Genomic DNA, 226,500 nt, shown 5'->3' on the forward strand with positions numbered 1-226,500 from the left:
CAGCATGAGAAGCTGGTGACTCGAGTGTCTGCGGAAGCCTTGAGAGGGAAGAAACAAATACATTACTGTCTCTCTGAAAGGTTAAGTAAATCATGCAATGGTGTGGTGGATACATGCGCTGCGTGATGCAACACTGAGCCATATGTCACAGGCTCGACCCCAGGAAGGCAAATTGGGGCCTGGATTCTGACTCGAAGATCCCCAGTCTGAAGGAAGGGAATAAATCAGAATTTCTGCTCCTGATCACTGTCCAGCGATCCAGTCCTGAGTTTCAGCTGCTCCAGGCATGAAGAGAAAATGCATAGATTCTATCCAAATTTGTGAAAATTTGGGAGTATTTTTCTCCTGCTTCTCCTTGCTTGCCATTGTTTTTCCGGTGTTTTTCACCTGGTTGGTGGCACTGCGACACCGTGGTTGGCACTGCTGCCTCACAGCGCCAGGGACCCAGGTTCAATTCCGGCCTCGGGTCACTGTATGAGTGGAGTTTATACATTCTCCCCATGTCTGGGCGGGTTTCCTCTGGGTGCTCCGGTTTCCTCCCACACTCCAAAGATGTGCAGGTTAGGTTGATAGGCCATGTTAAATTGACCCTGGTATCAAGGGGATTGTAAGAAGTCTCACAACACCAGGTTAAAGTCCAACAGGTTTATTTGGTAGCAAATACCATAAGCTTTCGGAGCTTGCTGCTCCTTCGTCAGATGGAGTGGTCTCTGTTCTCCAACAGTGCACAGACACAGAAATCAAGTTACAGAATACTAATTAGAATGCAAATCTCTACAGCCAGCCAGGTCTTAAAAGGTACAGATAATGTGGTTGGAGGGAACATTAAACACAGGTTAAAGAGATGTGTATTGTCTCCAGACAGAACAGCTGGTGAGATTATGCAAGACCAGGGGCAAGCTGTGGGGGTTACTGATAATGTGACATAAATCCAACATCCCGGTTTAGGCCGTCCCCATGTGTGCGGAACTTGGCTATCAGTTTCTGCTCAGCGACTCTGCGCTGTCGTGTGGCGTGAAGGCCGCCTTGGAGAACGTTTACCTGAAGATCCAAGGCTGAATGCCCGTGACTGCTGAAGTGCTCCCCCACAGGAAGAGAACAGTCTTGTCTGGTGATTGTCGAGCGGTGTTCATTCATCCGTTGTCGTAGCGTCTGCATGGTTTCCCCAATGTACCATGCCTCGGGACATCCTTTCCTGCAGCGTATCAGGTAGACAACGTTGGCCGAGTTGCAAGAGTATGTACCGTGTACCTGGTAGATGGTGTTCTCACGTGAGATGATGGCATCCGTGTCGATGATCCGGCACGTCTTGCAGAGGTTGCTGTGGCAGGGTTGTGTGGTGTCATGGTCACTGTTCTCCTGAAGGCTGGGTAGTTTGCTGCGGACAATGGTCTGTTTGAGGTTGCGTGGTTGTTTGAAGGCAAGAAGTGGGGGTGTGGGGATGGCCTTGGCGAGATTACAAGGGGATTACACAGTAAGAAGTCTAACAACACCCAGGTTAAAGTCCAACTGTTGGACTTTAACCTGGTGTTGTTGGACTTCTTACTGTGTTTACCCCTGTCCAACGCTGGCATCTCCACATCAGGGGGATTAGCAGGGTAAATGTTGCGAGGATAGGGGGCTGGGTGGGATTGTGGTTGGTACAGGCTAGATGGGCCGAATGGCCTCCTTCTGCACTGTAGGGTTTCTATGATTCTGGTGTCAGGCAGCCAATTATTTGACTATCAGCGTTAATCTCTGTCTTCTGTCATGGCTACATTAAAGCCCATCTCTAGGAAGGTTACCTATGGAAACCAGGCAGTTTACGAGGCTCCACCAACATAGCATCAAACACCACCAAATCTGGATATCTGTCAGCCTGTGGGAGCCTTGTCGAAGATACTGCCTTGTTAATCCTGTTTTTGACTGGCACCATTTGGATGCGCACTTCACCTAATATTGAACTCATATTCAGAGCTGGAGAGACCATCGGATATTTCAACAAAGGCCCAGCACAAACTCTGCAGCCAGCTACTATCAGTTTATTGGGTCGCCAAATGCAGTAACCATCAAGGAAATCCTAGACAAGCACAACAGAGGGCATTAGCAGTCAACCATTTATGGTGGAGAAGAATCCTTTCTGGGCCTTTTGGCTAAGATGAGGCGTCAGATCAAGCCCAAGATGGAGTGCAATGCCTCATCTAGTCAGCTTGGATCTTGTCTGTCCCTCTTGTGGGGTCCATGAATTGGATTCAATTGAATTTTGAATTTGGTTTTTGGAGCAAGCAAAGAATGGAATTGGGTTTGCCGGGTCCATTCTGAGCATTGACTTTGTAACTTTAAGAATGGAGTAAAAATTTTATAAAGAAGAGAATTGTTTGAGTTTTTCCAACAGTCCAACTGCTTCAATGGTCTTTTCCTTTCCAAATGTCATCCCACAAATTACTAGCTTCATTGAATTCAGTTTTACAGCAGGTCCAGCCAGGCATTGAACCTCTACATATTGTACCCATTATAATTACAACAGTGTGCACACAGCTTGAGGACAGACGAGAGATCATTTATTCCAGATCAATAATTTAGAATCATAGATTCATAGAATCCTACAGCACAGAAGGAGGCCATTCAGCCCATCGAGTCTTCACTGACCATAATCCCACCCAGGCCCTATCCTCATAACCCCAGGCATTTACCCTAGCTAGTCCCCCTGACACCAAGGGGCAATTTAGCATGGCCAATTCACCTAACCCGCACATCTTTGGACTGTGGGAGGAAACTGGAGCACCCGGAGGAAACCCACGCAGACACAGGGAGAACATGCAAACTCTATACAGACAATGACCCAAGCTGGGAATCGAATCCGGGTCCCTGGCACTGTGAGGCAGCAGTGCTAACCACTGTGCCACCATGCCCACTTGCAGTGAGCATTAAGTCTAACCGATGACCCAAAGCACACAACCTGCCATATTGGCTAAAGGACCTCCAAGGGGTGTCGTTCACTCATACCCAAGGCAGGAGTGAGGTCCTTTGTAAATGTAAATAGATGGAAGGCCTCTGAATTTCTAGGTGAATGTGTTGTGAGGTATCGTTTTGAATCTTATCGGCAACTAGTTAGCCATTTTAAGCTAATTTCATAAGTTTTTGGCAAACTGCCCATATCTTTTATAACTTGGGAGAATTCGATTATGATTAAGGAACCGGTCCTATTGTTGTAATAAAATTGGACACAAAAACAGCAAGAAATGTACTAGGCAAAGAGTCTATTTATATTTCACAGGTGAAGATTAGCTCACAAGTCATGAGGGATCCGTATTTCACACTTCTGCGTTACATATGCTATTTATGTAAAACTTGTTAATTACTTTTTTTTAATTAAGTAATAATTTTGCTGTTACAGCAGAATTAGATTTATTTTTAATTCCATGGGCTTGATACCTATGGAATGTTACCTCATTCCTAATCACTCAGTTTGTATCTAATCCGACCACATAGATAGACGTGCCACTCTGCCACTTGGGAATTATAAACATGTGCTGATCACTGTCCCGTTCAACCCCTCTGGGTGTTCAGCCACATGCCCTCTGTGTCTGCTTGGTCAACTGGAGGAACTCTTGACTCTGGGGCAGGAGGTTCCACATTCCAAGGCCTGATCTAGCATTTGAGAGCATCATCTGGGCTGACGGATCAGGACTGAAGGAATGCTGCAGTGTCTTTCAGAAGTGATTTAGAATCCCTACAGTGCAGAAGGAGGCCATTTGGCCAATCGAGCCTGCACCAGCAACAATCCCAACCAGGGCCCTATCCCCGTAACCCCGCGCATCCCTTTGACATGGCCAATCAATCTAATCCATACATCTTTGGAGCGCGGCCCTATTGGAGGGGAAACTGGAGCACCCGGAGGAAACCCACACAGACACGGAGAAAATGTGCAAACTCCATACAGACAGTGACCCAAGGCCAGAATCGAACCCAGGTCCCCTGGTGCTGTGAGGCAGCAGTGCTAATCACCGTGCCACCATGCCAACCAATTCTGGGCTATGGGCAGTATGTGAGGGTCTTGGAGATGGTGCAGAGGAGTTTTTCTCAAATTGGATCAGGAATGAAGGACCTTGGTTAAGTGGAGAATCTAGAGAAACTGGGATAGTTCTCTTTGGAGTAAGCAAAGTTCAGAAGAGATTAAATAGATGTGTTTCAAATTATGAAGGATTTGGGTAGTGTAGATAAGAAGGTACTGATCACAGGAGTGTCAATAACTGACACAGTGACTGGTTACAATCTGGAATACACTGACTGAAAGGATGGTGAAAGCATTTCCAATCATTTTATTCGAAAGGGAATTAGATATACATTTGAAAAAGAAATAAGAACAATTTTAAGGCAATGGGCAAATAGTGGCAAGTGGAACTAATTAAATAGGTCTTTCAATGGGGTAACGCAGAAAAGATAAGCTTTATGATCTAATTGTGTGGTTTGATCCCCAGTCGAATGTAACCAGTACAATGATGTTGTAAATAGCCAAACACCCCAGTTTAAAGTAAAACAGCATCGGCTGGAGACCAGGGCTGAAAATGGCAGATGGAATTTAACCCGAACAAATGTGAAGTGATGCGATTTGGAAAGTGTACTGCAGAAGGAAAGTATACAGTAAATAGTAGAGCCCTTAGAAATATTAACATACAGAGGGATCTAGGCATGCAGATCCACAGCTCCCTGAAGGTGGCAACTCAGGTGGACAAGGTGGTCAAGAAGACTTGTGGCACACTGGCCTTCATCAGTCGGGGCATTGAGTATAGGAATCGGAAAATCATGTTGCAGCTATGTAAGACTTTGGTTAGGTCGCATTTGGAGTATTGTGTACAATTCTGGTCGCCACACTACCAGAAGGATGTTGATGCATTGGAATGGTTGCAGAAGAGATTTACCAGGATGTTGCCTGGTTTGGAGGATATGGACTGTGAAGAAAGGTTGAACAAACTTGGATTGTTTTCATTGGAGCGTCAGAGGATGCGGGGGAACCTGATAGAGGTTTACAAGATTATGAGAGGCTTAGATAGAGTGGATAGTCAGAGTCTTTTTCCCAGGGTCGAAGGGTCAATTATTTGGGGGCATAGGTTAAAAGTGAGAGGGGAAAGTTTAAAAGAGATGTAAGGGGCAAGTTTTTCATACAGAGGGTGGTGAATGCCTGGAACCCACTGGCTGAGGAGGTGGTGGAAGCAGATTCTATAACAACGTTCAAGAGGTATCTGGATAGATAGATGAATAGGGAGGGAATAGAGGAATATGGACCATGTAGAGGCAAGAAAATATTAGATTAGAGAGGTATCTGTGTTGTCACAGACTTGGTGGGCCAAAGGGCCTGTTCCTGTGCTGTACTGTTCTTTGTTCTTTGTTCTCTGGGTTTAATCCTGATTATTATTGTGACGAGCCCTGATACTTACCTTGAACTTATATCAGGAGTTTGCTGTTCAGAAATCAGGCCTCTGGATCACTGTGTATGCACTGGCAAGGAACTGGCTGCACACGCGCAGTTTGAGTCTTTTTCCATTTCAGTGCCTCCTGCACGTAGGTTGGCCGAGAGATGACTGCTGGAGGCAGTTCATTGATTTTATGCAGCGCTGGTTGGGAATGGGTCGCACATGTGCAGTTCATCCATTTTCTGTCCTTCATCCGGGAACCGCCCCTGAGCTCATGCGCAGAAGAAAAAGAAGATAAGTGAAACAGCATGAAACTGCAGATCAGGTGACTTGAAGAATACATTGCAGAGAAGGTGCACAGGAAACAGAACCCAGGGAGTGGTGAGATGATACTGTGCTATTTTGATATATTTTATGTTTAATGTGAGACTGCTTTAAGAGGCAGTGTTTTGTTACAGCAATTGATTTGTCTGGTAAACATGCAGCAGATGCTCTGAATGCAGGGTAATTAATTTTACCGAGGGATATATAACTTTGTAGAGTTAATGGACCTTTTGTTTATTTAGTTCTCCTGGGATTTTAGACTAGGTATGCAGAGTCATGTGAGTTTTGATTGGGCTGACAGAGATAGAACCATGTGGTTAATGGGAAGAGCTAAGCTTGCAAGAACAAAACAGTTTCATTTTCATGTTAAAAATACCAGCAGTTGCTGGCTGGGCTGCCTGAAAAAAGCAGTGACCCTCTGTCTCTGTCTCCAAAGGCTTTCTGAAAGCTTCAAAGTCTGTTAACCTAAGACAAGCAAGTATGTCTATGTTTTGCTAATTCATTTTAAAGAGAGAGTTAAGTCTATAAGAGAAATATTGCTTGATTGGAATTCATAGTGATAGGTTAGCAGTTAAGAATTGTATCTTGTCACGTTTAAGTATTGCTCAATTGTTAAAAGTTAAGCTAATTCATTTGTTATAGTTGAAGTGTGATATTAAATAATGTTTGTTTTGATAAAAGTTTCCTAGTTTGTCAGTAGAACTGTGCCTGAATTGAAACATTGTATCCTCATGTCAATGCCAAAATAAAAAAATTGTTGGGGTGTAGTTTGGCTTTATCATATACCTTGGGGTTTCTGATCTGGTACCCTGACAGGGGGAAGGGGATAAGTTGCAAACAAAGATCCCAAACCAGGGAGCGGGGCAGGAACAGGTCCCAGAAAAGTGGTGTGTTTATTCACAGTGCACCAGTTGGTTCACATGTATGGTATACTTACCGTGAATATTAGAGTATAAGAGAGATATAGTAAGTTGTCTTATCTTTGTGAATTTGTATGTATCTGTAAAGAGGGGTGAAGGAATAGTGATATTTGAATCATTTTCCTGCGCTTGTATTGCAATTTTTTTCAACCTTGGTGTTTGGTGTAATATAGTTCAATTTTCTTGTTCAATAAATGTTTTATTCTTTGCGTTAGAAATTGATCAACACCCTCCAGCGAATGAGTCAGTAACTTTCCTCCTTGGTTTCTAAAAAATATAAAAATTAGGATCTACCAAGCCAGGTTTAATTCTGGGATCTGACCAATGTCACCATCAGCTGGGATCGTAGCAATACCTCGTGCTCCCAGTAGCAAGTCTGCATGTGTGAATGTCAACAGCGGATAGGACTGAGCTCAGCTGTGATAGCAGCCACTGACAAACAGCGTCACTGAATAATAACCCACCAGAGCAAGGGAATTGGAGGGGAGCGAGTTTGTGTTCCAGTAAGGGAGAAACATGTCTCGAGAAAGGCAAAGCAGTGATTAGGGGAGGAAAGAAAATAGTCTCAATATTAGTAATTATACACGGAGATAATTGCATTTTACCATTTGTGGTTACTTTACCTTTGACATGTTTCTGGAGGTTGACCTTTAAAAGGAATGAGCCATGTGACACAACATTTGAACTCGCTCTTTCTGAAAACAAAGAAAAAATATTATTATAAAAGTAACCATGACAACCAGTAATGGGCGGTTCTGTCTATCTCTCTCGCATTGCTCTATTTTCTCAGAAAACGGACCTGAAGCATGCTTTGGTGCTACAGAGGATGTCATTAATAACATTGCTGATCAAAGATTGCTATAAATTGCAATGCCTGCCTCAGAGTAACAGGATGGGTTCCAATACAGCAGTGAGTCAGGGCAGGATTATATCATGAGCTTCAGGCACCCACCTTCAGGATGAAATGGGAGTCCCGAGGCCGCACTTACCATGGGGTTGGCAACCCTCCAGGGATTGAAAATCGATCACACTGCTGTGTGCAGCCCTGGAGAAACCACCTCAACCAGCACGGTGGCACAGTGGTTAGCACTGCTGCCTCACAGCTGCCAGGGACCCGGGTTCAATTCCCCGCCTTGGGTGACTGTGTGGAGTTTGCACATCCACCCCGTGTCTGCGTGGGTTTCCTCCGGGTGCCCCGGTTTCCTCCCACAGTCCAAAGATGTGCGGGTTAGGTTGATTGGCCATGCTAAATTGTCCCTTAGTGTCAGGGGGATTAGCAGGGTAAATAGGTGGGGTTACGGGGATGGGGACTGTGTGGGATTGTTGGTGATGCAGGCTTGATGGCCTCCTTCTGCACTGTAGGGATTCTATGATATAATAAAAAGTGAGTTTTTTTGTAATTTGCTTTGAACATTTCTCTTTACTAGGTATAAAAATATTGAAAACGGCAAATAAACTGATAGTCAAGCTTCTTCCAACTGGTTAATGAGTCTTTTTGCTTCCCAATTGGTGTAGGAAGGCAGTGCATCACATGGGTGGATGTGTTGGCCGATTAATGTTTGGAGTGTGAGTGAAGATCATATGATGAAACCTCCAGAAATGGTTTTATCACAGCTGACAACCCAATGGCAGGGCTGGTTGAGCAATTATACTGGTGGTGGCTGGGAAAATCACTCTTAATGAGTCCTTTAATTATTTAAATTTGCTACTCACCTCCATTCAGCAGATAGCCAATCCATGCCCAGTCCATTTTTTTTATTCATTCGTGGGACATGGGTGTCACTGGCTGGCCAACATTTATTGCCCATCCCTAGTTGCCCTTGGAGGGCAGTTGAGAGCCAACCACATTGCTGTGGCTCTGGAGTCACATGTAGCCAGACCAGGTAAGGACGGCAGATTTCCTTCCCTGAAGGACATTAGTGAACCAGATGGGTGTTTCCAACAATCGACAATGATTTCATGGTCATCAGTAGATTCTTAATTCCAGATATTGGTTTTTTAAAATTCAAATTCCACCATCTGCCGTGGTAGGATTTGAATCCGGGTCCCCAGAACATTAGCTGAGTTTCTGGATTAATAGTCTATTGTTAACACCACAAGGCCATCACTTCTCCATTTGTTGGGAAATCTCCCCAATGGCAAGACCACTTTGGTGAGTTGTCCAAAGTGGCTCCCCACTATTTTCCTGCCATTTCATGGTCGGTGCAGGTTGGCGGGCCGAAGGGCCTGTTCCTGTGCTGTAATTTTCTTTGTTCTTTGTTCTTTGTACCCTTTGTTAATGTTTTAGCAATCAGCATTTTTAAAGCAACATTGAAAAGATTAAGGAATAAAAACAGAAATTGCTGGAAAATCTCAGCAGGTCTGACAGCAGCTGTGGGGAGAGAATAGAGCCAATGTTTCGAGTCTAAATTACCCTTCGTCAGGTAGATGACCCTTCTTCGGAGCTCTGGCGAATGATCATCTAGATTTGAAACATTGGCTCTATTCTCTCCTGATGTGGAGATGCCGGCGTTGGACTGGGGTAAACACAGTAAGAAGTTTAACAACACCAGGTTAAAGTCCAACAGGTTTATTTGGTAGCAAATGTGGTATTTGCTACCAAATAAACCTGTTGGACTTTAACCCGGTGTTGTTAAACTTCTTACTCTATTCGCTCCCCACAGATGCTATCAGACCCGCTGAGATTTTCTAGCATTTTCTGTTTTTGTTTCATATTCCAGTATCTGCAGTATTTTGCTTTTATAATTGGCTAAAGGGGCAGATTTCAAGGGGTTACTGGACTCACTTGAATGAGGGGGTCAAGTACAGAAGCAGGCCAGAGAAGATCAATAAGGCTTGGAAATAAAAAACATCATCGGAAGGAAGTGGCTTTAACACAAGAATTGAAAACCCATGAGTATAGCAGATGCTTTGCTCATGATCCCTTTCAGGAAAGTTGACTCTAAGCCAAACAGGTGAAGTTTTCTATAATCTTTAAATGCTACTTGCATTGGTGCAGTTTCTAATCTCTTGTAATAGATTCTTTGATTGTTACATTATGATCTGATCGGTAAACTGCAGCATGACTTGTGAAGAAAGTTGGCATGACATGAAGTTCTTACAGTCCTGGCTGACACAATACAACCACACAAGTGATAAGGAAATAATATGATGCCAGATGTACCAATGCTCTGAAATCTGCCAACGTCTCAGTTTCACTGATTAATTTATCCTTTCATGGGATGTGGGCACTGTTGGCAAGGCCAGCATTTGTTGCCCATCCCTAATCACCCTTGAACTGAGTAGCTTTTGATCATAGAATCCCTACAGTACAGGAGGAGGCCATTCAGCCCATCAAGCCTATACCAACCGCAATCCTGATCAGGCCCTATTCCCATAACCCCATACATTTACCCTGCTAATCTCCCTGACACTGGGGGCAATTTAGCATGGCCAGGTCATTTATGAGGGCAATTAGAAGTCAACTATATTAACATGCATCTGTGTAGGCCAGGCCAGATAAGGATGGCAGATTTAGCCTCCGAAAGCACATTAGGTGAACCAGATGAGTTTTTGCAACAATTGATGATAATTTCACGGACACCATTACTGAAACTAGGTTTTGAATTCCCGATTTTATGAATTGAATTTAAATTTCACCAGATGCCGTGATGGGATTTGAACCTGCGCCCTCAGAGTATTAGCCTGGGCCTTTCGTTTACTAGTCCAATGACATCACCACTACACCACCATCTCCCCTAAAAGAAGAGCTTCCCATAAATTATCTTATGAATATCTGCTAAATACAATCCATGTGGCTCTTATATACATAATAGGTCAATATAAAGAAAGAGTATAGCAATTTTCATGACCCTCACAAAACACTTCGTAAAGTATTAAGTACTTCTGAAATGCAGACATTGTTGTAATGTAGGGAACTATGACAGTTAATTTGCACATAACGAAGCCCCAGAAATAGCAATGAAATACATTTTTGTTTTTATTTATAGGACGTGGGTGTCGCTGGCGGGCCAGCATTCATTGCCCATCCGAGCTGCCTTTGAAGGGCAGTTGAGAGTCAACCACATTGCTGTGGCTCTGGAGTCATATGTAGCCCAGACCTGGTAAGAACGGCAGATTTCCTTCCCTAAAAGGCATTAGTGAACCAGATAGGTTTTTCCGACAATGGTTTCATGGTCATCAGTAGATTCTTAATTCCAGTATGTTTTTATTGAATTCAAATCCCACCAGCTGCCATGGCGGGATTCGAACCCAGGTCTCCAGAACATTAGCTGAGTTTCTGAACAAAGAACAAAGGAAATTACAGTAAGTAGTCTCACAACACCAGGTTAAAACCCAACAGGCCGCTCCGAAAGCTCGTGCTACCAAATAAACCTGTTAGACTTTAACCTGGTGTTGTGAAACTACTTACTGTGCCCACCCCAGTCCAACGCCGGCAACTCCACATCGAAGAAAATTACAGCACAGGAACAGGCCCTTCGGCCCTCCAAGCCTGCACCGACCATGCTGCCTGACCGAACTAAAACCCCCTACCCTTCTGGGGACCGTATCCCTCAATTCCCATCCTATTCATGTATTTGTCAAGACGCACCTTAACAGTCACTATCATATCTGCTTCCATGACCTCCCCTGGCAGCGAGTTCCAGGCACCCACCATCCTCTGTGTAAAAAAACTTAGATTAACTCTGGATTAATAGTCTTGTGCTAATACCACTCAGCCATCGCTTTCCCATCAAAATAATCCAGTCATCTATTTTAGGCTTGGTTTGAGGGCTATTTGTTGGCCAGGATTTCTGGCATGCTCAAATAGTAAGAAGTTTAACAAAGAACAAAGAACAAACAAAGAACAAAGAACAGTACAGCACAGGAAACAGGCCCTTCGGCCCTCCAAGCCTGTGCCGCTCCTTGGTCCAACTAGACCAATCGTTTGTATCCCTCCATTCCCAGGCTGCTCATGTGACTATCCAGGTAAGTCTTAAACGATGTCAGCGTGCCTGCCTCCACCACCCTACTTGGCAGCGCATTCCAGGCCCCCACCACCCTCTGTGTAAAAAACGTCCCTCTGATGTCTGAGTTATACTTCGCCCCTCTCAGCTTGAGCCTGTGACCCCTCGTGATCGTCACCTCCGACCTGGGAAAAAGCTTCTCACTGTTCACCCTATCTATACCCTTCATAATCTTGTATACCTCTATTAGATCTCCCCTCATTCTCCGTCTTTCCAAGGAGAACAACCCCAGTCTACCCAATCTCTCCTCATCGCTAAGACCCTCCATACCAGGCAACATCCTGGTAAACCTTCTCTGCACTCTCTCTAAAGCCTCCACGTCCTTCTGGTAATGCGGCGACCAGAACTGGACGCAGTACTCCAAATGTGGCCTAACCAGCGTTCTATACAGCTGCATCATCAGACTCCAGCTTTTATACTCTATACCCCGTCCTATAAAGGCAAGCATACCATATGCCTTCTTCACCACCTTCTCCACCTGTGTTGCCACCTTCAAGGATTTGTGGACTTGCACACCTAGGTCCCTCTGTGTTTCTATACTCCTGATGACTCTGCCATTTATTGTATAACTCCTCCCTACATTATTTCTTCCAAAATGCATCACTTCGCATTTATCCGGATTAAATTCCATCTGCCACCTCTCCGCCCAATTTTCCAGCCTATCTATATCCTGCTGTATTGCCCGACAATGCTCTTCGCTATCCGCAATTCCAGCCATCTTCGTGTCATCCGCAAACTTGCTGATTACACCAGTTACACCTTCTTCCAAATCATTTATTCACAAACAGGGCATAGAAAGACACAAACTCAATTTACATGAATAATGGTTGGAAACCGATTACTTCCAGCTAATCAAGTCTTTAAGATGCAAACAATGTTTGTGAACAGAATTCCCACTCACCTGAAGAAGGGGCTTAAGGCTCCGAAAGCTTGTGTGGCTTTTGCTACCAAATAAACCTGTTGGACTTTAACCTGGTGTTGTTAAACTTCTTAGTGTGTTTACCCCAGTCCAACGCCGGCATCTCCACATCATGCTCATATAGTACCAGGGGGGGGCTGAAGGGGCATATAAGATAATGATGTCATTTGAACAATGACACATCCTATGAGTGGAGAGGTTGAAGAAAGAAGTGGCATGTTTCAGAGCACTGAGTGACTTAGTTGATGCACTCGACACTGTGGAACAGAGCATGCAGTCAAAATAAACTCAGTAACTTTATCCCAATGAAACTCTCTATTGTCAGTGGAAATTCAGAAGAAACAAGTTCGTAAAATAAAGAAGCTGACTCCAGAAAAAGGAAAGTTTTCTGTGCCTGATGGTGCAAAGGTCCATCATGAGATTGCTATTATTGACCACCTGACACATCTTCTCAACAGTTACAATGGAAGAAATGTTGTCTCGAAGTGAAATGTCTTCTTGACAAAATGTGTGTGTATTTCCTGAGGCAATTCAGCGATCGTGCCTCCAATGGATCTTTGTTTGGTTTTATTCCCTGTTCCACTACCGCAGGTATGGACTTAAATTGGTGTTTATTTTGCATTGTTCACTTCTCAGTAAGAACCCTTGCACAAAATCAATGTCCTATCCCCTTGCGGTTCCCTCTTCCAAACCCGGTACCTCAACTAGAAGGACAAGGGCAGCAGACGCATGGGAACCCAGCTATCTGCAAATTCCTTTCTAAGTCCTGACCTGGGAATATTCCCTCACTGTGAGTGGGCCAAAATCCCTGAGCTCCCTCCCAAACATTACCATGGCTCCAGCTGTTCAAGAAGCTAGCTCACTGGCGGCATCTGAAGTTGCATTTAAGGTTGGCCAATAAGTGCTGGACTTTCCAATGATGTCCACACCGTGAAGGATGATTGCTTCACAATGTGTGAACATAGGAACAGGAGTAGATCATTCAACCCTTTGAATCAGTTCCATCATTGGATGAGATCATGAATGATCTGTACCTGAAGTTCAGTCGCATGCCTTGGTTCCACACCCTTTTATAACAAAATAATCGTAAGAAGCCTCACAACACCAGCTTAAAGTCCAACAGGTTTATTTGGAATCGCGAGCTTTCAGAGCGCTGCTCCTTCATCAGGTGAGTGGGTAACTAATTCCAAATAAACCTGTTGGACTTTAATCTGATATTGTGAGACTTCTTACTGTGCCCATCCCAGTCCAATGCCAGCATCTCCATATCATAACAAAACTATTAATTAAATCAACATTGATTTCTTTCAGTATGAGAACTTTCCAAACCTTTACCTCCATTTGTCTGAGGAAGTAAAGTTTATTTATTAGTTACAAGTCAGCAATGGAGATACTGTGAAAATTCCCTAGTTGCCACACTCCGGTGCCTGTTTGGGTACACTGAGGGAGAATTTAGTGTGGCCAATTCATCTAACCTGCACATCTTTAGACTGTGTGAGGAAACCCCACGCAGACATGGGGACAATGTGCAAACTCCACACAGACAGTGACCCAAACAGGGGATCGAATCCAGGTCCCTGGCGCTGTGAGGCAGCAGTGCTAACCGCTGTGCCACCGGGTGACGCCCAACTCTTCTCTTGATTGACCAGACTCTTACTTTAAGGTGGTGTTTCCCCCTATCCTGGATTCCCCCACGAGTCAATAATGTTTCCCCCTATCTTGGCCAAAGTATTGGAGGGCGATAGCTGTAGAATTCTGTGGCAGGGAGGACTCACACAACGGAAGTAATGGAGAGAGAGTCAGTGGGGTGTAAAAAGGAGGCTACATCGTTTGTGTATTCTATTGTTTTTCGTGGTTTGTCTGATCACAATACAAATATATTCTTGAAACAAACCCCAGGTTTGTTGCTATTTTTTGACTTTTTATCTACAATCCTCAGAATGATAAGTGATTGTGATACAAATGTACATTTTTTGATGTGTTTAAGTGCTGTTTGTGGATGATGAGGAAAGAAAAACTATCAGAATTTCAACCGCTACTGCCTACTGTCTGAATTTAGGAAATAAAATGGCCAATAGTACATTTACTATATATTTCAGAATCTCTCCAAAAAGAAAGCAAGGATACGCCTACTTGGCGTATTCACAGGATGTGGGCAACATTGTCAATACCTTGCTTATTTGTTGTCCTTCTCTTGTTGCTCTACAGAAATGGTGGGCCTTCTCCTTTAGTGAGCTGGAGTCATTTATGGTGCATAAGGAGGCCACTCAGCCCATCAAGTCTCTGCCGGCTCTCTGTGCAGCAATCCAGTCAGCTCCATTCTTCAATTCTAGGCCTCGCAGGTTCATTCCCCCCAAGTCCCCATCCCATTTCCTTTGATGGTCTCCACTTGCACCCCCGTTGGCAGTGAGTTCCTTTTTACGTAAAAAGGCTTTTCCTCAGAGAGAGAGAGGATTTGATATTACTTCATGCCTGAAGCTTTACCTCTGGGTTAAATCCTTTTTTTTCTGACAAGAACTTTGATTTTATATAGCACCATTACACCATTAACATAATAAAACGTCACAAAGCATTTTGCAGGAGGATCTTAAAGCGAAATAGACAGCAAGGCCGGAATTTTCCGCTCTGGAGTCTAGTCTTGATGGCAGGCATGGAAGTGAAAATAACTTCTGCTGAGGAGTGGGGGGCATAGGGTGCCACGGATGGCAGATCACAAGCGATCCTGCTCTGTTCAGCTTATTAAATGTGAGGAACTTGTCAAATCTTGTGAAGGGGCAGACAAGAAGTCACCATTCTGACGACCATCGTTGACTATCCGCAGCAATATTGCTGCTGATTTGTCCTACAAAACTCAACTCCGTGACCTGGGCCTCAGCTCCTCCCTCTGCGACTGGATCCTGAACTTCCTAACCAACAGACCGCAATCAGTCAGGATAGGCAACAACACCTCCTCCACGATCATCCTCAACACCGGTGCCCCACAAGGCTGTGTTCTCAGCCCCCCACTATACTCCTTATACACCGATGACTGTGTGGCCAAATTCCCCTCCAAATCGATTTTCAAGTTTGCTGACGACACCACCGTAGTGGGTCGGATCTCAAACAATGACGAGACAGTGTACAGGAATGAGATAGAGAATCTGGTGAACTGGTGCAGCGACAATAATCTCTCCCTCAATGTCAACAAAATGAAGGAGATAATAATCAACTTCAGGAAGCGTAGAGGAGAACATGCCCCTGTCTACATCAATGTGGACGAATTAGAAATGGTCGAGGGCTTCAGGTTTTTAGGTGTCCAGATCACCAACAACCTGTCCTGGTCTCTCCATGCCAACACTAAAGTTAAGAAAGCCCATGAATGCCTCTACCTTCTCAGAAGACTAAGGAAATTTGGCATGTCAGCTACGACTCTCACCAACTTTTACAGATGGACCATAGAAAGCATTCTTTCTGGTTGTATCACAGCTTGGTACGTCTCACAGTGGCACAGTGGTTAGCACTGCTGCCTCACAAAGCCAGGGTCCCGGGTTCAACTCTAACCTTGGGTGACTGTCTGTGTGGAATTCGTACATTCTCCCCGTATCTGCATGAGTTTTGTCCGGGTGTTCTTTTTCCTCCTACAGTCTAAAGATGTCCGGGTTAGGTGGATTAGCCATGCTAGTTTGCCCCTTCATGTGCCAAGACATGTAGGTTAGGTGGATTGGATAAATGTGTGGGGTTAAGGTGATGGACAGGGGATTGGTCTGGGTAAGATTCTCTTTTGGAGAGTTGGTGCAGACTTGATGGGCCGAATGGCCTCCTTCTGCATGGTAGTGGTTCTATGGATTCTATGTAAAAGAGAGACGGTGAGAGAGGGAAGAGTTATGATGCAGCCTCCTTTCAATTTTCAACATCATTTACTTGAAACACAATTGGATTGGGATACATTTGAGTTCAGGAAGAAATTTAACATTCCAAATCGAGATTTTAAACTCTGGCCGGTGTTTCCTTCCATTTTAAAATGTGGACCAAAAGCAGGGTTTACCCTGGTTAGTAAGTCGGTCAGTGAGTGGCCAAGGATTGCCATGCCTAATAAATGATGTGGAGTTCATGGCACACTATTTGTAACCCCCACAGAGTTTCACTGGCTGTCTTGTCTGGAGACAATACACATCTTTTTAGCCTGTCTTGATGCTCTCTCCACTCACATTGTTTTGTTTCTTAAAGACTTGATTAGTTGTAAGTATTCGCATTCCAACTATTATTCATGTAAATTGAGGTTGTGTCTTTATATGCTCTGTTTGTGAACAGAATTCCCACTCACCTGAAGAAGGGGCTTGCAGCTCCGAAAGCTTGTGTGGCTTTTGCTACCAAATAAACCTGTTGGACTTTAACCTGGTGTTGTTAAACTTCTTACTATGCCTAATAAATGACAGGTCAGTGCAGAGAGAGATTTTGAGTGGCTGCATTAATGAGGGCAGGTCCTGGCTGTGTTTGTTTGCAGTCAGTGCTGCAATATCACGAGGGCTTTCTCATCTTTGCAGGAGCTAACATGAAAATATAAGAAACAGGAACAGGAGAAGGTCATTTCACAGCTCGAGCCTTATCAAGCCTCAGTAGGATCATTGGTTGACCTGACATTGCCTTAAGTTCACTTTCCTGCCTGCACTCTATAACCCATGGCACCCTTGTTATCAGAAATCCATCTCAGTCAATCTTGAATATATTCAATGACTGAGGTTCCAGTGGTGAAAACATACCAAACACCAATGACCCTCTGAGAGAAGAAATATCTCCTCATATCCGTCCTAAATGGCAGAGCCTTATTTCTAAACTGTACTCAGTAGATCTAGATTCCTCAAATTTAAGGAAAAAGGTAAATTTAAGGATTAAGGAAATTTGGCACATCTGCTACGACTCTAACCAATGTTTACAGATGCACCATAGAAAGCATTCTTCTTGGTTGTATCACAGCTTGGTATGGCTCCTGCTCTGCCCAAGACCGCAAGAAACTACAAAGGGTCATGAATGAAGCCTAGTCCATCATGTAAACCAGCCTCCCATCTATTGACTCTGTCTACACTTCCCGCTGCCTCGGAAAAGCAGCCAGCATAATTAAGGACCCCACGCACCCCGGACATTCTCTCTTCCACCTTCTTCCATCAGGAAAAAAGATGCAAAAGTCTGAAGTCATGTATCAACGACTCAAGAAGAGCTTCTTTCCTGCTGCCATCAGACTTTTGAATGGACCTACCCTGCATTAAGTTGATCTTTTTTTACACCCTAGCTATGACTGTAACACTACATTCTGCACTCTTTCGTTCCTTCTCTATGAACGGTATGCTTTGTCTGTATAGCGCGCAAGAAGCAATACTTTTCATGTCGAATACATGTGACAATAATAAATCAAATCAAATCAAAAATGAGGAAACATCCTCTCAGTGTCTATCCTGTCAGCTTGTGTGCACCTTTTGACACAGGAACTATCAACAATATGATTCTCCACCCTGTCCCAACCATCTTAAAGTCTGCAACCATAGAGTATAAGTGCAAGGAGGAGACATACAGAACGTTGGTTAGGCCACAGCTGGAGTACTGTGTGCTGTTCTGGTCACCTCACTATAGGAAGGATGTGATTGTGTGATTGCACTAGAGGGGTAACAGAGAAGGCCCACCAGGATGTTGCCTGGGTTGGAGCATTTGAGCTATAAAGAGAGATTAGATAGTCTTGGATTGTTTTCTCTGGAGCTAGGGTAAAGGGCAGGAGATTCCAAGGGGATTTGAGAAAACTTTTTTTCACTCAGAATGCACTGCCTGGGAAGGTAGTGGAGGCTGGAAACCTTACAACCTTAAAAAGGTATTTGGATGAGAACTTGAAACATCAAAACATTCAAGGATATGGGACAAGTGTTGGAAAATGGGATTCGCGCAACTTTAGTGGCAGTTATTGTCGGTGCAGACTCAATGGCTGAAGGGCCTCTTCTGCACTGTTACCCAGTGCCTTTCAGACCTTAAGGTGAATTAATTCTCTGTTTGTGATGTATTACAGCTTTGATATTCTGTTGCCTCACCCACACAATTCAGATCTCCACCTTGAGCACTGCGGTAGAATGAGACTTCACGCTTGAGATTCCCTGTACAGTGGTGTTAAAAAATCTCTGCCATTAGACAGACATTAGGTGCTTCCCCACACAGTGGGAGGAACGTTTAACATGCAAGCCATTTTAGGTCCCATCTCCCTCACCCCAATTTAAGAGCGGACGTGACAATTCTCCAGTGGCTCAAAGCATTATGCCGAAGGGTAGCTGAGACCCAACCAAACCACAAGGGTCTTGAGTTCAATTCCTGGTCTCAGCAATTGGAGGGTTACAATTGCTGTGGCCTGTGAGGAAGCAAATTATGATGTGGAGATGCCGGCGTTGGACTGGGGTAAACACAGTAAGAAATCTCACAACACCAGGTTAAAGTCCAACAGGTTTATTTGGTTCTGGAAGTGTCTGTTGCGATCCTCCTCATCTGACCAAATTCTGTGTATACGGAGGGCTTGTCCGTAGGGGATGGCTTCTTCAACGTGTTTAGGGTGGAAGCTGGAGAAGTGGAGCATCGTGAGGTTACCCGTGGGCTTGCGGTACAGTGAAGTGCTGAGGTGACCGTCCTTAATGGAGATGCGTGTGTCCAAGAATGCAACTGATTCCAAATAAACCTGTTGGGAGCAAATTACCCAGAACTTGAAGGCCATCCAGTGACCTCATGCTGGAAATATGAATGATTGGATGTCAGATAAGGATTGGTGTGATAAATCAACAGATCAGTCTCCATTGTGAGGCCTCGGATGCGCTAATAGACTTCACCCTCCTATCATCAAAAGTTGAGGCTCTGTACTGATGGACAGCTAGTACTCAGCCTTAGCAGGTGAGAGGATCAGTGTTTAAAGTTTTTTTATTCGTGTCACAAGTAGGCTGACATTAACACTGCAATGAAGTTGCTGCGAAAATCCCCCAGTTGCCACACTCCGGCGCCTGTTCGGGTACACTAAGGGAGAATTTACCATGGCCAATGCACCTAACCAGCATGTCTTTTGGACTGTGAGAGGAAGCTGGAGCACCCAGAGGAAACCCACGCAGACACGGGGAGAATGTGCAGACTCCACACAGACAATGACCCAAGCCGAGATTCGAACCAGGTCCCTGGGTGCTGTGAGGCAGCAGTCCTAACCACTGATTCCAAATAAACCTGTTGGGAGCAAATTACCCAGAACTTGAAGGCCATCCAGTGACCTCATGCTGGAAATATGAATGATTGGATGTCAGATAAGGGGTATTATATATGTTCTGTTCTTAACTGGCAACTGGTGGGATTGTCGTAGTCAGCTTTTTTCTTGTTTTTATTCATTCATGTGGACCCTATCCACAGGTGGATAGGGTTGTAAAGAGTGCCTTTGGTACATTGGCCTTTATAAATCGGAGTATCAAGTATAAAAGTTGGAGTGTTATGGTAAGGTTATATAAGGCATTGGTGAGGCCGAATTTGGAGTATTGTGTACAGTTTTGGTCACCTAGTTACAGGAAGGATGTAAATAAGGTTGAAAGAGTGCAGAGAAGGTTCACAAGGATGTTGCCGGGACTTGAGAAGCTGAGTTACAGAGAGAGATTGAATAGGTTGGGACTTTATTCCCTGGAGCGTAGAAGATTGAGGGGAGATTTGATAGAAGTGTATAAGATTTTGATGGATATAGATAGAGTGAATGCAAGCAGGCTTTTTCCGCTGAGGCTAGGGGAGAAAAAAACAGAGGGCATGGGTTAAGGGTGAAAGGAGAAAAGTTTAAAGGGAATATTAGGGGGGGCTTCTTCACGCAGAGAGTGGTGGGAGTGTGGAATGAGCTGCCGGATAAAGTGGTCAATGCGGGGTCACTTTTAACATTTAAGAAAAACTTGGACGGGTTCATGGATGAGAGGGGTGTGGAGGGATATGGTCCAAGTGCAGGTCAGTGGGACTAGGCAAAAAATGGTTCGGTACAGACAAGAAGGGCCAAAAGGCCTGTTTCTGAGCTGTAATTTTCTATGGTTCTATGGATGTAGGTTTCATTGGCTGGGCCAGCGTTTGTTGCCCATCCCTAATTACCCTTGAACTGAGTGGTTTGCTAAGCAATTTCAGAGGGCAGTTAAGAGTCAACCACATAGCTGTGGGTCTGGAGTCACATGTAGGCCAGACCAGGTAACGATGGCAGATTTCCTTCCCCAAAGGGTATTAGTGAACCAGATGGGTTTTCACACCAATGATCAAAGGGATAAGTCATCATTAAACTTTTAATTCCAGCTTTTTTAATCAATTCAAATTTCGCTCTCTGCTGTGGTACGACTTGAATGCAGGACCCCAGAGCATTACCCTGGGGTCTCTGATTGCTAGTCCAGTGACAATATGCCCACACCATCACCTCCCATTCGAGAGGGAATGAAACCAGCCAGGGTTCCAATGTTCTCTGTTCAGTAACCTCATCCCATTGAAAAGTGCACAAACACCCAGATGTTTTGGAGGGGCATCTGTTATGATTCACCCCCCACTCCCCCCCGCCCCCGCCCCCCACCCACACCACCCCTTCACCCCGGTCCTTACTGACGCTCTCAGGCTGAGTTAGATAGATTCTTGTTTGACGAGGGGAGTCAAAGGTTACTGGACATAGACAGGAAAATGGGGTTGAGGCCATAATCAGCCATGATCTTATCGAATGACAGAGCAGGACACGAAGGGCCAAATGGCCCTCTCCCATTCTGATTTCATTTATTCGGATGTACCGGGAGAGGAGAAGATTCTTTTTTTAAAATTCCTTGTCATCTGGTAAATATCAGTTGGCATCTTGCTGGCTTGTCAGCCCCAGTTCTGAATGGATACTGGCGAAAGAGTTAATCACTTTCGCTTCTGGTTTGATTGACGGGATGCTGGGGTCTAAACTCTTGTTCCCAAGCCTGGGCACTGTTACTGGCACAGTCAGCAACTCAGTCGAAAGCTGATAAGATCATGCTGTTAGTATCATAAAGCACTTTATATTATAAAGTTTAAATGCCTCCACCCACCTTGGTACAATCTGGGGCCAAGCTGATATGATCATTTGCTCCTTTTGATCGTGGTATCATTTGACCCCATTAACATGATCTTTATCAGCTCTTTGCCGTAGTGTCACAGTCCTGTTAGTTTCAGGTCTGGTTATGTAAGTGCAATTTTTTTCTGCCAGTTTTGCACTGGTGCACATCTTACAATATCGCACCCTAATAAGGAACAAATGCACCGCACACTTACACAACAAAATACAGTTCATTAATGTTAATGCCAAGATTCGTCCCCTTTTTCAGGATCCCAGGTTTAAATGAGAAGGACAATTTGCATAAACCAAGTAGAAACGCAAAATATTGCAGATGCTGGAAAGATGAAATAAAAGCGGAAGGTGCTGGAAATAGCGTTGGGAGAGTGACAGAGTTAATTGCCCAATTTTTACAATTAGTGTCAGAGTTGTTCTGACTGACGCTAATCAGAGGAAATTTATCATTTGGGACATTTATCTGCCAGCACTTTTTAAGGCCAAACTGTCGATGCTAACTGCTACTTGAAAGGACAAAAGAACAAAGAAAATTACAGCACAGGAACAGGCCCTTCGGCCCTCCAAGCCTGCACCGAGCATGCTGCCCGACTTAACTAAAACCCCCTACCCTTCCGAGGACCATATCCCTCAATTCCCATTCTATTTATGTACTTGTCAAGACGCCCCTTAAAACTCACTACTGTATCCGCTTCCACTACCTCCCCCGGCAACGAGTTCCAGGCACCCACTACTCTCTGTGTAAAAGATCTGCCACGTACATCTCCTTTAAACCTTGCCCCTTGTACCTTAAACCTATGCCCCCTAGTAATTGACTCTTCCACCCTGGGAAAAAGCTTCTGACTATCCACTCCGTCCATCCCTCTCATAATCTTGTAGACTTCTATCAGGTCTCCCCTCAACCTCCGTCGCTCCAGTGAGAACAAACCAAGTTTAAACATCGGAATCTAGGCAGGACTCAAAACAGTGTGACAGGCCAATCCACCCCCTCCCCCCCTCCCCCCGCCACACACACGCACGCACACACATACACACACCATCCAAACCCACAACTACCTCCATCTAGAAGGATAAAGGGTAACATGGCAGCACCAACACCTGCAGGTTCCTCCTCAAGCCACTTACCATCCTGACGTGGAATTTTATCACCAGTCCTTCACATCGTTGGGTCAAAGTCCTGAATCGCCCTCCCTCATTACACAGTCGGTGTACTTACACTGTAGACGATGTGGGTGCCTGAAGTCCTCAGCAAGGGCTTTCAACAAAGAATAGTTTATTCACCAGCTTAACAGCTAATTCAACTCTTGCGCTCTGCCCGTTCTCCCCGGGGGTAACTCCCACACTCCCGGAGATAGCTCCCACACTCCCGGGGATAGACCCCACACTCCCAGGGATAAACCCCACACTCCCGGGGATCTTCCCATGCTCCTGGGGATAACTCCCACACTCCCGGGGATAACTCCCATGCTCCTGGCGTTAACTGTCATGCACTCGAAGATAACTCCCCCGCCCCCGTGATTAACTCCCGTGCTCCCGGGATTAATTCCCATGCTCCCACCACATCACCTCTTATGTAGCCACGTGACCAGTTGGTCTATGTACGCCACATGGACCGCAGCAGTTCAAGAGGGCAACTCACCAGCACCTTCTCAAGGGCAGTTAGGGATGGGCAGCATGCTGGCCTAGCCAGCGACACCCACATCCCATCAATGGATAAAAATAAATCACCTTTTTTGTGGCATTAACTGCCATATTCTGGTAAGATTTAAAATGTCCTAAAGCTTGTGTTAATTTTGTTATTTCCAGTTGCGTTACACAGTAGAAAATGGGAATTTCCGTACTTACAAATATTAAATCTCCAGCATTTCTAGAAAAAAATTACTTGCAATTCTTTGAATGAGGGGAAAACCTGTGGGGTTAAGATTGCCTGGAGCTCTCAAACTCTGAAACCGCAGAGTCTCACCCACTGAGAGTGCTCAGCCCCTCTCAGCCCTGACATCGTTCACACTCTTCCCTCTCTCCCTGACATCGTTCACACTCTTCCCTCTCTCCCTGACAACGTTCACACTCTTCCCTCTCTCCCTGACAACGTTCACACTCTTCCCTCTCTCCCTGACAACGTTCACACTCTTCCCTCTCTCCCTGACAACTTTCACACTCTTCCCTCTCTCCCTGACAACATTCGCACTCTTCCCTCTCTCCCTGACAATGTTCACACTCTTCCCTCTCTCCCTGACAATGTTCACACTCTTCCCTCTCTCCCTGACAATGTTCACACTCTTCCCTCTCTCCCTGACAACGTTCACACTCTTCCCTCTCTCCCTGACAACATTCACACTCTTCCCTCTCTCCCTGACAACATTCACACTCTTCCCTCTCTCCCTGACAATGTTCACACTCTTCCCTCTCTCCCTGACAATGTTCACACTCTTCCCTCTCTCCCTGACAATGTTCACACTCTTCCCTCTCTCCCTGACAACATTCACACTCTTCCCTCTCTCCCTGACAATGTTCACACTCTTCCCTCTCTCCCTGACAATGTTCACACTCTTCCCTCAGCCCCTGACAAGGTTCACACTCTTCCCTCTCTCCCTGACAATGTTCACACTCTTCCCTCACTCCCTGACAATGTTCACACTCTTCCCTCAGCCCCTGACAAGGTTCACACTCTTCCCTCTCTCCCTGACAAGCTTCACACTCTTCCCTCACTCCCTGACAACGTTCACACTCTTCCCTCTCTCCCTGACAATGCATCCACCCTGCTAATCCCCCCTGACATTGAGGGAGAATTTAGCATGGCCAATCAATCTAACCCGCGCATCTCTGGACTGTGGGAGGAAACCGAGCACTCGGAGGAAAGCAACGCAGACACGGGGAGAATGTCCAGATTCCACGCAGAGACTCACCCGAGACTGGAATTGAACCGGGGTCCCTGGCGCTGGGAGACAGCAGTGCTAACCACTGGGCCACCGTGCCACCCAGTGAGGCTGTGTTATTACAGCCTCACCATCGCCAACCCCAACTGAGCTCAGACCAAGGGGTCAAACTTTGAACCATCCAAGTGTGTGGAGCTCAATGCAGAACAAAGCCACAAATGTGTCAGTTTACCTCTCAGGGCAGCAAGTCACCCCTAGTTTATTTAGCATGATTCTGCAATCGACTTCCAGGAATTCCTAGGCAGATACACATTACCACAATGTTGAAAAACTCCCTTGGCGAACAAAGGGCAGAATCTCTTCCACCAGTGCATTACTCATTGAATGAGACATTAACAGGGCAGCGTTAACTGAAGGTGGGAGGTTGTTTACAAGCTCAGACTGCATTTGACACATTAAGCATCGTCACAAGAACCCAATACTTGTTCCTATTGGGTTTTGTGTTCCGCTGTGAAATAGAGTTTGCTTTGCCCAAAGGCTAATTTTAATTCTTGTTTGTTTAAATGTAGTCAACGTTGAACCTAAGCGATGGCTACGGGTCAAGATACAAAGCGAAGGGTCGAAAGCGGGTGGGTCCTGACAATATCTCGCGTTATCACAGCCCCAAGATTCAGCTGCAAAGGCAAAATACTGTAGGTGCTGGAAATCTGAAATAAAAATGGAAAATGTTCTAAATACTCAGCGGGGACTGGCAGCATCTGCTCTTTGCACCTTAACATTAGCTAAGGTTCAGGTTCTTGCCCTGTGCTTCATTCCTCATAATGTGTGATTTACCACAATAGCTGGTTAGAGATTGGATTCAAATGATTATTTACCAATGCTGCCGTGCGATGGGCGGGGGTGAAAGAGATGAATGTTCCGAATGATGCACGCAACATGATAAGGCCAAGGCCGGAAGCAAGAACACGTATCACAACAATGGAACTATGGTAACCGCATGTTTTTCTTTGCGAGAAGGGAATACAAAAAGCAAGATGCACTGAGGGGGCTGAGAAACCTTTCTCGCTGAGCCCAAGATTTACCATTCATTAAGGGGCAGGAAATCACAGGTTGGTGATCAACTGAGTGGAAAATCCCAGCCGCAGTTGCGTGGCTGGTGTTGTATCTTCGCACTTGAAGATTAACCTGAAGTAGTGGAAGAATTTCATAGAATCATCGAATCCCTACAGTGCAGAAGGAGGCCATTCGGCCCATCATGTCTGTACCGACCACAATCCCACCCAGCCCCTATCCCCATTACCCCACATATTTGCCCTGCTAATCCCCCTGATACTAAGTGGCAGTTTAACATAGTCAATCAACCTAAAACATTTGTCGATTAACAGTCTAACAGGGCATGATACAAACCCACTTTTCACCTTTGTACTAGCCAACAGGGTGATTAGCCCCGTAACGTGGATGTTTATGGGCTCCCATCAGTACCACTGGAGCGAGTATCCGATGGAAACCAATATTTAGTTCTTCTCTCTGGTTTTCACCCCTCCAGGTTATCCTGGAGCAGAGTTCAAACTCTGAACCTTCTGTTATGATCCAAGCTTATGATCCATGTTGACGTTCAGGTAATCCCTACAGTGCAGAAGGAGGCCATTCAGCCCATGGCGCCTGCACCAACTCTCCGACAAAGTATCTTACCCAGGCTCTCTCCCCTGCCCTATCCCTACAACCCCGCACATTTACCATGGCCAATCCACCTAACCTTCACATCTATGGACTGTGGGAGGAAACCGGAGCACCCGGAGAAAACCAAATGCAGACACAGGGAGAATATGCAAGCTCCACAAAGACAGTCACCCAAGGCAGGAATCAAACCCAGGTACCTGGAGCGGTGAGGCAACAGTGCTAACCACTGCTCCACCATTACTATTGGACAATCAGAACTCCACTTGGAACCTGGCTTGATAGATCCTAACTTTTACTTTTTGTTTATAAATGTGGAGGGTGACTACTGAACAGAGTCTGCTGATTAACGTTTTAACAAAAGAATAAACATTTATTAAACAGTTAAAGATGAATTACGTTACACTACACCTTCACCCGAACTAACCTTTACAGATATATAGATTCATAAGGATGACACAAGCTTTAGTATAACGGTCAGTCACGAGAGGACATAGGTTCAAGGTGAGGCGCTGGATGTCAAGGGGAATGAAAGGGAAAGCTTTTTTTACCCAGAGGGTAGTGATAGTCTGGAATGTGCTGCCTGGGAGAGTGGTAGAGGCAGGTTGTCTCACATCATTTAAAGAGGGTTTGGAGAGGGTACAGAAAAGAATTACCAGTAGGTTGCCTGGTATGGAAGGCATTAGCTACGAAGGAGAGGTTGGAGAAACTTGGCTTGTTCTCACTGGAATGATGGAGGTTGAGGGGAGACCTGATAGAAGTTTACATGATTATGAGAGGCATGGACAGAATGGATAGTCAGAAGCTTTTTCCCATGGTGGAAGAGTCAATTACTAAGGGGCATAGGTTTAAGATGCAAGGGGCAAGGTTTAAAGGAGATGTCGGAGGCACGTGTTTTATACAGAGGGTGGTGAGTGCCTGGAACTCGCTGCCGGGGGAGGTAGTGGAAGCAGATACAATAGTGACTTTTAAGGGCATCTTGACAAATACATGAATGGGATGGGAATAGAGGGATATGGTCCCCAAAAGGATTGGCGGTTTTAGTTCAGACGGGCAGCGTGGTTGGTGCAGGCTTGGAGGGCCGAAGGGCCTGATCCTGTGCTGTAATTTTCTTTGTTCTTTGTTCTTTAATACCTGGATGAGCACTTGACACATCATAACATTCAAGGCTATGGGCCAAGTACTGGTAAACGGGATTAGGTGGGAGATCAGGTGTTTCTCGCGTGTTGGTGCAGACATGATGGGCTGGAGGGCCTCTACACCGTATGATTCTATGATTCTATAATTCTAAATTACAAAGTCTAACTTATATTCTAATGTTCACAGTAACAGTAAGTACAGTCCATGTAAACCAATAGGATACCTGTGGTCAGAGACACTACACTCTGACAACCGAATGACAGATGCCATCCAAAGCAACTTCTATGGATTTCTCATCAACACACCCCCCCCCCCCTCCCCACCCCCTCCACACACCCACACACCCCCAAGACCTTGAGCCAACTGGTCTCAAAGAATAAAGCAAATTATTGCAGATGCTGGAATCTGAAACAAAAACAGAAAGTGTTGGACCCATTCAGACTCGAAACGTTAGCTCTATTCTCTCTCCACAGATGCTGTCAGACCTGTTAAGATTTTCCAGCATTTTCTCTTTTAGTGTCCTGATGGTTTCCAATCTCCACTCTTGAAGAACTCACTTTGAAATTGCTTCCCAAACCATTCTTTCACTTGGACATCTTCAGCGAGGATCCAGCTCCAGGGTTTCAACCTCTCTTTCTGATGTTCCTCTCCCCTGGATCCCCAAGTGCATTCCAACTTCGCCTGCCACACTCTCTCTCGGATACTCAGCCATACCAATAGTGCTTCACAGGCCCACGGTAAGGAGTCTCCTCTGATCTTCTGGCTTCTCGCAAGTCCATTTTGTCTTGACTCTGCTCCCTTGAGCTTTTTCCTCTGCTCCTTATTTTAACTTCACTGAACAGGACCTTGTTTGGATTCCTGTTCTTGTTTCTTAACATAATCTTCATTGGTCTTTCTTCTTTGCACCCCCCCGCCCATCCCCCCTTCCTAGTTTCCGTGACCTTCTGTTGTTTTGGGAAATCTGCTTTCTGCAGTTCCCTCTCGTCCACCTCCTCCTGGCATCTGTTGCCAACTGAACTAAAACTGCTTTCTGTTTCCCTGTGTCTCTGTGGGTCCCCTGGAAACAGCCCAGTTCTCCTTTGTTTTATCTTCCCTAAACTTGGTTCATCAGCTGAGGTTTCCCTGCCCATATTTAGCCTGATGCCATTCTTAAATCTTCCTCTATCATGCCATAACACCATAAGATATAGGACCAATATTAGGCCATTCAGCCCATCGAGTCTGCTCCATCATTCGATCATGGCTGATATGTTTCTCAACCCCATTCTCCTGTCTTTTCCCTGTAACCTTCAATCTCCTTACCAATCAAGAACCTATCCATCTCTGTCTTAAATACACTCAATGACTTGACCTCCACAGCCTTCTGGGGCAATGAATTCCACACGCTTCAGTCTCCTGAAAAATTATTCCGACAAAGCTGTTCAAAAAAATATGGGATCGTTATGAAGAGAGGTTAGGGTTGTTTTCTTTAGAACAAAGAAAGCTGAGGGTGGTGCTGATTGCAGTGTATAAAATTATGAGGGGTGTGGATAGGAAACAACTGTTTCCCTTAGTTGAAGGGTCAATAAGGAGGAGGCATAACTTTAAGGTGAGGAGCAGGAGGTTTAGAGGGGATTTGAGGAAATGATTTTTACCCAGAGGGTGGTGGAAGCCTGGAGTGCACTGCCTGGGAGGGTAGTAGAGGTGGGAAACCTCACAACCTTTAACAAGTATGAGGAGAGCACTTGAAGTATCATAACATCCAAGGCTAGGGACCAAGTGCTGGAAAGTGGGATTACTGTAGATTGAGTGTAGTTTTGTCAGTGCAGACTCAATGGGCCAAAAGGCTTCTTCTCTACTATATTATTCTATGACTCTAAGACCATAAGACCTAGGACAGAATTAAGCCATTCAGCCCATTGAGTCTCCTCCACCATTCACTGAGATCATGGCTGATCTGCTATGATAATCCTCATCTCTACTTTCTTGCTTTATCCCCATAACCCTGATTCCCCATAGAATTAAAATCTGTCTGTCTCAGCCTTGAATACACTAAATGACTCAGTCTCCCGAACTCTCTGTGGTAAAGAATTCCACAGATTCACTATCGTCTGAGAGAGGAAATTCTTCCTCATCTCTGTTTTAAGTAGGTGACCCCTTACACTGAGATCATGCCCTCTATTCCTAGGCTCTCCCACAAGGGGAAATTCTCACCAATTCACTCACCCATTCATTTCACCCGTCCACTCACCCGTCCACTCATCCATTCACTCACCCATTCACTTCACACATTCGCTCACCCATTCACTTCACCCATTCGCTCACCCATTCACTCACCCATTCACTTCACCCATTCACTCACCCATTCACTCATCCATTCACTCACCCATTAACTTCACCCATTCGCTCACCCATTCACTTCACCCATTCGCTCACCCATTCACTTCACCCATTCACTCACCCATTCACTCACCCATTCACTCACCCATTCACTCACCCACTCACCCATTCACTCACCCATTCACTCACCCATTCACTCACCCATTCACTCACCCACTCACTCACTCATTCACTCACCCATTCACTTCACCCATTCACTCACCCATTCACTTCACTCATTCACTCACCCATTCACTCACCCATTCACACACCCATTCACTTCACTCATTCACTCACCCATTCACTCACCCATTCACTCACCCATTCACTTCACCCATTCACTCACCCATTCACTCACTCATTCACTCACCCATTCACTTCACCCATTCACTCACCCATTCACTCACCCACTCACTCACTCATTCACTCACCCATTCACTTCACCCATTCACTCACCCACTCACACTCATTCACTCACCCATTCACTTCACCCATTCACTCACTCATTCACTCACCCATTCACTTCACCCATTCACTCACCCATTCACTCACCCACTCACTCACTCATTCACTCACCCATTCACTTCACCCATTCACTCACCCATTCACTTCACTCATTCACTCACCCATTCACTCACCCATTCACTCACCCATTCACTTCACTCATTCACTCACCCATTCACTTCACCCATTCACTCACCCATTCACTCACCCATACACTCACCCATTTACTCACTCATTCACTCACCCATTCACTTCACCCATTCACTCACCCATTCGCTCACCCATTCACTCACCCATTCATTCACCCATTCACTCACCCATTCACTCACCCATTCGCTCACCCATTCACTCACCCATTCACTCACCCATTCACTCACCCATTCACTTCACCCATTCGCTCACCCATTCGCTCACCCATTCACTCACCCATTCACTTCACCCATTCACTCACCTGTCCACTCACCCTTCCGCTCACCTGTCCACTTACCCATTCACTAACCCATTCACTCACCTGTCCACTCACCCATTCACTCACCCATTCACTCACCCATTTACTCACCCATTCACTCACCCATTCACTCACCCATTCGCTCACCCATTCGCTCACTCGTCCACTCACCCGTCCACTCACCCATCCACTCACCCATTCACTTCACCCATTCACTCACCCATCCACTCGCCCATTCACTCACCCATTCACTCACCCATTCACTTCACCCATTCGCTCACCCATTCGCTCACCCATTCACTCACCCATTCATTCACCCATTCGCTCACCCATTCGCTCACCCATCCACTCACCCATTCACTTCACCCATTCGCTCACCCATTCGCTCACCCATTCGCTCACCCATTCACTCACCCATTCGCTCACCCATTCGCTCACCCATTCACTCACCCATTCACTCACCCATTCACTCACCCATTCGCTCACCCATCCACTCACCCATTCACTTCACCCATTCGCTCACCCATTCACTCACCCATCCACTCACCCATTCACTCATCCATTCGCTCACCCATTCACTCACCCATTCACTCACCCATTCGCTCACCCATTCACACACCCATTCACTCACCCATCCACTCACCCATTCACTCACCCATTCGCTCACCCATCCACTCACCCATTCACTTCACCCATTCGCTCACCCATCCACTCACCCATTCACTTCACCCATTCGCTCACCCATTCACTCACCCATTCACTCACCCATTCACTCACCCATTCGCTCACCCATTCACTCACCCATTCACTCACCCATTCACTCACCCATTCGCTCACCCATTCACTTCACCCATCCACTCACCCATTCACTTCACCCATTCACTTCACCCATCCGCTCACCCATTCACTTCACCCATTCACTTCACCCATTCGCTCACCCATTCTTTCACAAATTCACCAACGTTCAAACTGGATATTTAAACTTATCATGTGACAACCAGTGCTGCAAAAAAGATGTGTCACCTCTCTTCTGCCAACCCTATCAAAAACAGAAAATGCTGTAAAATCTCAGCAGGTCTGACAGCATCTGCGGAGAGAAAATAGAACCAACATTTTGAGTCTGGATGACCCTTTGTCAGAGCTAAAAGCAAAGAAATCTTAGCTTTCTAGATGTCTTAGAGTCTAGATGACACTTCCTCAGCTCTGACGAAGGGTCATCCAGACTTGAAACATTGGCTCTATTCTCTCTCCACAGGTGCTGTCAGACCTGCTGAGATTTTCCAGTAATTTATGTTTTTGTTCCAGATTCCAGCATCCGCAGTATTTTGCTCTTATCTTTCTGCCAACTCTACTTGGCTTCAGCAGAATTACTGGAGTTACCTGCGCATTCCTTTGGAAACTGAGCTCGGAAGGTACTGGAAGAAATGTGCATCTGTGTCGAGTCTGGAGAATTTGCGAGCGAAGTGGCAATCCCAGCGATCATTTCTCGGAAGATCGGAGCCATTAACTCTGCTTCTCCCACCACAGATGCTGCCTGACCTGCTGAGTGTTTCCATCATTTCCTGATTTGAGTATACAAGAGTCAGCTGAACATGGACAAGTCTGAATCTACAGAATAAATGTTCTAGATCGAAAACAATGAAAGAAATGAATCAAGAGGCAGCCACTATAAAGTGGGGACGGAAAGATCAACATTTTCTGAGGAACGTGTGTTCTCAAAGGATCCTCCAAGAAATGTCCCAACATTGAGCAGTGCGGAGATGGGCATCAGTTGGAAGGGAACTTGTTCAATTCTGGCTTTGCTGCCTGCAGCCCTGTTGCCACTGGCTGAAGTAAAAGAGCCATGAAGTGCCACCCTGGGCTGAGGGGCATGCGGGCTAGGGGCTTTCCACACATCGCCAGGTCTCGGGGACATTAATCTCACCACTTGGTTTTGAAATGAGACGGCAGTGTATACTCACTGCCTGAAATCTGAAAACAGTGTCAAACTGAGATGGATGTGTGAATTGTTCCACCCATCCTGTCTGGTCCTTCCCCTCCCTCCCGCACTCTCCCCACCATCCACTCACCCGCCCCCGCCCCCCCCAGCCCCCAACCCCCGCCCCCCCTGCACCAAAACGAAATTGAAATCAGTAGCTGCTTAATGAGTTTGAAGTTCATTTCCTCAGGGGTGAGGTCTGTGTCACAGCTCTGGAGAGAAATGACTGTGGAGGCATTGCAGATGGCTTGGTACCATAGTGGACTTCCATGTTGCACTTGCAATGAGCACGTTGCTCTTGCACACCTTCTGGTGGCCGGCTGAGAGTGCTACAATATTGCAAACACATAAGCACACAAAGAAGCCATTGGGTTCACCGTTGGGCGGCACGGAGGCACAGTGGCTAGCACTGCTGCCTCACAGCACCAGGGACCCGGGTTCAATTCCATCCTCGGGTCACTGTCTGTGTGGAGTTTGCACGTTCTCCCTGTGTCTGCGTGGGTTTCCTCCGGTTGCTCCGGTTTCCTCCCAACGATGTCTGGGTTAGGTTGCTTAGTAAGAAGTTTAACAACACCAGGTTAAAGTCCAACAGGTTTATTTGGTAGCAAAAGCTACCAAAAGCTTTGGTGGCTTTTGCTACCAAATAAACCTGTTGGACTTTAGCCTGGTGTTGTTAAACTTCTTACTGTGTTTACCCCAGTCCAACGCCGGCATCTCCACATTAGGTTGCTTAGACATGCTAAATTGTCCCTAAGTGTTAGGGAGACTAGCAGGGTAAAGAGATAGGGCCTGGGTAGGATTGTGGTCAGTGCAGACTTGATGGGCTAAATGGCCTCCTTCTGCACTGCAGGGATTCTATGAATTCTTTTGATTCGATTTATTATTGTCACATGTATTAACATACAGTGAAAAGTATTGTTTCTTGCGCGCTATACAGACAAAGCATACCGTTCATAGAGAAGGAAAGGAGAGAGTGCAGAATGTAGTGTTACAGTCATAGCCAGGGTGTAGAGAAAGATCAACTTAATGTGAGGTAGGTCCATTGAAAAATTTTATGGGTCTGTACCAATGGGTGCTGCCTCACTGGGCTGCGAATCTCCTGCAGGAAGTGGATTTCGCAGTGTTGCTTTGGAGCTGGGAGACCAGAGGGAAAGATGACAGGATTTATCCTTCCAAACTAAAGAAAGACAGCAAGGTCATTAAAAGATTGGCCCTGAGTTTCCGCAATCACACTTAAAAAAAGCTATGTTGAAAATTACACCTGTTGCTTTGCCAATCGTATCAGCAGGAACTTGGGCTGAAGTTTCTGTCTGAGCGTGTTTCCCCAGGCCAGAAGGTGAAAACAGCATAATCGCAATTACAAATGTACCACCAACGACACAGGGCAATAGCAAGTGGGCTGCTGACATCTGCAATGATTTGGCCTCGAAACCCACTGTCCCTGCTGCTTCTATTCCATCTTAGGAAGCATGTCGGGAAAGTGATTCCAATTGCTTCGTCTTTCTGAATGCACCGGGGTACTGTCGTGTTCAAATGGTTGCATTGTTTTGTGTTTGATCATGTGAGTATGTTTTCTATTGATGCTAACTGTGCTTGATTGGTTAAGCCTGGGTGTGGATTCAGAGAAAAGTGAAGAGAGCTGTAGAAAGAACTGAAGAATGGAGTGGACATTTTAAAGCACTATAAATAATATCTGTCACACACATAGAAACTGGTGTCATCTCTGCATGGATCCAAGATCTAAAATTTTATTTTTAAGTTTATTTTTTTTGATTAGTCACAAATAAAGCTTACATTAACATTGCAATGAAGTTACTGTGAAATTCCCCGAGTCGCCCCAGTCCAGCGCCTGTTCAGGTCAATGCACCTAACCAGCACATCTTTCAGACTGTGGGAGGAAACCGGAACACCCGGAGGAAACCCACGCAGACACAGGGAGATCATGCAAACTTCACACAGACACTGACCCAAGCCAGGAATCAAACCTGGGTCCCTGGCGTCGTGAAGCAGCAGTGCTAACCCCTGTACTACCGTGCCGCCCCATATACAACATGGATAAACAATGAAACATAGAAAATAGGAACAGGAGTGGGCCATTTGGCCCTTCAAGCCTGCTCCACCATTCATTATGATCATGGTTGATCATCCAACTCAGTAACTTGTTCCTGCTTTCCCCACATATCCTTTGATCACTTTAGCCCCAAGAGCGATATCTAACTCCTTCTTGAAAAGCAAAAATATTTCAAGTGCACAGTGACTTATCAAACTTCGCAAACCTCAGGATGAGAATCCCTTTTGTATTTGTCCTTGGAATGTGAGTATCACTTGTGAGAGCGGCTGGAAAATCCCATCCACAATGTTTTGGCCTCAACTGCTTTGTGTGGTAAAGAGTTCCACAGGCTCACCACTCTCTTAGGTGAAGAAATTTCTCCTCATCTCAATCTTAAAAGGTTTACCCCGTATCCTTAGACAGAGACCCCTGGTTCTGGACATCCCCTGAGATCAGGAACTTCCTTCCTGCATCTGTGACTTAGTCATTTTCTACTATCCCACTGGAATGCAAACCAACGACAGCGCTTGCTGCCCTGAGCTGGGATTAGTGGGGGGGGGGGGGGGGGGGGGGGGGGGGGGGGGCAAAGCGGGGGTGCATGGGATGGGATTAAGGAGTATCTAGTCCTGATGCCCCATGTGTGTGGTGCATGATTGGTGGACCCAACGTCAGTTCCTACCAGTCAGGTTGAGAGCAATCTCACGATGTTTGAGGGGCGTGGTGGCCCAGTGGTTAGCACTGCTGCCTCCCAGGGCCAGAGACCTGCTTCAATTCCCGGCTTCAGTCACTGTCTGTCCGGAGTCTGCACGTTCTCCCCCCGTGTCTGCGTGGGTTTCCTCCGGGTGCTCCGGTTTCCTCCCACAGTCCGAAAGACGTGCTGGTTAGGTGCATCGGCCATGCTAAATTCTCCCTCAGTGTACCCGAACAGTGTGGCGACTAGGGGATTTTCACAGTAACTTCATTGCAGTGTTAATGTAAGCCTACTTGCGACACTAATAAATAAAATTTATTTTGTTTCGCGTTTAAGATTGCAAAAAGGACACGCACCCCACACGGTTAATCAATCTGCTTTCAGCAGACATCTTTCGTTCTTTGAAAATGAGGGCAGTCAGGTGTTCCATATGGAACAGACAGCTCTTCACCAGAGCATCAATGAGGAATCTGACACTTGTTTGTGATAATGATTCGATTGAAATGATTCCCATTAGCACCCCATCTGACACCGCCTGCATCTACCCCCTCACAGGTACTGCAGTAATAGCAGTCACACCCAGTGGTGTGAGGATTCAGCACCAGCTGGGACAAGGCTTGTGTTAAATCATCAGAAAGTATAATAATATGAGATGAATTGGCACGTGGAAATGGGGATGGGCTGCACGGGTTCCTCCGCTGGCTCGAGTGTGTACACAAGACAAAACACACACATGCACCCATGACTGGAACTGATGATGCCAAGGGAGCGGAGAGCTAAATTTTCATTGCGAGCAGGTAAATTCCACCAGCCTTTTGGGACATGCGGACAGTCAAAGGATGTGCAGTTTAGGTGGGTTGGCCATGATAAGTTGCCCCTCAGTGTCCAAAGATGTGCAATTAGGTGGATTAGCCATGAACAATGCAAGGGATGGGTGGCACGGTGGCACAGTGGTTAGCACTGCTGCCTCACAGTGCCAGGGACCTGGGTTCGATTCCCGGCTTGGGTCACTGTCTGTTCTCCTTGTGTCTGCGTGGGTTTCCTCCGGGTGCTCCGGTTTCCTCACACACTCCAAAGATGTGCGGGTTAGGTTGATTGGCCATGCTAAATTGCCCCTTAGTATCAGGGGGTTGGCAAGATGAATAAGTATGATATGAGGATAGGGCCTGGGTGGGATTGTAGTCGGTTTTGATGGGCCGAATGGACTCCTTTTGCGCGGTAGGGATTCAATGATTAGGGAAGGGGATTGGCCCTCGGGTAGGGTGCTCTTTTGACAGGTCAGTGCAGACTTGATAATGGAACGGTCTCTTCTGCACTGTAGGGATTCTATGAATCTATGACAGGAAAAGGCCATTCAGCCCCTCTTGCCTGTTCTGCCATTCAATTAGATAATTGAATGGCAGAACACGAGCTTTCGGAGCACTGCTTCTTCATCAGGTGAGTTACCTGATGAAGGAGCAGTGCTTCGAAAGCTTGCGATTCCAAATAAACCTGTTGGACTTTAACCAGGTGTTGTGAGACTTCTTACTGTCCAACGCCAGCATCTCCATCTCATGTGTATGTATTGAGTGACCTTGCAATACATCTAACTTCATTTTCTGTACTTCCCATCGCACGTGGAAAAGCTGCAAATAGGTTTACAAATCAGGAAAGGATTGATGGTCTAGGCCTCTTTTTCCTGAAATTAGATGTTCGAAATCTAATGGACATCTTTGAATTGGTGAAAGGTTTTGCCAGAGCAGATACAGAGAGATTGTTACCTCTTGTGGGACATAGCGAGAGGCCATCAGTAGCAGATAGTCCTCAAGAAATCCAATAGGGAAGTCAGAGGAAACTTCCTCACCCAGAGAGTGGTGGGATTGTGGAACTCCCACAGGTAGCCGTATAAGATCCATTGAAACAAGGAAGTATTCCCTATGGTTCTAGCCAATGTTTATCCCTCAACTAACATCACTTTAAATAAAAACAGATGATCTGGTCATTGTTGCATTGCTGCTTGTGGGAGCTTCCTTTGCACCTTTTTGACAGCCACTTTTTCCCCGCATTGCAACAGTGACAGTGGGCGAATATTTTGCGTGGTGTCCCGCCATTGGTCAGCGGGGGCTCGTCCAGTCCCACCACTGTCAACGGGGTTTGTTCACACCCTCCGTTGCCAGGGAACCCACGGCACAGAGTTATCGTCAGCGGGACTGAAAACTCCCACCGGCAGGAACGGCCGGAGAATCCCTGTCCTGCACTCTAAAATGCTTCATTGACTGGGGTTGCGGACGGTGCTATAGAAATGCAAATCCTTCTTTTGTTTAATTTTTTAAAAAACTTTAATCTAATCTTAACTTAATGGAGTTTAGAAATATGAGAGGGGATTTCATTGAAGCTTACAGAATACCGATAGGCTTGGATAGAGTGGATGTGTGGAAGATGTTTCCATTAGTTGGAGAGACTGGGATCTGAGGGCACAGCCTCAGAGTAAAGGGGCAACTCTTTAGAACCGAGATGAGGAGGAATTTCTCCAGCCAGAGGGTAGTGAATCAATGGAATTCACTGCCACAGAAGGCTGTAGAGGCCAGGTCACTGAGTATGTTTATGACAGAGATAGATAGGTTCTTGATTGGTAAGGGGATCAAAGGTTATGGGGAAAAGGCAGGAGAATGGGGTTGAGAAACATATCAGCCATGATTGAACGGCAGAGCAGACTCGATGGGCCGAGTGGCCTAATTCTGCTCCGATATCTTATGAACTTATTCTATGAATCTGTCAATGGTCTGCCCAAAATGCAGGAATATGACAACTGACTGCAACATGACAGAAAATAAGACAACAAATATTCAGACCACACAGTAAGGTCAATATTTAACAAAGCATTTTTGTGAACCCAGGGTGAGGTAAGATGAGCAACTGAGTGACATGTTCATTCTGCTCTTGTGATAGCCGGCCCTGCCAATATAAAGAGGTTTCCCTCCAGTTTGTGTCCCACATCACCTTGCATAACCCCAAAAGAGAAAATGCTGGGAAAGTCTCAGCGGGTCTGGGCAGCACCTGTAGGGAGAGAAAAGAGCTGACGTTTCGAGTCCGGACGACCCTTTGTCAAAGCAGGTTTCAGATTCCAGCATCTGTAGTAATTTGCTTTTAACACTTTGCGTAAAACGTAAAGATTGGATCCTGGTCAGACCGTGTAAGAAGATAAAAGAGAGGGTGCCCCAGTTTTTAAGTTGGGTTATTGGACGAACCCACTGTCCAGCCTGCTCATTCAGACCGGAAAAGAACAACTCTGGATGAAATGCAGTCCACGCAAAAATATTTTGCGAGGAACTGCTGGGGCATTGCTATCCAGTTACCGAACTTGCATAAGAATTGGAAAGCGGACATTCATTCTATCCCAGGACCTGCTGTTCATTTCCAAAAGATGTCCATGTCATGTGACTGGACTGCAAGTCTTGTGATTAAACCCCTCTTATTATAATGTCACCTGAAGCACATATCAGCAGGTTGTTGAACACTGCAGCGAGATAGTTCACAGTAAGATCATCAGAATTATCAAGTCTTTAGCTCAGAATAATATTAGCACAAATTGTGAAAAAAATGATTACAGTTCATACTCAGAGCTCAACAAGTGTATTTTGGTGTTTCAGTACAATTTAAAGCTGCCTTTGGATTCTGCCTTTTCAAAGATTATTTCTTCTTTCACCAACTCATTAGAAATATGAATGTCAGGAGCCTCATTTTCATCCTGTTTTCATTTTCAGTCCGTTTTAGTTCAGTTTTGGTTGAAACATGTAAACATTCCCAGGAGGGAAGTTGGATTGATCGCACATACAGGGGTCATGCTGAACAGCTTAAATGTTATGCAAAATGTGCCAGGTTCAGCACAATTCCTTCTTCAATCCTCAGATTTCAACCACTGCCTGTCATTATTGTAAAAAAGCCAGCCTGCTGTATGCCCACTTGCAGTGAGCAGCCCTACCATTGACATATCAGAGCTATGTGATGTGGGCAGCATGGTGGTACAGTGGTTAGCACTGTCACCTCACAGCGCCAGAGTTCAATTCCAGCCTTGGGTCACTGTCTGTGTGGAGTCTGCACGTTCTCCCCGTGTCTGTGTGGGTTTCCTCCGGGTGCTCCGGTTTCCTCCCACAGTCCAAAGATGTGCAGGTTAGGTGGATTGGCCATGCTAAATTGCCCCTTAATGTCCAAAGATGTGCAGGTTAGGTGGATTGGCCATGCTAAATTGCCCCTTAATGTCAAAGATGTGCAGGTTAGGTGGATTGGCCATGCTAAATTGTCCCTTAATGTCCAAAGATGTATAGGTTAGGTGGATTGGCCATGCTAAATTGCCCCTTAGTGTCCAAAGATGTGCAGGTTAGGTGAATTGGCCATGCTAAATTGTTACTTCGGGTCCAAAGATGCATACGATAGATGGATTGGCCACGGCGAATTGACACTTAATGTAAAAGATGTGTTGGTTAGGGGGATTAGTGAGGTAAATGCATAGGATTACGGGGATAGGGGTGTAGGTCTGGAATAGATGCAATGTCGGAGAGTTGGTGCAGTCATGGTGGGCTGAATGGCCCCCTTCCGCATTGCAGAGATTCTGCACCATTCACCACCATGAGTCTTCCTCCCAGAATAATCACAAACTCTTCTTAACAATCAGTGCCAATGGTACTAAGTATAGAGAGGGAGCAGAAATCAAATGAACCGTAAGATGATAGCCTTTTTGATTTAGTTTTATTAGTGTCACAAGTAGGCTTACATTAACACTGCAATGAAGTTACTGTGAAAATCCCCTAGTCGCCACACTCCGGCACCTGTTCGGGTACACTGAGGGAGAATTTAGCGTGGCCAATGCACCCTAACCAGCGCGTCATTCAGACTGTGGGAGGAAACCGGAGCACCCGGAGGAAACCCACGCAGGCACGGGGAGAATGTGCAGACTCCGCACAGACTGTGACCCGAAGCCGGGAATCGAACCTGGGTCCCTTTTCACAACCACTAGATGTCTGGAAAGACATTACAGGCAATTGAGTACTTTGAAGTGTAGTCACTGCTATAATGTAGGGAACAGAGCAGACAGTTTGCACGCAGCAAGCTCCCAGCAACAGCAACGTGAGAAGGAGCAAATAATATGTCTTGGCGAAGTTGGTCGAGAGGTAAGTATTGACCAGGGCAGCTCCCCTGCTCCTCTCCAAGCTGGTCCCACGGGGTCTTTTATATCTATCCAAGCTGGCAGAGGAACCATAGAATTCCTACAGTGCTGAAGGAGGCCACCTGGCCCATCGAGCCCCCCCAAAGAGCATCTTACTCAGGCAGAATGTAGTGTTACAGTCATAGCTAGGGTATAGAGAATGATCAACTTAATGTGAGGTAAGTCCATTCAAAAGTCTGACGGCAGCAGGGAAGAAGCTGTTCTTGAGTCGGTTGGTACGTGACCTCAGTCTTTTGTATCTTTTTCCCGACGGGAGATGGTAGAAGAGAGAATGACTGGGCTTCGTGAGGTTCTTAATTATGAAGTTACTGTGAAAATCCCCTAGGCGCCACACTCTGGCACCTGTTCGGGTACACTGAGGTACACTGCCCCACCCGTGCAACCACAGCCAATCCACCCAGCCCACACACCCCACTTCAACTTAGCATCTCTTCAAAGGGTGGCACCTTTAAACAGTTGGACGTCAGCTTTGATTTTCGTACTCAAGCCCAGAATGGGATTTGAAACCACGACCTTGTGGCCAGGAGGCAAAAGTGCTACCAACTGAGCTACAAAAAATATCTATACCAAAGGTATTTCTGGAACCCTTCAGATAAAATGATGACAGAAGGGCAAACTGGCAAAAATCAAATTTCTAAATGATGTTAGAAAAATCCACCATACAAACCCTTGGCTTTCTTTCATGTGTTAGTTTTCATAGAATCATAGAAACCCTACAGTACAGAAAGAGGCCATTCGGCCCATCGAGTCTGCACCGACCACAATCCCACCCAGGCCCTACCTCCATATCCCTATATATTTACCTACTAATCCCTCTAACCTACACATCTCAGGACACTAAGGGCAATTTTTAGCATGACCAATCAACCTAACCTGCACATCTTTGGACTGTGGGACGAAACCCACACAGACACGAGGAGAATGTGCAAACTCCACACAGACAGTGACGGAAGCCGGGAATCAAACCCAGGTCCCTGGAGCTGTGAAGCAGCAGTGCTAACCACTGTGCTACCGTGCCACCCTGGGATATTGGTTTATTATGGCCTCAAACCCCCAGTCCAGGACCAACTAACTTCTCCCATTGGTTCCTTAGCCTAACTCAGTTAACCCAGCATAGGCTAAGGATTGAATCTCAGAGGTTCCTGGTCTATCCTGTATTGTCTTATGCATTTAGGAACCAAGCATCAATTTCAGGTAATATCTGTTAATACTCCATTTGTGTTGCAGCAAAAATGTTATTTCACTTCAACCGGGGATGAATCTGTCAATATAACATGTACAAGATCATATGGGCTGCACAGTGGCACCAAATTAGACCTAGGCTGTTCAATGGTGATATCAGAAGGCACTTCTTCACACAAAGGGCAGTGGAAGTCTTTCCCCTCCACAATGGTTCGCATCACTGCCTCACAGCACCAGGGACCGGGTTTCGATTCCGGCCTTGAGTGACTGTGTGGAGTTTGCACATTCTCCCCGTGTCTTTGTGGGTTTCCTCCGGGTGATCTGGTTTCCTCCCACACTCCAATGTTGTGCAGGTCAGGTGGATTGGCCATTGGTAGGTTGCCCCTTAGTGTCCAAAAATGTGTAGGTTAAGGGGATTAGCCATGGGAAATGCATGAGGTTACGGGGATAGTGCCTGGGTAAGATGCTCTGTCACGAGAGTTGGTGCAGACTCGATGGATCGAATGGCCTCCTTCTGCACTGTAGGGATTCTGTGATTCTATAAACAATTGTCATATGAGGCATAGGCAACCTCACCATCATCCATCCCCTCACATGAAAGGTTTTGATCGTTCTACTTGTGTATCAAGTCTCTTTTCCCATTAAATGACGCCAATCCTCTCGACAGCAGAAGCTAAGAGCAAACAGCGGAAATGTAGAGATACAAAATGGACAGTAAAGTTTTTCTGGCAGAGTGCAAGATGCAAAGTGAATGGTAAAATTCCCCAGGGGGTACGGAAGACAGAAATCCTAACAGCAACATTTGGCAGTGGAGCGGAAGATGAGAATCGGTGAAACAGCCAACTGTTCGAACTTAAAACCTCTCACAGTCTTGCATATATTATAGGAGACAACAGTTGGCTGGGAGCTAAGTGTAACGCAATCTCAGGAACCTTGCTACCACATAAACCAGCCCTCGTGTTTATGATCACATTAGACTTGCTTGATTTGACTTCAAGTCTTGCAGCTTGCTATCAGCCAACTCTTCTATCGTACAAATGGCATTTCCCTGGGTGTAAAACTTGCTCAGCTCACTTTCTCTCACTGAAAATAGAGCAAGAGAATTTTACCAGCTCTCTCCTTTTTTTCCTTAATAAAAACAGAAAAGGCTGGAAAAACTCAGCAGGTCTGGCAGCACCTGTGGAGAGAGAAACAGAGTTAATGTTTCGGGTCCGAGTGACTCTTCATTAGAACTGGGGAGGGGTAAAAATATAATAGGTTTTACACTGGTGAAGAGATGGAGAAAAATAGATCAGAGATAAGTGGGCGCCCAAGAGAGATTTGACAAAGATGTCATGGACATAAGACAAAATGAGTGTTAATGATAAGTGTTAAATACTATGGAAGGGTTAGGGTTACCCTAATTGTGGCCTAAAGGTCAGACAGCAGACTGGGTTAATAGCAGAACAAGGGTCAGCACTCTCCATAGAAAGCAACCTTTCTGGTTTTTCACAGCTTGGTATGGCTCCTACTCTGAACAAGACCACAAGGAACTACAAAGGGTCATGAATGAAGCCCAGTCCATCAGTCAAACCAGCCTCCCTTCCATTGACTTTGTCTACACTTCCCACTGCTTTGGAAAGTCCATAATTAAGGACCCCACGCACCCTGGACATTCTCTCTTCCACCATCTTCCGTCGGGAAAAAGATACAAAAGTCTGAGGTCACGTATCAACCGACTCAAGAACAGCTTCTTCCCTGCTGCCGTCAGACTTTTGAATGGACCTACCTGATATTAAGTGATCCTTCCCTACACCCTAACTATGACTGTAACACTACATTCTGCGCTCTCTCCTTTCCTTCTCTATGAACGGTATGCTTTGTCTGTGTAGCGCGCAAGAAACAATATTTTTCACTGTGTGTTAATACATGTGACAATAAAAAATCAAATCAAATCAAATCAAATCAACAAACATAAGAACTGGCCTTGGGTGGGGCTTGGGGAAAGGAAAAAGAAATCAAATTGGAGAATAGAGTTCACAGTCTGAAATTGTTGAACTCAACGTTACGTATGGAAAGCTGTAAGGTGCTGAATGGGAAGATGAGGTGCCGTTTGCGTTGGGCTTTACTGGAACATTGCAACGCAACAAGGACAGAAACGTGGGCATGAGAACAAGATGGTGAACTGAAATGGTAAGTGACAGGACGGTAGGGTCATACTTGCAGACTGAGTGAAGATATTCCACAAAGCGGCCACCCAGTCCATATTTGATCTCCCCTGTGTAGAGAGAGTGTATTGTGAGCAGCGAATACAGTAGACTGAATTGAAAGAGGTGCAAGTAAAATCTGCTTCACCTGGAGGGAGTGTTTGGGGTCTTAGACGATGAGGATTGCATGGAAAGGTGTCATGGGAAAGGTGTTGGGGTGATGGAGGAGTGGACCAGGGTGTCACTAAGGGAACGGTCCCTACGGAATGCTGACAGGGAAACATGTGGCTGGTGATGGCTTCACATTGGAGTTGGTGGAAATGGCGGAGGATGACCCTATGAACGGGGAAGTTGGTGGGGTAAAAAGTAAGGACATGGGGGACGCTACCATGGTTCTGGGAGGGAGAGAGGGGAAGGGGTGAGGGCAGAAGTGCGAGAAATGGATTGGTTCTGTCAACCACAGTGGGGGCGGGGAATCCTCAGCTCAGGAAAAAGGAAGACATGTTGGAGATACTGTTGTGGAAGGTAGCATCATCGGAACAGATACAACTGAGACGGAGAAACTGGGAGAATTGAATGGAGTCCTCACAGGAGGCAGGATGTCAGGAGGTGTAGGCGAGGTCACTGTGGGAGACAGTGGGCTTGTGATGAATATTAATGTACAGTCTATCCCCAAAAATGGAGAAGGAGAGGTGAAGGAAGCAGAGTGTCAGAGATGGAGCATGTGAAGGTGGGGGAGCAGTGGAAATTGGAAGTGAAATTCAATACATTTTCCCAAGTCAAGATGAGAGCTTGAAGCGTTACCGAAATTGTCATCGATGTAACAGAAAAAGGGGGGGCGGGTGGGGGGGGGGGGGGGGGGGGGGGGGCGGGAGTAGGACTGGAACAAGGAATGTTCCACAGAACCCACAAAAAAGACAGGCGCAACTGGGACTCATGTGGTTACCCATGGCCACACCTTTTATTAGTAGAAAGTGAGACAAGTTAAATGTTTAATGAGAGGACAAGTTTGGCCACGCAGAGGAAGATGGTGGTGGATGGGGATTGTTCGGGCCTCCGCTCAAGAAAGGTGCAGAAATTAGCTGGAATGGGGGTTAGAGGGATTGGGCATTCGCAGTGAAGAGGAGGTGGTTAGGGTCAGGAAACTGGAAATACTTGATATGTCTTAGGGCATCAGAGGAATCAAGTATGGAGATGGGAAGAGACTGGACAGTGGGAGAGAGGATGGAGCCAAGAATGGAAGAAATTAGTTCCTTGGGGCAGGAACGGGCTGGTATGATGGGTCTACAGGACAGTCCTGATTGTGGATTTTGGGAAGGAGGTAGAAGTGGGTTATGTGGGGTTGGGGGTCTATGAGGCAGGAGGCTGTGGAGGAATGAGGCAATGAGGTCAGTCCCAGTCCACAAAACAATGGTTTGATGTTCCGTGATTGGGTCGTGGTCCATGGGGAGGTAGGAAGGAGTCTGACAGTTGGCTCCCAGCCCCTGCCGAGTGCCCCAGATGCAAACAGCATCACCCTTGTCAGCATGGGAGACAACAAAATCAGGGTTGGGCCGGATGGAACAAAGTGCAGCAAGTTCAGAAGGAGACAGGTTAGAGTGGGTGAGAGGGAGAGAGAAATTGAGATGGCCCATGTCATGCTGACAGTTCTCAATGAAAAGACCAAGAGCAGGTAGGAGGATCCAGGTGGAGGGAGAATAGCAGAGGCGGGTGAAACAATACGTTGAATGGGGGGAGATGAGCACAGCGACGCAGGTGACAGCATTGTGCCGAGCCCAAAGTTCATTGAGGTGAGGATGTAAGGGGACAAAACTGAGTCCTTTGCTGAGTACAAAATATTCAGCATCAGAGAGGGGAAGGTCACAGCAAGAGCTGGGATTTGTTTCGAGTTCTTAAATTGAATATGGGTGTTGCTGGGTGGGACTGGGGCAGCATTTATTGCCCATCCCTAATTGCCTCAACATTTGAGTGGCACTTAACATTAGCCACATTGCTTTGGGTCTGGAGTCACATGTAGAACAGACCAGGAAGGACACCAGATTTCCTTCCCTAAAGGACATTAGTGAACCAGATGGGTTTTTACAACAATGAATTCATTGGATTATTAATTCCAGATTTCAAATTTAACCATCTGCTGTGGTGGGATGCGAACCCAAGTCCTCAGAATATTACAGTGGTTCTCTGGATTACTAGTCCAGCAACAATACCACTGCGGCATCATCTCCCACTGATGAGAAGAAGGGATGGGATGTGAGGTGCAGGAAGGGGTGGAAGGTCCCGGGATGGCATTGATGTCAGTAGGTTGTTGGAGCTTGCATTCCTTAACACATGAAAGGAAGAGAAGTTTCTTGTTAAGGTGTTGGATGAGATGAATAATAAAATGGAACTGGGGACAAGGACAGTTGAGAAAGGATGAATCGATGATGCTGGAGAGAGAGCTTTGGTGGATCTAATCATGGGGTTTGATGAGATTTATTAGCTCGGGTAAATGCATGGGGTTATGGGGATAGGGTCTGGGTGGGATTCTGGTCAGTGCAAAATCAATGGGCCGAATGACCGCCTTCTGCACTGTAGGGATTCTATGATTCAGTGTGTACATATGCCAGTGTGTGCACTAAATGTGGATCTCAGAATGTTGTGAGAACAGCAGTCCGACGGGCGTTGTATATCCCGGAGATACCTATAATTCTGGGCGGATTTGAATCTTGAGGGATGGAGCTTCAGTTAGAATCCACGTGGGGTGAATTGGAGACGGAGACAGACACTGAGGAAGGAAATGTGGAAGTGAGTTTTGTCAAACACCAAGAAAGAAATTGAAAGCAGTGCAGGTGAACATGGTAAAAGAGACGAATGGAAATCCCATCAGAGAGAAAAGCAGAACTGCCTCAAGGCAGGCATTCCTGGAAGAGAAGTGACGGTAAATTAAACACTAAAATAAAAGCAAAATACTGCAGACGCTGGAAATCTGAAAGAAAACCAGAAAATGCTGGAAAGACTCAGCAGGTCTGGTCACCCTCTGTGACAAGAGAAACAAGAGTTAATGTTTCGAGTCCATGTCACTTTCCTCCAGAGCTGAAGAGGGGTAGAAATGTGATGGGTTTTAGACTGTGGAAGAGGTGGAGCAAAATATTTGGGGGCAGCACGGTGGCACAGTGGTTAGCACTGCTGCCTCATAGCGCCAGGGACCCAGGTTTGATCCCAGCCTTGGTGACTGTCTGTGTGGAGTTTGCACGTTCTCCCCATGTCTTCGTGGGTTTCCTCTGGGTGCTCCAGTTTCCTCCCACACTCCAAGAATGTGCGGGTTAGGTCGATTGGCCATGCTCAATTGCCCCTTAGTGTCAGGGGGACTAGCTAGGGTAAATAGGTGGGGTTATGGGGATACGGCCTGGGTGGGATTGTGGTCGGTGCAGATTCGATGGGTTGAATGGCCTCCTTCTGCGCTGTAGGGATTCTATGATTCTATAATAAGGTCAGGGATAGGCGGGAAGCCAGGTGAGATTTGAGAAATGTGTCTCTATCTCTGTTCAGGTTTCTCAGAGAGCGGAGAAATGAAACAGCCTGAGATACTGTTACTCCCCGACATCAATACCACTTCATGTCCGAATGGTCATTAGGGTGAAATTCCTGTCCAGGACATAAGAAATTGTCTCTATTAAAATCAGTCTCTGTGAAAATTGGAAAAACTCAACGAATGGAATGGAAGTGGGAGGTAGTCTTCAATTTTGTGATTCTGAATGCACGAGTCAGGCCTGAGTTTCCAGGCTAGCCACTATGACAGGATTCATTTTTAAAATTATATTGTTCTGCAATAAACACTCAACCTGACATTTTAGGACTATACAGGCAATATTTGGCTGACTTTGCTCCCAGCAGAGTATCAAAGGGAATTAGGGAATGAAGTGTGAAATTTGTGGAGCTGCTGATCTTCTCATTAATTTCATTGACAGTGCATTGTGCCATGCAAATCTGCAATAATATATGCAAGCTGATAGATAAATAACTAAAGAAATAACATTTATATCAAACCTTTCACAATATCAGGCGATATCCAGATCAGGGTGTACAGGTAGATGTTTAATGTTCGCTCTTATTTTTATATTTCCACTGTAACCATAGCAAATAGGAGTAAGCTATTCAGTCCTTCAAACCTGCTCCTTTGAGCCATTCATTAAGATCCTGGTTGATCATCCAACTCAATAGCCTGATCTCAATTCCTCCCCGCACCGCCACCTCCCCCCCCCCCCATGTCCTTTGATCCCCTTCACCCCACGAGCTATATCTAACCCCTTCTTGAAAACATACAGGGTGGGATTTTCCTGTCCCGCCTGCCACAGGAATCATAGGGGACAGGACACGAACCATCGCAAAGATCCGTCGACCTCAGGTGGGACTTTCCGGCCTTGGGACGAGCGCGGTCGGAAAATCCCGCCCCACAATGTTTTGGCCTCAACTGCTTTCTGCGGCAGTGAATTCCACAGGCTCACCACTCTCTGGGTGAAGAAACCTCTCATCTCTGTCCAAAATGGTTTACCCTGTATCCTTATGACTCTGGTTCTGGACTCCCCGGCCATCAGGAGCATCTTTCTTGCATCTACCCTGTCAATCCTGTTATAATTCTATAGGATTCTATGAGTTCACGCCCCCCCCCTCCCCACCAACCACCCCCCCACCCCCGCCCCAGCCCTTCTTCTTATAGACTCCAGCAAATATAATCCTAACCGACTCAATCTCTCCTCACATGTCAGTCCTGGCCTCCCAGGAACCAGTCTGGAAAACCTTCACTTCATTTCTTTATAGCAAGAACATCTTTCCTCAGATGTCCACATTTATACTTTTGGGATAAGATGGTGGTGTAGTGCTAATGCCACTGGTCCAGAAGCCCAGGCAAACGCTCTGAAGAGGTGGGTTCAAATCCCACCATGGCTTAAGGTGGTGTACAAATTCAATTAATAACATCTGGAATATAAAGCTAGTCTCGATAATGGTGACCATGGAACTAGCACCGATTGTTGCAAAGACCCATCTGGTTCACGAATGCCTTGCAGGGAAGAAACTCTGCCATCCTTACCTGGTCTGGCCTACATGTCACTCTAGATGCACAGCAGTGTGTTGTCTCTTAATTGTCCTCAAGTTGAAGGGCAATCAGGGATGGGTAACAAATACTGGCCTTTCCAGTGATCTCAGTAGAGAATGAAGAGGGGGGAAAAGAAGGAAACAGCCCCCATAAAACCTGCGTAATAACATCCTCTTCTTGATACCTTCTTTCTGAGACTAACACTGCAATGTTCCACTGGAGGGATAGATTGGTCTATCTAGGCAGTTTTCATTCTATATATAAACATCGGCATTTAGTATGGATAAAGTTGAGAGGAAATGCTTGCAGGTGTAAAACATTTCTTTATTATATACACAGAAGCTTTGATCATTTTGAGCTTATGTCCAGTACAAATTTTTGACTCATTAGGCTCTTTGGACTATTGGAAGCTCAATGTGCTGCTAGAGATGATGTGTTAAAACTTTTCACTGATATTCATGTGTGTGTATAAATGTAAACACAAGATAGGTGACTTTTCAACTGGCAGAAATCTACCATCTGAGTCGATTCATAGCTGGTTCAAATCCCACTCCAGAGACTTGAGCAGAAAAATTTGGGACTGACACTTCAGTGCAATACTGAGGGAGTGCCACAGTGTCAGAGATGCTCTTTTCTTTTAGATGAGATGTTAAATTAACACTTTCCTGACCTCTCAGGATATAAAAGAACAAAGAGCAGGGGAGTTATCCCCGGTGCCCTAGCCAATATTGATCCCTCAATCAACACCACACAAACAGATGGTTTGATCATTATCACATGGCTGCGTGTGGGAGCTTGTTGCGCACAAATTGGCTGCCACCTTTCCTACATTAGAACAGTGACTGCACTTCATAAATATTTCATTGGCTGTGGAGTGCGCTGGAAGGTCCTGTGGTTGTGAAGGATGCTAACATAAAAGCAAGCCTTTATTTCCTTCCCTTACAGAGAGAGAGATGAATCCACATTGGCCTGAAACAGATTCCGTGTATGTAATAAAGTGCCAAGAACTGTGAATAAAGGCATGCATGCGACAATGTTACATGACTTTGAATCACATATTGCCGATATTAATAAGTTAAATTTGTTTTATTTTCCACTGTGGTACACCAACATGTGCAATACCATAAATAGAATCGGAGTCAATGAGATATATAAAGTAGGCCAATTTGCAATACTGCCAAGCCCTTGGCACCCTTGTCCTTTAGGCACGTGGATTGCCTTTTCCCAATGTCAATCAATGTTCTGCATCTCCCCACTCCTCAACAATAATTATATATTTTGTTATACTTCAGTAATCAGAAGCCAACTGTACTGACATCACTGTATCCCACAGATAATGCACTATAATGATTCAATCTACTCATTAAACAATGGACTTCCCAGTTTCACATCAACACTCTATCCCATCAGTTGCCTCTCTCCATTATACACTGGGACCACCTTCAGTCCTCTAGCTGTTCATTCCAGTATCACCAAATTCATATTGACCAAGGTTCAAATATTTTGCTTTTGGAAGTGAATTGATTGCACTGGAAGACATATCATTGGTTGTGTTTAACGGCACTGATCAATCTTTTTTCCTCAAATTCAGCAAAGTGTTCAGTCAGCATTTCTATCCTCCTCTTAGGTTCATTCCAGGTTAATCATCATTTCCCTCCAACCCCAACAGAGAAAGAAAATCAGGTTAGTGAGGAGAAAACTTCTCTTTTTTCTTTTCCCTCTGTTAACATGAGCTATCCTGCATCAGTTTTCCAGGTCACTGCTTCTCAAATCCTCTTCAATCTTTCCATGATTCGGTGAGGAGCACAGCTCTCAGATCTTGCTGTTTTCCAAATGAGTGTCAATATGTTTTATGAGGGCGTCATCTGGGTAGTTTAGGGGAAACGCCAACTGACACAACGGGCAGTTCCTGATGTCCGAGTCTCCTGTTTCCATCCAAAGCTGGGCAGGGAGAAGAAATAAAAGAGTAAGATGTCCGGTGTTTGAATAAAGTCTTTCAGCAACTAATCGTTGACTAAATATTTGCATTGAAAGTGCTGAAGCAAGCTTGAGTTTCCAAATCCCAAATACGCTATCCTATCTTCCAATGTCAACTTCCATATAAGATTTGGGGATGATGGCTTTAATGAGCAAATATACCACATGGAGATGCAGATTAGGGAGGGATCAGTGGTTTGAATCTTAGTCTCTGCAGGATTTATTGAGCTAAAATGGAGTTTTGCTGTTGCCCTTGGGCAGGGGACAAGAAACAATGGCCAGGGTTACGGCCCCTGAACACCACCCTGTAGTCCCACAGGAAGTAAAGGTAAAGTAAAGTCACCATAGTCCCAGGTGACCTTTGAAGGGGGAGCGCTGATTGGTGGTGATTTAACCTGAGGATCACCAGACCTCTGGCGAGGGACAAGATTGAGAAGGCAGGGCCTTCATGAAAAACCTCAGCCGGTACGGGATTTGAACCTACGCTGCTGGCGTCGCTAACCAGCCCTCCAGCCAACTGAGCTAAACAAATGCCCACAGGAAGTGCACATCAGCAGAAGATAGGATAAACTGTGCTCACATAATAACCTGCCTTCCCTCGGCTAGTCTCAGGCTGAAGGAAGATTTGAGTGAGCTGTGATTAACAGTCATCAAATCTTATATCAACACGGGACTCCAGTTTCAGCACAGTTAAGCCAGAAAATAGAAAAGGAAACAGGAGGACAAAGAAGCAGACAAAATGGGAACTTTGCACCATTAAATTCCATAATGGATCAATCAAAGACACAGTAGGATTCATTCTCAAGTTTAAGTTCATTTATTAGTGTCTCAAGTAGGCTTAAAGTAACACTGCAATGAAGCTATTGTGAAAATCCCCTAGTCGCCACACTCCGGCGCCTGTTCGGGTACACTGAGGGAGAATTTAGCATGCTCAATGCACATAACCAGCACGTCTTTCGGACTGTGGGAGGAAACCGGAGCACCCGGAGGAAACCCACGCAGACACGGGGAGAATGTGTAGACTCCGCACAGACAGTGACCCAAGCCAGGAATCGAACCCAGGTCCTTGGCGCTGTGAGGCAGCAGTGCTAACAACTGTGCCACCTTGAACAAGGTTTCCATTTCCCACACAGCACAGTGGCACAGTGGTTAGCACCGTTGCCGCACGGCGCTAGGGATCTGGATTTGATTCCCGGCTTGGGTCACTGTCTGTGTGGAGTCTGCACGTTCTCCCCGTGTCTGCGTGGGTTTTCTCCGGGAGCTCCGGTTTCCTCCCACAGTCCGAAAGACGTGTTGGTTAGGTGCATTGACCATGCTAAATTCTCAATCAGCGTACCCGAACAGGTGCCGGAGTGTGGCGACAAGGGGATTTTTCACAGTAACTTCAGTGCAGTGTTAATGTAAACCCACTTGCGGCAGTAACAAAAAAAAAACTTTTCATTTTCTTTTACAGTTTTAACCCTTGGTCTGTCAACTGCCTCTTTTGGTATAATGTTAATTAATTTAAAGTAATTTGCTTCCATTCTCAGAAACGCCAGATTTTGCTGCACTCCCTTTACTCATTTGAAATTCATTTGTGGAGTGTTAGCATCACGGGCATGTCCAACATTCATTGCCCGTCCATAATTACCATTGCAAAGGTGGTAGTGAACCGCCTTCTTGAACCATTGCAGTCCCTGTGAGACTATGTCCAGTGAGGCAGTACCCTAAGTATCTCCTATTTGGAAATTTCCCATTTCTCCACTGTCTTGTCCGACAATGTTTCTTTCCAATTTATTTGAGTGATTTTCCTTTTTATTTTGCTGAACTTTAACTTTTATGTTCTCTCCCAATGGGGTATTTTTATCGTATCTTTCTCCTTTTCAATTTTGTACCTCACACCGAGTGATGTTACGGTTACTGAATGTTCCCTCAGCCCTTACATTACCAATATGCCCCAGACTCTTCCTGGAATTAACCCAGACACCCTCTGCGGAATTAAAATCGGACTGATTTATCTGCAGTTCTAGACGAAACTCTCTGTACAATTCTGCGCGGTGTCAGGATGCCACTCATCTAATCTCAGTTTGTTGTCTTACAGTTTCCGGAGAGGGGTGACTCTCATTCCTCAAGTATCCTGAGATATTCAGTGCAGGAAGAGGTCTCTTCTACTGGAGCTGTCTGCTCCCTTCTCCTCTCCTCTCCCTGCCTGGAATTCTGTGACCTCGCTCGTGGCTGGCATTCTCCAGTCCCGCTGCAGTGAATGGAGATCTGGCTGAGCGCCAAATTTTCCATTCCCGCCGGCAACGATGGTGGGGCGTACAAGATCAGAGGATTCTGGCCACCAAATCTTTTCATAATCCCCTTTTCCGAATATGTATCCAATCCACTTTTCATAGAATCCCTACAGTACAGAAGGAGGCTGTTCGGCCCTTCGAGCCTGCACCGACCACAATCCCACCCAGGCCCTATCCCCGTAACCCCATGTATTTAACCTCTTAATCTTCGTGACACGAGGCTCAATTTAGCATGGTCAATGCACCTAACCAGCACATCTTTGGACTGTGGGAGGAAACCTGAGCACCCGGAGGAAACCCACACAGACTCCGCACAGACAGTGGCCCGAGCTGGGAATCGAACCTGGGTCCCTGGCACTGTGAGGCAGCAGTGCTAAGCACTGTGCCACCATTACATGATGTTATCGCCTTGGCTGGAAGTACCACTTCGAGTAAAACGTTTTGGGATATAACTTCCAGTTTGAGGCCAATCGCAATGTGAATGCAAATTTCCTCCTCACTTTGAGGGTTTTCTTGAAACTCATTTGCAGTTCAGTAATTGAAAATAAAAGTGATCAAGCCTATTTCAAAGAGTTTTTTAAAAATTGCTTTAAAATATTGCTTGAGAAAATTTTAGCAATTTCATCAGTGCTTGATGAAATTTTATTAACGCAGCTGAAGAAATGGATTTATTATAAAGATAAATATTTTTAACCACATGTCAATCCTGCCATTGCGAGTGTCCCAATTTTAAATGAGAGGGGGCAAAACTTGACCTCCTCTTGGGAAACAAGGAAGGGCAGGTGACAGAAAGGTTAGTGAGGGATCACTTTGGGACCAGTGACCATAATTCCATGAGTTTTAAGATAGCTATAAAGAACGATAGGTCTGGCCCAAGGGCTAAAATCCTAAATTGGGGCAAGGCCAATTTTGATGGTATCAGACAGCAACTTTCAAAAGTTAATTGGGGGAGTCTGTTGGCAGGCAAAGGGACGTCTGGCAAGTGGGAGGCTTTCAAAAATGTTTTAACCAGGGTTCAGGGTAAGCACATTCCTCTTAGAGTGAAGGACAAGGCTGGTAGAAGTAGGGAACCCTGGATGACTCGGGATATTGAGGCCCTGGTCAAGAAGAAGAAGTAGGCACATGACATGCATCAGCAGCTGGGATCAAGTGGATCCCTTGAAGAGTATAGAGGTTGTAGGAGTAGAGTTAAGAGAGAAATCAGGAGGACAAAAAGAGAATATGAGATTGTTTTGGCAGATAAGGCAAAGGAGAATCCAAAGAGATGCTACAAATACATGAAGGGCAAAAGAGTAACTAGAGAGAGGGTAGGGCCTCTTAAGGGTCAACAAGGTCATTTATGTGCGGATCCACAAGAGATGGGTGAGATCCTAAATGAATATTTCTCATCAGTATTTACTGTTGAGAAAGGCATGGATGTTAGGGAACTTGGGGAAATAAATAGTGATGTCTTGAGGAGTGTACACACAACAGAGAAGGAGGTGCTGGAAGTCTTAAAGCACATCAAGGTAGATAAATCCCAAGGACCTGATGAAGTGTATCCCAGGATGTTGTGGGAGGCTTGAGGGGGAAATTGGGATCCCTAGCAGAGATATTTGAATTATCAATAGTCCCAGGTGAGAGGCCTGAAGATTGGAGGGTGACAAACTTTCTGCCTTTGTTTAAAAAGGGCTGCAAGGAAAAGCCTGGGAACTACAGGCCAGTGAGCCTCACATCTGTAGTGGGTAAGTTGTTAGAAAGTATTCTGAGAGACAAAATCTACAGGCATTTAGAGGCAAGGACTGATTAGGGACAGTCAGCATGGCTTTGTGAGTGGAAAATCATGTCTCACAAATTTAATTGAGTTTTTTGAAGGGGTAACCAGGAAGGTCGATGAGGGCAGTGCAGTTGATGTTGTCTACATGGACTTTAGCAAGGCCTTTGACAAGGTACCGCATGGTAGATTATTGCATAAGGTTAAATCTCACGGGATCCGGGATGAGGTAGCCAAATGGATACAAAATCGACTGGATGACAGAAGACATAGGATGGTTGTAGAGAGTTGTTTTTCAAACTGGAGGCCTGTGATCAACGGTGTGCCTCAGGGATCAGTGCTGGGTCCATTGTTATTTGTCATTTATATTAAAGATTTGGATGAGAATTTAGGAGGCATGGTTAGTAAGTTTGCAGATGACACCAAGATTGGTGGCATAGTGGACAGTGAAGAAGGTTATCAAGGATTGCAGCGGGATCTTGATCAATTGGGCCAGTGGGCTGAAGAATAGCAGATGAAGTTTAATTTAGATAAATGCGAGGTGATGCACTTTGGTAGATTGAACCAGGGCAGGACTTACTCAGTTAATGGTAGAGCTTTGAGGAGAGTTATAGAACAAAGAGATCTAGGGATACAGGTTCATAGCTCCTTGAAAGTGGAGTCACAGGTGGACAGAGTGGTGAAGAAGGCATTCAGCATGCTTGGTTTCATTGGTCAGAACATTGAATAGAGGAGTTGGGACGTCTTGTTGAAGTTGTACAAGATATTGGTAAGGCCACACTTGGAATACTGTGTGCAGTTCTGGTCACCCTATTGTAGAAAGGATATTATTAAACTAGAAAGAGCACAGAAGAGATTTACTAGGATGCTACCGGGACTTGATGGTTTGAGTTATAAGGAGAGGCTGGATAGATTGGGGCTTTTTTCTCTGAGGCATAGGAGGCTGAGGGGTGATCATATAGAGGTCTATAAAATAATGAGGGGCACAGATCAGCGAGTCAATATCTTTTCCCAAAGGTAGGGGAGTCTAAAACTAGAGGGCATGGGTTTAAGGTGAGAAGGGAGAGATGCAAAAGGGTCCAGAGGGGCAATTTTTTCACACACAGGGTGGTGAGTGTCTGGAACAAGCTGCCAGAGGTAGTAGTAGAGGTGGGTACAATTTTGTCTTTTAAAAAGCGTTTAGACACTTACATGGGTAAGATGGATATGGAGGGATATGGGCCAAACGCAGGCAATTGGGACTAGCTTAGTGGTTTAAAAAAAAGCGGCGGCATGGACAAGTTGGGCTGAAGGGCCTGTTTCCATGCTGTAAACCTCTATCACTCTATGACTGAAATTACTTTTTCAAAAATTCGCACAACCATTCACTCGTTAGTTCAGCACACTTAAGCCAGTTTCTTAGTGAATTTTAAAAGAAAATCAAAAAGCTTGTACAACTTGCCTATCAGTGTCCTGGCACTTAATGGAACCAATTTAGTTCTTGGAGTCTCATTGAATCATCGAATTCCAAAGTGCAGAAGAAGGCCATTTGGCCCATTGAGTCTGCACCGACTCTCTGACAGAACATCTCCCCTAGGCCCGATCTCTGTAACCCCACGTATTTACTCTGCTAATCCCCCTATACATATCGGGACACTAAGGGGCAACTTTGCATGGCCAATTCACCTAACCTGCATATTGACTCTCTGATAGAATATCTTACACTGGCCCGCTCCCCCACGCTATCTCTGTATCCCCACACATTTACCATGGCTAATCCCCCTAACCTACACATCTTGGGACACTAAGGGGCAATTTTTACAATGGCAATCCACCTAGTCTACACATCTTTGGACTGTGGGAGGAAACCGGAGCACCCGGAGGAAACCCACGCAGACAGGGGGAGAATGTGCAAACTCCACACCGACAGTGACCCAAGGCTGGAATTGAACCCAGGTCCCTGGCGCTGTGAGGTAGCAGTAAAGAACACAGTTAGTGCAAGCTCACAACTGTCAATAATTCACCCTCAACGTGGCCAGTTTTGTGCCGGGGTCAGCTTCTAATGCGAGGGTTTTTAAATCAGAGCAGAAGGTTGTGATTTGCATGCAAGTTAAGTTGAGCTAAAAAAATCCCATGATCATCTGTTGTATGCGCAAATGTGCAGACCCTTTACCGTTCCGAAGTTCAAATGACCGTTTGCCCCTTGGATAAGCAGCAGTCTGCAACCCCGTGTTACCAAAGTGAGAGGAATCCGTTTTTCAGTACTTACCCTCCCAAAACCCTCTCAGAGTTTTCCAAGCTCCTATTAGACATTTCATTCATCTTTTCTGTTCCAATCAACAACAGCAAAGCAATATTTTTAACAGCAGTCTGAACCTAACCTGGACAGAATTCTACCTGGGTGTTTAGCACTGCTGCCTCACAGCGCCAGGGCCAGGGACCTAGGGACCTGGGTTCGATTTCCGGCTTCGGTCACTGCGCTGGGTCTGCATGTTCTCCCCGTCTCTGCGTGGGTTTCCACCGGGTGCTCCTGTTTCCTCCCACAGTCCGAAAGACGTGCTGGTTAGGTGCACTGGCCATGCTAAATTCTCCCTCAGTTTACCCAGACAGGCACCGGAGTGTGGTGATTAGGGGATTTTCACAGTAACTTCATTGCAGTGTTAATATAAGCCTACTTGTGGCACCAATAAATAAACTTTAAACTTAAAGAATTAGAACCAAGATTCCAGAAATGAAGGGAAAAGCCCAAACCCCACTGGAACACTCGAGTCGTGTTGCCTTGCAATGAAAACCTGCTTAAGGGTGCACAAGATTACATTGAGGTTAACTGGGATCAATAAAACCGTAGACCTACATTGATGGAAGGCCACGACTGGGCATGCTCCGATCTAGAATATTCCGTCGAGCTCCTATTCATTGTAATGTCTGGGATAGGGAGTGCCGTGCAGGAGGAAGTGCTCCTTATTCCCCTGTCCAAAGTTCCAGGAGGACTGCGGGTCATCCAATCCTCATCATCGGACTCCAGCTGATGATCGAATGTGCCGTCGTCTGCACCATCGGGCACCTTAAGGTAATCGCTGGCCAGGTATCGCCTGTGCATCGGTGAGGATTGGTCACCTGCCGTCAGTCGAGATGGCATCGTGTGGCTTTCCACTTTTACATCACTGACTTCAGAGTAGCTGCGACGCCCTTGAAAGTTGGCCCGGTGACGGTGGCTGGTGCTCCGAGGGTAGCTGGAGTATGAAACTTGCCTCATGTGGATGGTGGGTTGGGGACGGGCTGAGGAATAAAGTAAAACAAAAGACTTAAGGCGTAATGTCCCCTAAACAGCAAGTAAGAAAGACCTCGCATTATTACAGTGCCTTTTGCCTGGCCTCAGAGTGTCCCAAAGCCCTCACAAACCATAAGGGCAACACGGTGGCACAGAGGTTAGCACTGCTGCCTCACAGCGTCAGGGACCAGGGTTTGATTCCCAGTTTGGGTCACTATCTGAGTAGAATCTGCACGTTCTCCCCATCTCTGCGTGGGTTTCTTCCAGGTGCTCCGGTTTCTTCCCACAGTCTTTGAAAGACGTGCTGGTTAGGTGCATTGGCCATGCTAAATTCTGCCTCAGTGTACCCGAACAGGTGCCGGCATGTGACGACTACGGGATTTTCACAGTAACTTCATTATAGTGTTAATGTATGTCTACTTGTGACACTAATAAATAAACTTTAAACTCTTGAACCAGCGTAACGGAAGGGAAACATGGCAGCCATTGTGTGCACAGCAAGATCCAACAAACAGCAATGAGAATGAATGACATGGTGACCTACATTATTGTGGACTCAAGTCGTTGCAAAGGGCCCGTGAATTCACAAGCTTCCGAGGGTGCTGCCATTGAACCAAAGGTAACATCTAAACAAAAGTATTTTCAGACTTAGTGAAGCATTTGAGAGAAATGACAGAAGGAAAATTTTAACCTCCGGTTGAAACAGGGTGGGGCGGTCAGTTAAAATAAAACAGGGGACTTCACCCGCTTTCCAACTGCAATTTTAAATCGCAGGCAGCAAGGGCATCCATCAGAATGCAGTCGGGTCCTTCCGTAAACAGGCTATCAGGCTCTGATGATGCCCTCCAGGCCTGACTGCTATTTTAAATTGAGGGTTGAGTGAGGGGAGCAGGAATGATGGTTTCCCCACCAGACGAAAGATATTGGGAACTGCACCAAGGGCCAGGTGTGGCGTAGTACAATAAAACTGAATTGAAATTAAGTTTCATCAGGCAGTACGGTGGCACAGTGGTTAGCACTACTGCCTCACAGTGCTAGGGACCTGGGTTCGATTCCCGGCTTGGGTCACTGTCTGTGTGGAGTTTGCACATTCTCCCTGTGTCTGCGTGGGTTTCCTCCGGGTGCTCCGGTTTCCTCCCACAGTCCGAAAGACGTGCTGGTTAGGTGCATTGGCCATGCTAAATTCTCCCTCACTGCACCCAAACAGGTGCCAGAGTGAGGTGAATAGGGGATTTTCACAGTAACTTCGTTGCAGTGTTAATGTAAGCCTGCTTGTGACTAGTAACTTAACTTTAAATTTCCCCGTCGGACCATGAGGCTGAGAATGATTCTTATCCAGAAACCTTGAACGTCTCCTTGCCCGAAGGTTTTCTCCTGACCGAACCTCCCCACCCCAACCCACCTCACCTCACTCCCAGCCCCAATCCACCCATTCCCATCCCTTACTCAATCTTCCTCAGAGCTGGGAATCAATCCCGCAGACGCCTGCAGGTGATCTCCGCCCCCGAAATCCGTTTCCCGTGCCCACCGGGCAGGGAATGGATTTGGTTGGTCATGCCAACTGGCAGACTGACAAGCTCGCACTAAATGAGACCTGAAAGCTAAAACTACCTGGGCATTATGTTGTGGAGGGTCAGGGATCTTGTCCTCACCTCAGCTCCTGCAACTATTCATCCTCCTGGAGATAAAAATCACACTCAACAAAGGGATATTTTAATTATATTCGGGATGTAGGGAGTGAGGGAGGAGTGGGCATGGTGGAGCGGGGGGGAGGGCTGTTGAAGTCAGGGTATAACATTGCGTAATAGATCAAAAGCTATCCATCTCTCCCCCAAAGATGAAGATCGGACAGTTAGTAGAAGCTTTAGTCTCTGAGGTGTGGGTTCAAGTCAAAGTCTAGGGTTTGATGTGGATGTTTGATCTAGGCTTGTTTGTGGAGTTGCCGGCGTTGGACTGGGGTGGGCACAGTAAGTAGTCTCACAACATCCGGTTAAAGTCCAACAGGTTTATTTGGTAGCACGAGCTTTCGGAGCGCTGCTCCTTCATCAGGTGAGTCCTGTCAGGTGACTCACCTGATGAAGGGGCAGCGCTCCGAAAGCTCGCGCTACCAAGTAAGCCTGTTGGACTTTAACCTGGTGTTGTGAAACTGCTTACTATAATCTAGGCTGTCATTCCAGTGAGGTGCTGAGGTAATGCTTTTACGGGATGTGGCTGTTACTGTCTGTGCCAGCATTTATTACGCACGGCACAGTGGTTAGCACTGCTGCCTCACAGCGCCAGGGACCCAGGGTTCAATTCCTGGCTTGGGTCACTGTCTGTGTGGAGTCTGCACTTTCTCCCCATGTCTGTGTGAGTTTCCTCCGGGTGCTCCGGTTTCCTCCCACACTCCAAAAGACGTGCTGGTTAGGTGCATTGACCATGCTAAATTCTCCCTCAGTGTACCCAAACAAGCTCCGGAGAGTGGCGACTAGGGGATTTTCACAGTAACTTTAACACAGTGTTAATGTAAGCCCACTTGTGACTAATAAAAAAACTTTAACTTTAATTGCCCTTGGGATGGTGGTGATGTTCTGCTTCATTGAACGCTGCAAGCCATGTGGTGTAGGTACACCCACAGTGCTGTTAGGGTTGGGTGCGCCAGTTGTCATTTCCGGCACCGAGATCAATGTCAAGTGAAATAAAGTTTATTTATTAGTGTCACAAGTAGGCTTACATTAACACTGCAATGAAGTTACTGTGAAAATCCCCTAGTCGCCACACTCCGGCGCCTGTTCGGGTACACCGAGGGAGAATTTAGCATGGCCAATGCACCTAACCAGCGCGTCTTTCAGACTGTGGGAGGAAACCGGAGCACCCGGAGGAAACCCACACAGGCACGGGGAGAAGGTGCAGACTTTACACAGACAGTGATCCAAGCCGGGAATTGAACTTGGGTCTCTGGCGCTGTGAGGCAGCAGTGTTAACCACTGTGCCACCCATTTGTTTGTCCACCTTCATTCCTTTTTGACTCTGTGGCGGTCTGGTACAACTGAGTACATCAGATGGCATTTAAGAGTCAAACACATGGCTGTGGGTCTGGAATCATAGGGCAGGTAAGGACAGCAAAACTTCCGTTCGAAAGGAGATTAGTGAACTGGATGGGCTTTAATGACATTCGACAAAGGCCTCATGCTCACCATTACTGAGACTAGCTTTTTAATTCCAAGTTTATTAATTAATTCTCTTTGAATTCCACCAGCTGCCGTAGTGGGATTTGAACCCAGGACCCCAGAGAATTAGCCTGGGTCTCTGCACTATTAGTCTACTGACATTGTAGGAGGCAGTGACACATTGGTATTGTTGCATGTGCCAGAATTGGGAGAGCTGTTTCACAGACTGGCCAAGCAACAGGCTGACACAGGCATGCTCACGGAATTATACCTTACAGAACCATCAGATGTCCCAGACACCACCATCACCATTGGACAGGCCCAGCAGAGCTGGTGGCACAGTGGTATACAGTCGGGACAGAGTTGCCCTGGGAGTCCTCAACATCTACTTTGGACCCCATGACGTCTCATGGCACCAGGTCAGACACAGGCAAGGAAATCTCCTGCGAATTACCACGTACCGTCCCATCCTCGGCTGATGAATCAGTACTCCTCCATGTTGAACACCAACTGAAAGAGGCACTGAGGGTGGCAAGGGCGCAGAATGTACTCTGGGTGGGGGACTTCAATGTCCATCACCAAGAGTGGCTCAGTAGCATCACCGCATCACCCAGCTGGTCAAAACCTAAAGGACATAGCTGCTAGACTGGGACTGTGGGCAGCTGGTGAGGGAACCAACAAGAAAGAAATGCAAACTTGACCTCATGCTCACCAATCTGCCTGCGGCAGATGCATCTGTCCATGACAGTGTCAGTAGGATGACCAGCTTGTGGTCACTTACGGAGATGAAGTTCCAGCTTCACATTGAGGACACACTTCATCCTTGTGTGGCACTCTCAACGCTAAATGGGATGGACTTTGAACAGACCTAGCAACTCAAAGGGTTTCCCCCTGATTCCCATTGACTCCAGTTTTGCTCAGGCTATTTGATGCCACACTCAGTCAAATATTGCCTTGATGCCAAGGGCAGTCATTCTCACCTCACCTCTGAAATTCAGCTCTTTGTCCATGTATGAACCAAGGCTGGAATAAGGTCAGGAGCTGAGTGGCCCTGGCAGAACCCAAACTCAAGCAACTCAAGACTGGGAATCTACGAGGCGCTGTGGGCCATCAGCAGCAGTAGAATTATCCTCAACCATCATCTGTAACCGCATGCCTGGCATATCCTCCACTCTCCAACCATTACCACCAAGCCAGGGAATCAACCCTGGTATCAACCCTGGTTCAATGGAGAGTGCAGGAAGGCATGACAAGAGCAACACCAGGCATCCCTATAATTGAAGTGTCAACCTGGGGAAGCTACAACATAGGACCATACTCATGCCAAACAGCATTAGCAGGAAGTAATAGACAGAGTTAAGCAATTCCACAACCAAATGATCAGATCTAAACTCTGCCACATCCAGTCATGAATGGCAGTGGACAATTAAGCAACTCACTGGAGCAGGAGGCTCCACAAATATCCCCATCCTCAATGATGGAGGAACCCAGCACTTCAGTGCAAAAGATAAGGCTGAAGCATTTGCAGCAATCTTCGCCAGAAGTGCTGAGTGAATGATCCAGTTCGGCCTCTTCCAGTGGTCCCCAGCATCACAGATGCCAGTCTCCAGCCAATTAGATTCATTTCATGTCAAGAAACGGTTGAAGGCATTGGATACTGCAAAGGACTTGGGCCCTGACAATGTTCTAGCAATAGTACTGAAGACTTGTTCTCCAGGACTGGCCATGCCCCTAGCCAGGCTGTTCCAGGACAGCTTCAAGACTGGCATCTACCAGTAATATGAAAAACTGCCCAGGAATGTCTTGTACACGAGAAACAGGACAAATCCAAACTAGCCAACCACCACCCCATCAGTCTACTCTCAATCATCAGTAAAATGATGGAAAGGGTTATCAACAGTGCTATCAAGCAGCACCCTCAGCAATAACCTGCTCAGTGACGCCCTGTTTGGTTTCTGCCAGGGTCACTCAGCTCCTGACCTCATTACAGCCTTGGTTCAAACATGGACAAAAGAGCTGAACTCCAGAAGTGAGATCAGACTGGCTGCTTTAGATACCAAGGCAGGATTTGATGGAGTGTGACATCAAGGAGTTCTAGCAAAACTGGAGTCAGTGAGAATGAGGGGGAAAACTCTCCGCTGGCTGGAGTCACACCTTGTGATCAATCACCTCAGTTCATTGAATCATTGAATCCCTACAGTGTAGAAGAGGCTATTCAGCTCATGGAGCCTGCACCAACTCTGACAGAACATCTTACACAGGCCCTCTCCCCCACCCTATCCGCGTAACCCCACACATTTCTCATGGCTAATCCCTCTACACCTACACATCTTGTGGCACTGAGGGGCAATTTTTACTTTGGACAATCCACCGAGTCTACGCATCATTAGACTTTGGCAGGAAACCGGAGCACCCAGAGGAAACCCACGCAGACACAAGAAAACAAGCAAACTCCACAAAGACAGTCACCCAAGGCTAGAACTGCACCCAGGTCCCTGGTGCTGTGAGGCTAATCACAGTGCCACCGTGTCTTAGGCTCAACCATCTTCAGCTGCTTCATCAATAACCTTCCTTTCATCATAAGATCAGAAGTGGAGATTTTTGCTGATCACTGCACAATGTTCAGCACCATTCGCGACTCCTCAGATACTGAACCATGTTCAAATGCAGCAAAGTCTGGACAATATCCAGACTTGGGCTGACAAGTGGCAAATAACATTCATGACTCACAAATGCCAGGCAATGGCCATCTCCAACAAGAGAGGATCTAACCATTGCCCCTTGATATTCAATGGTATTTTCATCCTGGGGGTTACAATTGACCAGAATGCAACTGGACTAGCCATATAAACACTGTGGCTACAAGAACAGAACAGAGGCTGGGAATCCTGCGATGACTCACCTCCTGACTCCCTAAAGCCTGTCCATCATCTACAAGATGCAAGTCAGGAGTGTGATGGAAGACTCCCCTCTTGCCTGGATGAATGCAGCTCCAACAACGCTCAAGAAGCTCGACAGCATCCAGGGCAAAGCAACCCACTTGACTGGCACCCCTTCCACAAACACTCACTCCCTCCACCACAGATGACCAGTGGCAGCCGTGTGTACCACCTACAAGATGCACTGCAGGAACTCACCAAAGTTCTTCTGACAGCACTTTGGGAACCCACAACCACCATCATCTAGAAGGACAACGACAGCAGATATCAGCGAACACCATCACCTGGAGGTTCCCCTCCAAGCCACACACCATCCCGACTGGGAAATATATCATCGTTCCTTCACTGTTGCAGGGTCAAAATCCTGGAGCTGCCTCCCTAACAACACTGTGAATGTACCATCACCACATGAACTGCAGTAGAAGGCGGCTCACCACCAGATTCTCAAGGGCAATTAGGAAGGGGCAATAAATGCTCATCTAGCTAACAATGCCTACATCCTGGGAATGAATAATTACCACCACACTGCCACCTCCCCCAAACCTAAAAGAACCGAAAAGGTGGCACATCAAAAGAAGATCAGGGAGATTTCCTGGTGTTCTGGTCAACATTTCTCCCTCAGTCAACTCCACCGAAAATAGGCTAACAGATTGGCACTGGGTGTGGCTTGTTGCTTTGTATTGAACACCTTCGATTTTACCTCAATAAGGCAACAGAATGCATGTGACCAGTCCAACGATGGTAAGACCGATTGTAGCATTCCAATTGCCACATCAGCTGAGCCAGTTTGCTCCACCCAGGTCAATGTGCCTCTACAGGACTGTGGTGTGTCAAATCCTTCAGTCACCTCCACATTATATCCCTTTCTCTTCTGTGTACCAAGGGGCAGAACTGAACATACCTAATAAACACTCAGCTTCCTCGCTGAATGAAAAGCCAGCATAATCCCCATCGGAAATTCTGTCGGAGCACTTGCACTTCTCAAAGCATCCAAAGCACTTAGTACCATCTTAGAATCATAGAAACCCTACAGTGCAGAAGGAGGCCATTTGGCTCATCGAGTCTGCAACCATTTTCTGACAGTGTCCCCCGGCCCACTCCCACCCTATCCCCATAACCCCGCTCATTTAATCCACCTAACCTACACATCTTGAGACTCTAAGAAGCAATTTAGCATGGCCTGAACCTGCACATCTTTGGACGATGGGAGGAAACTGGAGCACCCGGAGGAAACCCATGCTGACATGGGGAGAACGTGCAGACTCTACACAGACATTCACTCAAGGTTTGAATCAAACCCGGGTCCCTGGCGCTGTGAGGCAGCGGTGCTAACCACTGTGCCACCGTGCCGCCCGATAGTATTGATTGTACTATCTCCATACAAACCATAGAAACCCTATAGTGCAGAAGGAGGCCATTCAGCCCATCGAGTCTGCATCGACAACAATCCCACCCAGGCCTTACCCCCGCAATCCCACACCGCTAATCCCTCTAACCTATGCATCCCAGGACATTAAAGGGCAATTTAGCATGGCCAATGCACCTAACCTGCACATCTTTGGACTGTGGGAACAACTCAGAGAAAACCTACACAGACACGGGGAGGATGCGCAGACTCCACACAGACAGTGAACCAAGCCGGGAATTGAACCCAGGTCCCTGGAGCCGTGAGGCAGCAGCGCTAATCACTGTGCCACCCATCTCACAGTTAACCTGGATATAATGGCCTAAGAGGTACTTGTTAATAGCATTGAATCACAGACAGAATTCCCAATCTGACGGTTCAACTCTCGCTAGTCACACTTTCAATCCTATTAGGATCCAACATTTTATTGTTCCTGCAGAATGTTTGCAACTGAGGTTCTCTCCCTGAAATGAAGTTTCCCTCTCGTGTTTGTCCCTTATTTTTGCACCGGTGTGATCACTGGATGAAGCTATCCATTTTGGTGAGATCATTGTGGTGTGGTGAGAATGAGATTATAAATGGAGGAAATGATACTCATGAAGAATTTTAAAGAAGTCAATGTTTGGTTTCTGGTTAGAGACGATGATAGGGATCTGAGTGGGTTGATATCTGTGCTTTCCCCCCCTTGTCTATATTTGGTATTCACCATTATTAGTCAGTTGTTCCTCAGAAAGCCTCCTCAGGATCTCGGTCTGAGCCTCGGTCAGGCTGCGCAGTTGGCAGATCTCTTGGGCCAGCTCAGTGTAGGCCAGGACCAGGTTTTCCCTGAAAGAAGAAACCAAAGAAAAGTCAGGTGGCGACTGAGGAAGGGCAGGGCCGGACCTGCGGCAGGTGGGAGGGCTCTCACTTGGGTCAACGAGCTGAGGGTTCAAGTCTCTTTTTTTTATATTCATTGTGGGACATGGGCGCTGTGAGGCAGCAGTGCTAACCACTGTGCCGCCGTGCTGCTTGGAGTGGGACTCCAACCCACATAACCTTCTATGCCCGATGAGAGAGGGTTACCCACTTAGTTGGTGAAGCCAGCTGGTAGCTTCAATCGTCTGGAGACAATTGCGGGAATTTTACCGGCTCGCCCTCCCCAGAATCAGGGTGGGCGAGGCTCGCAGGATAGCATTCTCCGTTGGCCTCGGGCGGGATCTTACGAGCCGTGGTAAAATACCGGCAAATGAGCGCGACCTTACGGCCGTTCACACCACGCTCCCGCTGCGGCGAGGTTGGAGAATTTGGCGCCCAGCCAAATCTCCGTTCACTGCAGCGGGATGGGAAAATCCCGCCGGTGTGAATGGCTGTAACTTTCCGACCTCTAAGTTGGTGCTTTAAACAGCTATTGGATCTCTGACAATCAGACAACATTCCTGCTCTGATTAATCTTCAAGTGACCTCAGCTGGGGGTACATATGGGGCGTGTCAGTTGAGACCTAGATTGAGGCCCAGCTGTGACAGCCTGCTATGGTTTGACCTTTGGCAGCTGATCAGGGATTGCTACTCCTCAATGTGTTTTCCACTGCCTTTGTGCTTGTACATGCAGAATGGCTAAAGTAGCCTAGTGTGTCTGGCAGACAGGGAGAAGACGGTGGCAGAATGGTAACGTCCCGAGATTAGCATTGCATAGGCAATGTAGTCATGAGTTCAAACCACCACAGTAGCCGGTGAAACTTTAACTGAATTAATCAGTAAATTTGGGATCAAAAGCGATTCACAGCAATGGCAATCATGGAACTATCATTGTTTGCCGTAAGGAAACCTATCTGCTTCACTAATGTCCTTCAGGGCAGGGAATATGCCATCATTACCCAGGTTGGCCTACGTGTGACCAACAGCTATGGGGATGACTCTTCAACTGCCCTTTGAAATCCCACTCAGTTGTACCAAACCATTGCGGGAAAAGTCGGAAAAGAATCCTAAAGTCCAGTAGATGTGCCTGCACCGCATGGACTGCAGTGGTTTGGGAAGACTGCTCACCATCCATCACCTTTGCAAGGGGCAGGATGGGCAATAAATTTTGGCCTCACCAGTGACGCGCACACCCCATGATAGAATGTAAAAAAAAAGCATCTTATTATCAGCGGAAGGGGTAATTTTAAAAAAACACGATGGGTGGGATTCTCCGGCCTCCCAGCCGTGTGTTTCCTGCCGGTGGGAGGTGGCGTGTTGTTTGCTAGCGGCGGGATTCCCTGGTCCCGCCACGGTTAATGGGAAACCCGCGGGCAGGGATGCGTGCTGGCAGAACCGGAGAATCCCGCCAGCGTGAACGGCCGGAGAATTCACTTTCAGTGAAGTTTAATAAGAAATGTGAATGTTTTTCCTTCCAATAAGGTCGAGCAGGTAGCATCTCATCAGTTTAGGAACGCAACTCACCGATTATTTTTATCTCAGCTTCTCACAGCCGTTTCTCATCTCTGTCATTGCCGTTTCCAGTAACCATGCACGGGCATGACCACAGCACGAGCTACTTGAATTTGGTCTGTGAATGTTTAGTCAAACCTTGTTGGTAAAGAGACTTCTGGGCACTGCCCAAATGTCCTTGTCGGAAAGGTTTGCTTATTCAGTGTCTGAACTCCTGTGCTGGATGGGATGGTAGGAAAGAGAATTTATGCTCTCACGAGAATGCACACAAGCTTTTCCCTGCTGATTTAACAAAGCAAGGTAAACCATGAACCAGGGCTAGCACTGCTGTCTCACAGCGGCAGGGATCGGGGTTCAATTCCAGCCTCGGGTCACTGCCTGTGTGGAGTTTGTACGTCCTCCCCGTGTCTGCGTGGGTTTCCTCCGGGTGCTCCGGTTTCCCCCCGCAGTCCAAAGATGTGCAGGTTAGGTTGATTGGCCGTGCTCAATTGCCCCTTAGTGTCGGGGGATTAGCTGGGGTAAATATGTGGGGTTACGGGGATAAGTCCTGAGTGGGATTGTTGTCAGTGCAGGCTTGATGGGCCAAATGGCCTCCTCCTGCACTGTCGGGATTCTATGAATGGTCTTCCTCTGCACTGTGGGAATTCTATGATTTTATGAATGGCCTCCTTCTGCACTGTAGGGATTCTATGACCTGTCTTTATCTAAGCATCAGGGAAACATTTGTTCTGAGGGGATATCTGTCTGTATCATTGTTGGTAACTTTAATTTTCTTTCTGATGCAAGGGTACAAAATACAACCATCGCTCCGAGAGGAACGTTTCTCTTTTGCTCGCTATTTTAGCACGGTTTCAAATGTTACAGCCTGCGCCAAAATAGCACAGACGGGGAACTGGTGTCAGACATGTTAAATGTTCGTGCAAGAGCGTCCGTGTTGGTAATTTCTACCCTGTAATGAAATGTTTTGATGCCAACTCCATCAATGTGTTGAGCATTTTGGCAAACAGCTCTAACATGTTTGCCAAATGCTTTGAAAGGAAGCACTTGTGTTTCTATAGTACCTTCCATGGCCTCTCAAAATGCTTTGCGACCAAAATAAAATACTTTTGAAGCGTCGTCGCTGATGTAAGGTAGGGAAATGTGGCAAGGGTTTTGTGCACATCAAGATCCGACAGACAGCATTGTTTTAAGTTTATTTATTGGTGTCACAAGTAGGCTTGCATTAACATTGCAATGAAGTTACTGTCGCAACACTCCACCGCTTGTTCGGGTACACTGAGGGAGAATTTAGCACGGCCAATCCACCAGCACCTCTTTCGGACTGTGGGAGGAAACCAGAGCACCCGGAGGAAACGCACGCAGACACGGGGAGAACGTGCAAACTCCACACAGACAGTGACCCGAGGCCAGAATTGAACCCGGGTCCCTGGTGCTGTGAAGCAGCAGGGAATGGGGCAGGATTTTCCTGCCATGTTCGCCTCAAGGTCAGAAAATCCCATCCAAGTTCAACGGACTTTTGCGCGGTCCGGGTCCTGCCCGCTACGATTCCCGTGGCGGGCGGGACAGTAAAATTCCGCCCAATATGTTCAAATCCCATCGAGGCAACTGGGGAGATTTTAATTGAGTGAATTAAAATAAATCTGGGATGAAAAGTTATATCAGGAATGGTGTCCATAAATTACTGAATAGTTGTTGTTTTTAAAAACCCATCTAAGGGCGGCATGGTAGCACAGTGGTTAGCACTGCTGCCCCACAGCGCCAGGGACCCAGGTTCGATTCCCGGCTTGGGTCACTGTCTTTGTGGAGTTTGCACATTCTCCCCGTGTCTGCGTGGGTTTCCTCTGGGTGCTCCAGTTTCCCCCCACTGTCCAAAAGACGTGCTGGTTAGATGCATTGGCCGTGCTAAATTCTCCCTCAGTGTACCCGAACAGGTGCTGGAGTGTGGCGACTGGGCGATTTTCAAAGTAACTTCATCGCAGTGTTAATGGAAGCCTACTTGTGACACTAATAAATAAACTTTAACTGAACCAATAATATTCCTTATGGATGGGATCATAGAAACCCTACAGTACAGAAAGAGGCCATTCAGCCCATCGAGTCTGCACCGACCACAATCCCACCCAGGCCCTACCCCCATATATTTACCCACTAATCCCTCTAACCGACACATCCCAGGACACTAAGGGCAATTTTTAGCATCACCAATCAACCTAACCCGCACATTTTTGGACTGAGGGAGGAAACCGGAGCACCCGGAGGAAACCCACACAGACACGAGGAGAATGTGCAAACTCCACACAGACAGTGACCCAAGCCGGGAATCGAACCCAGAACCCTGGAGCTGTGAAGCAGCAGTGCTAACCACTGTGCTACCGTGCCGCCCCACGATCTGGTCTGGTCTGCCCGATATGTGACTGCAAACCCATAGCAATGTGGTCGACTCTTAACTGTCCTCTGAAAGGGTCCAGATACTCAGTTGTGAAGAAGGTGGATCACCACCCCCTTCTCCAGGGTAAATAGGGATGGACAATAAATCCTGTGAATAGATCTGGGTCAAAACCTACTGTTTGTCTTTGGAAAATAGATTTAACTATATTAACATTGAGAACCATCTCCCCTGACTTAAATGGAAATCTTGATACAAAAGTCCCATATGTTGCCATTTAAATTGTCCTAGATCGTAAGGGAATGGTCTTTCACACCCATACAGCCTCTCAACGTGTTAATAATCTGTTCTGCAAAAGGTGAGAATGAGCAAATTTGTGAGCTTGCTACACCAGAGCAGATGTCCGGGAATGTTTAGGATCTTCCTTGATGAGGTTCCTGTCAGTTATCAAGTAAAAATCCCTTTAAGATTGTTGGATTATTCTTATCTTCTCCAATTCCCACCACCGCATCCCCCCCCCCCCCCCCCCCCCCCCCCCCCACCCTCCGGCTCCCCACCCCTATCCCCCCCTTTGGTGAGACCATAAAGCTTCCAAGGAATTGACGTCATGATGCCAGTGCTTGGTGCACACACTCTGCCATGGGCGCCTACGTACTTATCATCGGGGTAAAGGTCACAGTTGGTTTACAGTCGTAGGATTACATAGGATATACGGCACAGAAACAGGCCATTTAGCCCAACCGGTTCATGCCAGCATTCATGCTCCACTCAAGCCTCTTTCCATCTTTCCTCATTTTAATTTGCCACCGTAGCCCCATCTCCTTTCTTCTCAAATGATTGCTCGTTTCCCCTGAAATGCATCTGTACCAATCACGTCAACCACTTCCTGTGAGTTTTGTATTCGTACCGCTCTGACAGTGATGAAGTTTCTCCTGAATTCTCTCCTGGATATCTTGGTGACCCTCTGATGGTCTCTGGGTTTCCCCCTCCCCAAAGGGGAAACATTCCCTCTGGATTCACTCCATCAAAGCACTTTATAATTGTAAATGTCTCAGTCAGGTAACGCTTCAGCCCTCTTTTTGGAAAAGAGACTCAGATTGTCAATCCTTTCCTAATCTCCCCACACATTTGCAATGAGATGGGTTGCACTGTGTTAGCAGCATGTCCAGAGACACTCGCCGGGTGGCACAGTAGTTAGCACTGCTGCCTCACAACGCCAGGGACCCGGGTTCGATTCCCGGCTTGGGTCACTGTCTGTGTGGAGCCTGCACGTTCTCCCTGTGTCTGTGTTGGTTTTCTCCGGGTGCTCAGGTTTCCTCCCACAGTGTGAAAGATGTGCTGATTAGGTGCATTGGCCATGCTAAATTCTCCCTCAGTGTACCCGAACAGGTGCTAGAGCGTGGCAACTAGGGGATTTTCACAGTAATTTCATTGCAGTGTTAATGCAAGCCTTACTTTTGACACTAATAAATAAACTTTAAACTCTCCTACATCCCAGCCAGAAGATTAACAGCAGTATTTATTTATTTAAATGTTTTGGAGGGGGTCTATGAGGGCACTTCTCTGTCTAATACTGGATGGGGTGGAGGGATTTTTTGCCTCTACCTGACAGGGCAGACTGGATGACCTGTCATCTGAAAGACGGCACCTCCAACAGTGCAGTGCTCCGTCAGTGCTGCATTGGAGTATCAGCCGGGGTTACATGTCTCTGGAGTAAGGCTTGAACCCATGACCTTGTGTCTCAGAAGGAGAAGTGAGCCAAGGCAGGCAGAACCCCAGGTTCCATCCCTACTCTGTTGTTGAGTTATCAATGGAGCTGCTACAACTGGATCACGAGGTTATCTGGGATGAGGGGGCCAGAAGACACAGTTGTTGTTATTCAGTGATCTGCTGGGAAACACACTTTTTTCATAGAAACCCTACAGTGCAGAAGGAGGCCGTTCGGCCCATCGAGTCTGCACCGACCACAATCCCACCCAGGCCCTACCCCTACCCCCACATATTTACCCACTAATCCCTCTAACCTACTCATCTCAGGACTCTAAGGGGCAATTTTTATCCTGGCCAATCAACCTAACCTGCACATCTTTGGACTGTGGGAGGAAACCGGAGCACCCGGAGGAAACCCACGCAGACACGAGGAGAATGTGCAAACTCCACACAGACAGTGACCCAAGCCGGGAATCGAACCCAGGTCCCTGGAGCTGTGAAGCAGCAGTGCTAACCACTGTGCTACCGTGCCGCCCACTTGTGACAAGTTCCCTGCTGAATACCCCACCAAGGAGTATTTAGCCAGCATGTTTAATTGTAATTCTGTTATCAAAGACCTTTGGATCTTGTGAGCAAAACATCTCTCTCTCTTGCCTCCAGCTTTGTGTCTCAGTACAGCACTGGGAAATCGCTGCAAGCCTCCAGGGCATGTGCTTTGAGAACTTTCTTTGCCCTTTAACCTACAGCACACCCTGAGCCTCTCGTATCTAAAGGGCTGGAATATAGGGATGCAGATGCTATGCTGCAGTCGAGAGGTCATAGTCTTAGGATAAGGGGTAGCAAATTTAAAACAGAGTTGAGGAGAAACTACTTCTCCCAAAGGGTTGTGAATCTGTGGAATTCGCTACCCCAAAGTGCAGTGGATGCTGGGACAGTGAGTAAATTTAAGGAGGAGTTAGACAGATTTTTAATTGGTAATGGGTTGAAAGGTTATGGGGAAAAGGCAGGAAAATGGAGATGCCGAGCATATCAGCCATGATCGAATGGCGGAGCAGACTTGATGGGCCGAATGGCCTAATTCTGCTCCTATATCTTATGAACTTATGCAGTTGTACAAAACCCTGGTCAGACCCCACTTGGAGCATTGCGAGCAGGTATGGGCACCCCACCTTTGGAAGGATGTTTTGGCCCTGGAGGGAGTTCAACGCAGGTTTACAAGAAAGATACCTGGGACGTCAGGGGTTAAGTTATGAGGAGAAATCAGACAAATGAGGCCTTTATTCTCTCCAATTCAGAAGGCTGAGGAGTGATCTGATAGAAGTCTACAAAATATTTACAGGGAAGGATAGGGTGGATAAGGATAAACTGTTTCCATTGGTTGAAGGCTCTAGAATCAGGGACCATAATCTACAAATTAGGGCCAAGCCATTCAGGAGAGATGTTACAAAAACTTCCACATGCAGAAAGTGGGGAAGGTTTAGAACTCTCTTCCTCAAATGGTGGTGGATGCTGGTTCAATTGTTAGCTTTAAGTCTGAGATGAGACAAATTTTTATTGAGCTATCATATTAAGGGATATGGGCCCAGGGCAGGTACATGGAGTTAGGCCACAGATCAGCCATGATCTTATTGAATGGAGGAGCGGGCTTGAGGGGCTGAATGGCCTACTCCAGTTCCTATGTTCTTATGCATTCAGGGAAAGCTGGATAAGGAGAGGGAATTCACCTCCTTGATGTAATGCTTCACGAGTAATGTTCCTTTCACATACAAGATGGCAATGGAGTTGGCGGAGCTACTTCCCAAGCTTGCTTCACAGTGCCACCTACTGGCCAACTCTTGTGACCACAGGCAATTGTTTACATCCAGGATTTCCATTCCAAAGAAGAACAAAAGAGATCAGAGCAGGAGAAGGTCTAGTAGCCCCTCCAAACCTGCTCCGCCATTCAGTAAGATCTTCGACCTTAATTCCACTTTCTCCCCCTATCCTCACATCCCTTAATAGGGCTCTGACGAAGCGTCATCTAGACTCGAAACGTTGGCTCTATTCTCTCTCCACAGATGCTGTCAGACCTGCTGAGATTTTCCAGCATTTTTCTGTTTCAGGTTCCAGCATCTGCAGTATTTTGCGTTTAGCAAGTCCAGATGGTGATATTTGTGAGCCAATGATTATTGTATTTAGATGTTATTTATCTGCACGCTATTTTAACTGAGGCCTTTTGCACCGCCCCACAACTATCATCCCTCCATCTTTGTGTAGATGGGCAACACGTAATTAGGGAGGCAATTGTGGACATGGGAAATTTAGCATTGAAAATGGCACATTCAGTTATTCAGATGCTTATTTTCGTTATTTTGCAATTCTTAGATATTAAACATCAGGTGAACTCAGATCATAGAATCATAGAATCCCTGCAGTGCAGAAAGGAGGCCATTCGGTTCATCGAGTCTGCACCGACCACAATTCTATCCAGGCCCGATTCCCATAACCCCCATGCATTTACCCTAGCTAGTTCCCCTGACACTACGGGGCAATTTAGCATAGCCAATTCACCTAACCCGCACATCTTTGGACTGTGGGAGGAAAGCGGAGCACCCGGAGGAAACCCTCACAGACACGGGGAGAATGTGCAAACTCCACACAGACAGTGACCCAAGCTGGGAATCGAACCTGGGTCCCTGGCGCTGTGAGGTAACAGTGCTAACCACTGTGCCATTGTGCAGCCCCATGGTCTTGCATGAGTAAATGGAAAATCCTAATCTTGGGAATTCTCTCCCTAAACTTTTCCACCTCTCTCCTCCTTTAAGACGCTCCTTAAAACCCAACTCTTTAACCAAGCTTTACAGAGCTCAGTGTTAAATTGTATTTGGTAATACATCCATGAAGTACCTTTGTGTGTTTTACTGCATTGAAGGCACTTTAGATACACACAAGTGGTTGTTGCCACAAGTATTTGGAGAGATTAAGGAAAGCCACAGAAATAGATTGTGATTTCTGTTATGATATTTCATTTCCTACTGAAGAAAATTTATCTACAAACTTCCAACATTTTCCATTATTCTAACAGTCGATGTTGTGTGGTTAAATGTTATGGTGATTGGCTTCGACCAATACCTGGAGGACTCAGATTTTCATCATCCTTCGCAAGTCAACAAGCTGAAACCTCCCCCAAATGTCTATCACCTGTGGTGCTGGGAAGAGGCTCGCATTCGAAAAACAAATAACAGAGTCTGGGGAGAGGGCAAAGGAATATGTCGCCAACTTTTCCAGAGATCCAACAGGGGCATAAAGAGCTGAATCAGAGATTCACTAGGTTGACTCCAGAGTTGAGAGGGTTGGCTTATGAGGAGAGACTGCGTAGACTGGGGCTATACTCATTGGAATTCAGAAGAATGAGGGGAGATCTTATAGAAACATGTAAGATTATGAAGGGAATAGATAAGATAGAAGCAGGTGAAACTAGAATGAGGGGGCATGGCCTCAAAATAAGGGGGAGCAGATTTAGGACTGAGTTGAAGAGGAACTTCTTCATACAAAGGGTTATGAATCCGTGGAATTCCCTGCCCAGTGAAGCAGTTGAGGCTACTCATTGAATGTTTTAAGGCAAGGATAGATAATTTTTTGAACAGTAAAGGAATTAAGTGTTATGGTGAGCGGGCGGGTAAGTGGAGCTGAGTCCATGAAAAGATCAGCCATGATCTTATTAAATGGCGGAGCGGGTTCAAGAGGCCAGTTGGCCTACTCCTGCTCCTACTTCTTATGTTCTTATTTATTGTTCTATTCTAGATGGTCAAATACTGGAGAATAGATCAAGAGCCTCATCTTTTGAGCTTTTCTTTACACAAACATGCATCACAAACATGCACCCCAATGCCAACAACCACAGTTTCAGTCATCCACTACGTATAGGAGCACAAGTGAATGTCCGGCACTCAATTAAACCCTCACTTAATATACAATTATCATGAATGGTGTCCTGTTGTATTGTATCTAAAGCAACTCAAATGTCAAGGCATATTCTTCCAATGTACAGTGTTCCACTGCACTGTCTCCGAGATAAGTCTGACCGCTCAGTTGAATGTGAAACACCCCTTTACGTTATTTCAAAGAGCAGTGACATAACCCCTCTGAGGCCCTTTATCTACAAACTTATCTCCACTCCTCAGAGTGCTTCAAGTACAAAGTCAGAATCCGAAGTGTCAGTAGCCCAGACACTATTCAATATATACACAGGGTGAGGCTCCCTGATTGGGCAGGCAATAATGGCCTCAATCAGGGAGCTCCTACTCCAAGAGGCCAACCTCATGGGCCTCGCTGAGGACATTGCAAGCAGGAGAATTATCCCCAGTGTCCTGGCCAATACTTATCCCTCAATCAAAATCACTAAAAGCTATTCTCCAATCAGGATCCCATTGCGGTTTGTGGGAACTTGCTGTGCATTAACTGGTTGCCCCATTTATAGGGCTACTGACACCCCCACCTTAATACTCACACACACACACAGATTTCCTATCTGTGCTTCCAAAGAATAAATGGTGAGCGACAGAGGTCATTTTGTCATTTGGCAAGCCAGAGCAGCTCCCGATCTTGGCTATCAGTCTCTGCTCAGCGACTCTGCGTTGTTGTGTGTCATGAAGGCCGCCTTGGAGAACGCTTACCCAAAGATCAGAGGCAGAATGTCCGTGACCGCTGAAGTGCTTCCCAACAGGAAGAGAACACTCTTGCCTGGTGATTGTCGAGCGGTGTTCATCACCAGGCAAGAGTGTTCTCTCCCTGTTGGGGAACACTTCAGCGGTCACGGGCATTCGGCCTCTGATCTTCGGGTAAGTGTTCTCCAAGGCCTTCACGACACACAACAACGCAGAGTCACTGAGCAGAGACTGATAGCCAAGTTCCGCACACATGAGGATGGCCTCAACCGGGATCTTGAGTTCATGTCACACTATCTGCAATCCCCACGACTTGCCTGGGCTTGCAAAATCTCACTAACTGTCCTGGCTGGAAACAATACACACCTCTTTAACCTGTGCTTAACCCTCTCTCCACTCACATTGTCTGTACCTTTAAGACTTGATTACCTGTAAAGACTCGCATCCCAACCATTATTTTGTAAATTGAGTTTGTGTCTTTTCTGACCTGTTTGTGAACTGAAATCCCACTCACCTGATGAAGGAGCAGCGCTCCGAAAGCTAGTGGCTTTTGCTACCAAATAAACCTGTTGGACTTTAACCTGGTGTTGTGAGACTTCTTACTGTGTTTACCCCAGTCCAACGCCGGCAACTCCACATCATGACATAACCATAAGCAGCATTCTCACTCAGCACAGACTGGGAATCATTGTGACAACATTAACTATGCTTCAAAAGTACTTCACTGGGCCATAAAACACCTTTAAACATCGTGAGGATATGATAGGTCTGATAGAACAAGGTCAACCTGCCTTTGCTGTTCACTGCCATCTCTGAGTCAGAAATTTGGGGGTTCAAATTCCACTTCAGGACTTGTGCACAAATTGAGGCTGACACTCGCGTGCAGTACCGAGGGAAATGCTGCACTGCTGGAGATGCCAGCTTTCGGATGAGATGTTAAATCAAGGTCCTATCCACCCTCTCATGCACACAATCCCATGTCACTATTCCGAGGAAGAGCAAATGAGATATCCCCATTAACCTGGGCAATATTTGTCCCTTAATCATCTCACTAAAATAGATTATCTGGGCATGAACACAACGCTTGTGGGAGCTTGCTGTGAGCAAACAGGGTTCCGTATTTCTGGCATTACAGCGATGACCACACTTAGAAAGTTAAAAAAAAAAGTCAAATTACTGCGGATGCTGGAATCTGAAACTAAAAGAGAAAATGATAGAAAACCTCAGCAGGTCTGGCAGCATCTGTAACGAGAGAAAAGAGCTGATATTTCGAGTCCAGATGACCAAATGTGACACCACTGTTTAAAAAGGGAGATAGACTAAAGGCGGGTAACTATAGGCCGGTTAGCTTAACTTCTGTAGTAGGGAAAATGCTTGAATCTATCATCAAGGAAGAAATAGCGAGACATCTGGATATAAATTGTCCCATAGGTAAGATGCAGCATGGGTTCATAAAGGGCAGGTCATGTTTGACTAATTTGGGGGGGATCCTTTGAGAACATTACATGTGCAGTGGGCAATGGGGAACCTGTGGATGTGGTGTATCTGGATTTCCAGAAGGCATTTGGCAAGGTGCCGCACCAAAGACTGCTACATAAGATAAAGGTGCACGGTGTTACGGGTAATGTATTAGCATGGATAGAGGATTGGTTAACTAACAGAAAGCAAAGAGTAAATGGGTGTTTTTCTGGTTGGCGATCAGTGACTAGTGGTGTGCCTCAAGGATCAGTGTCGGGACCGCAATTGTTTACGATTTACATAGATGATTTGGAGCTGGGGACCAAGTGTAGTGTGTCAAAATTCACAGATGACACTAAGATGGGTGGAAGAGCAAAATGTGCAGAGGACGCTGAAAGTCTGCAAAGGGATATAGATAGTCTAAGTGACTGGCAGATGGAGTACAATGTTGGTAAATGTGAGGTCATCCATTTTGGTAGGAATAACAGCAAAATGGACTATTATTTAAATGGTAAAAAATTGCAGCATTCTGCTGTGCAGAGGGACCTGAGTATCCTTGTGCAGGAATCTCAAGGAGTTGGTTTGCAGATGCAGCAGGTAATTAAGAAGGCAAATGGAATTTTGTCCTTTATTGCTAGAGGGATGGAGTTTAAAAACAGCGAGATTATGTTGCAGCTGTATAAGGGGCTGGTGAGGCCACACCTGGAGTACTATGTACAGTTTTGGTCTCCTTACTTGAGAAAGGATATACTGGCACTGGAGGGGGTGCAGAGGAGATTCACTAGGTTGATTCCGGAGTTGAGAGGGTTGGCTTATGAGGAGAGACTGAGTAGACTGGGGTTATACTCATTGGAATTCAGAAGAATGAGGGGAGATCTTATAGAAACATACAAGATTATGAAGGGAATAGATAAGATAGAAGTAGGGAAGTTGTTTCCACCGCCGGGTGAAACTAGAACGAGGGGGCAAAGCCTCAAAATAAGGGGAAGCAGATTTAGAACTGAGTTGCGGAGGAACTTCTTCACACAAAGGGTTGTGAATCTGTGGAATTCCCTGCCCAGTGAAGCAGTTGAGGCTACCTCATTGAATGTTTTTAAGGCAAGGATAGATACATTTTTGAACAGTAAAGGAATTAAGGGTTATGGTGAGCGGGTGGGTAAGTGGAGCCGAGTCCACGAAAAGATCAGCCATGATCATATTGAATGGCAGAGCAGGCTCGAGGGGCCAGATGGCCTACTCCTGCTCCTAGTGCTTATGTTCTTATAACCCTTTGTCAAAGCTGGATTGGCAGCTCTGGACTTGAAACGTCAGCTCTTTTCTCTCCTTACAGATGCTGCCAGCGCTGCTAAGATTTTCCAGCATTTTTCTCTTGGTTACACTTAGAAAGTACTTGACTGGTTGTAAGGCACTTTGGGACATCCAGTAGTTGTGAAAGGTGCTATATGAATGCATGACTTTCTTGTAATAAAATAAAGCATTGCAAAGTGCTTCACATGAAGGTATCAAACAAAATATCATAGAGTCATAGAATCCCTACTGTGCAGGAAGAGGCCATTTGGCCCATCGAGTCTGCACCAACTCAGCGTCTCACCCAGGCCCAATCCCTGCCCTATCCCAGTAACCCGATGTATTTATCCCACTAATCCCCTCAACCTATGCCTCTTTGGACACCTAACCCGTACACCTAACCCATACACCTTTGGACTGTGGGAGGAAACTGGAGCACCGGAGGAAACCCACGCAGACACGGGGAGAACATGCAAACTCCACACAGACAGTCACCCAAGGCCGAATTTGAACCCGGGTCCCTGGCATTGTGAGACAGCAGTGCTAACCACTGTGCCACCGTGTTACATAGAGCTGCATAATTCTATTGTCATAAAATTATATAATATAAATGCACAATATAATATGGAGGCATCCCACAGTATAATATTCTATACCTTTCCTGAGCACAAGTTCCCTAAGCCACAATTCGCTGAAATGTGCTAAATTTTAAAAAAATTAAAGTTTATTTATTAGTCACAAGTAGGCTTACATTGACACTGCAATGAAGTTACTGTGAAAATCCCCCAGTCGCCACACTCGGTGCCTGTTCGGATACAGAGAAGGGAGAATACAGCATGGCCAATCCACCTCGCCTGCACATCTTTGGACTGTGAGAGGAAACCGGAGCACTCGGAGGAAACCCATGCAGACACGGGGAGAACGTGCAAATTCCACACAGTGACCCAAGCTGGGAATTGAACCCGGGTCCCTGGCGCTGTGAAGCAGCAGTGCTAACCACTGTGCCACCGCGCTGCCCTGTGTTTCCCTGTGTAAATTATCAGGGAATGGGAAGCAGCCACAGGATCAAACCGACTGCCTGTGGTTTTCTACACTCCGGCTTTTGCCTTTCCAATGTTGGCGACTTGTTCAGAGACGGGTAACTTTGTTACTTGCACTTGGGTTGAGACTGAAACCCCCTCCACAACTTTCCTTTTTATTATCTAAACCCAGTTGCCCGTATCAGTGAAAGACCACAGTGGTTTTGTTAAAAACTATTTTTGAAACAATAGATCAATGGGCTTCATTGGTGAGTCATGGAAATTTACAATTGTTTCCTCTAAAGTGTCAGTGGGATGTTCCGACCCACCCCTCAACCACCATCACCACTGATTTAAATCAAAATGCTTGTGGTCATAACTTTACCTTCTTCTACATTGAGTGTAACAGCGAATTATCAAATTTCCAATACTGGCTCGAATAATATGTTACACTGAAACATAACTCGATTTTCAAATGGAGCTTCTGCCACCAATAAGGAACTACATATTCCAGGGGTGATAGAATCATAGAATCCCTACAGAAGGAGGCCACACGGCCCATCGAGTCCGCACCAACCACAAGCCCACCCAGGCCCCACTCCCGTAACCCCACATATCCACCCCACCAATCCCCCCGACACTAAGGGCCATTTTAGCATGGCCAATGAACCTAACCAGCACGTTTTTGCCACCCTAAGATTTCCTTCACACAAAGGGCAGTGGAATCATGGAACTCTCACTATCCAACAAGCCAGGAGGTCAATTGGAAATGTTAGAACTGAGAGCGGCAGATTCTGGCTTGGCAAGAGTGTTAAGGTTCACAGAGACAAAGGCTGGGTGATGTAGTTAAGATATAGATCAGCAATTATCCAATTAGGTGGTGGAACAGGCTCATGAAGCTGAATGGCCTCCTCCTGTTCCTATGTTTCAGTGTTAGCACAAATCGCACTGTGCCTCTCAAAGGAGTCAATCTGAACCTCAATGTCCCTCCTTCTGCACATCATGTAAAAATTTACAATTAACATCCTTTTGTGCCTTGAAGCTCCTTGTGTGATGATACTGTGCTATTTCCATATCTTTCATGTTTAAGGTGGGGCTGCATTAAGAGGCAGTGTTTTGTTACACAGTCGGTCTGTCTGGGAAAACATGGCTCCAAAAGCTTGGGTGGCTTTTGCTACCAAATAAACCTGTTGGACTTTAACCTGGTGTTGTTAAACTTCTTACTGGGAAAACATGCAACAGATACTAAGAATGCAGAATAATAACTGGTAGGACAGTGGTTAGCACTGCTGCCTCACAACACCAGGGACCCGGGTTTGATTTCCAAAGCCGGGAATCAGTCTGTGGGGAGTTTGCATGTTCTCCCCATGTCTGTGTGGGTTTCCTCCAGGTGCTCCGGTTTCCTCCCACACTCCAAAATGTGATGGTAAGGTACATTGGTCGTGCCAAATTCTCTCTCAGTTTACTCGAACAGGCGCCTGAGTTTGGCGACTAAGGGATTTTCACAGTAACTTCTTTGCAGTGTTAATGTAAGTCAACTTCTGACACGAATAAATAAACTTTAAACTGATTTTAGCTAGGAATGTGTTACTTTGTAGAGTTAATGGCATGGGTGGCACGGTAGCACAGTGGTTAGCACTGAGGCCTCACAGCTCCAGGGACCTGGGTTCGATTCCCGGCTTGGGTCACTGCCTGTGTGGAATTTGCATGTTCTCCCCGTGTCACCGTGGGTTTCCTCCGGGTGCTCCAGTTTCCTCCCACAGTCCAAAGATATGCAGGTTAGGTGCATTGGCCATACTAAATTGCCCCTTAGTGTCCCAGGATGCGTAGGTTAGAGGGATTAACAGGATAAATATGTGGGGTTATGAGGATAGGGCCTGGGTGGCATTGTTGTTGGTGCAGACTTGATGGGCAGAATGGCCTCTTTCTGCACTGTAGGGATTCTATGACCTTTTGTCTACTTAAGTTCTCCTGGGAATTTATGCCAGGTATGTAGAGTCATGTGATTAATGGGAAGAGCTTGCAGGAAAAGAGTTTCATTTAAAAAAAATAAAGAGTTGCTGCCTGTAGCTGGTAGAAGAAAGGATTGTCTCTCTGTTTGTCTCTCCCTCTCTCCAGAAGCTTTCTGAAAGCTCCAAGACTGTTAACCTAAGTCACAAGCAAGTATGCCTATGTTTTGCTAACTACTTTTAAAGAGGGGCTTAAGTCTATAAGAGAAATATTGCTTGATTGGAACTGATAGGGATAGGTTAGCAGTTAAGAATTGTATCTTGTCTTGTTTAAGTATTGTTCAATTGTTAAAAGTTAAGCTAATTCATTTGTTATAGTTAAACTGTGTTGTTAAATAAAGTTTGTTTTGATAAAAGCTCCCAGGTTTGTCAGTAGAATCGTGCCTGGAGTGAAACATCCTATCCTCACATGGATGCCAAAATAGAAAAATTGTTGGGGTCTGGTTTGGCTTCCTAATGTACCTTGGGGTTTCTGATCACATTTCCGAACACTAGCTATGCAGCTAGGTTTGCAAAGGGAAACGCTGAATTCAAAAAATCCAGGGAACTCCTTGCCTGACAGCACTGCACAACCTTCACCACTTACACTGCAACAGCTCCAAAGAAGAGAATTCCACAATACATGCCAACAACACTCATATCCCGAGAATGAATTTTAAAATAGTTAAGGAGGCCATTCAGCCCATCTTTTCACAGGGACCAATGTTCCCCCCAATCCAGCATTGTCCCTTGGAATGATTCCACAATTCTTGCCTCATTTACCAAACCTTGAAAAGAGATACGGTGACACTGTGGCCACATTATTGAACTGGTCTTCCAGAGACCTGGGCCAATGATCTGGTGACATGAGTTCAAATCCCATCGTAGCAGCTGGAGACTTTGAATTTGATTGTTAAATCTGGAATTTTGAGAAAGAGCTAGCAGTGGTGAGTATGAAACCAGCTCAGTGCTGTGAAGAACTCACCTGGTTCACTAATGCAACTTAGCAAGGAAATCTGCCATCCTTACCCAGTCTGGCCAGTGTGTAACTGCAGCAATGTGGTTAACTTCTAACTGCCCATTGAAATGACTTGACATTTTCACAGCTTTGACAGGTTTGACACTTCCTGAATAGCTTTCACAGATTTGACAGCTGGACACTCCTCTGACATTTCATGGACAGTTCCTGAACAGCTTCTTGACAGCTGGGCATCTCTATGGTAACTGGACATTTCTTTGACATCTGGACAGTTCCTGGACAGCCTTTTGAGAACTGGACAGCTCCGTTATAATTCCTTGACAGCTGGACATTTCCTTGACAGCTGGACAGGTCCTAAACAGTTACATGTTCCTGTACAGTTGGATGGTTCTTTTACAGCTTGATAGTTCCAATGGGTTTGTGCGTGAAATGTGCATAATCATTTTCATTTCTAATAAGCCAAAAGGATGCCTTACCTTTTCCAAGGGGTGAATCTCACCTCTCCCAATGGGGGTGCCTTATTTAACCCAAATTTGTCCAGGACCCTATCCAAAGAGCTAACCATAGGAATCCTCTAAATGCAGACTTGCAATGTTCTAATTTGCACACTTCAGATTCCACATTCCTGGGCATCTAAAATTTCACTGGAGACAGCTGGTGACTTAAATGGCCAGCTGGCTCTGTGAATCATGCATGTGTGAACCCTGGCCCAACTCCAGTCCCACCTCCATGAAGATGGGAAATGCTGGGCTCGGGGGCAGGACTTGGAATTTTCAGCCATTTCTGGGGTTTTTGCAATGATGGAGGTGGTGAAAATCCGAGCCTACGTCTCTGTCTTGTATATTAGAAGAGAACCTTAGGGTCAATGTGCAACCGGAACCTCACCTAATTCCCTCCTTTCAACATTTCTACCTCTCTGCCGCTCTCTGGTTATATTGTTCCTTGAGAAAGCCCTTAAACCAATACTTCCCAAAACAAATCTGTGAAAGCTGCCCAGTAAGTGTCAAACTTGTCAAAGATGAGCAGCAAGTATCAGGCCTGTCAAGGAACTGTCTGAGGATGCCAGGTGAATTGCTGTGACCCCATTTTAGTGCTTCACGCTGGGTGAGACACCAGAGTGAAAATTTGGTTGGGGGTGAGCAGAAAGAGTTGTCAAGGGGCAGGGGGGAGTTGTTGAGTGAAGCGGGTATGGGCACAAAACACCGACCATTTTTCAGGCAGTGTGGGTAGCAGCAATTGATCCTCAGAGCTCATTCCATTAGTCTGCGCCCATTGACCAAATAAAATTCACATGCATTCAAATAGCCTTTGCAGGATTGTCCCATCTGAGACTCAGCTCCACAGCTACCATTGCCGCCCCAGAGGTCGTGACCCCTATTGCTCATCTGGCGACACTCCTAGGGGTCACGGCCCACAGTTTGGGAGCCCCTTGCCTTAGACCAAGCATTTGCCCACCTGTCCTAATATCCCCTCAAACTTAGGTTCCTATGGAACATTTTGAGACATTCTACGACATTGCTGCATTAAAAGCAAGTTGTTATTGTCAGAGTTGCATTTTCGCTGTTAATCCCTCTGTTACCATAACCAGAGACAAAGGAGATTTGCCAGCAATGCAATATTAGTGATTATAAATCTAATGGGAATTGTTCACATGTACGGGTGGCACGGTGACACAGCGGTTAGCACTGCTGCTTAACAGCGCCAGGGGCCTGGGTTCGATTCCAGCTATGTGGAGTTTGTACATTCTCCCCGTGTCTGCGTGGATTTCCTCCCACAGTCCAAAGATGTGTGGGTTAGGTTGATTGCTAAAGTGCCCCATAGTGTCAGTGGGATTAGCAGGATTACGGAGATAGGACCTGGGTGGGATTGTGGTCAGTGCAGGCTCGATGGGCCAAATGGCCTCCTTCTGCACTGTAGATTCGATGATTCTATATCTCTGACCTTTCCTTGACACTTTGCAAAAGTTGAAGTTATGGCAGATTCTTTGGGACAAAGTAGCAGGCCATTAGTCTGCCTTCAAGCCTTTACACCTGACCTACGGGGGCTTTTGATTCATTTTGGGGAGTTGCTGGAAAGACTCACGGCTAAACCAGAAAGTCATCAGTTTACGCCCCCACTCCAGAGCTTTAGCACAAACTCTGGAAAGAAACACCTAGCCAGGATTTTTAGGATGGAGGGATTTCCTCTGCAACTTCTTTTAAGTTTATTTATTAGTGTCACAAGTAGGCTTGCATTAACACTGCAGTGAAGTTACTGGGAAAATCCTCTCGTCGCCACACTCTGGCGCCTGTTCGGATACACTGAGGGACAATTTAGCATGGCCAATGCACCGAACCAGCTCATCTTTCGGACTGTGGGAGGAAATCGGAGCACTCAGAGAAAACCCACGCAGACACGGAGAGAACGTGCAGACTCCGCACAGACAGTGACCCAAGCTGGGAATCGAACCTGGGTCCCTGGCACTGTGAGGCAGCAGCGTTAACCACTGTGCCGCTGTGCCACCCTGCAGAGTCACTGCCTGCCCGGCAGCCAGTTCACACACCAACGAGCGTCAATTAACCCTTAATCCGGAGGAAGTTTCACCTTAAAGAGCTGCCAGCCAATCTGATTGACTGGTGGTTCTCTAGCCCATGCAGCACCAGAAGATGCAGCGGACGGAACTCCGATTACAATCAGTTCCCAAAGTCTAAGTCCCAGAACCTCAGGGACAGGTTAAGTTCCACAGAGGGTAGGGTCTCAGGGTGGGGAGGGTAGGGGAGATGTGGTGACAGTGGAGCATTGAGGGGATTGAAAGGGAACTGCTCCCTCCACTTACCGCATGAGGCCTCAACCCCATTTATTTTTGGGCTCCCCCCATACCCCGGAACTCCTCCTGCCCCAGCCGGAAAACTGAGGCTGGCTGGAAAAGGCCCTTACTTCAGTGGTCAATGATTGGTCACTTCAGGGCCTCAATTAGGGCAAGGACAGGCCTCACCTGTCCCAGCGTGAAATTGAGAGGTTGGAGTGGCCGGGAACCCAGCGGGAAGCCCACCTGAGGAATGTTATACTCCCCCCCGCCACCTACAAAGTCATCGTCGGGGGGGGGGGGGGCATAAAACTCTGCCCCTGCATTTATATAGCAACTTCCATGACTTCAGAATGTCTGAAAGTGCTTTACAACAAATAAAACCCTTTTCAGCTTGACCTACTTCTGCAGTGTAAGAAATGTGGCATCCAATTTGTACACAGCAAGATCCCACAACTGACAATGAAATAAATATTGGTTAGGGCACTAGGGAGAACTCCCTTTCCCTGCTTCAAAATAATGCCTTGAAACATTTCACATTCACCTGAGAGGGAAGATTGGATCTCGGTCACCAAAGATAGAACTCTCCATAGTGCGGCCCTCCCTCGGTACTCCACTAGGAGTAGTTGCCTGGACTTTCTTACCCAGTCTCTACGATGGGACTTTGAACTGACAGCCATTGAGCAGAGGGAAGTGTGATACCAAATGAGTCACGTTGCTCAAAGCAGACATTCAGTACCGCACTGAAGGAGTGCAGCATTGTTGAAGGTGCCATGATTGAGAATCATAGAATTATCGATAATAGTTGCCCACTGTATCTGTGTTGGCCAAAAACCGAGCGACCAAAATTTCTATCCCACCTTCCAGCTCTTGGTTTGTAGCTTTGTCAGTTACGGCACTTCAAGTGCACACCCATGTACTTTTTAAAAGCAGTGAAGGTTTCTGGGTGGGATTTTCTGGCCACGTTCACCCCAAAACTGGAAAATCCAGCCCAAGGTCAATGGATCTTTGCATGGTCTGCCCCCCTCCCGCCATGATTCCCGTGGCAGGCGGGACGGGAAAACTCCCCCCTCTTTCTCTCCCACCTCATCAGACAGAGAGTCCCCGGCCTACCACCATCTGGTGAAAAGATTCTCCTCAACTCTGCTCTAACCCTTCCACCAAGCAGGTTCAATGGGCCGAATGGCCTCCTACTACACTGCAGGGATTCTGTTCTATCCTATTCTAACTCTGCTCAAACCCTTCCACCAAGCACATTTGATGGGCTGAATGGCCTCCTTCTGCACCGTAGGGATCCTGTTCTGTTCTATTCCAACTCCGCTCCGACTCTTCCATCAAGCAGTTAACGGCTATTGTCCTTGATTACCAGGCTGATTCCGGGGATGGTGGGACTGATGTTTGAGGAGAGATTGACTGTTTAGGATTGTTTTCGCTGGAGTTCAGGCAAACGAGGAGGGATCTCATAGAGACTTATAGAATTCTAACAGGACTCGACAGGGTAGATGCAGGGAGGATGTTCCCGATGGTGGGGGAGTCCAGAACCAAGGGTCACAATTGTTCCTCATAACTGAAAGCTTCCAGTTCAAAGAGTAACCCGGTAACTCTCCCTATACCCTCTCTTGTGCAATCACATCGTTCCTGCAATGTGGTGACCATTTAGGACGGAGGTGAAAAGACATTTCTTCACTCAAAGAGTGGTGAGCCTGTGGAATTCATTACCACAGGAAGTAGTTGATGCCAAAACATTGCATGTATTCAAGAGGCGGCTGGATATAGCACTTGGGGTGAATGGAATCAAAGGTTATGGAGAGAAAGCAGGATTAGGCTATTGAGTTGGATGATCAGCCATGATCGTGATGAATGGCGGAGCAGACTCGAAGGGCCAAATGGCCTCCTCCTGCTCCTATCTTCTATGGTTCTATGTTATTTATATCTGCTAAGGCAAATGGCTCCTTCCACTCTGTCCACTCTATCTCGGTCCTTCATAATTTAATGTGCCTCAATGAAATCTCCTCTCAGCTACCTCCATTCCACAGTAAACAACTCCAGCCTATCCAATTGTTCCTCATAATTAAGAGCTTCCAGTTCAAGCAGTAACCTGGGTAAAACTCTCCCCTGCACCCTCTCTCACGCAATCACATCCTTCCTGCAATGTGGTGACCAGAATTGTACGCTGTACTCTCGCTGCGGCTTGCTGTTTACACGGTTCGAGCGTAAGCTCTTATGTTCGATGCCTCGGTGAATACAGGGCAGTGTGTGTGCCTTATTTCACCACCGTATCTGCCTGCTTCCTTCAGGCATCTTTGGAGACTTTCGATTGAATATACCGCAGGAAATCAGGAAAAGTGGGTGAAAGTTCTCCTCTCCCATTTGGCTTCAACCAATTACGATTTAATCTAACAAGAGTCTGCAAGTATTAGACGGAGGGGATGAGTTGAGGCACTAACATGTTTTCCAGGCTGGGCCTGTTGAGAAAGCATTTTATTCTCTGTTAGATAAAAGTCTGTGCCACTGAACTTGTAAAGAACAAAATACCAGAGATTTGCATTTTCTCATCTTCGCTATTCTCCAAATTAATTCACATGCCAGACTTGAGCAGCTGTTTGGCATCAGGTGTGTCTCTGATGGGAAGCCTTCACACATGCAGATTTTTTATTTAATTTCATGTCTGTCAGTTAAGATTGTTTTTCTCCCCCCCTGTTCCTTGCTTGACTAATCATCTTCTACCCGCCCTCCTCAGTGCACAGGGATTAATATATTCCCGGCCAGAGATATTTCCTCTTCCGTTAATGCACTTTGCAGATCTTTAAAAATCCTCTCTTGTCCCTTGTCAGCTCCGAATCCAGTGGCTGACATGTTCATCCTCCACGTGGTGTTGAATCATGACTTATCCCACAGTTTCCTCTTCAAACTAATTCTTTCTGACCAGGCCCCCTTATCGTAGAATAGATACAGTGCAGGAGGCCATTCGGCCCATCGGGCCTGCACCAACAACAATCCCACACAGGCCCCATCCCCATAACCCCATGTATTTACCCTGCCAATTCCTCCTGACACGAAGGGGCAACTTATCAGGGTCTAACCTGCACATCTTTGGACTGTGGGAGGAAACTGGAGCACCCGGAGGAAACCCACACAGACACGGGGAGAACGTGCAAACTCCACACCTGAGGCCAAAATTGAACCCAGGCTCCTGACACTGTCAGGCAGCTGCGCTAACCACTGTGCCACGGTGTCACCTTTATCTTCCTCACCTCTCGATACAAAAGTCTGAGGTCACGATTCAACCGACTCAAGAACAGCTTCCTCCCTGCTGCCATCAGACTTTTGAATGGACCTGCCATACATTAAGCTGATCTTTCTCTACACCCTAGCTACGTCTGTAACACCATATTCTGCACCCTCCTCTTTCCTTCTCCCCGATATACTTTATGAACGGTATGCTTTGTCTGTATAGCACAAGAAACAAAACTTTTCACTGTATACCAATACATGTGACAATAATAAATCAAATCAAAAATCCCACCTTTCTTGCATCTTCAGGTGTTCACCACTCAAGCTCAGGGCCAGATTTTTGAGATCGAGGCACCGACCTCAGTTTACAGGGCCCGATCTGAGCCAATTTTTGCTCCGAGGAGGCTGGGGGCAGAATAGAATAGGGATCGACAACCCTTGAAGCAGACTGTAAATAGCTATGGAGGAAATTGTTTTAGAAGCTGTTACACCCTCCAGCTCTCCCTCATGCCCCCTCATACCCCAATGCCACCTCCATGTGAATTTATGCCCCCCTCACCCACACTACAGGTTGGTCTGTCATACCTCCATGCCAACTCATGCCCCCTCCCACCCTTCATAACCCCATGCCACCTCAACTCATTCTCCCTACCCACTCCCATGCCCTTTCACATATTCCCCCTCCTCCCCCATGCCACCTCCATATCCATCATGGGCAGACATTTGGAGATGGAAATCTAATATACACTTGATGATGGAAAAAAAACAACTCTCATTCATGAATCCTGGTCAAAGCTGTTAAATTCCCTCATGTGCTTAATCTGTGACAAAAATAAACATACTTCAATCGGTATCCATATCAAAGAAATCTAATCCTTTAACAGCCTCTTTAAATTGTCAACCAAACAGTGAACTCAGAATCCTCACTGAAATAAAGCTTTACAGCTTTTGATACTCAGTCAAGCATTCATAAATACATAATAACAGCAGCTTTTGGAAATATCAGTCAACAACTTTATTCAAATTGTGAAACAGATCGTTATGTTTTTTCTAACCTACGCCAGATAATCTGTCAATCAAAGCAATCCCGTCAACTTTTAAAAACTTTTAATGACACCTGGAGCCTGTTTATTCCGTATTTGAAGAGCGGGGAATTTTAAAAACCTCGGATTATGACACTTACACAGACTTATCTGCCCTTCAAGAGCATTTATATTTACTCCATCAATTTGTGACTCACTGAATGGTTAAAGTACTTTAAAAGGTTAAAATGGGGTCCACATGCACTCAGCCCTAGTGTGTTTGAGTTTCTTGCCAGTGTGAATCATGTCCCAATCTCTTCCTATTGCTTTCCCAACTCCACAAAGATCCAGGCCTTAGTGTCAACTAACCACTCCTTTTTGATTCACCTTATCTCCGCTCCTTTTTAGCCTTGCTGAACTCCAGTGTTTCCGCTGCGACTTCTCAGTTTTCGGACACAAGCAAAATGCCAATAGCAAGTTATTTACACGGAGAAAAGGTAATGTGTTCAAGCAGGACACAAGGACCAGATCCATGATGGGTTAGCTTATCCCAGAGCAACGCGACAAACTGTGCACTAAAAATGAAAGATAAAAGCAAAATACCGCAGATGCTGAAATCTGAAACAAAAACAGAAAATGCTGGAAAATCTCAGCAGGTCTGACGGCATCTGTGGAGAGAGAGGGTAGAGCCAGCGTTTCGAGTCTGGATGATCCTTCATCATCTCGACTCGAAACATTGACCGGAATTTTACCCCTCGCCTGCCCAAGGTTCGTAAGATCCCGCCCGAGGCCAACGGAGAATGCCGTTCTCCAAGCCTCCCCCGCCCCAATTCTGGGGTGGGCAAGGCAGTAAAATCCCACCCGCTGGCTCTATTCTCTCCCCACAGGTGCCGTCAGACCTGCCGGGATTTTCCAGCATTTTCTGTTTTTGTGCACTAAAAATGTCTGTCGCCAGCTACCGCCACCCCACCCCAGCCACTCAGACCCCCAGTGGAATCTCCCACTGACCCCCACCATCACGGTGGCACAGTGGTTACCACTGCCGCCTCACAGCGCCAGGGACCCGAGTTCGATTCCCGTCCTTGGGTCACTGTCTGTGCGGAGTCTGCACATTCTCCCCGTGTCTGCATGGGTTTCCTCCGGGTGTTCTGGTTTCCTCCCATAGTCTGAAAGACGTGCTAGTTGGGTGCATTGGCCATGCTAAATTCTCCCTCACTGTACCCAAACAGGCGCTGGAGCATGGCGACTAGGGGATTTTCACAGTAACTTCATTGCAGTGTTAATGTAAGCCTACTTGTGACGCTAAAAATTAAACGTTAAAACTTTAAACTTAAACCATCCAGGGTTGAATCACAGAGTCATAGGATTCACCAGCTGAAAACTGGCCAGGATTCATTTTGTTCACTTTCTACATTCCTGGAAGCCACATGATTTAACAATAATGGAATTGCTTTTCATATCAGTCAATTAGCCTACAACAGATTCAGACACGATGTGAGGAAAGCCACCAGTTGTGGAGACATTTGGAAACCGTGGGTCCAAAGTTACCCTTTTTCGTCCCAAGTTACCACACGTCATGTGTCAAATTACTCATATATCATAGCGCAACGTTACTCTCTGTAATAAATCACTATCATTTGCATTTGAATGAATCAATACTAACTGCTTCCTCCAATCTCCCGAGGGAGCCTGAGGCATAGGACAGATGGCCATCGAATATTAGAACCCTTGGCAACAATTTCACTCAGGTAGGGAGAGGAACGTTTAAAAGAACTGAGAAACATAGAATTCCTGTTGCGCAGAAAGCGGCCATTCAGCCCATCATCCGCACCAACTCTCCAACACAACATCCCACCCATGCCCAATACCCGTACCCCACATATTTACCCTGCTAATCCCCCAAATCATGGGACACTAAGGAGCAATTTAGCATGGCCAATCCACGCCTTTGGACTGTGGGAGGAAGCCGGAGCACCCGGAGGAAACCCACGCAGACACGGGGAGAACGTGCAGGCTCAACTCAAGGCTGGAATCGAACCCGGGTCTCTGGCGCTGTGAGGCAGCAGTGTTAGCCACTGTGCCACCGTGCCGCCCTAACATCCAGATGAACTAAAATGGAGAAAATGGTCCCCGTACTGGAGATATGAGTTTGATTGAAGATAAATATGCACAATATGCCTCAAGAATTACTGCGGTGGCCATTTTGTATCACAAGAACTTCGCTCATTTCCAACCTCTCAGAAGGCCTGTACAGAATTTCATTCCTCAGTTGCTTGCACTCAACGTTATTTTGCTTCAACCATATGTTTAGATGGGCAGTAGGGTGATTTTCTGCAGAAATTAAATGAACGTAAGCAGATTCTGGTTAATTTTGTGTTGCTGAGGACTGATGGCCATGTACAGACACCCTCTCGTCCCAGGGTCTCCTGCTGCCACTTCTGACGCACTCTGGGGCAGAGACTGAGGTTGAGGAAGGTACAGCGGGGCTGCAGGAAGATTCAAATTGAGAATCACGTTCTCGACCTGCTATCTTTTCAATCAGTGAAAGGGGAAAACACTCGGCACAGCTTGAGCTGCTTTAGGTTTTTAGTTTTGCTTTCAGTTTTACTCCTTAACTAAACCTCGAACGTTTGTGTTCACACATTTGCTGGCACTACAGCTCATGTGAAATCTAAACGAGTTTTGTTACAATCATTTAGGAGAAGGTTGAACACTATTTATATCCCAGGCAACATTTAAAAGAGAAACCAAGAGAAACAGCAAATTCTCAATTTCGTTTTGGTTCTATTTTTAAGGAGCTTTGAATTCCCCTCCGTCAAACAATAAAAGCATAAAATTAAGAGGCATTAACGTACTGTTTCTTTTAACGATCTTATGACTTGTTCTATCAATTCTGTTCACTTAATAAGGGTAATCCATTTGCCAGGGTGTATCCCTTAATAATTGAGCTGAACACGCATGCAGATATTTAGCAAAGAGAAAAAGCAAACTTGCTTTCACCCGTCCTCACTTTTTACTTGCCGCGATTGAGTAAAATAAATACGAAACACGTTTTACAAAGAAGGCATCCAACGCAGGCTGTGAACCTGGCAAAGATTTTCAAAAAAGCAAATCATTTAAAATGTGTTAACAGCCACAGTGATTCCGCTGCTGTGTGAGCACAACGAGACCGGCCTCTGTGTTAGCACGGGCGAAAGCGAGTCGGCAACTCGCTTTATGTCTCTCCCCGTTTTTATTTCCATGATAAGCAATGCTTTACCGTAACGTCAAGTCAAAAGTACCCCCATGAGGTGTGAAGCTCAGGGCTTATTTTTCTCCTTTTCTCATTAAGCGGGCGATAACACACATCTCTCTTGAATCAAGCTACCTCAACCGGTTTCAGAGCCGTTGCGATTGAGGCCTCGATCAAACAGATCTTTAATTTAATTTAAGGGGGTTTTGATCAAGAGTTATCGCAACAAAGGGAGCAGTTGGAAGAAATATTTTTCCATGGGCGGGGGGAGACAGCAGAATGTGGAATGCTTTCGCACAACATAAACTGAGAGAGAATTTGGATATTCAGTTGAAAGGAAAGAATGTGAAAGGATGAAGGGAGAGGACACCAGGGAAAGAGTTAAAGTCTGTGATTCCAGTTAAAAAGCTAGCAATGACACAGGTACAATGGGCCAAATGGCTTGCATCCATGTAGCGAATTCTAACATTCAATTAAGTGTAAGTTAGGTGCTTATTGCTTACAATACCGCCTTTCCGCAGACGTCTTTTCACAAGTGTGTGAATGTGTCAGGAGCAGAGAATTCACAGGGAACAGCCTGGGTTCCAGTGACTCAATGATCATGGAAAATGCATTGCTGGAGTCAAAATAAAGACCCATCAGTGAGACTCATTTCAGCCACACTGACTGTATGCACCCAGTGCATGAGCTGTTATTACTTTTAGCAATCAAATTTTTTACCAATGCTTTCACTCTGAAAATATAACAGGCAATTAACTTCAGGCAGCTTTCCATTATCAATCTTTAATGCAGCAAAACTTCTCAAGACGCTTCACATTCTCCAACCATGTGGCCACTTAAAGAGATATTGGGACAACAGCTTGGCCACAGAGATGTAGGTTTCAAGGAGCATCTTAAAGGATGGAAGGGAGGCAGAGAGTCTAAGTGGTTTCGGGAGAAAATTCCAGAGTCGAAGGCCTAGCCAGTTGGAGACAGGAGCGCCAATGGTGGAGAGATTAAAATCGGAAAAAGGCATAAGAGGCCAGAATTAGAAAGGTGCAAAAGGTCTCAGAGGCCGGTGTCCCTTCAACAGATTCCCTTTACTTACAAACCCAATTCCACTCCTAAGAATGCTTCAGGTACAAAGTCAGAATCCAGAGTGTCAGTAGCCCTGACACTCCTCAATAGATATACAGGTGAGAGTCCCTGATTGGGCAGGCAATCATTACCTCAATCAAGGAGCTCATACTCCAAGAGGCCAACCTCATGGGGCCCGTTGAGGTCACTACATACAGAGATCTCAGAGGGTTGTAGGGCTGAAGAAGATCACAGAGAAAAGGAGAGAGGACATAACGGGGTTTGGAGACAAGGATGAGAATTTTATAATTCAGGTATTGCCGGACTGGGAGAAAACGTGATTCAGCAAAAACATGGGTGATGGGTGGATGGGAACTTGATGTGAGTTCTGATCCCAGCAATAGAATTTTAGCTGAGTTGAAGTTTATGGGAGGTTGGAAGTTGGATTGCCAGTCAGCCGTGCATTGGAACAATCAAGGTAACAAAGACAAAACTGTAGCAGATGAGTTGATAGGCAGAGAACGTGTTGTGGAGCAAGACTTTGCATGGTATACTCAACTTTCCATTGTTGGTGTGTCACAATGATTCTTACCCAAGGTGAAGACCCCCCTAGAGGTTTTTCCAAAATTGGGCAGGGTTTTGACAAAGAGGGAGAAACTGTACCCACTTGCAGGAGGGTTGCAACCCAGACAACACAGATTTAACACAACTGACAAAAGAATCTCGAGGGAGTGCAGCGAAGGTTTACCAGGCTGATTCCGGGGATGGCGGGACTGATGTATGAGGAGAGATTGACTAGGTTAGGATTGTTTTCGCTCGAGTTCAGACGAATGAGGGGGAAATTTCACAGAGACTTATAAAATTTTAACAGGACTAGACAGGGTAGATGCAGGGAGGATGTTCCCGATGGTGGGAGAGTCCAGAACCGGGGTCACAGTCTGAGGATTCGGGATAGACCATTTAGGACGGAGGTGGGGAGACATTTCTTCACCCGGTGAGCCTGTGGAATTCATTACCACAGGAAGTAGTTGATGCCAAAACATTGAATGTATTCAAGAGGCGGCTGGAAATAGCACTTGGGGCGAATGGGCTCAAACGTTATGGGGAGAAAGCAGGATTAGGCTATTGAGTTGGACGATCAGCCATGATTGTAATGAATGGCAGAGCAGGCTCGAAGGGCCAAATGGCCTCTTCCTGCTCCTTATGTTTCTATGTAACACAAGAGTGCAAGTGAATTGTTGCAATCTTCAATGCGTTAGCCCGAATGGCTGGTGGAAGCGGATTTATTGGTAATTTTCAAAAGGGAATTGGACAACATGTGAATAGGAAAAAGATTGCAGGGCGATGGGGAAATTACTGAGGAACGGGATTGATTGGATAACTCTAAAGAGGTGACACGGGCACAGTGGGCCGAATGGCCTCCTTCAGTGCTCTCTGATTCTATGAAGGATCACTATTTCTCAGATGAATCTCCAGACAGACGGATGGAATAAATCTGTGAATGTTTGCGGTAATAGTCTCTGCCATTTGACATATCTTTAAAACAGAGGATATCCTTCTGTGAACATCACCCTTGTTATTTTACTGATATGTAATATCACTAAGGGAAATAAAGAGTTTTAGAAAAAGAGTAATATCAAAACAGAATAAGAGTTTTAAGGGGCGTCTTGACAAATACATGAATAGGATGGGAATAGAGGGATACGGTCCCCGGAAGGGTCGGGGGTTTTAGTTAAGTCGGGCAGCATGGTCGGTGCAGGCTTGGAGGGCCGAAGGGCTTGTTCCTGTGCTGTAATTTTCTTTGACCTTTGTGCACTCTGAGGAACGATGGAAACTGCAGTAATCCCAGGAGCGCACATTTTAATAGCGTTACATTTTCACCAGTTAGTTACTTCCAAGACCTCAGCGTTAAACTTCTCGGTGCAATACCACTTAGACTTTTTTTTTTAGAAGACACCAGTTTAAAAAACTGCTGACTTTTTTCAAGAAAGCACGATAGAATTAAAGGATTGGCTTCCTGCCTTTACGTTGAGATTTTTGACACGAATTGTGGGGTGATTTTATGTGATTTTCTTTAAAAGGAAATTCAGGGAACAAAAATATGCCTTTCTCAAAAAACCAGCTCCTTTCCCTCTTTCCAGTTTCCCGTCTCTTATCTTTACGATGAATCTGTTGCCAGTTCCGTGTCTCTCTCTGCCGGCCGCCAGTGCCAGCAGACATGTGTCGGGGGCTACGTTCCGTGGCTGCTGGGGTTAAAACAGCAAACTTGTCAGGTTCCTGGCGTTAATTTAAACACTGTAAAAAACAAATCAGCATTGGAAGGAACAGTAGGTGCGGAGCTTCTGAATATGTTTCAAAGAAGCCAAGATGTTTAGAAGAAATCGAGAGTGAGTCATTCCCTCACGGCTTTCTCTCCTCGCTCGCTGTACTTGTCATTCTCGCTGTTATTAATCATGTTCTAGACTGCGGCTTTCTGTTTTGGGTCAGACTCGACACTTCCACCTTCAGAAGTCGAAAACTAAATACGTCTGGCCAGACTAAAAGAAAATCCCCAAAAGAAATCAAATCGCGCCTACGGTCAACCCTCCCGGGAGATCTGCCATTTCCTACCCCAGTCTAAGAAAACTCAAAGAAGCTTGAAGTCATCCAGGTGTCCTTGTGCAAGAATCACAAAGAGTTGGTTTGTAGGTGCAGCAGGTAATTAAGGCAGCAAATGGAATTTTGTCCTTCATTGCTAGAGGGATGGAGTTTAAAAACGGCGAGGTTATATTGCAGCTGTATAAGGTGCTGGTGAGGCCACACCTGGACTACTGTGTACAGTTTTGGTCTCCTTACTTGAGAAAGGATATACTGGCACTGGAGGGGGTGCAGAGGAGATTCACTAGGTTGATTCTGGAGTTGAAAAAGTTGGCTTATGAGGAGAGACTGAGTAGACTGGGACTATACTCATTGGAATTCAGAAGAATGAGGGGAGATCTTATAGAAACATATAAAATTATGAAGGGAATAGATAAGATAGAAGCAGGGAAGTTGTTTCCACTGGTGGGTGAAACTAGAACTAGGGGGCATGGGCTCAAAATAAGGGGGAGCAGATTTAGAACTGAGTTGAGGAGAAGCTTCTTCACACAAAGGGTTGTGAATCTGTGGAATTCCCTGCGCAGCGAAGCAGTTGAGGACACCTCATTGATTTTTTTTAAGGCAAAGATAGATAAATTTTTGAACAGTAAAGGAATTAAGGGATATGGTGAGCGGGCGGGTAAGTGGAGCCGAGTCCACGAAAAGATCAGCCATGATCTTATTGAACGGGCAGAGCAGGCTCAAGAGGCCAGATGGCCTACTCCTGCTCCTAGTTCTTATGTTCTTATGAGAGAGCAGCCCACATAATTGGCACCCTTTATTTTATACATTCATGGGACATACGCGTCACTGGCTGGCCAGCATTTATTGTCCATCTCTAGTTGCCCTAGGAGGGCAGTTGATGTTAGGATTGGTGTAATGACTTCAATCTGGCCATTGAAGTTGGCCTATTGCAATATGAACTCCCTGATTAAGGAGTCAATTGTTGGGCCAATCAGGGAGTCTTTTCCTTGTATTTATCTGAGTGTGTCAGTTCCTCTGGCACTCCCGAAGGTAGACTGCTGACTGATAGCACTCTGTGCACTGCTGTAGGAATAGTAAATAAAGGGATTCTGGTGAAGGGACTTCTGCCTCTGAAGACTTATTACAATTGGGTTAACTGCAACCTTCTACTTTTTAGACCTAATTTGTATGTTAATTGTTTAATAGTGCTCACCGGGATAGTGCTCACCGGGATAGTGCTCACCGGGATAGTGCTCACTGGGTGTTGTGTGTGTATGCGGAGTTGTAAAAGAGAATAAAGTGAGTTTGCGAAGAAGCCGGACTTGCATCATCTTTTATTACCGTACGGCAACTGAAAGGCTGAACAGTTGAGAGTCAACCACATTGCTGTGGCTCTGTAGGCCAGACCAGTTAAGGACAGCAGATTTCCTTCCCGAAAGGACATTAGAGAACCAGATGGGCTTTTCCGACAATCGACAATGGTTTCATGGTCATCAGCAGATTGTTAATTCCAGATTTGTTTTTATAGAATTCAAATTCCGTCTGCTGTGGCGCGATTCGAACCCGGATCCCAGCTGAGTTAGCTGAGTTTCTGGATTAATGGCCTAGCGATAATACCACTTGGCCATCGCCTCCCCTACCCATCACCTTAAACAGCACCGATGTACCCCTGGATATCGTGTTTACCATCAAGTCGCCAAGGCCTTCCAAATCTGCCAACACTGCCACCGAGAAGGAGAAGGGCAGCAGGCACATGGGAACACCATGACCGTCAAGTGTCCCTCCAGTTCAAACACAATCTTACCTTGGAAATATATTGGTGCTCCCTTGTTGTTGCTGGATCAATATTCTGCAGCTCCCTCCCTAACAGCACTGTGGGTGTACCTACACCACAAGGCCTGTGGCAGTTTAAGAAGGCAGCTCACCATCACCTTTTCAATAGTAACTATTGATAAGCAATAATCATAGAATCCCTATAGTGCAGAAGGAGGCCATTCGACCCATCGAGTCTGCACCAACAACAATTCCACCCAGGCCCTGTCCCTTTAACCCCACGTATTTACCCTGCTCATCCCCTTGACACAAAGGGGCAATTTAGTATGCCCAATCCACCTAACCCACACATCTTTGGACTGTGGGAGGAAAGCAGAGTACCTGGAGGAAACCCACGCAGACATGGGGAGAATGTGCAAACTCCACACAGGCAGTGACCCGAGCTGGAATTGAACCCGGGTCCCTGGCGCTGTGAGGCAGCAGTGCTAACCACTGTGCCACATGTGCCCTGCCAGCGCCTCCCACATCTTGTGAATGAATCAAAAAAACACCCTCCTCTTCGGCATCGACTTAGGCTGGGCAGTGCCATGCTCACATATCCTCTGCTTTTCTGCGAACTAGGTAATGTGTAGTGGCCTACATCTGACTGCAGAGTATAGTGGAGCTGTCCCCCCACACCCCATTAACCCAATTCTGCTCCCACGTGACACCCAGACATACTCACTTGCTCAGTTGTTGGATGTAAGTGAAGGGCAAGCAACTGTGAGTATTTTGTTTTAATTAACTCTCCAAAGCCCAGAGACACTGGCCGCAATTTTACCGGCCCGCACACCACCGGAAATCGGAGCGGGTGAGGGGCAGAGCATGGGAAGGTCTGTTGACCTCGGGCGGGATTTTACGGTTTCGGGATGAGAGAGGCCATAAAATCCCACCCACTGAGGTAGGTCCTTCACCAAACCAGCTAACTGAGGTGTACAAGGTGATAAGAGGGACTGACAAAGTTGACGTGGCGGAGGATGTTTCCACTTATGGGGCAATTTAGAAAAAGAGGTTATAGTTTTGGGATAAGGGTTGGCAGATTTAAAGCAGAGATTAGGAGAAATTGCTTCTCCCAAAGGATTGTGAGTCTGTGGAATTCACTACCCCAGAGCATGGTGGATGCCAGGTCTTTGAGTAAATTTAAGGAAGATGTGGACAGGTTTTTAAGTGGTAAGGATTTGAAGGGCTGACACCATTAACCACAATGAAAGTTCGCCAACCATATGTGACTTACAACCAAACTTATCCAGAGTTGAAGGTCCTGGTAGCATCTAACTGATGGCGAGGATTAGATGATTTTAAAAAGTAAAATTTTGTTAAATTTCAAGGTAGGAGACAGAGTACAGGAATGAGATAGAGAATCTGGTGAACTGGAGCGACGGCAATAATCTCTCCCTCAATGTCAACAAAACAAAAAAGATTGTCACCGACTTCAGGAAGCGTAAAGAAGAACATGCCCCTGTCTACATCAATGGGGACGAAGTAGAAAAGGTCGAGAGCTTCAAGTTTTTAGGTGTCCAGATCACCAACAACCTGTCCTGGTCCCTCCATGCCGACACTATAGTTAAGAAAGCCTCACCAACACCCCTACTTTCTCAGGAGACTAAGGAAATTTGGCATATCCACTACGACTCTCACCAACTTCTACAGATGCACCATAGAAAGCATTCTTTCTGGTTGTATCACAGCTTGGTATGGCTCCTGCTCTGCCCAAGACTGCAAGAAACTACAAAGGGTCGTGAATGAAGCCCAGTCCATCACTCAAGCAAGTCTCCCATCCACTGACTCTGGAACTTCCCACTGCCTCGTAAAAGCAGCCAGCATAATCAAGGACCCCATGGACCCCGGACATACTCTCTTCCACCTTCTTCTGTCGGGAAAAAGATACAAAAGTCTGAGGTCAAGTATCAATCAACACAAAAACAGCTTCTTCCTTACTGTCATCAGACTTTTGAATGGACCTACCTCACATTAAGTTGATCTTTCTCCACACCCTAACTATAACTGTAATGCTACATTCTGCATTCTCTCCTTTTTTCCCCTATGAACGATATGCTATGCGCGCAAGAAACAGTACTTTTCACTGTATACCATTACATGTGACAATAATAAATCAAATCAAATCAAAGGATCTTCTATACTCAGAATGAATCATATTACTGCATTCTACTGCTTCCAGCCCTTCACTCACATCCCTGAACTCAACAACATCAACTTACGTTTGCCTATAACACAATAAAACATCCCCCAGTATTTCACAGGAATGTTATCGGACGCAGTTTAACACACAAGGGGACAGACATACCAAAGGTGTGGTCAAAGTGGTATGTGTTAAGAAGCAGACTAAGGAGAAATCTCTTTTAGGGTATTGGTTGAAGGATAAATATCGGTCAAGAAATCAGGAAGAAGATCCCCCCTCATCTTTGAAACAGTACCGTGAGATCTATTGCACACAGGGTAAATGGGGGCCTCAGATTAACATCCCGCCCCTCTGACAGTGCAGCACTCGCTCAGTACCCCTCTAAAGTGCCCGCCTGGATTATGTGCTCAAGTCTTCGGGATGTGACACGAACCCGCCACATCCTGACTCCGGGACGAGAGTGTGCGTTGCATTATCCAATTCATTAGGCGCAAGGTCTCAAAAGTACATGGGTTCTTACTGCTCCAACTCCTCCCTTCCTCCCACACGCTGCAGGCTCTTGAAACTCAACCTTGGCTCAACACTACTTTGTGATGTGTTCCATCTGGTCTTTTCAATTACCCTGCTGCTGACTTGCACTATTGGTCTTTGCTCCACACAGGTCTCTCCATAACAAAATAAAACAGCCCAGTCTATCTGCTTCGTAGCTTGCAGATGACACACTGCTGGTGGGGTGTCCCCACTCAACATTTCACAGTTGGTGGCATTATTTTGGTAAGGTTCCCAGATCTAAGTGGGTTGCTGAATGTTGTCTTTATATGCGTATGACATGTCTTTTGGATGCAGATTTATTAGATAATAACTGCCATTTGGGATCTCACATGTCTTTTTGATGCAGATTTATTAGATAATAACTGCCATTTGATGAGAGAATGTAACCAATGATAACACTGGATCTGTTGTAGTGTGACCAATGGTAAGAAGCTGTGAAGGTCAGCTGACCCAGTAAACTATGTCACCAATGACAAAATGATGTGATAATCAGCTGACCAGCTGACTCAGTATAAATAAGAACCTGTTGGGAATTGTGAGAGTTTGGAATGGCACAGGGTGAGGCCTAAAGTGTTGGAGTAATGAAGTTTCGTTATTAAACCGTTTTCTTTGATTTATATGTTGGAGTAAGTTTTGTTTCATTTTATTGCCTATAACTGAAGAGAACCTTCTGCTGGGTGAACATCTGAATGTAGAGAAATTCCACATACCTTCATAGAAATCATAGAAACCCTACAGTACAGAAAGAGGCCATTCGGCCCATCGAGTCTGCACCGACCACAATCCCACCCAGGCCCTACCCCCATATCCCTACATACTTTACCCACTAATCCCTCTAATCTACGCATCCCAGGACACTAAGGGGCAATTTTAGCATAGCCAATCAACCTAACCCACACATCTTTGGACTGTGGGAGGAAACTGGAGCACCCGGAGGAAACCCACGCGGACACGAGGGGAATGTGCAAACTCCACACAGACAGTGACCCAAGCCGGGAATCGAACCCAGGTCCCTGGAGCTGTGAAGCAGCAGTGCTAACCACTGTGCTACCGTGCCGCCCTTCGCTGGAAACCTCCGGCCTTGCCCGCGGCTAGAATTCCCCGGTTCCCCTGCCGTTAATGGAGTTTTGGCTGAGTGCCAAATTCTCCCTTTTCTCTCGCTGGCAGTGGGGGCAGGGTGAGCGAGATTGGAGAGTCCCGTTCTTTTGTTTCATTCTAACCATTTGGATATTTCAGTCAAAGGACGGGATTTTCCGGCCGCGCTCGCCCCAAGATTGGAAAATCCCACCCACGGTCAACGGACCTTTGCATGGTCCGTGACCCACCCGCTACAATTCCCATGGCTGGCGGGATGGGAAAATTCCACCCAGAGTCTTGGAGGATCGATAAGTATTATAATTGTGGACTTCGCTGACAATTCAATTGCAAACACATTTCTGACCTCTTGTCCATTGGTTGCTGCCCATCTTGTCCACGCTTCTCCATGCACTTTTCAGCAATGCAAAAATTGAAGATTTGCAAGCCAAAAAATGGAAGAAGGCAACTCAGCAGCCTGGTTTAATGTTGTGCTGTGGGAGGATCAGGGAAAATGATGAGACAGGAACACAAATTCAGTGGGAATTCGGTCAAATTTGGATTTGCCCTCTAATCCTCCGCCTCAGTTGGTAGCCATGGGGTTGTAAGATTGTGTGCAGGTTCAAGACTCACTCTAAGTAGACTGACCCAACAATGCAGTGCTGAGGAAGCATTGCACTCTCCAAGGTGCTATTGTTTGGATGAGACATTATAGTGAGGCCCAATTTACCTGCTCACATGGATGTAAAAGGTCCTTGCGCACGATTCACAGAAAAATAGGGGAGAACTTCCTGGCTCCCAGACCAACATTTTCTCTCAACCAGTATCACTAAAAGCAGGTTATCTTTTCGTTATCTCATTGCTGCTTGTGGGAGCTTGCTGTGCCTAAATCGATTGCCATATTTTCCTACACTATAACAGGGACTACACTTCAAGTATTTTTCTTCATTGGTTGGCAAGCACTTTAAGTCTTCCTGGGGTCACAAAAGACCCTAAACGCAGGTTCTTTGTTTCAAGAAATAGAAGCAGGAGTAGACCATTCGGCCCATCGAGCCTGCTCTGCCATTCAGTACAATCATGGCTGATACTGGGCTTCAAATCCACTATCCCTTCATTCTCTGAGAGACCAAAAGTCTGCCTATCCCAGCCTTAAATATATTCAAGAATGGAGCATCCACAACCCTCCAGGGTAGAGAATTCCAAAGATTCGCAGCCCTTTGAGTGCAGTCATTTCTCCAGACCTCAGTCCTAGGGGCAGCACGGTGGCACAGTGGTTAGCACTGCTGCCTCACAGTGCCAGGGACCGGGTTCAATTTCGGCCCTCGGGTGACTGTTGGTGTGGAGTCAACATGTTCTCCCCACGTGTCTGCGTGGGTTTCCTCCAGGTGCTCCGGTTGCCTCCCAAAGATTTGCAGGTTAGGTTGATTGGCCATGCTAAATTACCCATTAATGTCAGGGGGTTAGGAGGGTAAATATGTGGGGTTACAGGGATAGGACAGGACCTGGGTGGGATTGTTGTTGGTGCAGACTCGATGGGCCAAATGGCCTCCTTCTGCACTGTAGGTTCTATGATTCTAAATGGTCAGACCCTTATCCTGAGATCATGCCTGTGTTTTAGATTCCTTGACCAACGGAAACAATCTCTCCGCATCCACCTTATCAACCCCCCCCCCCCGAAACATTTTTGATTTCAATGATTTCATCTCTCATTTTCCTAAACTCCAGAGAATATAAGCCCAATTTACCCTGCCTCTCATCATAGGACAACCCTCTCACCCAGGGACCAATATCGTCTTAAAACATCCCAAGGGACTTCAAAGGAGACTTTACTAAAGGAGATGAAGGAAGTTGGTTTTAAGAAGTGCCTTAAAAGAGGTGAGGAGGTTCAGGGAGAAAATTCCAGAATTTGAGGTCCAGACAACTGAAGGCACAGCCACCAATAATAGAGGGAAAGTCAAGAAGTTGTAAGAAACCAGGGTTAAAATAATGTGGAGTTTTCAGATTGCTGTACTATTCCGCGTCTGCACTCTAAGTTCCCTACACTACAACAGTGATGATATTTCAGAAGTATTTCATTCCTGCTTGTCTTTCTTGGTCGGGGCATTGAATACAAGAGTCAGGATATCATGTTGCAGCTTTATAAAACATTGGTTAGGCCGCACTTAGAGAATTGCGTTCGATTCTGGTCACCACATTACAGGAAGGATGTTGAGGCTTTGGAGAGGGTGCAGAAGAGGTTTACCAGGATGCTGCCTGGATTAGCGGGTATGAGCTGTAAGGAGAGGCTGGACAAACTAGGGTTGTTTTCTCTAGAGCGGCGGAGGCTGAGGGGAGACCCGATAGAAGTCTACAAAATTATGAGGGGCACTGATAGGGTTGACACTAAGAATCTTTTTCCCAGAGTTGAAATGTCTAATTTAGGGAACGCAAATGTCTAATTAAGGTGAGAGTGGGAAAGTTCAAAGGAGATGTGAGGGGCATGTTTTTAACACAGAAAGTAGTAGGTGTCTAGAATACACTGCCAGGGGTGGTGGTGCTGGCAGATACGATAGTGGCGTTTAAGGGGCCTTTAGATAAGCACATGACTATCGAAGGAATAGAGGGATATGGACCAAGGGCAGGCAGAAGGGATTAGTTCAACTTGGTGTCATGTTCGGCACATCATCGTGGGCCGAAGAGCCTGTTCCTGTGCAGTTCTATTCTATATTCCATGATTGTCGAGGGCAATGGGATGTTCTGAGGATGTAAAAGGCTTTCTCAACTGCACTCCAATATTAAAACTTGTATCTTGGCCACTCTTAACACAAACACACCGGATTCTGCAACCTTGACGGCATGATGTGGAGATGCCGGCGTTGGACTGGGGTAAGCACAGTAAGAAGTCTCACAACACCAGGTTACAGGAGAACAGATATCCACTCCATCTGACGAAGGAGCTGTGCTCCGAAAGCTTATGGTATTTGCTACCAAATAAACCTGTTGGACTTTAACCTGGTGTTGTGAGACTTCTTACTGACCTTGACGGCATGCAGAGATGAACAGTGCTGGTAGAGGCAGGCTGATATTCTTGCTTGCTGTTCAGTACTCAATCGCTGCTTTACTAAGTTCCAGGTCAAAATCATCTTCTAAGATGAATCTTCAAAGCACTTTCATTTTGATGAACACTTTTTTAAATTATATTTATTAGTGTCACAAGTAGGCTGACATTAACATTGCAATGAAGCTACTGTGAAAATTCCCTAGTCGTCCGGTGCCTGTTTGGGTACACTGAGGGAAATTTAGCACGGCCAATGCACCTAAGCGGCACGCCTTTCGTGACAGTTGCAGAATTTTGTTAACAATATTGGAAAGAAGGATTTGACGAGAGTTGGCTTCTCTGTTTTTGTTGGGGCTTGTATCGTGCAACTGAAATTGTTTCAGGAAACTGCCAATTTCTGAAACACTTTTCTTTCAGACGTAGTTTTTGAATTTGATATATTTTTTACTGGACAAGTTACTCTGCATACATCAAATCAGCTCAACTGCAATTAAATTTGTAAGTGTGGAAATATTACATCTAACATCAGAAATGAACTCAGAAAAGTCAAACTCCTTTAAAAAAAATAATTAATTTTGCCATTTCAAAGACAAAATTGGCATGTTTCAAATGGTTTCATTTCAAATTGTTCCTTTTTTAAACCTAACCTGCACTGCAAGGGCGGCACAGTCACACAGTGGTTAGCACTGCTGCCTCACAGCGCCAGGGACGTGGGTTCGATTCCCGGCTTGGGTCACTGTCTGTGTGAAGTCTACACGTTCTCTCCATGTCTACGTGGATTTCCTCGGGGTGCTCCGGATTCCTCCACAATCCGAAAGGCATGCTGGTTAGGTGCATTGGCCGTGCTAAATTCTCCCTCAGGGTACCCGAGCAGGTGCCAGAGTGTGGCAACTAGGGGACTTTCACAATAGCTTCATTGCAATGTTAATGTAAGCCTACTTGTGACACTGATAAATAAACTTTAAAAAAGTGTTCATCAAAATGAAAGTGCTTTGAAGATTCATCTTAGAAGATGATTTTGATCTGGAACTTAGTAAAGCAGCGATTGAGTACTGAACAGCGAGCAAGAATATCAGCCTGCCTCTACCAGCACTGTTCATCTCTGCATGCCGTCACCTTTTCTGCTTTGAATAGATTGTCCTCTGCTCAGATTGCAATCCTATTGTGTTTACAGTACACACATAAAAAGATCTTCTCAGTTGAATGTTACTCTGGCTGGTGAGAGACAGTAAGGAGTCTAACAACACCAGGTTAAAGTCCAACAGGTTTATTTGGTAGCACGGGCGGCACGGTAGCACAGTGGTTAGCACTGCTGCTTCACAGCTCCAGGGTCCCGGGTTCGATTCCCGGCTCGGGTCACTGTCTGTGAGGAGTTTGCACATTCTCCTCCTGTCTGCGTGGGTTTCCTCCGGGTGCTCCGGTTTCCTCCCACTGTCCAAAGATGTGCGGGTTAGGTTGATTGGCCAGATTAAAAATTGCCCCTTAGAGTCCTGGGATGCATAGGTTAGAGGGATTAGCGGGTAAATATGTGGGGGTAGGGCCTGGGTGGGATTGTGGTCGGTGCAGACTCGATGGGCCGAATGGCCTCCTTCTGCACTGTAGGGTTTCTATGATTCTATGATGATTCAAACGCCACTAGCTTTCGGAGTGCTGCTCCTTCGTCAGGTGAGTAGGAGATCAGCACATTCTCAATCGCTGCTTTACTAAGTTCCAGATCAAAATCATCTTCGAAGATGAATCTTCAAAGCACTTTTATTTTGATGAACACTTTTTAAAAGTTTATTTATTAATGTCACAAGTAGGCTTACATTAACATTGCAATGAAGCTACTGTGAAAATCCCCTGGTCGCCACACTCCGGTGCCTGTTTGGGTACCCTGAGGGAAATATAGCCCGGCCAATGTGCCTAAGCGCCATGCCTTTCGTGACAGTTGCAGAATTTTGTTAACAATATTGGAAAGAAGATGCATTTGACGAGACTTGGCTTCTCTGTTTTTGTTGGGGCTTGTATCAGAGACAGCACATTGTGGATTCTGAACGCTACTTTGTAATAGTTGACAATTCAGTGCAGTACGGAAGGAGTGCTGCACTGCCAGAGTGTTGCACTGACCGCACGTCTTTTGGACGCAACATTAAACTGAGGCCCTGTCTGCCTCTTCAAGTGGATATTAAAGGTCAGACTATTTAAAGAGGAAGGGAGCCAATGCCCTGGCCAACATTTATCCCTCACCCAACACTGACGAGACAGACCAGTTGGCCATTCAATTAATTTGTTCATTGTGGGATCTTGCTGTGCACAATTTGGTTGCAGTGGTTGCCTATCTAACAACAGTCTGCACGTGAAAAATAATTAATTGGCTGTGGATCTCCTGATAAGGTGATGATTGCCATATAAATGTTCTTTGCTGCAACAACTCACCCTTTGAAGTCTATTCCTACATTTCTGTAACTCTCTTTTTCATCAAATTATTTTACAATTAAAGTTGGAGGGGGAGCGTGGGTACAAAATCATGTTCATAACTGATGGGATTCTGCGTAAAATTACACAGAATTTTGAGCAAAATGAGCTGAAGACTTTGTCCCAGGTCTATCCAATGTTGCCTTAACTCTTACAGTTACAAAGACCCGAGTTAAACTGCTTTCAGATTTCAGGTTCTGTCATTCTCTCCAGCTCCCTTCAACACCTCCCACAGTCATGCATGGTAAAAATAACTTGATAATGTAGAAATCACAATCTGAGATGTGAACATTGACAAGTTGATTTTACTTTCCTGCGTCTGCTATTTTTAATTTTAAATCGGTTCATTCCGAATTGGCTAAACGGAAGACGGAGCGGTCTTTTAGAAACTCGTTCAACGCCTGCAAGCTAGTATTGACCAAAGTAATCTCAAGGTTTCTATTGTTTCTTCCTTCTGCTATTTATGGACCTGCAGAACCTGCGTGTGGCCTCATCTACTTCCTGATTCACCTAACCCTCTCACTTAGTTCTGACATGCTCCTGCAGTGATGTCCTGCACTGTGTGGATCAGTCCTTCACCTGGGCTTCTGTACATCAACAACAGGATATGCAACAGTTCATAGAATCATAGAAACCCTACAGAACAGAAAGAGGCCATTCAGCCCATCGAGTCTGCACCGACCACAATCCCACCCAGGCCCCACCCCTATATCCCTACATATTTACCCACTAATCCCTCTAACCTACACATCTCAGGACACTAAGGGGCAATTTTAGCATGGCCAATCAACCTAACCCGCACATCTTTGGACTGTGGGAGGAAACCGGAGTACCCGGAGGAAACCCACGCAGACACGAGGAGAATGTGCAAACTCCACACAGACAGTGACCCAAGCCGGGAATCGAACCCAGGTCCCTGGAGCAGTGAAGCAGCAGTGCTAACCACTGTGCCACCGTGCCGCCCGTTGTAGCGCATTGGCTGTGAAATGTTTTCAGATGTCCTGAAAAGGTGAAGATTATAATAAATGCAAGTTCTTTGCTGTAACAACTCATTCTTGATGTGGAGTTGCCGATGTTGGACTGGGGTGGGCACAGCAAGTGGTCTCACAACACCAGGTTAAAGTCAAACAGGTTTATTTGGTAGCACGAGCTTTCGGAGCGCTGCCCCTTCATCAGGTGAATGAGCAACGCTCCAAAAGCTTGTGCTACCAAATCTCGGCACGGTAGCACAGTGGTTAGCACTGCTGCTTCACAGCTCCAGGGACCTGGGTTCGATTCCCGGCTTGGGTCGCTGTCTGTGTGGAGTTTGCACATTCTCCTCGTGTCGGCGTGGGTTTCCTCCGAGTGCTCCGGTTTCCTCCCACAGTCCAAAAATGTGCCGGTTAGGTTGATTGGCGATGCTAAAAATTGCCCTTAGTGTCCTGAAATGCGTAGGTTAGAGGGATTGGTGAGTAAATATGTAGGGATATGGGGGTAGGGCCTAGGTGGGATTGTGGTCAGTGCAAACCCGATGGGCCGAATGGCCTCTTTCTGTGCTGTAGGGTTTCTATGTTTCTGTGTAAGTCTATTCCTACATTTCTATAACTCTCTGTTTCGTCAAATGATCTTGCAATTAAAGTTGGAGGGGGAGGGTGGGTACAAAATCACTATTGTAACTTAATAAAACACCCAAAGCAGGGAGTGAAACTAAATTGTGAAACTAATTGTCTGCACTTGCAAGACAGCCAGAATGGACTCGACAGCCCGAATGGCCTCCTTTTGCACTGTAACTCTTCTATAATTCTATCAAGTTCATAAGAAGATATTAGAACAAAGGTTTGATCAAAGAGATTAGTTTGAAGGAACATCTTAAGGAAGAGAGAGAGGTGCAGAGAGACACAGGGATTGGAATCCTCCGGCCGTTCACGCCAGCGGGATTCCCTGGTCCCGCCAGCGACGGCATGGGGTGACATTAATGGAAAATCCCAGACAGCAGCGGGACCAGAGAATCCCGCCGCCAGTGAACAGCGTGCTACTGCCGGGAAACACGCAACTGGGAGGCCGGAGAATCTCGCTCATAGACTTAGGAGAGAACTCAAAAGCTTAGGTGCTTGACAACAGAAGTCACTCTCCCAGTGATGTGGTGTCTAACATGGTTTTTTAAAAATATTATTTTATGGGATGCGGGCGGCATTGCTTAGGCCAGCATTTATTGCCCATCCCTAATTTTTAAGAGTCAACCCCATTGCTGTGGCTCTGGAGTCACATGTAGGCCAGGCCAAGTAAGGACAGCAGGTTTCCTTCCCTAAAGGACATTAGTGAACCAGATGGGTTTTTCTGACAATCGTCAATGGTCATCAGTAGCTCCTTAATTCCTGATTTTTCTTGACTTCAAATTTCCCCATCTGCCAATAAACAATAGCCAACAATGGTTTCATGGTCACCATTAGACTTTTAATTCCACATTTTTAGTCAATTAGGATACGAACCTGGGTCCCCAGAGCATTACCCTGGGTCTCTGGGTCACTAGTCCAGTGACACTACCACTACGCTATCACACTATTATTGGCCTCTTGTGCTGCACAAGAGCAGGAGGAAGGCAACGATCTCAGAGGGATAGGGAGGACTGAGAACTTGGGGAGGATTTGAATAAATTTAAATTCAAGGTATTGCTGGAGTATGAGCCAATTGAAGTCAGTGACCCCAGCTAGGGATGATGGGGGAACATACCATACAATATCCAGTATATGACATGCAGGCAATACAATACAATTATATAGAAATCATAGAAACCCTACAGTGCAGAAAGAGGCCATTTGGCCCATCGAGTCTGCACCGACCACAATCCCACCCAGGCCCTACCCCCATATCCCTACATATTTACCCGCTAATCCCTCTAACTTACGCATCTCAGGACACTAAGGGGCAATTTTAGCATGGCCAATCAACCTAACCTGCACATCTTTGGACTGTGGGAGGAAACCGGAGCACCCAGAGGAAACCCACGCAGACACGGGGAGAATGTGCAAACTCCACACAGACAGTGACCCAAGCCAGGAATCGAACCCAGGTCCCTGGAGCTGTGAAGCAGTAGTGCTAGCCACTGCGCTACCGTGCCGGCTAACTAAATTATTGTACACCACGTAACAAACAATGCCACACACAAATACTCACACACACACACACACACCTCAGTCTATCCACATCTCTATGAATAGATGTTGTTTTCTGAAGAAACTAAAATTTCAGAAACGATTTATTTTTAACTTTTCGGGCGGTGCTTTCACACTTTTTAGATCTTATATATTTAAATGCTTTGTACTTTTACAGGTTATTCTGAGCTTTCCTCCAGTTAGTGAGAGGAAACGCAAGTATTACCTGGAACAGGATATCTGAATATCTCGCTGTGCATTTTCTGATAAGGTGTAAGGAGCAGAGAGATGCCCACGCCCTGCTGAGTCGTCATGGAAAGTTTGGTAGTTCCATCACAAAAGGTATTTTTTTAAGATAAACAGGAAATAAATATAAATAATAACTTGCATTTAAATGACACCTTTCAATAGCTTCAGGATGTCCCAAATTGCTCTATGACCAATGAAGCATTTCCGAATTGTAATGTCGGAAAATGTGATGACAAATTTGTGCGCAGCAAGATCCCACAAATAGCAGTGGCCAAATAATCTATCTTTAGTGATGTTGATTGATTGTGTGGAGTTTGTACGTTCTCTCTGTGTGGGTTTGTTTTGGGTGCCCCGGTTTCCACCCACAGTCCAAAGATGTGGAGGTTAGGTGGAATGGCCATGCTAAATTGCCCCTCGTGTCCCAAGATAAATCAGATAGAATCCCTACAGTACAGAAGGAGGTCATTCAACCCATTGAGTCTGTACCGACCACAATCCCACCCAGGCCCTATTCCCGTAACCCCACACATTTACCCTGCTAATCCCCCTGACACTAGGGTCAACTTAGTATGGCCAATCAACCTAACCCGCACATCTTTGGACTGTGTACAAGGTGTGTAGGTTAGGGGGATTAGTGGGGTAAAATGGCCGGGGAGGTGGGGAGAACTCCCATGGTCTTCTTCCAGGAGGATGGTGGGTTTCTCTTTATATGTAGCTGAGAGGACAGAGCATTATCGGCCCACCAAAGATATTTAGATGAATAATCAGCGTGACTAAGATAAAGCGTTTTTTTTTCTGGCTTTAGATTATCTGTTAAGTTTATTTCTCACCGTCAAGAGTGCAATTTCCGGCTCTTTCTGCAGGGTGCAAAAATATACGCTACACTTCATACTGCAAAAATGGTCACTTCCTATGTTCAGATGCTTTGTGTAAAAGCGACTTATCACCTGGATGTTTGCATGACATCCTATTCAATGGGTCAGTCTGACACCTGGTCGGCTGGGAACACAGATTGAATTACTTTACAGAGCCTACTGTAATATCATGTTGAATTTGTGTGCAGAAATATTCCGGGCAATGAACAATCCACAAATGGCTGATGTATACTGCGAGAGGTCTAACTAAGCCTTTGTTTTAAAATATCTTCAAAAGATTGTGATCTTATCACTGTTATCAAGATATTTCTCAGACTGGCTTTGCCTCAAGTTAGGCAGAAGTTCAAAGTCAGCAAAGTGGTTGAGGTAGATCTGACTAAAATTCTGAGCTTTGTTTTCAAATCTTTTCTTGGCCTTCTCCCCCTCTATCTCAGTCTTCCAGCCCCACAACCCTCGAAGGTCGAGCCTTTCTGTGCAACGCCCATTTTCACTGCTCCTCCATTGATAGGGTGGCACGGTGGTTAGCACTGCTGCCTCACAGCGCCAGGGACCCGGTTCAATTCCAGCCTTGGGTGACTGTACGGAGTTTGCATGTTCTCCCCATGTCTGCGTGGGTTTCCTCCGGGTGCTCCGTTTTCCTCCCACACTCCTAAAGTGTGCAAGTTAGGTGGACTGACCATGTTAAATTGCTCCTTAGTGCCCCAAAGTGTGCAGGGTTAGGGGGATTAGTGGGGTAAATATGTAAGATTATGGGGATAGGGCCTGGGTAAGGTGCTTTGTCAGCGAAGGTGCAGACTTGATGGGCCAAATGGCCTCCTTCTGCACTGTGTGGATTCTATGATTCTATGACAGCCATGCTTTGAGTTGCTTGGGCCCTGATCTCTGGAATTCCTCCCTAAACCTTTACATTCCTCCACCTCTCCCTCCTCCTTTAATACCTTATTTAAAACCGAATTCTTTGACCAAGACTTTAGTCACTTCACCCAATACAGTATTTCTTCGTGTGGCATCAAATTTTGATTTGTAACAGTAACTTTCCCACAAAGCACCTTGAGGTAGTTTACTCTAAGGATGCTCTACACATTAATGTTGTGGTTGTTGTTACACGATAACATTTCACCATATAAGGACTGAATGACCACGGCGCAAGGGTGAATTGCAGAAGTGTCTTTGATTTGACATTTTGAGGATGACTGAAAAGATACGATTCATACTAAGTACTCTTCACTTATCTGTTCTCGGCTAAATAAAATTACCCTTCTTTTTGCTATGAGTCTTTGCTTGAGTGAATGTGTGTTAGAACATCTCGCTTGAACACAAGTGGTGACTCATGATTCATCCAACTACCAAAGTACAACAGTAAGAGCTCTCTGTTCAATCCCAGAGTCTTAGTACATTTACCTAACTGGGCAGGTTTACAGGTGTAGTCCTTACAGGATGCTGTACCTAAGTTATGTATCTAGGATGCTGTATCTAGTCATATATCACAGCTTGGTATGGCTCCTGCTCTGACCAAGAAACTACAAAGGGTTGTGAACATAGCACAGTCCATCACGCAAATCAGCCTCTCATCCATTAACTCCATCTACACTTCCCGCTGCCTCAGAAAAGCAGCCAGCATAAACAAGGACCCCACGCACCCCGGACTGTAACACTACATTCTGCACTCTCTCGTTTCCTTCTCTATGAATGGTATGCTTTGTCTGTATAGCACGCAAGAAACAATACATTCCGCTGTATGCCAATACAAGTGACAATAATAAATCAAATCAAATCAAACATACTTTCTTCCACCTCCTTCCGTCGGGAAAAAGATACAAAAGTCTGAGGTCACGAACCAACCCACCCAAGAACAACTTCTTCCCTGCTGCCGTCAGACTTTTGAATGGACCTACCTTATATTAAGCTGATCTTTCTTTACACCCTAGATATTCATGTAATACTACATCCTGCACCCTCTCCTTTCCTTCTTCCCTTTGTACTCTATGAACGGTATGCTTTGTCTGTGTAGCGCCCAAGAAACAATTTTCACTGTATACCAATACGTGTGACAATAGTAAATCAAATCAAAATCAAATCAAATCAAAGAAAATCTAATTTTTGCTGATGAATGCTGAGGAAGAGTTTGGACTTTGGAACTCTCTGCCTGAGAAAGCCGTGGAACAGGCAGAGGAACATAGATTTTCGTTAGGTATGGGAATCAAAGGTTATCAGGGGTACATGGGAAAGTGGAATACAAAACACCACCAGATCAGCCACATCCCTATAGAATGGCAGAGTAGGAGCACGGGGCTGAATGGCCTATTTCTGCTCCTATTTTGTATGCTCATGAGAAATGTTAAGTCAGGATACCGGAGGATCTTTGATCAGTGATCTGAAACATTAGCTTGGTTTCTCTTTCCACTGCCGGACTGTCCTCACACAGGATAACAAATTTGGGGAACCTCACCTGGGGACCACTGATAACAATGTGTTGTTCCGTTTATTCATTCATGAGACATGGGCATCGCTGGTTGGCCAACATTTATTGCCCATTCCTAATTGCCCTTGAACTGAGTGGCTTGCTCGGCCATTTCAGAGGGCATCTGAGAGTCAACCACATTGCTGTGGCTCTGGGGTCACATGTAGGCCAGACGAGGTAAGGACGGCAGATTTCCTTCCCTAAAGGACATCAGTGAACCAAATGGGTTTTTCTAAGAATCGACGATGGTTTCGTGGTCATCAGTAGATTCTTAATTCCAGATATTTTTTATTGAATTCAAATTCCACCATCTGCCGTGGCGGGATTCGAACCCGGGTCCCCAGAACATTAGCTGAGTTTCTGGATTAATAGTCTAGCGATAATAACACTCGGCCATCGTCTCCCCTATTAGGTTAGTGCCTCCCTGGCTTAGTCACATAGTTGTAAATTCTATGTGACTTAGCCAGGCTGACTCCAGCTTACACGTTTTTCTAATGGAACCAAATACTGGCCAGCAAAGTAATCCGATGTATCTGACACATTGCGTTCCAGAATGGTGTGATATAAGTTCATGCCTCTCACGTGTACTTGATTTGCTTTGGTCCACCATTGCTTCCCTGTCTTCTGCTGTCTCGACCCTGAATTCTGTGATTTCCTTCTGAAGCACATCACCAACTTTTACATACGCACCATAGCAAGTATTCTTTCTGGTTGTATCACAGCTTGGTATGGCTCCTGCTCTGCCCAAGACCGCAAGAAATTACTTCCTCTTCTAAGACCCTTATTAAAACCTCCCTCTTTGACAAAGCTATGGTATGTCCATCCTAATATCTCCTTATGTCACTCACTGTCCAGTTTCACTTACTAACACTCCCGTGAAGTGTCTCAGAATGTTTTAGTGTGTTAAAGCCTCTATATAAAAGCACGTTGCTGTTCTCACGTCACCCCTCCATATGTTTCGTCTTGATCTTAGCTGCACCCTCACAGGTAGATCCTGAGCCAAGATGAAGCCAGGCACTTTTCTCATGTGTGGAAGCAATCCCTTCCCTCCTGGCCACCTCTAACCAAGGGGCAGAGAGGGGAGACAGACAGGTTCTCCCAGCCTGAGAGACAATGGCTGGAATTCTCCGGCCGTTCACGCCGATGGGATTCTCCAACCGTCCGTGTGTGGAGTCCCCTCCAACTCAATTTTCAAGTTTGCTGATGACACCACCGTAGTGGGTCGGATCTCAAACAATGATGGGACAGAGTACAGGAATGAGATGGAGAATCTGGTGAACTGGTGCAGCAACAATAATCTCTCCCTCAATGTCAACAAAACAAAGGAGATTGTCATCAACTTCAGGAAGCGTAGTGGAGAACATGCCCCTGTCTTCATCAATGGGGACAAAGTAGAAATGGTCAAAAACTTCAGGTTTTTAGGTGTTCAGATCACCAACAACCTGTCCTGGTCCCCCCACGCTGACACTTTGGTTAAAAAAGTCCACCAATGCTTCTACTTTCTCAGAAGACTAAGAAAATTTGGCATGTCACCAACTTTTACATATGCACCATAGCAAGTATTCTTTCTGGTTGTATCACAGCTTGGTATGGCTCCTTCTCTGCCCAAGACCGCAAGAAACTACAAACGGTCATGAATGTAGCCCAATCCATCAGGCAAACCAGCCTCCCACCCATTGACTCTGTCTACACTTCCTGCTGCCTCGGCAAAGCAGCCAGCATAATTACAGACCCCACGCACCCCGGACATTCTCTCTTCCACCTTCGTCCGTCGGGAAAAAGATACAAAAGTCTGAGGTCACGTACCAACCGTCCCCAGAACAGCTTCTCCCCTGCTGTCATCAGAATTTTGAATGGACTTACCTTGCATTAAGTTGATCCTTCTCTACACCTAGCGATATTACAGGGACTGGGAACGTCCGACATGTGGAGTTTTTTCAAGGAGCAGCTACTGCGAGTCTGTGATAGGTATGTCCCTGTCAGGCAAGGAGGAATTGGTAGGGCTAGGGAACCGTGGTGCACCAAAAAAGTTTCTTTGTTGGTTAAAAAGAAAAAGGAGGCTTATGTTCGGATGAGACGTGAGCACTCGGGTAGTGCACTAGAAAGCTTTAGATTGGCTAAGAGGGAGTTGAAGAGCGAGCTTAGAAGGGCTAAAAGGGGACATGAGAAGACTTTGGCGGATAGGGTTAAAGAGAATCCTAAGGCGTTCTATAGGTACGTCAAGAACAGAAGGTTGGTTAGGGCAAGTTTAGGGCCAGTTATAGATGGCAGAGGGAAGTTATGTGTGGAACCGGAGGAGATTGGTGAAGCATTGAACCAATATTTCTCTTCGGTGTTCACGCAAGGGGACATGAATATAGCTGAGGAGGACACTGGGTTGCAGGGGAGTAGAATAGACAGTATTACAGTTGATAAGGAGGATGTGCAGGATATTCTGGAGGGTCTGAAAATAGATAAATCCCCTGGTCCGGATGGGATTTATCCAAGGATTCTCTGGGAGGCAAGAGAAGTGATTGCAGAGCCTCTGGCTCTGATCTTCAGGTCGTCGTTGGCCTCTGGTATAGTACCAGAAGATTGGAGGTTAGCGAATGTTGTCCCATTGTTTAAGAAGGGGAACAGAGACTTCCCCGGGAATTATAGACCGGTGAGTCTCACTTCTGTTGTCGGCAAGATGTTGGAAAAAATTATAAGGGATAGGATTTATAGTTATTTGGAGAGTAATGAATTGATAGGTGATAGTCAGCATGGTTTTGTGGCAGGTAGGTCGTGCCTTACTAACCTTATTGAGTTTTTTGAGAAAGTGACCAAGGAGGTGGATGGGGGCAAGGCAGTGGACGTGGTATATATGGATTTTAGTAAGGCGTTTGATAAGGTTCACCATGGTAGGCTTCTGCAGAAAATGCAGATGTATGGGATTGGGGGTGATCTAGGAAATTGGATCAGGAATTGGCTAGCGGATAGGAAACAGAGGGTGGTGGTTGATAGTAAATATTCATCATGGAGTGCGGTTACAAGTGGTGTACCTCAGGGATCTGTTTTGGGGCCACTGCTGTTTGTAATATTTATTAATGATCTGGATGAGGGTATAGTTGGGTGGATTAGCAAATTTGCTGATGACACCAAAGTCGGTGGTGTGGTAGACAGTGAGGAAGGGTGTCGTAGTTTGCAGGAAGACTTAGACAGGTTGCAAAGTTGGGCCGAGAGGTGGCGGATGGAGTTTAATGCGGAGAAGTGTGAGGTAATTCACTTTGGTAGGAATAACAGATGTGTTGAGTATAGGGCTAACGGGAGGACTTTGAATAGTGTGGAGGAGCAGAGGGATCTAGGTGTATGTGTGCATAGATCCCTGAAAGTTGGGAATCAAGTAGATAAGGTTGTTAAGAAGGCATATGGTGTCTTGGCGTTTATTGGTAGGGGGATTGAATTTAGGAGTCGTAGCGTTATGTTGCAACTGTACACAACTCTGGTGCGGCCGCACTTGGAGTACTGTGTGCAGTTCTGGTCCCCACATTACAGGAAGGATGTGGAGGCTTTGGAGAGGGTGCAGAGGAGGTTTACCAGGATGTTGCCTGGTATGGAGGGGAGATCCTATGAGGAGAGGCTGAGGGATTTGGGATTGTTTTCGCTGGAAAGGCGGCGGCTAAGAGGGGATCTTATTGAAACATATAAGATGATTAGAGGTTTAGATAGGGTGGATAGTGATAGCCTTTTTCCTCTGATGGAGAAATCCAGCACGAGGGGGCATGGCTTTAAATTGAGGGGGGGTAGTTATAGAACCGATGTCAGGGGTAGGTTCTTTACCCAGAGGGTGGTGAGGGATTGGAATGCCCTGCTAGCATCAGTAGTAAATGCGCCTAGTTTGGGGGCGTTTAAGAGATCCGTAGATAGGTTCATGGACGAAAAGAAATTGGTTTAGGTTGGAGGGTCACAGTTTTTTTTTAACTGGTCGGTGCAACATCGTGGGCCGAAGGGCCTGTTCTGCGCTGTAATGTTCTATGTTCTATGACTGTAACACTACATTCTGCACTCTCTCCTTTCCTTCTCTATGAACGGTATGCTTTGTCTGTATAGCGCGCAAGAAACAATACTTTTCACTGTATGCTAATACATGTGACAATAATAAATCAAATCAAATAGCGCGCCCCCGCCCACAGGTCTTCCACTGGCACGGGGTGACGTCAATGGGAATTCCCATTGACAGCGGTGGGACCATCCCGCCACTAACAAACAACACACCACCTTCCGTCGGCAGGAAACAAAAGACTGGGAGGCCGGAGAATCCCACCCAGTACGTGCCACAGATTCTAATCAAAGGGGGAAAGGGGGGGGGGGGGGGAGGCAATGGGGGAAGGTGGAGAGGAATAACAGAATACCTCACAGAATGCAGAGGTAAGAAGATGAAAACTGTTGCGGTTTGATGAAATTATTGCTCAGTTCAACCTTTTAAAACCACAGCCATTATCCACAGCTATTGTACAGAGACAATGACCTTTCACACAGGCAGGCTGTGGGGGCAAAGGTCAGGGCACAAAATGCTGAATATTGGTAAAAGATGATAAACGCATCTCGTTTACATCTTATTGCATCCATCCTTCAAATAAATCACTGTTTTTTTAAAAATTGCCGGTTTGCAGATAAAATTGACCCTTTGAGGGCTGAGGAAATATTAATGAATAATGGAAAGAGATAGCATAAATGATTTTGCAATAGGTGACGGTGACCCGCTAGGGGTTTGTGGTCAGCCTGGTGCTTGAAGGGACCAATGGTGTCACATGCAGACAACAACACTTTCTAGTTACAACGCTCTGCAAGTTAATTTCTATTACTCTGCTTTGTTTCCAGGAGTGTTGAGTCTTATTGAGGTGTGAGATGCTGGAGGATGGAACACTTTCCATTTCAAATGAAAAATAAACAGGCCATGTTTATCAAAGCTGCTCAACAAATGAACCTTTGTTCCAGTGACATTCTCGGCCGAGGCAATGTGGTACTCGTGAATGTTGTGAGTGTGGCGTAGGTCAGATTTGTCATGGGTCACCCAGTCAGGCCAGTTCACTTTGCCCTTCTAATGACACGTAAGCACATCAGCTGTAACATCGGTTCTGTCATAAACTCCCTGTCTGATCAGCTGTTAACCATCACAATATTGAATCTCAATAAAAAAATTAAAGGATAAATTATGTGGATCTGTGGCTGGGGTGGGCACTGGACCACCAGCTGCTTTTCACACTTCCCGCATGGTGCACCAGCTTGAGAAGGGACGCGGCCTGTGAGCGTTGGGATGGAACTGAATCATAGGGGGTGATCTTACCAGCTCGTCCTGACGGTTGACAGGTGAGGTGAGCCAGTAAAAGCAGGTGAAAAGTGAGAAAACAGATTCTCACCCGGTTTATCGCCTATCGTGGTGTTACCGGCTCCAGTTTATCGCCTCTCGCGGTGTTACCAACTCCGTTTATCGCCTCTCGTGGTGTTACCAACTCCGTTTATCGCATCTCGTGGTGTTACCGGCCTGGTTTATCATCTGTCGCGGTGTTACCGGCCTGGTTTATTGCCTCTCGCGGTGTTACCGGCCTGGTTTATTGCCTCTCGCGGTGTTACCGGCCTGGTTTATCATCTGTCGCGGTGTTACCGGCCTGGTTTATTGCCTCTCGCGGTGTTACCGGCCTGGTTTATCATCTGTCGCGGTGTTACCGGCCTGGTTTATCACCTCTTGTGGTGTTACCAACCCAGTTTATCACCTCTCGCGGTGTTACCGGCTCTGGTTTCTCGCCTGTCGCGGTGTTACCGGCCTGGTTTATTGCCTCTCGCGGTGTTACCGGCCTGGTTTATCATCTGTCGCGGTGTTACCGGCCTGGTTTATTGCCTCTCGCGGTGTTACCGGCCTGGTTTATCATCTGTCGCGGTGTTACCGGCCTGGTTTATCACCTCTTGTGGTGTTACCAACGCAGTTTATCACCTCTCGCGGTGTTACCGGCTCTGGTTTCTCGCCTGTCGCGGTGTTACTGGCCCTGGTTTTCTGCCTCTCACGGAGAGGGCAAGCTCTGCACAATGCCCTGTGCCAACCTGGAGACCTATTCCTTCATCCTCCAATGCCAGGAGGTTGTCTGACAGGCAGCCCAACTTGCTTTGCAAATAATTCAGTCGAATTAGCCAGACTTGGACATTGAATAAAACAGTCTGGGCTAGACTTCCGAATGAGGCATTTTTCTACTGTTTTTAATATCTATCTTTTGGGTTATGGGGACAAGTCTACTTGGTGAGGAAATCATTCATGAAAACTGACATACAGCCACAGAGGAACATGACGGCAAGGTCATAGATGTACCGCTTGTGGCCTTAGCGGTGGAGTTCGATGGAAGGAGACGCAATGGTTGTGTGGGGGACCAGAAGGTTCTGATGGATCAGCCTCAGGAAGCAGACAGCCAGGGAGGTTAACTCCAGAAACTTGGCCCGAGCACTGGCAGCAATGACACAAGGAGGCAGATGGCGGTGTTGTGATAAAATAACGGGACTGGTAATCCAGAGATCCAGGTTCTGGGAGTCTGATTTCAAATCTTACCATGGCAGATAATGGAATTTGAATTCAATAAATAAAAACTATTCTTAGTAATGTGATTCTGACAGCTTTCATTGATTGTTAGAAAAACCCATCTGTATTTTTAGTGAAGGAAATCTGTCATCCTTACCCGGTCTGGCCTACATTTGATTCCAACCCCACAGCAATGTGGTTGATTCTTAACTGTCCTCTGAAATGGCTGAGCAAGCCACTCAGTTCAAAGGCAATTGGGGATAGGCAGCAAATGCCGGCCTTGCCCAGTGACATTCACACCCCCATGAAAGAATAAGGGAACTAAAGCAAGAAGTCTCTGGTCTTCACCAGGGTTGTCAAGGACAGTGAATGCACCCTCACCTGACATGTCCTCCCCATCACTCCACCAGCCTCTCACTGTCACACGCTCCTTATCACCCACAGCACTGGTTAGATGCTGGGCAAAGCAACATGGACACTGGCCCAACAATAAGGCTAATTTCAGAGTGGCCACTCCCACCTCTCCCATCCCTCCCACACCACCACCTTACACCACCTCCCCGCCCCCTCCACCCCACTGACTTTGTCAAAGTGTAACATGTTTTATGCCAGTAACCCATGAGTAACTTTGACTGAGGTTACCAATCAATGCCAGTTTAGTGTTGTTCTTTCATGCAGTAGACTGATGCACACTCCAAAACTAGGCTGAGACTGCCACCTCATCTCATGTGGGATCCTTACATCCAACCAACACGGAAATAGCATTAGATTGAGCTGAACTGGAGGCCAAATTCTACAAATAAACAATCTAATCTGCTGCCATCATCGAGTCATCCACTGTATATTTACTAATATTTGCTATGCACTTGCAACAAAAAAACGTTTATTTTATGTTTCTTCTCCACACTATCAGACCAATGGTAATAATGATTTCAATTTCTACTGGTGTTTGTTCACACATACACGTACACACACACGCATGCACGCACGCACGCACACATGCATGCACACGCACACACACATATGCGTGCATGTACACACACATGCATGCACACACACACACACATACACACACACACATGCACACACAGACATTCTAAATAATATTATGGTCTTTCTCACCAACACATTGCATGTTTTTCCAAAAGACTTTCTCCCATCATTACACAGACACAAACACACACACATGCACACCCGGACACGCGCACACACAAATATGCTCACACAGCATGCGCACACACGCACACACACATGCACACCCGGACACGCGCACACACAAATATCCACACACAGCATGCGCGCACACACGCACATACACATGCACACACACACATGCACACCCAGACACGCGCACACACAAATATGCACACACAGCATGCGCGCACACGCACATACACATATGGACACGCACACGCACACACGTGGACACACGTGCACACACGGACACATGTGCACACACACATGCATGCACAGACACTCATGCACGCACAGAGATACACACGCACACACGCACACATGTACACACACACGCAAACACGCACACACACTCACACGGACATTCTAAATAATATTATGGTTTTTTTGTCACCAACACATTGCGTGTTTTTCCAATACATTTTCTCCCATCACCCTCTAGAATAGCTGCAAAGCACACAGGAAGTGCTTTGGTGCAGTTACCATACTGTCCTTTTAGCTCTAAAAAATCGAGGTGTGAAACTAGACTAGACAGGGGGTGATTAAAATGAGTCTGGCCACTTTCAAGTGGTTGCTCAATTGCTTATAGGGTGGTCGAAATTGACAGAGAATTACTGAGTTCACACAGATAGTGGTACGAGAAAACGATAAAGTCAGTTTGTTGTCAGGCTGCTGGAGTGGAGGTGAGCTGAAGAGATGTAAGGGCCGGAATTTCTTTGCTCACAAAGCACAGCCAGATTGTAAACATGTTTATGAAGATGTGTCTATCCACCGCTTTAGACCAATATGTAAAAGATTCATGACTTCACTCAAAGTACAGAGGAGCAGAAATCTATATGAGAGAAGGAATTTGCCTTATAAAAGATACCAAAGTCTGAGACCATGTACCAACCAACTCAAGAACAGCTTCTTCCCTGTTGCCATCAGACCTTTGAGTGGTCCTATCATTTCTAAGCTGATCTTTTTCTACGCCGTATCTGTAACTGTAACACGACATTCCGCACTCTCTCCTTTGCATGGCACAGTGGTTAGCGCTGCTGCCTCACAGCGCCAGTGGTTAGCACTGCTGCTTCACAGCGCCAGGGACCCGGGTTCGATTCCCGGCCTCGGGTCAGTGTCTGTGCGGAGTCTGCACGTTCTCCCCGTGTCTGCATGGGTTTCTTCCGGGTGCTCCGGTTTCCTCCCACAGTCTGAAAGACGTGCTGGTTAGGGTGCACTGGCCATGCTGAATTCTCCCTCAGTGTACCCGAACAGGCGCCGGAGTGTGGCGCCTAGGAGATTTTCACAGTAACTTCATTGCGGTGTTAATGTAAGCCGTCTTGTGACACTAATAAATGAACTTAAATTTAAAACTATGTAGTCTATGAATGGTATGTTTTTGTCTGTATAGCGCGGAAGAAACAATACTTTTCACTGTATTGCAATACATGTGACAATAATAAATCAAATCAAATAAACTGCCTGAGGAGAAAGGAGGAAAAAAAGACAGATTTGCAGTTATATAGCACCTTTCATGACCACACTTGTCCCAATTGATTTTACAACCAAGAAACTGCCATAGGAAAAACAGTGTACACAGTGCCTCAAAATGTGTCAGGTAAAATAATTAATAATAATGCATTATTATTTCGACCCAGCAAGATCCCACTAAAGCAATATGATAGAACATAGAAAAAAATACAGCACAAACAGGCCCTTCGGCCCACAAGTTGCGCCGGTCATGTCCCTACCTACCTAGGCTTATATATAGGCTTACCTATAACCCTCAATCCTATTAAGTCCCATGTACTCATCCAGAAGTCTCTTAAAAGACCCTATCGAGTTTGCCTCCACCACCACTGACGGCAGCCGATTCCACTCACCCACCACCCTCTGAGTGAAAAACTTACCCCTGACATCTCCTCTGTACCTACTCCCCAGCACCTTAAACCTGTGTCCTCTCGTAGCAGCCATTTCAGCCTTGGGAAAAAGCCTCCGAGAATCCACCCGATCTATACCCCTCAACATCTTGTACACCTCTATCAGGTCACCTCTCATCCTTCATCTCTCCAAGGAGAAAAGACCGAGCTCCCTCAACCTATCCTCATAAGGCATGCCAACCAATCCAGGCAACATCCTTGTAAATCTTCTCTGCACCCTTTCAATCATTTTCACATCCCTCCTGTAATGAGGCGACCAGAACTGAGCACAGTACTCCAAGTGGGGTCTGACGAGGATTTTATAAAGCTGCATCATTATCTACCGACTCCTAAACTCAATCCCTCGATTGATGAAGGCCAGTACACCATACGCCTTCTTAACCACCTCCTCTACCTGCGAGGCCGATTTAAGAGTCCTATGGACCCGGACCTCAAGGTCCTTCTGATCCTCTACACTGCTAAGAGTCTTACCCTTGTTATTATACTCTTTCATCCCATTTGATCTGCCAAAATGGACCACTACACATTTATCTGGGTTGAAGTCCATCTGCCACTTCTCCGCCAAGTCTTGCATGCTATCTATGTCACGCTGCAGCTTCTGACATCCCTCCAACCTATCCACAACACTACCAACCTTCGTGTTGTCGGCAAACTTACCAACCCATCCCTCCACTTCCTCGTCCAGGTCATTTATGAAGATGACAAACAGCAAGGGTCCCAGAACAGATCCCTGGGGCACTCCACTGGTAACCGACTTCCATTCGGAAAAAGACCCATCTACAACCACTCTCTGCCTTCTGCAGGCAAGCCAGTTCTGAATCCACAAGACAACAGCCCCTTGGATCCCATGCCCTCTCACTTTCTCGAGAAGTCTTGCATGGGGGACCTTATCGAACGTCTTGCTGAAGTCCATGTAAACCACATCTACCGCTTTTCCTTCGTCAATGTGTTTAGTCACATTTTCGAAGAACTCCACCAGGCTCGTAAGGCACGATTTGCCTTTGACAAAGCCGTGCTGACTACTTTTGAGCATACTAAACCTCTCTAAATGTTCATAAATCTTGTCCCTCAGGATCTTCTCCATCAACTTACCAACCACTGAGGTTAGACTCACCGGTCGGTAATTTCCTGGGCTATCCCTATTCCCCTTCTTGAATATAGGAACCACATCCGCAATCCTCCAATCCTCCGGAACCTGTCCCGTCTCCATCGACGACGCAAAGATGATCACCAGAGGCTCTGCAATCTCTTCCCTCGCCTCCCACAGTAACCTGGGTTACATCCCATCCGGTCCCGGTGATGATGAATGACTATTTAATCTGTTTTTAAGTGGCAGTGGTTTGTGTCCATTTGAGCTGTGAGGCCCAGCCTACATTCCATGTTCCATCTGAAGGGCAGCACTCCTTCTGTGCTGCACTGAAGTGCCATTCTAGATGATACACTGAGGACACAGTGCCTCAGAAACAGGAGCGTTAACAAAGGAGCTGGATAGTGGTGACATTACTCAGTGTCATGTTAGAGAAATTCCTAGCCACTTGTCGGAGACGATGTTCAGGTTAGGTGGGTTGGCCATGCTAAATTGACCCTTAGGGTGAGACTTTCCGGCCGCACTCACCCCAAGGCTGGAAAATCCAACCCATGGTCAACAGAATTTGCATGGTCCGTGTCCCGCCCGCTATGATTCCCATGGTGGGCGGGACAGGAAAATTCCATACTTAGTATCAGGGGGATTAGCAGGGTAAATACGTGGGATAGGGCCTGGGTGGGAATGTTGTCAGTGCAGGCTTGATGGGCCGAATAGCCTCCTTCTGCACTGTAGGGATTCTATGATTCTAAGTGGTTAGCACTGCTGCCTCACAGCGTCAGGGACCCGGGTTCAATTCCAGCCTCGGGCGACAGTCTTTGTGGAGTTTGCACATTCTCCCTGTGTTTGTGTGGGTTTCCTCCGGGGGCTCCAGTTTCCTCTGACACTCCAAAGATGTCCAAGTTGGGTTGATTGGCAATACTAAACTGCCCCTTAGCATCAGGGGGATTTGCCGTGTAAATATATGAAGTTACGGGGATAGGACCTGGGTGGGATTGTTGTTGGCGCAGGCTCGATGGGCCAAATGGTCTCCTTCTGCAGTGTAGGGATTCTATGATTCTAAGATTGGAGGAGCTTTGCTCTGCATCTAACCGGTGCGGTGCCTCATCTACAAGTGCTTAACTCGCATCCCATACTTTAACAAACACAAAATCACCAATTTTGTAGATAAAGCTCCTAACTCTGTACTATCAGTTTTATGTCACCAGTTTTTTCTTTCTCTTTCTCCATATGAAAAGTATCTGCCACACATTGTCTTGTTTCAATGAAGCTCGGAAACACTTCATGAAAAGTCTTTGACTTATCTCAAAGCTCATGTCGATGACAGCAATATAGCGAGCAGGAAACAGCAACACACTGGAGCCAAGGCCTATGCAAGCACAGCCTCTACACTCCATCGAACCACTCAGCAGTAACTGCACTGAAAACATCCCAGTGTTCGCTTTATTGGTTAAAATGCAGAAAGAATCCTTTTCTAAAATTTGAACGCATAGATCAAAGGGACGGTAAAACTCAGGAGACAGGGTTGGGGTGGATCCCTTCAAGATCAAAGGGACGGTAAAACTGTCGGGAGACAGGGTTGAGGTGGATCCCTTCAAAGTTTAACCTATCTAGAATTACATATCGCGCAATCGTTGGTCTATCTCAAAAATTGGGATATCAACTTGACATTGGACTAAGCTTGTAATCCCTTGAGTGTACAAGATTAAGAGGAGGTCTGCTACTGTTTAAGATGGCGAGAGGATTTGATAGGGGTAGCGAGAAATTCTTCCCTTTAGGTGGGTAAGAACCAGAGCCAGGGAGCATTCTTTTACAATTAGAGCTAGTCTATTCAGAAGTGAGAAGGAAGCATTTGTGCACATGAAGAGTAGTGACAATCAGGGACTCTCGCTGTGGGGCAGCACGGTGGCACAATGGTTAGCATTGCTGCCTCACAGCTCCAGGGACGTGGGTTCGATTCCCGGCTTTAGGTCACTGTCTGTGTGGAGATTGCACGTTCTCCCCGTGTCTGCATGGGTTTCCTCCGGGTGCTCCGGTTTCCTCCCACCGTCCAAAGATGTGTGGGTTAGGTGCTAAATTGCCCCTTAATGTCAGGGGGGCTAGCTAGAGTAAATGCATGGGGTTATGTGGATAGGGCTTGGATGGGATTGTGGTCGATGTAGACTCGATGGGCTGAATGGCCTCCTTCTGCACTGTAGGATTCTATGATTCTATAGTTCAAAGATGTGCAGGTTAGGTGCATTGGCCAAGCTAAATTGCCCCTTAAGGTGTCCCGGGATGCGTAGGTTAGAGGGATTAGCGTAGTAAATATGTGGAGTTACGGGGATAGGGCCGAGGTGGGATTGTTGACGGTGCAGGCTCGATGGGCCGAATGGCCTCCTTCTGCACTGCAGGGTTTCTATACGGCAAAGCTATTGAAATGAGGTCAACGAAAACGTCAAAACTGTCATTGGTAGATTTATGGTTGCCGAGGTTATTGAGGGATGTGGAATCGAGGTGGGCAAGTGGAGTTGACACACAGCTCAGCCAGGACTATTTAAGTGGCTGAATAGGTCCTTCTCTCCTGCTGTCATCAGACTCCTGAATGGTCCGACCTTATTTCAAGCTGATCTTTCTCTTCACCCTATCAGTAACTGCAACACGATATTCTGCACCCTCTCCTTTTCCTTTTTCCCTATGTACTCTATGAACGGTCATGTTTTGCCTCAATAACACAAGAAACAATACTTTTCACTGTATCCCAATACATGTGACAATAATAAATCAAATCAAATCAAATCAAAAGGTCCGAGGGGTTTAGTGGCCTACTCCTGCTAAGAACTCCCCTACGGATGATTAAACAGGGCGGGTAATATCAGAATCGTTGCAATGTGTGGGCTGCCAGTCATTCATTTCACCAACAGATGAGGGAAGTCATTCAGTCCATCTTCATTCATCCTACCAAATCTTTCAAAGAATCAACATATTCCCCCCATCAGTCGATGTAAGTGACTTTCGGATGAGTCTTAGCTGATTGTCCCCCTCCAGAGACCAATCCGAGTGTGGACTGTCACCCTTTCCATGGACAGGTCCAGATGGGAGACCCCACTCCCAGAGACCAGGCCCCAAACTGGGTGCTGAACCTCCTCAATAACAGACGCACAGAATGGAGGCGATCCTCCCAAAAACATTCCATGTGTTGAATTCGCGTGAAAGCTGGAGTAAATCCCGCTGTTTTTTTTTCAGCAGGATTTTCAAAATGAGTCTCCCACACTCTGTGCAGAGTGGACGAGTGTGAATCACGCTGTAAATCAGTGGGCGGGGCCCATCAGTGGGCGGGGCCCATCAGTGGGCGGGGCCCATCCCCTTCCGAGAGGCTGGCAGCATAGCACTGAGCGGGGCCACTGCGTATGCGCCGATCTGTCATAGCGGAGATCGGAGCATGTGCAGTGGTCCCGCACTGCCTGATTCCTGATTGCAGGCCAGCTCAGTCACTGGCCAGCCCCATAACCCCCACTTTGCCGGCCATGCAAACGCCCCCCCTCCAAACATGCTCAGGCAAGCCTTGCCACCCCCTGCACCCGTCCAGCCCCCAGCCCTGACCCCCAACCCCCCCCGAAGCCCCAATCCCCCCCAGCAGGCTGTCCCCCCACCCAGATGGCCAGCCCCGATCCCTCCCTCCCTCACTCACTGATCTCAACTGCAGAGTGGCAGCGGGAACCCCCCCCCCCCCACCCCCACCCCACAGATCGACACCAAGAGGCCCCTCCCATCAGACCCTGCCCCCCCCCCCCATTAGAATCATAGAATCATAGAAACCCTACAGCACAGAAAGAGGCCATTCGGCCCATCGATTCTGCACCGACTACAATCGCACCCAGGACCTACCCCCATATCCCTACATATTTACCCACTAATCCCTCTAACCTACGCATCTCAGGACACTAAGGGCAATTTTAGCATGGCCAATCAACCTAACCCCTTTGACTTAGGCCACAACCCCTTGGCACTGTCCCATGCCCGGTGGGCAGTACCAAGGTGCCCCCTGGGCATTGGCACTTTAGCCCTTAGGCTGTGCCAGGAGGCCCAGGCCAAGGTGCCAATGCCAAGCGGGCACCCCCCCTCCTCTGGGGGGCCTCAACTGCCCCCCTCCTTTACTGCAGTGGGGCCACATGGTGAGCTACAGTAAACCCTGCTGGAGTGAAACACTCCTGGCGAGGTGGGGGAGGGTGGGGGGGAGATGCTAGTGAGCCCGGAGATTTCAGTCCTGGGCCCACTAATAGCATTCATATAGTATTTAAATTAGGGGCTGCATCCATTAGGTGGCTGTGCACCTATTTCCATTGTGGAGCTGACAGCACCGGAAATCTGGCACTGGGAGGCTCGCTCAGGCCCGGATACCCAGTGCGGTTCACATGAATCGGGCGCTGCTAGAATCTCCCGGCCCGCTGCGCTAAAAATGCAACACAGTGGGATGGGAGAATTGCCCCCAATATTAACATTGTAGGTCAGGGGGGGAATCTAAAACATCACCTGACCCATAGCGCAGTGGAATTGGTCTTAATTCATGTCCTCCGTTGTTGTACGGAATGGAGTGCAAGGTGGTCCCAATTTCTACCTCTCCATTTTTACTCATCCTGTAACCAGCAGCACACAATCCACTGTTCATCAGTCAAGGTGTGAAAATTGGCCAACCGCACGCACTCAAGAACAGTCAAGCAAATGAATATGTGGATGCAGCTGAGCTACGTAAAGCAGTAGGCCCTGATTTCTCTTCTTGGTCTGAGCAGTGGAGTAAACATACCCTCGTTAAGAGTTGGCTTCATCACTCAGATTTTAGCCAGCAATGAACAAAGGCTGCAGGGACGAGGTGTTGGAATGGGAATGAACTCAGTTTTACCTCAACTGGTTAAATAGCCCATTGAGAATCACCATCAACCACTGGCACGGTGGCACAGTGGTTAGCACTGCCGCCTCACTGCACCAGGGACCTGGGTTCAATTCCAATCTTGGATGACTGTCTGTGTGGAGTCTGCACGTTCTCCCCGTGTCTGCGTGGGTTTCCTCCGGGTGCTCTGGTTTCCTCCCACAGTCCAAAGATGTGCGGGTTGGGTAGATTGGACATGCTAAATTGCCCTTTAGTATCCCAAGATGTGTAGGGTAGATGGATTAGTCATGGGAAATGTGCGGGGCTACGGGGAAGGGGCAGGGAAGAGGGCCTGGGTAAGATACTCTGTCAGAGAGTCGGTGTAGACTTGATGGGCCAAATGGCCTCTTCTGCACTGCAGGGATTTTATGATAAGGACATAGCAACGTGAGAAATAGAAGTAATATTTGACCACATGCCCCCTCAAACCATTCAACACAATCATGGCAGAGCAACTCAAGTGTCTTGCCCACTTCCAACATCCCTTAATTTAAAAATCTGTTTATCCCAATGTCGATTATATTCGAAGATGGAGCTTCCACGACCCTCAAGGATGGAGAATTCCAAAGATTCACAAGCCTTTCAATGAAGACATTTCTCCTCATCTCAGCCCTACATAACCAATCAGCCCCTTATCCTGAAACTGCGCCTCCCAGTCTTAATGTCCCGTCCAGGGGAAAACCTTCCAGCATTTACCCTGTCAAGTGTAGTGACTTCAATCAGGCCATTGAGGTTGGCCTATTGGAGTATGAACTCCCTGATTGAGGATCCTATTGATGGGCCAATCACGGAGTCTTTGCCTTGTACTTAACTGGGAGTGTCAGTTCCTCTGACCCCACCTCCCCCGCCGCCCCCCCGCCCCCGCCCCCGCCCCCGCCCCCACCCCCACCCCCACCCCGACCCCGACCCCGACCCCGACCCCGGAGGTAGACTGCCAACTGCTAGCACTCTGTCTACTGCTGTTAGAGTTTGTAAATAAAGAGATTTTGGTGAAGGACTTCTGCCTCTGAAGTCTTATTACATCAAGCCCCTTCAGAATCTTATATGTTTCAATAAAATCACCTCATATTCTTTTAAATCCAGAGAATATAAACCCATTTCCTCAATCTGTCACTATAGGACAACCTCTCATCTCAGGAACCAACCTAGTGAAACCTCACTATACCGTCTCCATGGCAAATATATCCTTCCTTAGAAAGGAAGACCAAACCAGCACACAGTACTTCAGGTGTGGTCTGACCAAAAGCCCAGTGCAACTATAGCAAGACTTCCTTCTTCCTGTACTCCAATCCCTCTCACAATAAAGGCCAACATGAGGTTTGGCTTCCTCAAGACTTGCTGCACCTAGATGCTGATTTTTTTCCATTCCTTGGACAAGTACATTGAAGTCTCATCAGCTTTTACAAGCTTCACGCCTTTAAAAACAAAATATTCTTCTGTTCTATTCTTAGAATCAGAGTAAGTGCAGCACATTTCCCCATCTTATAGGGAGAGAGGGGCGCAGTGATGTCATTGGATTTGTAATCCAGAAACTCATGCTAACCCTCATGGTGGGGTGGGGGTGGGGGGGATGGGGGGTGGGGGTGGGGGTGGGGGATGGGGGGTGGGGGTGGGGGATGGGGAGTGGGGGTGGGGGTGGGGGATGGGGGGTGGAATTGAAACCCCACTGCAGCAGCTGCCAGAATTTAAACTCAATTCACACAAAAATTTGGAATTGTGAACCAATCGAAGGAGATCTTAATCCAACTATCATCGATTGTCGGAAAAACCCATCTGGTTCACTAATGTCCTTTAGGGAAGGAAATCTGCCCTCCTTACCTGGCCTGGCCAACACGTGATTCCAGAGCCACCGGAATGTGGCTGACTCTTTGCTTTCCTCTGAAAAGGCCTAGCAAGTCCCTCGGTTCAAGGAAAATTAGGGATGGGCAACAAATGCTGGCCTTGCCAGTGAGGCCTGCATTCCATGAAAGAATATAGAAAATGGGAGATTCTCCAGCCTCCCAGTCGTGTGTTTTCCCGTCGGTGGGATGTGGCGCGTTGTTTGCCAGCGGCGGGATTCTCTGATCCCGCCACTGCCAATGGGAATTCCCATTGACGTCACCCCACGCCGGCGGAAAACCCACGGGCAGGGGTGCGCTGCCGGCGGGACTGGAGAATCTCGCTGACGTGAATGGCCGAAGAATTCCGGCCAAGCGTACTCCATCTGCCATGTTGTTACCCACCCATTTGACCTTGGGAGTCGGTAAGCTCAGTTGGCTGGATGGCCGGTTTGTGATGCGGAGTGACACCAACAGCGTGGGTTCAATCCCTGTACCGGCTGAGATTATTCATGAAGACTCAACCTTGCCCCCTCGCCTGAAGTGTGGTGATCCTCAGGTTAAATCACCACCAGCCAGCTCTCCCCTTTGAGGGGACAATGGTCATTTGGGACTATGGCAACTTTATCTCTTCGCAGCCTTTCACATTTCCACCCAGCTTTAATATCATAATCGAATTTGGGTACATTACTCTCTTTGTCTAAGTAACTAAGATATTGAGGCTCAGACATAGGTACTGAGAGCTGCTGGCACTCATGCCACCTTCAGGGCAACAGAGGAGAACATTTGTAAAACAAGTCAAGGGTTTAAATGTGTTTGCAGTGAAGAAAACATCTCCTGTGGTATGTGAGTAGGAGTACTCTCAGAACATTTCCTATAATGATCACCAATGATCATTTGCCTTGATAAAATCATTTTACACCGAACCTAAAAATACAACACAGCTCTAATACAAAAGCAAAATCCTGCGGATGCTAGAGATCTGAAAGAAAAAACAGACAGTGCTGGAAAAACTCAGCAGGCCTGGCAGCGTCTGTGGAGAGAGAAGCAAGAGTTAATGGCTGGAATTCTTCGGCCATTCACGCCCTGCCGCCACTGCCAGCGAGGAGGGGGAATTTGGCGCTCAGCCAAATCCCCGTCCACTGCAGCGGGGCTGAAGAATCCCGCCAGCGTGAAGGCTGGAGAATCCCGCCCAACGCTTCAATTCCAACATCTTCATTCCGAACCATTAACTCTTGTTTCTGTCCCCACAGATGCTGCCAGTCCTGCTGAGCTTTCATAGAAATCCTACAGTGCAGAAGGAGGCCATTCGGCCCATCGAGTCTGCACCGACCACAATCCCACCCAGGCCCTACCCCCACATATTTACCCGCTAATCCCTCTAACCTACGCATCTCAGGACACTTAAGGGGCAATTTTTAACCTGGCCAATCAACCTAACCCGCACATCTTTGGACTGTGGGAGGAAACCAGAGCATCCGGAGGAAACCCACGCAGACACGAGGAGAATGTGCAAACTCCACACAGACAGTGACCCGAGCCGGGAATCGAACCCAGGACCCTGGAGCTGTGAAGCAGCAGTGCTAACCACTGTGCTACCGTGCCACTTTACCAGCACTCACTTCTTGTCTTGGCCGCAGTACCGCTCTGCTACCTCCAGCCTGTTTATAACCAAAGCCATCGCGACAATTAGCCCTTGTCCCGTAGAGCATATAAAAACTGCATTCATCGTGGACCCAAATGTATGGATTTCATTTTTGATGAGACTTTGTAGAAATGGAATTGTTATTTTTATTTACCCACTAATCCCTCTAACCTACGCATCTCAGGACACTAAGGGCAATTTTAGCATGGCCAATCAACCTAATCCACACATCTTTGGACTGTGGGAGGAAACCGGAGCACCCGGAAGAAACCCACACAGACACGAGGAGAACATGCAAACTCCACACAGACAGTGACCCAGTTGTCCCGTAGAATAACTCATGATTGTGATGGTCTAGGCTGGTTAAAGAGGTTGCTTCATTTTAACAAGTGGTGGGAGGAGGATGCTGGGTTAACACCAGGCAAAAAAAAAAATCATCATTAATGTGGTGATTTGGGTTAATGACTACATCTCAACCGAGAATTTGTTTCTGACATTGTTGGGCCTCTTTGTTCCATTGGCGTCTCAAAGCTTTGCATCTTCTTTTAGATTTCCAATTTTGGTCATTCGCTCTTTAAGGCATTGACTCATCTGGGGGAGGGGCAGGTTAGAGGTGTGGGTGATCCTCAGTTGCCATCCCCCGTTGGTAAGTAGAGTACAAAGAAGCACAAGGTGCCAACCAGTGTGGTTCTTGGTGGCGGGGGTGGAAGGGTGAGGGGGAGGCTCACAATCAGAGTCACGGAGAACACGCTCAGTTCAATCTAATTCTTTCCCCATTACACGCCCAAACACTTCCCAGCTCAGGATTGCTGGGTGACAGCCAGGAGCAGCAACCTCATGGTAGAATTATTTTTTTTAATCCTTTCCCTAACCCAGGGCCCCTGAGGCCTTTTGCAATGGTGTAGTCGGGTTCACCAATCTTTGTATGGATTGGGCACGGACTTACAAGTTTAAGTCTCAGCAGGTCTGGCAGCATCTGTAAGGAGAGAAAAGAGCTGACGTTTTGAGTTCAGATTACCCTTTGTCAAAGTTGGACTGGCAGCTCTAGACTCAAAACGTCAGCACTTTTCTCTCCTTACAGATGCTGCCAGACCTGCTGAGACTTAAACTTGTAAGTACGTGCCCAGCTACCAGACCTGCTGGGATTTTCCAGCATTTTCTTTTTTGGTTTCAGATTCCAGCATCCGTAGTAATTTGCTTTTATTAAGTTTAAGTTTATTTATTAGTGTCACAAGTAGGCTTACATTAGCACTGCAGTGAAGTTACTGTGAAAATCCCCTAGTCCCCTGTTCGGGTGCACTGAGGGAGAATTTAGCATGGTCAATGGACAGAGATTGACTGATATGAAAAGTGGCACGGTAGCACAGTGGTTAGCATTGCTGCTTCACAGCTCCAGGGACCTGGGTTCGATTCCTGGCTTGGGTCACTGTCTGTGTGGAGTTTGCATGTTCTCCTCGTGTCTGTGTGGGTTTCTTCCGGGTGCTCCGGTTTCCTCCCACAGTCCAAAGATGTGTGGATTAGGTTGATTGGCATGCTAAAATTGCCCTTAGTGTCCTGAGATGCGTAGGTTAGAGGAATTAGTGGGTAAATAGGTGGGGATTTGGGGGCAGGGCCTGGGTGGGATTGTGGTCAGTGCAGACTTGATGGGCCGAATGGCCTCTTTCTGTGCTGTAGGGTTTCTATGATTCAATTCCATTATTGTTAAATCATGTGGCTACCAGGAATGTAGAAAGTGAACAAAATGAATCCTGGCTATTTTTCAGCTGGTGAATCCTATGACTCTGCAATTCAACCCTGGATGGTTTAAGTTTAAAGTGTTAAAGTTTATTTATTAGTGTCACAAGTAGGCTTACATTAACACTGCGATGAAGTTACTGTGAAAATCCCCTAGTCGCCACACTCCAGTGCCTGTTCGGGTACACTGAGGGAGAATTTAGCATGGCCAATACACCTAACCAACACGTCTCTCACACTGTGGGAGGAAACCAGAGCACCCGGAGGAAACCCACGTGACACGGGGAGAACATGCAAACTCCACACACACAGTCACCCGAGGCTGGAATTGAACCCGGGTCCCTGGCGCGGTGAGGCAGCAGTGCTAACCATTGTGCCACTGTGCCGCCAAGGTTATCAGCTGTGGCTCCACGGGAAGCTCCTTTGCCTTGGAGTCAGTAGGGTTGTGGATTAAAGCCCCTACTCCAAAGGCATAATCCAGAGTGACGCCCCCAGTCCAGCCCTGGAGAAACGCTGCCCTGTTGGAGCTTCAAAGGCTTGTGATTATATAGCGCCTTTCACAGCTTCAGCGCTTCCTGAAGCACTTCACAGCCAATGAAATGTAATCACTGTTGTAATGAAGGAAACTCAGCAATCAATTAGCACATAGCAAGATCCCACAAGCAGCAGTGAGATAATGGCCAGCTGATCTCGCTTTTAAAAAAAATGTCAATTGAAGGATGAATATTGCGATGGACACCAGAGTAAACACCCTGTTCTCTTCTCCAACCAGTGCCCAGGCTCTTTTATGCCCACATAGAGGGCAGACATGGCCACGTTTTCAAGTCTTATCAGAAAGATATGTCTGACACTGTGCAGTACTGGGCGGGCGTCAGTCTAGATTTTGTGCTCAAAGTGAGTTAAGCACACAAAGCGTATTGAGTGTATTTTGTAGATGTACGTAGAAATAAAAATTGAGGAATGGACAAAAAAGGGAAGGTTTAAAAACAAACTCTTGCAGAGGCCTGGGCGGGGAGGCGGTATCTGTCTAATCCTACAATCAATTGATCTTTTTTTTGCCATTGCGCCTCAAGTTCATGGGAAATAATTTCTGATATCTCATTCATTGTCGGAGATCGTCTCGTAAGCTGTAAAAGACAGACCGCCACCACAGTACAGGAAGAGCTACCTAACACCTCTACTCCAACAGAACTGTGTGCGCGCTCATTGCAAAAATAAAAGCGAGATCATTTTTATTAAGTATAAAACTCCCACGTTGAACTGAAGCGGTGCAAGTATGCAATAATAAACCAGCATTTTATTTATCGATTTATAACGTGTGTGCATTTAGTGGTATTGACAGTTAAGCAATCACAGCAACGGAATGCCAAATTAAGCCATCGTCAAACGTCAAATAAATTAGCTCAATGATTAAATAGAACAGATTTAATATTTGAAAATTTCAGATATTGTCTGAAAATTGTGGTTTATCTGCATATTTCCTTTTCGCAATTAAAGATAAGTTGTTCCACGATTCTAAGAGAGTCATGCATCCAATTGACTAGAGGCCCAGTGGCTGCAGAACTTGTTGTCTGTGCTACCGAATGTTAACATGCAGTGCAACACAGGGTGTGAAGGGTTTCTCACACTTCGCAAACCACTCCGTCTCAAGAAGAAGGAGTCTTCTGTTCAAGGCGATGGGGGTGCAGGATTCTGTTCCGTACATTTCTAAACTAGTGTCAGTACCTCAAATTATAACACTGCCCACTTTAAAGGCAGCCCCACTCCCAACATTAGGTTAATAAAATTGTACAGCTGGTTCAGACAATTTGGATGTGCGAATGGCCTGATTTCAGCACTTAATTGGTTTATCTGGAATTCGGAAGAAAGCGATTGTAAGATAAGGGGAACCAGATAACCTCCCGTACCATTGCTTAGAAAATATTCTGGGATAAGGATACGATTTTGAGCTTTGAAGGTGGTCTTATGGTTACCTGACATCGTCTGAACATGCTGATGCCTTAAAGGTAATGTTATGCTGGTGAGGACAGTTTTAACTGTATCATTCCAGTCCGCAGAGCCACTCTCTTTAAGTCAGGAGGTGATGGGTTCAGGTCCTACCTCAATACTCTGAGTGCATTCAGAGGGAATCCTTACGTGGCACCATGGCACAGTAGTTAGCACTGCTGCCTCACACCGCCAGTGACCTGGGTTCGATTCTCGGCTTGGGTCTCCGTGTGGCGTTTGTATGTTCTCCCCGTGTCTGTGTGGATTTTCTCCAGGTGCCGTATTTTCCCCCACAGTCTGAAAGACGTGCTGGTTAGGTGCATTAGCCATTCTAAATTCTCCCTCGGTGTACCCGAACAGGCGCCGGAACGTGGCGACGAGGGGATTTTCACAGTAACTTCACTGCAGTGTTAATTTATGCCTACTTGTGACACCAATAATTAAACCTCGTACTATTGCAGAGGGACTGTCTTCCAGATGAGACACTAAACTGAGGTAAAAGGGAAAATACTGCGGACACTGGAGGTCTGAAATAAAATCAGAAAGTGATGGAAAAACTCAACAGGTCTGGCAACATCTGTGGAGAGAAACAGAGTTAACATTTCAGGTCCAATGTTACTCTTCTTCGGAACTGGAATCAGACTGGACTCAAAAATGTTAACTCTATTTTCTCTCTCCACAGATGCTGCTAGACCTGCATGTTTTCCCAGCATTTTCTGCTTTTCTATCATGAAACTGAGGTCCTCCTTCCCCTGGTAGGTGAAAGGGGAAGACCTCATGGCATTATTTTTGAACAAGAGTTGTGGGGTATCTCCAGTGTCCTGGCTAATAATCTATCTTTCAATCAAATTAATTAAAAAATAAGCAGATTAGCTGGTCACTGTTACATTGCTGTTTGTGGGAACTTGCTGTGCATTATATTCTTGATGTGGAGATGCCGGCGTTGGATTGGGCTGGGCACAGTAAGAAGTCTCACAACACCAGGTTAAAGTCCAACAGGTTTATTTGGCAGCACAAGCTTTCGGAGTTTCGCTCCTTCTTCAGATCAGTCTGAAAGCTTGTGCTACCAAATAAACCTGTTGGACTTTAACCTGGCATTATATTCTTCACATTGCAATAGTGACTACACTTCAAGAGTGGCTATGAAGCACTCTGGCCCACGCTGGGATCTGTAAGGCTCAGGACTTCATTAGTCTTTCAGGCTCATTTGTTCAATTTTGCATTTTCTTCCGAAGATATTGGCTTTTGGTGCTGCAATATCGGTTTTAATTAGGATAAGATTATGGTAGAGCTGCTAAAGTAAGTTTTCCTGTTCTATGTGATGTGTGTGTTTGATTGCGTGTGTGTGTCTGTGTGATTATGGCCCTGATTTTACCGGCACGCAGAACGGCATTCTCCGCTGGCCTCGGGTGCAATCTTACAAGCCTTGGGCGGGCGTACCGGTAACATTCCGGCCGATGTTTGTGCTTGTGTTTGTGTGTGAGTGTGTGTGAATTTGTATATGTGGAAGGGTGTATGTGTTTGTGCACCTGTGCTGTGTGTGTTGGTGTATGTTTGTGTGTATATATATATGTGTGCATATGTACATGGAAGTGTGTGTGTGTGCACACAAGTATACGTATGTATCTGTGTGTGTGTGTGTGTGTGTCTGTGTGAATCTGTGTGTGTGCATGTGTGTGTGTGTGTGTGCAAGTGTGTGTGTGCGTCAGTGTGTATGTGTGTGTCAGTATGTGTGTATGTGTGTGCGGGTGAGTGTGTGTGTCAGTGTGCGAGTGTGTGTGTGTGCGCGTGAGTGTGTGTGTCAGTGTGTGTGTGTATGTGCTCACGACTGTGTGTGCTAGTGTGTGTATGTGTGTGCATGTGTGCGTGCAAGTGTGTGTGCTAGTGTGTGTGTGTGCATGTGTGCATGCGAGTGTGTGTGCTAGTGTGTGTGTGTGCATGTGTGCATGCGAGTGTGTGTGTGCACACAAGTGTGTGTGTGTCTGTCAGTGTGTGTGTGTATGTGTGTGTGTGTGCATGTGTATCTGCGTGTGTATCTTTGTGTGTGCGAGTGTGTGTATGTATGTGTGCATGCGAGTGTGTGTGTGTGTATCTGTGTGTGTATATGTGTGTCTGTGTGTGTATCTGTGTGTGTATATGTGTGTGTGGGTGTGGGTGTGTGTATCTGTGTGTGTGTGTGTGTGTGTGTGTGGGTGTGTGTATCTGTGTGCGCGCACGAATGTTTGTATATCTCTGGAGGTGGAAGTGCTCTCACCCTCTCTTTCCGCTAGATTTTCTTGTAAAAATCTTCTCCCGACTAATTCACAGTATCTGTTCCAACTCGCAAAACAACTTTACAGTCACTATTTATTTAAAAAAATTAAAATTCTACAAGCTGTTGTGGGACGTTGCCAGTTTGGTGGTGTGTGCTGTATGAATCGTGAGCAGTTTGTGTGAAAGGCTGCAAAGTGGAAACTTCCTTGGTGGCAAACTCGTTCTGTTTAAAAAGAAAGGCTGGTGCCAAGCACTCAGTCCGCCTCGCTCCTCCTACCCGCTCCCAGTGTGGGTGCTAATGTGCCCGCTCAAAAAAGCATCTGATCCTCAGACGAACATTGGTGAGAAATTAGCTGTTTTTTTCCAAATGTAAAGGGATTGGTTGTCTCATTAAGGGGAAACTAAAATTTGCAACAATAAAACTCCCACAGGGTTAAATTACTGAGACGTGGAGTGGGGGTTGGGTGGTTACAGAGGTGACTGGAATTTCCTAATAATGCCGATATGAAAAGTTTATTTCTATGATTTGTCCTTATTTTCCTTTATTAGATTGCATTGTTTAAAAACCACCCACTTCTTATAGCACCACCTTCACTGGTATCACACTATAAAGTTTAAAGTTAAAGTTTATTTATTAGCATCACAATGAAAATCCCCTAGTCGCCACACTCTGGTACCTGTTAGGGTTACACTGAGAGAGAATTTAGCACGGCCAATGCACCCTAACCAGCATGTCTTTCGGACCGTGGGAGGAAACCGAAGCACCCGGAGGAAACCCACCCAGACACGTAAAGAACATGCAGACTCCACACAGACAATGACCCAAGCTGGGAATCGAACCCGGGTCACTGGTGCTGTGAAGTAGCAGTGCTAACCGCTGTGTCACCGTGCCGCCCACGCAGACTATTCAACAGAATGGCAGCTTCCTCAAGGGCAACTATGGATGACCATAAGATATAGGAGCAGAATTAGGCCACTCGGTCCATCTAGTTTGCTCCACCGTTCGATCATGGCTGATAAGTTTCTCAACCCCATTCTCCTGCTTCTTCCCCATAACCTTTGATCTCCTTACCAATCAAGATGATGACTTGATTTATTATTGTCACGTGTCTTTGCATACAGTGAAAAGCATTGTTTCTTGCACTATACAAAGCATACCGTTCATAGAGTACATTGCGGAGAAGGAAAGCAGAGGGTGCAGAATATAGCATTACAGAAATAGCTAGGGCGGAGAGAAAGATCAGCTTAATATAAGGTAGAAGCAAAATACTGCGGATGCTAGGACCTGAAACAAAAACAGAAAATGCTGGAAAATCTCAGCAGGTCTGACAGCATCTGTGGAGAGAAAATAGAGCCAATGTTTCGAGTCTGGATGACCCTTCGTCAGAGCCTCTGAATTTTTTCCAGCATTTTCTGCTTTTGTTAATATAAGGTCAGTCTGTTCAAAAGTCTGATGGCAGCAGGGAAGAAGCTGCTCTTCTTGAGTCGTTGGTATGTGACCTCAGATGGGCACTAAATGCCAAACTTGGGCCAGCAAGGCCCATATCCCAGAAATGAAAGAAATAATACGATAAATGTGATGCAGCTTGGCAATTAACACAGAGCTATTCCAGACAGGAGTTAAATAAATGCAAGTTGTTGTAACACACTTACAAAACCATGCGGCTTAACAGGCCAAAGGTTTAATGTCCTCTGAAGACCCTCATGCCATGCCCTTTGCTGTCTCCTGTCCAATGCACCGCCTCACCTCATTCGCAATGCAATAATCTTCAGGACTGAAGCCATTGACAGATTGCGATGCTTTCCAGGCAACATTTAACTGCAGGTGTTGTTGATATTGTCGCTCACAGAAGGTGATAACTCTCACCAGTGAAAGTTAAAAGAGGTTGATAGACATGCGAAAGTTCACCTGACTGCCTGTGCCAAGGGCTGTTTTTTTGTGTTGGAGCAGATTTAACACCTGCAGTCCAATAGAAGCCATGAATGAATAAAGATGGCACTTTCCTTTGCCATGCTCCTTTTGTTACATGTCCACAGGCCTCCCTCAGCTGTGGGTGCTTTGCTTCCAGGAATTGATGCAGCCAGTTTGCACCATCTAGAATACGCAATTAATTTAGGAGTGTCCTATAGAGTCATAGAGGTTACAGCATGGAAACAGGCCCTTCGGCCCAACTTGTCCATGCCGCCCGTTTTTTTTAAACCCCTAAGCTAACCCCAATTGCCCGCTTTTGGCCCATATCCCTCTATACCCATCGTACCCATGTAACTATCTAAATGCTTTTTAAAGACAAAATTGTACCCGCCTCTACTACGACCTCTGGCAGCTTGTTCCAGACACTCACCACCCTCTGTGTGAAAAATTTGCCCCTCTGGACACTTTTGTATCTTTCCCCTCTCACCTTAAACCTATGCCCTCTAGTTTTAGACTCCCCTACCTTTCTCTGATGCATCTGCAAAAATGGGTGAGAGTCGTAGTAGACATACCAAATTTCCTTAGCCTCCTGAGAGGCGTTGGTGGACTTTCTTAACTATAGCATTGGCATGGAGGGGCCAGGACAGTCTTTGATCTTTTGAAAGCAACATTAAATTGAGGCCTCAGCCTCTCTCTTTGGTGGATGTGAAAGGTCATCATGCACTATTTTAAAGAGCAGGGCATTATTCTCCAGTACCCCAGTCAATACTTATCCCTCGACCAACATCACAAAGACCTATCAGCAGTTCATCCTCCCATTGCTGTTTGTGAGAACCTCCTTGTGTCGACAGCACTCCTTGACATTCAATGGCATTACAATTGCTGAGTCCCCCATTATCAACATCGTGGGGGGATTACCATTGACCAGAAGCCCAACTGGACTAACCATATAAATACAGCTATCAGCACCTGCCTTAGTCTTTAACACTGTCACGAACACAAGATGGTGGGGCTTGTTAATGACATTTTTGTTAAATCTCTCCTGAGCTCCCACCTATCCCTGAACTTCTACTTTGCTCCACCTCCCCCACCCTCGTCCTCTTCAACAGTATAAAACCCAACAAACTGCAACAGTTTGGGAGTTTGGCAATGCATTTTTAAACTGGGCTATGCCCTAAATTCAGCCCAGCCCAGCGCCAAACCCCCTCACCCCCCCCCCCCCCCCCCCCCCACCCACCCCAGGCTCGTCAACTCCCCTCAGATTCTGGTGCAATCTTTGCAATCCGCCTCGCTAAAATTCCAGATTCTTTTTTTAAAAAACTGCAATGTTCATGCTACGCTCAGTGAATGCACGGTTATAATCTGTGAAACTTTTGAAGTTCTTCATGTCGTGAAGAAGAAGCCACAACACAACTTTCCCTAAAAACCGCTGGAAATCTATCTTGCTAAATGAAGGTATTATAAAAATAAAGGTGAATCATACTAGGATGTACATGTCCTATCTGATATGCTTCAGTGAATACTCTTCCCCCGAATGTTTCATTGTAGTTGTGGTCTTGAGTTGCTATTTCTGTTGAGCTTGTTCAGCAGTTCTCCGGTACCCGCTTTCAGGTTGTGGTTGGAGAGTCAAGGCTGTTATCTGGAAGGAAGTCTTCACTGAACTCAGGGTCCTCGGCTGCAGTGCAGACCAACATCTGACCACGGGCCACTGGCACCTGCTGTGTGCAGAGTTGGTTTAGGGTGTTGAGGGAGGGGACACGGGGCAAACTGACACTGTTCCTCATGCGTACAGAGCCTGGAATGACCCGTCTTGAGTTATGCAATCCAGTAGCTGTCAGTGTGCTGGCCAGTGAGCAATGTGGTTGTTCAAAACTTCCTGAGAATCTAAACATATAAACACCTGTAAAAATGCAAAATACTTAGGGATCGAGCCAACTTTATGCTCCCGCTTTGGAGTTCCTTGCCAGGAGGTAAATTGGAAATTCAGGGCACAGAAAATCATAGAATCCCTGCAGTGCAAAAGGAGGCCATTCCCCATTGACACTTACCCAGGCTTTCCACATAACCTCGCATATTTACTCCACTAATCCTCTAACCTACGCATCTTGGGACACTAAAGGGCAATTTTAGCATGGCCAATCCAACTAACCTGCACATCTTTGGACTGTGGGAAGAAACCAGAGCACCCGGAGGAAACCCACGGAGATACAGGAAGAACGTGCAAACTCCCGAGGCCGGAATTGAACCCGGGTCCTTGGCGCTGTAAGGCAGCAGTGCTAACCACTGTGCCAACATGCTGCATGAACAACTTTCTGATAAATACAACTTTGCATCTATAAATGTTGATTGGGAGCTCTAGTTGGTGGCCACCCAACCTAATGTACAGTGGTTTTTTTCCAGCCTGCTCAACCCTCGCTCTGGGCAAGGTGAAAGGTTGGATGGTTAACTGGCTTCCTGCCGTCCCACAGACCCTTCCATCCAAATAACTGACAAGGGTCCTGGGATGAATGATTTCTAAAGGAAATTTGGAAAGGTGGAACTAAGCTTGCAGGGCTACTGGGATGGAGCTGGGGGAAATGGGGACAGACTAGATAGCTCTACAGGGAGCTGACATATGGACCCGGTGGGTTGGACAGCCTCCCTTTGTGTGGTGTGGCACAATTAAAAGGCGGCCATGCTATAGGGGTTGAATTTTCAAGGTGGGGGCAGTTTCTCCAGATCGACAGAAGATCCAGGAAGGGTCTTCCATTCCCCACCTTTGTGTCAACAGACAGTGCATGCCACACCAAGTTGAATGTGTATGGCTCCCGCAATGTAATAAAACATCACAAGGGACTTCTGAAGAGCATACATTTGGAACTGAGAGGATATCTGGGCAGGTGATCAAAGGCATGATCAAAGAGGTACGTTTTCAGAAATGTCTTATGGAAGGACAGAGAAGAGTAGAGAGGTTTAGGACCTAGACAACTGAAGGCATTTCTAATCTCTCTGGCACCATTCATTTTAGCGACAGCATTAGAAAATGTAGGCGTGGAGAGCACTACACAGCTCAGGAGAGTGATGGCACACTTTTTAAAGGATATAGCTCTTAAATAAATCATTCTTTCCTTCTCAGAAGGCATACTGTCACTTTAAGCACAGTTATCATCATTTTTAAGAGTGATATAATGTCTCTATTCTGAGTATAGGGCATCATCTATTGCTTGTTTGGGTATGTGTGAATATTAAAGGACAAAAAAGGTTTCCTGTCATACTTCAACTAATCAGCTCCCTCAAGTGTCACTAAGGTGCATTTACAATAAATCAAACCCACTTTAAAGAAAGCTTGAAGCAGTGTGTGCAAACAACCCAGGCTCAAATTTCCAGGATTACAGGATAGTACAAAATGAGGAAATCTAGATTTTCTGGAAGGGAGCCAGTTACGTGGAGAGACTGGAAAAGCTGGGATTGTTTTTTTTAAAAAATTCACTCATGGAATGTGGGCCTCGCTGGCTGGGCCAGCATTTATTGCCCATCCCTAATTGCCCTAGAACTGATGGCTTGATTCGGTGGGCATTTAAGAGTCAACCACATTGTTGTAGGTCTGGAGTCACATGTAGGCCAGACCAGGTAAGGACGGCAGATTTCCTTCCCCAAAAGGACATTAGTGAACCAGGTGGGGTTATTATGACAATCGATTCATGGGTTATCACTAGGCTTTTAATTCCAGATTTTTACCGAATTCAAATTTCACCATCTGCCATGGTGGGATTCGAACCTGGGTCCCAAGAGCATTAGCTGTATTACTAAACCTCTAGATTACTTGTCCAGGGATAATACCACGATTCCACCGTTTCCCCTTAGGCACAGCTAAGGGGAGATTTGTTGGAAGTGTTGAAAATGTTGAAGGATAGTCAGAAGCTTTTTTCCAGGGTGGAAGAGTCAATTATGAGTGGAAGCAGATTCAATGGCAACTTTCAAAGAAGAGTGGGATTAAAGGTTAAAAAGGAAACATTTGCAGGGCAGCGGGGAGTCAAATTAGGGGGCTCTTGCAGAGAGACACCACAAGGATAGTAGGCCGAATGACTATGCGGCTTTTATGATAGCTGATAGGATACAACATTATGGTGAGAGGCTCATTGTACCAACAACACAGATGAGATTCAACTAGTGCACAAGTACACACTACAGTAGGATTAAGTGGGACACTGGGGGGAAATGATGGTAATCACCTGGAATAGAAATCCAGCAGCCCAGGCTCATGTTCTGGGGAACATTTGTTCAAATCCCACCATAGCAGCTAGTAGAGTTCAAATTCAAATTAATGAAGAAGCTAGAATCAGTAATGGTGATCTTAAAACTATTATTGATTGTTGTAAAAACCCACCTGGTTCATTACTGTCCTTTAGGGAAGGTCTGGCCTAGGAAGGCACAGTGACACAGTGGTTAGCACTGCTGCCTCACAGCACCAAGAACCTGGGTTCAATTCCTGGATCGGGTCACCGTCTGTGTGGAGTTTGCACGTTCTCCCCAAGTCTGCGGGTACTCTGCTTTCCACCCACAGTCCAAAAGACGTGCTGGTTAGATGCACTGGCCGTGTTAAATACTCCCTCAGTGTGCCCAAACAGGCGTGGGAGTGTGACGACTAGGGGATTTCACAGTAACTTCATTGCAGTTTTAATATAAGCCTACTTGTAACACTAATAAAACAACTAAACTACAAGTGACTCCAGAGCCACAGCAATGTGGTTGACTCTTAACTGCCCTCTGAAATGACCCAGAAAGCTATTCAGTTCAAGGGTAGTTAGGCATGGGCAAAAAAATTCTGGTCTAGTTAGAGGTGCCCACATCTCATGAGAGAATAAAAAATAGTGAATGTTGAATACATTCAGGTGAAACTCATTAGTCCATTGGTTAGTGGATGCAGATCACGTTGAATATTGAAGAGATCACAGCTGCCAGATTATTAGACACTGATTATTACACTAATTATTACACTAATATTGAACTCCAGTTAACGCCTTACTTTGTTCAGTTAAAAGTCTTACTAGTTAGTTAAAATGTTGCATCAGTTTAGAAAGAGGTTAGAACACAATGTCTGAATCCCACTGCCATTCCAACTGTTGCTATTTCAAGAACATAAGAAATAGGAGCAGGAGTAGACCATTCGGCCCGTCAAGTCTGCTCCACCATTCAATACGATTGTGGCTGATCTTGGCCTCCAACTCCATATTCCAATCTGCTCCCCATATCTTTGATTTGATTTATTATTGTCACGTGTATGGGGATACAGTGAAAAGTATTGTTTCTTGCGCGCTATACAGACAAAGCATACCGTTTATAGAGTACATAGGAGAGAAGGAAAAGAGAGGGTGCAGAATATAGTGTTACAGTCATAGCTAGGGTGCAGAGAAAAATCAATCTAATATATGGCAGGTCCATTCAAAAGTCTGACGGCAGCAGGGAAGAAGCTGCTCTTGAGTCGGTTGGCGCGTGACCTCAGATTTTTGTATCTTTTTCCTAATGGAAGAAGGTGGAAGAGAGAATGTCCGGGGTGCAAGGGGTCCTTCATTATGCTGGCTGCTTTCCCAAGGCAGCCGGAAGTGTAGACGGAGGCCCTGATTTTTACTGGCACGGCCGCCCGAGGCTCGTAAGACTGTGCCCGAGGCCATTCTGCGAGCCTTGTCCGCTCCGATTTCAGGGTGGCCGTATCGGTAATATCAGGGCCGGAGTCAATGCGAGGCTGGCTTGAGTGATGGACTGGGCTTCATTCATGACCCTTTGTAGTTTCTTGCTGTCTTGGTCAGAGCAGGAGCCATACCAAGCTGTGATAAATCCTGAAAGGATGTATCCCTTATACCTCTTAATTCCCTGAGACCATAAATCTGTCTACTTCAGCCTTAAATATATCCAACAATGGAGCATCTTCTGGGGCAGAGAATTCCAAAGATTCACAACCCTTTGAGCGAAGTAATTTTGCCTCATCTCAGTCGGAAATGGTCGGTCCCTTAATCCTGAGACTGTGCCCCGTGTTTTAGAATTTCTGACCAATGTACATAATCTCTCAGTGTCTACTCCATCAATTCCCTGTCAGCCCCTTCAGAATTGTGTAGTTATCAATGAGGTCGCCACTCATTCTTCTAAACCCCAGAAAATATAAGACCAATTTACTCAGCCTCAGGGCGGCACGGGTGGCACAGTGGTTAGCACTGTTACCTCACAGCGCCAGGGACCCAGGTTCGATTCTCGGCTTGGGTCACTGTCTGAGCGAAGTCTGCACATTCTCCCCATGTCTGCGTGGGTTTCCTCCGGGTGCTCCCGTTTCCTCCCACCCTCCAAAGATGTGCAGGATAGGTGAATTGGCCATGCTAAATTCTCCCTCAGTGTACCCGAACAGTGCGCCGGAATGTGGCAACTAGGGGATTTTCACAGCAACTTCATTGCAGTGTTAATGTGAGCCTACTTTTGACTAATCCTCGACTGCTCAGGGAGACGAGAGATGAAATTGCTGGGCCTCTGACGGAAATCTTTGTCGCTTCTTTGGACACGGGTGAGGTCCCTGAGGATTGGAGGATAGTGAATGTGGTCCCGTTGTTTAAGAAGGGTAGCAGGAATAACCCAGGAAATTATAGGCCGGTGAGCTTGACGTCCGTGGTAGGGAAGTTGTTGGAGAGGATTCTTAGAGACAGGATGTATGTGCATTTAGAACGGAACAATCTCATTAGTGACAGACAGCATGGTTTTGTAAGAGGGAGGTCGTGCCTTACAAATTTGGTGGAGTTTTTTGAGGAAGTGACAAAAACGGTTGATGAAGGAAGGGCCGTGGATGTCGTCTATATGGATTTCAGTAAGGCATTTGACAAAGTCCCACATGGCAGGTTGGTTAAGAAGGTTAAGGCTCATGGGATACAAGGAGAAATGGCTAGATGGGTGGAGAACTGGCTTGGCCATAGGAGACAGAGGGTAGTGGTCGAAGGGTCTTTTTCCGGCTGGAGGTCTGTGACCAGTGGTGTTCCGCAGGGCTCTGTACTGGGACCTCTGCTATTTGTGATATATGTATAAATGATTTGGAAGAAGGTGTAACTGGTGTAATCAGCAAGTTTGCGGATGACACGAAGATGGCTGGACTTGCGGATAGCGAAGAGCATTGTCGGGCAATACAGCAGGATATAGATAGGCTGGAAAATTGGACGGAGAGGTGGCAGATGGAGTTTAATCCGGATAAATGCGAAGTGATGCATTTTGGAAGAAATAATGTAGGGAGGAGTTATACAATAAATGGCAGAGTCATCAAGAGTATAGAAACACAGAGGGACCTAGGTGTGCAAGTCCACAAATCCTTGAAGGTGGCAACACAGGTGGAGAAGGTGGTGAAGAAGGCATATGGTATGCTTGCCTTTATAGGACGGGGTATAGAGTATAAAAGCTGGAGTCTGATGATGCAGCTGTATAGAACGCTGGTTAGGCCACATTTGGAGAACTGCGTCCAGTTCTGGTCGCCGCACTACCAGAAGGACGTGGAGGCGTTAGAGAGAGTGCAGAGAAGGTTTACCAGGATGTTGCCTGGTATGGAGGGTCTTAGCTATGAGGAGAGATTGGGTAGACTGGGGTTGTTCTCCTTGGAAAGACGGAGAATGAGGGGAGATCTAATAGAGGTGTACAAAATTATGAAGGGTATAGATAGGGTGAACAGTGGGAAGCTTTTTCCCAGGTCGGAGGTGACGATCACGAGGGGTCACGGGCTCAAGGTGAGAGGGGCGAAGTATAACTCAGATATCAGAGGGACGTTTTTTACACAGATGGTGGTGCGGGCCTGGAATGCGCTGCCAAGTAGGGTGGTGGAGGCAGGCACGCTGACATCGTTTAAGACTTACCTGGATAGTCACATGAGCAGCCTGGGAATGGAGGGATACAAACGATTGGTCTAGTTGGACCAAGGAACGACACAGGCTTGGAGGGCCGAAGGGCCTGTTTCCTGTGCTGTACTGTTCTTTGTTCTAATAAATAAACTTTACTTTATTTTTCATAGGATAACCCCCTTATCCCAGGAACCAATTTCATGAACCTTCGCTGCACTGCGTCCAATGCAAGTCTATCTATCTTTAAATATGGAGACCAAAACGTCATTGCTGCAAGGTCAAACATGTTCAAAACTAATGGCATGGTAACATAGTCCTCTGGGGCACTCTTGGCAGGTTACCCACTGCTCCGTGCACACACTGAAGGTGCCAGGAGGATAACTGGGGCATCCGGAGTACTGGGTGCAGTTTTGGTCTCCTTATTTAAGAAAGACGATAACTACATTAGAAGCAATTCAAGAAAGGTTCACTCAACTGATTCCTGGGATGAAGGGGTCATCTATCGTATGAGGAAAGATTGGGTCCATACCCATTGGAAATTAGCAGACTGAGAGGTGATCTTACTGAAACATATCAGATCCTGAGGGTACTTGACAGGATGGATGTAGGGAGAATGTTTCCCCTTGTGGGGGGAGTCTAGAACTCAAGGTCATAGTTTAAAAATTAAGGGTCGCCCATTTATACAGAGATAAGGAGAATGTTGTTTCTCTCAGAGGGTCATTAATTCGTGGAATTCTCTTCCCCAGAAAGCGGAGGCTGGGTCACTGAATATATTCAAGGCTGAGTTAGATAGGTTTTGGATTGACAAGGGAGTCAAGGATTTGGGGGTGGGCAGGAAAGTGAAGTTGAGACTATAACCAGACCAGCCATGATCTTAAAGAATGGCGGAGCAGCTGGAAGGGCTGACTGGCCTCTTCCAGCCCCTAGTTCTTGTGACTGAAAGACAGACAATAAGTAAAAGTCTTGCCTTCCCACTTTGTGTTATTATAATCCACCCATTTATAACAACCTCTCCAGTCAATTTAGTCATTGTTTACAGATCTCCAGTCATCTTTCACAGATGCACCAGAGAAAGCATTCTTTCTGGTTGTATCACAGCTTGGTATGGCTCCTGCTCTGCCCAAGACCCCAAGGAACTACAAAAAGTCATGAATGTAGCCCAATCCATCACGCAAACCAGCCTCCCATCCATTGACTCTGTCTACACTTCCCACTGCCTCGGCAAAGCAGCCAGCATAATTAAGGACCCCACGCACCTCGGATATTCTCTCTTCCACCTTCTTCCATTGGGAAAAAGATACAAAAGTCTGAGGTCACGTACCAACCGACTCAAGAACAGCTTCTTCCTTGCTGCCATCAGACTTCTTCCTTGCTGCCATCAGATTTCTTCCTTGCTGCCATCAGACTACTTTGCATTAAGTTCATCTTTCTCTACACCCTAGCTATGACTGTAACACTACATTCTGCACCCTCTCCTTTCCTTCTCTATGAACGGTATGCTTTGCCTGTATAGCACACAAGAAACAATACTTTTCACTGTATACTAATACATATGACAATAATAAATCAAATCAAATCAAACCACATCAAAGTCTAATCCTGTCTGTGAGCCTTTGGGTTAGTGGGTAGAGCCCAGAGTATCCAACGCTCACCCCTCCATTGATGCCGATCACAGTCAGGGCAGCTGGAATGGGGCATCAGTAACCCAGAGTGACGGGGAGCGTTCAGTTCCCCCTCACCTCTCCACTTGCCTCTTGGTTCAGCTCCGGCACAATAGAGGAAGAATCAAGAATTGATTTGGATCCCTGACAGGTGCTGTTAAAGGGGAAGTCAAACAGGAAGATTATTGAGATGGAGCCCAAGATTGGGCAGATCTGATCAGCACAGAGCTCGCGGCATGCTTTATGGTAGAAGTGCAGCAACAGAGAATATCTCAGCAAAAAGAGATTCCACTGACACAGAGAGGCGCCTGTTCCATGGAGGGATGATTCTATGCTCCAATACTCACAGGAAGCATTTCCCTAGTAAACAGCTTGTCATTTTCATCTGTTGAATAAGTGTTAAACAGAAAGGCTAAATGTTGGCATTTTCCCAAGATGCATTTTTCATATAAATACTGTGGCCACAAAAATAGGTCAAAGGTTAGGAATTCTGCAGCAAGTAACTTACCTCCTGTCTCACCTAAGCCTATCCACCATCTACAAGGCACAAGTCAGGAGTCTGATGGAATACTCTCCACTTGCCTGGATGGGTGCAGTTCCAACGACACTCAAGAAGCTCAAAACCATCCAGGCCAAAGCAGCCCCGCTTGATTGGCACCGCATCCATGAATATTCACTCCCTCCACCGCAGATGTACAGTGGCAGCAGTGTGTACCATCTGAGCAATGCATTGCAGCAACTCACCAAAGCTCCTTCAACAGCTTTCCAAGCGCGCGATCTCTACAATCTAGAAGGACAAGGTCAGCAAACACAGGGAACACCACCAACTGGAGGTTCCCCTCCAAGCCACTCACCATCCTGACTTGGAAATATAAGGCTGTCCCTTCACTGTCACTGGGTCAAAATCCTGGAACTACCTCCCTAACAGCACTGTGGGTGTACCTACAGCACATGGACAGCAGCACATCAAGAAGGTGGTGAAGGGCAATTAGGGATGGGCAATAAATGCTGGCATAGCCGGCAACACCACATCTCATGATCAATTATTTTTTAAATCTGCAGTCTCAGTCCCTCCAGGGAATGCTGGAATTATCCCGATCACTGTCTATTGACACAAGAATAGAAGGAGAATTTTCAATTCTTTCTTTTCCTCCTCTAATTCAATGAAGGAAGGGGAAGGAAAGTCTTGCATTTATATAGCGCCGCTTACAACCTCACGAGGCCCCCAAAGCACTTTCCAGTCAATGAGGTACTTCTGGAGTATCATCACTGATGCAAAACACACAGCAAGATCCCACAAACATCAACATGATGATGACCAGATATTAGCTGGAATTCTCCATTCGTTCACGCCAGAGGGATTCTCCGGTCTCACCAGTAGTGCACCCCTGCCCGTGGGTTGCCTGCCGGCATGGGGAGACGTGAATGGGAATTCCCATTGGCAGTGGCGGAACCAGAGAATCCCGGCGCTAGCAAACAACGCGCCACTTCCCACCGGCGGGAAACACACGGCTGGGAGGACGGAGGATCTCACCCATTATCTGTTTTGTGATGTTGGCTATGGGACAAATATTGGCTGGGACGTCGGAGAGAACTCCCCTCCACTTCCCATGTACCTTTTATGTCCACCACAGTGGGCAAATGGGGACTTTGGTTCAACATCTCACCTCTGACAGTGCAGCACTCCCTCAGTATCCAGTATCGTATCTCTGGAAAGGGGTTTGAATCTTGTGCACTGAGCTAGCGCCGACAATACTCTAAAGAACACTGGACTGCAGATTAGTTAGGGACAGGTGGAATCTTGGTTCTTAAATGCACATTGCCCTGAGATAACCTTGTATACATTCATTAGGGGCAGTATAAAGAGCATTTCCACACATGGATTAGAAATTAGCCAACTGAATATCAGTCTTGTTCAATTTGTTAGTGACTAGTCACATTTTTCCAATGGTGTTTGTCATTAATAAATAAATATTAAGTAACAGACACCATCTTTAGGCCTGTGATCTCAACGCACCCATTCAGATCACACATACCAGTGAAATTTAACCATTTCAGCAGTTTGTTGGTAAATGCTTAAGATGCAAAACAGCATGTGAGTGTTTTTTTCCTGTTCGTTGTGTGTGTTTTCCCTTCTTGGCTGCTGCGTGCAGCGGCACGGTGGCACAGTGGTTAGCACTGCTGCCTCACAGCGCCAGGGACCCGGGTTCGATTCCCGGCTTGGGTCACTGTCTGTGCAGAGTCTGCACGTTCTCCCCGTGTCTGCATAGGTTTCCTCCGGACGCTCCAGTTTCCTCCCACAGTCCAAAAGACGTGCTGGTTAGGTGCACTGGCCATGCTAAATTCTCCCTCAGTGTACCTGAACAGGCACCTGAGTGTGACGATTAGGGGATTTTCACAATAACTTCATTGCAGTGTTAATGTAAGCCTACTTGTGACACTAATAAATAAACTTTGTTGGTTACTGGCTTCGATGAGGTTTACACAGTAAGAAGTTTAACAACACCAGGTTAAAGTCCAACAGGTTTATTTGGTAGCAAAAGCCACAAGCTTTCGGAGCCTTAAGCTCCTTCTTCAGGTGAGTGAGTGAGTGAGTGAGTGGAGGGAGAGGTGTGGGTGGGAGCTGGAGACAGAGTGGGGCACTCTGATGAGTGGGGAGTTTTAAAGGGAGAGCGATTCAGTCTGGCACATCTTGAGTTAATATTCACAGCAATCACTGATGAAGTCAAAGTAAAACTTCAATGAGGTTTAACAGGGAGGAAAGCTCTGGATTCCTGCATCATCAAAACACCAGCAATATTCCACAGAATGAGAAGCTCAACCAATCATAACTGCTCCTGGCCAGCAGCAGAGAGCAAATCCAACCAATAACAGACAGCTCCAACAGGACAGCAGGCAAGGTGCATCCAATCACAGAGTAGGAAGTGAGGGTCTGGACGGAGGAATCTGGAGGGAGGAGGAGGCTTGAGAGTGGGGGATTTCTGACAGATGAGTGCAGGGGTCTGGAGAGAGAGATGGAGGGGTCTGGACAGAGAGACTGAGGGGGCTGGAGGCAGAGTTGGGCAAGGTCTGGAGAGTGAGGGGATCTAGAGGGCGAGGCGAGGGAGGTCTGGAGAGAGAGAGGTGGAGGGGTCTGGAAATTACAGGATCTGGAGGGAGAGATTAGGGTGCGGAGGCAAAACTGGGGTGTCCAGAGGGAGAGTTGAAGGGTTCCAGAGAGTGGGGAGAGGTAAGGAAGATTGGGAGACAGAGTCTGGAAGATCTGGAGAGTGAGTGATCTAGAGGGAAAGGTGGGGGAGTTCTGGAGAGAGACTCTGAGGGGTCTGGAGACGGAGGTTGGAGGATCTGGAGGAAGACGCTGAGTGTCTGGAGGGAAAGATGGGGGATCTGGAGGGAGAGTTTGGGGTTCTGGAGATTGGGGGTGGTCAGGAGGGAGAGTTTGGGGTTCTGGAGATTGGGAAGTGGTCTGGAGGGAGAGTTTGGGATTCTGGTGATTCGGGAGGTTGGAGGGTCTGGAGGAAGACGCTGAGTGTCTGGAGGGAGAGATGGGGGAATCTGGAGGGAGCGATTGGGGGTCTGGAGATCAGGGGGGTCTGGAGAGAGAGATTGGGGTTCTGGATATTGGGGGGGGGGGGTCTGGAGGGAGAGATTGGGGGTCTGGAGATCAGGGGAATCTGGAGGGAGAGTTTGGGGTTCTGAAGACTGGGGGGTGTTCTGGAGGGAGAGTTTGGGGGTCTGGAGATTGTGGGGGTGGTTGGAGGGAGAGATTGGAGTTCTGGATATTGGGGGGAGTCTGGAGGGAGAGAATGGGGTTCTGGAGATGGGGGGTCTGGAGGGAGAGAATGGGGTTCTGGAGATTGCGGCGGGTCGAGAGGGAGAGATTGGGTTTCTGGAGATTGGGGGGTCAGGAGGGAGAGTTCGGGGTTCTGGAGGTTTGGGAGTGGGAGGGGGGTTGAGTTTGGGGTTCTGGAGGTTGGGGGATGGTGTATCTGGAGGGAGAGATTGGGGTTCTGGAGATTGGGAGTTGGTCCGGATGGAGAGATTGGGGTTCTTGGGATGGGGGGGGGTGGTCTGGAGGGGGAGGTGAGGGTGGGAGCTGGAGACAGAGTGGGGCACTCTGATGAGTGGGGAGTTTTAAAGGGAGAGCGATTCAGTCTGGCACATCTTGAGTTAATATTCACAGCAATCACTGATGAAGACAAAGTAAAACTGATGCACTGAAACTCAAAAGCAGCTGCATAAATTAGCCATAATGTCTAGACGTTATCAATTTCTCCACAGTCACCGTCTGTGTTTCACAAACTCTGCCAACTACAAGCTCCGAAACTGGACGTGTCCAATCTTGGCACTAATACAGCCAAATAGCCCAGAAAGTGTCACAGCTTCTTAACCAAAGAGAAAGATTCCAGACACCTTCAGACATTTCACAAACCGCTCGAGTTCAAACGCAACCTCACGCTGATAAACAAGTTCTTGCTGTCTCCCAGCCGCACTTCCTGATTCACCTGGCCTTCCCTGCACTCCGACCTCGCAACGTGGAGAGAAGAAAATTCACGAGGACATACCTGCATCTGCCTCTCTCCAGCCTGCTCCATTCTCGAAAGCACAGGAGATACTTAAGGTCAACGCCTAACAGCCAGCACAGACTCTCAACACTTACAACTCCTCCTCCCTGGCACCTCTGAAATAAACGTGTTCCTTTTGCTTTGTTAAAGATTGTTTTTTTTCTCCTCTCCTTTCAGTGCTTACCATTCCAAATTTTAAGCAGCCGTATCAGAAGGTTTCTCTTCTTGATTGATACGAAACTTTGTCAAGGGCGCTGAGGGAACAATCGTTAATCCTGAAACCAGCCACAGTCTTTTCATGTTGTCACCTCACACTCTTCCACTACATCTCACCACAAGAGAAAGAAGAATATGAGTAGCTGTTAGACTTGTTAGAGTGCAAAGCGCACTGTCCACAGCTCTCAGCCGTTTCATTTCAAATGTCTCAGTGCCTTGACTTTGAGTGACACCCTACCCACCACCACCGTCTGTGTTTCGCAAACTCTGCCAACTACAGAAACCAGAAGCAGGAACAGGCCATTCGGCCCTTCAAGCCTGCTCTGCCATTCATTTTGATCATGGCTGATCATCGAATTCAATATCCTGATTCTGCCTTCCCCCTCTATCCCTTGGTCCCTTTAGTCCTAAGAGCCACATCTAATTAAAACATTCACTCCCTCTACCACCCACGCACAGTAGCACCAGTGTGTACCATCTACAAGATGCACTGCAGCAACTCACCAAGGCTCCTTCGACAGCACCTTCCAAACCCACAACTGCTCCCACCTAGAAGGACAAGGGCAACAAATCCATGGGTTCACCACCACCTTCAAGTTTCCCTCTAAGACCCTCATCACCCTGATTTGGAAATATATCAGCTGTTCCTTCACTGTCACTGGGTCAAAATCCTGGAATGCCCTCCCTAACAGCACTGTGGGTGTACCTACACCACATTAACTGCGTTGGTTCAAGAATGCAGCTCACCACCACCTTCTCAGGGGCAACTTTGAGGGGAGGTGGTGGCGCAGTGGTATTGTCACTGGACTAATAATCCAGATGTGGAGATGCCGGCGTTGGACTGGGGTAAACACAGTAAGTAGTCTCACAACACCAGGTTAAAGTCCAACAGGTTAATTTGGTAGCAAAAGCCACAAGCTTTCGGAGCGCTGCTCCTTCGTCAGGTGAGTGGGAGTTCAGTTCACAAACAGGACATATAAATGTATGGCAGAACAGCTGCTTCCAATTCATGCCAATTCAGCCCTTCTGCTTCCAATTCATAAGTTCATAAGATACAGGAGCAGAATTAGGCCATTCGGCCCATCGAGTCTGTTCTGCCATTTTATCATGGCTGATATGCTCCTCATCCCCATTTTCCTGCCTTCTCCCCATAACCCTTCAACCCATTACCAATTAAAAATCTATCTAACTCCTCCTTAAATTTACTCACTGTCCCAGCATCCACCGCACCTTTGGGGCAGCGAATTCCGCAGATTCACAACCCTTTGGAAGAAGCAGTTTCTCCTCAACTCTGTTTTCAATTTGCAACCCCTTATCTGAAGTCTTGTTGGTCTCTGATCCTACAGCTCTTTCAAAAAGATTCAGGTAAGACAGATTGTTGGGTGGAATGAAGGGAGTGAGATCCAGCATCGACCTTTATGCCAGTTTGCTTGATATATACATGAAAGTACAGCGCGGCCCCATTATAACGCGATGGTTGGGGTCCATAAAATGTTATCGCGAAAAAAGCGGGGTCACGCTAAATCGGGGTCGCGCTAAATTTGCCAATTCTTTGCGGAAAAAAAAGGGTCCAATGATTCATCACGTTATATCCGAATTCGCGCTAAATCGGGGCGCGTTAAATCGGGGTTCCACTGTACCTTTAACAACCTCAGCACATCCCAAAGTAACACGCCTCTACTTTCTCAGGGGGCAAAGGAAATTCGGCATGTCCGCTACGGCTCTCACCAATTTTTACAGATGTACCATAACAAGCATCCTTTCCGGATGTATCACAGCTTGGTATGGCTCCTGCTCTGACCAAGGCGCAGCCCGATCCATCACGCTAACCAGCCTCCCATCCATTGACTCTGTCTACACTTCCCGCTGCCTCGGAAAAGCAGCCAGCATAATCAAGGACCCCACGGACCCCGGACATTCTCTCTTCCATCTTCTTCCGTCAGGGAAAGGATACAAAAGTCTGAGATCACGTACCAACCGACTCAAGAACAGCGTCTTCCCTGCTGTCAGCAGACTTTTGAATGGACCTACCATATATTAAGCTGATCTTTCTATAACTGTAACACTACACTCTGCACCCTCTCCTTTCCTTCTCCCCTATGTAATCTATGAACGGTATGCTTTGTCTGAATAGCGCAAGAAACAATACTTTTCACTGTATCCCAATACATGTAACAATAATAAATGAAATCAAATACTGTACAGCCAACAAGATCCAGTTACAGTCATAGAATGAACTAATTTGTACAAGAGTAATTTTTTTAAATGCTTTTCCAATTCAATCAAATCAAATCCAATTCAGAGTCTCAACAAGTTGAGACATTTCCGATCCAGGCTGACAAGACAGGACGGGAGACCAAAACCACCCTGTCCTGGGCCCGATCTACATGAGCCAAGCTGATTGGAGAAGGGGGAGGTTCCTCCTCCAAGACTTGAGCTCATTTGCATCCTAGCCAAAAGGCCGAGATGCCGCTTTTAAAAATTGCTTCATATGAAACATATGAAGCCTCAGCGTAACCCAATGACCTCAACCAAGTGCAGCATCCTCTCCATGCTACACTTGATCTTAGCCAAAAGGCCGAGAAGCGATAGTAATATCCAACTTTAACTTCAGAATCCAAATTTTCTACTGCTGAAACTTGCAATGGTTTCTGTTCTAACTTAGAAGTCCCACATTTTAAATAATGAATTAAGAAAATAATTAGCTGTCTGTACTATCTGTAATGATTTAGTACCATGTCAACATTGCATTCAAATCTGCTTCATTTAAATTATCTGATAACTCATTCAGTTAGCACTATATTCCACTCCGCTGCGTTATTTACAATGCTCGATTCAAATGACTGCGTGATTTAAGCACCAGAATGATTGATTGCGTTCGATAGAAGAGGCTGTAATGGCCTGATAGGACCACAAGGGGGTAGCTTCACCCCAGGAACAGTGAAGCAATCAGAGTGTACAAAGCAACTGATTAATTGACGAGGAGTTTTCTCTACTTTTCTTGATAGCCAGTCAGTTTTTGGGTCAGGGGTTAGACCGAGGCCCCAGTCTATCCTTTCAGGAGGACATAAAAGATCCCACTTCACTATTTCAAAGAAGATCTGGGAAGTCATCCCAGAGGTTCCAGCCAATATTAAACCCTCAAACAACATCATCGAAATGGATTATCTGGCCGTTACAATATTGCTGCTGGTGGAATCTTGCTGTGCACAAAATGGCTGCGACATTTCCTACATCACAACAATGACTACACTTCACACCTACTTCATGGGCCGTAAATAGCTTTTCGACATCTAACAGATGCAAGCCAACATTTTTTAGCGATGTCCTACTCTCCAGGGGCTGGCTCACTGAAGAAAATACAGAGATAAGGGCTGGGATTCTCTGACCTCGCCCACAGCTGGGACCTCCCGGTGCCGCTGCTGTGAATGGAATGGTAATGGTTGGCACGGGTGGCCCAGTGGTTAGCACTGCTGCCTTGCAGCGCCAGGGGCCCGGGTTCGATTCCCGGCTTGGGTCACTGTCTGTGTGGAGTTTGCACGTTCTCCCCCTTGTCTGTGTGGGTTTCCTCCGGGTGCTCCGGTTTCCTCCCACAGTCCAAAGATGTGCGGGTTAGGTGGATTGGCCACGCTAAAGTTGCCCCTTAGTGTCAGAGGGACTAGCTAGGGTAAATGGGGATAGGGCCTGGGTGGGATTGTGGTCGGAGCAGACTCAGTGGGCCGAATGGCCTCTTTCTGCACTGTAGGATTCTATGACTCTATGCTGACTCACTGCTTGTAACACTAATAAATAAACTGAAACTTTTGGCTGAGTGCCAAATTCTCTGTTCCCGCTGGCAGTGGTGGTGGGAGGTACGAGATCAAAGAACCCCAGCCAAGATGTTGAGGTGAAAGGAAGTGTTTTGGCCAAGATGCGATCTGCTCATGATTTGTGAGTGGTGGGGGAGGTTGGAGGGTCTGAATAGCCGACACTCCTGCTCCTTATGCTTGGTGCGTAACAAGAGACTGTCAATGTAAATGTTGCGCGCACTCCCTTCCCCAATCGGTGCGACTCTCCCCAGCGCCTTTCCTGAGCACCCCGCCTGCCCCCAACCCTGGCTGTGTTTTCCTGGGACTCAAACACCAGCACCAAGCTGGCAGGAACTTTGTGGGTCTCCTGCACAAAACAGTGACAGCAAAACATTGCAATCGACAATTTAAATAATTGTGTCTGTGTATCCCGTCTTCCTACATTGTCAGGAATGGGTTAACAGACCTTCCAATTAAGTCTTAATTTGATGACAATTATTCAATAGAAGTCACTGATATATAAAGGGGCTACAGGTGGCACTGGGTGTTGATGGAGAATTGTATGTGGAGTTGGATCAAAGAAATAAAGGTAGTTTATGAAGAAGCAGAATTTGTGTCTCCTTTACTGAACTGAAACTTACAGACTCAAATATCACTATTTATGGACGTAAAGAGTAACCAATAGAAGGGGGAGGGATTGTAATGTCAATGTTGGGCTTTGATGTTCAAGTTTATTTATTGGTCACAAGTAGGCTTACATTAACACTGCAATGGAATTACTGTGAAAAATCCCCTAATTGCCACTCTCCAGCGCCTGTTCGGCTACACTGAGGGAGAATTTAGCACGGCCAACGCACCTAACCAGCACATCTTTCGGACTGTGGGAGGAAACCAGGGTACGTGGAGAAAACCCACGCAGACACGGGGAGAACGTGCAGACTCCACACAGACAGTGACCCGAGCTGGGAATCGAACCTGTGTCCCTGGCGCTGTGAGGCAGCAGTGCTAACCACTGTGCCACCGTGCCGCCCCGGGCTGAAATGTGTTCTAAAAGTGCACATCAGGGAATCCAGCCAATTGGGTTTGGTGGTTTCCTGCCCAATATAAGCTCCAATCACACTACATTCTAAAGATAGAATTTCAACCTTCTGTTCATCAAGTACATTTCACAGAATCCCTACAGTGCAGAAGTCTGCACCAACTCTCCGATAGAGAATCCCACCCAGGCCCTTTTTCCGTAACCCCAGAAATCTACCCTACTAATCCTAACCTACACACCTTGGGACACTAGGGGGCAATTCAGCATGGCCAATCCACCCAACCTGCACATCTTTGGACTGTGGGAGGAAACTGGAGCACCCGGAGGAAACCCACGCAGACATGGGGAGAACGTGCAGACTCCACACATTGTATTACTGAGAGCTCACGTGAACAATTCAGGTCTCTGTATTGCAGAGAGGATATCGATACAGGGGGGAGTGAAAAGCAATTTGCAAATTTGCAGAGGTGTTACCAGAATTGAGAGGTGGCAGCATTCGGGAAAAACTGAACAGGCTGGGGCTGTTTCCACTGGGAAAGGGAAGGCTGGAGGGTGATGGAATAGAGATCTTCAAAGTTCTGAAAGGGTTTGGCAAGTTAAACACAGAACCGGAGGTGAGAGTAAAACCAGGAGGCCGTTGATATAAAACAGTAATTAATTAATCAATGAAATAAGGGATTCAGGAGAAACTTTTTTATACAGACACCGTTGAAAAGGTGGAAGTCGCTACCATACAGAGAAGTTAAGCAGGATAATGTAAATGCCTTTGTGGAGAAGCTGGGCAAACCCATGAGGGAGAAAGGGAAGGCAGTGCTGATGAGGTGAAGGAAAGGAGTGTTTCCAGATGTCCTTACAGAGTGCCGCAGAGCTCTGAAACACTCGAGATTCTGAGTGGGTGGTTGCTGATGAGTTCATCCCATAGAACATTGCGATCTAGAGAGCGAGCACTACTGAGAATGCTAATGATAAGCATGCAGCAGTGGGGGTCCTGCACAAGTGATCTGACTGCTTATTCTCCCAGTCTCCCCTCCACAGGCACCTCATCAAACTGCCCGACATACACAGCGCCCAGGTGGGGCAGAACATCCCGGCTCTCTTGACCCAGAAATACATAGAATCTCGACAGCGCAGAAGGAGGCCATTCGGCCCATTGCGTCTGCACCGACCACAATCCCACCCAGGCCCTATTCCCATAACCCCGCATATCGACCCTGCTGATCCCCCTGACACTGGGGTCAATTTAGCACGGCCAATCAACCTAACCCGCACATCTTTGGAGTGTCGGAGGAAACCGGAGCACCCCGAGGAAACCCACGCAGACACGGGGAGAACATGCAGACTCCGCACAGACAGTGACCCAAGGCCGGAATCGAACCCGGGTCCCTGGCGCTGTGAGGCAGCAACGCTAAGCACTGTGCCACCGTGCGCGCCTTAACACCCTCCTCTTGTCTCGTTACCCACTGGAACATCTCCATGTTCAATTTGATTTCCGTGTGCGGAGGAGACATTCAGCAGTGGGAAATGCACAAGTGAAGGCTGAAGGGCGTGCGTAGCACTTCTGAGAAAAACATTTGGAAAATTATACATCCCAGAATTCACATGGAAATATGCCTGACTGGCCGGGGGGGGTCCTCAAACAGCGGCTGGCATAGCGGTCAACGGTGGAATTGCCAGTTTTTGGTGTCCAGGCCCCCTCGATCCACTCTCTCAGTGCCAGTTAGCTCTGGATGGCTTGGTCAGGGTACAAATGAAACAAAAGTCAGCCAGGGTCCGCTGTCCAGTGTCCATCATCTGGGATATTCCAACCCTCCCCGCCGGCGGAATCTTCCAGCCCTGTCAAAGGTTAACCCTCCCCCCTCCCCCCCCCACTCCATGGTGAGGTCAGCGAGCTACGCAAAAAGTCAGCAATTTCGTTGGGGGATCCTCAGAATCATGAGTTCAAATTCTGCTACGACAGCTTAAAAACAGAGAAAATGAACAGCCTGCCGTCTGTAACGAGTGACCAGGCAGTTTGTTGGATTGTCATTAAAAACCCAATTTGTTCAGTAATATGCTTTAGCACAGAAAACCTCCATGTCCTTTCCCAGTCTGGCTGCTATCTGACTCCTGTCCCACACCAAGGCTAATTCCGTCCCTCCCGCCAAGGGTGCAAGTCCCACACTCACCTACTTACTGGTCCAGAGTGCAGCCTGTAAGGGGGGTGGTGGGGGAGGGAAGACCTTTGTTAACGTCAGTCAGCTTGGGAATGATATTTCTTCTTTGGGGGGGGGTGGTGAGAGCAAGCGGTAAACACCCCCTCACAGCTTCCACCTGTAAAATTCAACCCTGACTAAAGATTGGCTCCGGTGCTATCCCCCACTGAGGGCTTTTCCCTGAATTTTAACTTCCCTCTGAGGAGAGTCTGGATGAGGTGCTGATAAGCAGGATAAAAGCAAATTCCTGCTGCGGATGCTGGAATCTGAAACCAACAGAGAAAATGCTGGAAAATCTCAGCAGGTCTGGCAGCATCTGTGAGGAGAGGAAAGAGCTGACGTTTCGAGTCCAGGTGACCCTTTGTCAAAGCTTTGGCAAGCTTTTGACTATAACTTCAACAGATATTTAATTGACTGTAAAGCAATTTGAGATATCCTCAGATCATAGAAGGGGCTATGTAAATGCAAGTCTTTCCCCCCCCCCCCTAGCGTAGTTATCCGAGTGTGAGAGTGAATCCCTGTGCTTTGTGCAAAAAACTCATCGCAAGCAAAGCTTTGACAAAGGACCATCTAGTGTCGAAACGTCAGCTCTTTTCTCTCCTTCCAGATGCTGCCAGACCTGCTGAGATTTTCCAGCATTTTCTCTTTTGTTTGCTGATAGGCAGGGTTGGCTAACAAATGCCAGGGAAGCCCTCAGCCTGAGATTGAATTTAATTTAAAAATGTCACCACTGGGTCAGTCTAGAGACATCAATTCCCCTTCATCGGGAACAGGCTAGGCTGTGATGCCCCCCCTGGTTCAATAGCCCCTCTGCAACTTACTGTCCAGACCAGTTTGTTAGAATGTAACCAATGATAACATCGGATCTGTTATAGTGTGACCAATGGCAACAAGCTGTAAGGGTCAGCTGACTCAGTAAACTATGTAACCAATGACAAAAAGGTCAGCTGACCAGTTGACTCAGTATAAATAAGAATCTGTTGGGAATTGGGGAGAGCTTGGAATGGCCCAGGATGAGGCCTCCTGTGTTAGAGTAATGAAGTTTCTTGATTAAACCTTTTTCTTTGATTTATAAATTGGAGTAAGTTTAGTTTTATTTTATTGCCTACAAGTGAAGAGTTCCTTATGGTGAATGAACACTGTTGCGTAAGGCACCAGACTGCGACCCAACACCTCTGTCACAGCACTGGGCATCATCTCGTGGTTAATAAATGCCGGCCTTGCGAATGAATGAATATTGTTTTGAAAAGGACAGCCCAGGGGGAACATTAAAGGAATTAGGAAAAGCAGGTCAGAGAGGAGAAGGACTCTGATTAAACACTTACTGGTCTTCTTCTGTATTCTTTATCCACTCCATGTCGTGTGGGTCACGGGTCAGCTCCTGGGGAGGGGAGATGGGGGAGAGCAGGCAATGAAAAGTGAAACAACCAAATGATGAGGGGGAAAAAAGTCAGATTAATTTATCACTCTTCCTTTGATCTATTCCTCTCCCTTCCTTTGCTGTGCCTGACCAACACAGCAAGGAGTTTTAGACATGGGCCGGTGCTGCTCCTGTTTAAACTGTTCATTGTTAGGTGGCTCATAGAATCCCTACAGCACAGAACAAGGCCATTCGGCCCATCGAGTCTGCACTGACCACAATCCCACCCAGGCCCTATCCTCATAACTCCACATATTTACCCTCGCTAATCCCCCTGACACTAAGGGTCAATTTAGCACGGCCAATCAACCTAACCCGCACATCTTTGGACTGTGGGAGGAAACTGGAGCACCCTGAGGAAGCAGACACGGGGAGAATGTGCAAACTCCACACAGGCAGTGACCCGAGGCTGGAATCGAACCCGGGTCCCTGGCGCTGTGAGGCAGCAGTGCTAACCACCGTGCCACTCATAGGGGTCTAGCAAAAAAGCACCGAAGGAGCTGAGAAACAGCACTTTGAGAAGGACATCGTCGTCAATAAACTGATTAACTTCAAATTTTAAATTCTGCGCATTGATCCATGGAGAGAAGGACAGTGCAGCAACATAATGCACATTTAGTTTATGTCACTATATCCGTATCAATGTACTGTATTAAAAATATCGACGTCTACATTTATAATGGGAATTAGTAATATCAGGTATCCCTATTCATAGAACCATAGAATTCCGACATTACAGAAAGAGGCCATTTGGCCCATCGAGTCTGCACCGACTCTCTCTGACAGAGGTCCTTCCCCCCCACCCGTCAGCTCTGACGAAGCGTCATCCAGACTCGAAGCATTGGCTCTATTCTTTCCCGGCAGATGCTGTCAGACCTGCTGATATTTTCCAGCATTTTCTGTTTTCCTTTCCCCGCCCTATCCCCACAACCCCACACATTTACCGCGGCTAATCCACCAAACTTACACATCTTGGGACACGAATGGGCAACTTAGCATGGCCAATCCACCGAACCTGCACATTTTCGGACTGTGGGAGGAAACCGGAGCATCCGGAGGAAACCCATGCAGACACGGGGAGAATGTGCAAACTCCACACAAACAGGCACCCAAGGCCCAGAATCGAACCCGGGTCCCTGGAGCTGTGAGGCGGCAATGCTGACCACTGTGTCGCCCAGCATGCTGTCATATTAAGAAGTCTCGTAACACCAGGTTAAAGTCCAACAGGTTTATTTGGAATCACGAGTGAGTCACCTGATGAAGGATCAGCGGTCCGAAAGCTTGTGATTCCAAGTAACCCTGTTGGACTTTAACCTGTTGTTGTGAGACTTCTTACTGTGCCCATCCAAGTCCAACGCCGGCATCTCCACATTATGCTGTCATATTGTCCATCCAGTGAGGAGGCTGTGATCCCTCAGGCTGCCTGCACTGTTAGATCTGATGACAGTGCTAACTTAGCGCACTGGAATTTGCTCTCCAGCCACCCTGGTTTCTGACTCAGCTTTTCACTGGGAGAACATCTCCGGTCACTTTTTAAAAAGGGGTCTTGCTCTTCTCCACTGACCTGTGTGCAGCTTTCCTGTAAGCTCTGCTGGCTTAGCTGGGACTGTAGGCGGTCACACTCCTCTTTGTATTGCCTCTCCCGCCACTGGCAACTATGCAGCTTCCTTCGGAGTTCATCAACCTCCTCCTGCAACCTCTGAACTTCCAGTTCATCCAGCTGCGGATGCTCCGCCCTGCAGTTCTGCTGTCGCCTGGGACTCTCCAGTCCTGCAGCACAACACAAGGGAACATGGTCAAGATTTAATGCACATCAAACACACAATCGATAAACACCAAGGGCAGAATTTTACCGTCCCGCCCGTGTCGGGAATCGTAGCGGGCGGGACACGGACCATGCAAAGGTCCGTTGATCTTGGGCAGGATTTTCCAGTCTTGGGATGAGCGCGGCCGGAAAATCCCGCCCCAAATCTCCAAACCTTTAAAGAAAGTTACCAAAAAGCTAAAGGCAGCAATGGTCTTGTGAATTCTATTGATAGTCCTATTCTACACCAGTTGTAGAAGTGAATCATAGAATCCCTACAGTGCAGAAGAAGACCATTCGGACCATCGAGCCTGTACCAACAACAATCCCATCCAGGCCCTATACCCTTAACTCCACTATTTCCCCCTGACAGTAAGGGGCAATTTAGCATGGCCAATCCACCTAACCCACCCATCTTTGAACTGTGGGAGGAAACTGGAGCACCCAGAGGAAACCCATGGGGAGAACGTACAAACTCCACACAGCCACCCAAGGCTGGAATTGAACCCGGGTCCCTGGAGCTGTGATGCAGCAGTGCTGACCACTGTGCCACCCAATGCCAATGGAATCCTATTGACACGTTAAAGACATGTCAATAGTCTTTAACTATTGACATGTCCTTTAGGGAAGGAAATGTTCACCCAGTTTGGCCTACATGTGACTTCAGATCCACAGCAATGTGACTGACCCTTAACTGCCCTCTGAAATGGCCGTGCAAGCCACTCAATTTCAAGAGCAATTGGGGATCGGCAATAAATGCTGGTCTTGCCCAGCGATGCCCACACCCCATGAATGAATAAAGAAAAGAAGTATAAATTATTTTAGCTCTACCAAATATCATTGAATTCTATTTCTAGCTCCACAGATGCTGCTGAGTGTATCCGGCATTTTCTGTTCCTATTTCAGATTAATATGTTCAATTCTGGGCATCACAATTTAGGAATGATGTTAAGGAGGTTAATTAGAATGTAGCATGCCATGTCCTGGTGTTTGTTCCAAGGCATCTGGGATCATTGGTTAATATACCAATATAACAACACATAAGAGTATAAGGTCTAGCAACAGGCCATTCAATCCATGCTAGCGTTTGCGTATCACTCCCAATCCTCCCCATTTCACTCCATCAGTATAATCTATACATGCTGAGCAATTTCCCCTTAAATACCTCGATACCATACAACTCAACTATGAGGGGTATCACGGTGGCACAGTGGTTAGCACTGCTGCCTCACAGCGCCAGGGGCCCGGGTTCAATTCCAGCCTTGGGTGACTGTCTGTGCGGAGTCTGCACATTTTCCCCATGTCTGCGTGGGTTTCCTCTGGGTGCTCCGGTTTCCCCCCCACAGTCCAGAGATATGCGGGCAAGGTGGATTAGCCATTTTAAATTGCCCCTTACTATCAAAAGGTATGTAGGTTAGGGGGATTAGTCATGCTAAATTTCCCCTTAGTGTCCAAAGGTGTGTAGGTTAGGGGGATTAGCGAGGGGTTACGGGGATAGGGCAGAGGGTGGACCTGAGTGAGATGCTCTGTTGGAGAGTCGGTGCAGACCCGAAGGGCTGAATGGCCTCCTTCTGCACTGTAGGGTTTCCAAGATTCTATGACCAAGGCTAACTGTCCAGTGTAGTACAGTGGGAGTGCTACACTGTCAAAGGTGCCAACATTCAGATGAGACATTAAACAGGTGCCCGGGTGAATATAAAGAATCCTCACGGCTCTCTTTTGAAGAAGAGTAGGGGAGTTATCACCGCTGTGTCCTGGCCAATCAGCATCACACACACAAACAGATTATCTGGTGGCAATCACGCAGCTGTTTGTGGGAGCTTGCTGTGCACAATTTGGCTGCTCCTACAATAAGACAGTGGCTACGCTTCAGAAGCTTTCATTGGCTGTGAAGCACTTTGAGATGTCCAGTGGTCATGAAAAGCACTTCATAAATGCAAGTCTTTCTGTTTTTAACTACTCCCTGTCATAGCAAGTTCCACACTCTGGAGAACGAGCTTTCTTCTCAATTCCCTACTGGATTTCTTGGTGACTATCTTAGGTCAACAGGGTGAGGTTCAAACCAAGACACAGAGTTTTCCTTTCTCCAGAGAGTTTATTGCCCTTGTTCAGTCTCACAGCTCTCCTCCCACTCACCCAGTGCCCCAGCCATCACCAACTTATATTTACTCAAAGTACTTAATTAAACAACGCCCTTCACGTGTGTGTCCAGACAATGGAGTGCGACCCCGCAGGCTCATACACAGAGCGCATGGGGTTTCGCGGGGGAGCGGCCATAGTGCACGTTGCACTGCCGAGAAACATCTTTGGGATTCACTGCGCGTGAACCAGATTAGCATATTTAAATCCTCATTTAAATATGTTCTGTCGGTTTGAAGCCAGATTCTCCAGGCACTGCCAGCTTGGAGTTTGGCACAGCCAGGGTGGCACTGGCAAAGGGTATGGTCTGAAGGAGGTGCCCGAGGGTACAGGGACTGAAGGGGGCGCCTGAAGGAGGGGGTGCTGAGGTTGGTGCCTGAAGGAGTCGAGGCCTGAAGGGGAGTCCCTGAAAGGGCAGAGCCTTAGGTGACCCCATAGTGGGGTATCAATCACTCCATGGGGTGGGGAGCATACCCCGATGCTGGCAAGGTGGGGGGGGGGGGGGCAGCAGCTGAGGCCCCCTCATGCCTACGTAGTGCCAGGGGAGGGCGACCCGGATATTTAGTGTTGGGGGTGAGATTGCCTCTTTGGGGTTGAAGGTTGGGGGTGTTCCCCATGTCTGCGGGGGAGAGGGGGGCAGGGGTTGCAATGGCCGTGGTGAGGGGGAAGGGGGTTCTTCAACTTAACTTTGAGATTGGGGTGGCCTTTTAAAAACAATGCCCCGTTCCCTAAGGATCCAGCCTTGCCGGCGTCTTCAAGTCCCCACTCAGTGTGGCAGAATTCAGTGAGAATCTCCCCCAGGCTCCAAAAACTATTGCAAGTGTGGTTGGATTGCAAACTGAATCGCCCCAACAAGACGCTTTGAAATGTTGTACGAGAATTCTACCCACGTACCATTAGCATCTTGTAATGATGACCTCTAGTTTTGCTCTGCCCCACATAAATGCAAACACCCTGGCTGGAATTCTCCAGCTGTTCATGGCCCGTCACCTGCCAGCCAGCATGGGGAATTTGGCACTCAGCCAGGCCTTCAGGCACTGAAGCGGATCAGGCATGAGCGGCCAGAGAATCCCACCCTCTGTGTCTACGCTATCAAAACCTTTCACAATTTTAAAGACCTCTATTAAGACTTTCTCTTTACAATAGAAGAGGCCCCATCTGTTTCCCCTTCAAGCCACACTTGGAATACTGGGTACAGTTCTGGTCACCCTATTATAGAAAGGATATTATTAAACTCGAAAGAGTGCAGAAAAGATTTACTAGGATGCTACCAAGACTTCATGGTTTGAGTTATAAGGAGAGGCTGGATAGACTGGGAGTTTTTTCTCTGGAGCGTAGGAGGCTGAGGGGTGACCTTATAGAGGTCTATAAAATAATGAGGGGCATAGACAAGGTAGATAGTCAATATATTTTCCCAAAGGTAGGGGAGTCTAAAACTAGACAACATTGGTTTAGGGTGAGAGGGGTGAGATACAAAAGTGTCCAGAGGGGCGATTTTTTCACACAGAGGGTGGTGAGTGTCTGAAACAAGCTGCCAGAGGTAGTAGTAGAGGCGGGTACAATTTTGTCTTTTAAAAAGTGTTTTAACAGTTACATGGGTAAGATGGATATAGAGGGATATGGGCCAAATGCAGGCAATTGGAATTAGCTTAGGGGTTTAAAAAATAGGGTGGCATGGACAAGTTGGGCTGAAGGGTCTGTTCCCATGCTGTAAATCTCTATGACTCTATATAAAGCACCTGAGCTCTGCCTGTTAGTGTTTTGCTGTCTTTTGACATAGGCTGTTTTGTAATGAACATTGTTCCTCACACGTGTCTATCACCTCCCTGGAACCCATTGCTTTATGTACAAGGTGGCCCTGTGAATGGACGGACGAAGGCACAATACCGTAACGGCATCCACGGCTAGGGCTCAGCTGGATAATCTGCTCATCCTTTGCCTGGAGCTGGTCGTTGAGTATCTGAACTGAGCTGTCCCGCAGCCTCAGCGCCTGTTCCAGACTCTGAATCGTGGAGACGTGATCTTCAGCCAGGACTGTCTGCGGGGGGGGGGGGGGGAGAAAAATAAAGTTGCGGGTCAGCGACAGTGAAACAATTGTCTCGAGTGAAGATGCTGGCTTCTTAGCTGAGCGGCGCTATGGACGGTGTCCCTGCCTCCAAGCCGCGAGAATCGGGGTTCAAGTCCCACTCCAAGGCTGGAATTCTCTGACCTCGCCCGCGGCTGGGATTCTCCAGTCCCGCTGCTACGAATGAAGATTTGGCTGAGCGCCAAATTCTCTGTTATTGTTTGCAGCGGCATGTGTGAGACTGGAGAATTCCAGCGCAAGGCTTGATGGACATGGAAGGTGTGTTCGTAATGCAGTCAGGTAGCTTGATGTTCAACCTGTAAATCCTTCCAATGTGCCTGTGGTGGGGAGCTGGAGTGGCAGAGACACCTGGTCAGCTTGCTGTGGAATGACTTGCCCCAGGCTCACAACCCATTTCAGGAAAAATAGGTTCTCGGCAAGGAAAGTGTGAGCTAATTGTCTAACTCATGCATCGCTCAATGTCGGAATTATGACTGGATTAAGCACCATTTTGCATTTGCTACATTACAACAATGACGTGTGGGGTCTATCTGTGCAGAAATTGGCTGCTGTGTTTGTTACATCACAACAGTGACTGCACTTTCAAAGTAATTTGTTGGTTGTAAACCACTCTGGGATGCAGTTAAAGGTGCTATATTAATGTAAGTACTTTCTGTTTACTCACTGCAGTCATGGGAATGCAGACTGTGCTCTAAAAGGCGCAACGTGCCTTTCGTTAGGCTATTGCGAAGAAACCATATCCTTTTTACTGAGACAAAGTTGTAGCTTAAAAAAGGAGAGATAAAGAGTTGCCATTCTAGCTGGGAGTCTGCTGAGGACAGAGATCTGCAAACTGCTCTAAAACTCATTTTCTCTCTGAAAGCTTCAAGACTGTTAGCACAATATATAGCAAGTAGATTTATGGTTGTTAACTGTATTTAAAGTGGAATTTTACCTCTGAGAGGAATGTTGTTCATTTGGAACTGGAACAGTGATAAGTTAGAAATTAAAATTGACTCCTTTCATTTCTAAATATTGTTCAACTGTTAATGGTTAAGCTGCTTCATTTGTTAGAGCTATATTTAAACTGTTATCAAATAAAGTTTGTTTTACTATAAAAGATCCCTAATTTGTCAGTGGAATCATTCCTGGAAGCATCCTTTCCTCCCACTTATGCAAAAATAGAAAAATTGTTGGCATCCAAATATAACCTGAGGTTCTGGTCCAGCACCCTAACACATTACAACAATGACTTGTGGGATCTTACTGTACAGAAATTGGTTGCTGCATTTCTTATATTACAACAATGACTTGTGGGATCTTACTGTGCAGAGATTGGCTGCTGCGTTTGTTACATCACAACAGCGACTGCACTTTCAAAGTAATTTGTTGGTTGTAAAACACTCTGGGATGCAGTTAAAGGTGCTATATTAATGCAAGTACTTTCTGCTTACTCATTCTGCAGTCATGGGAATGCAGACTGTGCTCTAAAAGGCGCAACGTGCCTTTTGTTGAAGTTGGACTATTGGAAAGAAAGCATATCCTCTTTACTAAGACAAAGCTGTATCTTAAAAAGGGGGAGATAAAGACTTGCATTTATCTAGCACCTTTCATGGCCAGTGGACGCTTGACAGCCAATAAAATCCATTTTGAAGTGCAGTTACTGTTGTCATGTAGGAAACACAGCAGCGAATTTACAGACAGCAATTTCTTACAAAGAACAAAGTGATAATGACCAGATCATTTGTATCTTCGTGATGGGATAAATATTGGCCAGGGCACCAGAAATAACTTCCCTGCACCTGCCTGAAATACTGCCACGGGACCATTTACATCCACCACAGCGGGCAGATGGGGACTTGGTTTAAAGTCTCATCCAAAAGACAGCACCTCTGACAGTGCAGTGCTCCCTCAGTACGGCCCTGGAGTGTCTGCTTTGATTATTGTGTTCTGGCCCTGGAGTGGGACTGGAAAACCGAGGGAGTCAGAGGTGCACGTGCTGCCAACTGATCCGCAGATGTTCCTCGGAGACTGTGACCCTTTTACTTTCCACCGCCCTGCCATTTTTAGCTCTCTCCCTGCACCATATGCTGCGTAGTCTCAAAGGAAATCACTGCTGGTAGCTCCAGCCAGAGCACCGTCAAGGCATTCACAAATCCTTAATGCAGGGCAGCCATCCAAAAGACCCTGTGGGGAGCTGTAATGTGCCAAAAAAAAAGCAAAATCACTTTAACGTGAGGAGCAATGTCCGAGCCATTTCTAAACCCGTTCTGCGAGGTTCCTGTTCTCCTGCCTCTGGGTCGCCTGACATCAGTTCCTCTGATGGGGAAGAGCCAGAAGTGGCGGGGTTTAATCTTTAAAACACGTTAGCTTGCAATCCCAGCCTGCGCTTGGCTCACACGATGTACGCTTGATGCTCTGAAACAATTCCTCCCAAAGCCCCTCCAGCATTAGCTGCTAAAAATAGAACGACGAGAGAAGAAAAGAATTCTCATGAATGCTTCTCTTGTGGATCGAAGCCAAAAGGAAAAGCTGTGGGGGTCAGAAAGCAAATTGAATTTTTTTTTTTAAAAACAGGAAAAGCTTAAATTGTTCCACCTCTTGGACCTAAAATATTAATCTGCATTCCTCTCTTATCTATCTAATTTTGTCATAATAAAAATGAAATGTTGGTATTTATAGCTAAAGGAATAAAATATAACAGTAAGGAAGCATTGTTGCAATGAGGGGCAGCATGGTGGCAGAGATAGGGCCTGGGTGGGATTGTGGTCAGTGCAGGCTCGATGGGCCAAATGGTCTCCTTCTGCACTGTACACATCTATGATTCTATGATTCTACAGTGGTTAGCACTGCTGCCTCACAGCGCCAGGAACCCGGGTTCAATTCCGACCTCGCGTGACTGCCTGTGTGGAGTTTGCACGTTCTCCCCGTGTCTGCATGGGTTTCCTCCGGGTGCTCCGGTTTCCTCTTACAGTCCAAAGATGTGCGGGTTAGGTGCATTGGCCATGCTAAATTGCCCCTGAGTGTCCCAAGATGCGTAGATTAGAGGGACTAGTGGGGTAGATATGTGGGGTTACCGGGGTGGGGTCTGGGTGGGATTGTTGTCAGTGCAGACTTGATGGGCCGAATGGCTCCCCTCTGAACTGTAGGGTTTCTATGTATGTAGCTATACAAGGCATTGGTGAGGCCGCACCTGGAGTATTGTGCACAGTTTTGGTGCCCTTATTTGAGGAAAGATGTAGTGGGTTTGGAGGCAGTTCAGAGAAGGTTCACTAGATTGATTCCAGGAATGAGGGGTTTGTCGTATGAAGAGAGACTGAACAGTTTAGGCCGATACTCTCTGGAATTTAGAAGAACGAGGGGAGAACAAATTGAGGTATACAAGATGATAAAAGGTATGGATAAAGTAGAAGTGGAGCGGATGCTTCCTCTTGTGGGGCATTCTGGGACGAGAGGTCATAATCTTAGGATAAGGGAGAGCAAATTTAAAACAGAGTTGAGGAAATACTACTTCTCCCAAAGGGTTGTGAATCTGTGGAATTCGCTACCCCAGAGTGCAGTGGGACAGTGAGTAAATTTAAGGAGGAGTTAGATAGATTTTTAATTGGTAATGGGTTGAAGGGTTATGGGGAGTAGGCAGGAAAATGGGGATGAGGAGCATATCAACCATGATCAAATAGGGGAGCAGACTCGATGGGCCGAATGGCCTAATTCTGCTCCAGTATCTTGTGAACCTATATCGACTTCCTGCTATCTACTTTCCAGCTCGTTCCGCACATTGTGAAATGCAGCTACAGCTTCTTCCCTGCTGCTGCCATCACTTTTGAATGGACCTATCTCGCATTAAGTTGATCTTTCTCGCCATCCTAGCAATGACTGTAACACCACATTCTGCACTCTCTCCTTTCCTTCTCTATGAATGGTATGCTTTGTCTGTATCACGCGCAAGAAACAATACTTTTCACTGTATCCCAATACATGTGACAATAATAAATCAAATCAAATCACTATTTATCCTGAGGCAGCCTTTCCTGATGGTTGGAAAAGACCACATTTATTTCTTTAAGAAGATGGTGATGGGCCTTCTTATTGGTCATTGGAGTTGCCAACACTCCAGGATTGGCCTGGAGCCTGCGGCTGAGTTGCTCTGGCAGAGAGCCAGCATGGAAACAAGGGGCCAAATGGCCACCTTCTGTGCTGTAACCATGCCATGATAGCTTGATTCCAAACACTGTCATTAGCAACCTCAGAGGGGCATTGAATCATAGAATCCTTACAGTGGAGATTGCATGTTCTTCCTGTGTCTTATGTGGGTTTCCTCCAGGTGCTCTGGGGTTACCTCCCACAGTCCAAAGATGTGTGAGTTAGATGGATTGGCCATGTTAAATTGCCCCTTAGTGTCCAAAAATGTGTAGGTTATGGGGATTAGTCATGGTAAATGCACGGGGTTACAGGGATAGGGCGGAGGGGAGGGTCTGGGTGCGATGCTCCTTTGGAGAGTTGGTGGAGATTCGATGGGCTGAATGGCCTCTTTCTGCACTATAGGGATTCTCTGATTCTATTCTATCCTCTTCTTTGAAGGCCGTTTATTGAGTCAGGATTTTGTCGATTTTCTGATGCCAGCTCACAAACTGCCAGATTGCCATAGCAACACCAGACCTCAAAAGCACCAAGAACTTCAGTCACTTGATGACCACCACAATGCTGTTCGCAGTGTGGACTGGATGTCACATCACTCCATGTCCTGTAACCTGGGCTTATCAGTAGTAACAGTCGCCAATGCTACATGTTGTCTGAACAGAACCATCTTTGGAAGTCAGAGCTTTAAATCCGAGCAGCGATCATCACACACTGCCCGAGAAGTATGGTCAGTGCCGCAGTAATCTTTACAATTCCTCTCAGTGCTAATTTTAACTTCTCCTTACTGAAATCCAACCAGTCATCAAAAAAACTCCCTGATTCTTTTTTAAAGGCATTTTTCCTCAGTGGAGTTTTATGAACTGCACACTGCACACATTTAAAAATAAACACTTCAGATCGCTTTGAAGTGTTACCAATAAATTAGAGCCAATTCCAGGCTCCCAGCAGGGAACCTAACCTGAGATTCTCAGCCCATTCATTTCAAGGAAAGGGCCGGCCGTGAGCCTGCAATACTCACCCGTCTGGATCCCTGGGAGCCCAGAATCGGCCGCAGGAAACACTGGCTGGAGGTTTACCACCCCAGCGAGGTGGGGGAAGGGTCAGAAATTACAGCCAATAATCCCATTGGCCTCAATTCCTGCCAGGGGCTGTAAGATGTCGCCCACTCTTTTTCAGAGGTGATAAGGAATCAAAGATCCTTCTTGAAGTAGCTCCTTCATCATGACCCAGTTAATAATGAGCTCTCTGCTGACAAGCCATGGTATTCCCACACCGGATTCCTGGCGTGTGCTGAGTCAGTTGATGCTGCATTCGGCTCCCATTGCCGCAGGACTAAACTCATGGCTTGTTTTTTAAATTGGCAAGTCATGTTGCAGCTTTATAGAACCTTAGTTAGGCCGCACTTGGAATACAGTGTTCAATTCTGGTCGCCCGCCACACTACCAGAAGGATGTGGAGGTTTTGGAGAGGGTACAGAAAAGATTTGCCAGGATGTTGCCCGGTATGGAGGGCATCAGCTATGAGGAGAGGTTGGAGAAACTTGGTTTGTTCTCACTGGAACGACAGAGGTTGAGGGGTGACCTGATGGAAGTCTACTAGATTATGAGGGGCATGGACAGAGTGGATAGTCAGAAGCTTTTTCCCAGTTTGGAAGAGTCAATTACTAGGGGGCACAGGTTTAAGGTTTAAAGGAGATTACGAGGCAGATTTTTTACACAGAGAGTGGTAGGTGCCTGGAATTTGTTGCCAGGGGAGGTAGTGAAAGCAGATACGATAGTGATTTTTAAAGGGCATCTTGATAAATACATGAATAGGATGGGAATAGAGGGATATAGTCCCCGGAAGGGTAGAGGGTTTTAAGTCGGATAGCATGGTCGGTGCAGGCTTGGAGGGCCGAAGAGACTGTTCCTATGCTGTAATTTTCTTTGTTCTTTATTCTTTGACTTCCCGAATCTAGAGACAACATGCGGCGGCAGATAAACCACGTGCTTATCTCTATTTTCCATTGCTGGAACGGGTCACAAGCCTGAAGGAGAGGCGATGGCCTAGTGGTATTATCGCTAGACTATTAATCCAGAAACTCAGCTAATGTTCTAGGGGCCCGGGTTCAAATCCCACCACTGTGATTTCAATAAAAAATATCTGAATCAAGAATCTACTGATGACCGTGAAACCATTGTCGGTTGTCGGAAAAGCCCATCTGGTTCACTAATGTCCTTCAGGGAAGGAAATCTGCCGTCCTTACCTGGTCTGGCCTACATGTGACTCCAGAGCCGCAGCAATGTCGTTGACTCTCAACTGCCCTCTGAAATGGCCTAGCAAGTCACTCAGTTCAAGGGCAACTAGGGATGGGCAATAAATGCTGGCCAGCCAGCGGTGCCCATGTCCCATGAATGAATAAAGAAAACACAGAAGTTATAGCCTGAGGGATGCCACGCTGCATCAAGTATGGCTGACCAGGAACCTCTCTCATTCCTACCATCCACCACAGGTGCATTGGAAGGATTTCCAGATTGACAATCAACATGTTTGGTCTCATTATGAGCGCGCCTTCCTTGGCCAACAAGACCCAGAGTCTCAGAGTGGGACTCGAACCCAGAGCTTCTGGCTCAGAGGCAGGGATGCTACCCAATGTGCCACGAGATTTTCTCTCAGGATTGGGGAAGAAGAAAACATAGGGTTCCGCCTCCTGATTGTCTTCTCTTTGTGGATTTTGGGTGAGGAGAAGCTACAGCGCAGGAGCAGGCCATTCGGCCCAACTGATCTATGTTGGGCTTTGTACTCCAAACAAGCCAATTCCAAAATCACCTCACCTCACCCCATCAGCATATCCTCTTTCCCATTCTCACCTAAGTGCTTGATGAACTTTTCTTTAAATGTATCAATGCCAGTTACCCAACTATTCCCTGTGTTAACAAGTTACAACTCTTTAGGTAAAGGAGTTTCTATTGGATCATTAATGAATGTTATGAATGGCAACAGACCCAATACAAAGAGTGGAATTTCATGCCCCCCCCCCCCGCCACCCCTCCCCTCTCCTCCTCCCCCACTGCATGTTTCAAGCAGCGGAGGCGACTCCCTATTGGCCCAGCAGCAGGATCTTCCAGTTACATTCATGTCTATGCCGTTTTTCGTGGGAAGGAAAATTCTGCCCAAAGCCCTAAAAAACACTCCTCGTGCATCTTAACGTGGTAATTGTGTAATTATGTTCTCGACCAATTCTTCAAAAAACTGGATTTAGAATCCAGCAAGAGACAGTTCAAATCCCGTCATGGGAGATAAATCTTTTTAAAACAAAACTGGTTATCAGTAAAAGTGACAGTGAAGCTGTAAAGACGTAACTAGTGGACGGACATTCATAGTTTGAGGATAAGGGATAAACCTTTTAGGACTGAGGTGATGAGAGACTTCTTCACCCAGAGGGTGGCGAACGTGTGGAATTCACTACCACAGAAAGTATTTGAGGCCAAAACATTGTCTGATTTCAAGAGGAAATTAGATCTAGCTCTTGGGGCTAAAGGGATCAAGGGGTATGGGGAAGGTGGGATCAGGATATTGAATTTGATGATCAGCTATGATCAAAATGAATGGCGGAACAGGCTCGAAGGGCCGAATGGCCTACTCCAGCTTCCAATTTCTATATTTCTATTCATTAAGGGAAGACTCCTACTGTCCTTCTTCATGCAGCTAAATGCAGCTCCAGTCCTATTCCACCATGGTTGATGGAAAGAAGGAATATTTGCCTTTATATAGCGTCTTTCACAATCTCAGGATGCCTCGAAGCTCTTTATTAGGAATGACGTATGTTTGAAGTGAAGTCGCTCCCGCTGTAATGAAGGGAACACAGCTACTGAGTTGCACGTGGCTTGCTCCCTCACACATCAATGTGACAATGATCAGATAATCTGTATCTGTGATGTTGATTGAGAGATGGATGTTGGCCAGGACACTGTCCCTCCCCAAGAGCAGCGCGACTGGATCTTTTACATCCACCTAAAAGGGCAGATGGAGCTCATCCAAAAGACGGCACCTCTGACAGTGCAGCCCTCCCTCGGTACTGCACTGGAGAGTCACCCTAGATCTTAGAGCTCGAAGCCTGGAGCTGGACTTGAACCCACAACTTTCTGATTTAGAGGCAAGACTCTTTATTGCCCACTCAAATGGCCTAGCAAGCCGCTTAATTGTATCAAACCCAGGCAACTGGGTGGGCAGTAAATGCTCATCTTGCCAATTATGTCCATATCCTGAGAATGGCTCGAAGGGCTGAATGGCCTACTCCTGCTTCTATTTTCTACATTTCCATTCATTAGGGGGGAACTCTTACTGTCCTTTTCGAATCTGGTCTAAATTAACTTTAAAAAGGCCCCAATAAAATCATCTGCTATTAGAAATAAAACAGTGCTTACATAACTTCAACTAACTCCCTATCTAATAAAATAACTGTGGGCACAGTGAATAGCGCTGCTGCCTCATAGCGTCAGGGTCCCGGGTTCAATCCCCGTCTTGGTTCACTGTCAGTGCGGAATCTGCACGTTCTCCCCGTGTCTGCGTGGGTTTCCTCCGGGTTCTCTAGTTTCCCCCCTCAGTCTGAAAGACGTGCTGGGTAGCTGCATTGGCCATACTAAATTCTCCCTCAGTGTACCCGAACAGGCACCAGAGTGTGGTGACAAGAGGATTTTCACACCAACTTCATTGCAGTGTTAATGTGAGCCTTACTTGTGACACTAATAAAAAAACTTTAATTGCATGAGACCTCAATTTTTTTTGCAGCTGGTTAGGAAGTACTTTATCAAACACCATTTCGGAAGTCAAGATATCAACCATCCATCCATTATTCTATCCACTTCCTCAGTCAAACTGCAAGGTTTGGATCAATTATTTCTGGGACCATAGATCAGTGCCAAAGATCAAAACCATAAATCAGCAGTAATGTGGATCAGAAACATACCATTTCTTCCAGCTGTTGATGTAGGTCATCTTTCTCGGAGCGGATTTTCTCGTACGCTTGAATGACCTCATCCAGATGTTCCTCCCTTTCTTTGCTGTCTCGAAGCTGGAAATTAATTAAAAATCATCACTTAATTGATGAGACACGTGAGGGAATCTATCTGGCTCAGATGAGAATAGACTAGTTACACATAACTCTACTGAATCTCTGAAAAGCAGCAATATTCCCTTCACGGTGGGACAGTGGTTAGCACTGCGGCCTCACAGCGCCAGGGACCCGGGTTCAATTCTGGCCTCGGGTCGCTGTCTGTGTGGAGTCTGCACATTCTCCCCGTGTCTGCGTGGGTTTCCTCTGGGTGCTCCGGTTTCCTCCCACACTCCAAAGATGCGCGGGTTGGGTGGATTGGGCATGCTAAATTGCCCCTTAGTGTCCAAAGATGTGTGGGTCAGGTGGACTGGCCATGCTAAATTGCCCCTTAGTGTCAGGGGGATTAGCAGGGTAAATAGGTGGCATTACAGGGATAGGGCCTGGGTGGGATTGTTGTCAGTGTAAGCTCGATGAGTCGAATCGCCTCCTTCTGCACTGTAGGGATTCTCTGATTCTATTACACGTGAAGGGAATCCTTGCTTAAATATTCTTTCCAGTGGGTGTGGGCGTCGCTGGCTAAGCCAGCAACTATCATCCATCACTAATCACCCTTGGACAGATGGTGGTGAGCCACCTTCTTGAACGGCTGCAGTCGGCGTGTGTAGTTACACCCACAGCGCTGTTAGGAAAAGAATCATAGAATCCCTACAGTACAGAAGGAGGCTATTCGGCCCATCGAGTCTGTAACAACCACAATCCCACCCAGGCCCTATTTCCGCAACCCCACGCATTTACCTTGCTAGTCCCCCTATCACTAAGGGGCAATTTAGCACGGCCAATCCACCTAACCCGCACCTCTTTGGAGTGTGGGAGGAAACTGGAGCACCCGGAGGAAACCCACGCAGACACGGGGAGAATGTGCAAACTCCACAAAGACAGTGACCCGAGGCCAGAATTCATAGAATCATAGAATCCATACAGTATAGAAGGAGGCTATTCGGCCCATCGAATCTGCACCAACAATCCTACCCCAGGCCCTACCCCCACAATCCCACACATTTACCCCCACTAACCCTGTTAACCTACACATTCCTGGACACGTAGGGGCAATTTAGCATGGCCAATCAACTTAACCCGCACGTCTCTGAACCTGGGACCCTGGCACTGTGAGGCAGCAGTGCTAACTGGATTGTGGCGACTAGGGGATTTTCACAGTAACTTCATTGCAGTGTTAATGTAAGCCCACTAATAAGGAGTTCCAGTTCAGTTTCCAGTTCACTGGTTTGTACGTTGGTCACACCTTGTAAGATTGGACACAAACCTGGTTTCTGAAGTGCTCCAGCTGTTCCCTCAGCCGACTGTTCTCATTCCTCAGCAAAGTAACGTCAAGCAAGCTTTGAGGTGACTTCCTGTCATCCGCAAATTCATTTGACAAGGAAAACTGGGAAGAAGAGAAGAGAGGAGAGCAGAATTAGGCATTGCACCAGGAGAACAGAAGGACAGGGGCAGGAGGAGGCCATTCAGCCCCTTCCACCTGTTCTGCCACTCAAAATCATTACGACCAATCATTACCGTTACTTCGACCTCAACTCCATCTTGCCAATCAATCGCCATTGCATCCCAAAGTGTATCAACATCTGCCTTGAATATACCGGGTGGGACTCAATGGGCCGAATGGTCTCCTCCTGTGCTGTAATTTCTCTATGGCTCTATAGGCTGCAAGAAACTACGAAAGGTCGTGAATGAAGCCCAGTCCATAACGCAAACCAGCCGCCCATCCGTTGACTCTGTCTACACTTCCCGCTGCCTCAGCAAAGCAGCCGGCATAATTAAGGACCCCACGCACTCCGGACATTCTCTCTTCCACCTTCTTCCGTCGGGAAAAAAGTACAAAAGTCTGAGGTCACGTGCCAACCGACTCAAGAACAGCTTCTTTCCTGCTGCCATCAGACTTTTGAATGGACCTACCTCGCAATAAGTTGATCGTTCTCTACAACCTAGCTATGTCTGTAACACTACATTCTGCACTCTCTCATTTCCTTCTCTATGACCGGTATGCTTTGTCTGTATAGCGCGCAAGAAACAATAATTTTCACTGTGTGTTAATACATGTGACAACAATAAATCAAATCAATTAAAGACAACTGAGCATCCACTGACCTCCAAGGTTGAGAATTCACAAGGTCACATGTGGCCTTCTCCCGAATATTGTTCCTCCCGACCCCCACCCTACATTCCTGCCTATCTAGCCCCCACATGTCTCATTCCCAGGAACAGGAGCATATTCCAGCAAGGGTCACTGTGCAGCAGTGGGAACCTAGGTTGACCTTTTCCTCCTCTGTTAGCACAACAGTCTGAAAGCAACCTGCTCCTAGGTTGAGAATAACTAGCCCAGGAAGAATCAGGAATTAGACTGCGCCATTCCTAATCCATGCAGCTCAATTCTCAACTTGCAATACTTTTATTGACTAAGATCTTTCACCAGACCTGTTGCTGTTAAAGACAATTGCCCTTCCCTAAAACCTTCCTACATTCCCAATCTCTTTTGTTCTGATGCTGGCCATTCATACATCAAGCCACTAGCCCCCGCACCACAACCCCTCTGTTACGACACAGAGGTTAATCCCCTTTACCTCGCTTCATAATCTGGTAGAAGTGTTTGGGAAGGTGTGTTAACTGTTCGATATTAACATTTAGAGGTTCATTAACATAAATTTAGCATGGCCAATCAACTTAACCCGCACGTCTCTGAACCTGGGACCCTGGCACTGTGAGGCAGCAGTGCTAACTTTAAGAGAATAATTAACAAATTATTTTATTTTTTAACCAAACAGGAACTTTAACTAAACCAGTCACATTTTAATTAAAGGAGAGTTTGACTGAAATGCTGTTCAAATAAACACAAGGAACATTCATTACCAAAACAGTAATAACAGAATTTGAGTCACTCTCAGAGAAGATATACAACCAAGTCTGATAGCGTTTGGAAGTTTTGGAGTTCTTCTGTAGTTGTCCACTGTCTGTAAGCGCCATCGGATTTGGTACTTTTCGCTGGTTAGAGGGTGATTTATCTTAAGACCTGTCTGAAACTGGCAGAACCACTTGCTCCAGTTGACCTAACTGCCTTTAACTGCTTCAGGTGATGGGGCCTTGTTTCTGGTTGAACTCCTGGCTCAACCCCGGGTGGAACTGAACTGAAGGAAGTTGAGTTCCTCTTTTACATTCCTGATGACCTACGCACTCGCTACGTGAGGATTGGTTTGCTGTTGACAACAACAGCAAATTCAAATCTGATAGGTTTCCTTTAGCTGAGTGTCTTCTTTAAACTCATAGGCTAACAAAGTGTAAAAACCTGCAGAGTCTGTTACCAAGGCAACCCTGTTGTCTGGTCCTCGAAACAAATAGAGTCTGTGTGTACTCTGCATTTTAAACATCTTAGCATTGAACGAAACCAGCTTTTAAAGGGACTGATACAAAACCAGTTTTTAAAGGGACCACGCACTGGTGTTTCCCCTCTAGTGTTGTACATTCTTTACATCTTCACAACACCCTCCAACCCAACCCCATACTACTTTCTCCCAACACTGGCTGCTTAGGCATCTCAGCAGCGTTGAATGCTTCAATTGTTCTGTGTTCGATTATGTGAGCCTGGTAACTGATCTATGCTCACTGCGTTTGATTGGTTAAGCCTGGGTGTTGACTCAGAGCAAAGTTAATAGACACCAAGAAGCAGCTGGAAGCTTCTAGAATCATGAGGGAATAGACATTTTAAGTATCATATAGAACTCTATAAATTAATTTCCTGGACACTTAGAAACTGGTGTCATTGCTGGATTGGTTAGAGATATTGGGAGGAGGCAAGTCCATGGAGTGGTTTAAAGATGAGTGCGAGAGGTTTGAAATTGAGTCATTGGTTGGGCAGGCACTATCAATTGCAGCTCTGGTGAAGCAATCAGCATTTATACACTAGAATGCACATGTTGTTGCCGAACTGTAATAATTATTAATGGCTCCGATCTACAGTTGCGTGAACTGGAGCCACTAGCATCTGTTTCTGTTCTCAGACAAATACATTGGTAAATTAAACTTGTCAGACTCTGTCTTGGTGCCTGGAACAGCCTCAAAATCCTGTTTTCTAATTAATAACCCTCACCCTCAACCTCCCTATGCAATGAAATAGATTTGAAATACCCGCATGCGCGTACTTCCTGGGCTTCCCTCATCTCTCAGATGGTTGAAGTGTGACCCAATTTCACACACTCACACAGTAACCTATTCATTGACACAATGCTATATATAGCTATCCGCACAACCTGCCCTGGATGCCTATGGTTTCTGCCGTATCTCAGTGGATTCACTCTTTGTCAGTCTGATAGATTAACAAAGAAATATTTTGACACAGGGAGAGAAGCTGACTTTCATCGCTGCCTGTTCAGCCTGGAGTCTGAGGGTGCGACTGCACAATGTTACAACTAACATGTGTACTCAACATGTGGTAATTAACATCAGTGCAGCATCAGTGTGTTTCATTCTGAACTCCCAACTCTCCTACTGGGTCCAAACAAGCTCAACAGAGTTGTTCCTTTCCCTGTCATATCAAAGGCGAGCTGCTCCCTTCTATACCTTGATTAGTGGGTTTGGAAAATCTTACTTTCCTTTATTTACGAACATTAACCTTCCTGCTGAAGAATAAACGGGAACGAAAGCTGGAAACTTGAAATCAGAACAGAAAATGTTGATTAAATAGAGAAAGTGAGGCAGTTTGAGGATCTACCTGCTTTTCTTCCACCACATTCTTGCACTAAGAGAACCATCCCTTTGTCAGATTTTCCATGCTTCCTTTCTCTTCAGTTGTAATGCTTTACACTTCCTATGGCTCCATCTTTTGTTTCTAGATGTGCCTCATCACCACCTCCTTTTGCTCTGCATCTTCCTCATTTTTATTATTTACTCAGTCTTGCTTTCCGCCCTATGACAGTTTATTCATTAGTGTCACAAGTAGGCTTACGTTAACACTGCAATGAAGTTACTGTGATAATCCCATAGTCGCCACATTCCAGCAGCTGTTCAATCATAGAAACCCTACAGTACAGAAAGAGGCCATTCGGCCCATTGAGTCTGCACCGACCACAATCCCACCCAGGCCCTACCCCCACATCCCTACATATTTACCCACTAATCCCCCTAACCTACGCATCTCAGGACACTAAGGGCAATTTTTAGCATGGCCAATCAACCTCACCCGCACATCTTTGGACTGTGGGAGGAAACCGGAGCACCCGGAGGAAACCCACGCAGACACGAGGAGAATGTGCAAACTCTACACAGACAGTGACCCGAGCCGGGAATCGAACCCAGGCCCCTGGAGCTGTCAAGCAGCAGTGCTAACCACTGTGCCGCACTGAGGGAGACTTCAGGCACACTGAGGGAGAATTTAGCATGGCCAATGCACCTAACCAGCACGTCTTTCGAACTGTGGGGACAGAGCACCCGGAGGAAACCCACGCAGACATGGGGAGAACATGCAGACTTTGCACAGACAGTGACCCAAGCCGGGAATCGAACCTGTGTCCCTGGCGCTGTGAGGCAGCAGTGCTAACCACTGTGCTACCGTTCATTCATTTTTTGTTTCCATCTTCCCATCCCAGGAGAAGATGGAGGCAGTGGCATTAGCATTTAGTGTCCTGGGAACAAGGGTTCAAATCCCACCACAGCAGTCAGTGGAATTTAAAAACTTAAATTAATAACTTGGAATTAAAATGCTCGTCTCAGTATTGGTGACCATGAAACCATTGTCAATCATCATAAAAACCCATCTGGTTCACTAATGTTCTTTAGGGAAGAAAAGCTGCCATCCTTACCTGGTCTGACTGACATGTGACTCAAGAGCAACGTGGTCGACTCTTAACTGCCCTCCGAAATGGGCTAGCAAGCCACTCAGTTCAAGGCCAATTAGGGATGGGAAACAAATACTGACCTGTCCAACACTGCCTACATCCCATGAAAGAATGAAAAAGGTCCTTTTTCAATTTGTTTAACATCTGTACGTGTCTCTAGACATCTTCCAATTTTCATGTGTACACTGACAATGCCTGGCTGTATCTCACCACCACCTCTCCCAACTCCTCTATTCTCAATTATCATACTGTCTCGGGATACTTTGTTACATTAAAGGCATCATATAAATACAAGTTATTATTATTCTGATGAAAAGTGATTAACCTGAAATGTGCATAGAAGGGGCCCAAAGTTAACTGTATGCAAGTGGGTGGGTTTTTAATGGGTTAAAATTGGGCGGCACGGTAGCACAATGGTTAGCACTGCTGCCTCTCAGGGACCCGGGTTCGATTCCCGGCTTGGGTCACTGTCTGCGTACGTTCTCCCAGTGTCTGCGTGGATTTCCACCGGGTGCTCCGGTTTCCTCCCACAGTCCGAAAGACGTGCTGGTTAGGTGTATTGGCCATGCTAAATTGTCCCTCAGTGTACCCCGAACAGGGGCCGGAGTGTAGAGATGTTCACAGTAACTTCATTGCAGTGTCAATGTAAGCTTACTTGTGATTAATAAATACATTTAAAAAAAATATTCTTCTCTCCACAGATACTGCCGGGTCTGCTGCGTATTTTCCAGCATTTTTCTCAGAATGAGCAGGAACTCGATTGTTGCCATGGCAAAGAGTCAGAATGAAACATCTGAGAGAGGAAAGTCTGCGAAAGGAACTGTCTTCAAAACTTATCATCATTTTCCAAAACCTGGCAGATCTTGATTTCGTTTCCATGGTTCCCAAGCAATGAGGAGATGAGGAGAGACTAAGTCGGTTAGGATTATATTCACTGGAGTTTAGAAGAGTGAGAGGGGATCTCACAGAAACTTATAAAATTCTAACAGGGTTAGACAGAGTAGATTCAAAAAGAATGTTCCCGATGGTAGGGGGAGTCCAGAACTAGGGGTCATAGTTTGAGGGTAAGGGGTAAACAAAGAACAAAGAAAATTACAGCACAGGAACAGGCCCTTCGGCCCTCCAAGCCTGCACCGACCATGCTGTCTGACTTAACTAAAACCCCCTACGCTTCCGGGGACCATCTCCCCCTATTCCCATCTCATTCATGTACTTGTCAAGACGCCTCTTAAAAGTCACTACCGTATCCGCTTCCACTACCTCCCCCGGCAACGAGTTCCAGGCACCCACCACTCTCTGTGTAAAAAATCTGCCTCGTACATCTCTTTTAAAACTTGCCCCTCGCACCTTAAACCTATGCCCCCTAGTAATTGACTCTTCCACCCTGGGAAAAAGCTTCTGACTATCCACTCTGTCCATGCCTCTCATAATCTTGTAGACTTCTATCAGGTCTCCCCTCAACCTCCGTCGCTCCAGTGAGAACAAACCAAGTTTCTCCAACCTCTCCTCATAGCTAATGCCCTCCATACCAGGCAACATCCTGGTAAATCTTTTCTGTACCCTCTCCAAAGCCTCCACATCCTTCTGGTAGTGTGGCGACCAGAATTGAACACCATATTCCAAGTGCGGCCTCACTAAGGTTCTATAAAGCGTCAACATGACTTGCCAATTTTTAAACTCAATACCCCGGCCGATGAAGGCAAGCATGCCGTATGCCTTCTTGACTACCTTCTCCACCTGCATTGCCACTTTCAGTGACCTGTGTATTTGTACACCCAGATCCCTTTGCCTATCAATACTCCTAAGGGTTCTGCCATTTACTGCATATTTTCTATCTGTATTAGACCTTCCAAAATGCATTACCTCACATTTGTCACCTTTTAGGACTGAGGTGAGGAGAAATTTCTTCACCCAGAGAGTGGTGAATGTGTGGAATTCACTACCACAGGAAGTAGTCAAGGCCAAAACATTATCTGATTTCAAGAAGAAATTAGATATAGCGCCTGGGGCTAAAGGGATCAAGGGATATGAGGGGAAGGCGGGATCAGGATATTGAATTCGATGATCAGCCATGATCAAAATGAATGGCGGAGCAGGCTCGAAGGGCCGAATGGCCTCCTCCTGCTTCTAGTTTCTATGAAGTCTGATGCTGAGGTTTTTACCTTGAGATCGTATTGTCTGAGCTTCCTCTTCAAGCTGGAGTTGTCTCTTTCCATGCTGATTAATCTCTGTTTGATATCGTTGTAGGCAGTGATGAGTGCAAAGTGAGATGCAGAGTATTCCTCGCCTGTTAGGTCTGTATTGGGTGCGTCAGCCCATTCCACATCATCCTGCTGCCCATCTTGTGTCAGAATGCTAATGTCATCTTCAAAGTTGAAAGAATCCATAGCAGCAGGTCAGCCAGGACCTGTTAAAAAGATGAGATGAAATATATCACTTTCCTACTTCGAATATGCATGCACTAAAGAAGATTGCATTTATATAGCACCTTTCAAACCCCAAAGAGATCAAGAAGCACTTTCCAGAAGTACTTTGAAGTGTAGGCACTGTCTACAACGACGAGTGCAGCATCTCACCAAGGATCTTCCGATAGCAACTTCCAAACCTGCAATCTCTACCATCTAGAAGAACGAGTGCAGCAGACTCAAAGGAAGAATGTGCAAACTCCATACAGACAGAGACCCAAGCCGGGATTCGAACCCGGGTCCCTGACGCTGTGAGGCAGCAGTGCTAACCACTATGCCACCCTAACCACTGTGCCCTACGCACCCCGGACATTCTCTCTTCCACCTTCTTCCATCGGGAAAAAGATACAAAAGTCTGAGGTCACGCACCAACTCAAGAACAGCTTCTTCCTTGCTGCCAGCAGATTTTTGAATGGACTTACCTGATATTAAGTTGATCTTTCTCTCCACCTCAGCTATGACTGTAATGTACATTCTGCACTCTCTCCTTTCCTTCTCCTCTATGTACTCTACGAACGGTATGCTTTGTCTGTATAGCGCTCAAGAAACAATACTTTTCACTGTATCCCAATACACTTGACAATAATAAATCAAATCAAAATCAAAGGGTAACACTTTCTACAATCTAATGCTCAAGCCTGGCTCATTTAACAACTACTCTCTGCCTACTCCAGTCTTCTCTGTGACTCTGTATAAACCTACAGGTCAAGCGCCTTAGGGTCAAGATTTTTGAATTTTGAAAGAAAACCCATTGGAAATAATAGGGTTAACCACAATTGGCAAGTAGCCAATTCTTTGTTTCTCAGTGCTGATGAATCGTATTGTGGTAAAAATGGACTGAAGTAGTTCAGGGGCATTCAGAAAGGACAATAAACGCTGACTTCGCCAACGCCGCTCACATCCCAATAAAAACAAAAATGTATTCATTGGTTACATGTAAAATAAAAGCTTATCCGTGATGCGAGGGTGATGCATGTCTAGACTTCCTATTGTGACACTTAGATCCACTCCAAAGCTCAAACTATTGATACTTACTGTCTCCTTGGCAATCAAACTGTACAGAATTCTTGATTGCTGCTGTTGAATATTTAAAAACCTGTCTGTGTTTTTAGATAGAAAGCAAAAGCCACGAGTTGTGAGAGGTTTGGCCCAGGCTCTGATACTCCCCTGAGTTTCACTCACATTCTAGTTATTACTGTTGCACTTTCAATTTCAGTTATGGTATTTCCTCTCTCACTTGGTGAACTCTGACATTAAAGGGACTACTCGCAGCGAGAATATAGTACGAAGATGTTTGGTTTTGTAATTTTATGAGTTAAAGGGAATTTTTCTATCTAGATGTGTGAGTTGGAAGATGCAATGCCTAGTGTAGAACTGACCTAAGTAAATGGAAGGGCCTGATCGTAAAATGTTCGTATTTTTTTATCCGTTCACGGGATGTGGGCATCGCTGGCTGGGCCAGAATTTATTGTCCATCCGTTCCCAAGTGCATTTAAGAGTCAACCACATTGCTGTGACTCTGGAGTCACATGTAGGCCAGACTAGGTAAGGGCGGCAGATTTCCTTCCCTAAAGGGCATTTGTGAACCAGATGGGTGTTTTTTAACAACAGTTGACAATGGCTTCAAATCCTGCTACATAAGATAAAGGTGCACAGTGTTACGGGTAATGTATTAGCATGGATAGAGGATTGGTTAACTAACAGGAAGCAAAGAGTGGAGGTAAATGGGTGTTTTTCTGGTTGGCGATCAGTGACTAGTGGTGTGCCTCAGGGATCAGTGTTGGGACTGCAATTGTTTACGATTTACATAGATGATTTGGATTTGGGGACCAAATGTAGTGTGTCAAAATTCGCAGATGACCCTGAGATGAGTGGCAGAGCAAAGTGTGCAGAGGACGCTGAACGTCTGCAAAGGGATATAGATAGTCTCAATGAGTGGGTGCGGGTCTGGCAGATGGAGTACAATGTTGGTAAATGTGAGGTCATCCATTTTGGTAGGAATAACAGCAAAATGGACTATTATTTAAATAGTAAAAAATTGCAGCATGCTGCTGTGCAGAGGGACCTGGGTGTCCTTGTGCATGAATCACAAACGTTCTCCCCGTGTCTGCATGGGTTTCCTCCGGGTGCTCCAGTTTCCTCCCACAGTCAAAAAGATGTGCTGGTTAGATGCCTTGGTCACGCTAAATTCTCCCTCGAACAGGCACCGGAGTGTGGCGACTAGGGGATTTTCACAGTAACTTCATTGCAGTGTGAATGTAGGCCTACTTGTAACTAATAAATAAACTTGATAAATGATCTGAAGCAATAACAGACTGGAAGATAGAGATACTTGGTTTTGTTCTGTCCTGTAGATGGTCTCGGAATTTTGTACTCATCCAGGCGAGAGATTTTAAGGCTTGTCATCACACATAACCAAGGAAAATTTGCATGGCTATGGGGAAAGAGCAGGGGAATGAGACTAATTGGATAGATCTTTCAAAGAACTAGCAGAGGCACCATGATCCAAATTATATTTTATTCCTCTGACGCACTTCTTGTTGCAAATCTGAGAACCTTAAAATATTGACTTCCTGGAAGCGGGATCACATACAAATCAAGCACAACCTTCAATCTTCCCCACTTTAATCAAAGGATATAGGTTCCCTGGCTTCACGCCCATGTGGATTCTGTTCTTTAAAGTCACAGCTCAGAGATACTGTGTATAGAATACCATGTATGAACTGCAAAGGCCGTGCTCGTTCCAAGGCCGGAAAACCTGCCCCAAGGTCAATGGGCATTTGCATGGTCGCCCGCTACAATTCCTGTGGCAAGCGAGACAGGAAAATTCCGCCCATTGACTCCATTTCTCACTCCAGAGATGCTGCCAGACCTGCTGTGTTTATCCAGCATTTTCTGTTTTTAGTTCAGATTTAAAGCATGCCTTTGAGCTCCCTTTCCATTTAGACCTAGGAGTCATAGTCGTAGAGTTCTACAGCGCAGTAAAGGCCCTTCAGCACATTGAGTCTGCACCACAATAACTACCACGAAAGGCGCGCTAATCCTATTTTCCTGCACTTGTCCCATGTCTTTGAATGTTTTAATATTTCAAGTGCTCATGGGCTGGAGTTTTTCCAGTTGGAGGCGTCAGCTGTGGCTGGATGAGTAGCACTCTTGTCTCAGAGTCAGAAGGTTGTGGGGTCCAAAACAACCTTCAGGACCTGAGGGCAAAATACAAGGCGGACACTCCAGTGCAGTACCAAGGGAGTGCTGCATTGTCATCTTGAATGAGTTGTTCAACCCTGTCTATCCCCAATATTCATCCCTCAATCAACATCACAAAAATAGGTTATCAGGAATACAGGAGTTAGAACATCTTGTTGAACATTGAATACAGAAGTTGGGACGTACTGTTGAAGTTGTAGAAGACATTGGTAAGGCCACACTTGGAATACTGTGCGCAGTTCTGGTCACCCTATTATAGAAAGGATATTATTAGACTAGAAACAGTGCAGAAAAGATTTACTAGGATGCTACCCGGACTTGATGGTTTGAGTTATAAGGAGAGGCTGGATAGACTGGGACATTTTTCCTCTGGCGGGTTGAAGGCTGAGGGGTGATCTTATAGAGGTCTATAAAATAATGAGGGGCATAGATCAGCTAGATAGTCAATATCTTTTCCCAAAGGTAGGGGATTCTAAAACTAGAGGGCATAGGTTTAAGGGGAGAGATACAAAAAGGTCCAGAGGGTGGTGAGTGTCTGGAACAAGCTGCCAGAGGCAGTAGTAGAGGCAGGTACAATTTTGTCTTTTAAAGAGCGTTTAGACAGTTACATTGGTAAGATGAGTATAGAGGGATATGGGCTAGACATGGGCAATTGGGACTAGTTTAGTGGTTAAAAAAAAAGGGGCAGCATGGACAAGTTGGGCCAAAGAGCTGTTTTCATGCTGTAAACCTCTATGACTCTATCTGGTCATTATCACACTGTTGTTTGTGGGAGCTTGCTATGCGGAAATTCACTGCCGCGTTTCCTACATTACAACAGTCACTGCACTTCAAAAGTTTGTCATTGGCTGCAAAGCACTTTGAGACATCCTGAGGTCGTGAAAGGTGCTATATAAATGTAAGTCTGTCTAATCCTGTCCTCCATACGTATTTGAACATTGTGACCGGAATTTTCCAGCCGTTCACCTCAGCGGGATTCTCTGGTCCCACTGCAGGGAATGGAGATTTGGCTGAGAGCCAAATTCTCACTTGCAGCGTCAGTGGGGCATGAATGGCCCGAACCCTCCCCCCATATCTGACTTTGAGTTTGGTAAGGTGTGTAGAAAGTATATTCTGACAATAAATGCATCTTCAGAAGCTACATTCGGGAGATAGTTAAGGGAATTATTGGATACGCGCAGTGAGCCATGTACCCTTAGTTAAATAAAACAAAGAAAAATTTGCCCTTAACAAAAAACATATGAAACTATTTTGAAATAAACAGTTTTGGAATTGAATCAAAAAATCAATTCAAACTTAATGGAAATAGTGAATCTTAGGCACCAGATTGCCAGCATTGACTGATAATCCACACTGCTGGATTATAAGATTTATTTGATAACAGCTTTGTGCATTGCAATCTGAGGTAATTTTATAGTCACTGAACAGCAAAAATAAAAGAGTATTTATCAGCATTAACTGACAATATGAGGATAAAGACAGCTGTACTGCAACAACTATAGGACTCTCTGCACCTGGAATAGTGCAGGTCGCGAATAAAGCCCAGTCCATCACTCAAACCAGCCTTCCACCCATTGACTCTGTCTACACTTCCCGTTGCCTCGGCAAAGCAGCCAGCATAATCAAGGATTTGACCCACCCCGGACATTCTCTCTTCCACCTTCTTCCTTCGGGAGAAAGATACAAAAGTCTGAGGTCACGCACCGACCGATTCAAGAACAGCTTCTTCCCTGCTGCCGTCAGACTTTTGAATGGACCTACCTCGCATTAAGTTAATTTTTCTCCACACCCTAGCTATGACTGTAACACTACATTCTGTACCCTCTCCTTTCCTTCTCTATGAACGGTATGCTTTGTCTGTACAGCGCGCAAGAAACAATACATGTGGCAATAATTAATCAAATCAAATCAAATTAAAAGTCCTTTTTACACTTGTTCATGGGATGTGAGCACTGCTGGCCAGGCCAGCATTTATTGTCCATCCCTAGCCCTAGACAGTGATGGTGAAACGCCTTATTGAATTGCTGCAATCAATTGTGGTGTAGGTACATCCACAGCACTGTTGAAGAGGGAGTTCCAGGATCTTGATGCAGCACCCATGAAGAAATGGTAATGAATTTCCAAGTCAGGATGGTGCGTGACGTGGGGGTGCTGTTTCAAAGTCTAGATGACTCTTCGTCAGAGCTCTGTCAAAGGGTCATCCAGACTCAAAACATCAGCTTTATTCTCTCTCTATGGATGCTGTCAGACCTGCTGCGATTTTCCAGCAATTTCTGTTTTTGTTTCAGGTTCCAGCATCTGCTTTTAGCAAACATTCCTACTTCTGCCTCTTTGTTGGAGAGAAGGTAATTGGTGAAACAGCTGAAGATGAGTCTGGAACACTGCCCAGAGGAAATCCTGAGTGATGTCTGGGGCTAAGCTGGTTGGCCTCCAACAACCGCAACCACCTTCCTTAGTGCCAGGTATGATTCCAACCAGTGGAAAGTTTTTTCCAATTCCCATTGACTTCAGTTCTGCTAAGGCACCTTGATGCACACTTCGTCAGATGCTGCCTTAATATCGAAGATAGTCTATCTCACCTAAAAACCGCAATTCAGCTCTTCCATCGATGTTGGGACCAAGGCTGTAATGAGGTTAAAGCTTCCAGAACAAAACAGCCCACCTGATGGACATTCCACCAACACCTTATACATTCACTCCCTCCATCAAATGCACAGTGGCAACAATGTGTACAGTCTACAAGATGCACTGCAGCAACTCACCAAGGTACCTTAGACCTCTGCCAACCAGAAGGATGAGTGCAGTAGGTACATGGGAGCATCAGCAAGTTCCCCCACTTCCTGACTTGGAACTATATCACCATTCCACTGCCGTTCACCACCGTTGGGTCAAATTCCTGGAACACCTTACCTAACAGCACTGTGGGTGTACCTACATGACATGGACTTCATTGAGGCAGTTCACCACCACCTTTGCAACGGCAATTAGGGATGGGCAATAAATGTTAAATTGTAACCAATGATAACATTGGATCTGTTTAGTGTGACCAGTGGTAACAAGTTGTAAGGGTCAGCTGACCCAGTAAACTATGTAACCAATGACAAAATGATGTGGTGGTCAGCTGACCAGCTGACTCAGTATAAATAAGAATCTGTTGGGAATTGGGAGGAGCTTGGAATGGCCCAGGGTGAGACCTCGAGTGTTGCAGTAATGAAGTTTCTTTATTAAACCTTTTTCTTTGATTTATAAGTTGGAGTAAGATTAGTTATATTTTATTGCCTACAACTGAAGAGAAACTTTTGGAGGATCAACAATAAGTGCTGATCTGCTAGCCAGCGATGCTCACATTTCATGAAGGAATAAAGTTTTAAGAAGTTGAGTCTCGGATCTGAGTTACTGAGTTACTTTGGGCGGCACGGTAGCACAGTGGTTAGCACTGCTGCTTCACAGCTCCAGGAACCTGGGTTCGATTCCCAGCTTGGGTCACTGTCTGTGTGGAGTTTGCACATTCTCCTCGTGTCTGCGTGGGTTTCCTCCGGGTGCTCCGGTTTCCTCCCACAGTCCAAAGATGTGTGGGTTAGGTTGATTGGCCATGCTAAAATTGCTCCTTAGTGTCCTGAGATGCGTAGATTAGAGGGATTAGCGGGTAAAATATGTAGGGATATGGGGGTAGGGCCTGGGTGGGATTGCAGTCGGTGCAGACTCAATGGGCCGAATGGCCTCTTTCTGTACTGTAGGGTTTCTATGATTTCTATGAAGTTGAAATGATGCACAGAGTATGGCACAGAGTACTAACACAGCAAGTCAGTCAAACGAAGAGTCCCACCTGATGTGTTACACTCACAGATTGGCAGCAACTTTGGGCTAGCTAGCTAGCCCAATAGAAAACTGATGGTGTCAGGTTGAATGTGGGTTTTATGGTCCACCCAATTTTACCCGCCACTATAATCAATATCAGCACAGTGAAAAGGCAGTGTTCCATCGATCCCACAGACCTAGTGAGTTAGGTTAAAATATAAAATTATAAAATTACCAAGATTATTTCATTATCTTTATATGAAAAAAAATCTTCTGTTATAATAGCATTGTTTCCCTTTAACCAATTCTCAATACCTATTGGGCTTTAAGACTGGGGACTATAAAAGGATGTCAATATCTGCAGGGGTCTCCCTCTACATGAGTTAGTCTTGTGGCGCAGTGGGTAGTGTCCCTGCCTCTGAACCAGAAGCTCCTGGTTCAAGTTCCACAAAGGACTTGATGGCCAAGGAAGATGCATTCAGAATGCAGCCAAACAGATTGAGTGTCCAACTGCAAATCCTTCCAACAAACACCAGTGGCGTGCGGTAAGAGTGGGAGAGATGTAATGGAAAGAAAGTTGGAGCCTCCACCATCCCAATTCATTGCTCCAGACTACAACCTGTAAGCAAAAGTGCATGTTACCATAGTAACTCAGATTCACCACCACTACCCTTCAACACACTGGACAGAAAAAGTATTGAACTGCACTGCTCCATGGATGTTAATCCTGGCACAATGGACAAAGAGGAGATGGCGGTGAAGGTTGTTTGTCTTTTGTTATCCCTGCCCAATTTTTGCAGCATCATAGCAGCCTTGTCTCTTTTGGCCTTCTGTACAATTCAGTCTGTGCTTAACTGTACCACAGGCTTTAACAGTCTAAAAATGCGTGTGAAAATTCTCCACCAGTGCAAGTGATCTTGTACCACTTGTCTATCAGGCATATGATTTCATCATCATAGAATATCATAGAATCCTTACACTGCAGAAGGAGGACATTTGGCCCATTGAGTCTGCACCAACTCTGACTCATACACTGACAGAGTATCTTACCTAGGCCCTATCCCCATAACTCCCCACATTAACCATGTCGAACCCACCAAAACTGCACATCTTTGGACATTAAGGGGTAATTTAGCATGGCCAATCCACCTAACCTGCACATCTTTTTGGACTGTGGGAGGAAACCCAGACAGACACGAGGAGAACGTGCAGACTCCACATAGACAGTCACCCAAGGTCAGAATTGAACCTGGATCCCTGGCGCTGTGAGGCATCGGTGCTAACCACTGTGCCACCATGCCACCTTTGTGGCTCTTGCACTTAACCAGTTTTTACAGAGGTTCACATAAACATTGAGAGCTTCCATTGACACAGGAAACCATATAACTGGAACTGATCTGATGCTCACTTTCTGAATGTGCATTTTCAACTGAAGTGACGTGTAAGACTATTGTGAGACTTGACACTGACGGTTATGATAATGCACTGAAGCGGTATTGGGGAGTTCCGACTTTGTCATATGGTCCTCCAAGTCCATATCATTGTTTTCACAACAATAACTGGCATTTATATAGCATCTCTAAAGTAGTAAAACATTCCCAAGGTGCTTCATCGGAGTGATTATCAAACAAATTTGAAACAGCCTCGTAAAGAGGTGATAAAAGGTTTGGTTAAACAGGCAAGTTTAAAGAGCTTCTTAAAGGGGGATCTGAAAGACAGAGAGAGAGGTTAAGAGATAGAGAGGTTCAGGGAAGGAATTCCTTAGCTAAAGGAATACAGGGATCTCAGGACTATTTAATTCAAACTCAATCACAGTTTGCTGTTCCCAACGCCTCAATAAATACACGGTCAACGTAGAATGGAAGCAGAATGATCCAGTGCAGCTTAGTCTCAATCTCCCAGTCTGTACTGAGCAGGCTTTATCATTCAGGGTGGCAGTAGGGATGACACAGCTCACTCCAATTAATCTGAGTACAAAATCGAACACTCCAGTGAGGTGCTGCGGGTGGGATGCACCGTCAGGGGTGCTGTCCTTTGGATGAGTTGTTGAGTTGAGGGCCCACTCAGCTGCCTTTCAGGTGAATGTAAAAGACTAATGCCACGAATTTGAAAAGGAGTAGGCACATTTGTGTCTGTGGCTTGGCTAATCTCAATAAAAACAAATATCTGTTTGTGGGATCTTGCTCTGCATTCATTGGTTGCTGCATTTCCTACATTATGGCAGTGACTAAAGTTTTAAAGTTTATTTATTAATCACAAGTAAGGCTTACATTAACATTGCAATGAAGTTACTGTGAAATTACACTTCAGAAGTATCTATTTGGCTGGAAAGCAACTTGGGATGTACTGAAGTTGTGAAAGTTGCTATATCAATGCAAGTTCTTTATTTCAGCTCCATGGACTAAGAAGATACAGTGTGTGGGAGGGAGGGGTTAGCAGGTGTGGTTGGGGAGTGGGGAGGGGGGGGGGGGGATGGTTTTGGGAGACCGGCAGAACTCAACTGTGACGCTGATCACTGCCGGGTGCCCTTGCTGACAGATGTGGACACAAGGCAAAGAACATCATTGGGCTTGATCAAGATGCCTTCTCCCAAAGCTTAATAACAATAACCAAAGCTGACATTCAAAGTTTGATTTTATGTTGGAAGAATGTGCAAGTTAACAAAGGGCAATGCTCCCTATGAAAAGTTACAACATGACTCAAACATTTTGGAGAAAAAAAAGCGTTACTCATATGAAAGAATTGCATTGATTTGGAGCCTTTCCCTCCCCCTCCCCCTTCCCCCAGAGTACCTCATAGCCAATTTAAATTCCATTGAAGAGCAGTCTCTAGTGTTATATAGGCAACGCCCAGGGAAGGTAGGGAAGGTGATGGCCTAATGGTATTATCGCTAGACTATTAATCAAGAAACTCAGCTAATGTTCTGGGGACCTGGATTCAAATCCCACCACGGCAATTTGAATTCAATACAAAATATCTGGAATTAAGAATGAAACCATTGTTGTAAGAACCCATTAATGTTCATTAATGCCCTTTAGGGAAGGAAATCTGCCATCCTGGTCTGGTCTACATGTGACTCCAGAGTCACAGCAATGTTGCCCTCAGGCAACTAGAGATGGACAATAAATGCTGGCCAGCCATTCATGCCCGTGTCCCATGAATGAATAAGAAAAATTGCAAACAGAAAGTTGCCATAAACATCAATGGGATAAATTTCTAGAACAACTGCTTTTGTGATCTTGGTTGAGGAAGGAATTTCCACTAAAATATACCAGTATGGTTCCCTACTTTGTTTCAAAAGTATGTGGCAGGATCTTTTAAGTCTACCTGAGGCAGCAGAAAACGGGCCTCAATTTAACATCTCACTCAAAAGGCAATACCTCTGGCACTGTAAGTGCTCCTTCAGCGTCGCACTGAAATTTCAGCCTACATAATGTGCCACAAGTCCTGAGGTAGAGGGGAGAAAATTGGGGATTTTGTATTAGATTGGTTCAGGTGGTGTGAATTCAATGTTCACATTTATACTTCATTACATCAAATGACCAAAAAATGTTCCCAAATAAATCACTGTCTCCTGTGTGTTGAATATTAAATGGCAGAGATGCCTCCCAATGGGATATCATGATTTAATGCTCCGACTGTACTTACGTAGCTCTCAATGCCAGTTGCACAAAGTCCATGTGCAGCAAGTAAATTGTTAGGGTGCAATGTTATTAATTCACAATGATTTTAGCAGGTGATTTTTAATTGTTGACAAGAATGATGATCCTCGCAGTTTAGATGTACCTTACTTTGGCAATCAGTCTTTTCTCCCCCACCGCCAGCTCCCCCCCCCCCGCCCCCTCCACCCCTCTCCCCCATCCAATCATTTTAACCCCTTTCACCGTCGAATGGGCTAATGGACTGAGCCATATTGGCGTACAGTTACATGGGTCCTGGCTGAATATGGGCTTATCTAAAGATGGAAGACATCTTAGATCCTGAGCCTACAAACACGCAAAACACACACAAATACAAACAGATACACACACACAAATAGATACACACATACAAATAGATACACACATACAAATAGGTACACACACACACATGCAAATACAAACAGATACACACACGCAAATACAAACAAATAGATACACACACGCACATGCAAATACAAACAAATAGATACATACACACACAATGCAAATACAAACAAATAGATACACACACACCCATGCAAATACAAACAAATAGATATACACACACACACACAAATAGATACACACACACAAATAGATACATACACAGATACACAAACATAAACACATACACAAATAGATAAACACAAATAGATACATATACACGCAGACACACAAATAGGAACACACATAGATACAGACATACACAAATAGACACACAAATAGATGCACACACACTAATAGATACACACACACATGGATACACACATAGACACACACATAGACATGCACAAATAGATACACGTACATAGATACACACACATAGACATACACACCCACATAGACACACACGCACACAAATAAATACATACACATGCACAAACGTAAACACATACACAAATTGATATATATACACGCAGACAGACACAAGTAGGTATACACACAAATACAGACATACACAAATAGATACACAAATAGATGCATACACGTATATACACACACATAGACACACACACATAGACGCACATAAACAGATACACACAGACACACACATAGATACACACACATAGACGCACACAAATAGATACACATACGTAAATAGATACACATATGGAAATAGATACACACACAAGTAGATATACACACAGAGACACCCACATAGACACACACACATAGGCACACACACAAGTAGATACACACACAGAGACACACACACACAAGTATTGCATAAACATAGACACATACATATACATATACATACAGGCACACACAAATAGATACACCGATCAATACATCGATACAACACAAGTAGATACACACACAGAGATACATAAACATATTTATTTGCGTATTTACCCATTTGTGTGCCTTTGTGTCTATGATTCTATTTGTGTGTGTGTATCTATTTGTGTGTGTGTGTGTGTGTCTATTTGTGCATCTATTTGTGTGGGTATCTATTTGTGCATGTATATGTGTACACAAATGGATACCCACACACACAAATTGATACACATAAAAGTAGACACACATAGGCACACATACACAAATAGAAATACAGACGCACACATACAGACGCATTCAGCAGGTTAGTGGGTAGGGGGAGCACCAGGTAGCAATCAGCAATAAGAACTCAGGGTACTGAGGCCAATGATACTCGAACGTAAGCTGAGATAGCTAACAATACAGTTCAGATATCAAAACGGAAACCTTCTATAATAATGGGAGGAGGCAGTAGATTCAAAGCAATTTGGCTGGTGGAAGTGCATTAGATATCAGTCAGGAAGAGTTAACAGAAGTCAATGAGCTGGTGATGTTTTCTGACATTCATTGACATGTATAGATGTATACTCTAGGAACTTTTACAAATTAAATTTATTCCAAGCAGTTCGTTAATGCCACATAAATTAATATAAAGCTGGAATTTATCTAAAGCTGCTTAACTGTTTATAATAAGTAAAGCATATTAACAACTGATTTTATGTCAAAACAAACTAAAAATCGCATTTTCAGCTTCTTCCCTGCTGCCAGCAGACTTTTGAATGATTGTACTTTATAACAAGCTAATCTTTCTCTGTACCCTAGCTGTGACTGTCACACTATAGTCTGCATCCTCTCCTTTCCTTCTCCCCTATGTACTCTATGAATGGTATGTTCTGCCTGTATAGCATGCAAGAAGCAATACTTTTCATTCTATCCCAATAAATGTGACAATAATAAATCAAATCAAATACATCAAGCTGATCTTTCTCTGTACCCTATCTGTAACTGCAACACCATATTCTGCACCCTAATCTTTCCTTCTCCCCATGTACTCCATGAAGTGTATGTTTTGTCTGTATAGCGCACAAGGAACAATACTTTTCATTCTATCCCAATACATGTGACAATAATAAATCAAATCAAATACATCAAGCTGAATAAAAGCAAATTACTGCGAATGCTGGAATCTGAAACCAAAAGAGAGAATATTCTCTTTGGTTACATGAAGCTGATCTTTCTCCTCACCCTATCTGTAACTGTAACACTATATTCTGCACCCTATCCTTTCCTTCCCCTCCCCCATGTACTCTACGAACAGTATGCTTTGTCTGTATAGAGCGCAAGGAACAATACTCTTCACTGTACATTAATACATGTGACAATAATAAACCAAATCAATGTTTGGATACCAGTCACAATGGAGCATGGGATGTAATTCCCGCGAACAGAAATAATGATTTAGTCAGCCAGACTGATAAGAAAACTATAAAAACTGGATTCTGGACAAGATGAATATTACAGAAACTCCAGCCTGCTTTTTCAAAACGCTTCCACCCCGAGCCTCGGCTTTAACAGCTTCACAAGAAAGGCAGAGACAGAGAAATATATAAAAAATACTGCCGACTTTTAAATCGCGGGCTGTCAAATGGAAAAAAAAGGGTAGATCAAAGAGCAATTCTCAAGCTGCCGGGAGGGTGGAGGAAGTCAATGCTGGACTAGCATTGGTTTGAGTAGTTCATTGCATTGGATCCGAATAAAACCTCATCAGAGAGGCAGAGAGAGAGACAAAAAAAATATGGCTGAACTATTTAGTGTGTGTGTGTGTGTCTTATCTGAAGGTGGTTCCCTCTCAGCCCAGGCTCTGGTTCTGATCTGCTTGCTGGTTTCTCTATAGGTTGGTGAAAGGTTTGAACTCACGTGTTGCTGACTTTGCCCTGGTTGGCACCCTCATCTGGCAGTGGCAGTCTGAAGTCTGACTCTTTGCCAGTCTCTCTTTGTAAGTTACACCGAGACGGGCAATGTTGCAATTTCACTCTCCCCGGCAGACGAGCCACGGGGTGGCGCAAACTGAACACCTCCACGGCACAGCAACTGTATCATTCATCGGATGGTTTAACCAACAACATTGGGAGGGGAGGGGGGGGGGGTGCTGTGGGGGAAGAAAATAAGCTTCTCTTTTGTATCCACCGCCAAACCGGGCTCCACAAATCTTTTCAGTTGAAAATTTACCTCTCAAAACCGCAAACTGGCTGACATCGGCAGTGGAAAGGATTTATCATTGCCTTACTCGAACCGCCTGGTACAATCCGTGCCGTGGAAAGATCGCTCGGGCAGTCCCGCTGCCATCTTTCACATTCTGATACAAGTGGGAGGTTTGTTTACATCAGGGATTTCCAGGACTGAAAATTCTGGTTGGCAATCTCTCCCTCCCTTTCGCTCTCTCTCTCTCTCTTAAAAGGGTATTGCACTATTCGAATTAAGAAGGGGACACACACTTACACATACACACACACACAAGCAAGCAAACAGCTTGGCAAACCTATCTCACTGTAAAATCGACAAATTTAAAAAATGAGAATGTTTACCTTCAAAAGGAGAAGATGCTTCCAATCCTTCTTCAATTACCCTGCAGGTACACCTAAGTCCGAAAGATGTGTTGGTTAGGTGCATTGGCCGTGCTAAATTCTCCCTCAGTGTACCCGAACAGGCGCCGGAGTGTGGCGACTAGGAGATTTTCACAATAACTTCATTGCAGTGTTAATGTAAGCCTATTTCTGACATTAATAAAAGAAAACAGGAATAATATTTTTGTCCCTTATCTTTGCACCCTTTCCTTTCCTTCTCTACTGTATGTTTTGTCTGTATAGCGCACAAGAAACAATGCTTTTCATTGTACACTGATACATGTGACAATAACAAATCAAATCAGATATCTTCCTCTCTCTCGCCTTACCAGAGACTTTCTCCTCAGAAACGTTGCCTCTTTAAAACACAAAGAGACGTGCCATTCACTAATGCATTGTTTCCTTAGCCAGCTTAATTTTTTTTAATTGCTGTGGTTGAAATGGTTATTTTCTTCAATTGCTGGGCTAACAGAGATGGTAAACCGAGGATGGGAATTGTTGCCTGCTCAAAGTATTCCCCCCATATGCCGAAACAAAGGATTTGGGTCTTTTAGTGATTCCATCGCAATGAAAGATCCATAATTTACAGTCTTCTTTCCCTCGAGTCAGTGCTGTATCTGGGAGTGGTCCCATTCATTTTTTAAAAAATAGGAGCTGTTCATTCAGACAATTTTGCAGGTCCTCGGCTTATGTTTCCTGGGGTTGCAAGGCTGCAGTTAACCCCCGACTGCCCCATTTCAGACCATTCCTACCCTGGAGATTTGAAATAGAGGGAAATGGAGAAAAGAAAGCGAGGCATGTTGAAAATCTGAAATGAAAAGAAATAGAACATTTTGCAAATAGATGCCAGGGCGGCACAGTGACACAGTGGTTAGCACTGCTGCCTCACAGTGCCAGGGACCCGGGTTCAATTCTCAGCTTGGGTCACTGCCTGTGCAGAGTTTGCACGTTCTCCCCGTATCTGCGTGGGTTTCCTCCGGGTGCTCCGGTTTCCTCCCACAGTCCGAAAGACGTGCTGGTTAGGTTCACTAGCCATGCTAAATTCTCCCTCAGTGTACCCGAACAGGCACTGGAGTGTGGTGACTAGGGGAATTTCACAGTAACTTCATTGCAGTGTTAATGCAAGCCTACTTTTGACACTAATAAATAAACATACTTAATGCTAGAATCATAGAATCCCTATAGTGCAGAAGGAGGCCATGCATCTCATTGAGCCTGCACTGCAACAATCCCAACCAAGCCCCATCCCCATACCACCACAAAGTTATCCTGATAGTCCCCCTGACATTACAGGGCAATTTAGCATGGCCAATCAATCTAACCTGCACATCTGTGGACTGTGGGAGGAAACTGGAGCACCTGCAGAAAACCCACGCAGACTCGGGGAGAAAGTGCAAACTCCACCTGAAACCAGAATTGAACCCGGGCCCCTGGTGCTGTGAGACTCGCATTCCAATCATTATTTTGTAAATTGAGTTTATGTCTTTATATGCCCTGTTTGTGAATAGAACTCCCGCTCCGAAAGCTAGTGGGATTTGCTACCAAATAAACCTGTTGGACTTTAACCTGGTGTTGTTAGACTTTGTCTCACAACACCAGGTTAAAGTCCAACAGGACTGCACTGCTGAGACAGCAGTGCTAACCACTGTGCCACCGTGTCGCCCCATCTAATGACATGGATTCAAATCACAGCAACACAATGAAATGTGGAATTGAAAGTGAGTCTCAGTAATGGTTGATCACGAAGCTATCATCAATCCTCTCTTGATTGAGATGGTCATTGCCTGGCACTTGTGCGGCACAAATGTTACTTGCCACTTAGCAGCCCAAGCCTGGACAATTTTCATAGAAGTGCATCCAGCTCTCTAATTCCCCGTTAGGGAAGGAAATCTACCATTGTTGTTCCCATCGTCTGTTCTGTTCTGGTCTACATGTGACTCCAGACCCACTGTAACATGTTTCACTCTGAACTGCCCTCTGAAATAACCATTCAGTTCAAAACAATTAGGGATGGGCAACAAACACTGGCTCTGCCCACATCACATGAAAGAAGATGGGAACAGCAGTGGGCCATTCAGCCTCTCAAGCCTATTCAGTAGTAGAATGTCAATTTGGGAATGAACCATTCATGAAAGAATTTGCTTACTCTCCAGTTTTTAGCTCCCACATGCAAAGCATTAAGCCAATTGAAACTGTGTAAAGCTAATTTTCACAAAGAGCAATGATCAATATGCTTGTGTTAAGCGTTGGTTGAGAGATAAATTCCAGGCAGGACTCCAGCAGAAAAGCTCCCTGGTTTTTCTTGTGTAGTGTCATGTATTTTTTATCTCCACCTGGGTCTCCACCTGGGAGAGCAGACAAGGCTACAATTCAGTATCTCTTCAGAGTCAGCACTTCTAACATTACTGAACTCCTTTAAGCTTAATTTTGTGCTCAAGATTTGAGAGTGGGTCTTGTACCCACCAGTATCAGATTTGGTTGACAGTGTCACCACCACTGAGGCACTGCCGACTCCAATGGAGTCATAGAATGGTTACTGCACAGAATGAGGCCATTCAGCCTGAAGTGTCTGTACTGGCCCTCTGCAATCAAATAGTGCCACTCCCCTGTTTGTTCACATAACCTTTCAAATGTTTCCTCTCCAGATAATGGTCCAATTGTCTTTTGAAACCCCCGATTGCCTCCACCACACTCTCAAGCAGTGCATTCCAGAGACTGACCATTCTTTTTGAATTTATTAATTTACAGGATATGGGTGTCACTGGCTAGACCAGCATTTATTGCCCTTGAGAAGGTGGTGGTGAACCACCCTCTTGAACAGCTGCAGTCCGTGAGGTATAGGTATACCCTGGGAAGACATTCCAGGATATTGACCCAGTGACAGTGAAGGAACGGTGATATATTTCCATGCCAGGACGATGAGTGACTTTGACGGGAATCTCCAGGTAGTTGTTCCCAGGTACCTACTACCCTTGTCCTTCTAGATAGTAGCAGTTGTGGGTTTGGAAGGTGTTGCCTAAGGAACATTGGTGAGTTCCTGCAGGGCATCTTGTAGATGGTGCACACGGCTGCCACTGTGTGTCAGTGGTGGAGGGAGTGAATGTTTGTGGAAAAGGTAGCAATCAAGTGGCTTGCTTTGTCCTGGATGATGTTGAGCATCTTGAGTGTTGTTGGAGCTGCACTCATTCAGGCAAGTGGAGAGATTCCATAACACTCTTGACGTGTGCCTTGTAGATGGTGGACAGGCTATAGGAAGTCAGGAGGTGAATTATTTGCCACAGGATTCCCAGCCTCTGACCTGTTCTTGTGGCCACAATATTTATATGGCTAGTCCAGTTCAGTTTCTGGTCAATGGTAACCCGCAGGATGTTGATAATGGGGATTCAGCAATGGTAATGCCCTTGAATGTCAAGGGGCGATGGTTCGGTCCTCTCTTGTTGGAGATGGTCACTGCCTGGCACTTGTATGGCATGAAGGTTACTTGCCACTTATCAGCCCCAGCCTGGCTATTGTTCAAGTCTTGCTGCACATGGACATGTCTTTAGCGTCTGAGGAATCATGTATGGTGCAATTGAGCAATAATCAGCAAGCATCCCCATGTCTGACCTTATGATGGAGGGAAGGTCATTACTCGCGTTTTTTATTCTCTCCTTACTGTTTCATCTTTTGCCGATCATTTCCTATGTTTTCCTTCAGCAATCCCCCATCCACTGTCCCAACAAACATTGGGCTTGCTCGTCCCGAAACCATAAAATCCCGCCCGAGGTCAACGGACCTTTCCATGTTCTGCCCCTTGCCCCCTCCGATTCCCGTGGCAGGCGGAGCAGGAAAATACCAACCATTGTCACTGCTCTTCTGGAGTTACCCACAGATGGTGGTACAATAGTGGGAATGATTTCATTTCCCTTTTGTAAGGACCACTTAAAGTTGGAAAAGCAACTTTGATTCTTTGAATTGTGCTTTGCTGCTAAATGATTCAAAACTATGGAAATTATTTATCTGCCTCATCTCTGCTTCTTCCAAAGTTTTGTCCCTTTTACCGGCCAGTTCTTAGAATCATAGAATCCCTACAGTGCAGAAGCAGGCCATTCGGCCCATCGAGTCTGCACCGAATCTCCAAAAGAGCCTCTTACCTGTAACCCTGTGCATTTACCACGGCTAATCCCCCTAACCAAACATCTTTGGACACTAAGGGGCAATTTAACATGGCTATTCCACCTAACTTGCACATTGTTGGACTGTGGGAAGAAACTGGTGCACCCGGAGGAAACCCACACACAGGGAAAATGTGCAGATTCCACACAGACACTCAACCAAGGCCAGAATTGAACCCAGGTCCCTGGCATTGTGAGGCAACAGTGCTAACCACTGTGCCACCCTCATACCTTGCAGTGGTTTTCTTCTCTCTTGCCATGCTGCCTGTCCTGCCTACCTTTTTATGTTAGCAATCCTGTTCATTCACTGCAATTCCCATCTTCTCTGAATCTCTCTGAAGGATGACTAAATTTACATGATATTTACACAAAATACCCATTAAAAAAAACTATGTGTGAAGTGATAGCTCTGGCAATATTGCTACCCCATGTATTAACTCGTGTTGCTAACCGTATTCTGGTATGATTCTGATCACACCAAGATTAAAACATCAATGCAACCAGTGAGGCCTGTACGCTGTCAGTCACTGACACACCATGGGATTCAGATGCTATTGATAAACTGTAAAAGCCAACTTTAAGAATCTTTTCATCTGTAATCCTTGAAGTGTTACTGTTTTCCAATGCACTACTCGCTATGTGTTACCAGTTGTATAAATGCATATTGACATGTTAAAAAAGGTACACATTTGTATCATGCCTTTAGCAGCCTGAGGATCTCTCAAAGTGCTTTACAGCCAATGAAATACTTCTGAAGTGTAGTCAACGCTGTCATGTAAGAAACACGGTTACACGGCAGACAACTTGGCACAGCAAACTTCCACAAACAGCAATGTAAAAATGACCAGAAATAATAATGTTATTTGAGTGATGAATATTCGCTTGGACACTGGAGATATCTCCCCTGCTCTTCTTCAGAAATAGTGCCATGGAATCCTTTATGTCCACTTTAGAGAGACCAGTTAGGAACTCAATTTAAAACCTCATCCAAAAGGCAGTGTCATTCGAATTCAGAAGAATGAGGGGAGATCTTATAGAAACATATAAGATTATGAAGGGAATAGGTAAGATAGAAACAGGGAAGTTGTTTCCACTGGCAGGTGAAATTAGAACTAGGGGGCATGGCCTCAAAATAAGGAGGAGCAGATTTAGGACTGAGCTGAGGAGGAAGTTCTTCACCCAAAGGGTTATGAATCTGTGGAATTCCCTGCCCCGTGAAGCAGTTGAGGCTACCTCGTTGAATGTTTTTAAGGCAAGGATAGATTTTGGAACAGTAAAGGAATTAAGGGTCACAGTGAGCGGGCAGGTAAGTGGAGTTGAGTCCATGAAAAGATCAGCCATGATCTTATTGAATGGCGAAGCAGGCTCGAGGGGCCAGATGGCCTACTCCTGCTCCTAGTCCTTATGTTCTTATGTCTCTGACAGTGCAGCACTCCCTCATTATAGATTTCCTTCTTTAAGAAAGGATATAAACCTAATAGAAACCATTCAGAGAAAATTAACTTGACTGATACCTGGGATGGGGGTGGGGGGAGTGGGGGTGGGGGGGTGGTGTTAACATATGGGGAAAGTTTGAATAGGCTGGGACTATATCCATTGGAGATTAGAAGAATGAGAGGTGATCTTATTGAAACATAAAAGATCCTGAGGGAACTTGACCGGTGGATGCTGGAAGGATGTTTCCCCTTGTGGGAGAGACTGGAATAGGGGACACGGTTTTAAAAAAAGGCATCTCCCATTTAAGACAGAGGTGAGGAGAATTTTTTTTCTCCCAGAGGGTCATGAGACTTTGGAATTCTTCCCTGGAGAGTGGTGGAAGCAAGGTTATTTAATATTTTTAAGGCAAAGATAGATAAGTTCTTGACTAACAAGGGAGTCAAAGATTATTGGGATGTGAAATATTTGTGATAACTCTCATGAGGTCCATGGGGAATCACTGATTGATCTCCCTGTGGGGCTCGTTGAGTAAGAGTTCCCCTGGTAACAGGCAGTGGCCTGCCCAGCTGGAACTCATTCCCTGAGCCTTTTATAAGGCAGACCCAGAACTTGTACTCTATGCCACCATCAATAAAGCCCAAAATACTGTATGCTTTATTAACTGTTCTCTCCATTCGTCCTGCCACCTTCAATAACCTGTGCACATATACACCCAGGTTGCTGTCCTACATTTTTTCAGGGCCTTTTGAGTTGAGTTTCTGTTTTGTCTCGACTGTATGGAAATTCAAATGGAGTCTTTCCGTTGGTTGCTTTTGAGGCTTCCTTAGCTTCTGACTGGCTTTCAAGAACCTGCTTGAAGATCTCCGTCATGGTGTGAATCCAGTGAGTGGCTAAAACTAGGAAGGTCAAAGCAAAATACTGCGGAATCTGAAACAAAAACAGAAAATGCTGGAAAATCTCAGCAGGTCTGACAGCATCTGTGGAGAGGGAATAGAGCCAATGTTTCGAGTCTGGATGATCCTTACCTTGACTCAAAACATTGGCCCTATTCTCTCTCCTCAGATGCTGTCAGACCTGCTGAGATTCACCAGCATTTTCTGTTTTAGACCGGGAAGGTCTCTGGTTCAAGTCCTGTTTTGTGCTGAGATAGTTGACCGAATAGGGTAGAGTTAGTGCCCCTGGATGAGGGCGGTGAAAATCAGTCCATCCTCCACAATGTATGTGGGATGAAGGAAGGACCAGGTGTAGCAGTGGGGCCTTGGCAGTTGGTTGGCTTGCTGTCAATAATGGCTGACTGAGTGAGGTACTCGGGGGTAGCCAGTGTCAGTGGATCTACAACCCAGCCAGGAGTTAATTCCTTGAGGAGAGAGAAGCAAAATTACAATTTGATATCTAGACGCACTTGTTGAGTAACTGGTGATTCAACACAGCTGTATGAAGGGTCATAGATTCATGTCTGTGAATCATAGAATCCGTACAGTGCAGAAAGAGGCCATTCGGCCCATCGAGTCTGCACTGACCACAATCCCACCCAGGGCATATTCCTGTAATCTCTCATATTTACCCTGCTAATCCCCCTGATACTCGGGTCAATTTAGCCAATCAACCTAGCCCGCACACCTTTGGACTGTGGGATGAAACCAGAACACCTGGAGGAAACCCCACGCAGACACGGGGAGAATGTGCAAACTCCACACTGTCAGTGACCCGTGGGCGGAATTGAACCCGGGTCCCTGGCACTGTGAGACAGCAGTGCCACTGTGCCGCCCCATTCCCATGTACTTTGAGCTAATGATTTCAGCCGTGCCATTTCGAGTTTGGCGCAACCAACATTTCTGCTAGAGAGAAGAAGAAAAATACACCAGAGGATATGTTATCTCTGAGGTGCTCCCTTTTAAAGTTAAGACCTGTAAGGACATCATCCACCCAGCTATTTGACTGTGGAAGGTTTGCAGCATTAGAAGCAAGCAATCTGAAAGGAAAAATAACCAAAGAAAATGAATGAAATTCACTCAATCCCACCACTTGAATGAATATGAAATTTTAGACATTTCAAAGATGAATATAGGCCATTCTGCCCATCAAAATGCATTCCCCTAGCTTGAGTTATCTCAGCCTAACATCTAACTGCATTTCAAATCCCCTTAAGCTCGACATCTCTATCTCTCAGTTTATTGGATTGCTCCAGACATTCATCACCTTTGTGAAGTATGAATAAATTCCTCCCAATATCTGCTTTGAAGAGGTTTTTAAGACCTCTACTCCTGATATCTATCCGTATTTCAAAGCAATATTCAGGAATTACTGCATCTAGGTCACTTGGTATTTTATTTTCTTCGGCAATGTTTTTTCCCTTAACTGTCTGGAGAGTGAACATTCTTTCTTTATGTTTTTTTATCTTTGCTACCGCTCAACCCCACCCCCACACTCAAGAATCATCCTTCTGGCTCTGCCCTCCCAGGCCTCTGCTGCTGAAGTGTTCAGTGGTCTCTCTACCTCACTAACCGCACAGACTTGAGGGGCGGCCAATTATAATCAAATTAAAGGAATAAAGCAACCCTCCGGTGAAACTGCGAGAGGAACCTGGCGTTCTGAGAAACTAAAATAGAACCACAGAGTCTGTTCACATCCCACACAGCAACCACAACTCGAGAAAACAATTGGTGCAACCCTTCATTATAACACAGAGCGGGGGCAGTAGGATGGGGATTTAAAGTGTGATGTTACATTAGCTTTGATATTGGAAGAAAGGACTCAAGTTTAATATGTAAAAAAGAGGAAATTAAAACGCAGGTGAATCAATTCTGAATCCGTTAATGCTTTATATTTCCATCGTCAGCAATATTTAGGAAAGATTAAATCCTTCAGAGAAACATGATTTAAACGACACCAGAGGAAAGATTTTCTGTGGCTGTGGTGTCTTCTTGACATTGAGAACATTTGCTGAATTTTGTTATTCCTGCATACTGTGAAAGCTCTCCAGAAGAACGGTTCCTGATTTTGCTGCGAATCGTGACCAAGGGAACTGTTTGTTCTCACCAGTTATTAATAGCACAGTTCAGCTGGATGTTTTTATGTCGTTCAGTTCAATATACCTGGATGACGGACCCAGCGTTGTGGGGCACCCTGCCAATGGTTGAATAGAAGGGAGATTAAGTCAATCAAGGAACAGTAATCAGGTGACTCCAAGCATGAGCTTTAACAACCTGTAGACTGGCCGGAGGAAGTAAAACAATGGAAGAGGTAAGAAGCAGTAATCAGGTGGCACAAGCTAGAATTTCAAAAGCCTGTGGAATAAAACAGCACAGAAGGAGGCCATTCAGCCCATTTTGTCTGTGTCAGTATGACCCCATTGTTGGTAAAGAAGTTGAAGCTTGTGCTAGAAGCTGCCACCCCAGAGGATTGTTAAACATAGAATCCCTACAGTGCAGAAGGAGGCCATTCGGCCCATCGAGCCTGCACCGACCACAATCCCACTCAGGCCCTATCCCAATAACCTCACTAATTCCCCTATCACTAACTGTCAATTTAGCATGGCCAATCAACCTAACCCACACATGTTTGGATTGTGGGGGGAAACCAGAACACCCGGAGGAAACCCACGCAGGAACGGTGAGAATGTGCAAATTCCACACAGACAATGACCCGAAGCCAGAATTAAACCCGGGTCCCTGACACTGTGAGGCAGCAGTGCTAACCATTGTGCCCCCGTGCTGCTCAGCTGACTACTAGTTGAAGTGCCAGCTAACATTCATTAAGAAAACTGCACAGCACTGATGCATCTGATGCAGTTTCCTGTCCCAACAAAGACCAAGATTGCACTGAAGTGTCGTCAACCTATAGTTTGTGCTCAAATCTTAGAGTGTGATTTGAATCCACAGCCCTCTGCAATATAGTTGAGTGTGCTGTCACAGAATTAAACTTAATGCCTCTTAAAGAACAAAACCACCTACAAAAGTTGCATATATGTCGCAACTTTAACACAGTGAAACATCCCAACTTCCTTTAGGTTGGGGAAAGTGATGCTGAACATCAAATGAGGAAGAGTTAGTGTGCTGCCTGATTGATTTGATTTATTATTGTCACGTGTATTAGTATACAGTGAAAAGTATTGTTTCTTGCGCACTATACAGTCAAAACATACCGTACATAGAGAAGGAAAGGAGAGTGCAGGGGATAGAGAAAGATCAACTTAGTGCAAATAGGTCCATTCAAAAGTTTGATGGCAGCAGGGAAGAAGCTGTTCTTGAGTTGGTTGGTACGTGACCTGAGATTTTTGTATCTTTTTCCCGACGGAAAAAGGTGGAAGAGAGAATGTCCAGGGTACATAGGGTCTATGATTATGCTTTTCTGAAGCAGCGGGAAGTATAGACAGAGTCAATGGATGGGAGGCTGGTTTGTGTGATGAATTGGGCTACATTCATGACTTTTGTAGTTTCTTGAGGTCTTGGGCAGAGCAGGAGCCATACCAAGCTGTGATACAACCAGAAAGAATGCTTTCTATGGTGCATCTGTAAAAGTTGGTGAGGGTCGTAGCTGACAAATTTCCTTAGTCTTCTGAGAAAGTAAAGTAAAGTTTATTTATTAGTCACAAGTAGGCTTACATTAACACTGCAATGAAGTTACTGTGAAAATCCCCTAGTCACCACACTCCGGCGCCTGTTCAGGTACACTGAGGGAGAATTTAGCATGGCCAATGCACCAAGCAGTACGTCTTTCAGACTGTGGGAGGAAACCAGAGCACCTGGAGGAAACCCACACGGACAGTGGGAGAATGTGCAGATTCTATACAGACAGTGATCCAAGCCAGTAATCGAACCCAGATCCCTGGCGCTGTGAGACAGCAGTGCTAACCACTGTGCCATCATGCTGCCCATAAATGCTTTGGTGGGCTTTCTTCACTATAGTGTTGGCATGGGGAGACCGGGACAGGTTGATCTGGATGGTATAGGGGAGGGAGTTTCAGGGTGTGCGCCCTAGCTGGCTGAAAGCTCTGAGAGATCCAAGGAAGTTTGGCAAAGCAAAGTGTGTGTAACGGTTGATGAATCGGTGCGATAGATTATTTGCTCAAATCCCGGAGTGAAGCTTGATTCCCATATCTTTCTGAGATAGAGAGCATTACAACATAAGAAACAGGAGCAGGAGTAGACCATACGTCGCATGCAAGCCTGCTCTGAGTTTCAATCAGCTCGCTGTTGATCAATTCCACTTTCCTGCCTGCTTCCCATAGCCTTTGATACCCTGAAATTGAAAATAGTTTAAGGTCACAGAGACTTTTGTGCATCTTATAGGTATTATGCATTTGTACCGAGCAACAATGGTCAAGGGAGTCGATGGTTAAGATGGTCTGCTGATCAAGCTGAATCCTTTGTCCTGGATAATGTTGAGCTTCTTGAGGGCAGGATGGTGGTTAGTGCTGCTGTCTCACAGCGCCAGGGCCTGGGGTTCAATTCCAGCCTCGGGTAACTGTCTGCCTGGCCTTTGTATGTTCTCTCCATGTCTGTGAGAGTTTCCTCTGGGTGGTCTCGTTTCCTTCCACAGTCTAAAGATGTGCAGGTTAGGTTGATTGGCCATGGGAAGTTGCCCATTAGTGTCTCAAGATAGGTAGATTTAGGGGGATTAGTGGGGTAAATGGGTGGGGTTATAGAGTAGGGCAGGGGATAGGGCCTGGGTAAGATGCTCTATCAGAAAGTTGGTGCAGACTCAATGGGCCGAATGGCATCCTCCTGCACTGTAGGGATTCTGAGTGCTGTTAGAGCTATAGGCATTCAGGCAAGTGGAGAGCTGATACTATTTAGCATTGTGGCAATGCCACACAACATGCTGGAGGGTATCCTCAATGACAGGATAGGACTTCAGCTCCATAAGTACTGTGCAGTTGTCCCCCTTATGGACCATCTGCTCCATGGCTGCATGGCCCCTCTACCTTCAAACCCTGTTTTGTTTTATACTCGTACCTCTCTGTTGCAGGGGGCTGCTAATTTTCACTTCCCAGGCTGTTCCCACCTCCTGTTTCTGCTTCAGTGCTGGATCTTACTTGTTTGTCATGACCCTGGATGGCACTGTGACGCAGTGGTTCGCACTGCGGCCTCCCAGCACCAGGGATCCGGGTTCAATTCCCAGCTTGGGTCACTGTCTGTGCGGAGTCTGTGCGTTCTCCCTATGTCTGCGTGGGTTTCCTCCGGGTGCTCCAGTTTCCTCCCACAGTCCCAAAGACGTGCTGGTTAGGTGCATTGGCCATGCTAAATTCTTCCTCAGTGTTATCCGAACAGGCACCAGAGTGTTACGACTAGGAGATTTTCACAGTAACTTCATTGCAGTGTTAATGTAAGCCTACTTGCGACTAATAAATAAACTCTACTTTACTTTCTCAGAAGACTAAGGAAATAAACTTTCCTCTCCATGTTTGATTCCTTTTCATAGACTCATAGAATCCCTACAATACAGATGGAGGCCAGTCAGCCCATCAACTCTGTACCGACCACAATCCAACCCAGGCCCGATTCCTGTAACCCTCATTTACCCTGCTAACTCCTTGACAACACAGTCAATTTAGAATGGGCGATCAACCAAACCCGCACATTTTTGGACTGTGGGAGGAAGCCAGAGCAGACACGGGGAGAATGTGCAAACTCCACACAGTCACCTGAGGCCGGAATCGAACCCGGGTCCCTGGCGCTGTGAGACAGCAGTGCTAACTACTGTGCCACCATGCTGCCCTCCCCCACCTCCCCAGCACCCATTCTCTCTCACTCTCCCTAAATCCTTCTGCTGCCTGTCTCTCACACAAGTGTTCTCTACGGTGGTTAACAAATAATGTCCTGTAAAATAATGCATACATAGACACAACAAGGAAGCAAAATAAAATGAATTGTCTGGCACCTGATTGAATTGTGCTCGCAACCGAGGAGGGAGTTACCATGTTAGATAACATTGCTTATGACCCAGTGTGATTGCTAATTTCCTCTTGTGTGGGTGCTGCAGCACTTATTGAATAATAATCAATTGCAAGTGGAATGCTTTCCCCCTTGGCTATTTCATACTCAGGCTTGCACTTTAAGAGCAGTGACTGAGCAAGAAATGATTTACAGTACCTCAGCCAATAACAACAACTTTCATTTATTTAGCATCTTTCATAGACTCGTAGAGTCCCTGCAGTGCAGAAGGAGACCATCTGGCCCATCGAGAACACTGCACCGACCACAATTCCACCCAGGCCCTATACCCGTAACCCCGTGTATTTACCCTGCTAATACCCCTGACACTAAGGGGCAATTTGACATGGCCAATCCACCTAACCCCCACATCTTTGGAGTGTGGGAGGAAATCAGAGCACCCGGAGGAAACCCACGCAGACACAGCGAGAATGTGCAAACTCCACATAGGCGGAACTGAAGGCCAGAACTGAGCCCGGGTCCCTGGCGCTGTGAGGAAGCAGTGCTAACCACGGAGCCACCGTGCCGCCTGCAATATAGTAAAACCTCCAAAAGCACTTCACAGGATTGTAATCAGCCAAATGTTGGCACTGAGTCAAATAAGGAGACTTGGTCAAAGAGGTATATCTTAAGGAACATCCTCAAGGAAAGAAACCAAGAAACCAAAAGTGGAGGATTGAAGAGATCTTGGAGGTATGAGGGGATGGAGGAAGGACTGAAACCATGAAGGGATTTGAAAACAAGGATGACAATTCAGTCGTCTGGCTTGTTTTCACATTGTAGCTTCAATAGGGGCGGCACGGTAGCACAATGGTTAGCACTGCTGCTTCACAGCTCCAGGGACCCGGGTTCGATTCCCGGCTTGGGTCACTGTCTGTGTGGAGTTTGCACATTCTCCTCGTGTCTGCGTGGGTTTCCTCCGGGTGCTCCGGTTTCCTCCCACAGTCCAAAGATGTGTGGGTTAGGTTGATTGGCCATGCTAAAATTGCCCCTTAGTGTCCTGGGATGCGTAGATTAGAGGGATTAGTTTTTCTAATATATTTTGATAACATCTATTATCTCCATCTTTGTTTTCTTAAATTTAAGTTCAACTAAAAATTAGGAAAGGTATCTCAGGTATGTTCAGTTTGTTAAACTGAAAGGTGTAAACATGTGAAGCAATAGTGCGATTTTACCTAGTTACTCATAAAAACTTAACAAAATCTGTTTTGTGTTAATAATTCACATTATTTGAGAATGTTTATAGTTGTTCACAGAATCATAGAATCCCTACAGTGCAGAAGATGCCATTTGGCCCATCAGGTCATAGAAAATCATAGAATCATAGAAACCCTACAGTGCAGAAGGAGACCATTCAGCCCATCGAGTCTGCACCAACCACAATCCCACCCAGGCCCTCTCCCCACATATTTACCCGCTAATCCCTCTAATCTACACATCCCAGGACACTAAGGGATCTCAGGATTCTAAGGGGCAATTTTTAACCTGGCCAATCAACCTAACCCACACATCTTTGGACTGTGGGAGGAAACCAGAGCACCCGGAGGAAACCCACGCAGACACGAGGAGAATGTGCAAACTCCACACAGACAGTGACCCGAGCCAGGAATCGAACCCGGGACCCTGGAGCTGTGAAGCAGCAGTGCTAACCACTGCGCTACCATGCCGCCCTGCACTGGTCTGCACTGATTCTCTGACTGATTATCTCACCCAGGCCCTCTCCCCTGCCTTGTAACCCCACACATTTTACCAAGGCTAATCCATCTAATCTAGACATCTTTGGACTGTGGGAGGAAACCGGAGCACTCGGAGAAAACCCACGCAGAAACGGGGAAAACGTGCAACGTCCACACAGACAGTGACCCAAGACGGAATTGAACACGGGTCCCTGGAGCTGTGAAGCAGCAGTGCTAACCACTGTTCCACCCCACTGTGTGGTTATCAGCCAGCAATTGTAAGCTGAGATGTAGGGACATCAGGGAAAGATGAACAATGAGGTGCTTTATTAGAAGCACTTGAAACATCACCCTCTGCCTTTTCACTTACCGATGGTGACTAACATAATTATATAACAGTAACAGTTCCAGACAAAACAACTTCAGTCCATCTACCTATGTACTCACTGTATTGCTGTGGTAAAGAGTGTCAGATGTTCTGGCTACATGACCAGCCCAATTCAGTTGTGACTATCTCAGTATGGTGTGGATGCTTGGCATGCCAGCTTGGGTGGACACCTCAATGTCTGGTATTTTGATTTGCCATCTGATCTTCACAAGCTTCCAAAGGCAGCTCGAGTGAACATCTTGGCGCTGGTAAGCATTCCAAGTCTCGGATGCTTGGAGCAGAATGGGCTGGACTATTGCCCAGTAGACTTTTAGTTTGCTAGTCAGGCTTACTTCTTTTTGTTCCCAGTCTGACATTAGCAGCCTATTGAAGACGAGACTTGCTTTGGCAATTCTTGCATGTGCCTGGTCATCAACGTAGACAGCTCGTGAGGGTTTGCTGCTGAGATGTTGAAATTATCTGACATGTTCTGGTCATGGAATGAAGCCTTGAACTTATGCTATGGCTTTTCTGCAGCAGGCATTACTTCAGAATGCCTGACACTCGCTTACCAAAGCAAATCGTCCATGGCGAGCTTGAGTCTGGGATACACTCTCATGGCAGTCAACAGAAACACCACTCTGAAGGCTTTGCTGAGTAGCTTTGATATCGACTCTGAGTCCCGGGAGAAGTTCAGCCAGGTTCACTGCACCAAATAAAAACAGTGCAGCCCCCTTCAAAAGCAAGCACATTTCAGAGGTGGAGGGAAAATGCAAGGAGAGGATATCGCAAGCCAATAACTCAACCACTTATTGGTGGTATCTTGCCCTATTTGCAGCAGAATTTTCCAGGTGCCAATTGGTCTTGTCCACCAACCGGAACCCTACCAAACACCCCAGATGTTGAACACGGTCATTGCTGCCTTGAAGGAAGTATTCCCTTGGTGCATTGCATAAATATGTAGAATCCTATAACCTGCTGCGTATCCATTTAGATTTTGTTTTGAACATAGCATGGTTACCACAAAGAAGGGGGTCATCTGTCCTTTCAAATGCATGCCTGCTCACTGCAAGAGCAAATTAACTTGTCCCACTCCCCAGCCCTTTTCCGTTAGCAATTTATTTTCCCATTCGGAGCTTATCCAATTCCCTTTGAAAGCCACCATGGACATTGATAATGGGGGGAATTTTTTGGCCTCCCAACGGTATTTTCCTCATGGTGGGAGGCAACACGCTGTTTGCTGGCAGCGGGATCTTCTGGTCCCACCGCTGCCACTCAATGGGACTTCCCATTGACTGCACCCCATGCTGCCGAGGAACCCACGGCGGGGGTGCGCCGTTGGCGAGACCAGAAGATCCAACTGGCACGAACAGCTGGAAACCCCTGACCAAAATCTGGGGGTAACTCTGTGTAACACTTCTGCAATTTGGTGGGAAGAATTGTCTAATTTTGCTGAGCATCTATTTATTTATGGGACAGCAGGCATCGCTCCAGTTTAATGACAGGAAATTTAACATAGAACATAGAACAGTACAGCACAGTACAGGCCCTTCGGCCCACGATGTTGTGCCGAACCTTTTCCGAAACCAAGATCAAGCTATCCCACTCCCTATCATTCTAAATTTATTTAAGGAAACAAAAATTCATTCAAGAGTGGGTGAAGTTAGCAAAGGGCTTCACCTTTACAACATGGCCCAGTTTGTGTCTTTCTTGTGTCTGAGTCAAAAGCTTGTGCATTAAATCCTATTCCAAGAACTTGAGCAGAAAAATCAAAGCCAGCACTCCATATAGTACTGAGGGAGTACTGCAATGTCAAAGGTGCCATTTGTTTGGATGTCTTATCATGAGACCCCATCTGCCCTTTCAGATGGATGTCAAAAATCCTGTGTACTATTTCAAAGAATACCTGGAGAGTTATCTGATTCAAGGATGCTATCAAAAGAGACATGGAAACCGTCAACATCAATCATGGCAGTGGGAAACTCTAGCTGACAATCAGTGCGAATTGTAACATTGTAGGCAGGAATTATCCACTATCACGTGTGTTATGGAAAAGGGGAATGTTTGGGTTTGAAAAGCAATCATTATTAAATGACCTACCTGGCTTGCCATAGTCAGGTGGTCGCTGCCATGAATCATAGAATCCTTACAGTGCAGAAGAGGCCATTCGGCCTATCGAGTCTGTACCAACTCTCTGATAGAGCATCTTATCCAGGCCATCTCCCCATAACCCCACACATTTCCCATGGCTAATCCATTTAACCTACACACCTTGGGGCACTAAGGGTCAATTTAGCATGGTCAATCCACCTAACCTGCACATCTTTGGGCTGTGGGAGGAAACCGGAGCACTCGGAGGAAATCTACGCAGAGAAGGGGAGAATGTGTAAACTTCACACTGTCCTCAAAGGCCAGAATTGAACCCGGGTCCCTGGAGGTGTGAGGCAGCAGTGCTAACCACTGTGCCATCATTACCACCATGAGGGACTGACTCCCTGCAGGCAGTCATCTTATATTCAGTCCCGTAAAGAGATTGCACTAGTAGCAGAGGTAGAGAGCTAAGTGAAGCCCTTTTGGAAGTCTCATAATGCAGGAAATGCATCAGCCACAAACAGTGATGTGATGAACAAAAAGGAAAGATTTGCATTTATATAGCACTTTTCAAAACTACCGGATGTTTCAAAGTGCTTTACCGCCAGTTAAGTAATTTTGAAGTGTTGTAATGTCGGATACACGGCAGGCAAGTTGTGTACAACAAGCTCCAAAAAACAGCAATGTGTTGCTGATAATAATCAGATAATCAGTTTCCTTGTGATGTTGATTGAGGGATAAATATTGGCCAAGTCACCAGGGGTAACTCTCCATGTGTAACTGCAAGTTATCTGAGTCAATTGCATAGGGTGTTGGTGAGGCCACATCTGGAGTAGTGTGTCCAGTTTTGGTCTCCTTATTTGAGGAAGGATGTGGTGGCATTGGAGGCAGTTCCGAGGAGGTTGAAGGTGTTGACATACAAGAAGAGATTAAACATTTTGGGCTTATACTCTCTGGAGTTTAGAAAGATGAGAGGGGATCTGATTGAGGTATATAAAATTTTGAAAGGGATTGATAAAGTAAGTGTAGACCAAATGTTTCCTCTTATGGGGCAATCTTGAACAAGAGGTCACAGGTACAGGCTGAGAGGCGGTAGATTTAAAACTGAGATGAGCAGGAACTATTTCTTGCAGAGGGTGGTGAATTTGTGGAACGCGCTGCCCCATAGCGCGGTGGAGTCTGAATCATTGAATGGTTTCAAGAAGGAGATAGAGATATTTCTAATAAAAAAAGGGAAAGAGGGAGATGGGGGATAAGTGGGGAGGTGGATTTGAGACCAGGAAAAGATCAGCCATGATCTGATTGAATGGCGGAGCAGGCTAATTCTGCTCCTAATTCCTATGTCCTATGTGATGCGCGATTAAATCACTCGGGAGGCTGGATCGTACCCGGGAAATAAAGGCTTTTATTAGTAACAAGAATGGAGCATACTATATAACAATACAATCCCAGACTAAAAGGTCACCAGGCAGTGCAGTGACCTTTATACTCCTACAGGTAGGCGGAGCCAACCGGAGTGTACCACAGAACAATACCAACAGGTAGAACACCCCAACCCTAACCCCAACAGTAACAACAGTAACATATGTACAAGTACCCATAGTGCTAACCATCTATGGTTCAGCACTCATAGTGGTAACCATCTATGGTTCAGTACCCATAGTGGTAACCATCTATGGTTCACCACACTATGTTCCTATGAATCATCCTCTAACACCAATTGTTCTCATGCATTCACAAACAGTTTGTTATTCTCAACAATCTTTATGTTTTCTGGCAAAATGATTAACATGTGACCCTTCAAGTTCTTGTGCTAATTTACACAATTTAGGCCTGTACTCGCTGGAATTTAGAAGAATGAGGGGAGATCAAATTGAGGTATACAAGATGATAAAAGGTATGGATAAAGTAGACGTGGAGCAAATGCTTCCACTGGTGGGGCATTCTAGGACAAGAGAGTCTTAGGATAAGGAGCAGCAAAGTTAAAACAGAGTTGAGGAGAAACTACTTCCCCTAAAGGGTTGTGAATCTGTGGAATTCGCTGCCCCGAAGGTGCGGTGGATGCTGGGACAGAGAGTAAATTTAAGGAGGAGTTAGACAGATTTTTGAGTGGTAATGGGGTTGAAGGGTTATGGGGAGGAGGCAGGAAAATGGGGATGAGGAGCATATCAGCCATGATCGAATGGTGGAGCAGACTCGATGGGCCGAATGGTCTAATTCTGCTCTTATATCTTATGAACTTACGAACTATAATTACTTAGTAATGACTGTATTTCAAAGCCCAAACAACCCCTTCCCAAAGTGAAGATGTCTGAACTTTCCCCAAAGATGGCTGAGTGGGTTGATGAAATTGATTTTGATTTGAAATGAAGTCAGTGCCGATGTGGTAGGGACACAACACACCCAGGAAGAACAAAAGACTCTTACAACATCTAATGAGGTATTCATTTTTTCATATCTCCAGTAAGGCCAGAGGCAGCAATACTGAAGAGAAAACTACAAGTAGAAGAATGAGAATTCATCAGCCTGCGCTAAAACTAAGAAAAATCTACCTGTAAATGAAACCAATGGGTGGGATTTTCCAGCCATTCCTGCCGGCGGGATCTTCCAGTCCCACTGATGGTGACCCCCTACGCTGGGTTCCCTGGCAGCGGAGGGTGTAAACAACAGAAAATCCCATAGACAGCGGCGGGACTGGATGATCCCACCGCCGGCCAATGGCAGGCCACCTCTGCCTCTGACTGACGCATCATTGGGGGAGGGGTAGAAAATCCCACCCCACACATCAGACATAACCAGCCTTGTCTTCCTCCTTTCAATCACTCCTTAAAACATACCTCTTGGGGCACGTTTTTGCTCATCTGGCACATGCCTTATATGGTTCAATGTCATTCTTTGTTTTATAACACTCCTGTAAAATTCTTTAGGACGTTTCATTACTTTAAAGGCATCATATAAATATAGATACACATAGAGCGCCCTTAAAGCCGGCAGCCTTGGGACTTGGCCCCTTCCAGATTTCGATCTTATTGGTTTTGCAGATAAAAATATTGGAATCTTAATTCAATGAATTGGAGACACGCAACATCAAGACAATATGTTTGTATAGAATACAAATTGAAGTGTTTTCTATCTATCAGAGTTTCTGGAAAAGCTTCCTGCCAAGGAGCTTCACCTGTTTTTCTTTTTTTTGGTACCTTTCGGTACTTTAGCTCGAATCAAAAAAGCCAATTCAAATTAAATCCAATCATAGTCCCCGCGTGAGGGACAAACCAGATCCAAGCTGACAAGACATGACATTGTATCCCATCTTGGGCTCAATCAAACAAGATCGAAGCTGATTGGATGAGGCATTCCACCCCTTTCCTTCATCTAAAGCTTCATCTTAGCTAAAAGGCTGAGATGGCTTTGACAAATTGCATCAGGTAAAGGCTCGGTCAGGGTAGCCTCATTGGCCACCCTGATCCTTTAGTCAACCCTAGCCTGGGCAAACCACAATTGCAGGCATCAGCACACCCCCAGTGCAATGGGCTAGCCTTGTCCCCTGCCTAATGATGGTGTTTCTCTCACTGATACTAACAAAGCTGGATCTGAAATTTGGTTTTATTCAGTGGTTTTTGTTTTGTTCTTCCTGGGTGAGTTTTTTCTCTGTCACACAACCACTGATTTTCATTTCAAATCAAAATTGTTTTCATCAACCCTCCAGGCCATCTTTGAGAAAGCTTCTGTCATCTTCACTCATGTAAGTAAGGCCGACTCATAAACTGTGCTAGATTTAAAATACGGGCAATGCTAGTGAACTAAGCTAAGCGAAACCGGTTGGAGCATAGGTAATGTCAGGTGCATGAAGTGGATAACTATTGGGGCACATCACTGCGCTGATGCAGCAACTCCTCCAACAAGCCAGTAAGTTTTTCATTCTTTCAATGGCACTTAAAATTCTTGCATGGCCCACTTAAAAGAATGTCCAATTTTTTTTTCTGTAGCAGAATCATATGGACCCGAAATGCTAACCCGAAATTTCCCTCCCCACAGTTGCTGCCAGACCCACTGAGCATTTTCTGTTTTTATTTAAGTTATTAAGTTATTTTGGACACGGCTGGTTTTCAGATGGCTGGATTTGAGATACTGTACTGTATGATCATATATGCTAGGATATGCTATACAAAGAGGTAGCCAGTGTCCAGAGATGAGCAGGATGCCCAAAACTCCGATTCAAGGATGCTATTAATAGACATGAAAACCATCAACATTAATCATGACAAGTGGGAAACTCTAGCTGACAATCAGCGCAAATGTTGACACGGTGGGCTAGAATTTGCCACGAGCCACGACAAGGTTCAAAAGCTCCAAAACAGATGTTAACTCTGCCAACAAGGCATCAGCAGATATAGAATCATAGAATCCTACAGTGCAGAAGGAGGTCATTCGGCCCATCGAGTCCGCACCGACCACAATCTCACCCCGGCCCTATCCCCATAAGCCCATGAATTTACCCTTGCTAGTCCCCCTGACACTAAGGGGAAATTTAGCGTGGCCAATCCACCTAACCCGCACATCTTTGGACTGTGGGAGGAAACCAAAGCACCCGGAGGAAACCCACGCAGACACGGGGAGAATGTGCAAACTCCACACAGACAGTGACCCGAGGCCGGGAATCGAACCCGAGTTCCTGGCGCTGTGAGGCAGCAGTGCTAACCACTGTGCCACCGTGCCACCCCTGCACCATCATCCTGCACCAACTCCAATGTAATAGAATAAAGAAATACTTTGACTCTGGGGCCTTCACTGTACATTAATACATGTGACAATAATAACTCAAATCAGATCAAATCAAACAAAACATACCATTCATAGAGTACACAGGGGAGAAGGAAAGGAGAGGGTGCAGAATATAGTGTTACAGTCATAGCTAAGGTGAAGAGAAAGATCAGCTTAATACATGGTAGGTCCAGTCAAAGGTCTGTTGGCAGCAGGGAAGAAGCTGTTCTTGAGTTGGTTGGTATGTGATCTCAGACTTTTGTTAATTTTTCCCAATGGAAGAAGGTGGAAGAGAGTATGGTTTTGTCTGTAACAGCTCGCAGGAAACAATACTTTTCACTGTATCCCAACATGTGTGACAACCGTGTCAGCATGGATTTCCTCCCACAGTCCAAAGACGTGCAGGTTAAGGGGATTGACCATGCAAAATTGCGCATTAGTGTCTCAAGATGTGTAGGTTTAAGGGGATTAGTGGGGTAAATGCATGGGGTTACGGAGTTAGGGTTTGGGGATGCTCTTGGGTCGGAGGGGTTGGTGCACATTCAACGGGCCGAATGATTTGAATTATTATTGTCACATGCATTAGTATACAGTGAAAAGTATTGTTTCTTGCGCGATATACAGACAAAGCATACCATTCACAGAGAGGGAAAAGAGGGTGCAAAATGCAGTGTTATAGTCATATAGTCATAGAGGTTTACAGCATGGAAACAGGCCCTTCGGCCCAACTTGTCCATTGCGGCCTTTTTTTTAAACCACTAAGCTAGTCCCAATTGCCCGCCTTTGGCCCATATCCCTCTAAACCCATCTTACCCACGTAACTGTCTAAACACTTTTTAAAAGACAAAATTGTACCCGTCTCAACTACTGCCTCTAGCAGCTTGTTCCAGACACTCACCACCCTCTGTGTGCAAACATTGCCCCTCTGGGCACTTTTGTATCTCTCCCCTCTCACCTTAAACCTATGCCCTCTAGTTTTAGACTCCCCTACCTTTGGGAAACGATATTGACTATCTAGCTGAACTGTGCCCCCCATTATTTTATAGACCTCTATAAGATCACCCCTCAGCCTCCTACGTTCCAGAGAAAAAAGTCCCAGTCTATTCAGACTCTCCTTATAACTCAAACCAGCAAGTCCCGGTAGCATCCTAGTAAATCTTTCCTGCACTCTTTCTAGTTTAATAATATCCTTTCTACGATAGGGTGGCCAGAACTGTACACAGTGCTCCTTCCTAAAGGTGGCTTTAAGTGAATAATTAACAACTTATTTTATTCAACCAACCGGGAACTTTAACTAAACCAGTAACAATTTTAATTAAAGGATGGTTCGACTGAAATGCTGTTCAAATAAAGATAAGGATCATTTAGTACCAAAACAGTAATAACAGAATCTTAGTCACTCTCAAAAAAACTAGATACAACCAGGTCTGGTGGCTTGGAAAAGATTTGGAGGTTCTCCTGTAGTTGTCCGCTGTCTGTAAGCGCTGTCCGATTGGGTACTTTTTGCTAGTTGAATGGTGAGTTCTCTTAAGGCATATCTGCTTCAGCTGATCTGACCTTGGCTCTGGCTCAAGCGATGTTGAATCGAATCCAGGTCCCTGATGCTGTGAGGCAGCAGTGCCCTTTTTTAGGATAGGTCCTGGGTAGGATATCATAGAAATCATAGAAACCCTACAGTACAGAAAGAGGCCATTCGGCCCATCGAGTCTGCACCGACCACAATCCCACCCAGGCCCTACCCCCATATCCCTACATATTTACCCACTAATCCCTCTAACCTACGCATCTCAGGACACTAAGGGCAATTTTTTTTAGCATGGCCAATCAACCTAACCCGCACATCTTTGGACTGTGGGAGGAAACCGGAGCACCCGGAGGAAACCCACGCAGATACGGGGAGAATGTGCAAACTCCACACACAGACAGTGACCCAAGCCGGGAATCGAACC

At 46.1% G+C, this 226,500-nt stretch overlaps 1 protein-coding gene across 2 annotated transcripts; it reads right to left on the reverse strand.

Annotated features, from left to right (window-relative positions):
• Positions 1-49,304: 49,304 nt before the first annotated feature.
• tbkbp1 (TBK1 binding protein 1) lies at positions 49,305-202,873 on the reverse strand. Of its 2 annotated transcripts, XM_078224125.1 has the most exons (11): positions 202,736-202,873; positions 202,424-202,655; positions 188,262-188,506; positions 181,524-181,643; positions 180,116-180,220; positions 170,850-171,000; positions 166,584-166,789; positions 164,925-164,980; positions 66,455-66,573; positions 57,839-58,263; positions 49,305-50,940 (listed from the first exon to the last, which is right to left on the reverse strand). In XM_078224125.1, the coding sequence occupies exons 3-11, from the start codon at positions 188,484-188,486 to the stop codon at positions 50,812-50,814; spliced, it is 1,536 nt and encodes a 511-aa protein (XP_078080251.1). In that variant the 5' UTR covers positions 188,487-188,506; positions 202,424-202,655; positions 202,736-202,873; the 3' UTR covers positions 49,305-50,811. The 2 variants fall into 2 exon arrangements, with proteins under 2 accessions (XP_078080251.1, XP_078080250.1); XM_078224124.1 differs by lacking the exon at positions 202,424-202,655 and having other exon boundaries at positions 202,736-202,869.
• Positions 202,874-226,500: the final 23,627 nt, after the last annotated feature.

Source organism: Mustelus asterias, chromosome 11 (assembly GCF_964213995.1).
Source record: "Mustelus asterias chromosome 11, sMusAst1.hap1.1, whole genome shotgun sequence".
Classification (NCBI taxonomy): domain Eukaryota; kingdom Metazoa; phylum Chordata; class Chondrichthyes; order Carcharhiniformes; family Triakidae; genus Mustelus; species Mustelus asterias.

Bases quoted from the DNA above. Each gene is read 5' to 3' on its own strand.
- tbkbp1 (XM_078224125.1), bottom strand. From the start codon at position 188,486: ATGGATTCTTTCAACTTTGAAGATGACATTAGCATTCTGACACAAGAT. The intron at 180,221-181,523 runs GTTTGTGTCCAA...ATTAATTTCCAG, and splicing joins TGGAGCACTTCAGAAACCAG to CTTCGAGACAGCAAAGAAAG. The intron at 164,981-166,583 runs GTCAGTGGAGAA...TCCCCTCCCCAG, and splicing joins TACAGGAAAGCTGCACACAG to GAGCTGACCCGTGACCCACA.